At 37.8% G+C, this 244895-nt stretch overlaps 24 protein-coding genes, 1 long non-coding RNA gene, 1 other non-coding gene and 1 pseudogene across 32 annotated transcripts; 17 read left to right on the forward strand and 10 right to left on the reverse strand.

Moving 5' to 3' along the window:
- Positions 1–19051: 19051 nt before the first annotated feature.
- On the reverse strand, positions 19052–20676 carry LOC116296826 (ezrin-like). The gene has a single exon (XM_031704926.2). It carries the CDS (start codon positions 20652–20654, stop codon positions 19560–19562), a length of 1095 nt encoding a protein of 364 aa, XP_031560786.1. The 5' UTR covers positions 20655–20676; the 3' UTR covers positions 19052–19559.
- Positions 20677–26932: 6256 nt separating this feature from the next.
- LOC116296831 (uncharacterized) lies at positions 26933–28411 on the forward strand. The gene is made up of 3 exons (XM_089026525.1): positions 26933–26938; positions 27502–27687; positions 28150–28411. Exons 1-3 carry the CDS (start codon positions 26933–26935, stop codon positions 28345–28347), a joined length of 390 nt encoding a protein of 129 aa, XP_088882651.1. The 3' UTR covers positions 28348–28411.
- A 3911-nt stretch (positions 28412–32322) lies between these two features.
- Positions 32323–34370, forward strand: LOC148914158 (zinc finger MYM-type protein 2-like). Its single transcript, XM_089025340.1, has 2 exons — positions 32323–33117; positions 33207–34370. The coding sequence occupies exons 1-2, from the start codon at positions 32681–32683 to the stop codon at positions 34174–34176; spliced, it is 1407 nt and encodes a 468-aa protein (XP_088881466.1). The 5' UTR covers positions 32323–32680; the 3' UTR covers positions 34177–34370.
- A 1822-nt stretch (positions 34371–36192) lies between these two features.
- LOC148914159 (zinc finger MYM-type protein 2-like) lies at positions 36193–38245 on the reverse strand. Its single transcript, XM_089025342.1, has 2 exons — positions 37446–38245; positions 36193–37356 (listed from the first exon to the last, which is right to left on the reverse strand). The coding sequence occupies exons 1-2, from the start codon at positions 37880–37882 to the stop codon at positions 36387–36389; spliced, it is 1407 nt and encodes a 468-aa protein (XP_088881468.1). The 5' UTR covers positions 37883–38245; the 3' UTR covers positions 36193–36386.
- Positions 38246–40789: 2544 nt separating this feature from the next.
- Positions 40790–41386, reverse strand: LOC148914160 (uncharacterized). The gene has a single exon (XM_089026531.1). It carries the CDS (start codon positions 41384–41386, stop codon positions 40790–40792), a length of 597 nt encoding a protein of 198 aa, XP_088882657.1.
- A 22-nt stretch (positions 41387–41408) lies between these two features.
- LOC148914161 (uncharacterized) lies at positions 41409–42380 on the reverse strand. The gene has a single exon (XM_089026539.1). It carries the CDS (start codon positions 42378–42380, stop codon positions 41409–41411), a length of 972 nt encoding a protein of 323 aa, XP_088882665.1.
- Positions 42381–42446: 66 nt separating this feature from the next.
- Positions 42447–44522, forward strand: LOC116296812 (uncharacterized). The gene is made up of 3 exons (XM_089026542.1): positions 42447–42482; positions 43910–44095; positions 44260–44522. The coding sequence occupies exons 1-3, from the start codon at positions 42447–42449 to the stop codon at positions 44455–44457; spliced, it is 420 nt and encodes a 139-aa protein (XP_088882668.1). The 3' UTR covers positions 44458–44522.
- A 6079-nt stretch (positions 44523–50601) lies between these two features.
- Positions 50602–52985, reverse strand: LOC148914162 (uncharacterized). Its single transcript, XM_089025350.1, has 3 exons — positions 51728–52985; positions 51391–51651; positions 50602–51293 (listed from the first exon to the last, which is right to left on the reverse strand). The coding sequence occupies exons 1-3, from the start codon at positions 51976–51978 to the stop codon at positions 51101–51103; spliced, it is 705 nt and encodes a 234-aa protein (XP_088881476.1). The 5' UTR covers positions 51979–52985; the 3' UTR covers positions 50602–51100.
- Positions 52986–58897: 5912 nt separating this feature from the next.
- Positions 58898–75053, forward strand: LOC116296820 (A-type potassium channel modulatory protein KCNIP2). 5 transcript variants are annotated; one of them, XM_031704916.2, is made up of 9 exons: positions 58898–59054; positions 67504–67599; positions 71348–71463; positions 72295–72364; positions 72467–72537; positions 73185–73292; positions 73381–73482; positions 73840–73902; positions 74500–75053. In XM_031704916.2, exons 1-9 carry the CDS (start codon positions 59012–59014, stop codon positions 74545–74547), a joined length of 717 nt encoding a protein of 238 aa, XP_031560776.1. In that variant the 5' UTR covers positions 58898–59011; the 3' UTR covers positions 74548–75053. The 5 variants fall into 5 exon arrangements, with proteins under 5 accessions (XP_031560776.1, XP_031560778.1, XP_031560777.1 ...); XM_031704918.2 differs by lacking the exon at positions 58898–59054 and adding an exon at positions 62045–62167; XM_031704917.2 differs by lacking the exon at positions 58898–59054 and adding an exon at positions 63747–63882.
- A 2342-nt stretch (positions 75054–77395) lies between these two features.
- Positions 77396–86846, forward strand: LOC116296815 (alpha-adducin). The gene is made up of 8 exons (XM_031704909.1): positions 77396–77936; positions 78325–78555; positions 81533–81583; positions 82314–82406; positions 82904–83002; positions 83339–83503; positions 83996–84310; positions 84981–86846. The coding sequence occupies exons 1-8, from the start codon at positions 77508–77510 to the stop codon at positions 85485–85487; spliced, it is 1890 nt and encodes a 629-aa protein (XP_031560769.1). The 5' UTR covers positions 77396–77507; the 3' UTR covers positions 85488–86846.
- An 812-nt stretch (positions 86847–87658) lies between these two features.
- LOC116296827 (cytosol aminopeptidase) lies at positions 87659–96212 on the forward strand. Its single transcript, XM_031704927.2, has 16 exons — positions 87659–87771; positions 89167–89300; positions 89381–89435; positions 89641–89749; positions 90052–90120; positions 90277–90391; positions 91047–91211; positions 91755–91897; positions 92161–92176; positions 92655–92868; positions 92946–93048; positions 93360–93439; positions 93576–93682; positions 94006–94042; positions 94673–94766; positions 95162–96212. The coding sequence occupies exons 1-16, from the start codon at positions 87670–87672 to the stop codon at positions 95221–95223; spliced, it is 1605 nt and encodes a 534-aa protein (XP_031560787.2). The 5' UTR covers positions 87659–87669; the 3' UTR covers positions 95224–96212.
- A 660-nt stretch (positions 96213–96872) lies between these two features.
- LOC116296818 (uncharacterized) lies at positions 96873–100387 on the forward strand. Its single transcript, XR_016118928.1, has 2 exons — positions 96873–98736; positions 99202–100387. It is a non-coding gene; the product is annotated as an uncharacterized LOC116296818 (transcript).
- A 763-nt stretch (positions 100388–101150) lies between these two features.
- Positions 101151–123180, forward strand: LOC116296819 (protein RRP5 homolog). Its single transcript, XM_031704915.2, has 48 exons — positions 101151–101283; positions 101599–101704; positions 102315–102449; positions 102825–102995; positions 103358–103516; positions 103660–103762; positions 103915–104021; positions 104426–104497; positions 104609–104734; positions 105135–105335; positions 105861–105928; positions 106005–106061; positions 106397–106457; positions 106700–106846; positions 107120–107325; positions 107608–107716; positions 108528–108587; positions 109038–109244; positions 109698–109868; positions 110299–110367; positions 110708–110873; positions 111182–111234; positions 111436–111517; positions 111843–111988; positions 112146–112259; positions 112368–112438; positions 112519–112599; positions 112901–113000; positions 113450–113532; positions 113958–114020; positions 114384–114477; positions 114822–114905; positions 115267–115369; positions 115840–116023; positions 116602–116661; positions 116917–116948; positions 117149–117269; positions 117596–117709; positions 118146–118363; positions 119052–119152; positions 119481–119525; positions 120076–120177; positions 120371–120439; positions 120717–120901; positions 121123–121291; positions 121725–121878; positions 122141–122306; positions 122722–123180. The coding sequence occupies exons 1-48, from the start codon at positions 101198–101200 to the stop codon at positions 122885–122887; spliced, it is 5547 nt and encodes a 1848-aa protein (XP_031560775.2). The 5' UTR covers positions 101151–101197; the 3' UTR covers positions 122888–123180.
- LOC148914163 (uncharacterized) lies at positions 110110–112252 on the reverse strand. The gene is made up of 2 exons (XR_016118933.1): positions 112131–112252; positions 110110–111922 (listed from the first exon to the last, which is right to left on the reverse strand). It is a non-coding gene; the product is annotated as an uncharacterized LOC148914163 (long non-coding RNA).
- Positions 123181–124039: 859 nt separating the features above from the next.
- LOC116296814 (uncharacterized) lies at positions 124040–133345 on the forward strand. 2 transcript variants are annotated; one of them, XM_031704908.2, is made up of 5 exons: positions 124040–124398; positions 126445–127484; positions 129318–129391; positions 129915–130031; positions 130649–133345. In XM_031704908.2, the coding sequence occupies exons 2-5, from the start codon at positions 126484–126486 to the stop codon at positions 130756–130758; spliced, it is 1302 nt and encodes a 433-aa protein (XP_031560768.1). In that variant the 5' UTR covers positions 124040–124398; positions 126445–126483; the 3' UTR covers positions 130759–133345. The 2 variants fall into 2 exon arrangements, with proteins under 2 accessions (XP_031560768.1, XP_031560767.1); XM_031704907.2 differs by lacking the exon at positions 124040–124398 and adding an exon at positions 125908–126312.
- A 1576-nt stretch (positions 133346–134921) lies between these two features.
- Positions 134922–157243, forward strand: LOC116296809 (attractin). The gene is made up of 29 exons (XM_031704904.2): positions 134922–135156; positions 137593–137679; positions 138261–138374; positions 139783–139920; positions 140727–140908; positions 141669–141731; positions 142155–142260; positions 142448–142538; positions 143065–143296; positions 144330–144507; positions 145197–145342; positions 145643–145730; positions 146184–146248; positions 146437–146583; positions 146887–146996; positions 148150–148183; positions 148278–148475; positions 148890–149075; positions 149297–149368; positions 149772–149837; positions 150254–150347; positions 150982–151031; positions 151243–151322; positions 151675–151753; positions 151863–152026; positions 152518–152582; positions 153054–153132; positions 153571–153660; positions 154183–157243. The coding sequence occupies exons 1-29, from the start codon at positions 134963–134965 to the stop codon at positions 154414–154416; spliced, it is 3432 nt and encodes a 1143-aa protein (XP_031560764.1). The 5' UTR covers positions 134922–134962; the 3' UTR covers positions 154417–157243.
- A 4-nt stretch (positions 157244–157247) lies between these two features.
- On the reverse strand, positions 157248–159761 carry LOC116296810 (N-acylethanolamine-hydrolyzing acid amidase). The gene is made up of 3 exons (XM_031704905.2): positions 159247–159761; positions 158419–158767; positions 157248–157604 (listed from the first exon to the last, which is right to left on the reverse strand). The coding sequence occupies exons 1-3, from the start codon at positions 159701–159703 to the stop codon at positions 157373–157375; spliced, it is 1038 nt and encodes a 345-aa protein (XP_031560765.1). The 5' UTR covers positions 159704–159761; the 3' UTR covers positions 157248–157372.
- Positions 159762–160059: 298 nt separating this feature from the next.
- LOC116296811 (charged multivesicular body protein 4b pseudogene) lies at positions 160060–161904 on the forward strand (annotated as a pseudogene).
- A 459-nt stretch (positions 161905–162363) lies between these two features.
- On the forward strand, positions 162364–169469 carry LOC116296822 (uncharacterized). Its single transcript, XM_031704921.2, has 8 exons — positions 162364–162762; positions 164070–164312; positions 164791–164863; positions 164952–165059; positions 165648–165764; positions 166835–167018; positions 167645–168035; positions 168598–169469. Exons 1-8 carry the CDS (start codon positions 162632–162634, stop codon positions 168848–168850), a joined length of 1500 nt encoding a protein of 499 aa, XP_031560781.1. The 5' UTR covers positions 162364–162631; the 3' UTR covers positions 168851–169469.
- Positions 169470–170096: 627 nt separating this feature from the next.
- Positions 170097–179540, reverse strand: LOC116296823 (uncharacterized). Its single transcript, XM_031704922.1, has 9 exons — positions 179432–179540; positions 176961–177220; positions 176741–176861; positions 175938–176060; positions 175028–175150; positions 174595–174631; positions 174292–174424; positions 173188–173489; positions 170097–171930 (listed from the first exon to the last, which is right to left on the reverse strand). The coding sequence occupies exons 1-9, from the start codon at positions 179487–179489 to the stop codon at positions 171750–171752; spliced, it is 1338 nt and encodes a 445-aa protein (XP_031560782.1). The 5' UTR covers positions 179490–179540; the 3' UTR covers positions 170097–171749.
- Positions 179541–181631: 2091 nt separating this feature from the next.
- LOC116296816 (xaa-Pro aminopeptidase 1) lies at positions 181632–197189 on the forward strand. 2 transcript variants are annotated; one of them, XM_031704910.1, is made up of 24 exons: positions 181632–181770; positions 185892–186029; positions 186488–186551; positions 187565–187672; positions 187749–187789; positions 188071–188122; positions 188204–188226; positions 188655–188784; positions 188913–189008; positions 189377–189458; positions 189935–190088; positions 190559–190603; positions 190747–190833; positions 191473–191523; positions 191769–191827; positions 192547–192618; positions 193254–193319; positions 193820–193950; positions 194743–194847; positions 195022–195123; positions 195386–195465; positions 195631–195678; positions 196145–196195; positions 196570–197189. In XM_031704910.1, the coding sequence occupies exons 2-24, from the start codon at positions 185910–185912 to the stop codon at positions 196684–196686; spliced, it is 1884 nt and encodes a 627-aa protein (XP_031560770.1). In that variant the 5' UTR covers positions 181632–181770; positions 185892–185909; the 3' UTR covers positions 196687–197189. The 2 variants fall into 2 exon arrangements, with proteins under 2 accessions (XP_031560770.1, XP_088881551.1); XM_089025425.1 differs by lacking the exon at positions 181632–181770 and adding an exon at positions 183833–183937.
- Positions 197190–197315: 126 nt separating this feature from the next.
- Positions 197316–204723, forward strand: LOC116296817 (BTB/POZ domain-containing protein KCTD9). Its single transcript, XM_031704913.2, has 13 exons — positions 197316–197869; positions 198128–198252; positions 198846–198883; positions 199089–199163; positions 199320–199374; positions 199512–199567; positions 200088–200216; positions 200697–200764; positions 201223–201315; positions 202013–202162; positions 202749–202854; positions 203196–203329; positions 204066–204723. The coding sequence occupies exons 1-13, from the start codon at positions 197807–197809 to the stop codon at positions 204216–204218; spliced, it is 1245 nt and encodes a 414-aa protein (XP_031560773.1). The 5' UTR covers positions 197316–197806; the 3' UTR covers positions 204219–204723.
- A 1369-nt stretch (positions 204724–206092) lies between these two features.
- LOC116296829 (uncharacterized) lies at positions 206093–210525 on the forward strand. Its single transcript, XM_031704929.2, has 4 exons — positions 206093–206798; positions 208315–208452; positions 209363–209509; positions 209719–210525. Exons 1-4 carry the CDS (start codon positions 206214–206216, stop codon positions 209917–209919), a joined length of 1071 nt encoding a protein of 356 aa, XP_031560789.2. The 5' UTR covers positions 206093–206213; the 3' UTR covers positions 209920–210525.
- Positions 210526–212112: 1587 nt separating this feature from the next.
- Positions 212113–215454, forward strand: LOC148914164 (uncharacterized). The gene is given in 6 exon segments (XM_089025441.1): positions 212113–212682; positions 213224–213361; positions 214557–214632; positions 214635–214690; positions 215154–215210; positions 215212–215454. Coding segments are annotated over 6 exon segments (1041 nt in total). The 3' UTR covers positions 215356–215454.
- Positions 215455–215505: 51 nt separating this feature from the next.
- Positions 215506–233902, reverse strand: LOC116303546 (uncharacterized). Its single transcript, XM_089025472.1, has 3 exons — positions 233748–233902; positions 233244–233394; positions 215506–215916 (listed from the first exon to the last, which is right to left on the reverse strand). The coding sequence occupies exons 1-3, from the start codon at positions 233815–233817 to the stop codon at positions 215583–215585; spliced, it is 555 nt and encodes a 184-aa protein (XP_088881598.1). The 5' UTR covers positions 233818–233902; the 3' UTR covers positions 215506–215582.
- A 1617-nt stretch (positions 233903–235519) lies between these two features.
- Positions 235520–237714, forward strand: LOC116303545 (uncharacterized). The gene is made up of 3 exons (XM_031713106.1): positions 235520–235671; positions 236358–236652; positions 237401–237714. Exons 1-3 carry the CDS (start codon positions 235611–235613, stop codon positions 237600–237602), a joined length of 558 nt encoding a protein of 185 aa, XP_031568966.1. The 5' UTR covers positions 235520–235610; the 3' UTR covers positions 237603–237714.
- A 454-nt stretch (positions 237715–238168) lies between these two features.
- LOC116303544 (uncharacterized) lies at positions 238169–241792 on the reverse strand. Its single transcript, XM_031713105.2, has 3 exons — positions 241618–241792; positions 239966–240140; positions 238169–238942 (listed from the first exon to the last, which is right to left on the reverse strand). The coding sequence occupies exons 1-3, from the start codon at positions 241709–241711 to the stop codon at positions 238609–238611; spliced, it is 603 nt and encodes a 200-aa protein (XP_031568965.1). The 5' UTR covers positions 241712–241792; the 3' UTR covers positions 238169–238608.
- Between the last annotated feature and the right edge of the window lie 3103 nt (positions 241793–244895).

Consider the following 244895-nt stretch of genomic DNA (forward strand, 5'->3'; position numbering starts at 1 on the left):
AAGTCTATTGCGACTTGGTCCATAGTTACAACAATGGAGAAAAGTCTTCTCTTATGTCCAAGTTTCTGCCCCAAGGTAATCCATTTGACCCAGTAGAATACACTCCCATTTCTTTGAGCTATGACTTATCTAATTTGGTAGAAAGCATAAACATCACCATTAAAGTGGACGGAAAGACGGTGGATTTTAACGGACGTAAGATCAATCTTGTTTTGGAATTCATATAATGGGCCGCGTAGAGGACAAACTTAAAAGGATTTACTATGGGCCGGAAGGCTATTGGAGAGGAGCGTCAGCTATCAAGAAACTCGCGACCGCGGCCAGGGTATCAGACGAAACGGCTAAGAACTGGTTGAAAAAACAAACCCTCTGGCAGGTTTATCTTCCCGTGCCTAAGTACATTCCCAGGCCCAGCTTCACCGTAAATACCCCCAATGAAGTTCATCAGGCGGATTTGCTTTTCTTGCCGCACGATAAGGTGAGAAAGAAGACCTATAGGTACGCTTTGACCGTAGTCGATATCGCAAGCAGATACAAGGACGCCGAACCTATAACCAGCAAGGATTCTGGGGAAGTCGCAGAAGCCCTAGGTAGGGTTTATAAGCGCGTCTTGAAATGGCCTAAGCTGCTGCAAGTGGATGCGGGGACGGAGTTTATGGGCGTGGTTACCAAGACCCTGAAAGACCACGACACTAAGATTAGAAGAGCTAAAGCAGAGTACCACAGGGGTCAAAGCATTGTCGAAAGATTCAATAAGACCCTGGCCGAGCGTCTCTTTGGATACCAGTATTGGAAAGAGCTGGAAGATCCCTCCAAACGCAATAGGGAATGGACTCAGAGGCTCCCCCAGGTCGTCGCAGCTTCGAACAACGAGGCGGCCAGGGCTACGGGAATGAAACCCAGGGATGCCATAAAAAAGAAACACGTGGAACACAAGTCCTTCATCAGAAGTTCGAGGGCGGTCTTCCCCCATGAAAAGAAATTAGGTAATGTCACGGTTCGATATCTCTATGAGCCGGGTGAATTAGAAGGAGGATCCAAAAGAGCTACGGATCCTAATTGGTCTTTGGAAACTTACCAGATCCGAAGTGCGATAGCTAAGAAGGGTCAGCCCATCTTGTATTATCTTCATGATGGTCCCACGCGTGGGTTCGTCAAAGAAGAACTGCTTATCGTGTGATGTCCGAATGCTATCGTATGCACTCCGTCATCACACATCCATCGCTTACCGTCAAATGCAGACAGTGACACCTTCTCCTGCGTGACGTTATGTATCTGATGACCATAGCTGCGCAGGCTGTTCATCTTATGCCGCTGTTCCTTGCGTGTTCGTAATACGTTGAGGTAGGACTCGTGCGTAATGTCCTTCTTAACCACATACTTTTTTACGCCTTTAGCTTTCTTTTCTACGCCGTCTAACTTTAGCACGCTGTACATCTTTGGTTTCAGACCCACGTATTCCACGATGGGTTTTCCTAACATTTCGTCTTTCATCTTCCCAATTACCTTCTTATTCTTCGCAGAGTAAAGGAAGTGCTCCTTCGGGTAACCGCTGGTGTCGTACTCGTCTATGTCGGGGAGGCAGTCTTTGTAAACGTCTTCCGTTTGCACTTCTAGAATTAGGGAGTCGGTGTCTGTGTACAGGAGGCGACAGCGGTCTCCGTACTTTGGCTTAAGCTTATCGTAGTAGAACTCGTACATAAGCAGCTTCGATAGATCCAGCACCGTAAAGCCTGTGTAAACGGGCTTGTTTAGTAAGAGGTTTGCCTTTTTCATGTGAATCACGTAGAAGTTCAGCATTTCTACGTATCTAACGAAGCCTGGCTGTGACACGTATGCTTCTGCTTCCTCTTTGGTGCTGACTATTTTTACGCTTACGCGCTTGCGGATGTTCTCCATTGTCTTTCCGAACACGCTGTTGTTCATCAGTTTGAAGAGATTTTTCTCGAAGTCATTTTTCGCTGCGGTACGCTTTTGCGTGTTAAAGTCAATGTAGGGGCGCATCCAGGGTTCCTGCGTGAATTTTAGGACTCTGTGGATCTTCTCTACGCGCATTCCGTGTCGCACGTAGAACTGCAGGTTGCGGTAATGTACCACATACTTCTTCTTATCCATCAGGTTCATAGTTAGTTTCCTGTACGGTTTGTAACCAGGGCACATTTGCTTTTGCAGCGGACTTAGCTGCTTAAATGGTATCTCTATCGCTTCTGGTGCTAAGGGGAACTCATTGTGTTCGTCGTGCAGGCGCTCTGGGTACTCCAGATCCACTTCTAAGACGTAACCCTTGTCTTCCTCCTTTCCTACCTGCATGTAGAAGTCTATCGGCTTCACTGGATCCCATTCGAAGTCTCTCACAGGTAGGTACTGTGACATTGCCCAACCATAAAGGTTATTCGCATCCAGGTAGTAAATGTATGTGGTTGGTTTCTCTGGGTCGTGCTCTACTAAGGGGTTGTTTGCGCGGGCGTAACGTCGGCTGGGTCCGCATACGCCGCCACGAATACCGTCTTCCATAAACCGATACATGTCGTACTCCGTTAGGAGATCCAACTGCGCATTTGTCTTCTTTAACAAAGCACTCCAGCTGAGCCCAGGAGCCGTGTAGAAATTAGCGGGATCCAATCCGTAATATTCCATAGCCATCTTTCTGAAGCTTTGGAAAACATCTGCGAGCAGCACTACGTCAGACCTTAGGTAGATGTCGTGGTAGTCACCCATGTTCTCACAGGAGTACTTTTCCCACACGTCTAACGCATGCTGGTACTCCTCATCCTTTATACCAGACTCGTTTAGGGTGCTGTAGAAGCGATCTTTGGGTGGTAGGGGTTCTTTGAATCGATCCCAGGAGTCCATGTATTCGTATGGGTAGACTCCTTTCCTTTCCGCGCCGTATTGACTGGAAATGGGAAAGTTGGTGTTATACTTTACGAGGTTTGCTAAGGAGTCCGCCATAAACTGCTGCGAATCTAAGAACTTTAGCTTACCCACAGTTACGGACATGTAGCGCTCTTTGTTGTTGGGTATGCATTTGACGTCGGAGCCGTCTGTTCCTTGTAGTAGCAAATGGGAGTCGTAACCGCGGAGGTTGTGAAAGAACACCGGAATCTCCATGTCTGGATTTACTTTGAAGTTTATATTGCATTTCCAATGAGCCGCTCCTCTGTATTTACCCGTGATGTGGCAGTGATCCCTAACCTTATCCACATAGAAATCCTCAACAAATGCTTTGTGACAGTGAATGCAGTGCGTGGAGGGCTTTCCCGGCTTCTCACCTTTCTTAGCATACTTCCCGCATTTAAAATGAGCTTCTCCTAGATACTTTCCATCTTCATCCCACGCTTTCTTGGCTCGTCTTCCAAACTGAAGAAGCGTATGTTGGCAAATGTAGCATTTTTTTGCCTTGTTAAAAGCCTCCTGGTTCTCTTTGGTAAATTCCATCTTCTTTGGACATCTTAATTGTTCTCTAATCTCTCCCTCCTCTTCTCGCAATGCTTCTAGAAACTCATTAGCTGCGTTCTTACCTCGGTAAATCACAGGAGGGTTTGCTTTACCGTCTGATCTGACTACTATGTAACCAAAGGAGCAGATCTCGTGTAATCCTACCTTATTCGTGGCGCCACGTTTCTGCTCTTCCTTAGTTATCAACGCTTCGAAGTCTGCATATATCACGTAAGGCACTTGCATCTGCTTTTGATGGTCTGCGTATGAAAGCTCTTTGTTGGTGGGCATCTGGATCCGTTGCGCCACTTCTTCGACTCCGCGGCAGATCTCATCGTGTTTCTTTAGGGTATTTAAGGATGTAAATGACAGCAAGCAGCAGTCACAGAAGTACTTTTTGCCTTTGTGCTTAGTATGTCTGTAGAATAGTCTGCTAATGTGTTTAACCCATGAGTAGTGTCCGCCGTGGTAGAATAAATGTACGCGCTCTCCTTTACTTTTTGACAGAACTAACGGTACTATCGTCTGCTCTCTGACTCCGTAAACGTTAATTGCTAGATCGTTTATTTCCTCAAATATGGGGATGTCTATCAACTGCATGGGAAATTCCACACCATCCCACTCTAAATCATCTGTGGGATACTTACTTGTCCTACAGGGATCCTTCTCTGCTGGATACAGTGCAGACCTGATTGCCCACATAAAGCATCGATTGTCTTCATTCTTCACGTTTACAATAGCCTTCTTCCTTTCTACCCACGTTGGTAGCGGTACGTAACTCCCCCCTCGTATGGGTACGTACCTGGCTATACTTATCTCTATTCCTTCAACCTCCTCTACTGTCCAACCCGATCCTTCTTTCGTGTAGTTAGACAGCGACTCCATTATTGCTTCTAAGGCTTCACTGAGTGACCTATCCAGATTCGTGGATTCTAATATCACTAACGACTTTGATCGCAACATTGCTGTCGTCATTACCTCGTCTTTTGACAAACTTACTTCTACCATTATGCTCGCTTTCAGGGCTCCTAATTCTTCTATACCTTTTCGGAGAGTCCTTTTAACCTTCCTTTCTGACTGACGCCAAAACTGTCTAACGTCAATCTCACCGTTACCGGGTATTGACACCGTGCTGAAGTTGCTTTGGGATTCCATCTATATAATAGGAAATATTTTATACCTAATACCAAGCACTTTTTAGGTCGTCGTAGTCGTACTCACAGTCCTGACAATGCCAAAACAATTTAACCTTAGTCTCAAACTTCTTACCACATCCACAATCATAACTGCTCATACACTTCGTCTTCATTTTCAAATGCTTTTTCAAATCCGCTTCTTTCTTAAAAGTTCTCTTACATTCTTCGCACTCCATATATAGACTAACATATTTGCGCTGTTGCCCCCAACCACACTTGGAGTGGGTTGTTTCCGTAGGTGGATTTTTGACGCGGGTCTTACCCCGTGTTGAGATTGCGCTGGAACCCCCATTCCCTATACTACTGCCGGCAACTTGGGCAGTACCATGGTCTTGGAAGGGGATCAGATATATTCAAACATGAGTAGTGAAATTCTATGAATGGGCATTTGGGGTTTTCACAATGCGCAGTTATCTCATCTGCTGGCTTCCTGCAGTAGCAAATACTTGGACCAGGAATACTCATTGGTGGAGGGGCAGCCATTTCATGCTTTCTTGTATACCATCTGCCAAGAACTTCTGGTAGTATACAAGTTCTCCACATCTTCGTAAGCTTGGGAAGAACATAATCCCAATGGGAGGGGTCCTTGTAAATTCTCTCCATGAAAAACATTGGTTGTTTGTTGCTGAGAAAGGAACACACAACAAAGTCACAATACGTATGGCCAGTAACAAACAGCTGTTGTTGTACTTGATAGTAGTATTGATGACTTCTTTTCAGCCTGAATGTGTTATTCCCTTTTTCTAGGCAGGAGTCCTTATTTCTAACATAGGCTTCAAAATTACCATTTTCAATGCTGTATGGGCATTTCACTTCGCAGCAGCCATCACCACAACATGAACAAAATGTCATGGCATCTGGAGTAGCATGTATCCAAGGATGATGTTTATCAATTATCATCCCACAGTGTTCAACTTTAAAGTCTCTGTGAGTCTGTGACATGACTTTAGTATATGCATCAATTGCAGGAGCTTCATTTCTGCGACCGTGGATGATGGCTTTGCTGTTAATTTTGAACAGATGTGGATAACACATTGACTTGATTAAAGACTGTGATGGCATGGCAGGGTTAGTGTGTGACGCTGCCCAACTTGATGAAGCACCAATGCGTCCTGCCCTATGCTGGAAAAATGCTGTTCCTCTAGCCTGTGTCTGGGTGTCCTTTTCAATTAATTTTAGCTCAGCATCAGAGAGAGTTATATCAATTTCAGAACACTTTCTTAAAAGTTATGGATATGTCAGATCAAGGAGAGAGGGTTGAAATAAGTCACAAATAGTTGGTATGTATCGGCTCTTGAGGATGAACTGTTCACAATAGGGTTGAACTAAGCTTAAAGCTACAGGTTTGATTTTACATTCGTTGAGTTTTGCAAACAGGGTTTCCATTTCTATCTTGGATGGGACAGCAGCAGAAGAACATGAATTTGGAAGGACACTAGGAGTAGGGATTGTCAGGTTGTTAAGATAAGTTGGCTGGGCGGTTGTAGCGTTTGCACATGTCTCGGAGAAATTTTTGATTTTATCATCTAAATTTTCCTTTAGCTTCTTAGCTGACTGGAAATTTATGTCCTGGACTTTCGCGTAAGGGACTTCGCTTACGTACGTCGGTAGTAACCACGTGCATTTCACTTGAGTGCATGCTAGCTTACCATTGATTCTTGTCCAAGCTTCAATATAGAATAAAAGACTTGCAACATGACTACAAGTCTCGGAAAGTCCTGCCTTACAGCCTAAGCAGTGTGCTGATATTACAGTACCTTCTTTACTTGTAATAATCCAAACTGGAAGAGGAGGCTCATTCATGCGCTGTGAATGTCTCACCTTCCCGATCACCACAAACTTATCGCAGATGACTTGGCCTTGGACACTAGTGATAAAACCCGAAACCATTTGGTTGTAAGCTTCCATACTTTTGAAGGCTTTGAATTGCTCCTTTGTATAGAAGCTTGTATCCATTACCAGATAACAAAGGAGATCTGTGGCCTCTATCGGCGGTAGACATTCTGGATCTAAGTTGGCGCCGATTAGTGTAGCTGGATCGATCCTTACCACTGATATTTTCTTCAAATAACGAGATTTCACGTGATTTTCTAACTTCTTTGCGTAATCACTTACATTAGGAATATCGTGCTCTTTTGATAATGGTTCTGCGTGACTTTTATCTTCTGTATTTTCAATAAAATCACGCGACATTTATATTCTCCGCTTCAAAACACATGCATCTCTCTGTTATATGACATATGCTAATTAGCTCGTGCGACACCAACATGGCGGACGATAACATTTGATAGGTGTATGACGTCACATGAAAACCAAGAATAGGTGAATAAGCCGCATTTCTTTGGTCTTGCGACAATCATTGTTGCCGTTAAGCAAAGTGTGATGTATGTTAATTAGGATGAATAGGTTCATGCATATTCATATGTACTTAGACAAGACACAATTTAAAGCGAGCCCGAAACACGACACTGGCGACGAGGATTCTGTAAGAAAATCAAGATTTTCAGGACTTTTTCTTAGGCAAATTCAAAGTGAATTTACGGAGCCGAGGATAAAACAACGAAGAACTGTTTTAAGGCGAATTCAAAGGGAATTTACGAAGCCAAGGACAGAGTTCAAGCGAGAAAAGCAGCGACAACATGGCGGCGGCGGAAAGCAGTTCTCGAAGATTGACCTGAAGTGTGCGTATCAACAGATGCTACTCGACGTGGAGTCCCAGAACTTAGTCACAATAAACACGCCTAAGGGACTATTCAGGTATACGCGCTTACCCTATGGTATATCGTCAAGCCCAGCAATCTGGCAGCGGTTCATTGACCAAGTATTAGCAGGCTTAAACCACACATGTGGTATCATGGAGGATGTTCTAGTAACCGGTCGCAATGATAAGGAACACTTGGAAACGTTGGAAGAGGTTTTCAAGAGATTCAAGAAATATGGTCTGAGAGTGAAGCCAGAGAAGTGCGAATTCATGAAAGATTCAGTAGTCTACATGGGAGTAAAAATATCAGCGGCAGGTATCCAACCAACGGAGAAAAAGGTAGAAGCGGTGACGAAGGCCCCAGCACCCAAGAATGTAACAGAACTGCGTTCGTGGCTGGGAATGCTGAATTTTCACGCAAAGTTCTTACCGAACCTGTCAAGTGTTATACACCCATTGAACGACCTCCTGGGCAACAAGGAGTGGAAGTGGACGCCGGAATGTGAGTCAGCTTTCAAGAAAATAAAACAAGAACTTACCTCAAGGAAAGTACTAGCGCATTACGACCCTAAACTGCCGCTGTTGATAGCAACAGACGCCTCTCCATATGGACTGGGGGCAGTCATCATGCACAAATACGACGACGGATCGCAAAGGCCAATAGCCTATGCATCGCGGACACTGAACAAACACGAAAAAGGCTACAGTCAGCTGGACAAGGAAGCGCTAGCAGTAATTTTTGGTGTCAAGAGATTCCATAGTTACCTATGGGGAAGGCAATTCACAATATTGACTGATCACAAACCGTTAGAAAGGATCTTAGGTCCCAAAACAGCCGTGCCAACGTTAGCAGCACAAAGGTTACAAAGATGGGCTTTAACCCTATCAGCCTTCAACTACAATCTAAAGTTCATTCCATCTAAAGAAAATGCAACAGCGGATGCATTATCCAGAGTGCCATTGTTAGCCACAGGTTCATCAACGAGGGAAAACTCTATCTACAACGTAGAGAGCAAGTTCATCGAAGGACTACCCATCACAAGCACATCAATCAGAAAGGCAATCCGAACTGATCCTGTGCTATCCAGAGTCTTGGAGTACACGCGATCTGGATGGCCAACAGAAGTAGACGACATGCGGCTAAAGCCATACGTCCAACGTAAGCACGAGTTATCCATCGAGCAAGACTGTTTGATGTGGGGATTACGAGTGGTTATTCCCAGTAAACACCGTGAAGGGATGCTAGAGGAACTGCATACGGCTCACCCCGGGATGGTACGTATGAAGGAGATGGCGAGGAGCTACATATGGTGGCCGAAAATAGATGAGGACATAGAGTACACGGTCAGACACTGTCACAGGTGTCAGCAGACAAGGAGTGTACCAACGGTTGCACCATTAATGCCATGGTTGTGGCCGAATACACCATGGTGCAGAGTGCATATTGACTTTGCAGATAAAGAAGGCAAGAACTACTTGGTAGTAGTGGACGCACATTCAAAATGGCCCGAAATCATCCTCATGAAGAGTACTACAGCAGCAGCAACGATTGAAGTCCTCCGAGACCTGTTCAGCAAGTATGGAATCCCAGTACAAATAGTTAGTGACAACGGACCACAGTTTAGAAGTGAAGAATTCGAAGTTTTTCTCAAGAAAAACGGTGTGAAACACATCAAGGTAGCACCTTACCACCCTGCTAGCAACGGAGCTGCAGAGCGGATGGTACAAACATTCAAGAGAAGCCTTAAGGCAAGTAAGTCACCAGGACAAAACTTGCAGCTACAGATAGATCGTTTCCTTTTGGCATACCGTACTACCAAACACCCAACGACTGGATGTACACCAGCAAGCTTATTCATGGGACGAGAACTCCGTACAAGATTAGCTCTAGTACGACCAAGCCCAGAAAACAAGGTAGTGAACATGCAAAGTAAGCAGAAGCAGTATCACGACAAGGAAGTTAAGCTACGAGAGTTCTACGCTGGAGAACCAGTGCTGGTGAAAGACCCAAGAAAGGAGGAGACATGGTGGTCAAGTACTATTGTAGAGCGGACAGGACCAAAATCGTATGTAGTAGTGTTACAGGACGGAAGAGTGTGGAAGAGACACGTGGATCATCTGAGGAGATCCGTTCTTATGACAGATGGACCAGAGATAGTACCCGATCGGTCGAGAGATCAAGTGCCACAGTGCGACATAGAGACAGAATTAAGTGGAGGTACCTTAGCAAGTGACAGACCTAGGCCAAAGATACAGACAAAGGAGGAGAAAGATGTTTCTGCAAGACCGCCTGGGGAAACCCAGAAAACAATGCCGACACAAGAGCCGGAAGCAGGGACTTCAACCAAAGTCACGAAAGTACCCAAGGAAGTTAAGACACTAAGACGATCAACTAGGATACGGAAACCGCCACTAAGACTAGTGGAAGGGAAAGATTGAGAAAGGAACTGTAAAGGAACAAACAGAAACAAGAGACTGAACATTGCGTTGAAGACATTAGGTTAAAAGAAAGACTTATAGTGTATTTGAGTTGTTAATAGTTAGATATCTTTTGACCACGATCCTTAAGCTAAGAAGGGAGGAGTGTGATGTATGTTAATTAGGATGAATAGGTTCATGCATATTCATATGTACTTAGACAAGACACAATTTAAAGCGAGCCCGAAACACGACACAAAGAAAGACCGAAAACAATGAAGTCAGAAAGAGAATGGTTAGCTAGATTAAAATGGCGGGAAACTGGTTTGGTGGGATCGTTATTGCGAATATCATAAAGATGATTGCAAATGCGATCACCAAGACGGCGGCCAGTCTCGCCCACATACAAAAGATTACAGCGGGTACATTTAATACAATATACAACATTAGAAGTGGTACAAACAAAATGGTCAGTGATTTTAACAGTAGATTTAGGACCGACAACAGAAGTGTGAGAGGCTATGTGAGGACAAGTATAACAACGTTTACGAGAACAGCGAAAAGTACCAGGTTCTTCGTTAGAGGGAAGAACTCCCTTGACCAAGAAAGAACGGAGATTACGATCACGTTTATAGGAAAAGAGAGGGCGGTTGTTGAAAATAGCAGAAGTGCGAGTATCAGAGTCAAGCAGAGAAAAGTTGCGGTTAACAATGGGTTTAATGGAAATGTTAATAGGATGATACGTAAGAGTGAAAGGAATGCGGTCATTAGAGGGACGAGTGTGAGGAGTGAGAGCGGTGGTACGATCAATAGTAGAAACTTTACGAATGGCGCGATCAATAACATGAGCAGGATAATTACGCTTAAGGAAGAAGGAACGCATCTCAGAACATTTAACAGAAAAATCAAGATCATCACTACACAAACGACGAAGACGAAGAAATTGCGAGAACGGAATAGCGTTAAGAGTGTGCTTAGGATGAGAAGACGAGTAGAGTAAATAAGAATGAGAGTCAGTAGGTTTGTAATGGACACTAGTGCTAAGACGGTCGTCATTAACACTAAGCAAGATGTCAAGGAAAGTGACTGATGTTTCACTAACCTCCCACGTAAAGTCTAAGGCAGGGTGAAAAGAGTTAACAAAAGAGATGAAAGAATCTAAGTCATTACGCGAACAAGAAGTAGCGCCAATACAATCATCAATATACCGTCCAAAAAACTCGGGTTTAGGTCCAGTATATTGTTGAAAAACAAGGTTTTCGATATAACCAACAAACAAATTGGCATAACTAGGGCCCATCTTAGTACCCATAGCAACACCGTTTACCTGCCGATAATACCGATCACCGAAAGAAAAACAATTAAGAGTAAGAACAAGTTCAGCTAAGCGTAACAAAGTGGGAGTGCTGGGCTCGAGGACAGGACGAAGATCGAAAAAATGCTGAAGAGCACGAAGGCCCTCATCATTAGGAATAACAGTATACAAAGATTTGACATCCATAGTAAACAAAAGCTTAGAAGAGTTATCAGGAAAGCGAAAATCATTAAAAATACTAAGAGCGTGATTAGTATCCTTAATATAAGTAGGTAAAGACTGAACAATAGGCAACATGAGAGAATCTAGATAGCTAGAGATGAGTTCGGTGGGACAACTACAAGCAGAAACAATAGGACGACCAGGGTTGTTAGCTTTGTGAATCTTAGGAAGAAAATAGACGTGAGAAGTACGAGGAGTAATAACAAAGAGGTTTTTAGCAGTGGAAGGTAAAGAGCCATCAGAAATGAAAGAGTTAACAGTGTCTTTAACTAATTTTTGATTGTCAGGGGTAAGATCCTTATCCACTTCACAATAAAAATTAGTATCAGAGAGTTGACGTAAAGCTTCCTGTTTATACAGGTCAGAACGCCAGACAACAACTGCACCGCCTTTGTCAGCGGGCTTAATAACAACGTCAGAACGATTGCGTAATTGACGTAAAGCCAACCACTCGTCCTTAGAAAGATTAGAGTAACTGAGTTTACGTTTAAGATTGAGATTAGAGATATCACGGCGACACTTATTGACAAAAAGATCAAGAGAAGAAAATTGTCCCTCGGGAGGGACCCAGTTAGACTTACGAGGACAAAGGCGCTCAAAGACATCACGTTCACAGTTAGAGTTAGAAGAGTCGGAGAAAAAAGCTTTAAGGCGAGTACGGCGAAAAAAAGATTCAGAATCTTTCTTGACCTGAAATTCATCAGATTTCTTAGCAAGAGGAACGAAGTTCAAACCCTTGCTAAGAACTGAAATTTCAGAATCAGAAAGAGGTAAATCTTCGGGAAATAATTTTCTTCTAATTTTGGTGACAACGGAATGACTGAAGACATTGTGATTGCTATGCTCAACATGTGTAAAAGGATCAAAACCAACAAGAGACACAAACTTATTACGCTTAGTAACAAACAAAGACTGGTACAAACGGCGGTTAAGAGTATGAATGTGGTTACGAATGGAAGAAACTAACACTGCCGGACAAACATTAGACAAGTCTCTGAGGCAAGCAGCAGTATCAAGAGTGAGGACATCGCGTTTACAGCACATACTACGAATAGTGGAACGCATGACAGAGCGAGAGAAAGTGGAACAAGCAGAAGAAACATCGGAAAAATACTGAGTAGAGTTGACACCAAAATTAGAAGGATACTGAGTAGAGTTGTCACCAAAATTAGAAGAAAATTATTTCCCGAAGATTTACCTCTTTCTGATTCTGAAATTTCAGTTCTTAGCAAGGGTTTGAACTTCGTTCCTCTTGCTAAGAAATCTGATGAATTTCAGGTCAAGAAAGATTCTGAATCTTTTTTTCGCCGTACTCGCCTTAAAGCTTTTTTCTCCGACTCTTCTAACTCTAACTGTGAACGTGATGTCTTTGAGCGCCTTTGTCCTCGTAAGTCTAACTGGGTCCCTCCCGAGGGACAATTTTCTTCTCTTGATCTTTTTGTCAATAAGTGTCGCCGTGATATCTCTAATCTCAATCTTAAACGTAAACTCAGTTACTCTAATCTTTCTAAGGACGAGTGGTTGGCTTTACGTCAATTACGCAATCGTTCTGACGTTGTTATTAAGCCCGCTGACAAAGGCGGTGCAGTTGTTGTCTGGCGTTCTGACCTGTATAAACAGGAAGCTTTACGTCAACTCTCTGATACTAATTTTTATTGTGAAGTGGATAAGGATCTTACCCCTGACAATCAAAAATTAGTTAAAGACACTGTTAACTCTTTCATTTCTGATGGCTCTTTACCTTCCACTGCTAAAAACCTCTTTGTTATTACTCCTCGTACTTCTCACGTCTATTTTCTTCCTAAGATTCACAAAGCTAACAACCCTGGTCGTCCTATTGTTTCTGCTTGTAGTTGTCCCACCGAACTCATCTCTAGCTATCTAGATTCTCTCATGTTGCCTATTGTTCAGTCTTTACCTACTTATATTAAGGATACTAATCACGCTCTTAGTATTTTTAATGATTTTCGCTTTCCTGATAACTCTTCTAAGCTTTTGTTTACTATGGATGTCAAATCTTTGTATACTGTTATTCCTAATGATGAGGGCCTTCGTGCTCTTCAGCATTTTTTCGATCTTCGTCCTGTCCTCGAGCCCAGCACTCCCACTTTGTTACGCTTAGCTGAACTTGTTCTTACTCTTAATTGTTTTTCTTTCGGTGATCGGTATTATCGGCAGGTAAACGGTGTTGCTATGGGTACTAAGATGGGCCCTAGTTATGCCAATTTGTTTGTTGGTTATATCGAAAACCTTGTTTTTCAACAATATACTGGACCTAAACCCGAGTTTTTTGGACGGTATATTGATGATTGTATTGGCGCTACTTCTTGTTCGCGTAATGACTTAGATTCTTTCATCTCTTTTGTTAACTCTTTTCACCCTGCCTTAGACTTTACGTGGGAGGTTAGTGAAACATCAGTCACTTTCCTTGACATCTTGCTTAGTGTTAATGACGACCGTCTTAGCACTAGTGTCCATTACAAACCTACTGACTCTCATTCTTATTTACTCTACTCGTCTTCTCATCCTAAGCACACTCTTAACGCTATTCCGTTCTCGCAATTTCTTCGTCTTCGTCGTTTGTGTAGTGATGATCTTGATTTTTCTGTTAAATGTTCTGAGATGCGTTCCTTCTTCCTTAAGCGTAATTATCCTGCTCATGTTATTGATCGCGCCATTCGTAAAGTTTCTACTATTGATCGTACCACCGCTCTCACTCCTCACACTCGTCCCTCTAATGACCGCATTCCTTTCACTCTTACGTATCATCCTATTAACATTTCCATTAAACCCATTGTTAACCGCAACTTTTCTCTGCTTGACTCTGATACTCGCACTTCTGCTATTTTCAACAACCGCCCTCTCTTTTCCTATAAACGTGATCGTAATCTCCGTTCTTTCTTGGTCAAGGGAGTTCTTCCCTCTAACGAAGAACCTGGTACTTTTCGCTGTTCTCGTAAACGTTGTTATACTTGTCCTCACATAGCCTCTCACACTTCTGTTGTCGGTCCTAAATCTACTGTTAAAATCACTGACCATTTTGTTTGTACCACTTCTAATGTTGTATATTGTATTAAATGTACCCGCTGTAATCTTTTGTATGTGGGCGAGACTGGCCGCCGTCTTGGTGATCGCATTTGCAATCATCTTTATGATATTCGCAATAACGATCCCACCAAACCAGTTTCCCGCCATTTTAATCTAGCTAACCATTCTCTTTCTGACTTCATTGTTTTCGGTCTTTCTTTGTGTCGTGTTTCGGGCTCGCTTTAAATTGTGTCTTGTCTAAGTACATATGAATATGCATGAACCTATTCATCCTAATTAACATACATCACACTCCTCCCTTCTTAGCTTAAGGATCGTGGTCAAAAGATATCTAACTATTAACAACTCAAATACACTATAAGTCTTTCTTTTAACCTAATGTCTTCAACGCAATGTTCAGTCTCTTGTTTCTGTTTGTTCCTTTACAGTTCCTTTCTCAATCTTTCCCTTCCACTAGTCTTAGTGGCGGTTTCCGTATCCTAGTTGATCGTCTTAGTGTCTTAACTTCCTTGGGTACTTTCGTGACTTTGGTTGAAGTCCCTGCTTCCGGCTCTTGTGTCGGCATTGTTTTCTGGGTTTCCCCAGGCGGTCTTGCAGAAACATCTTTCTCCTCCTTTGTCTGTATCTTTGGCCTAGGTCTGTCACTTGCTAAGGTACCTCCACTTAATTCTGTCTCTATGTCGCACTGTGGCACTTGATCTCTCGACCGATCGGGTACTATCTCTGGTCCATCTGTCATAAGAACGGATCTCCTCAGATGATCCACGTGTCTCTTCCACACTCTTCCGTCCTGTAACACTACTACATACGATTTTGGTCCTGTCCGCTCTACAATAGTACTTGACCACCATGTCTCCTCCTTTCTTGGGTCTTTCACCAGCACTGGTTCTCCAGCGTAGAACTCTCGTAGCTTAACTTCCTTGTCGTGATACTGCTTCTGCTTACTTTGCATGTTCACTACCTTGTTTTCTGGGCTTGGTCGTACTAGAGCTAATCTTGTACGGAGTTCTCGTCCCATGAATAAGCTTGCTGGTGTACATCCAGTCGTTGGGTGTTTGGTAGTACGGTATGCCAAAAGGAAACGATCTATCTGTAGCTGCAAGTTTTGTCCTGGTGACTTACTTGCCTTAAGGCTTCTCTTGAATGTTTGTACCATCCGCTCTGCAGCTCCGTTGCTAGCAGGGTGGTAAGGTGCTACCTTGATGTGTTTCACACCGTTTTTCTTGAGAAAAACTTCGAATTCTTCACTTCTAAACTGTGGTCCGTTGTCACTAACTATTTGTACTGGGATTCCATACTTGCTGAACAGGTCTCGGAGGACTTCAATCGTTGCTGCTGCTGTAGTACTCTTCATGAGGATGATTTCGGGCCATTTTGAATGTGCGTCCACTACTACCAAGTAGTTCTTGCCTTCTTTATCTGCAAAGTCAATATGCACTCTGCACCATGGTGTATTCGGCCACAACCATGGCATTAATGGTGCAACCGTTGGTACACTCCTTGTCTGCTGACACCTGTGACAGTGTCTGACCGTGTACTCTATGTCCTCATCTATTTTCGGCCACCATATGTAGCTCCTCGCCATCTCCTTCATACGTACCATCCCGGGGTGAGCCGTATGCAGTTCCTCTAGCATCCCTTCACGGTGTTTACTGGGAATAACCACTCGTAATCCCCACATCAAACAGTCTTGCTCGATGGATAACTCGTGCTTACGTTGGACGTATGGCTTTAGCCGCATGTCGTCTACTTCTGTTGGCCATCCAGATCGCGTGTACTCCAAGACTCTGGATAGCACAGGATCAGTTCGGATTGCCTTTCTGATTGATGTGCTTGTGATGGGTAGTCCTTCGATGAACTTGCTCTCTACGTTGTAGATAGAGTTTTCCCTCGTTGATGAACCTGTGGCTAACAATGGCACTCTGGATAATGCATCCGCTGTTGCATTTTCTTTAGATGGAATGAACTTTAGATTGTAGTTGAAGGCTGATAGGGTTAAAGCCCATCTTTGTAACCTTTGTGCTGCTAACGTTGGCACGGCTGTTTTGGGACCTAAGATCCTTTCTAACGGTTTGTGATCAGTCAATATTGTGAATTGCCTTCCCCATAGGTAACTATGGAATCTCTTGACACCAAAAATTACTGCTAGCGCTTCCTTGTCCAGCTGACTGTAGCCTTTTTCGTGTTTGTTCAGTGTCCGCGATGCATAGGCTATTGGCCTTTGCGATCCGTCGTCGTATTTGTGCATGATGACTGCCCCCAGTCCATATGGAGAGGCGTCTGTTGCTATCAACAGCGGCAGTTTAGGGTCGTAATGCGCTAGTACTTTCCTTGAGGTAAGTTCTTGTTTTATTTTCTTGAAAGCTGACTCACATTCCGGCGTCCACTTCCACTCCTTGTTGCCCAGGAGGTCGTTCAATGGGTGTATAACACTTGACAGGTTCGGTAAGAACTTTGCGTGAAAATTCAGCATTCCCAGCCACGAACGCAGTTCTGTTACATTCTTGGGTGCTGGGGCCTTCGTCACCGCTTCTACCTTTTTCTCCGTTGGTTGGATACCTGCCGCTGATATTTTTACTCCCATGTAGACTACTGAATCTTTCATGAATTCGCACTTCTCTGGCTTCACTCTCAGACCATATTTCTTGAATCTCTTGAAAACCTCTTCCAACGTTTCCAAGTGTTCCTTATCATTGCGACCGGTTACTAGAACATCCTCCATGATACCACATGTGTGGTTTAAGCCTGCTAATACTTGGTCAATGAACCGCTGCCAGATTGCTGGGCTTGACGATATACCATAGGGTAAGCGCGTATACCTGAATAGTCCCTTAGGCGTGTTTATTGTGACTAAGTTCTGGGACTCCACGTCGAGTAGCATCTGTTGATACGCACACTTCAGGTCAATCTTCGAGAACTGCTTTCCGCCGCCGCCATGTTGTCGCTGCTTTTCTCGCTTGAACTCTGTCCTTGGCTTCGTAAATTCCCTTTGAATTCGCCTTAAAACAGTTCTTCGTTGTTTTATCCTCGGCTCCGTAAATTCACTTTGAATTTGCCTAAGAAAAAGTCCTGAAAATCTTGATTTTCTTACAGAATCCTCGTCGCCAGTGTCGTGTTTCGGGCTCGCTTTAAATTGTGTCTTGTCTAAGTACATATGAATATGCATGAACCTATTCATCCTAATTAACATACATCACACTTTGCTTAACGGCAACAATGATTGTCGCAAGACCAAAGAAATGCGGCTTATTCACCTATTGGGCACTCTTAGTCCCAACGGGATTAATGAACGCTTTATTTTCAACTAACCTCTTCTTTTGTCTTTTGATTGTTTGTTTTTGTTTCCTTGCCTACCTTGCTCTCATTGGTTTCTTTTGTCTTATTCTATCATATATACACTCCTTTCTACCACTTCTTTCTCTTTTACTCCGACGAAGGACTAGCGTCCGAAACGTCAGTAAGTTTTTTCATCTTTTCACGGTGTATAATTTACCTTTTCATTTTTACTGTTTTAGTATTTTATTCAGTCTAGCACCATACTTCCAGAGGTAGCGCAAAGCATTTACAGATAAGTCGAAGATTTTTTTTCCATAAATTTTCCTCTGCTAGATCTCAATTGGACGGATTCGGGTAGACAGAAATGGGTTGCTCAAAAATGAGAAAAGTTTCACACTATTTTACATTCTATCATTAAAAAAGGAAGCAAAAGCGCGATTAGGTATAATGTTTAGGTCACCCATCCAAGTGCTAACCCTTCTCAGACGAGCTTGACTCGGTATCTTGAATGACAACGACTTATCCACTGAACCACGGTTCCAGGTAAATCAGCATAACAATAGCCGTGAAAACAATGCACCGAATAGACTAGACTTTTTAACATTATATGTTCAACCGATTCCGTGCGTGGCAGAGATGCAAGGGATTAGCCGATATGTACTGGGGGCCTGGTTCCCCTGATGCTTCGGCTAGAACATTTTCTTGCGTAATTCGTACAACCAAGGGCAGAAGGATTTAATCGCCGTCAGGTCCGAAGTCCATACGCCGCCTCAGCTCTGCGGATGTCTCGGGGGTATGGCAAAGTAGAATCGATTTTTTGAAGATTTCTTTTGGTGGGTTCGAATCCCATCTTATCCACATAAGAACTTTCTCTTTTTTCTTAATCCATTTTTTATTAGAGATTTAAATCTTCAACAAAAGCAATAAGTTTAGGGAAAAAATGTATTCCTAGTTTTTCATAAGCCTGTACAAGTTCGATCAATATCAATATCGATATAAATAACGTTAAATACTACGCGGTAATCAATTAAAGCTGGTAACTTTGGCCGTGGCTACTTTTCGCTAAGTTTTGAATCCTTTTACTAGCCGAGTTTCATTCCACTTCACTACTAAGTTTGGATATTTAAGAAAATTATATTTGAAGAATATAATCAATAATGGAGAGATCGAGAACTTCAGAACGGTTAGCAAAAAAATAATAAAATAAAATAACCATTTAAACATTTTGAATGAATTTATGTCGCTTATTTGGACATGTGCACGGTTCTTCAGTTCAAGTTAATTGTCGTCAGTGTAGTTTTAGAGAAAGCCTATTATTAAAACTAAGCGACGTCAGTAACGCAGAGCTGTTTTCTCCGGTTACAAAACCGTGTCTGCATAGTTTTATTAATCGAATCTTATTGCACTTCAATGGTTAAAAGATATACAAAAGCGGTACATTTTTTTTTATTTTTAAAACATTCAAAAAGGGTACTTTGGAATAAATTTGATGTGAGAAAAAATAAGTGTTCGCAAGTTTTGAAAGAAAAATACACCCAAAATGTTCCAAAGTACCCCCTCCTCCTAAATAGTGGTACATAACAAAGATTAGTGCTTAAATAATCTCCAGCATATCAGCACATTGGGCAACCCAGTTGTCTTGTTACTTGATTATAAATTTGCTTTTTATGGTTACATGAAAAAATTAATAAATACTTGTTGAAAAATTCAAGGATAATTGCCTATAGTTAATCTGGTAACGTCGAGTCAGAGTTAAAACCTACATTATTGCAAACTGTCACCGTCGTCCAAAATCTGAAATAAAAATCTGATCGCTCCAAATAAGATAGATGTATTTGAAGACCTTAAATCAGAGGTGTGGACGGAGCCACCTTAAACGTACAGCGAAACTATATTAGATGATACTTCATGATCAGTTTAAGTAAGGTGCAATTGTTCAAAAAAATTAAACCTCCGTTTTCTTGGTTGGCATTAAGATCATTTTGTCAATGCCCCTTCCTGGAAGGAGCCGCTCTAGTCGTGCGGAGTTTTCGCTCTTCAGGGATTTGCTTCTTGGCTCTCTTTCTTGAATAGATTTTAAGGCCAAGATCAAATCTCTATGATACACAGCGTCTGTGAATACCCTATTGGCCTGCAGATACCCATATTGTCCCTTGAAGCGAAAACTGTGGGTCTGAAGTGACTTGTGAGCCGAGCAGACAGAGAACAGGAACTTGGAGCTGTCACTAACGAAAGAAACTACCGTATCCCAAGGAAACTCTTGGACAAGCTCTTCAGGTTCTCCATAGATGTTAGGCAAAAATATCTGTATGCCTTTGAAGGAGACTGTTAGAATAAATTCCTTGCCATTCATGTCTACTGCTCGCTTGTAGACGAATGTCCCATAGCCAAATATACTGGCACTGAGGGAAAGAAACGCTTTGAAGGCCTCACAATGTGCCATCCCCTGGTGCGACTTGTGAAGTGTCTGTACTTTCTGCTCGTAGAGATTTTTACTCATCTCGGAAAATGAATTGCAGAAAAATGAGCCCAAGAATTTTTCCAAGTAGCCATTAAAATGTTTTTTTTGGTTGAAGTTCCCGAGCGTACCTTGAGCAAAGTAGCTGTCGAGAAGAGCTTGTTCTTGGATCGTGGTGCGTAAATTCCCAAGAAGAAGATACTCCTTCACTTGAAAAACGAGTAATTTTTGTACAACTTGATCTTCATCCGATGGGGTATCTGGAAAAACTTTTACAGCAAACTGAAATTGTCCTGGCACACTTGAAGGACATTGGTTAACGACTTGGTTTTTTTTTAACCAATCTCTTTTCCCATCATTTTTGTTAACATACTGTAAGCCAAAGTATTTTCGCCAAGGTTCCTCTATCTTGGTATTCTTGCAGACTTTCTCAAATAGCTCGGACCCCAAAATCTTTTTGCGCTCTTCGAACTTGAAGGACACTTCTGTGTTGTCGAGTAAGACAACTTTAATGGTGAAGCGGCCATGGAGGAGTGAAGAAATATTCGAACTACGGCTCGTGCTTACACGATATTTCATCATTGATTCTAGGACCAATGTCCAATCTTGTGTCTGGTAAATACTGAATATGGTGTTTCACTTCGAGTGCCTTATATGCAATGCCCAAAATTCACTGACGTCCCATAATAATTAATATTATTAGTCACGATTTGTTTATTTTCAATCGTGAATGGTTTTTAACACTGGATTATCTGATGGATTAGGTGAAAGACGGATAATAATGGTACTATTGTCAGAAAATTGGTATTGTAATCCAGGGATTAGAAGATGGTGTAGTAAAAGTTCTATCAGAACACGACAAAACAAAAAAACAAAAAAAACTGTGATTCACATTGACATCTTAAAATAAAGCATCAAATTGAGATCGATACATGAAAGTGCCCTTATAGATTGTGATAATTTTGTTAAGATAATCCCTCTGTAACTTCTATGGGTTGGTATGTAAAAAAATTACAATTCTCGCCTTTTGAATGTACCAGTTCAGCCACAACCAACTGAACCAACTAAACACGAACAACAATGTACCTGAATATATATATTATGCATATATGCTACAAAATAATGCTATGTCTATTGTTGTTTTCTATTCTTTTATCGATTCTAAGGTACTAATTACTGCTAGTTATATGAGTTCTTGTTCAGTCATGGATGTAGAATTTTCGATAAGATTCAAGGAAACATCTTTGTTTTGAAAGGCGTCCGCATGAAAAAGTCATTTTCAAGCTAATCTTTATCCAATTCACCGTTTGTTCATGTTTGCGCGCGGTATACAACTATGTATCTATCTTCCATATTTTAATATGTATATAAGATATTATTATACACTTAGAAACATATCTACGTGACTGATAATGATATTTGTGGAATTTGGTATTCTAAATTTAAACTTTAGTAACGCTTCGTGAAGCACGAGATGGTGTCATAATTTTACGTGCACGGATAACCATGCACTAGAAGGATTTTCACTTCAAGTGGGAAACGCTTATTGATTAAATCGTGCTTTAAGATGCATGGACCGTATCTTACTATGGTACCGTATCTGTAACAAAGCGTTGTGATTGGATGAATTAATGCGGAAGACAATGGGAAGCCATTTCAATGTTACGGCATGTCGTACCGTGTACGTGCTGTAACGTAGGTTTCCCACTCATATGATAACCACACTTACTGGCACTTAAGAATATAATATATAAATAGTAAAAATAAGGAATAGTTATGAAATTAATACGAAAAGGATTAATTGTTATAGCATTAAGAGGTGTGTTAACCCTTCAACCAATGACTTGCTCCACTAGCCTCTCCCAGGAAAAGACTGAATGTACGAGAAAAATCCGAATCCAGAGCAACATAGAATGATACAAATAGACAGCTTCTTCTTTATTTTGTCCCTCTCTCTCTCTCTTTCTCCCTCTTTCTCTCTCTCTCTACACACTCAAAGGCAAATCTCAAAGCGGTATGAAATCGATATCTTTCCTCTGCCTTCATTCTGTCGTCTTTTCTTTTGCCAGTACCCTTAACGTGTAGAGACAAATTTAAGACAATATTCATATTTTTAATCATTTTATTTTATTTTATTTTATCTTATTTTTTTCTTGTATAAAAAACGTATAAAGCCATAACTTTTCTCGTTTGCCTTATCAATTTGCCGGTACGCTCAAAAATTGGTTTAAACCAATAAACTAATAACTCCAGCAGACCAGTTCGTGGAACATAGTAAGGACAAAACTTTCCTGTATTGAAAAGCAAAAGTGACTAAATTCGACTTCATTTTCAAAAAACAAAGTCCGAAAGAAGCAGATCGATTTATATTAAGATTGAGAAAAATAAATTTGAGAAATGAAAAATGGGAAAGGAATTAAAACAGGAAGTGTGAATAAAGGAAGTAGAGTAAAATATTACCTCCTAAAACGTTATACTAAATAAAGCATATGATGAAGAAGATGGTACTAACTGAATGGGAATTTGACTTCATTATTTCAATCCCATTTGAATGTTGTAGGTGGGGAGAAAACAGAGGAAGTAGAGGGGATAAATTCCCCTTAAAAAAGCCGGAACTATCCGAATACTCTTTGGTTTCCAAGGAGACTTGCTTCGAAAAGAAGTGTATGCTCGAGGCTGTCATTCCGTCGATCATGTTTCATACCATATGACTGATTTCATGTGTGTTTGCTTTTCTATAGTCAAAAGCGGGAAGAACTGAATTATAAAAATCATTATTACCATTCTGTAGACTTTAGACTTTTATTCATTCACATACCTATCTAGAGAAATAAAGAGAAGAGAAAAAAACACACACAAATCATGAACTTAGAGTTAGAATTATATCTTAAATCTGTGTTGAAATGTGTTGTACACATTTTAAGGACGTTTATAGGGAAACGAGAGTTGGAAAGATAATTCAAGATAATCGAAATATGGATGATATTTTTTCTATAGATTTTCTTCGGATTTACTTTTAAATTAAATCTATCTGAGTTAGCAGATACGAGGGAAGCTTGAGTGTTTGTTTTTAAGCGGTGCCTCGAAGTGACATCCTAACGCTGCCACCATTATGCTTATTCCATTGAAATAACCCATTCTCGGCTGTTAGATTAACTGAATATTCTTGATTTTTATTGCAAAATATTCATAAATACAATGATAGGTTTAGAACGTTTTCTTACGAATCTATTTTTATAGGACTGACTTTAGGAAGCGACCAGATAAAAGTGTAGGTCTGATCATTCAGATTGTCGAAAGCTAGGAAATGTACTGTTTAGATTTCAGAAACTAGAAGAAAAAACTTCGCACAATTCTCTCTTAGCTTATTTATCTCGAAATTCTTTTAAATTAGTGAGCTTTTCATTTTATTCCTCGTTTCTTATCCTTTTGTTGGTCAAGTATATAAAACAACAAAGATAAGAACTTGGTTTTTAGTTTACAAAAGTTGAAGTATATCTAACGCCACGTTTTTAAGTTTCAACCACGCATCCAATCTCTTTTTTAAAACTTAACAATTTTGTTTACTATCTATATTTCGCATGGATTAGCATTTCTTACCTTTCCTTATTTCCTCCGAATAAAATATTTCGTTTTTCTTCCTTTTTTACATTTTGACGACAAATTTTGTCGCTGAATATTCCTCCTATGGATCTAACGGTTTTTCTTGGAAATCCCCTTAGTGTAAGTTTAGAATTAATTAGCAATTCAAATTGGAGAAATGCGACAAGAGAAAGTTTCTCTCGAGAAACTAGATTTTAGCCTTTTTAAAAGCATGTATTTTTTATTTCGATTTATCTGTTCTTATCATTTCAAGATACAAAAAATACAAAAAAGTATTTCTAGATTGGGAGTTTACTGAGTTCCTTTCATGCGAACTGATCGTATATGTTAAAGGCTGCTTTCCGAAAAATGGTATCATACAGAATAAAAGGCAAAAATATTTGAATTATATTATTTGGAGAACACAAAAACAATCACATATTGGCATAAAAGAGCCTTTATAAACATCTAGCTTTAGTAAAAGTAAGACTCAAAAAAATCAACAACAAAAAAATCAAAAAATACTGTTTTTTTTAATTTTTCAGTATTAACTAAATTGCTTAACTTTAGTCATTTTTAAAAATATATCTTGTCAGAATGTCCTAACAGTTTTTTGACGTAACATATGAAGAATGAGTACAAGTGTTTTATACGATAAACGTTTTAATTCTTACAACTGTAGTTCAGAAAAAATGGGAAGGGGGAAATGGGAACAATTTTCCTACTTCCGAAAAACAATCAAGTCCGGAAGTAGAATAGCGGCGAACAAACAAAAAATGAAAAAACAAATTTCTGTACAAATATGATATTTTTGTATATATTACTCTATTTTTTCGTCGTAAAACATTATTTTTAGAATTTTATTTAAAAAATTAGTATATCTACCGACATTTGATACCCTAAAAATTAGAATTTCCAGAAACTCAAACGGATAAGATTAATACCAACCACAAACCACGAGGTAAAATATCAAAGATTAACAAAGACAACATGAAAGGTAAGCGATAATCATTTTATAAAAATGCCACTTATTGAATCAAAGTTTCGTTTTAAAGTGTTTAAGTTCTTAATCTTTTACATTCATGACTTTATCTTTTCCGAAAATAAACCTTAACTTTTTTCAAAATTTTACTTTTACAACATTTTGTTGCAGGCAGATTTTTATCAAAATCCCGACGCTGACACCATTCGAGTTATTTCCGTATAATTTCAATTTTGTGTTTTTCGTACGACCAAACTTAAGAAAAGTTAAAGAACTATACTTTTTAAGAATTTTTCTTTAAAAACGTTTGGAGAATCAACAAAAATATACACTTTTTACAGTTTTATAAACTTTTCTGTCAGTTCGAATATTTTTCATGCGAAAGGAAAAAATTCGTAGGATTTCATGGCTTTGAAATGGCTTCCGTAAGTGCTTAACGTGTTAAAACACTGGTATAGCTTTCTTGGATTTTGATTGGTTACTGTATCTTGTCTTATTTCTGTTCTTTCGAATAGTTTTCAAGTGATAAACGTTCGTAGCACTTGTATGGCTTTCTTGGATTTTAATTCGTTTAGACTGAGAGTATAAGCCATTCCAATGTCATAGTGAATTTCCCACTCAAATCTGCTTCGTAAAAAGTCAAAATTTCAGTTGTGAAAAGAAAAATCGATAAAAAATTCAATGGATAATTTTTTTTTTTCAGTTTCAGGGATATTTGCAATAGTATGTTTGGTAGCTCTCGTGTTTCAGAGGCTGGTTTCCTCTGCACCGGCTAAGAAAGCCACGCCACAACCAACAAAAAGTCCAATAGACATCCACTGCAACCTTCATGACAACATCCGCAGACTTATAAATCAACTTCCAATGGCTGCGGGTAATCTCGAGCAAAAGGTTTATAAACGTTACCAGAGACTCGTAAGTGTAGATGAAAAACAATATTTGCACAACCACTTGCACATGCACCCGGTAAGTACCTTAGTCACCTAGGTTGATTCAACACTTTGATAGATCTTTGAAATGTGACGTCGATCGTATGGAAAAACGACTCCCGGGTCCAGCAAAACGAAAAACACCTCTATAAAAAATTTTCTTTTCCTTTATGACAGGATTTCTTGTCTAAAGTTCGAATCGTTTTAAGCAGAGTTTACACTTCACTTTAGAGGTTTGGTAAACAGTTGGGCCCGGAAATACGTCACATTTTAACAGCTCTATATCACCTCGTATTGCACTGCCTCGAGTAGTTCAGTTTAGCCTACCTTGAAATAGTTAGTAGACCAACCCGAATGGTCTAGGAGTCAATGGTCTATCACAAATCCTGCGCTCTGATTGACTGGGCTACTAGTGTTCTATTAGAAATATACTACTAGTAGCGAAAAGTGCAGGTTTTGAAAACAATAGCGGCGAATTCACGTTTTGAACCTAATTTCAAAATTGTTTGTATCCATTTATCTGACCGATTTAACGATTTCACTCATGAGTGTAAGAGTAAATAACCCAAACCCTTCGCGGGCCACAAGGACTTTTGACTAATAGACCATTCGGGCTTATTAATTAATAGATCTTAATTAAAGTGGTTTTAAAGTGAAGTCATTAAACCCGTGAAATAGACATCTGACTAATACATATTAATAGACCCTAATACACCTGTCCCGAATAGTTGACTGGTCACGAAACAATGGTTTCAAGTCGAGGTTGTACTTGATGAATAAAAGAATCAAGTCCAGTCTCGACTTCAAACCATTATTTTGTGGTCAGTCAAGCGAATCCGGGAAAGTTCTATTCCATGGTTGTTATTTATTTTATTTTTGTTTTGTTTTTGTTTTTTTTGTTTTGTTTTTTTGTTTTTTCGTGTTTGTCTATTTGACTCGATCACATATTGAGTATCATTCTTTATTTCACGGGTTAAATGCTTTCAACTCTACTTCACTCCAAATAGTGAGCAAACTAATACAGGTTAGTATTACAATGATTTGCTCAACTTTTGTTCCATGTCATTATTATTATTATTTTTTCTCCTTTCAAGACGAAACTTTGGTCGGGTTCTGCTCAGACAGGAAACAGTGATTTGCACCTAATATCGTCTGCATCACTTCAGTCAAACACAGTTGTACTTGTAAGTTCAAATAACAAAACGTACATGGGAAATTCAAGATAGAGTGCAAACCGTATATCCGTTAAATAGCAGTAAAACTAAATAGCACTAAACACATCTATTTCTTTTGGTTTCAATTCTTTCATTGGTGCTATTGTGTACTAATTAGTTAGTACTATTTCACGAATATAGAGCTTTTGCACCATGACCGTGACGGCAGCCATGTTGGATGGCAGGAACAATACAATCTTTTTACATGGAAAAAAAATTCAATTCCCAAGAGCAAAGGAATTTTATTGTTCTGCCATCTAACCACAGGCAGGCAGCCCAAGCTGTATTATGGGCGTTGATTTCGTCCAATAAAGGAGGGGTGAGGCAAGTGGATGTCCCATAGTTGGGGGGAGGGGGGCTGGACAGAGCAATAGGTTTCCACTCTCAGGAGATTGAAAGTCTTTTGTTTTGTCCTCAAGTTGAGCTGCTTTGACGTCACATGAAAGGGGTCTATAAACCCCTTGTATTGAATTCCTAGAGGAATTGTCAAGGGGGACAAAACAATAGAGCGTCTTTTCTTATGCAAAAAAATCCATCGTATTGTCGCCCAGAACAATTCCTCGAAAGACTCTGTGCAAGGGGTCTATACGTTACGATTTTTCCCTACGTATGTCACGTGCAAAATCCTGACGACACGAATCGACCGTACAACTTGCTTTTAATGGCAACTAAGACTTTGCTTAAGGTGTAAATAGGTCTTAATATCATTTTTATCTTCTTAGGTAAACTCGACGCTGAGTAATAGCTCTACGGTCATTTCTTGTTTCTATTGTACACTCGAAGAATCAAAGAACGAATACAAAAGCCTTTCCAGCTCGACCAAGGTTGTCAGTGCTGTGAATCACACACTGCGTGAATTAAGAGACTTGCTCAGTGAAATCATATACGTTGGCAAGCGTATCATACCAGTAAGTACGAAAGTCACTAAATGTTTCTTTCTTTCAAATTTGAATTCTATAATTGGTAATGAAACAACCTTTGTGATGATCCGGGCTCACAGATCAAACTCACAGATCGAACCCTGAAACAACCTCTGGGTTGATCGAAGTAAATGCACGGCTAACTCACAGATTGAACCCTGAAACAACCTCTGGGCTTATCTAAGTCAGGGCACGGCTAACTTACAGATTGAACCCTGAAACAACCTCTGGGCTTATCTAAGTCAGGGCACGGCTAACTCGCAGATCGAACCCTGAAACAACCTCTGGGTTGATCGAAGTCAGGGCACGGCAACTCACAGATTGAATTGGAATTTAGCGTATTAGGCTTTGAGGTGGAAGGAAATTGGATAAAAATAAAACGGAAAAAGTAAGAAAGGAAGGATGTTGAATGTTCTAATGACAGTTTGTGATCGTTCTTTTTATTCCTAGGGAAGCACATATACAACGAAATGTAAGACATGCCAAATCAACCTGACCAAAGGGAAGCGCAACCGAAACCAGATTGCACTTAACCTGGCCATCGCTCTAGAAAGACTTCACGCCGCACTGAATATCATGAAGACAAACTTCTTTGCACTCAGAAAAGCTTGTCCACCAGCTCTCGTAGCAGGTAGTCAAAGTGGATAAGCCAATTGATATACACGAACTATAGATCTTTAAGACATCACAGTATCCAATACGATATTGGTATTATTAGGGGTATAAGTATCATTCATTAGATGAATGATCAAAATAGGTTCAAAGAATCGAAATTTCATAACAAATGATAACTATTTAAGATTTGAAAAATGAGAATTAGGATTTTCATTGCATGCATATTTATTACATGGTTTACAAAAATATTTTTTAATTAATTGACTTTATTTGTAAAGGTCACAGTTTTCATTGCGATTTTTGCAGATAGATATGAAGTAGTTACGTCAGTAACATTTATGTATGTACATTTATTAAGTACAAAAAGTTAAATAAAATATTTAAAAATAGTCTTAGTACTGTTTATTGAAATTAACTTCCTTAATGGATTTTAAGCATGGATGTTTTTTTGCGCCGTAGCTATGTTGGATGGAAGAATAGATTTCCCCCAAGTAGCGGGTTCAATATTTTCTCGGAAATAAACATGGTGCTGTTTGATCAAAGACCTTGCCTTTTTAAGATATTCTTTTCGCAATGAATTGGCGAGTACCCTCCCTGAAGTATTCAACGAGGGATGAAAGTGAAAATTTCACCACAAGCCTGTTCTGGAGAGGCGAGAGGTAAATAAAAAATGCCATACTTTTACCGCGCGTGGGAAAACGTTATTCATACAATCATTCATTCATTCACTTATTCACTCTTTTATCATAAAGAGAATGGAAGGCCATTTAACACATATTGCCTGACATGTGACCACGCATCACGCTTCTGATAACAGTTTTAAAAATAACATATTTGCGTTTAGTTTACATCAGTAACATCATGTTTTGTCATATGGCGAGGGATATTTCTCGATGCTGAAAACGGAGTCACGGGATTGCCAACGTACTTCTTCCACAAGGGTTCTATACTGGCGCCATATCTCAGTTTCCCGTTAATACAATGGATTTATTTTCAGTTATTGACTTTTATTATTATTATTTTATTATTATTATTATTTTATTATTATTATTATTTTATTATTATTATATTATCTTTTGGACACATCTGAGCTTTTAGAAGGTTGCCCTGAATAAATATATATCTCAAGCGTAACTTTGCTTTCATACTTTGCTTTTATAAGATAATAAATACATGGGGCTCCGGCCGCACAGCGCACAAGCAGCATGCAAACTTTGGTCCTTGTACATTGCGACAATTTAACAAATACGGGGACTCAAGAACCAACTCTTTAATTATTTTTACTCGAAATCCTTTTGAATTGAGCTTTATATTTTAATGGTCGATTCTTATTCTTTCGTTGCAAGGACATAAAATAAAAACGATACTTGAGTTTTAGTTTACGAAAGTGAAAATATCTTACGCCATGTTTTGAAGTTTAAAACGAGCATTCATTTTTAACTCGTGGATACGCGAAGCGCAGAAACGAGTTATTGTGAGGGGTCTGAATATGCAAATGTGTTACTCGCTCACTCACTCACTAAGATGTTAGCAGATAATGCACTAGTCAATTGAACTCCCCACCCCCCACCCCGCGACCCCCGGGAAATACCGGGGAATTTGACATTTGAGTGGTGTTAAAATCAGACATTTTCCCCGGTAGTCGGGGGCACATTCACTGTTAAAACCCCCGCTATTATTGTGGCCCCGTTATTGTTGATTTAGTAGTCAACAAGAAACACATTTCAATCCTTGTGCTACACAGAGCCAATAGACCTATCCCGAATTCGCTTGACTGACCACAAAACAATGGTTTGAAGTCGAGACTGAACTTTTTTCTTTTGTTCATCAAGTTCAACCTCGACTTGAAACCATTGTTTCGTGACCAATCAAGCGAATTCGGGATTGGTCTATTGTTGTGTGATTTCATGCACTAAATATTCAATGCTCAATATTTTCATCGCCTCTGAACCTCAAATCGTGCGAAAACGTTTAGGTAGTCAGCTGAGTTTTATAATGGTATTAAATTGAAAATGAACAATGCTTGTAAATGTTGCGAAGCAGTAGTCTTAATAGATTAATCATGCTGTCATTCTACATTCGAACTGACGTACCGAAACGACTGAACAAAACCCGTGTATAAGAACCTGTTAGGCTAAAATTCTCACTTGAAGCCCCCTCCACATAAGAACCTATTAAGGCTACTAGACGCATTAAAATTTGACCAACACCTTTTAGATATATAATTTTAGAAAATGGGAAAATATCATAGATAATAGTGTCCCACTAGCCCCTGGGGTCGGGGGCGGGGGTTTCATTTCACTAGTGCATAATTAAACGTTTATCAGTCGTCTTACGTCATCTGATTACGAACGTTACACGACAGTTACAAGCACAAAGAGCTCTTATTCAGTATAGACCACTTCCGATATTTATATGAAGAAATGAGTTTAATATTATTATTTATATTAAAAGAATCAAGGAAAAACGCAAGTAATTCAAATAAAATAATACGATTAACGCCTAAACTAAAATTCCAATGAGTCAAACCTTTTTTTGCTGATGTGTTAAAGTAAGCAGTTCTAAACGCTTCTGTACAATCGTCAACATATTTAGATTTTGTTCTGGTATGTTAAATGCGAAGGTACAAATCTACTCAATAGATCGATGTCGCATGAGACAACTAACGAGAATTCGCTCCAATAAATAATCAGTAATTTACAGACTTGAATGAGGTCAAATGAAATAGTATTTCTAAACCAAGTTCTATAAAATATTCGCTTAGTTCACAGTTTAAATTAAGTGTTTCATGTGAAAACTTCAGGCAACAATTTGATTGAAAGCGCCGTGACCCTTGAAGGCCAAGATAAGTAGTAACAAGAGAAAATGAACTAAGAGAAGGAATTCCCCCTATATAGCGTAACCATCTCGTGCGTAGTTTGATGCTATTTTTAAACCATTTGTTTTTCTGCACGCGCATTTACTGCGCGCGCTCTACGCTGTTTGCTTACGTTTTTGGGGTTTTTCCGTTATTTCGACTCTGCCCTGAATATGAATGTGCACGTCGAAAGCTTGGCAAATACGACAAGAAAATGAAGTAGTAATTTGTTCAACTTTCTGGAGTATTTTTACACTTATTTTTCAAAGCTTTCGACCTACATCGTCATCTTGAGCGCAGATTTGAACAATTGAACATAAGAAAAGCACAAGAAAACGTTAGCAAACAGCGTAGAGCGCGCGAGTACTATGCGTGCAGAAAATCAAACGATCAAATAAATGATATCATTAGATGATATTTTTAGAATACATTCTAAAAATAGCATCAAAGTGTGCACATGATAGGGCACGGGGATTCCTTTTCTTAGTTCATGTAGTAACACAAACGCAATGCTTTTTATTAGCCAAAAAGGCTTATACGGATTATTCCTAAAATAAAGCACTCGGCCCGACTTTTAAATTAAAAATAAAATTCAGAATTTATTTTTCAGAAGACTTTAATAGCAAATAGAAGTCCGAAATACTTTGAAACCTTCGAATGTCAACAAGCATAAGGACACAGAGAACCCAATCTCTGGAAAGTGCAACTAGTATCCACGAGTTCGCCAAAGGGCGGTTTGTTCTTTAAGTTAGCATTGTTGTTTATTCTCTATATTTCGAATTAAAAAGTGTCTTTCTTACCTTTCTTCATTCCCTACCAATAAAATGTCATTTTTTGGTTCTTTTTCTTCCTTTTTTATATTTTGACGATAAATGTTGTCGCTGAATATTCCTCTCATAGATCAAATGGTTTTTCTCGGAAATCCCCTCGGTGTAAATTCAAAATTAATTAGCAATTCAAATTGAAGAAATGCGAAAAGAAGTTATGATCGAAGAGTGTTTTTTCTCTCGAGAAACTAGATTTTAAACGCATATAATTTATAATTCAACGGATTATTTCTTGTAATTTCAAGATATGAAATAGCTCATCATTAGATTGGGAGTATAGTTTTTCGTTTATTTTGCATACTGATCGTATATGTTGAAGTAATATTTCAAATCCGACAATGAGGACAGGACGGGATTTCAAGTCCGCGCAATTAGTTCCAGTCCGAGGCGAAGCCGAGGACTGGAACTAATTGCAAGGACTTTGAAATCCCGTCCAGTCCGATTTGGAGGATTTGAAATGACTTCTCATACTCATTAATTATTCGGGAGGGATGTTGTTTTTATCTTGTATTTATTTCATTGTATATGATCTTCGCTCCATTCACCTAGTTGTAATAATGACAATCTTTTGTTTTGTAATGGTTTTATTTTGCTTTCATCCTTTGGGATTTCTTAAGATAAATGCTATCTGAATTACTTATGCAAATAGCAGTTATTTTTCTCTGAATGTATTCATTTCAACATGGCTTCTCGTCAAAGAGACAGCGATGAAGAAGCGGAGCTTCTACCTTTAAAACGCTTTCGAAAAGTGAAAAGTCAAGCCCAAGAAGAAGAACTTTTGCAAAAAGCTGTGCCAATTTCAACCCGTTACAAGAATAACTGGGCTGTAAATATTTTTGAAGAATGGAGGCAAAGTAGAGAAAACAAAGTGGCAAGTTTGGAGTCTACCTCCATGGATGTCTCGCTAGAGAGCATTCAAAATTTGGATATTGAGGCATGGGAAACTATGACAGTTCCATCCCTAAACTTCTGGCTTGGCAAATTTGTTGAAGAAGCAGCAAACAAGAAAGGTTCGCCATATCCTGCTCGTACGCTTTATCAGCTTATCGCTAGCCTTAAACGCCACCTAGAGTCGAAAAACCGAAACGACGTCAATATGCTTGACAAGTCTAACATGTGGTGAGTTAATTAGAAACTTTCTGTTTATTTGCTTTACTTTGCACATGAATAAAACCTTATATTATTCTAACTGAACGTTTTTCTTTTAGTTTTTCTGGACTGAGAAAAATTCTGGATGCAGAGATGAAAAGTGTCCACGCCGAAGGGGTTACTAATAGAAAGGAAGAAAAAGAGGTGATTACAGAAGAAGAGGAAGAGACGATGTGGAGGAAAGGAGTACTAGGCCAGTCAACAGCTAAGATTTTGCTTAATACAGTGTACTTTTATAATGGTAAACTATTTGGCATGCGTTCTCAAGAACATAGGCAATTAAGGATTAGCGATATCGAAATAGAAGGCGATAATACCATAATTTATCGTGAAAATTCTTCCAAAACATTTCATGGTGGCATAGCAGATTTGAAAAAGAAAGCGAGAGTGATTAAACATGTTTGCCACGAAAAGGGCAATGAGAGCCACGAGCGTTGCTTGGTTAAGATTTATAATCGGTATTTTGACCTCGTAAACAATCTTCGTGTTAAAGCAAAAGGTTTCTATTTTCAGCCATATAAGGACGGAAAATTTGCGTACAAAAACTGTGTTGTAGGAATTCATACTCTCAATGAAATTCTTCCTAGTTTGTGCTTGGCAATTGGCAGTAAAAGGAAAACTAGCCATAGTCTTCGCGTTACATGTGTTAGCAAACTGTTTAATGCAAGTGTTGACGAAAAGCTTATAAGAAGCAGAAGTGGTCACGTTAGTGATGCTCTTTTGGCATATGAAAAAAGTAGCAAGGAGCAGGAGCAAAAAGTTTCTAACATTTTGAACCCACCAGCTCAGCCAAAACAGGTTTCATCTGAGTCAAAGAATGAAATTAAGGGAAGTGAAATTAAGAATGATATAGAAATGCCTGTATTTGATATCAATGAATTAAAATCTATATTTAATGATATCACTGGTTATGAGCACGAAGCTCAGTTAAATGAAAATACATGTTCTAATTTTTGGAGCTTTTCTTCTGACGGGCCTATCAATATATCTGGCAACTGTAATGTTACAATCAACCAGTTCAAAATCTAGCTTGCGCTTGAATGAATGCTAAAACTTATATTTATACTTATAGAAAAGGCTAAGTTTACGATAGCAAATTGTTTTGAAATTTCATTAATATCTAAGTAAGTTGTTAAACGAAGTGTTGAGTATATTTGCAACTATTATTGATTATAGTTTATTGGTAATAACTTCTGAAATAAATGCTTGATGAATTAAATTTTCTGTTTTCATCTTTCTATATATTGACTTGATTCAATGCTTGGACTGAATTAATTTTGTTCCAGTCCTTGGACTGAATTAATTTTGATCCAGTTGTTGGTCGACTGAATTAATTTCTTTTGTTCCAATTCATCAGCCCCACCTCTTCCCTGCTGATATCAAAACCCTCCCCGGCTTTAAGACACTTGACCTAGTTTCAAGATACATCATGTGACCAGGTACGAGGTAATCGATTGGCTAGTTACCTCATGAATAATTAATGAGTATGAGAAGGTTGCGTCCAAACAAAATCGTATGATACAGAATAAAAGAGAAAAATATTCCAATAATATTATATTGAGAAAACGAAAACAAGCACGTCCTTAAAGTTTTTGACGTAAGTTATTAAGAACTAGTGCAAGTGTTTCATACGATAAAGCTTTTCAACTCTTACGATTGTATTTGAAAAATATAAATGGGGATTTGCAGCAAAAAATGGGGACATTTTTTCTACTTCCGGAAAACTGGAAAACAATCAAGTCCTTTAAGCCGGATGTGAAATATGCAGTGAATATAAAAAAATATTAGAACAACTATCAGTACAAATATGATATTTTTGACAACATTACACTATTTTTTCGTCGTAAAACTTGATTATTTTTAGAATTTTATTAGAAAAATTAGTATATCTACCCGACATTTGATACCCTAAAAAAGTAGATTGGAAAAAACTCAAACTGATAAGATCAATACCAACCACAAACCACAAAAGGTAAAATAACAAAGATTAACAAAGATTAACAAAGACAAAATGAAAGGTAAGCGATACTTTTATTTAAGATCTGAATTTTCTTTTTTATATTCATGACTTTTATAAGAAAATTTTAGTCAAAAACATATACTACTTTTTTGAAAAATTTTGTTGCCGGCGGATTTTTAACGATAATGATCCCGACTCTGACACCATTCGAGTTATTTCCGAATAACGTCAAACTTTGTGCTTTTTCGTATGAGAAAAGTTTAAAAGAGTTAAAATAACGTAATTTTTTAAGATATCTTTTTTGAAAAGGTTTAAAGAATCAACAAAAATATACACTTCTTACAGTTATCTTAAACTTTTCTGTTCGAATATTTTTCATGTGAGGTGGGAACTTTAAGGGTTTCATGACAATCGTGCTTCCGTGTTCAAGCATTTGTATGGCTTTCTTGGATTTTGATTCGATTAGACTGAGAGTGTAAGCCATTGTTATGAGAGAGAAAATTAATGTTTTTACAGACTAAGCTAGACATCAGTTTTCTAATTACTATTTCTTATCGTATGAAAACAAGGTAAAGAACGATCAATTAGTCATTGAAAATATCGATATAAGATTTCGGTAAGGCTACCATCACGCAAGTTTAGATGATGGTATGCTTTGAATTTACAAGTAAACCACTTAGCTCCTCCCATTAGCATGTACACCTATGGTTACGCCCTACACACTCTTTACCCCTTTGCTTAGTTAATTAGCACTATTCTTTTAAATCTTATGATATATATATTCCTCGTAGACCTTTCTATACATTTACCATATATTCTCATACTCATTAATTATTCATGAGGTAACTAGCCAATCGATTACCTCGTACCTGGTCACATGATGTATCTTGAAACTAGGTCAAGTGTCTTAAAGCCGGGGAGGGTTTTGATATCAGCAGGGAAGAGGTGGGGCTGATGAATTGGAACAAAAGAAATTAATTCAGTCGACCAACAACTGGATCAAAATTAATTCAGTCCAAGGACTGGAACAAAATTAATTCAGTCCAAGCATTGAATCAAGTCAATATATAGAAAGATGAAAACAGAAAATTTAATTCATCAAGCATTTATTTCAGAAGTTATTACCAATAAACTATAATCAATAATAGTTGCAAATATACTCAACACTTCGTTTAACAACTTACTTAGATATTAATGAAATTTCAAAACAATTTGCTATCGTAAACTTAGCCTTTTCTATAAGTATAAATATAAGTTTTAGCATTCATTCAAGCGCAAGCTAGATTTTGAACTGGTTGATTGTAACATTACAGTTGCCAGATATATTGATAGGCCCGTCAGAAGAAAAGCTCCAAAAATTAGAACATGTATTTTCATTTAACTGAGCTTCGTGCTCATAACCAGTGATATCATTAAATATAGATTTTAATTCATTGATATCAAATACAGGCATTTCTATATCATTCTTAATTTCACTTCCCTTAATTTCATTCTTTGACTCAGATGAAACCTGTTTTGGCTGAGCTGGTGGGTTCAAAATGTTAGAAACTTTTTGCTCCTGCTCCTTGCTACTTTTTTCATATGCCAAAAGAGCATCACTAACGTGACCACTTCTGCTTCTTATAAGCTTTTCGTCAACACTTGCATTAAACAGTTTGCTAACACATGTAACGCGAAGACTATGGCTAGTTTTCCTTTTACTGCCAATTGCCAAGCACAAACTAGGAAGAATTTCATTGAGAGTATGAATTCCTACAACACAGTTTTTGTACGCAAATTTTCCGTCCTTATATGGCTGAAAATAGAAACCTTTTGCTTTAACACGAAGATTGTTTACGAGGTCAAAATACCGATTATAAATCTTAACCAAGCAACGCTCGTGGCTCTCATTGCCCTTTTCGTGGCAAACATGTTTAATCACTCTCGCTTTCTTTTTCAAATCTGCTATGCCACCATGAAATGTTTTGGAAGAATTTTCACGATAAATTATGGTATTATCGCCTTCTATTTCGATATCGCTAATCCTTAATTGCCTATGTTCTTGAGAACGCATGCCAAATAGTTTACCATTATAAAAGTACACTGTATTAAGCAAAATCTTAGCTGTTGACTGGCCTAGTACTCCTTTCCTCCACATCGTCTCTTCCTCTTCTTCTGTAATCACCTCTTTTTCTTCCTTTCTATTAGTAACCCCTTCGGCGTGGACACTTTTCATCTCTGCATCCAGAATTTTTCTCAGTCCAGAAAAACTAAAAGAAAAACGTTCAGTTAGAATAATATAAGGTTTTATTCATGTGCAAAGTAAAGCAAATAAACAGAAAGTTTCTAATTAACTCACCACATGTTAGACTTGTCAAGCATATTGACGTCGTTTCGGTTTTTCGACTCTAGGTGGCGTTTAAGGCTAGCGATAAGCTGATAAAGCGTACGAGCAGGATATGGCGAACCTTTCTTGTTTGCTGCTTCTTCAACAAATTTGCCAAGCCAGAAGTTTAGGGATGGAACTGTCATAGTTTCCCATGCCTCAATATCCAAATTTTGAATGCTCTCTAGCGAGACATCCATGGAGGTAGACTCCAAACTTGCCACTTTGTTTTCTCTACTTTGCCTCCATTCTTCAAAAATATTTACAGCCCAGTTATTCTTGTAACGGGTTGAAATTGGCACAGCTTTTTGCAAAAGTTCTTCTTCTTGGGCTTGACTTTTCACTTTTCGAAAGCGTTTTAAAGGTAGAAGCTCCGCTTCTTCATCGCTGTCTCTTTGACGAGAAGCCATGTTGAAATGAATACATTCAGAGAAAAATAACTGCTATTTGCATAAGTAATTCAGATAGCATTTATCTTAAGAAATCCCAAAGGATGAAAGCAAAATAAAACCATTACAAAACAAAAGATTGTCATTATTACAACTAGGTGAATGGAGCGAAGATCATATACAATGAAATAAATACAAGATAAAAACAACATCCCTCCCGAATAATTAATGAGTATGAGAAGTCATTTCAAATCCTCCAAATCGGACTGGACGGGATTTCAAAGTCCTTGCAATTAGTTCCAGTCCTCGGCTTCGCCTCGGACTGGAACTAATTGCGCGGACTTGAAATCCCGTCCTGTCCTCATTGTCGGATTTGAAATATTACTTCACATATTATCTTTGGTTTAAGCTATGTTTAGTTCTAAGATTTTCACTCGTATTATTCTTAATAAGATATCACACTTAGGAATTTGCTATTTCCATTAGCCAATCAAGGCACAGCGATGATATCATATTGATTGTAGAATGACACCTGTCATGAAGTTATTACAAATAGAGCTCATGTAATAGAGTTTTAGTCAGAGTGAAGAGAAAGTAGAATAAGACCGAGAGCGGTCCAACCCATAACACCATTTCAATGTCATAGTAAATTTCTCACTCAAATCTGCTTCGCAAGATTTCAAAATGTCACTTGTGAAAAGAAAAGATAAAAATTTGAATGGATAATTTTTTTTTTTTTCAATTTCAGGGATATTTGCAATAGTATGTTTGGTAGCTCTCGGGTTTCAGAGGCTGGTTTCCTCTGCACCGGCTAAGAAAGCCACGCCACAACCAACAAAAAGTCCAATAGACATCCACTGCAACCTTCATGACAACATCCGCAGACTTATAAATCAACTTCCAATGGCTACGGGTAATCTCGAGCAAAAGGTTTATAAACGTTACCAGAGACTCGTAAGTGTAGATGAAAAACGATATTTGCACAACCTCTTGCACTTGCACCCGGTAAGTACCCTAGTCACTTAGGTTGATTCAGCACTTTGATAGATCTTTGAAATGTGACGTCAATCGTATGGAAAACGACTTCCGGGTCCACCAACAAGAAGCAGTTCTATCTTATTTTTTCTATAGATAGGATAGGATTTGTTGTCTAAAGATCTGTTTCCGGTAGAGTTTAAATAATTGAAAAAAATTTCAAATTACTTTAGCGGTTATTGTCACGACTTTGTGCTTCGTTCGGGCTTCGGGTCAACCAAATAGTAAACTAATAGACATTAATTAGTAGAGAGCAAACCATAAAAACGTGAAAAAGTTAACTAACAAAATTGTACAAAATAGTGCAAAGTTTTGTAGGTCTATGGTCTACTGAGGTCTACTGAACTTAATAATTTTTGCAAATTTTGTGCAATTTCTTACAGTTTTTAACGGATTTATGGTTTGCCCTCTATTATAATGATTTGCTCAATATTTGTTTGTTTTTTTTCGATCTTTGAAGACAAAGCTTTGGTCAGGTTCTGCTCAGACAGGCAACCAACTCCAACTATTGCCAGGCTCAATTCAGTCAAACCTAACTATCCTGCTGGATGGCTTAATGGTGATATAATTCAAGCTACCCAAGTATTATTGCAGAATGTAAACCAGTCAATTGAGGGATTTCAGCGCCCAACCCTAGGAAGAGTAAGGAACTTTGATGTAGTTTCGGGAGAATTTATTCAGATTTTGCATACAGGGACTGATCACTGGGTATGTATTAGCAGTATAGGATGCTTACCTGGTGTTGTAAATCTTTATGATAGTCTCTACCATCATGCAATTAGCCAGGAAATAGAGGAGCAAGCAAATGACTTAATAGGTGGAAGACTAGTTAATTTAGAATTTGTACCAGTTCAGCAACAAAGTAATGGTAGCGACTGCGGAGCTTTTTCAGTTGCTTTTGCTACGTGTTTGGCTTTTGGTACTAACCCCAGTCATGTAACTTTTGATGTTGCTAAAATGCATCCCCATTTATTAGCTTCCCTTAAAGGTGGACAAATAAGCATGTTTCCAACTTTTTAATTCATTCTTTAGCAAAGAAAATTATTAGTGATAAGTAATAGTCAGTAATATGACATAAATATTATAATAAATAATTTTTAATAAATAACCAAAAGCAAAAAGCTGATAATCAAAATAAATACTTCATTTAAGCGATTTAAATCAGACATCTTTTCATTGGAACTCAGTGAATAAAATGTAAAAATGTTTGTGTCTGAACTGTCCAGCATTATCAGCTTCTTACTTTAGGCTCAGTCAAAACAGATTAATTCTGCTTTGAGAAATACACCAACATATTAAAATCTTTTCTTTCGAGATTCAATCTACATCTCTTATTATGAAATCTAGTGACAATATTAAAATAAGCAGGAACCCATGTTCAGGGAAATGGTGTATCAGGGAAGAAACAGTAACATGACAATGAGTCATACATAGAGCAATATTTCTAGCAATAAAATTAATTAATAAACATTTCAGTTGCTATTGAATATTATTAGACCTCTGTTTACCTTTGGCATAATATTTTTCAATTTCTCTCTGGCTAAAAAATTGTTAGTTGAATCAAAATCAGTATTCATGTGTTAGCCACAGTTATCTTCTTAGCACATAATCTCAGATGAAAAATTAGGCCATAGGTAAAGAGTTATTTTCACTTTCTTTTTCCTTCATGCCCTTTTTCATATCAAAATTTAATTTTTAAGATTGTTTGTCCCCTCCATATTTGGACTTGTTGAAGAACGTGAATAAAATTGTTGCTTTATTTCTAGTGAAATAGTAATTGTGATTTTAGTGTTTTGTGCCTGTCGCAATGTAATAATGATTTCTCCTGGTATAATGTTATTATAGAAAAAACTTTAAACATTGTTACCACCCCTGCTTTTTATGAAAAATGTACTACTCAAATGGCACTATGGAAGGACAAAAATTAACAAGTGCAGAGCAAACCCTTAAAATGCGGTCAATGATTGGTACCTGGAATTCAGGTGACCCATTCTGGTTGCTGCTTACAAAGTTTGTGGGCAGTGTTCCTTCCAGAATAGTGTATTTTCGCCGCAGTAGACCAATCACTCTTTCGACGTGTATCCTAACACTGGCTATCCCCCTTGAATGTTCAACGTCAATGGGATCTAACTGGGCTTTCCCTTTGGTAAATGCTGGAATTACCAGTTTTCCATGCTTTAAACCAACACTTTCTGTGATGGTAAATCCCCGATCAGCCATGACTGTATCCCCTGGGGTCAACTTATCTAAGAATCCACAATTCTCAGTTAAATATTTATCTGAGGTGCGGCCACCCCAAGCTTCAGAAACAAAGCAAATTGTACCTTGGGGAGTGATACCAATAAGGATCTTTATGGTGTTGTGGCGCTTATAAGATGAGAACGTTTGAGCTCTGGCCATAAGATTTGTTGGTTTTTCAATAAAAACTTCAAAGCAATCGATTATGACAGTTACTTTGCGCCTAAATGTATATTGAAAGCACATTGGCATAGTTTTCCACAACTGTTCCCTTTCAGGCCAAATGGATAAAGCAGGACAACCTAGAATCCATTGCCAATATCCAAGAGGTAAATATTCTTGATACACTTGACAGGGACACCACGAAACGATACGCTAGGTCTTGAAAGGGAACGTTTAGTCTCAGCTTCATCAGTACCAGCACAAATTCTTGAAATCTATTAAGAACTGTAGATTTCCGTTGAACATGTGGCGCGACATGCTCAAACACCACCGTCAGGACTTCATAGGAAGGTAGTCCTGTGTAAAATCGAACTTTATCAGCTGTATCGAAGAATTCTCTGTCCGGAGCTTGATATGCAGATTTTAAAAACATGTATTCAAATTCATCTGTCTGTGTGTCAGCGTTCTGTGAACCTTCAAAATAAGTTAAGTCTAAGTCCATCTGTGTTGACTCGTCCTTGAAAGTCACTACGGGTGTCTGGGTGCTCTTGTCGAGTATTTCTTCACGCTCATCATTCGCACTGCTGCAAGAAGGCTCAATATTAAAACATGAATTACTCTGTGTTTCGGTAGAAAACTCGATATCTTGGACAGCACTCCCAATTTGATTCAAGTCCTTCTTTTTCCTCTCGACTCCAAGTTGCTGATGTTCTATGATTCGCTTCCTGCGCTCTCTTGCCCTTTCAGCTCGTTCTGTCTTAGCTTTCGCTGCTTCCTTCAGATCTTCTTCCTGACTTTCCTTTTTTCCAAGGTTAATAGGTGGAACCCAATCAATATTATATCTGTCCCAGACTTTTGCAGGCTTTCCAGAGACAAAGTGAAGACCACAAACACGTTCGGTTTCAAGAACCCTCTTCGCGTCAGTATCGCCTCGACTGATGGCCGAAATCCAAAGCCTTCTCCGCTCTCGTGTCATCTCTTCGTGCTCTTCGCCTTGATTCGATATCACTTTAGGTATTGAAGAAAAGGAAACTTTTTTCTTACCGCTCTTTGAACCGCAACCAACTACGATACAATGCACCATGTTCAGTGAAAAGTTCACACATATCTCTCTGTCGCGTCTGTTTGTTTACTATCGAGGGGCACAAAGATGGCGGATAGCAACCGTTGTCAAGACCGGTGTCACGTGGGTGAAAGCCAAGACTATGGGAAATTCAAGGCAGAGTGCAAACTATGTGCACTTAGAAAACTCATTAATAATTCATGAAGAAAACACAATAGAAATCATGACCATGAAGGTGATTTTATATCTGATAAAGATTCGTCTTCATTTGCATAAACTTTAACTTGGATTTTCTCTATCAAACTTGGTTCATTTCGTAAAAAAATCGGTACACAATGAGAACAAACATCATAAGTTTTCTAAGCCGTTCAATAATCTCGCAGATCGTGGTTTATCGGGTCTAAAACCACTCGGCTGCGCCTCGTGTTTCATACCCGATAAAACACTCCTGCTCGTTTATTAAACATTACTTATTTCAATAAAGTTAGTCACCAAAAACCTAGAAAACTGAGATCACTGAGCACCATGGGAAACTTTTCATATCAAAAAAGCATATATATACAAAGCTTTTTTAATACAAACTGCAGCTCGATGATGCTCAGAAGAGGTGAGACTGTAACCGGTAAAATATTCGCAAGTCCATGAACAGTTATCAAGCGGTTGAACGTGTAAAATGAATCTACCTATAATCCTCGTTAGCCTCAGCTTTATAGCTTTTCAGGTGACTAACTTTATTGAAATAAGTGTATCCGATCCGTGAAATAGCATAAAAACTAAATAACACCAAAAACATCTATTTCTTTTGTTTTCCATTGTTTCATTAGTGCTAATAAGCCTGAAGCGAGATGACGTTTTACCACCGACTCTATACCATAATAGTTTTTAAAATTCTTTCATATTAAAATTTTTGATTCCTTAGAGAATACAGGAACAATAGCCATAATTAAAGAACAAAAGCAATGTAAAAAGGATTATGGTCTAGAGACGGGGGTAAAACGTCATCTCGCTTCAGGCTTATTCGTACTAATTTGTTAGTACTTTTTTATGAATATGTGGTTTGCACTCTACTATATACAGTATAAGCACTAGGGAAGGGTGGGGTAAGTGAATGTCCCATAAAGGTTTGGTGTTTTGAAAGCCACTTTATAGACCCCTTGCAGCACGTCGTAATGCGACAATAGACTTCCAATTCTCAGGATATTGAAATTCTTTTGTTTTGTCCTCCAAAATTGAACTGTTATTCATTGAACTTTCACACTTACTTTAGCTATATTTACATATAGTACAGTTTACAGTTTTCATTAGACCTGATGATGTTGTCGAGATGACAGCGAAACGTTGTCTTTTACAACTAGTTTTCTTATTAAATTGTATTTTATTACCTTTATCAAAATTGAACTGCTTTGACGTCTGACATGCTAGGGGTCTATACGTTATGATTTTCCCCTACAAATGTCGCGCTTAACATGCTAACGACACGAATTGCTTCGTGTAAATCAACCGTACTGGCAACTTGCTTATGGCTTAATATCATTTTTCTATCTTCTCAGGTACCCTTGCTACTGAAGAATAGCTCTTCGGTCATTTCGTGTTTCTTTTGTAGTCTCCGGGAATCAAAGAACGAATACGGACGCCTTCCCAACTCGACCAAGGTGGTCAGTGCCGTGAATGACATACAGATTGAATTAAAAGACTTGCTCAGTAAAATCATAAAAGTTGGCGAGGCTATCAAACCAGTAAGTACGAAAATTACTAAATGTTTTTCTTCCGAATTCAAATGCAGATTAAACTCAGGGCATGGCTAACTCACAGATTGAATTGGAAATTTTAAAAAATGGAGAAAAAAGAAAAGGTAGTATGTCGTATGTTCTAATTACAGTATATCATTTTATTCTTCTAGGGAAGCAGATATACGACGAAATGTAAGACATGCCAAATCAACCTGACCAAAGGGAAGCGCAACCGAAACCAGATTGCACTTAGCCTGGCCATCGCTCTAGAAAGACTTCACGCCGCACTGAATATCATGAAGACAAACTTCTTTGCACTCAGAAGAGCTTGTCCACCTGCTCTTGTAGCAAATGGTCAAAGCGGCTAAGTTAGTCGATATACACGAACTATAGGTCTTTAAGACATCATAGTATCCAATACGATATTGGTATTATTAGGGGTATAAGTATCATTCATTAGATGAATGATCAAAATAGGTTCAAAGAGTCGAAATTTCATGACAAATGATAACTATTTAAGATTTGAAAATGAAATGAAAATTAGGATTTTCATTGCATGCATATTTATTACATGGTTTACAAAGATATATTTTAATTAATTGACTTTATTTGTAAAGGTCGCAGTTTTTATTGCGATTTTTGCAGATAGATATGAAGTAGTTACGTCAGTAACATTTATGTATGTACATTTATTAAGTACAAAAAGTTAAATAAAGTATTTAAAAATAACCTTAGTACTGTTTATTGAAGTTAACTTCCTGAATTGATTTTAAGCATGGATGTTATTTTGCGCCAAAGCCATGTTGGATGGAAGAATAGATTTTCCCCAAGTAGCCTCGAGTTCATGTGATTCAGAATGAGGTTACACTGGTTTAATATTTTCTCGGAAATAAACATGGCGCCGTTTGTTCAAAGACCGTTGCGTCTTCAAGATATTCTTTTCGCAATGAACTGGTGAGTAGCCTCCCTGAGGTATTTAACGAGGGACGAAAGGGAGAATTTCACTGTAAGCCTGTTCTGGGGATGCGAGATATAAATGAGAAATACTATATTTTCACCCGCGCCCGTGGAAAAGCTTTCTTTATACAATTATCCGTTCGTTCGTTCGTTCGTTCGTTCGTTCGTTCGTTCGTTCGTTCGTTCGTTCGTTCGTTCGTTCACTCTTTTATTGTGAATGAAAGGAGGTGTCAAATTGAAGAGAAGGCAACGAGTATCGTAAAACCATCATGAGTCAACCGTGAAACCCAAATAAGGAAATGAATTGCCCGACACTTGACCACGCAACACTCATCTGACACGGGATTGTCATAGGATCGATAACACAGCACCACCAGCATGTTATCTCTGTTTGCCGTTTGTTTGAACGATTTCATTTCAGTTATTGACTGATCTATTTTGCGCATCTATATCGATTTTGAATCCTCTGCCCTCCGAATAAACTTATTTCTCAAGCGTAACTGTTTTCATAAGATGATAAATAAATGGGGCATGCCGTGGGGCTCGCCATGGTGTACAAGCAGCATGCAAACTATGGTTTTTACATTGCGACAATTTAACAAACAGGGGGGACTCAAGAACTAACTTGTCATGCAAACCTTATGTTTTAAAGCGCCTTCATGTTTTGCATCCTCCATGGATATTCATTAATTGTTATTATTATTGTTATCATTATTATTATTATTATTATCATTATTATTATCAGTTAGAACATCATGTAACTAATAAACATCCAAGACTTCAAGATCTAGACGAGAATGCGCGCAATAAACAAATAGTAAACACGACTAAAGCTTTTATGAACTATTGCTGCTGCTAAACACTAAGAACCAAATCTGATAAAGGGCGCGATTAGTGTTGAGCCCAGCTCTGTTGTGCTAACCCCTTCCATGACAGCTATAAGGTTCTACTTCTTCGATAAATGTCATAGATAAAGCTACGTAAGTATAAATAGGCATTATCTGTAGGTTTAGATAGAAGTAGGTAACATTTTATTTCGTTGCGGAAGGGTTAGGCCATTCTATATTCAATGACCGCGTTTTTTATATGTTACATAATTTGGTGTATGGTATCACTATATATATCTTGTTTTCACTGAATCTGGGAAGTGTTCTCAAAATAGGTGTTTATTTTTGTCCTTACTATTACGAATCAAATAGAGAAATATTCCTTCCTCAAGAATCAAAAAGAGCGCACAGAAAAAAAAGTGCTTAAAATCGATACGTTTCTTCCAATCAAATAGAAAAATATCTCGCTTTCAGAAAAGCGCTCCAAAAAACGTGCTTGAAAACACGCACGCGCAACGACAAATATTTTCTTTATAGCTAGTACCATTCTACGAATCAATGGGAGAGATTTTCCGAAGAAGGCGCGGAAATGCTTGCGCGCGTTTGCAACAAATAATATTTGCTTCAAAATTAGTACTGTTCTACGAATCAAAGAGAGAGATTTTCCGTCTTCAAACCTTAAAATATAAGAAGACGCGGAAAAGACGGGGATTCATTTCCATAGTGACATATTTCAAGCAAAGTTAAAAATAGTATTTGTACAATAGTTTTTCACTGAGAATAGAAAATTGTCAAACAAAAAGCCAAACAAAAATCTAGAAAACAGGGGGAAAATGATCGTTGAATTGGGTTAGCTAAAACCTTGGACGAAAACAATTAATGTTACGGAAGTCTTCATTCGTTTTAACAATAAACCATTCAACAATAAATGGAGTGCTCTGCATGCGTTTGTTATAAATCTGGTGTCTATTCTGAATTGTTTTTGACGCAAATTAGTTCTAAATTATCTTAGTATGTAATTAGGAAAGATTGGACCATTTTGTGCATTCCCCAAAAAGAAAGCAGTTTTTTCAGCAATTTTTGTATTTTCAATTGGCTACAAATATAAAAGAATATGAAAAGAATATATATTATGTAAAATACGTCTAACGGAACTGCTAAGGAACGAGTTAACTAAGAAAGAAAAGAAAAGCGAAAGCAAAAATACAATATGCTAAGACACCATATGTTGAACAAGATATCGACTAAAACCACTAACACAATAATGACCAAAAAAGATTTTTTCTGCTAAAAATGGTAGGCAATTTCTGAGGATAACATGATCACATGCTAAAATTGATAATAAGATAAATAAATTGTTATTGAATTACACAGAATGGTTTTTGATGATTTTTGTTTTACGAGAAAATTTCATTTTTTAACTAATATGTTTTGTCAAAGCGAAAGAACGTGAAAATTCCTATGCCTTAGGTTAGGTACTTTTGTGAATTTTATAATTGATTCACATCTAGATTTTACTTGAGAAGAACAATCAGAAAAACCGAAATATTGACCGACACTTTCTACCTCAGCAGGAAGATCTATGCTTGTGGCATTGTTTCAGCAAAATATTTTCTAAGATGTAAACACATAGTACATTACATACAATTTGTAAAATTTCTCCTATCTTTTATATTTTTTTCGATGCATTTTTTACATAAACTCAGAGTATCTATGAACGAGCAAAAATGTAATATAGTAAATACATACCATGAAATTTTCTCCTAGTTTTTAAATATATTTTTCGATGTATTTTTTAACATAAACTGATAGTATGGAAATATGGAAATCACAAAAATTTTCGGCTGTAATTTTGAAGCTTGGAATCTGTGAAATTCATGGATCGAATTCCATTATATATGCCATACTATATTCATATTATTGTATTTTTTTCGAAAGAATAAGAATCAAAAGCTGTTAGCGATAAAAGGGAATAAGTAAACATCCTCGTATTGGGGGAGTTTTCCCTCGTGAAAAATACGCTGAATATCAATGGTAAATCTAAGGGAACGGTGATTTTTTCATTTGTTTTGGACTTTTTAGCTGAACTGAAGCCTAGTGAAAAGGCCAGTGGATTATTCTCTGGGGTATTTAGATACTACATCCTCACAATAATTTTTTTCTAATTTTGGAAGAAAAATAATAAAATTCCCGACTCCTGCAAGAAAAACAGGTGGCCAAATTGTGAAATAATTTGAATAGAATAAAATGCTTTTGAGCTAAGAATTGATAGGACTTAAAGCATATTTTTGAAATATTTTAACTACTATTTTAACTACTATGACTTTCAAGGAAAATAAGGTGATTTTTAGTATTGAATGCACGTTTTTTTTCATGCCTGGTATATTGTTGTTGCCTCCTAGCAATCAGTCAAAAAAAAAAAAAAAAAAAACACCCAAAGCACCTGTGTCATACCGGAAGTAATTGTTTTCCCCTTGATGCGGGGGGACCCTCCGTCCAAAACCGCACATCCCTCCTTAGTAGTGATAATAGCTACTGTAAAAACTGAATCTGACAACATTTAGTGTATCGGAATGCTTAACTTAGAACATGAGCCCAACAACAGGAAACATAAAAGATATATAAAGATGGGTAGAAAAATGGTAAGACACCATTTGAATTGGAGAAAACTTCAAGAAGTGTACTTTACAAACGAGGAAAGAGTCTATCATGAAAAGTAAGTATGTCTTATTGAGCATTTCATTGTATTGACTTAAAAATTAAGTAGAATCTATCGATTCCAAAACAAAGTACAAATGTTCTATTTTTTGGGATGAATCTAAACTGGCGTTTTTAGTCCTTCGCCGTAGTTAAGAAATGAAGAACTACGGCGAAGGACTAAAAACGCCAGTACAATTTCAATTTTGTTAAAAATTATGTTTAAGTTCTTATTTGGCAATTGGATGAAGAATCTTCATTTCTTAACTACGGCGAAGGACTAAAAACGCCAGTACAATTTCAAATTTTGTAAAAATTATGTTTAAGTTCTTATTTGGCAAATGGAAATGTTAATGTTACCGACACTTTATAGTACTCTCATTTGACGAGGTCGGAAATAACGTAACTGCCAAATACACAACATAGTAGTAATGTAGAAGAATACAAAAGTAAATGGTTGATGGAAATATTTCCCTTCATTTTTCAGAATTCCTTACAGTGTTGATAACGATCATCCTAGCTTTCTTCATTCAACAATGTCCAGGACAGTCATGTCAGGATTCGAGCCCCAATTCCAATCTACCTATACAGATAAAAATCTGCTACGAGGAACTTTACAAAAAGGCCAGCTTCCTGATCAGTAATACTCTGTTTGCACACAAGAGACTGGTAAGTCGCTTAAAGAGTTTTGAATTCAAAATCAAAAATGAGCACTAGATCTTTTTTTTCACCTAATAAATATGAGACAGATTCTCAGAATAATTTCTAAAATCCTTTGGCAAAATTTCAAGCATATATACCGAGGTATTAATATATTTTGATATGTCAATCTCTTGAATATTTTTAGTTCAATCTTTCGAAAAGTTAAAAGACTTTGAAATAAAAAATCCACCGATTGATGCCAATACGTGATCAAAATTTATCATTTACCGGGTGTTGATTGCAAATCAAGTTTAATTCGTTTCTAAATACATAATTATACTATCCATTCTAGTAAATTTCGTAGTTTTATAGAGAATGTTTTAATCTGATTTTCCTCATGCATTGCGTTATAGACATCGACATATAACATCAATGGATACGCACCATGCTTTGCAAATCTGAACATCAAGAAAGCATTGTTGAAAGGAATGAAGTTAACTAACAAGAATTTGACAGTAAGTACCTGAGATTTATTCGATCCCTGTACACCGCACAACATGCGAGTAAAGCTTGTTAATTAGATCTCTCTCTTGATTTGAGTGATTTTCTTCGGTTTTTCTCGACCTGTGACATGGCGCAGAATGCCTATTGTTTTACGGACATATTCAAATTAGGCGCGCTGAAACAAAAGCATCCCAATAGCGCATTGTTATTGGTTATTGCCGTCACGTGAACTGCATATGACTCAAACAGAATATTTAGTATCTTGTCAATCATCTCATGATTGACAAGATTCTTGTACTTTTATGGCATAGGGTATCTTAATACGAATACGTATCGAATACGGCATCTTATAGTTTACTCGTTGCCAAGAAACTATAAACAATCCAAACAACACTTATGATTCTAGTGATTCATACTATCTACTAATCTATAAGATTAGACTCATACTGGAATACGGCATCTTATAGTTTACTCTGCTAAGAAACTATAAACAATCCGAACAACACTGATGGTTCTAGTGATTCATAGATCTAGTAATCTATAAGATTAGACTCATACTCCAATACGGCATCTCATAGTTTATTCGTTGCCAAGAAACTATAAACAAATGAATCCAAACAACACTCATGATTCTAGTGATTCATACTATCTAGTAATCTATAAGATTAGACTCATACTGGAATACGGCATCTTATAGTTTACTCGTTGCCAAGAAACTATAAACAATCCAAACAGCATTCATGATTCTAGTGATTCATAGATCTACTAAGAGTAAACTCATACTGGAATACGGCATCTTATAGTTTACTCGTTGCAAAGAAACTATAAACAAATGAATCCAAGCAGCACTCATGATTCTAGTGATTCATAGATCTACTAAGAGTAAACTCATACTAGAGATTTCCGATTTAGCGGATTATAGGCGGAATAGGCATATACTAACGGAATAGGTACATCGCGTAGCTGATGCGTTGTGAATTCAGTCAAACCGTTGAATAGGTGCCGTAAACTAAATCAAACTAACTTCTGAATCGTCTTTGTATTTATATAGGGTATTTTTTTTCCGATTTCTCGTCAACGAGCATCCCTATCCTCTTTATCCTGAAGGACCTCTCAATCCCTGGGCCCCGAGCTTCACTGCATGTTAATCGTAGCTACCAAGAAATGAGTCTGACTTTCCACTTAATGACAAGAAAACTATTTTAATAATTTGTAGTCAGCTACAAGACAATAATACTGAATATTCCATTCTTCATCAGACAGATACAAAACGTAATTGCTACAATTAAGACAAATAAATATTCTAGTCTTCATCAGACAGATATCATGTTAGCATGTACATATACGTACAAAACGTAACTGCCACAAAAGACAAATAAATATTCTAGTCTTCGTTAGAAGACACCAAACCATGAATAGCCCTCCAGCTTGCCAAAGCTTTCTTATGCTCTCGAGCAGCAGTTTGAGCTGACTCGAGAACACCAGGGATTGCATCCAGCAAGCGGTCAAGTCTATCCTCTCTCATCACTTTTTGTCTTTTGCTAGACTTGTTCTGCGGCTTCACTGAAGTTCTTTTCCTAAGATAAAAACAACACATGAAAACCACGTCTTACAAGCCATATTTAAGAATTTGAGCACAAATTATTACAAAATATTAAATTATTATCGAATTACCTATCTTCCTCTTTCTCAAGTTCCCTTCTATTGTTGATCTTCTTGAGAATTTCTGTCGAGTCGTCATGCTGTAGGTTTTTGTCATCCACGTCAACCACATACTTCGTTTCCCTAGTATTAATAGCCTTACAAATTTCTGCAATTTCTTGTTTAGCACTTTCCTCGCTGCTAGATTGAGAAGACTCGTATTCATCATCAATTATTTTTGATGTTGATGGTGTTTCCCGCTGCGTTTTGTCTGTTGACGCGGTATCGTCATTCCTATAAGAATAATTTTATATTATTATTCTTTTAACTTACGGAAAGCACTTTGCACCTGTTTAATAATTGATTGTACCTTGTAAGTAGAGCGTTGTTGAGCAGTTTAGAAGCTCGTTTTCTTAGGTGCTCTTGTAAAGCCTTGCAAGCGGACTTATCCTCGACCAAATACTGGTCTCCTGCTTCTCCCATCACTTCTGCGTGTCGTCTCATGTAGCTCAACACGCTTTTCCTCTCTCTCCCACATGTATTTACAGCCTGAAGAATGAGAATATCCTCCAGTTCTGTATAATTTCTTCTTGCTTTTCTTTGTTTTTTCACGTTTTCCATCGTGTTCAATGTTCTTGTACGAATGATGAAAAGAGTGCCTTGCTAGCAAACGTGCCCACGTGCGCTAAGTGTGAATGTTATCAACCTTCTTGTGTTTCCTAATTATGTTTGTGTTTTGTTTCCTAATTATGTTAATAATAATGCATACATTCTAAGTGCACGCACGCTTTGACAAGTTGTAGCAAATTATTTGCATATCTTCGCCTTTGTAAAAGTTTATAGGTATTTATTAAGTTCAAAACAAGTAATGGATGTTCCTCCTTTCCCAACCTTTGTTGTGATGACGCTGTTGTCTGTGGTTACAGTTGTAAAACTTGTGCTCCAAAGATCACCACGCCTAGTTCCTCTATTTCCTACCCATGTTATAGGGAATCTGCTCATAGCACTTCTTATGCTGGTCTCTATAGTACCAACAGGGAGATTTAACCTCTTAGCCCGACTTCTTGGCAATCAGCTTCTTCACCGCCAAAACAATGGCATCGATATTTATCGTTTAGTACGGAGCTACCCACGCGTTTTTTGTACATGACCGGGGAAACACCTGAATCCTTTGATGCTATTATACGAAGAATAGCCGTAGACGTTACTCTTCCAAGACATACACCTCGAGTACCAGCAACTAATAGACGAAGAGCTTGCAAACTTGACGTCACAAACAGATTCCTCATGGTGGTTATGTGGCTAAGGCAATACCCGAAACTGTACGTCCTCGCATTCATCTTTAGAATAAGCAAAAGTACCGTTGCTGAAGAAATCTATCATATCGTTCCAATTCTGTTTGTCCGCTATCAAACTTTTATCACATGGCACTCTCTAAGGGTTTGGAGTAACTTTCTGGACAATCTGCCACATTTTTCAAACGCTGTAGGTATGATAGACGCCACGACAAACAGAATTCAAAGACCATCTGGCCCAAGACAAGCAGAGTTTTATAGAGGCGACAAGTAATACCACTTTATAAGTACGCAAATAGTAATCGATGCAGACGGATTGATAGTACTACTTGTAGCTGGGTATGTTTGTAGACTTGTCTAAGTTTAAGATAGTGATGAATGGATGGATGGATGGATGGATGGATGGATGGATGGATGGATGGATGGATGGATGGATGGATGGATGGATGGATGGATGGATGAGTGAATGAGTGAATGAGTGAATGAGTGAATGAATGAATGATTATGATGGTCATAACGATATGGTTTACCCTGACACATTTGTTTACTACTGAAAGATAAATGCATACATTTTTCAGTTTTCCAGGGCGTATGAACGATGCAGAAACATTCAGACGACTTCCTGCTATAGGACACAGGAGAATAAGAAATCTTCCACAACGAGCAAGGCTGCTTGCTGATGGGGGATATGCTAACCGCACTCCTCTCATTACACCAAGACGTATTGCCCACAACAGAAGACAGCGAGATGCTAACAGGGCCCTGAGATCACTTCGTATCCGAGTGGAGCACACTATTGGTTCTCTTAAAGTATATTCGGCTTCCTCAGACATCATTCGTCACATGAGACCGTTCCAATCCATCGTAGTAGCAACCTGTGGATTTCTTGCAAATCGAAGGAGACTAATTCTTAGAGGACTGTAGGAAAGGGAATATCAACTCGTTTCTTTACATAGACTGATTTCCCCCTAACGATACAATTTGTGGAATATTCGAGAAACTTTGATAACGTTTCGTCAACCTCTTTCTTTCCAAAGACTTTGCTTACAAGTGTAACTTGGATTTTTCATTGTAGATTTGAGAACACTGAAGTATGAAGGCCGATTTACACAGTACAACGTTTGCTTACGAGTGTCGCATGCAATCTGCTTACGCCATCCTTACAACATGGCTACCACTGTCGTATGCGATTGTTGTAGGGTTTTAAATAATGTCTTAAAATCCTCAGTGGTAGCCGTGTTGTAAGGATGGCGTATGCAGATTGCATTAACAATTTTAGTCGATATAATACATGTTCGTCAGCAAAAATAATTTGTTTATTTGTTTGTTGAGTATAGACTGATTGTGTACTCATATCAACAAACCGTATTTTAGTTCAAAAAGGTCATATAAAACAGTACCAGTTCAGAATATGAAGTAAAAAAATAGTGCTCGTTAAGCAATAGAAAACAAAAAATTTACTGAGTTAACCTATATTCTGGGTAGCATGAGTATCAGGCTCTCCGGGAGAGGGGAAAGAGAGAGCCGGCTTCCTTCCCTTCTCTCCCCCTCCCCCTCGGAAGGCCTGATACTCAGGCTATATTCCGGGTGGATTAATGAGCGTGGAATATACTGTCGCTAATCCGCTAAATCGGAAATCTCTACTCCAATACGGCATCGTATAGTTTACTCGTTGTCAAGAAACTATAAACAAATGAATCCAAACAGCACTCATGATCTCTAGTGATTCACAGATCTAGTAAGAGTAAACTCATACTGGAATACGGCATCTTATAGTTTATTCGTTGCCAAGAAACTATAAACAAATGAATCCAAACAGCACTCATGATTCTAGTGATTCATAGATCTACTAAGAGTAAACTCATACTCGAATACGGCATCGCATAGTTTATTCGTTGCCAAGAAACTATAAACAGTCCAAACAACACTCATGATTCTAGTGATTCATACTATCTAGTAATCTATAAGATTAGACTCATACTCGAATACGGCATCTTATAGTTCATTCGATGTCAAGAAACTATAAACAAATGAATCAAAAACATCACTCATGATTCTGCTGGTTCTTTAGCGAAAATGTACATATGGATCACTTGAGGCAGTGAGGAGACGGAGCTTAGTTCTCTTTTCTATGAATAATAATGAACCATGTTCACCAAAATCCTCATTAAAATCTTTAGATGAAAATGGATACTATTAAACAAAATAGTTTAATAATGATTTTGGGCTTGTTGCTGAATATACAAGAGATTCTTTAATATTCAGGTCGCAAGCGTCAACATTTCTTCATATGAGACAAGTAAATTTTAGTTCAAAAGTTGCCTACATATAAAATTTCTTAAAAATTACCGGTTTTCGAAGGCAAATGGATACTATTTATGTCCTTCTAATTTCTGTTTTTTAACTGTGAAGTATTACTTTGATATTTCAACTTTAGTTTTCAAGTCGCAAGCCCGGTATTTTGTAAACGCAAGTCCAAGAAAAGTTGTCTTGTATTAACGTGTCTGTCGCAAAATTGACTCATTCTTTTGTAAATCGAGTCAAAATTTTCAAACTTCCCGCGCGCTTCAGTGATTACGAGCGTATGCAAATGAGGCGGCAAAGGCAATATGTCCGGGCATTCTGCGCCATGGTTAGTCGTGCCCTAAATTTGATTTGCCCAGAGGTTGTTTCAGTGTTTGATCTGTGAGTCGGCTATTCCTTGACTTTGATCAGCCCAGTTTTCGATAAAATTTGAATGTTTGAATTACCTTTCTAAATGTGATGGAATCCTGAAACACACTTTGGACCGATCTAACTCACATGACGTGCATGTAATCTCGAGTGGTTTTTCCTTCTAATTTTTGAATATCTAAATCACTAACAAATAAGAGAAAACTCAAAGGGCTTGGCTTGGTATTTCAGCTTGTTTTACCACCTCCTCATATCCGATAGATTGGACCAGGAATTCCTTTTTTTCCGATAAGGATTTGCGCAACTTTAAATTTTGTGCCTCGCCTGCGCCGGCGATGGAGAGGTGTTTAGTCGAAACTTTGATCATTTGCTCGTGTTATATAAAAAATATCTGGATTAGGTTTTAGGTAAACTAAAATTTTCTACTGGCTTTTTAACATTAAAAAAAAAAAAAAAAAAATCAAAACGGTGCAAAGAGTATACGGCTCAACACAAATAGATTGTGGAGAAAGTTCTCTCTCAGGGTCCCACATTGATCCTTATGATAAATGTTTAGGCTGATTTAAATGATGGTATTTGACCTTCCTTTAGAGATTTCAGTTAGCTAATGTCATGATTTGTTCCGCCACAGACGTCTCAGTCACTCAAGTTAAACAAGGACTTACTGAATGCGTTAATCACCACCCTGAAATCGAATTCCGCCAAGGTCAGTGGCACGCTTCCTCTTATTAAGACGGTTCTTAAGGATTCTATGGCAATGACCAACCTATTGGATGCGGTTCTTAATAAGGTAAGTACTAAGCTCAGCTATTTTATTCAGCCCTGAAACAACCGATTCTAAGACGAGAAAAGTTAACTCAAATTTAGCGTGTTGGATGTTGGTTGAAAGAAGAAAACCTAACCTCGCCTAACCTCGTATTCAAGTGCTTGAGGATAAATTTATGCGGGTTAAACGAAGGTTTACCCAATGTTAGCCCATTTCAGACCACGTGTTACTTTCTAGAGAAAAAGATTTTTTGTTTGAACTATATCCATATTCATGTTTATCATATGACCCGTATCTTCCCGGGCGCGCGCTATTAGAAAAAAACCCGGGAAAATGGCGTGAGCAGGGCCGTACGGCTTTGAGCGAGCAGGGCCGTACGAATCTGTACGGCCCTGCTCGAATCCTGCGACCATATTGACATAATTTGCAACTTTTGAAATATTTTTTAAATTTAGAGTCATATGATAAAATGCTTATTGACTGAGTTAGGTCGGGCCGTACGGGAAAATATTTGGCTCTCTGTCATTTGTACGGACCTCCGCGCTGCGCTCGGTCCGTACGGCTTCACCTCGAGCCATGCAAATATTTTCCCGCACGGTTCTCCCACTTAGTCAATAAGTACATAGTATTCTCATGTATTATGTGAAAAAAAAGTTATTATTGGGAATGTAGTGGTCTGTTATGGGAAAACATGGCACCAAGACAAAACAGGTACTTAAATCTATTCGTAGTAAATTAAATAACTAGCAAGATAAAATCCTGGTTTTCTTCTAATTTAAGGTCCAAAGACTGCAACACCAAAGTGGCAGGACAACCGCAACAACGACAGCATCAGGCATGCGCACGCCTATCAAGTCCGCTGCCCAGCTAATGACACCCAACCAGATTGTCAGAGACATTATCTGCCGGATTGAGAGACTTAATGCATTCGCTTTGGAAATGCAAATAACGTTTTTTAACATGTCAAGGTCTAGTTTTTAAAAGATACATATAATGTATCAAAATGTCATATTATAATAATAGGAGATAAGTTTTGCTGTATCAGCAAATTATATTACTTTATTTTTGATTTTTTGTTAGAACTTAGTTTATTATTGTAACTTTTCTCAGTTATATTATTGATATTAGTCATTGATTGTTCTTTATCTATTAATATTTAACTTAAAATTCAATTTTCGGAAACGAGTTATGTGAATACGGCCAATGCTGCAAAAAAACAAAAAAACAAAAAAAACAAAAGAAAACAAAAGAAAACAAAAGAAAACAAAAACAAAAACAAAAAACAACAAAAAAACAACAAAAAGACGAGGACTCGAACCTATGAACCTTGGCGATGCTTAAAAGACAACGTCAAATAGTATTAAATTATTGATAACTATTTATAAGTTAACAATTTTTGACTAAATACTTTTGATTCTTAGAATTTCGTCAGGCCTTAATATTCCAAATAATATATCGTTATAAATTACATTTACTATTAGTTATAATCTAAAGAAAAATAGTTGATATTTATTGCATATGATTAAGCTAAATATTGGTATAAGCTTTTCTTATCATTATTAAAGCTAGAAGAAAAATGTACTAGAAACATTTTGCATTAAAGCATTTACTCAGATTTCTCTTGTATTGACTGTAATAACTAATAACAGCTAAGACGGAAAAAAAAAAAAAAAAAAAAAAAAAAAAATCACGAAAATATTTTAAAAACACAATAATAAAATGTAGTGAATGTAATAATGTTAGTAGTTTTAGACAAATAAAGTTGAATTTAGTCGCAAATGAGGATTTCTTGGGGTATTCTTGTGATGTTATTCCAATTGTTTCCATTATAATGTTATTTTTAATTATTTCTTTCTCTACCTACATAAATAAGTATTGAGAAAGTAAAACAATACGATTAAAGAAGCATACAGTCACATATTTCATAAAACATTAAAAAATATATGAAAAAATCAATAGTGCGGGGCTGAGTAAAATGTCACTCGAAAAAATCTTTGTAAAAAACTGGAAAAAAACTTTTCATTAAATATATTTCATTAGGTATGGAAATAATGCAACTTTCCTTTCCTTTCCTTTCCTTCAAAGCCATGTGCCGCAACTTTTTACAGTTACATCAATTCTACCGTGATAGCCACATACAAAGGACTAAATTCCATTAATTTAGCCGTCTAAATTTCGATGATTTTAAGAATGGACGACGCTTAGTCTTGCTAATGAACACCGGCTCGAAATATATTATTATTATAAATTATTGTTACTATTTTGTATAAATAACTAAAGGCTTCTACATTATTTGCAGGGTATTACATCTCTTTTATCTTATTATCATCTTTACATTTAGTTTGTTTATTTTCTAATTACTTCATTCGGAACATAAGGACAAGCTAGGCTTGAATACCAGCACTATAATATTTTGAAAGCGAAATAGAAATACGGCGAGATAAAGATAAAATTGGGAGCGAGTAAAAGAAGTGAATCAAATGGATGAATAAATAAATAAACAGATAAATTGCTGCACAATAGAAAAAACGGAAGTCATGAAATTTCCATAAGAAACACTTAATGGTTTTCTTCTCAATATTTTTACCTATGTTAAAATATATAGTCGATATACACAGTGCAGAATATCTTCAGTTCCAAAATTACCAGTTACTTTTGTCAGCAAATGAAGAAATTCCCCAATTCGAAAAACAGCGATATTTCTGATGACGATTTTTGAACCCCTCGGTGGGATACTAATGGAGCTACCAATGAAGAGTCATCATATCTCATGAATAATTACATCTTACTCCTAGCACCCTTTCAGATAATTCAGTACTTGAAGATCGACACAAGAGTCTAAAAATCTTTCTTGAGGAGTCGACATCGGCAAGAGTTCAACTCACCACGAAGCGAGTAAGCCAGGAATCAATCAAATATCATGCATAGCCATATCGCTGCTGTCAATTTTTGTCGCGAACAAGGTAAGTTGTCCTTAAGACTTGTGGGTTTTAATACCATTCTTCAGCACTATCAGTATAGTTTTAAAATGCTTCGCAAATCTTAACAAACGACCCGGCACTTGTGCTCTTCAGTAGACTTCATGAGTTCTAAATTTCCATACATCCTATTTCATAATTCCCGCGCGATGTATAGAAATGTTTTAAGATTTAAAAAATTCGCTCCTAAACCGACCTGGCGGAAAAAGACATTTTCTAGTAAAATCTACGGGCAAGAACACCTGAAAATGAAATGATGAATTATGTATTTAGAAACAAACGCATATCTCCTAATGCTTGAAAGGTTTATGAGTGAGTATCTCTTGACATGAATCGAGATGTTGCGAGCTTTTGGAATGAGTGCCGTTGCCTGATCTATTTGAAGAGTTCTCCGAAGCGCTTTCTATAGCCGAAGATAACAGAATAAATTTTAATATTGACACTGGATATCGTTTCAAAATGACAACAAATAGTGATTTATCGGTACAAAAGCATTCATATATAGCGGGTTTTACTTTGCCAACTGAAATACTGGAATAACAAGGGTTGAGATGTTTTTCGTTTTGCGGTAACACTTCAATGCTAAGTTCTAGTTGACATTACTTTATGTAATTGTAAGGCAGTTTTCAAGTATACTCTGTTGCTAGAAAGCGGCACAGTGGGGAGTATAATATTCCTTTTATTTAGTGAAGAGTTTGACAATCCGTCGAATGACTGTATAGGAATTGGTTACTACAATCCGAGAAAAAGAAAGAGAGAGGAAGTTTGTGTTTTAACTTTCTATTGTTAGGCAGAAACATTTCCATCCTACGAAAACGGAGTGACATAAAAACTTCATTAAAACACTTCCATCTTCCATCTGCTTTGTAATGGAATCAAAACAATGGAAAGCGAGTTTTTTTGGTCATAGATTTATTGTTTGTTATGTGAAAATGCGTTAAGACTGTTAAACATTTTATGTTATTGAAAAATCGCATTTTCCCCCGGTCAGAAACCATCTTAAAATGATGCAACTTCGTAACCTTTCTTATCTAAATATGCTCTGTGTTATTCTTATTTGTAAAGATGTTGTTTGGTAACGTTACTATATCGGGTTAATTAAAGTTTACTAAATCCACCGGCAAAAACGATTGGAGTAAGAAATATATGCAAAAGCGAATAGCATTAACCGCGTGGGATTTAATGATTGAAATTATAGGGCTTAATTAATGGTACAAGTCACTACCACCAGAGGGAAACATCTTAATAACAAAAACAAAATAAACGTACATTGAATAAAATTGAATGAATCAAAAGCCATTTGCAGTTCAGAAACGGGCATTGATAATTACACGACTTTTAGAGTAACCATTACTTTATTTCCGCCATGCAAGATTCTTGGTGGCGTTAATGGAAAATAGAAATATAATGGCAGATAATGCTACCGGTAAAAAAAATATTGCAATAACAATAATAAAACCTTTGATGGTGTTAAAAATAACAGCATCGTTACTACTAAAGTCTGCCTTACACAGAGTTACATTAAGAAAAAAATCGATAACTACTAAAGAATCTTATGTATTCGAGTTTGTTTGTTTCATCTCGGCTTATAGCTGTGATCCACCTCGATCGCCTTTCTTCTGACAAATATTTAGCTTCTTCCCCTTGACTAGTAACGATAGAAGGTACTCTTGCAAAATAAACTCCTTTATCTCTTCCACTTTTCGATGCGCAGCCAACAATCATACATAAAACCATCTTCACACTCAAGACGCTCTTGGTTTGTTTACACTTTTGGTACACCAATATGGCGGCTAGCAACGGTTGTCAAGTGATTTGGTCACGTGCGTGAAAACGATCTATTCCATTTGAAAAACTACCCGCTCTTAGTTCGAATGGGTTCATACTTGCTACTTTTACGAAGCAAAGCGGTAAATCGTAAAGTAACTATACCTAGTTTCTAAGTTCATCTGGAAGCCGGAGGCTGGCAATAATACTCTGTCTAAACATAGTCAATACCCCTCATTAAATATGGTCTAAACTAACAGGTAATATATACAGTCCTTTGACTAAACGTTGTCGTTGATCGGATCATTCCTACGCGCCTAGACCGAAAAGGATAACGGGTAAATTACCCAGAACTTGTGTCATCCAAACTGCTCGCCAGTTTAAATCTTCGCCGTATGCTCGAGGCATGGTTTTAGCAAATTAAATGGGATCGAAAAAAGCGAGCTCAAGACGTGTTAGATAACATATGCGCAGCTAGTAACTGTCAATTAATTATCCCCATGATACTGTTCGGTCTAGGAGCGTAGGGATGAAGCCGATCAAACGACAACGTTTAGTCAAAGGACTGTATATCTACTTGGCATGCAAACAACCTCTAAGCTGACAGTAAGTCAGGGACGCCCAAGGTAAAGAGGTCTGTTTAGCAAGGTTGATAGTAAGGTTTGAGTTCAACTTCTATTTGAGAGATGTTGGTGGCCTAGACTGTTAATACAATTCCTCTTTTCCATCCATACTCAGTCGAGTCGTGTTTTTCCCCTAACTTGATCGCGCGTGTCGCTTCAAACTTGTCCCCACGCCCCGCGCGACCAGAATAGGGCGGCCAAAAGTGACCCGACTGATAACAGTTTATTGGTAGCCAAGCACTGAAATCATTTTAATGACAAAAGTGGTGGTGATGATGATGAATTAAGATTAAGCGAGGGGGTGGGAAGATGTTATAAATGAACACTAAAACAAGATTCCAAATAAAGTGGATCGAATCCTTTGGGGGTAAGGAGGAAGGAAAATTGACACTCTCACCCTAAGGGGGAGTAGAGGGGATAGCATAATGGTCATTAGCAAACGTATGACCAATATAAGTGATGGAGCACTTAAGGTTCTAAAACGATCGTCATGACAACCGGCCGCGACTTACTTTTCTTACCAACAATTATTGTATAATGCTCGCTATCGCTATTGATTCGGATCTCACGCACGGAAATTCGTGCTAAAAAAATGTAGAGCTACACGGTAATTAAGCCGTATCTTTAACGTATCTCTGCGGGCTTCAAGTACAACGTCTGCTAGGTTCTCACGTGAAATGTTTTCTCATTTTACAGTTAAACACAAAGGTAAGTAGGTGTATATGCTTCAGTGAAGGTTGCATTATATACATGCAGCATACATGTGTGAACCGATATCAATAAGAAAGCCAGCCTTCTGCATCTCGGATCGGCTTCCTGGGGATAATCGCCTAAAGGAGAAAGGGAAAAATGACTGAGTAGCTTCTGGGGTAATCGAAAACTAGCTTAAGGGATGGTCAAATTCGAACTGAAGAAAACACATTGATATTATAGTTAATCGCTAACTAATTGGTTAAGATTCACAAACATTATTTCGTACAATTTTTCGTGATTAAGGAAATAAAAATAATATAATAAAAAAAGGAAAAGAAAGGTAATGCTATAGAACAAGAACAAACAAAAAACAAGGGAAGCCAGCCCATTCGAAGATCAAAAAGAAAGCGAAATAATAGCAAACTAAAAAAAGAAAACCTGCACTACAAAATGATTATGAGATATAGGAACAGTAAGAATACTGTCGATTTTAGAGAACATCTAAGACAACTTAAGATCGCACCGGCTTTAGAACAGGTCTAAAGTACTTCTGAATATCAACCACACTTCCTAGGTACTGTTAATCCAGGTTAATCTAATCGTCTTACAAAGGTAAAAAATGAACTAGTGCTGAGAATGTTTGCAGTGAGAACACCCGAACCAGGTTATTATTTCCTGAACTTTCTTCTTTTTTAAGCCCTCTATAGCTAAAATGAAGCATCGAGTGTTCAAATAAACCGAATGAGAAAAATAAATCTTATTTCCCATTGATTGGCTCAAGGGATGGCTTAAAGCATTTTTATTTAAAAAATCGAAGTTTTCACGGTTAGAGTGACCTCACTTTAAGCTATTTCTCTTGATTTTTTGTCTTGATTTTTAATTTTTTTAAATTTTTGCTCGTGTAGCTTTTTGCTAGTCTATTCTTTCAATACCAAATGTATTGCAAGTATAAACGGAGGAAAACAAACATATTAAAGAGAAGAGTATAACCACGCCGGAACTGTGAGAATGAGATTGTGCACGTTAAAAGACAGCTGCATAACAATCGATAAATAAGGACCATTAGGTCGCCCCTTAAGAGAATTACCTACTCCATTTACGAAATATTATCTAACATTTATTCGAGGGTTGTGGTACACAAAACGTGCCTGCAAGATATATTGCTTTTTAGAAACCGTTGCATTACTAAATATTGAATAATTGTACTGATGTAATTACGACTCTTATCAGTTAGGTATATAGCCACAAATCTAGCTACAGGTCAATATCTTGACAATGATTTAATTCATTTGATTCGAGAAAATTGTTTTTAGTGTTGACAACTACAGCTATGAAGGGGTTGCTACAATTATCACATTTAGGCAGCGCACAATTACTTCGAGTAAGAAATGGGAAATGAATGCTTCAGTTTTTGTTACAAAAATGATTATCTTTAGTAAAAGGGTAATTTCCATGTAAATTTGATCTGCAAAGCCAGCCAAGAAAGCAGGTGCTTGGTTAGATGTCAAATTGAAATTCCTAGATTCTCTTTGAATTCTGTGACAGGGTTATGGTAATAGAGAAACAAAGACCTGTTCACAGCTTGTTAATTATTCAACAGGCAGGTTTAGAGCCTTAGCTTTGCAAGAATCCGCAGTTATAAAAGGAAGTGAAGTAGCAACGTGGATGCTCGACAAGTCCTCAAAAATGGGTTAAAATGGGTGCCGGCGGGACCAAAATTATGTTCCAAGGTAAAATAACTTTTAAGAAGGTTTCAGAGCACTTTAAAAATTATCAATTGAAATATTTGCGATCAGGAACGTTTCGGTGATGGTAGTATGCAGTATCTAGAAAGCACCTGCTTGCTGCAGCTAACGAGAAGTCTCACGCAGCCAGCTAGGATTTGTGTTCATCTTTTAATATCTGATTTTCAGAATGAATGATAGATGCTAGGAATTCGATAAAAAAAATAAAACTACGAAAATAATGCCACTATGGTGAACAACTGGACAGAGAAGCGTAGGAAATAGGATTGAAAACAAATAGCGAAAAGGAAAACTTTCAACTCACTCAGCATTGAGTTGTATTTCTTGTTTCGAAAGCTGCTTCATGTACATTTATACCCGGCTATAGCGAATGTACTATTTATCAAACCTAAAACACTGCATGAACATACGACTAATTTTTTAAAAACAAATGAATTTTTGTCAATTTTATTAAGAAACAGGCAAGTGACAAAAACAACCCTGGGATAAGCTGAAATCGATGTAACATTATCACAGAGTACTCGAAGTCGATTTATTTTCTGAAAAGCATAGTGTTATGTATAACTTTTTTTTATAATAAGGAAGTAGAATTGAGTAGGAGTTTTTTTCACAACTTGGTTCAAATTGGAAAGGCTTCATAATGAAAGATATCCAAAGCGTTCACTGAAGACCTGACCAACAGGGTTCAACACTATAAACAATCAATTGAATATTTGAATACACTCAGTTTTTAGGTATAATATTTTAAAAGTTCTTGCAAAAAAACTTTCGGTCATGGCTGGAATTTAATAACATCCAAACGACGAAATGTGTACAGGAGTAGCGCGATATGTCATTATAAGCAAACAGTCGGACGCATTTAGGAATGATTGCGGTTGTTGTGGTCAAAACAAACTTCTCAATACAGGCAGACATCTATAAACACTCGTGAAATCTTTCAGTATACTGTGATATAGTTAAACTATTTTCGATTTTGGCATTACTTGAGCAATACAGAATAGAACTACTTATAACTATGACTTTCTATTTTCCTCGAGTGCTTCGTTTGGGTTGTTGAAAAAGCCGGGGCTACGACAACTTTCATAGTTAAATCCTATTACGATTGTTTTGTCAGTCAAAAAATGGAAAACTGGCAAATCTCCATGTAAACAGTGGCTCAAGCGGTGCCAATATTTCTCGTGAAATTTCTAGTTGAAAAGAAAAACAAAATACAACATCGTTATTTGAATATTTATGCGTAGGAGTATATTGTGCGTAGGATGAAGTGTTGAATATTCGAGAGCAAAAAAACTAAAGCAATTAAATCTGTCAGCCAATCATTCAATGAATTAGTCTGGATAAGAACTCTTGATGAGTGTTCGCTTTTCCCACTCATAAAGAGAGGTCCAAAGAGTGCTTAGTACTTTACAAAGACTGGTAGAAAATCTCTACTCTAATGGTTGGTTGGTCGAGGTAAATCCTAAGTCGCCCCATTTAGTCATTTTCTTTCTGAAAAAGTCATGCTTAATGACAGGAAGGAATTTTCCAATTTTATAACAATGTATTTAATAGCTGTTTTTTTCCATAAAAAACGCACCGAATACTCTTTCTTCTAATTGGTATATCTTTATACTCGCCGGTTCACAACAACAAAATAGTCAATTTCGTATAGAAGATTTTAAGCCACACTTAATAGGAAGCAAGTTTTAATCTTGGGAAACGATATTTGTGTATTGTGCGGGTACCAAATTCGCGTGAAAAAAAAAAAGAAGATTGTAATCGATTTTAATTAGAATTTTTTCGCGGGTTTGTATCTTTCTTTATAATATCGTCTTTGTTTATCTTCTGTGTGGAATCTACTATACTCTATGTGGTGTGTCTTTGCTATGAGTCTTCGGTCATATTTAGTAAAACCAGACAAAACAAGTTTTACGAGTTTTTTAGATGAAACCATGTTGTAGATATGGGCTTTCTTCCGACGTTTAGTGGAATACCGCAGTTATCCGCCTTGGGTACAATTAGTGGCTTGCAACCATTCATAATGAAACTAGTGAAGAACGCCTAATATTGGCGCCCGGCCCTCCTTTGATGGTACATATGATAATTTTGCTTTGATTATTTTCTTTATTTTGTTTAGTTTTTCTCGCTGATTGCTTCAAGCAAAATCAATAAAACTCGGATATTTTACGTGTTTCTTAATTTTGTATTCAGTCATTCCATAGTGTTAGAGTATAAACGAAATAGACTATTGGCATATCCTGTATTCTCATTGGTTACGTTGCTAAAGATCTACTCATGAGTGACAAGCCCCGTAGTACATATTGAGGAATTCTTTTTGGAACGACAGCGTTTACCAAGCTTATGCAGGTTTATATGGGCTCTGAAGTGAAAAAGGCGAATCTAGAACTGGTTTTTGGAAAACAAGGGGGAGGGGACGGGAGAGGGACGCAAGCCGTCGCAAGCAGACGCAACTCCAAGCTAGTTCATGTTCTCAATAAGAAAAAAAGCGATGCAAACGCAAGATTGTTTATTACTTGCGTTGGCTTGCGCTTGTGCTTATGGTTGCTTCGGCTTGCGTCGCTCTTGAGAACCAGTCTTTATAAAAATAATAAAGTTAATCTGTATGACACTAATATCTTTCGAGGTGAACAGTGCGAATTTTGAGTGAATGTTATCAGTGAAATACGCCTTTCTAACGTACAAAGAAAGATTGACCAAAAACCGCGAAAGAGCGTGGGCACCAAATCTGGAAACCAAGCCGGCGCAATCAATTTTGTCTCAAAATTCAGAAATATAAATGCGGAACGAGCTCATGATCTTTGAACTTCACCAGGAACGACATTCAGTCTGCAAACAAAACCTTTGCCTGTGCGTGTGTGCATGCCCTACTGAAATCTCCCAGGGCCTACAGAAAATTCCAGGGCCTATATTTTGGTCTATTATATATCTCAGGGACTATTTTTGATTGGCCAACACAATTACTGCAAGCCACCAAAGCATTTAAAGAGGAACCAGATGCTGGTCCTACCCAGTTTCTTGGGCTTGCGCGTGCAGATTCCCTTCATTATTGGTGAAGACGAAAAGGATCGTGGGCTTTAGGAGCCATTACTACAGTCTTAGCAGCTTGGGGAAGGATAATAAGGTTCTACGTTCCGCGTTTGATGTCTGTTTAGAAGCATGATTACAAAGCTGATGAACCTATCTCTTTATATAGGTCAGAAAAATTCTATCAATTTATTTTTATGTTCATGGACAGCAAGCCGGAATAATTTAGTATAGCCTCATCGCATATTTCGCATTACCAAATTGTCTGTTTTCGATTATGCCTGAAAACGGCGAGTTAGACCAGCACTTCTGCACACATTCAATGACTTAATCATATACTGCAAACTAAGGCACAAAAACTCAAAAAAGTACAGCATCACCTTACCATAAAAAAAGAAAAAGAAAATACGACTTTATGTGCCGTTTTATAGGCACAGCAGGAATTGGAATAATTTTGGGGTAAAATCAAGTCAACTGTGAGCAGTTGTGTCAATAGGAAAACCACGTTGGTGGGGATGATTGACTTTAGTGGTTGGATTGTTATTATCATCCGACTTACAACTATATTGTTTCTTCTTGCAGCATCAAAGCATACGCAAGGTACCACGGAAGAAACACACAGTATGTTAGCAGAAACAGGACAAGATGCGTCTTACAAACAAACGGATAATCAGAATGGTAGGTCCTTATGATGTATGTACCCCGTTTCGTATGCGTTAGGATTTATGCTGGACAGTACCTAAACTACGTGAGTCCAAAACAACTAACCAGCATTCACTGTGTCTTGAAATTATCCTATGTTAAACTGATATTTCATATTTTTAAAGCACGAGGAAGAAATCTAAGCTATTTAATTTCTTATTGACTATAGATCGGATCTATATTAGTATTAAATGTATTAGCAAGAATTTGATTATGAGGTGAAAAAAAACAACACATTGTCCGATAAAAAATTTACTAACCAAATATTTACGTTATACACACTTGATTAACAGTTACAATACAAGAAAGACAAAGAATAATGATGATAAATAAAGCCGGTTAATCGAAAATATTACTCAAAAACGAAAACATTCGACTCACGAGTTAATTTAGGCATAGTGAGTAGAGTATTGAATTCAACTCACTTATATGAATGATTAGATCAAGTTAACGTTATATTCAGGTGGTAATAGAGTGATGATAATCTTAAGTAAGCTTTATGAATTGAAAATTAGAACCGCACGACTTCAAGTTGGTTTAAACCGTGCGCACTCAGACGATACCAACGATTTGGAGGTTACCGACGCATTTATATTACCCTAGAAAAGGAATCATAACGAATATTTACTTTTCATTTAGTACTGAAGACGAGTATAGCATAACGTATCCTTTTGAAGACTTATGGCTAAAAAAGATTTTGGGGTTTTACAGGATTTTTTCCCGGGTTTTTGGTTCTGTTCACTGTATGCTTAATCTCATATGATTTAGCACATTCGCTTCCTTCTTTCCGGGTACCGATTTCAAAGCTGGTTTTTTTGACCAAAGTTTAGTTTCATTCGATCTCAATATCACGTGCTGATATGCAACGATTTTATTAACAAGTTTAACGAGGTACTAAGGTAAAAAGAATCAATCGGCGTACATTTACAACCTAATTATTCCCTTGTCCCATAAAAAATACACACAAAAACAGGGTACACCTCTCCTGGTCTAATTTGATAAGGAAACTGATACTGATTTTGGTCTTTTTGCACGACTATCGTTCGGTGCCAGCGCGGTCGTACACGTAAGCTGATGGAGTAGGGAATGTTTGAAGAAATACTAAATAATGAATATATTCCTATATCTACCGGTACGAATAATGTGAAAGAAACAACGAAACGTACCTACTATAGAGATCAGGTGATAAGGATTTATACTGTATAATAGGTAATTTGAACAGGAATTATTACTAAGATTAGGTTACTCCAAACAACTCGAGCTAATTCAAAAACTGAAGCTAGTTTCTTTTGAAAATTAGAATAATTATAGACATTTTTTATCTTCCCACTAAACGGTATTGCTAATAAAGATAAAAAATAGCGTAATAATGCGGTTTGTTAGTGTGACGCATGCGCAGTTCTGTGCACCTGTTTTGTTTTCGATGTCGCCGATCGCAAGCCTGTGAGCTTTTCAGTAAGATGTTAAGATAACTGCGATTCGAAGCTGAATTATGGGGCAAGACTTGGGCAAAACGAGCCGGCTTTTGAGTAAGTGTCGACTGGAATCTCAGTGCTTTTTCGTTGGATGGTTTTTTTCAACCATAGTGTAAACTAAACCCGCTGGTGTTTTGCTTTTCTTATCAACGTAGGTATCAGGCGAAAAGGAAGAATACCCCCAGAAGAAGCTCGTCTTACCGGTGCAAAAATACAAAATTCGAACGGTGGGGATAGATTTAATTCTAATACCATTCATTTTGTCGATCAAATAATATACCCAGTAAGATAAACGAAGTTTAAGCAGTAGTACCCTATGTATGATATATAGCTATAGTTCTGTCTGTTTTGTTTACATCTCGCATATATTATACGTCGAACGTCTGCATTATCAAGATCATAAGCCGCTTGACTGAGACTCACCAAATATATAACGTGACCTAAATCCTAGTAGTCTATTCAGAAAATTTTTGAACTTCATGCCTTATTATTAGCCTGACATATTTGTATTAACCTTAAGTTTATTGTTTACTTGAATGTCATATGCCGGGTATTTACAAGTAAAGTTGGTGTAATAAGTCGTCGTAGTTACATGTCAGTTTATTGTATTATCGTTGTCCTCGAAAATTGTATTTCATATTATGGACTTGAATTTGAACTCACAAACGTACATATATGATTGATATTTCACTGAATTTCGCTCTGGTGGGAACAGCAGTATTAATAGCAGTATTACTATAGATTCAAACAATTTTTAAAAATAATTACCTATGATTGTTATTGTTTTAATGTAACACTCAGTACACTTTTAAAGAAACGATTAGTCGTAGCATTTTAAAGGTTTTTTTTTTGCAGATTTTGATCAATAACTTTTTATGGTGATAAACAGCTAAATGTCATCTCTACATCTCGTGTTCAACTCAATATTCATCACATTTTAAAATTTTCATTCGCCTGGTTTGTTTAGTCTGATCTACTAGCTGGTTTTTGAAAGATAGCTCTGATATTTCTTAACTTGGTACTTTATATAGTTTAAAATTTTGACCATCAATGTTTAGTTTTCATCAAAACAAATTATTTTAAAATAACGTATGCTTCAACATATTTTCAGTACATCTTCAAAATAGGTTGGTATTCGAAGGACCAAAGGGACAAAAAAGTCAAAAAGAGAAAAGAGGTTCACCACAAATCTACCATGTTATCAGAGTTGTGTTATTGATTTTAGGCTTCCATGGATTTTTGTATTGACTCCTTAATTTACTAACTACTGTGTCATCATTTTTATTTAATGGCAGTCTTCATAAATCTAAGGAAAAATCTGCATACTGTAGCATTAGAGTTTCTGTCTGAATGGGAGCATTCATAATTTATGGGGTGGAGGTTAATGATTGGGAAGGGGGGGGGGGGGGGGGGGGGGAGTTGTTGGCATTTGTAGAGGAGCCAGGCATTTTGTCATGTAACAATAAGGGGGTTTATTGAAACTATTTTTGATATTTAGTGTGTATTATAACAGTCTGTAGTTTGGGGGGTTCACTGAAAAATATTTTGTTGAAGTAGGAGAGCCACACCAAAAATACTATTTTGAAATGTAAAATCCCCATGGCCTTTCTCCCCTCCCCAACACACACACATAAATTATAAACCCTTCTTCAATGTACTCTGACCTTGGCTTTGGTTCAATGAAAGGCTAAACTTCCGATGATTAAAAATGCCAGCAGACAGTCTTGTTTTTTAGTATTTATAAGTAGGGATTCTGAGAGTGCAAGAGATGTTAGAAATATAGCCATGTTGGAGGACTTTAACAACATATTTGGTTATCAATTCATTGGTGGTGTCGACAAACATGAAGATTGCATTATGCATATTAAATTACTCAGTATGTCCTGACCTCATTGTGTCTCATCTCAAAATAAATAAGTAAATAAGATAGATAAATTTGGGGGAACAGTCTTCAACATAGGAGAGGGACCAATAAACTCAACAGAGTGGGTTTCATCTAAGAATTGGACCAGAGATCACAGCCATGAGATGAAAGAAGCTGCACATTATACTACTGTTACTTGAATAAAATATAACTGCTTATCAAAACATCATTGATAAGGATGTTAATCAGTACTTTCTAGCTGAATTTCATAACTTGTAAAAATGTTTATGATTTATATTTTTGCTTAATTTGTCATGATTACGTCATACCTAACTATTGTTTGGCAAATATTAGTTTACTCATGCATTTACCATATTTTTTATAGAGCCAGAATATAAAACACAACACATTGGATGCCGCATTGATGGCCTAGAAGATCTTTTGCAACACACAAAGTTCACTAGAGCTGAATTACAACGCATGTATAGAGGATTTAAAAATGTGAGTACATAGTTATATTTGCAAATGTTAACATAGTGTATAATATACAAGATATAACAATACTATTCTTAATCGATGTTTTTTCTTTCAAAAAAGAAAATATGTTGTGGAGTGTATTTGCACTGACCACACCCTCTACCCCTATGACATCATCTGTTTATACTGAAGAAATAGAAAATGCTCACCATGCTGTGTGCAGTTATAAAGCAGGGGGTTGGTTCTGCATAGTGGAGTGCTTCTCTACATTTCTGAAGAGTTCTTCCAATCTCCAAGTGCTTTATGACTCCACATAGCACAGCACAGCAAGCAAGTTTTTTATTTCTTTTATAAAATACAAATTACAATAACCGTTATTTTAGATAGAAATGATGCAACTGAAAGTGTGCATGCATGCTGTGTGCTTTTATTAAGCACATGCTCCAAACCAATCAGAACGCAGGATATTTATAACATTTATTTTATGATTAATCTTCTTTACCTTGGTTTCTAGAAGCTCTCTTGTGCCAGTGCTTCATGGTCAAAAGTTCCATTATAAAACCTTCAGCCAAAAAGCACTTGTGAGATAGAGCCTCTGGAACCCAGGGTAGCTGTTCTTATTATGTCTAGCTAATCACTTTTGATTAGGATAAATAAAGTTATTATTATTATACGATCATTCAAATTCATGTACTGTCTCATGTACATCATGATTTACTAGGCCAAGATAGCCTAATCATTATCATCATCATTATCATTATCATCATCATTGTCATTATCTTTATCATTATCATTATTATATTATTATTATGAGTATGGTTGTGCTTAAATTAATTTGATCAAATTTGTATGCAGGAATGCACTAATGGCTTAGTAGATCGGGAAACATTTAAAAGAATTTATGCACAGTTTTTTCCATATGGTGGTAAGTACTTGTTTTATCATGCCTACATTAATGGTTTTCATTAGAAACTAAACTGTTTTCTTATGGTTTACTTAAATATAAAAGTTTATATTTTTTCACTAGACTCAAGTCAGTATGCAAATATACTGTTCAACGTGTTTGACCAAAACAAAAATGGAAAAATTTCCTTCGAGGTAAGTTATCATAATTTTGAATAGACAAAAACGTATATCTTACTTAATGCTATTAACATTTCTTATACATTGGCGTAAATATCATAAATTATAATCATAAGTTTAAATCTCTAAAGGAAAAGTAAGTTCAACTTACCTCACGTGTATCGACTTGAGTTCTAGATCTTGAAGTAGGAAAATGAGACCCAATATCATGTCCAAATGATCTCAAAATTGGTCAGAATAGTCATCAAACCCAAAGTAACATTGTAGTTTTGTATCGAAGACGTTTAATAGGTAAAAGAAGACGTATTTCAAGAAGAAAATATCCAACTTTCTTCCTACCGTCTTCTCCCTTTCATTCATTCAAGCAGAATGACAAGCTGCAACTTTTACAAACTGATTATGACGTTTGCGTGACGTAGGAAAAAATCTGGTTCTTTGATTGGTTAGATTTAAATTTACGTCGTAGCGCGCACTATTTTTAATTTTTAGGGAGGGGAGGGAGAGGACAATCTATAACAAAAAGAAAATGAGAAAAAAACAGAATGGAAAAAAGAAAAAATAAAAAGGAAGGAAAGGAAGAAAGGAACTAAGAAAGGTGCTAAGAAAGCATAAAAGGTAAACAAACGAACATCTGATTAAGGTTTTTTGAATTCTTTTTATAGGATTTCGTGCTTGGATTATCAATATCTTTGCATGGAACGTTAGACGAAAAAATGAAGTGGGCATTTAACCTTTATGACTTGGATGGTGATGGCGTAATAACCAGAGAGGTAAGACGTAAAGTCTGTCTGCGGTTTGGCAATTCAATGTGAATAACATTCAGATGTAATGCGGTTAATATTTCTATATTTTGTACAGGAACTTGCTACTGTGGTTCATTCTGTGCATTGCATGATGGGAGAAGCACTGCAACCTACTGAGGAGTGCAGTGTTCAGGAACAAGTAGAGCGACTTTTCACGGTAAACTTCAGAGCTTTTGCTGTAGCGTATCTTAATTAAATATTTGTTGAACGGTAACAAGTAGAGAAGGAAGGAAGGAATTGGCAAGAACGAAATATAGCGAACGAATGAGCGAACGAAAGAAACAAAAGAGGGAACGAGGGACTATTGAATAAAAACTAATTATTCGAGAGTTATAAAAAACCAACGCATAAATGAGAATGAATGAATAAATGGTTGGATGGATGAAAAATGAGCGGAAACAAACAAAACAACGAATATGATGACAAAAGAATAAAGAAATGGATTAATAGAAAGGTAAAATAAGAAAGGATAAAAAGGTAATAACATGCATGTTGTACGCTTATTTTTTTCCAGCTTATGGATACAAATGAAGATGGTGTCATAACAGAAGACGAATTTATTGAAGGCTGCAAAAAGGTACGTACTGAACAAATTCAGCACTCAGGCAGGGGCGGATCCAAGAATTTTAGAAGTGAGTGACTATTACGAAGGTTTTACCAGGAATTCGAGGAAAAGGGGGGTGACCGTTACTAACTGAGAAATTTGAGCAAAAGGGGAGGGGGGGGTGAATAGTCACCCTTTTTACCACCCCTGGATCCGCCCCTGCTTAGAATTAATTTCATCTGTTCTGATGCACAATTTTGGATTGCGAGCAGTAACACTTTTCCCTCCAGACTCAGTTAAAACTAGTTTTTAAAATACCGAGTTTTAGGATTCCTGTGGACGCGGAAATTGGACGCCGAGTAGGCGGGGAGCGCGGAGAGAGAACACTACCGTAGGGCGCACGGTGGCACATGCCCCCCAAAAGTTTGCTTTCGGCACCAAACTTTAATAATTCAAGCGGGTTTCCTGTGGATTTGGCGGGAAAATGGTACATCCCCCACTTCCTATAATCGAGGCCTCGCTACCCCAATGAGAGGAAAATTACTTTCTAGACGCTCGCAGTCCAGCATAATTTAGAGGTGCCAAGCAGACAAGACAGTTATTCATGACAATAATTCTTTTAATTTATAGGACGACTCAATCAAGCAAAGCCTTGCTGTTTTTTCGTCAGACCGATAGGCTTTATCCTCGGAATGACGTCATTAATTATGCAAATGTTATCGATTAATGATACGATTAATTGCTAAGTAATCCGCGTCGATATGATCTTCGTGGTACCGGAAGTCAAAAGACATTCCACCTACCGCATATTTATATATTTATCTATATTTAATATAATGAGCAAGTGTGAGAAGATCCTTGAACTGAAGCCTGCGACACAGCTGGGGTCGTAGATCGAACCGAAGAAAAGATGGGAAGGAGCTGACGTCAAGAAAGAACATTCGATCTTCTGGATTCCTGTCCCCGGCCACCCCCACCCCCACCCCCACTCCCCACGATTTTTCTTCGCCCTCAAGAGAGACAACCAGGCGTCTGACTCGAAAACGGGAGTTACCTTTGTTTCAAATATATCTAGACTAGTTTATAATATATAGAAAGTGAGTGGTCAGTGTACTGAACTTGAACAAGCTGGCCCTACATTATAATATATGCCCTCAATTTAAATAAAGTTATTATTATCATAAGATTTTATTACACCTTCGTAGACGTTTTGTAGTGCATCAGTGCTTCGTCAACAGTAGTTCATTTCTTTTTTCAATTCAGTAAGGTTTATGAGAATCGTAGGAAGGGTTTAAATAGATTGGCAAATTTTCTTCTGTTCACGCCCTTTGACACTCCTTATGAGTGTAAGTCATTAAATAAAATCAGTTGATAGTTATTTAATGAATTATTAACAAACTCCAAGTTAGCTGCTGCGTTTGTGAATAATAATAGGTAACCATGAAGCTATCTTGTTTGCCAGTATGTTATGATTTGATATTCGATAATAAGTCTTATGAGGGCCAAAATAGCCGCTTTCACATTTATCCATTTCTTCCTCCGCCCTAATTTTGTTGGATTTAATTTAATTTAATGTTTTCCCTAATTTTGCTAGAGGTCCATAGTTCGATCCTCAGGAACATCACGTCTGTTTCGACTTCTCTCTGTTCTGTGTAGCTTTAATTAGCTTTAAATACCCGTAAAAAGGAGCACTGATAGTATGAAGCGGGGTAGAGGACATTAAACATGAGTCCCTGGCTAGTGAGATTTGATCAACCACTCCCCGCGTTATTGAAGTAAAACAAATCACCTTTACCTTTTTTTACCTTTTTTTCATCCTTTTTCCCCTCTCCCTCTCTAAATACTTGATGTACTACAACCGGTTTTTTCAGTTATGAGCATCGAATAGCACGTATAATTTTACACGGTATGTTTGCTGGCTGTTGTCCAGCTTTCGCGCTATGCATGTACTCGAAAAACCGCAGGAAATTATGTTTTGAGACGACGTTTTGAAATATGACGCTACAAAATCTCTACGTCATACACGACGTAGCGGCGCACTTCCCTGCAGTTGAAGCTGATAGCCCTTAAGGAGTTAAGGAGTGATTTTTAAAATTGACCAGACGTGATTCGGATGCTTCTTATGGCTTTCGCAGGGGCGAAGTCACGCCCTAATCCATTCAGACTTCGTCCAAGTGTATGGCTGAAGGAAATACTTGCAATAGGATGAAAAAGTTACCCAAAATATTGTTATCCATCTGTCTGTCTTGTTCACCTTTGCTCGTTTGAGAATAAATACAAGATTTTTAAGAAGTATTATAGTTAACCTTGACCGGACGTTCCTTGATAGGAAAGATAAGGATATTTTGGTCTCATAGTTAATTAAAACCTTTCATGCCTCGATCGGTCGGCCTTTTGTTATTGTACCTGTTATGGTACGGGAAGCCAAATAAAGGAAATGGGAGGTGACGGGAAAGGGAAACGAAAGAAACTAAAGAAAGAAAAGGAGAAAGGAAACAATGGGAGCGAAGAAAAAATCAAAGAAATGAAGACAAAACCTTAAAAATAACAAAATAAAAACAATTTCAATTAATTATTTGGAAGGAAAACGTGGTTTCATTTCGGTCGTTGTCTGGATACTAAGCATTGATCAGACAATAGACAGTATTTGCACGGTACACTTCTTAACGGAAAGCTCATTAACTGTCTGCCTAGTCACCCGTCCCATTTCAGTCCCAATATGTCGAATTGGTCTTAGGATATCTTTTAGCTACACTTGATTATTTCCCAAATGAGAATCAAACATCTAGAGCTTTTTATTCATTCAATTAATTACCAATCAATTAATTACCAAAAATTTAGGGGTGGAGGGGGGTCGTGAGGAATATATCTCCCATGCACCTCCCTAGATAAATATATTGCATTTTCTATGATTTTAGCGTGACGATCGATGTGTTTGGTTGTTAACGAGGCAACTGATGCGTTGAAATAACATTTGATAGGCGTCCAGCTGAGAAACTTCTCAGCACCAGTCTATTGAGCCCAAGCATTTTTGGGCGTTATATATATTATAATTCGATGAGTTTTAGAGAACCTATAATTGATCATCCGGAATGAAAAAAAGCATGTGATTGTCACAAGAGAGCTGTATAGATTTTATACCTTTTTAAAGAAAATGAACCACTCTTTTTCGAATTTTTAAGTTCAATATACTACAATATTTTTCAAAGAAAAAAATCACGTTTCACCACGTGTGAATAACAATACCTTTGTTTTGATTACAAATAAAAATACATTTTAAAAAGAAGGGCTTCCGTTAGTGAGAAAGACTGCTGAAGCTGGAATAAAGCTATCTCCGGCGCAAAGAAAAATGATTTAAGATCATGGTTAACATTGATATTTTTTAGAAAACTCTTAGAATTTTTATATAACTTCGATAGCATACTACCCCACCGGGTAAATTGATCCATGATCAATAGCACGTGACTGTCTTAAGCCAATCATGGTGTAGGATTGATGAGCGGTAGCAAAGGATTTGAGACGCATGTGTAGTTGTTGTCTCCACCGAATACTTTGGGCGTTGCAGTGAAGGTGTGATCGCGTTCGAAGCTTCGCCTTTTTACTCGACATCGGCCGAGTTTCTTGATAGATCCTTCACAATGTCTGCGAGCAAGGCAGGTAGAGCTATCACTGACATGAAAGCTCGTCGTCTCAGTGCTCCAGCGAGGAGTAAAGCAGTGAAAAGGCCAGAGGATATCGTCCGTGATGTGAGAGGACTCAAGCTCCGCCAAAGAGTCTCTCTTGTTCTAAATGACAAGGTTCTGCGCGAGGAGTTGGAAGATATCGTCGAGAATTTTGTCCACAATGGCCCAAAGCACACCGAGAATATCCGTGCTTACCAGGATTTCTTGGTTCCGACTTACGGTGGCAATGCTGGTGGAAGTGTAGTCACTCCAATAGCTGATATTCGAGGGTCAGATACACTGAATTACTCCAAGCAAGAGAGGCTTTTGCGCTGCAAAGTCGCTTCGGTTTACCGTCTTGCTGATCTATTTGGATGGTCTCATGGAATCTATGGCCATATTACCGTAAGTAAAACTATTTCTGCTGGTTTATATAGGGATAATTTCCCAGCTATTTTAGCTTTGTGTGGTTGAACTGCACCGCGCCATTCAAATGGTTTTCAATGAAAACAAAAAGAAAAGGATGACTTCCGCGTAGTGGTGGTAAAAAAAAGCGCTGGAGTGCATGCCTTATGAGAATATTCGTCAAAATAAACCCTGTCTTTTAGCGCTTGGTTAGAAGCTTACTGCGTTTACATACGATTCCGTGTGAGTAATCCTGTAAATCGTGACATTTGATTCTAAAAGCTGTTTGCTGTTTATGAAGATGGCCGCGGGAGCGAGAGCCTAGCATTTGCTCTGTCTTCGTCGAACAAGCTTCCTATTTTTGATTTTCTTGTGTGCTGTTTTCTAGGCTCGAACATCGAACGAGGAAGAGCACTACCTGCTTAATCCTTTTGGTCTGTTGTATAGTGAAGTAACTGCTTCAAGCCTGGTAAAGGTTGATATTGAAGGAAACCTAATCGATGGAGGAAGCACGAGTCTGGGAATAAGCAAAGCAGGTCTTGTTCTTCATTCAGCTATTCACGGAGCGCGTAAAGACATCAAATGTGTAATACATCTCCATCAAACCGACTGTACTGCGGTAGGTATCTTTCTATTCAGATGACCACCAATTTACCTTGCTAAACACCCTAAAAAAGCGAGTATATTTCTATGTTTTCGGTTTAGTAAAGTGATGCACGCGCCAATAAACAACGTCTGGAAATCGACAAACTCCAGACACTTTGTTCATTTTTATTACGTTTGCCTGTTTGTAGGTTTCATCTTTTCGCGTGATCTTTTCAAAAAAATAGTTTACTTTGAACACAGCCTTGAAAAAGGCAATCGTTACACGTTCAAGCATGTGCCATTTTGTTAGCCACTGCTAGAACCTTCATCCAGGGTAATTTATACTTTTGTAAATTATTTGACTTCCATCAATCAAGCACTACTCACTCTTGGGCGTGTAATAATATACTTCAATATAGAACTTACAAAATTGTATCACCAGTGAAAAATAAGAAGATATGAATGATAAAAATCAATGAAGGTGTTAGCAAGACTTGTTAAGAACTGGTACTCTAGAAAACAAGAAAAGATTTCAATACAGTCCTAGTATATTATTACATCCATCCATTCAGCCATGTCCAAGTTGAACTTGTAAAAAATAATAAATTTACTTTGTCAATCAATTTGTATTTTCTGTCGAAAATCGTCAATATCTTTTTAGTTCATTTTTGACATACCTTCACATATATTAGGATTCCTCATTGAAAAAATTAAGTTGATGTAAAAAAAAATTGTCAAGTTTAGCATAAAATTGTAATCATGACAATTTGAGATTTCCCCCACTTATTAATATTTTTTGGGTTTGTGTTTCACCAAAGTTAAGATGAATTTTGTTATAATGATAATTTCCCACCTGTGTTGGGCTAGACAATGCTGTCACCTCTATTTAAAATTCCTGGAAGACAACATCTTGAGTTTTAGATGAACATTGGTTTTCTTAATAGTGTGTATAAGTACAGATACACTTCAGGGTGAAAGGATTTTTATGAGTCATTCCTTTATATGCCTCCTTTACCTTTTAAAGAAATTTGACTTCTTCCTATCGTTTCAAAATAATGAATTGTATCAGGAAAAGGCTCATTTTTTTGGTTAAAAAATATTTAAAATGCATTCACATGAGTAGAAAATTATTTTGTTATGTAAGTTTAAATTATCTGTATAAATTGGAGCATATATATGAGTTTTATTTTGTTTACTACAGCAGTACTTATTTAACGATATATTTTTTGACATTTAAAAGATTGTTTACCGTTTTGGTTCTTGTCATGCATCTCATACCTGTCACAATGTGGCTTAATTTTTGACCAACCTTTTGGTCAGAACTAAGTGTCGAAATGCAAACAGAAATAAATATAAATTGGGTTTGAGCTCAATAAATTGACTGTTAAGATAATTTTATTGAAGTATAGAAAGATTCTAGTGATTTATTGGAACTTAGAATTTTGTATGTATTTTACAGGAAAATATTCTAGGTGGGTTGGTAAATTTTCCTTTTTTTAACTCCAGGATTTTTTATAGCAATAATATCAAGATAGGGCTACATCTTTTTATGATGGAATGCTTTAAATATAAAAAGAAAAATATACAAATTTGATAGACAAGTCTTTTTAAATGATTTATTCATCAAATTTCCAAGATTGTGGTTTCAACTTGATTTTAATATTTATTATAGGGATTCTTGTGCATCCATCGTCAATGATAATGCTTGCTTAGATATTCAGAGGCTTTAATTTAAAAGAAAGGAAAAGAAAATTTATCATACTTTTTACTGCAAAACATTTTGATAAACATTTTCATAAAAAAGTTACATTATTTTTTGAGTATTTTGTAAGAGTAGAAGCATCAATGTCAATAAACAATGTCATCAAAATTCATGTACCAATATATTCAGAGTTCTATGTTACACAAGGGTGTTGGTAGAATATTTTATTTATTTGAATTAATTATACCATAAAATTCTTAAAGCTTGCTTTTTGGTTTTATTTACTTATTAGTTTTATAAGAAAGTCAATGTAAACATGAAAAGAAAATTTCTGAATGTATTTAAAAAAGTTAATCTCATAACTACTTAGCCATATTTATCATAGGTCAAAAACTAGAATCGTATATATATATAAAATTTTTCTGCATTTTATATAACATTGGTTATATTAATGATTTGTTTGTTTGCCCTTTCTTTATTTTTGTTTGTTATCAGCTTTAACTTAACCTTAACAACGTTAATTTTATTTAGTCTGTTAGCAGTGTAGGTCTATGGTGTGTAAAATGTTACTCCTTTAAATAGACTAAACATTTTTTGTTTTCTGTAATTTACCTACTTAGAAACAAAAGTAGAGCAATACTTAGGATAAACCATTTAGGGCATGAAGTAGGCAAGCAGTAGTGACATAGCATCCTTGCCACCACAGTAAAAGAAGATTATGGAATTTTAAAAATATTTATATGTTTTGATGACTACAAGATATTTTTTTGGATTTTTCCAAATAGCCATGTCTAAGTAATTTAAATCCATTTTTATCACAGTTTTCATTACAGTAAAATCCCAATAATTTTAGTCCTCAAAAACTAACTCTGGCTGACTCACAGAGATTTTTGTTTTTCCCCGAATTAAAACTTAATAAAATGAGTTACAAATCTCATGGTCTGATTGGTTTGCAGCCCATGCTTTATGAGAGCACACACCTGCACTTTCAGCTGCATCATTCCTATCTAAAATAAATTTTTATTTTTATTTTATGAAAGAAATATAAACATTGCTTGCTGTGTGTAGTTATAAAGCACTTGTGGATTGACAGAACACTCAAGAAGTGTTGAGAAGCACTCTGCTACTCATCTTGCTTCTCCTAAGACTTTTCTCAAGTTCTGATAACATCAGTGTGCTTCATAACTGCACACAGCACACATGTACATTTTCTATTCATACAATACATTATTTCAGGGATTAACAAATATTACTTTCTTCTCCAATCGTGCTTATGCTAATGTTCATTTTTATTTTATTTACCAAATAGGTTTCTGCGACAGAATTTGGCCTTCTTCCATTATCTATTGAAGGAAGTGTTGTAAGTTAAACCACATCAATTACATGACAAATTTGTAATATAAGTACAATGGAGGCTAAAATCTAGCCATGAAACCATTTCAGTGTTATGCACAAATCTAGCCCTGAAGCCATTTCAGTGTTATGCACAAATCTAGCCATGACGCCATTTCAGTGTTATGCACAAATCTAGCCATGAAGCCATTTCAGTGTTATGCACAAATCTAGCCATGAAGCCATTTCAGTGTTATGCACAAATCTAGCCCTGAAGCCATTTCAGTGTTATGCACAAATCTAGCCATGAAGCCATTTCAGTGTTATGCACAAATCTAGCCCTGAAGCCATTTTAGTGTTATGCATAAATTTAGCCATGAAGCCATTTTAGTGTTATGCATAAATTTAGCCATGAAGCCATTTTAGTGTTATGCATAAATTTAGCCATGAAGCCATTTCAGTGTTATGCACAAATCCAGCCATGAAGCCATTTCAGTGTTATGCACAAATCTAGCCCTGAAGCCATTTTAGTGTTATGCATAAATTTAGCCATGAAGCCATTTCAGTGTTATACACAAATCCAGCTATGAAGCCATATAATATTCTTGAAAGACCATTCCTTTCTAGCATCCTTATTATTACTTCCTGTTATATAATGACCATAAGATCTTAACCCTAACAGTCTATCTTTGTCTTGCATTTGTATCACCGTTTTTTAATAAAGATTTTGATTCTCATTTTTTTAAATGATTCTTTAGTTGGGAGAAGTTACTTACCACAATTATGAAGGCATCCTGATGGACGATGAGGAAAAACAATCCATCGTAAAGGACTTGGGAGATACTAGCAAGGTATGGAATGTAATTTAACTTGAAATCAATGGCAAGCCAAAGGTGTTGTAGCAGTAGTGCACATGTGTCTTTCATCTGAGGTCACATTGATTTCTTTTATTGCCATCGCATGTGAGAATAGAGTTTTCTACATGTGTGACCTTGAAATCCACACGACAAAGGTAGTTTTGATGTTCGACCTCCATCAAGACATTTTGACAACACTTAAATGTGATGTATGTGCCCCTTTTTCTAACAACGTCATGGAAAAACTCAATTGATGTCTACCAAAACCTTATTTTGTTGAGACATCAAATTTTACAATTTTTACTGTTAAGGGTTTTCCTCTGGGTTCATCATATTTTTCTCTCTCTACGAAACCCAACAATCTGCTTCAAATAAATCAGCTCAGTGTTCGTTGTTATCTGATAAGAAACTGTGGGAACCCATTTTGATGTAATCAACCTGTATGATTACTGAAGTAATCTGTATTGAACGTTTTCCATTCTTTCACTTAGGTCTTGATTTTAAGGAATCATGGAATTGTATGTTGTGGAGAAACTGTAGAAGAAGCATTTGATCTTGCCTTTTGGGCAGTAAAAGCTTGTGAACAGCAGGTAAGAAAAAAATTTCCGCTCACTTTCAGGAACACTTACTAGTTATTTATTATGAGAGCTAAAATAACATCACATCTAGGGAAATAGTAATATCTGATATCGGACAATGTTTTGCCAGAATTGAAACTTGTCAAATCTTTGCCTCGCTGGACATATTGACCAATAATGTTGAGCCAGAAATGTGGTATGACCAAAATAAAAATGATTTTGTTGGTACTCATGACTGGCATTTGAACAGCAGCGTGTCTGCACAGTAAAAAACTGTTATAATTTTTGTTATTTTGCAGTCATCATTCAATCCAGTGAAAAGATACTAACTTGTTTGTCATTTGATAGGTCCGTGCAATGGCTGCTGGTGTAGATAATCTGCTTAAAATTGATGAGCAAGCAAGAAAACATGATGTTAATGTTCATAGCAATGATTCAATAAATCAGTCCAAGACAAAGTGGAAAACTGGAGAATTGCAATTTGAGGCATACATGCGTATGCTTGATTCTAGGGTGAGTAGCCAAGTTGTGAGATCTGTGTTACAAGTACTAGCCATGGGTTATTAGAGTTAGCTGGTATTGTATCCGCTTTTTCGAAGATTGCAATAATAATATTACGGTTGTTCTACTCTAGACGTGAACACTCGAGTTACTCAACCAATCAGATTACGAATCAAAAAATATATAATTTGAGTTACATGTATTGAAAGTCTATAAAGCCTAATTCAGGGAGATGAAAGAAAAAGGAAGGATAAAATCATATTTACACAAATAAAAAATAAAATAAACTGGAGTGTTCTTGGTTAGAGAAGAACGACAGTAAAAAAATATATCTGCTATGTGGGTTGAATTTGGCGATGGTTTCCCCCAATTTCTTTTGCTATTTCAACCATTTAACATGGTGGCCATGCTTTTTTGTTTTCTATTCTCTTTGGTATTAGAGTATATTGAAGAGATTGAGAAAACACAACATTTTAATGAGTGGTTTTATCATTGATTTTTTAGGGTTATAGAACTGGCCATTTGTACAAGAACCCCGATGTTTTCATTGGTGATAAGCCAAGTGCGAGAGAAGTAACATCACCAGCAACAACAACCTCCACAAGAGCACATCTCTTCTTCACCCCAGAAATTGACAAACAGCCTAGTAGATCTCACTCAACAGGGCGTGCCAATACCTATCGTAATAGAGTGAAGTGGCTTAACACACCTGTCAAGTCTACCGAGTACAAAAAGGAGAGTGATATACCAGAGGATGTTGATGAGACAGTCATTATTAAGGATCAAAAGCCAGAGAAAGTTGACAAGGATATAATCAAGGTACACGAATCTTAAATTACAATAGAAATGGGCCACATTTGGTGCGATAAATGATGAGAAAAAATATATGCTCTTAGCAGGACTTATGTCTTTAGTTTAACACAACACTTTAATTAAGTACAAAAACATTACTATTCTGCAAGACTTTATGGGTTCAGGCCCTGGCCAAACCAGCACCCAGGGACTTAAAATAACTAAGAAGAAATGTGCCTTTGTAATAAAATCTACAATTAATTATAATACTTTATTAGAATGATTGGTGGTTGGGATAACCACTTAAAATGGCAGTCCTTTTTACGAGACAATATCAGAGGGATGTAGAAGAACCACTGAGAATGAAAAAGACCCTATATGTTAAGTGTATGCTACATCGAGTGTATAAGCAGATTAAAAAATCTGCCTCAGTTGGGTTCTCGTGGGACTCAAACCACTGACTTCTCGTTTGCTAGACAAGATCTCAACCGCTTGGCCACTGAGGCTTTACGGGGAAAAAACCTTGTCAGTGACCAACCTCATTGCCACTTCCCATACAACATCTCTTGTTCATGAATTATGAATTGCATAAACAGTAATCTGAATTCATAATTCAATGCGAAACATCTTTGATCATAATGTACAAGTAGAAAAGGCGCTATATACATCATATCATTTATCATCTTTTCATTTGCAGACTGAAAAGAAGGAAGATGATGAAATAGTCATGCACACTACCAATGTCATTGTCGAATCCTCACCAGATGCATGGCCTGAAGAAGAGAAGGGAGTTGCAGATGCCGAGACACCAGAAGGCGTAACACACAAGAGAGAAATCAAAGAAACAACGGTTGTAGTGTCACGTTTGGTTGATAAGGATGGAGAGGTGACACAAGAAACGCAGGTCACTGAAAACAAGAAGGTTTTTGTCAATGGTGAAGAGGTCAAAGACGAAGTGACTCATCTCAAAACCCCTGAGGAAGAAGAAGAAGAGAAAGAAGAAGAAAAGAAGGAAGAAGACAAGGAGGAGCATGAGAAAAAGGAAGAAGATGGCGAAGGTGGAGCTACTGCAGAATCTCCAGAACCAGGAAGTCCATCAAAGACCAAAGTAAAGAAGAAGAAGAGTTTTAAAGACGCACTGAAGAAGAAATTCAGCAAGCGAGGTAAAGATGACCATCACGAAAAGACAGAAAAAGCTGAATAGACAAACAATTGAACAGTGCAAGTAGATCATATGTCCAATCAACTCTACATGCTGGACTAAAGGTTTTCTCTTATTTGTCATGAAAATGGCAGTCAGTCTAAATAAGCATGCTTAGCATGTTATTTTAGATTTATTTGAGAAGACCATTTCAAAAGTTAAATGAAGCTTGCGTAGCCATCAAATTATCTCATTGAGATTTTGTGCTATTGAATTTTAAAGTTTTGCTTTATATCACAATTCATGTGATAAAATTTACAACCAGCCATTATTAGGAATGAGCGAGGGTTTAACCAAACAGTAATGTCTTGTTTCTTTACTTTAATAATGTGGTTTAATGAGCAAAAACTTGTATGATTTGATGAAGATAAGGATAAGTTGAGGCTCTGCTCCAATAGTAACTAATGTTAAGGAAGAGAACATAGTTCCAATAAGAAGAATTGCTGCTATAGTCTTAATATTTCAAAGCTTGTGTCAACTGAATGTTTTTATTTGCATAATGTAGGACTTGTTAAATGGAACAATGGTTACATGCTCTGTATTTCTGCTTTGATAGTGGATACTAAAAATGCACACAATCTAGGAAAGGATTTCTTCCACATTCTACTCTGCTATTGCTGTCAGTATTCCTAACTAATATGCACTTTATTTCTAAAAAAATAAAGTGATAAATATATCTTATGTTTCTTGATTATAATTCATTCATAACATTTCAGTCCATTATTTCTTTATAAAATGTTTTTTTTAGTTATCTTATTTTAAAAATAAAGTGCATTACTTTGATTAAGTAGATCTTCTTGCATAAGTGCTTTAAGATAGCAGCTATTTTAAATAGTAATTCCTTTTAACCCATGAAATAGAAGTTAGTCTCAAAGCCTTTATTAGACACTAACTCTATTGTTTCTTTCCTTTTCATTTTACCATCAGCATCTGACTAATAGATTTCATTTCATGGGTTAAATAATCTCACTTCTCAAATGTATCATGTACCACAAGTGCATTAGCTGTCCACTTATGTAAAGTATTCTTATTTTAAACTTTTACAACCTAGGTTTTTGTTTGCCAAAAGAATATCAAGTAATTTATGGATAAAGAATGCCAGATTCTTTTAGGTTTTTAACAAGTTTTCAAACAGGCATTTGGCGTAGGTTTTATTTCGTTCACTAATGATAGCCCATTAGACCATAAAAATGTTTTATGGACTCAAAACGTGAGTCAGTTGTGGAAATAAATACCAGAAATGTGTAACTTATGTTATTCTCTAGAGTAAATGAAAAAAATGGGACAAACCCAAGTGACTGTATACTTCTAATTATTGTAAAGATAAAAATGTCTGAAATAAATGTAAAAGTCAAAACAAAATGCATCATTCATTTAGTTGTGTGCATATCTTTGATTGATGGGCCATGTAAACATTAACCACCAAATTGTATTTCCTGAAACCATTTCTAGGCTGATTGAAGTTGTAGCATGGCTAACTCATAGATTAAATTGAAATTGAGACTGTTAGGTTTTGCGTTGGGAACAGTGGTGGATCCAGGATTTTTCAAAGGGGGGTTCCATTTCTTAAACTGTGTATAATTCTCTTTTGTTTAGTCGATGTTTGACAAAAAATTGGATCTAATCACCTAATTTACTATCTAGTGGAACCTAAAGGTAAATTAAACATTATAAAAATATAAGAATTGAAATTTATATAAGACATATTTCTATTACCTAAAAGATCAAACCTTCAAGGGGGGTTCCGTGGACCCCTTCAACCCCCCTGGTTCCGCCACTGGGGAGGAAAACATGAAAAACCAGTTTAAAAACCTTTGAATCAAAGGAGAGACCAAGCTAACTTTACTCACATGTGACCTGAGTCCAGTAATTGAATCTGGAACCACAGATTAAGGCAAGTGCACTACTGTTTCCCAGACAGGCGAGGTGAACTAACTTACTCCCTTCCCCTGTTTAAGATATGCTTTACCAATGCATTTCTGTATAGAGTAAGGTCTTAATGAACACCCAGTATTTAGCAAATCAAGGAGAGAGAGGGAGTAGGGTATTTCCCCTTACCATTCACCCACTTCTTTACACTTACTTCCCACCTGGTCCATATATGGCCAAGGCCTGATCGTCATTTTTTCGGAAAGCCATCGGATGCACGTCGGAACTTTGGGCTTCCTGTTTCGTCCAGTCCAAAATGGCGGCGAACGTGGTTTACGGCCGTCCTCAATGTTTTTTACGTTGTTATTCGATACGTAGATTGTCTCTGCAAATCAGAGGTTTGTGCTCCGTCCCTGAGGTAGGTTGCTTTTTATTTTGGACTGCATTTATGTATAAAATAGTCATTTAGGAAGGAAATTTAAACAGGAAATGCAAATTCTTTCAGTGGATGCCCCGCATAGTCGAGCAAGGCGATAAACCTTTAACATGAGCTCACTTTGGTTTAAAATAGCACTTTTAAGCTCTGTCCATCAACGATTTATTGAAAAAGGACGATCGCGAAGATTGGCCTTTATAATAATTTTATAGGAAATTCTTTAAAACTTCTGTCTTAACCGGGAACCCTGTGTTAAATTACTTTAGCTGTTTTTGATCGAATATTGAAGGAAACAAAATAAAAATATTTAAAGATCGGTATCTGTATTTGCTTGATCTTAGTTTTGCTATAAATAATAAATAAGAGTTTGGGATACCAGTGGTATTTCTTGTGAACTTAGCAACCAATAGTCCACGGCCCAGCAGTATCCTTAATGAGTGTACGCTAAAGTCAGGCTTAATATGGTCGGGCTGAGCTCTTGATAAATTTGCAAACATGTAAGATATGGACTTTATTTCATAGGTTAATTTACAGCTCATGTTCGGTAGTCCATATATCTTACAAAGTTTTTCATAGACCAAATTCAAAACTCGCACCGATATGAGGCTTAAGTTGTGAACAAAGGAATCTGGCGTGATTCGTGACTTTTGAATCACGCCAGATTACTTTCAGTCACGCCAGATCCCTTTGTTCACAACTAAGCCTCACATCGGTGCGAGTTTTGAATTTGGTCTATGAAATTGATAATTCAAGATCAACTTGATAGCCTCACTTTGATGTACTTTCATTTAGGATACCACTGGGCCAAAGGCTCAGCTGCATGTGATAAAGACTATTCCAGCAAGAAAATGTATGGTTTTTTTTGTAGTCCAATACAAAGCTACAATATTGGCTGCTCAATGGCTAAACATGATGACCTGCTGCATTGAACTCATCAATATGTGACTAGTCAAAAGGAGTGGCCTAACCGAGGTGTTTGGCCAGATAATTGCCAATTATGTCCAGACAATGTTCACTGACCAGTCATTGTTTTTAGCCCAAACATTATGACTCCCTTAGTTACCATTGGTTTGTCCCACAAGCTCAACTTATTAAGCTAAGATATCGCAGAATTTGAAGCCCTGATATTTGTGATTATAAATTGTTCAATTGTTTACTGTACAGTGAAAATAAAGATAAAATTGCCTTATAATCCTTGTAGTATCATTTCTTTAAAGAAGATACTCTGTTACAGTGGCCATTTGTGGGACAAGATTTTCATTCCACTGGGAGAATTACTGCAATGGTGGTTGGTTTGCTATTGTCTGGTGGAACCATGAATTCACTTTAGAAGGAATGTGACTTATTTTGATTATTATTATTATTTTATAATAACAGCATGTGATAGAGAATGGGGTTGTTCTTGGTGGATATGAATCACAAGGACAATCACAAACTGGTTTTACATTGACAAGAACAGCTGAGAGTTTTAATGGCAGAACTTCAGGGAGATTCGAAGAGATACTGAAACTGTATGTTCAAGTTTTCATCTTTTCTTCAAAAAAAAAACTGTTTTGTTTTTATTTTAAATGTGTCACTGTTTTTGATCCAGATCTGGATTCAAAGGAAAACTTGGCAAAACCAAAACACTTTATGGACTGGATAGGGTAACTATCTAATCATGCAGTGCAAAAGTTTTAACCAGATTACGATATATAATGGCACAGGCTGCATACATGTAGCATGTACCCTACTTCTTGTACTTGTTAGAGTGACTATTGAGGTAAAGGGGCTAATCTACTGACAGCCGCTGAGCATCTTGATTTCATTGAAGCTGATTTCTATTTTCTACCTTCCTTCTTGAACTTTAAGGACTATCCCTGTGTGGTTGCTGTTGGATTGGGGGAAAAAGACCCTTCCTCAGATACAGAAATGGGAGAAGAACTAATGGAAGCTGCTAATATACGACATGCTGCTGGTGGTAAGTATGCCAATCCATATAACCAAACATCATGAGACAGACAGACAGATTGACAAACACACAGCAAATTAACAGACAGACAGCTGATTGACAGACAGACAGCAGATTGACATATTGACAGACAAACAGCAGATTGACAGACAGACAGTAGCTAGATTGACAGACAGACAGATGAAGTGATCCCCATATACATATAACAAATGTACCATCCTAAAAGTTTGACAGCAGTAGACTGATAGTTTAGACTAGGGATAAGAAATTACAACTCAGGTCTTAATGTGTTAAATTTATTCAAAATGTAGCAGGTGCAAAAGCCCTTAGAGAAGCTGGTGTAAAACATGTTGAAATAGAACCATTCACAGATTCTTCAGGTATTCTTCCAGACATTTTAAACACTATAAATAAAATTACTGTAAGTAATGTAAAAAATATTACTATTGATTTGTTTTTTTAAGCAGCCTTTTTGTGCAATTGCAAAAGGCAGAAGGGATTTAACACCATGTTTTTTGTGTGTCTTTGACCAACAGCTGCTGCTGAAGGTTCTATGCTTTCACTCTTCAGTTTTGATAAACTGAAAGAACCCAAAAAACACAAGTTACCAGTTGAGTTGAAGTTATATGCACAAGGCAAATACCTTGACAGGTAAACAATCTTCATATCCTTAAATTTCCATTTGACCAAGCCAGCTCTGTTCCAGATAATTTTGAGTAAAGGGGTCTTCAGAATCTTGAAAATGGGAGAATCATCCCAATCTTCCAGTTTTGCATTACCAGCAGAGCTTAGAAACTTTGGGGAACCCAATGAATCAGCTGTTGTTTTACAGGATAAACTAGGGTATGGCATATTGCAGGTTACTCAACCGAGGTCGGTAACAAAAAATAAATAAATAAATAAATAAAATTTTTAAAAAATTTAAAAAAATTTTTAAAAATATTGCAGGGACTCCTGAGAATAGTTTTGAGTGGGAGGGGGCTCTTAGAAATGTAATTTGGATATTGCAGCTTGAATATCTTAATTGCTTGTGGAATGAGCAGGGCTTAAAATAATGGCTGATCAGTTGGCAGTCATAAACACAGGACAAATTAGTTTTAGCTTAGTCATACCTCGTTTTTGGCTCAACGTTTTTGGTCAAAATGACTGTTAAAGCAAAGATTTGATTGGACAGGTCCCAGTCTTGGCCAGACAAATATCTAATGTCTGGCCATTATCTTAAGCATTGAACAAGAAAGGCTGAAACACTGTCAAAGACCTGCATGAGCAAGGCACTATTTTAATCTTAGTTTGATTTTAACTTCAGCACATCTGGGGTAGAGTCTTGGGGGAAAGGAAAGATCTTTGCTGGCAGTCAGAACTTTGCCAGGGAGTTGATGGAGACGCCAGCTAATCTTATGACACCAAAAATATTTACAGAGACTGTTAGTAATAGACTTGGTCAACTGGACAACATTACTATTCATGTCAGGTAATCCTCTTGTCCCTTCTCTCGCTGTTATAAATAAAATTATTCTTGTTTTACAAGTTGGCCCTTGTAAAAGGGCCATATGATGACAGGTTTAGGGGTCAGGCTTGTGGCTATGGGGGTGGTACTCTACCTGTGCTTCTTCCCATGGTACTTAGGTGAAAATTAACACAAAGACCCACAATCATGTGCCTGGAATTTTTCATAAATAATGCCTGTCTTATTGATTCATGCAGATCCCCTTACCTAAAAATTACTTACTCTCCTTGCAATAGACCTCCTCGGCTCTGACATAATGTTGTCCCATTTCAGACCGCGTGCCATTCCCTAGAGTATCATTTCTTTGTTTAAGGTTTGCGCTCGGTTGCACATGAGAAGAGACATGAATATGGATATGACTCAAACAAAGAATATTATTCTCAAGGGAATGACACGTGGTCTGAAATGGGACAACATTACGCTTGAGGGCTCCAGAGCCGAGGTCTATTGGAGTCTTCAGTAAATAAATATTGTGATCAAATCGTGATTAAATAATTATAATTCTAGAGGTCAGTCATGGGCTGAGGAGATGAAAATGGGAGCATTCCTTAGTGTTGGGAAAGCATCATCTGAAGAATCCTTGTTCATGGAAATAACATACCGTGGAGCAAAAGATAATGCACAAAAACCACTAGTCTTTGTTGGAAAAGGTACATATCGATTTTTATATATCATATTTTATGACACTATGCGGCAATGGCCCCTCCTTTGACTACTCCCTTTTTGGGGAGGCTGCAAATGCTTGTCGAGGAACATCTAGCCCCAGAAAGTGGAGCAGTCAAAGAAGGGTTGGGTCGTTATGATATTTCAGGCCCAAGTGTAGGTTTGGTTGTAGCTTGACCCCATGACCTCCTTCACAACAACCAGATACAAGTAAGTTATATTAATCCTTTGTTAATTTTCCTCTCAACAGGAGTGACATTTGACAGGTGCGTACGTACCAGACTAAATGAAGTACCATCTACCAGTATACTATTGTTCTCAAGCATTATAACCAATAATTATAATGATTCAAAGAAATGATCAAGTGGATTGATATGTGGTCCAAAGTGGCAAATATTATACCCTAGACCTGTGACAGAGGTAGAAGGATCTGGACAGCTGAATAACCAACCACCTGTCAACCCTTCAATTTTATATCAAACCCTGAAACAACCTCTTCAAGGCTGACCTAAAATCAGCCATAGCTAAATTAAATTGAAATTTAGCCTTTTAGTGGGTTTTGCAGAGGGAGAAAAGCTATAGAACCCAGAGCTAATACCCTTGAATCAAAGAAAATATCTAACAAACTTTATACTCACATGTGATGCCAAGTCCAGGAATCAAACCTGAGACCCTAGGGGTAGGAGGAGAGAGTACTAGTACAACTTATGCTAAATATACCTTACTTTGCTTGCATTCTGCCAGTGGAGGAATTTCTATAAAACCAGCCAAAGGAATGGGTCAAATGAAAGCAGATATGGGCGGTGCAGCAACAGTCTGTGCTGCTATGGAAGCCATTGCACTGCTAAAGCTGCCAATCAATGTCACAGTATTGACACCGCTCTGTGAAAATATGCTGTCTTCAAATGCTTTGAAACCAGGGGATGTCATTACAGCAAGTAATGGGAAAACAATAGAGGTAAGAAATTTAGGGCTCGTGATTTATATCACTGGTGAACTCTATATTTCAATATATTGTGATCTTATTTGATATAGGTTGAAAACACTGATGCTGAAGGCCGTCTTATTCTAGCTGATGCTCTGTGCTATGCCAACACTCTTTCTCCTTCTGTAATAATAGATGTTGCAACTCTAACAGGTCAGTTTTATCTCAAGTTGGAGAAAAATTCACTTTTGTTCTCTCACTCATTTTTTTTTACAGTATCATAATGCCACAGAAATCAGATGTAATAATTAAGAGCAGGTCTCAGGTTTTTTAATTCAGAAATTCCAATTTTCTTCCATACAAACTCTGTCATTTTGTTCTTTCTCTGACCCCCCCCCCCCCCCCCCCCCCATCCCCATTCACCCTTCGGAAATTCCAAATTCCTCTGTTGGGTTGGGGGGGGGGGGGGTGGTATGGATAATTTCTGAAATTACACAATATTTTAATTTATTGAATTGTCTTAGGTGCAATGGACATCTGTCTTGGACAAGCAGCAGTTGGTGTTTTTACAAATTCTTTAACACTTTGTCATCAAATAAACCAGGTATTAACTAGTACAGAAATTCCATTCGATTCCACACTTTCCATGTCATATTTGAAAGATGTGTGGTGGGAGGGGAATAGGGTGTTAGTAGATGCTAAAGAATAGTGTTAGTTAACTATTTCTGATACATTTCCAGGCTGGGTTTGACACTGGAGAGCGCATGTGGCGTATGCCGCTATACAAGCATTATCGTGAACAAATAGAGTCACCTGTAGCTGACCTGTTAAATACAGGAAAAACAAGGTATTGCGATACTATAAAGTAGATTTTGCATGAATTTCTTTCTTACTTCATCCATCCATCTGTCCATCCATCCATCCATCCATCCATCCATCCAACCATCATCTATTGACTCATAAATTCTATATTCCATCATTCATTCATTCATTTATTACTTCTTTCTTATATCCATCCATTTATATACACAAATACCCACGCAATAATCCATCCTTTCACCCATTTATCCATCCATCTATTCATTCATTTGCTAATTACCAACACTCAAATCCTCCAAAATATTTTTTTGTTAGATTCAACAACTTTTTTATATCTGCTTTCTTTTTCAGGAGTGCAGGTTCTTGTACTGCGGCCATGTTTTTAAAGGTATTAATATTAATTATTTCAAATAATAGAATATTTGATGACATGGGTTATGAATCACAGATGACTCATCAACTGCAGAGTCAGAAAAGAGAGTGTAAGATTGGGCCTAAGAAAACATTCTACAGTTTTCTCACCTCTACAAAAATCAACTTTGAAATTCCACTCTGGCTCTGGAGACTAAGCAATCATTCCCTGGGCATTTGGCATAAGATAAATTAATAATAATATTAATAATAACTTTAATTCTTATAAAGCCCATTACACCTGTCTCAATGGTCTTAACAAATACTTAGAAAAAATTTGAAAATAAAAGAATAATTAATTAATTAATCAAAATTGTTGATAAAATCATATAAAATCATATAAATAATAACTAAAAAGAATGCAGAAATATATACATATATATATATCATGTTTAAATATCATAACTTAAATTTACATTTAATTACACTAGCCCATGGAAGGCAAAAGGTATGACATTAGGTGTCAGAGAGGTGTTGTGAGCTATCTTGCGACTTAGATTTTGGAGGGGGGTTTGGACTAGAGGTGAAATTAATTCTGTGCCATTTATTCACTCCCTAAAAATAAGGGCAATGGTTTCTAACTTCATGATTTGATTGATTATTTCAGGAATTTGTAGAATGCAAACACTGGGCTCATCTAGACATTGCGGGAGTTATGTATCATACTGACGCTATACCATACTTGGGAAAAGGAATGTCAGGTATTTTGTAAAGCTCATTTTAAGATCTGGAATAAGTGTTATGGTTTTGATCCAAGCCTGTCACGACGAGTTAATACAATATTATACTCTTAGAGAGCAGAACCCATGTACCTTTACATATACCACTTGTCAAGATGGCTTTTAGTTAAGACATATTTTGCATTACCATCCCCTGTGCACGCACCCTGCAAGACCCCTGGTTACAGCCCTGTACTACTCTAACGATTAATTTGATTGACAGTAGTCTGTCTGTAATAAGCTGTCACAATATGTTTTTTGATCATGCAGCACATAGCAATGACCAGTCTGTGATAAAACCTTCATAATAAAGCCAAGGAAAGCTTGCGTCCTATCTATTCTAACTTTCACATCTTGTTTGTAATTTTTCGTTGAAGGACGCCCAACTCGTGCTCTGATAGAACTGGCCAGCAAGCTGTCAAGAAATAAGTTGGACTAGAAATAGCTTGATGCCTATCAAAATTTGTATTTAATACACCTTTTTAGAATGTTTTCCCATTTCAGGCTACTCATCATTCTCTTAATTGATAAGACCCTTTGTGTGAGTTTTATCCATATTGTGTAGTCCCAGAAATTATCCTTTCTTCCATACAAACTCTGTAATTTCGTTCTTTCTCTGACCCCCCCCCCCCCTTCCCCCTACGCCCTACCCCTCAAAATTTTCTAATTCCTCTGGGGGGTATGAATAATTTCTGGAACTACACATTGATGCATCTTCTCATGTGAAACCATTAAACAAAGAAATGATTCTCTAGGGAATGACACATGGTCTAAAATGTTTGTGCATCAGGAGTCATTGTTTCAGATTTAATTAAGAGCCAAAGGCAAGTGATTGTAGATCTGATACAATGTGGCTGCTCATGAATCATCATGAATCCTTCATTGATCATTCGTTGTACAGATTTAAAAACAATTACTTTCATAGGCAGTTGTATGTACAAATGATTTTGAAATAGATGAACACCAAATTCTAATGTGCACAGATGACCTTGTAAAAAGAAATGAATACTACCAGCAAATGTTTTGTAGTTTGCAAAAGCCTTAGATTAATTTTGTTGATACTACGTTGAAGTGATCAATAAATCTATCTTTTTTTTTTATCCCTGAAACAACCTTTGGTGTGATCTAAGTCAGGGCATGGCTAACACACAGATCCAACTCTTAAAAACAACCTAGAGCTCAACTGATATAAGTCAGGGCACTGGAACAACCGTTGGGGTGGTGCAAACCTATGTACAGCTAACTATGGAATTTAGTGTTTGGGTTTCGCTGAAGGAAGAAAACCAGATAACATAATGGCAGGGCAAAATTAGTGATTCAAATGGAATGTAGCATGTGACCTCAAATGCATGATGAAAAAGGCTGAATCAAAATGGGAAATGAAATGGGAATTGAAAATTTGAAACCAATAAAAGCATTTTCACACAACTCTTTCCAGTTGTTCCTTTAGCATAAAAATGCATGACTCTGACTAAGAATTTGTTAAAATTATTTAATGCATCAAAAGTTATGGAAACAGAAAAATTGAGAAAGAAAAGTAAAGTTGGTTGGGATGTTGAATGGCACTATCTGTGAAGTCTACTACCTGCCATCTGCATACTCTGCAGCGTGTTATATGGTCCATGGAGTCATTGCTTTTTATGAAAAAGCATAGCTTCTTTTTCTCATTGTGACTTAGATTTCAATTTCTTAAATGTTACGTTTTGAGAAGCAAGACAAAAAGAAGAAGAGAAACACGAACGTTGGGTTGCCTGTGTCGAAAAGGGCTTTGAAGGTTGTGACGTATTTCCGGGTCCAATCACACAAAAGATCGCTAAAATCTCCCCACAACTCATTCCCAGGATTTATTCTCTAGCTTCAACGATTAGATATATTAACAGAAAATCCGGCTATGAAGAAAAGAGCAAAAAAATGTTCGTTAATTTAATTTTTAATTTGGACCCGAAAGTGGTTTTTCGTTCGAATTACGTCACACTTAACAACTATTGCGCTTTGTGGTGAAATCGTGACATCATTTCTAGCCAATCAACGAGAGAATAAATTACGCACCTTCTATTTTCGTGTCATTTCAAAACGTGCTGCAAGGTTATATGATTTAAATAAAGTTTTATCCCCAAAAACATCAGTTAAAGGTTTCGATCTTTGCCTGTAGTCAGATCTTCACCTTAGGTGATCTTTCTTAAGATTAGATAAGAATGGTTTGGCACAAAGTTGGAAAATACGGCGTTCATAGTGGCCGAACATTGCGCTCTCCTACGAAACCTCCACGAGCTTCACATTGCACTAGAGCTGGCTATATCACAAAAGTGGTTTTTAACAAGACTGACCCTCTAGAAACAGATGAAATTAAAAAACATTTGAACAGCTTTAGAATTGCTGACGGCTTTGATAACGACCTTGTCGTGGAAGAAAGCCTCCAGCGCGGTTTGAATCCAGATAATGAATGGTTCAGAGGATATCCGTCGTACGACGCTGTCTTGTCACTAAACAAGAAGAAAAGATGGCTCCTGCCTCAGTTGCTGAGAAAAAAATTGACTGAAGATAAAGAAGCATTCGAGGGAGAAGATAACTTGGGCCCAAGGGTCGTTCTAATTGAACGAAGATCAGCAAATAGTCAAGATAATGAAGAGTCACTGAAAAGTTTAAAAAGGGGTGATTGCTGTGGAGTTGTGGATAGTAGTGCGAAGGATTTATCGAGCTTGATGGATAGAGGAAAGAAGAGAAAAACGTTTTGCCATGTTGGAGACAAATACAAGTGTTCAAAGGGGACTGAAATTAATTATGAGGTTTGTGAGAGCATCTCTGCACATTCATGGCCATACTTGAAAGAAACCGCGTCAAATCGCGCCAGGTTTGACTTTTGGTATGGGGACTTTAGAGACCGTGGCAGCATAGTTAATTGAGTACTATGGTGGCAGTAAGAAAAGGACAGAAATGATCAAGTATTGCTTGAGTGATGTTGATGATATGAAAGATGATTATGATGATTATGAAGATGATCAAACCCCAACTACTCAAGGTGGTTTTGTGGACAACTGTTTGGAACTTGATCTTGGAGCTTATGTTACAAAGGCTCTGGACAGCAAGGTATCTGGGGATATTCAGGGAAAGTCAAGAAAAATTCATCATCACGCAAAATCAAATCAAAAATTAACAGAGAACAGAAATCCAGCATCATCAAAGACTGTAGCCTGTTATGGTAAAGGATGTGAAAAATTGATTGACAATCAAGAGAAAGCAAACAAAAACAATGATGATAATGTATCAATTTTGAACACCCCTCCAGCATCAACAGCTCACTCAACGATGGAAAGTAATACTGTTGTGAAAGACTTTGAACTGTCTGTTTTGATTGACAGTTTGGACATGGATGGCCTTCAAGATAAGTTCAAGTCCAGATTTAAGGAAGGGGAGAGTATTCCACGCAAGTTCTTTATTGCTGCTCCATTCTGCCATCATCAGTATCTTTTATTTGAACCTCATTGTGACAGGGAAACAGAACAAAACATGTCTTGTGAAGTCCGTGTCACATTTATATGCGATGATAATCAAAATACTTACTCTTGTGAATCTGATTCACACACAATCACAAACAACTTCAACAAACTGGCTCAGCTAGAAAGCCAGAAAAGGTATCTAAGCATCAACGAAGTTGTAGACATCTTTGACAATAGCTTTATCTGTTGTGGAGAGACTGGAGAAACATGTGATCCTAAGAAAGAGTCCTTCAAGATTAGGAAGACTGTGGTTGCATATGATGTCCTGAACTCTTTCACTGGCCACCAAACTGAAGTGTGCTCATGGGTTGAAGCATCTAAAGAAATATCTTCTGCACTACACCAGAGACTGCCAGATGAAACTGCAGCAAAAACCTATGTCAATTCACTAAACTTTGCTAAATATTCAAAGACTTGTGAGATATGCTACACTGAGTCCAATGATTCAAATGAAGGTATAAATGATAATCTATCATATTTTTATAATATTTTCTCATAGATATCCAAAACATTTCTATTATCATGCATCACAGGATCAAATTAATTATATTCAGGAATATTAATATATTTAAACAATTGCATAACTTACAGTACAGTAGACCTCCTCAGCTCTGGAGTTCTTGAGCGTAATGTTGTCCTATTTCAGACTATGTGTCATTCCCTTGAGAATAATATTCTTCGTTTGAGTTGTATCCATATTCATGTGTCTTCTCATGTGCAACCGAGTGCAAACCTTAAAAAAAGAAATGATATTCTAGATGTGGTCTGAAATGGGAAAACATACGTCAGAGCCGAGGAGGTATATTGCAATTACAATTGCATGCCTTCAGACTTTCAACTACTACTTTTTTAAATCAGTTCACACTTTTTCCCACGATTTTTATATATGTATTAACCATGTGATATTTTATTCTGTTAAGGGTTCACAGCACTTCTGGCATGTAACCACTGGTTTTGTAATGATTGCTGGAAAATGCACCTTGTAGCACAGCTTCAACTGGGGAAGACAATAGTTTCCTGTCCTGCCATGGAATGTAGTGAAGGCATTGATGATGCAACCTTTATGTCATTGGCTCCCAAGTCTTACTTCAGGTACAAGAGCATTCAGCAGGACAGAGCATTTGAAATAAACCAGCAATGGAATTGGTGTCCTGGTGACAAGTGCCGACTGGTTGCAAGGGTGTCAAACACCAAAGGATGTGGAAGTCCAAGGGAAGCAGATACCAAGCAAGCTACACCTCTGCCATGTATGTGTACATGCTCCCAAGTATGGTGCTTTGGTTGTCAAGAAGAACCACACTGGCCTGCATCTTGTGATCAAGCACAGAGTTTTAGGCATCAAACTAAAAAATATCAAGAGGTAGTAGCCACTTCCGGTGACAATTGTGTGACCTCTGTTTCTGTTAGACGTTGCCCGAAGTGTAAATACCCTATAGAGAAAGATGGTGGGTGTCAACACATGACATGTGCCAAATGCCGTGGAGATTTCTGCTGGATATGCCTTGGTGTTTGGAACCCTTGGGGAATACATGACTGTGAAGAAGGTGTGACATCAGAGGAAATAGAACTGACTGACACCATTGGAAACTCAAGATTCAATGAGCATTTAAGAATTTCAACAATTCACAAGAAGGCAAGGAAAGTGGAATACTTATTTAAAATGTACAAGCAAGTAGAGGATATCTCAAATGCTGTTGCTACGCATCAAAAACTCATGCAACACAAGCTGCTGAATGTAAAGCTCCCTTCCAAGACACAGGCTCTTTTGGCTTTGTGCCATAAGCACGATATCCCAGAGAAGTTAAGACTAATGGTAGATACAAAGTTTGTTTCCCACAGTGTGATAGAAGGAGCTTCCATTCATATGGCTACATCCAAAACCAAACGAGGTCACCATAAGCTTCAGCAATTGACTAATGATCTGCATTTTGTGATCATTAGACTTGAGCATTACTTGAACATGAAGCTAGAGGATCTTTGCTCAGCTTTAGACCATGCCACAGTCCTTGTTGAAGCTGCTAAGGCTACAATTGTTGCCATTGGGCAGGTCACAAAAGCTAATTGTCACAAACATTAAAAGTGTCATTAAATCTTGAGTACTATACATTTACCTGCTTATTACGTACCTGGATCAATCTCCACCAATCTTAAAGAGTGATACAGTATTTACTGGGAGGTTAATGGTGAATGAGAAATCATTGAATTGGGTTTATTTATATATTCCAAGAAAATTCCTATATTTTTTGATAGAAATTAATTATAGCTAGAGAATTATTGAATAAATATTAATTGTTAATAATCATGAATAAAAATGTTTTATAAGCTGTTAAAAATTTATAAGCAAAAAATAAGTCAGGTTGAATAAGTAGTCCCAATGTTCTTGCCATATCCACAGGTTTAGTAAAACCTTTGGGGGGTGGGGTGGGATGTGGATGTGGATGCTCCCCTTGCTATGCTGCTGTTGTGTGGGAAAATTAAATCTTTGTAATCATTTCACTGTGAACTGTTGCATGAAGTTTTGCGAATATCACACTACACTCAAGAGGACACTCAAGATGCTGACACACAGTGTGACAGGATCGGACTGTTGCTGCATGTATCTACCCAAAACTTGTTGCATGCAACAAATCTGAAGTTGACTCCCATTCTAATCTTGCAACATTGTGAGCAACAAATTTCACCATCTGAACATGGCTGCAACATATTACCTGCAACATTTTGAAATTTCCAGCCAATCAGCGGCACCAAATTTTATAACTGCTGACCAAATATCTTGACATAGCAGGCTGACACAAGCGATGTTGAGTGATCTTGTTGCAAAGTGGGTCACCCCGATTCAAATTTGTTGGGGTTCCCGGGAATGAGTGCTAACGGATTACCTCGTTTGGGCTTCCTGTGGATAGACTGAAATGCAAGATGGCGACCAAACGGGCCGTAGACCACGAGCAAAGTTCACTCAGCAAAAAACGGCAAAAAACAACAACCAAGGCTAATAAAACAGAGTAAGTAGATGCGAAGGGAAATAATGAGTATGATCGTCAGTTTTGATGGTTTTGTTTTCAAAAATAAGCTGAAAGAATACAACTTTTGTAGTGATTCTCGTCTCCACGTGGTGCAAGTGTTTTTATGTTGTGTTGGATGAAGCAATGTATTTTCGACTTTTCCCTTTTTTCTTGGCATTATATAATAAAAATTTTATTTCTGATTTGGGTTGACAATAACGGTTAGCAATGTCTTTACTAAGTTTGATGAAAAACATTAATTTAATATAAGCTTTCTGACGCAAGATCTCGGATTTTTTTTTTCGTTTTGTCTAGTGAGCTAGAGAAAGAAGTAGACTTTCCAAGAGGAGGTGCTAGCGCTCTTAGTCCTCTGGAAGTTCGCAGGATTAGGCAAGAAGCTGAGAAAGATGTTCTTTTTGGGGTGAGACATAAGGAACTAGTGTGATTCAAATAAATCTTGATAGCTTGATTGTGGTTTGGATTCCCACGGAATGGGGAGAGGTACTCTTACCCGTTTAGGGTAGGGATGTGCTGCTGAGCCCTCTGAACCCTGACCCCGCTTCAGATTAAACTGCTGAAAACCATACCCTGTTTGGCAACATGTACCTGTATAGCAAATATAGGAAGGTATTCCCCCTCCCCCAGGTTTGGAGTGGTTTTATAATAAGTGGGTAACAACACAACAAATTTGTAGCTGTACTGTATCCATAACATATACAGTAACCTTAAATTCTTTGATTTCCCAAGTTGTCATAGCCTCCATCTTGGATAAATTTAACAAAACTTGTCAATGAATTCTTTTGTTATATCAACCAACATGGCTGCCCTGTCTTTTGTTACTTCACTCCCCTGGGAATGATTAAAAACCAGCAATACACATTATGACTGGATGAAATGGGGGAAGACAACAGTAATAACGTCACAACAGCGCACTCTCTCTGTCAATAAACATTTAGATCTACCTTGACTGCTAGCTTTTGTACTACCAATGGAAAAAACTAAAAGTAATAGTTATACTTCTTATATTGTAGAGAGGAGAAGAAGAGAGCAAGAAAAAGAAGAAAAAAACAAAACCAAAGAAGAAAGCTTCAAATGATGATGAGGATCAGTCAGTTGAATATGAATCATCTACCAAACACAAGCATGTTGAGAGCCTTTCTTTTAAGGTTGTTATCATTTAATAAATTATTATTTACCACATTTCTAATGTGCAGGCACATCAAGTTATGTCAGATTAGCAAAACTTTAATTAATTAATTAACTTTGATTAATAGCACTTTCCCTGTGAATTACATAATTGTAGTTCTACAATTTTTTTATATATCTAATTTTAATTTAATTTTTTTTAATTTTTAATTTTTATATATTTTTATATATATTTAATTTGGCTGGCCATCAAGGTGGCTACTGACCAGTCATTATGTTAGCCTTGTATGAACATAAAGTTCTGCTATGTCTTTGTCATATGGTACACTTGGAAATGCTTGCATCAAACCATCGATCAATATTAAAGATAGCTTTGTATTAATATTTCCAAACAGAAACTCATCCCTGGGCTGAAGTTACTTGGTGTTATAAGAGAGGTCAATCAGTTTGAGATGATTGTAAGCTTACCAAATGGATTGACAGGATTTGTTAGTATCTTTGATATAAATGAGAGGATTACATCTTTGCTGGCCTCTCATGATGAGAAACAGGACGAGGAAGAAGAGGTAAGAAAATGCTTTGGGTTAGCTGTGTTATTTTCCAAAATACTTGAACTAGTATGTTATCCATGAGGATGTGTCTTTACAAGTTTATAAAAGAGAATCATTTCTTGAATGGGAAGATGGGATAAAGAGAGTGTAAGGGCAACTTTCCATGACGATAAGGTAGAATTGGGAAAGGATGACTTGATATAGTTTTGTGAGGGGAGGGGACAGGAGGTAAAGGTCAATGCAGTTAAAGGATAGTAATTTTTGTATGACAGATGATGATTTTTGTGAGGGGGTTTGAGAAGGAGATTAAAAATGAAAATAAATATAGGTTAATCAAAGAGATCAATTCCTAAATGCTTTCTTTTTTCTTTGAATAGGATAACATTCCATTGCTAGAGGATCTTTTTACTGTCAACACCTTAGTAGTGTGTGTAATCAAAGAGATTAACGCAGAGAAGCATGGAAACAAGAAGATCCAACTGTCAATCAATCCTGACGATATTAACAATGGATTGACTAACATTACCCAAGGAATGGTAAGGGTCGGCAGTTTTCATTTTTGGTTTATTGTATAGGTTATATGATAAAATAAACATGACTTATTGAGTGGAGATATGATGGAGATATATAATATACACTGTCATATTACTTTATTTGACCACAGTCTACTTATTTCCAGGTAATTAATGGTTTTGTGTCCAGTGAAGAGGACCATGGCTATGTTATTTTGTTTGGTATTCCAGGAAAATCTGGCTTTCTTACCAAAAAACAACTTCCACCAGGTATGTTTTTTTTAAAAAAAAATAAGTAAAAATTTCATCTTCACTAAAACTTCAAGTTTGTATTTTTTGGGATTGGGTTCCCTGTGTTCCCACAGGCAGCCCAATCCAAAGGGGTTTTCCATGATACTCATTCCTGATTATTTGTTAAACAGGTAGCCTTAGTGTTGGACAGCCTGTTCAAGTTCTGGTTAAGTCATCAGATAAGGAAGGGAGAGTTATCACTTTGAGTTTAGACAGAGAAAAAATAAACTCTGCAGTGGTGAGTCTAGATTGTTGTATGGCTCATCTATATTTTGATCTACTTGTTAACTATTTAAAATATCAATAGCCAATGCAATAAATATGTTGTAAATGCCCCTCAAAACACTAGAAATTGCACTTCCAAGGGTGTCAGTTTGTAACTTTTTTCGGTGGGACCTGCCTCTGAACCCCACTAGGTACTCTCTCCTTTGGTAGTTGTTAGGCCCTCCTCCCTCCCCCCCTCCCCAAATCAAAATCACTCTCCATGGTCCCTGTTATCTGTATAAATTCATTATGAAATGCTGGAATGTGAGGCTATGCGAAAGAAATCCAATGTTCCAGACCACATGGCTGCAGCTTTAGAAAGGTACTTTGTGCTAGCCAAGTTATATTGCTAAAATATAGAAAAATTGATTGACACAGGTGACAGATGAAATGAAGCCCAAATTTTCCAGTCTTGTTCCTGGAATGTTAGTCAAGGCAACTGTAAAGGAGGTACTTATTTTTTAACTTTTGTGACTGGCTCTGACAATTTCTTATGGTTTTTATCTCTGGGACAAAATTGAACAATATTTTAGAATTCAGTCTATTTGTTTTTTTTACTAGTGCACATCCAGTGGTCTTCTGGTATCTTTTCTCTCTATGTTTGAAGGTAGTGCTAGCTTAATCCACTTGCCTGAAAATGGAGATGATGGAGTAAATCTAGAAGAAAAATATAAGAAAAAGTCGAAGGTAACTAATAACTAAAGGATTAAAAGATAAGATTTGAGAGTTGAAGGTTACGAAAGTAATTTAATAATTCAAAGAATTTTTTAGCATTCAAGCTTATGAACCAACCTCTGGACTGATCAAAGTCAGGGCATGGCTAACTCGCAGATTGAATTGGAATTTAGTAATTTAGGTTTTGCTAAGGGAGGAAAACCAGAGAACCTAGGGGAAAGCCCTTGCATCAAGGGAGAGAGACTAACAAACTCCACACACTTGTTATGCCAAGTCTAGAATGAAGGTTCTTCAACTCAAACACAGCAAGCTTTGGGTGTTTGGATTTCTTTACTAACATCAATAGATTCTGAGAAAGTTAATTTTTGAATGATGTTTGTAATTTTCAGACAATATTGTTTATCTTATTCAGCTTGTAGGTCGCATACTACATGTCAACCCCAAGAGTAAATCTGTTGGAATCAGTTTTCATGCCAGCATTATCGCAAATGCACCCCATGCATTTGGCAAGCTTGCATTTGGGGATATCATTGAGAATGCAACTGTGGTTAGAATAGATCAAGGACTTGGACTGTTGATGAAAGTGATGGACAGTTTCCATGGTTATGTACATGTATGTAGTAAAAAAATCTTTTTTTCCAGGTTATTATATGGGTTAAAGAAATTGCTATATTCCTAAGCAACTGTTTACTTCTCTGTTCTCCTATGGAAAGTGTTGAGAGAGGGAGACTGAGAAGAGGAGAGGAGGGGAAAAGCTTTTTCACACACAGTTAGCCCACCAGTAGGAAAATATATGTAGAAGAGAAGAAAAGGGACTCTTCCATGAGGTTTGCTTCACATGCAATGCCACTGTGTTCTATATTTACAACGCACATGCTGATTTTTACATAAGGAGAAAAACCAGAGAACCCTGTGAAAAATCCTTGTGGCAAGGGAGAGAACCACACATCAAATAAACTCAGCTTACATGTGCTTCAGCCGGGAATTAAACCCATGACCAAAGGGGTGAACTACACAGCTGTGAGAGACAGCACTGTAGCAGCACATGCCAACCTTGACACCCACATTGGTGAAGGCACCTGCTGAGATTACCCTGTTTGAATTGGTTATTATTTTTTTGACGAACATTTTTCTTTAGATTTCGCATGTTGCTGATAGCCACGTGGACAAACTAGGGAAAAAATACAAGGCAGGGACACAGCACAGGTATTTTATTGCTCCCAGGGTTTCCCTTCTTCTTTACAAGTACAACATATTCATTCTTTCCTCTTGATTCATCCAGGTGTCGTATTCTGGGTTTCAATTCAATAGATGGACTTGTGTCATTGACAATGCAAAAGTAAGTTTGCACATTGTGTACCATAAAATTCTGATTATAATGCCTGGAATCATACTCATTGGCAAGGGTTTTTTGACAGGCTTATAAGCAGGAGGGCTCTTATTCGGGGGGGTTTATAACTGAGAGAATAAAAGAGTTTAGAAAAAAGAGGAAGCGGTAATTTCTTTCTCTTATGTTCACAGTCAATCTCTTTTGTGTCATTGACAAAATAAACAAGGGGAAGGCTTATAATGAGAATGTTATGGTATTTTGTGTTAAAAGCACAGTACTTTTATCGATTTAGCCATAACCTAAAGAAGTTTCGTGATTATATTATTTTGTTAATTTGTTGACAGGTCAGTTATTGAAAGGCCATTTCTTCGCTACAATGATATCAAAGTTGGATCTGTTGTAGAGGTACTTGCTGTATGATCACATGAATAATTTTATTCATTTGTTCATTTAATCATCCATCGATCCATTTTTCTATTTATGCCATCCATCTATCCATCCATACATCCTTCTTTTCTTCCATCCATCTATCCATCCATCCATCCTTCTTTTTTTCCATCCACCATCCACCAATCCATTTTATTATATCCATCCTTGCCATCCATTCTATCTTATTCACCAACTCAAGTAATTTTTTTGGTCTTCAGTGTAAGATATTAACCCTAGAAAAGTTTGGAATGCTTGTGTCAGTGTCACAAAACATCAGAGGACTGGTTACCACACTGCATTTTGCTGACATCATCCTTAAACACCCTGAAAAGAAACTAAAGGACGGCAAGGAAATCAAGTGCAGGGTGAGTACATTGAAGAAAAAAACCAACACTAGGGTCTTGAAATATCTGAGTCGAAGGTGCTGCCTTTGCTCTAAAAATATATCCAAATAGTTAGACCTTCGTCATGGTTGGGATGACCACATAAAAGGAAATTCCCGTCTCATTAGGAGACATTAAGAATAGAGGGCCACAAGTTTACCAGTGCGAAGTTGCCACTCTCCTTAAGCATCACTCTTACTAAATAAATGAATAAGTTCTTAATAATAATGGTAACATGTTTCATCATCAATGAAGGTACTAACAGTTGATCCTGAGAAGCGACGCCTACACCTAACCCACAAAAAGACCCTTGTTTCATCGGACCTTCCCATCATCACTCAGTACAGTGATGCTACGAGAGGGATGACGACACATGGTTTCATTACATCCATCAGAGAGCATGGCTGTATTGTCACCTTTTACAATAATGTCAAAGGTTTTATACCAAAATCTGAACTAAGGTAAGAACTCTATTTGAACCCAAACTGTCAAATATCTGCTATCCCCCCCATCCATCAGAGAGCACAGCTGTATTGTCACCTTTTTCAATAATGTCAAAGGTTTTATACCAAAATCTGAACTAAGGTGAGAACTCCTTTTGTACCCAAACTGTCAAATATCTGCTATCCCCCACCCTCCCCCTCCCACCAATAATTTTTCGTTGTATATACGAGTGATTCTGGTAGTCGTATTACCTGCAACAATTTCTTTCTCCAATTAATAACTTTGCTTGACATGAACAGTATTCAGCCACAAGAAGATCCTCATCAAGTCTTCTACGTTGGCCAGGTTCTAACATGTCATGTAATGAGCAGTCAACCAGAGCAAGGGAAGATGAAGTTGAGCCTAAAGGTATGTATTCAAGTTAACAGGACAGCATTATATTACTACCCAAAGTTGGAATGTATTGTTCTCATTCTAAAATTTGATTGCTTCTTGCTGCTTAAGTGGCCTGCCCTGGTTAAAGTAGACATACTGTACTTTAAACGTCCATGAAAATATATGAATACCTGTCTGTCCTGCTGAATACCCAAGTCATTTTGTGAGGAACGTGTATAAAGTACTGACTTATGGTGTGTAGGTCACTGGTACGACTTACTGTAACATTCAAATGTCTACCGATAAGAATGGTTGTCGTATGACTGAGAAGCATAGGATACTGATTTGCGGTATTTCCAGGTTATGACATACTGTATATATTTTAGCATTGCTTCCCAAAGGAATGGTTCTCTTGTGACTGAGAAACTTACTTACATATAGTAGTGACTTTAAGTATGTATATGGTATGGCATACTGTAACACCTTATTCCCATAGTCTTCCTATGAATAATCCAATCATAGTGTTTTAGCATTGCTTCCCAAAAGCTTGGTTCTCTTGTGACTGACAAACTTACTTATAGTAGTGACTTAAAGTATGTGCATGGTATGGCATACTGTAACACCTAAGTGGCTTCCCATAGTCTTCCTCTGAATAATCCAATCACAGTGCTTAGCTCTGGGTACTGTGAAATATGCTACAGTTGCTATATACTACAGTTTTGCTATATGCTACAGTTGCTGTTGGCTATATATTTGCCCTCTCATTAATTGCCACTCATACAAAAAATCACTATTAATACTTATAATAACTTGACATCATTTATTGTGTTTGTTAATGTGTTAGGCTAGTTCTGCATTGGCATCACCTTCATCTAACCAACAAGAGAGTGGAAAACCAGGAACCGTAAGTGATTGCAATACTCCAGTTTAGAGTTCTCTGTTGGCCTTGAGTTTGTATTGTTGAAGTTGAGAATTCTTTACTTTACCATTGGTATATGTAACTATATTCTGTCACTAAAATTAGGCTAACCTTTAGTAAATCAGTCTGTAATCAAGAAACACAGCAGTATTGTACGAATTTGAATACAATCTATGCTATATTTAGAGCTCAGAATAATAGCTGCTCAATGATAATAATAATGATAGTTTGGTTTATTGACATATTACTACACATAGACAGCGAATTGCGAATTTTGGTCAACACACTGTCCATTGGACAGTCAATATTTTCAACACAAATATCCATCATTCCATTTTATTGCATTCATTATTCTTCTCTCACTTTGTAAACCTTGTTATATATCATCATCATCATCATTTATTCATCAATAAAATATTATGATCTTCATAACAGAAGGTTGATATTGATGTTGTGGCCAGCAGCAGCGAAGGACTTGATGTAATAGTCCAACCTAAAGGATTCCCAGCCTTGTTGCCTGTAACTCATCTGTCAGATCACCCTAGTCACTGTGAACCTTTGGTCAATCTCTACAAACCATCTGAAAAACCAGTCAGGATAAGTGATGCTTTGTACTATGGGCAAGGCAACAAAAAGACAAATGTATCCTAAAAGCTGTGCTTTCATTTTTCATTTTATTTTTATTTTTCATTATTACTACAGTTGCTGTTATTGCTGCTGCTGTTGGTGTTTGTTGTTGCTCCTGTAGTTATTTATTGCAGCTATTGTTGCTGCTGCTGCTGCTATCGTAGTTACAGTTACTGTTATTGCTGCTGCTGCTGTTTTTGCTTTTGTTGATTTGTTGTTTATGTTAATTGCTGCTGCTGTTACTACTGCTGCTGCTACAGCTGCTTTTGTTAGCATTGGTGCTGGTGCTGCTGTTGCTGCTGCCATTTGTTCTGATGCTATTGCAGTTTTTATTATAATGTTAATGCTGTTGCGGTTGCTACTGCTACTTCTGCTGCTTTTGATGTTGGTTTTTGTGTTGTAATTCTATAACTGAAGATGACATTACTAATAGACTGGTTTATAACCCCTTAACAAAGCTTACTACAGATTGTTTCTCTCAAGCCATCACTCAAAGCTGCTGCACAAAACAAGAACCAGCTGAAGAGTTTTGAAGAACTTGAGGTTGGAATGGTCCTTCCAGGTTTTGTGAGGCAGATTATGGGATATGGCGTGTTCATTGAGTTTGCTCCTAGAATCTTTGGGCTTGCACCCAACTCTGTAAGTGAAGATTTTATCATATACAGCTATAAGAATTTTTTGTTGGCACCCTGAAACAACTTCTGGGCTGACCTAAGTCAGGCCACGGCTAATTCAGACTGAACCCTGAAACATCCTCAGGACTGTTCCATGTTAGGGAATTGCTAACTAACAGATCAAACCCAGAAACAACCTCTGGGCTGGTCTAAGTCAGGGCATGGCTAACTCACAGTTTAGTTGGAATTTAGCTCAAAATCAAATATTAAATGTGAAATCTCTTATTTTATTTTCTCTTTTTGATGACATTACATAACATTTTGTATAAGTACAAAATAAGAATTTTCAGAAGACTTCAATATTTAAATTAAGACTCAATATTACTTGTAATATTTCTAGAGCAGTTAAAAGTCAGGGTTAAAGCATGACTAGCTGTATTGTTTTTATTTTACAGTTCCTTGCCAATCAGTTTATCTCTGATGCTTCAGCACATTTCAAGATTGGACAGTCAGTAATAGCAAAGGTAAAAATAATAGTATGCTAACCCCTTGCATTATGGTGTCATTAACTACAGCTACCACAATCCCTTGCACACATTCTTTTGTTCAGTCAATAAGTACCAATTACTGTTCTAATGAGGCCTTTTAAATTTAAATAAGAAAATAAATCTGTGAAGGGTTTGGTGGTGGGAGTTGAATGACGCCATCATACAAATATCCTAAATATCAAACATAGATAAGGGTTTGGGGTTTACTCTCTCCCCACAAATTCGTTCTGGCAAATTAGACACTGGTTCCCTAAACTAGTTCTACTACTGTAAGTTCTTGTTTTGTGAGTGGTGTTTATTATTTTATTTCTGTTAGGTGACTGAAATTGACGAAGAGCGTAAAAGATTCCTTGTGAGTCTGAAGCAGTCAGATGTCATGTCAGATAACGATGGCCAGTGGGATCCAAGAATGGCTGTAGAACTGCTTCGAAACTATCTTAAGGAGCAAGAAATGATACTAGAAAATATTGCTAGTAAATCAGGTACAAGCGTTGTTGTTTTTAGCTGTGAAATAAATCGGTGACAGAGGCTGATTCACTTTTTCAATGAATTAAGGGATGGGTGTTAGGATAGATGTATTGATATGTGGAAGTAGGAATAGATGTTAGAATGGGAGTATGGATGGATGGGAGAACAGAAGGATAGATGGACAGATGGATGGGTGGATGGGAAGACAAATGGATAGATGGATAAATGGATGGAACAGACTGACAAAAGCAAACAAAAGAGTAACCGACAAATACCAAATGCAAGCATTCATAACCTAGAATTACTTTACTTCTTTAAACAGAGAAAGCCAACAACCTGTTATCTTTAAAAAGAGGAAGTTGTATTGAAGCAAAAGTGAGTACACTACAATATAAACAGTCTATAATTTTTAACAGGTAGAATTAATAAATAAACCAACAAATGATTGAAGGAACGAATGAATAAACGAGAATTACAACCAGTCTTCTTGCAAAAAAATTGAAATCTCTTTCCAATAAAAAGCAAGTGTTTCATGTGTTTTTTGGCCCTAATTATTCAATAATAATCTGGTTGTAGGTGATTTCTGTCAAGAAACATGGTATTACTCTACAACTTGCCAATGATTTGAAGGGATTTGTCCCACATCAGCTAGCACAAGGTATATAGTCTTAGGTCAACTTAACAAGTGAGGGAGTTTCTTGAATGTCTCATTTTTCAACCCATTTTCAATTTTCCAGAAATGTTATCAGTTTTCATTGGTCAACCTATTTTTTGAAATTTTATATCCCAATTTTAAAGTTACATTTTGCTTAATATCATCCAGCTTTCCTGTAATAGTTGTCGAAGTTAATATATAACTATATTTCACACCCTAATTATGCATTATCCATTTTCTTTTGAATTTCCCATTTTGCTTCTCATGTTTCAAACAATGGTTCCATTCTTTTTCATCTCATTTCGCGTCCCATTTGCCATCTTTCTAGGTGTTAGCTGCCAGGTAAGTGAGGTTGTATATGGTGTTCTTTTGGATTATAACATTGACAACATGATGGCAGACATAACCCTGATGCCGAAGATCGTAGATGAAAGAAAAAAAGAAATGGGTCACAAGCCAAGCAAGAAAAAGAAGGTAGAGCTCATTATTTTATTTAGATGTATGGGGGGAAAATTGTTTTTTATTGTACAAGTGTATTTAAAATTTTACTTTTCAGATAATCTAAAAATGTTGAGAAAAATCTAGCATAGAATTTAAAACAAGATTTCAAATATACCTTTCTAATCACCAGCTCAAGAGTAATCAAGCAGTTGATTGCAGTGTGCAGCTTATTAAAGAAGATTACATGATAGTCTGTTTGGATGACCAACAACACTACAGTTTGGCGTTTGCCCCTTCCAAGATGGTATGTTTATGGATTCTGTTCAAAGTTGGGTTACCTGTGCTCTGCTACCACAGGTAGCCCAATCAGACTTTTCACCAAGTCAACCGTCATTGTTTTGTCTTTTATTAGCATCTGAATGACATAACAGATCCATCCAAGAAATTTGTTATAGGACAAAGTTGTACTGCTACAGTTCACAGGTATGGCAATAATTCTCTAATAGCTTTCTTATCCTATTCTTACAGGTGTTTTTATCATCCTTTCATTTTCTTTATTTCAGCTTGCAGCCTTGCATTGTTGTGCTTCCAGAGAGGAGTATTAGTTCAGAAAATATTAAACCTGGCATAGAAACTACTGCAGTGTAAGTATGCAGTGAATGGATAGAAAAATGGGAATAAATAAGTGGATGGATGGAGGGAGGGAGGGATAGAAGGATGGAGATAGTTTGGGATAAAGGGAGGAAAGGATGGAGAGAGGGAAGGAGAGAGTGAATATGTGAAAGCAGAAGGGATGGAGAAAGATGCCAATGCAGTAAGAAAAATGAATCTATTGATCATGGAGGTAGGGGAAGAAATTTATATATATATAAATATTAAAACCAAAATAATAAATTGAAATACAGATAAAGGTTTTGAAATTTCTTCTTCTGTTATTTTTTTCAGTGTCAAGTCTGTCAAAGGTCTTCAGATGAATGTACAACTAGACAATTTTGGGTTGAATGGAAGAGTTCATATCTGTCATGCTGCAGATGTCATTGAGAAGGTACAGAATATACTGTGTTATACTAGTCCAAGAAAACAGTCATATCTCTTTCAGGTAGCCTAAGAGTAACAGCCAGTCATCAGACAGATTTTGGAACTTGTCTGGGTCAAGTCTTTGTCTTTTCAATCATTTTGACCAGTAATATTGAGCTAAAAATGAGGTATGACGAACCTAACACCCTGACCTGCAACTGACTGGCTGTTATTGTAAGTCCTGGGTAGAGAGGGGGATATTGATATTAGATCCTACCCACATGAGATAAAATAGAGACCCTTGCCACCCTTTTTTAATTTATCAGAGAAGATGTTTTGTGAGCTTGCGTTATCTAGGCGAAGAATTTGAGATCTTTGCTGTTAACACATGTGAAGGGTAATCGTGTACTTCATGACCAGCCAGTAATGTTTCAAAAAATCATACATGTATTATAAATCTTCTATGTTTCGTTTTAGGGAAGCTCTCCCTTAAAACAATATCATCCCAATGACAAGATTAAAGTGAAAGTCTTGGGGATAAGAGATGCCAAAACTCACAAGTAAGTGTCAGGAAAGGAAATCAAGGGTGACATAGCAATAGTACACTCACCTCTCACCTCGGGGGTTTTGGGTTTGTCAGGTCTCTCCTGTGCTTCGAGGGTTTTTTCTGGTTCTTGGTACTGTAGTTTTCCTCCCTACGCAAAACCCAACAGACTAAATTTCAATTCAATATGTGAGTTGGCAGTTAATTGGATTACAATTGGAATTTAGAAGTTGATTTTACGCAAAGAGGGAAACCAGACAGCCCGAAGAAAAACCCTCGAAGCAAAGGGGAAAACCAAAAAGCAACTCTGCTTAGATATGACACAGAGTCAGTGAAAGGTTTTTCAAGGTTTTCATAAGATTTGGTTTATTTTTCAATAGAATTAATTCAGTTTTCTATATTTCATGTGTCTTAATTTCCACTCACTTTATCTTTACAAAGGTTTCTTCCAATAACACACAAGAATTTTAGTAAAGCATTTGCAGAACTGTCTCTAAAACCAAGGTAATGGTCAAAATATGGCTGAGTTAACTAATTCTGCTCATTTACTCATCAACCATATTGATATTATTCATTATAATGTATTTGAGATACAATGCACATGCTGATTGGCTGGCTACCATGTTTATATCAGAGGACATAGACATGCTGGTGCAAAATTTTTAAAAAACATTTTATAAAAGAAATATAAAATGGCTGCTTAAGACTCTGTACTGTGATATAAATACTCTGGGAGCTGTAAAGCACTCAAGAAGCAAAAGAAATACTCTTGAAATTATGCCTCCAGTGTGTTTATATCACAGTACAGAGGCATGCGCATGCATTTTATATCCCTTAAATATATATTATTATTTTTATCTTGTTTAGTGATCTTGCATCAAGCTCTGCTGAAACAGAATACAAAGAAAAGAAGCTTGAAGATTACAAGATTGGTGATAAAGTTACTGCTTTTGTCAAATCAGTAAGCAATCATTTTGCCCTGTCTAAAATGTTGTGAATTTGTTTTGGGTGCAATGTTTTACCATTTCAGACTGTGTGCCATTTCTTCTCACATCTGGGGTCTCAGATTAAATTTTGAAACTTGGCATCTCATATTATGAATAGGGTCCTAATAGGGTCCTAATTTTAAAGTCTTTTTCTAAGTTCTGTGGTTTTTCTCCCTCTGGAAAACCAAACAAGCTAAGTAACAGTTTAACCTGCGAGTTAGCTGGGCCCTGACTTTGGTGGGTCGAGAAGTTGTTTAAGGGTTTTGATAACTTTTGAAGGTAAATCAACAACTACATGTACTTGTTGTCATGCTTGCAGGCTACAGATCATTGTGTCTGGATGGTTGTCTCAACATCAGTCACTGGTAGACTATCGTTATTACAAGCCTCATCTGATATAAAGGTAAACAGACAAGAAATAAGAACTGCTCCTAAAACATTCTCCTACATTCTCCTCCTTTGAAGGAGCTCTCTGAAAAACATGTCAGTGATGCTTCCTAGTAAAATATCATCATCAACATTAACATCATCATCATCAACATCAGCACCAACATCTTTATCAACATCAACAACATCATCATCATCATCATCATCATCAACATCATTAGCAACATCATTATCATCATTACCATCACCATTATCTGTCAATCATTGTACTCACCCTGCACTTGATTTCCATCATACAAGCACTTAGTTGCATTCACTTTCCATTTATCCAAAAAAATGAAAACTAATTGTCATCACCACTGTGATGTTATTTACAGGTTCTTAAGAAGCTTGCTGCACATTTCAAGCAAGGCAATGGCTATACTTGTCATGTGATTGGTGTTGATACCACCCATGATGCTTTGGACCTGTCAATAACTTGTAAGTTATTCCCCAAATGCCTCTAACATAGCATGAATATATCTTTCTACACTAACAAACATCTGCCGAGTACATACCGGTATGTGATATATCCATGAAGAACCTTCAACCTTCCCAAGGAAACATAAAGCAATTTGTTTCAGGGGAGGGGGAATCAGTATTCTAATTTGGAAGACAGGGTAGTGTCATGGTTAGTTGGGTTACTTTATTAAAATCCCAGTTATATGACCACTAGTCTGCTAACACAAATATCCTTCCACTTTTGTGAGGCCACTTCAACAGTTATAAGCCCACCTCAGGTATCTCGTGTTTATTTAGTTGATGCACATAAAAGATTGAATGGGAAGATAACAGAAATGAAAAAAAGTTTCCATTTCATCCTAGACTTTTTTCCTTCCAGTTATAAGCCCCCCAGTTACAAACCTTAACAAAACTTACAAATGAGTTTAACATATTTTTACTTGAATCAGATAAGCCAGATGATGCCTTGGGCAAGGGTCAGGTAGTACCAGGGCGCATCAGTCGGGTTAAACCATCCTCTGGTCTCTTTGTACAACTGCCCTTGAATAAATGTGGTATGGTGTCCTTGACAGACGTACAGGACCATTATACTGAAAACCCACTAGAGAAGTTTAAAGAGAGACAGATTGTCGAGTAAGTATGTGTTTTGATTAAATCTTAGTCTGAAAAATCATTGATATTTTCTGAGATAGCAAGCAAGGGACATCATGGTAGAGTTTGGATGCAAGAATCTTTGGTTTTGCATCTGATTTTGCTTTTGGGAAGCACCAGTGGCGTGCGCTGCTAATGAGCAGCCTCTCACCAATGCGGCCCGAGTTCAAGTCCTGCCAATCTCGATGTCGTATGTGAGTAGAGTTGTTTGTTAGTTCTCTCCTGTGCTTCGAGGGTTTTCATCCCTCCTCAAAAATCAACTTCTAAATTCTAATTCGATCTTTGGGCTTTCACCTAGTTTGGAGCCAAGCTCTGTTGTGATTGTCCCACGCTGAAAGCTTTGTAGATCTAATGGCTCATGGCTTCAGTTATCAGTGTGAAACATGGCAGACTGCACACAGATGTATGGGACAGAAGAAAGGGCTAAAAATATGGACCAAGATGTGCAAAGCAAACGAGCCAGATTATATTTTTATTTAACAGAGTGAAAAATCATGGAGCAAAGCTGGGATAGGAGGGTGATAGAGAGACCAAGATAAACAATTCTTTTGTATTTTTAGGTGTTACATCTTAGGTCAAAAGGATGATGAACATTTTGACTTGTCTCTGAGGCCTTCAAGGTAAGTGAAATAAGTGGATGAACGAGATCAATGGAATTTGATCAAATAAATGAAAGAATGTCGGAATGGATAACTGAATGAATAAATGAATGAATAAACAAGCGGGAATTACCTTTAAAGGTAATCATATAACCTTTGCAAGTGAGTTAGAAATCCTTGATGACATGAAAAAGATTGTCATGAAGTGGAAAATAAACGATCTTCATTTGTTGTTGTTCCTTCTTATTTGTTGTTGTTTGATCTCGTTTCTTTTAGGACGGAAGCGGAAAGTACTAAAAACCAAACAGGTATGAAAAAAAAAAACCATATATAATTCTGAATTTTTCAAGATCACTGTGTTGTGTTAATCAAGCACATCACTTTCTTATATCTTGTCTGGGTTGAGCAGCATCAGATTGGTGTCATTTTGCCGAGTGGGTGGGGGGGAATTCCCTGGTAAATAGGAACAAGGCATATGGAGTAAATGGATGGTATCTTTTCTTTTCAGTTGATGATGGTGATTATCAGCCTACTATTGATCGTGACATTGAAGATCTAACAGACATAGACGTTGGTGACCTAGTAAAAGGTTACGTCAAGGCTATTGGCAAGGCAGGAGTGTTTGTTAGGTAAGAGCGTCTTTTATATTTACAACAAAGCCAGACAACAGATAAAACCTGGGCTTTCAAATGCTTAGCAAAAGGAAATGACAAAGCAGTCAACTGACCCAGCTTTTTGTGAATAAGTGAATGTGCTTTTATCATGTAATTCCAAAACCCACAGCAAAGGAAAATAATTATCATAGCTGGAAAGAGCACGTTAGAATCTGTAAAACTGTTTAGTTTGAAGGAAGTAAGTTAAAACCTCGTGAAGATATGAATTTTCAGAAATCGAAGGCATAATACGTCAGGGTATTCTGAGTATTCTCGTACTTATGTTTTATTTATCTCTTCAGCCTGTCTCACACCATTGTCGCTCGTGTGCAGATCAAGAATCTTTCACATTTCTTTGTTAAAGACTGGAAGCCACTTTTCCCTCTTGGTAAACTCGTTACTGGAAAGATACTAAGGTAAGACCCATTATAATGCACCTATATTTACTAGTATTATACTATAATATATACTAGTAATGATGCAGCAAAGTCCCGCCCACTGTGAAGGCAAGTAAGACTGCGTCTAAAGACAAACAGCATTTTCAGTTACCCTGAGCGGAGGTTGTTATAAACGCTCCACAAATGAGCGGAGCAATTCAAAGATGCCGGCTTTTTGTTTCGTGTGAACGGCAAATCTTGGCAACGCCAGAGCAAACAGCGTTTTCGGTCACCCTAAAAAGAGACTGTAAAAAAACCTTCCTAAACAAAGCAATTCGGAAACTCGGGCTTATTGTCTCATGTGGCGGCGAAAGTGGAGCAGCCAGAGCAAACCAGCTGCACGTGCTTATTAGTCTAGCACCAGCATAATGGAATGAATGCCGAAAAACGATGATAATGATATGTTTGTTTAAAGCATTGATCCATCAACTGGACACGTGGAGATGTCCTTAAAGGGGAAAGACACAGGGTTACAAGACCCTGCACCAAACCCAAAGATAAAAGACAAAGAAAAATCAAAGAAAAGAAAAAGAACAGCTGGTTCAAGTGATTTAAAAACTGTTAATGATGATGGGGATGACAATCATGGTGACGAGGAGGATGAAGAAACAGTGCTTAAGAAACTCAAAGCAGGTTTGTCATTAAATTCAGAACCGTAGCTTTCCACGAAAAATCGTGGGATTAGAAACTCTATTAAGCGACCAACCTCTATGATCATGCAACCAGTTTTCAATGTCTCAAAGTAAGAGTTAATTACCTCGGAGGCAATAAGCCATATACATCCCGAGGGCCGCAGGCCCGAGGGATGTATAGGCTTATTGCCTCCGTTCGAGGTAATTAAGTATTTTATTTATCAATTGAGAAGGTTTTCTATCAAATGTTGCTCATTATAAATGCGAACGGTCTATATATAGTTATTAACCGGGTTAATAACTATATATTGACCTCGCATTTATAATGAGGGTTATAACAAAAATAAAGCCTTGTGAATAACAAAGAAACCCGTGTCAATTGATAAATAAGAGGGGTTTCCAGTATTCCGCCATACCTCCATTAAACGGCAAACCTCTATTAAGCGGCCAATTGTGACAGTCCCAAAGGTTTTTAGTAACCCAAACCTCTTATAAGCGACCAACCTCTATTAAGCGACCGATGACTATTTAGGGGTCACTAAGCAATTCGCCAAAATTCCTCCAAAATACGATCTATCTGTTTTATCATATTCATATTATCTAATGATAAATACATTAAACGAGGGTGTAGTGATCGTTCACATTGCTTCAACTTATAGTTTTCCAAACTTGATTTTGGATATTCACAGGCGAATCAGATAGCGAAGAAGAAGAAAAGCAAGATACCGACATTGAAAGTGAAGAATCTGACGAAGAAGAAGACGAAGAGGACATGTCTGAAGAAGAAGTGGTAATGATTATATATTTAGATCTTATTAACCGAGCGGGAGATCTGTACGGGATAATCTTGACCGAGGTTAGAATGTACAGACCGAGCGCAGCGAGGTCTGTACCCGACCGAGGTCAAGATTATACCGTACAGACCGACCAAGCTCGGTTGATAAGAGTTTTATTATATGACCACTTTTCATTGAAAAGGACAAAATGTTTTCGCCGTAAGATTAATATGCGATCGGACCGGTTAATACCGGAAAATCTAGGTGGAGTCTTTGTCTCTTTTCAACGTGCAGTTAATCTCACAGATTTGCTCATTTTTGTTATGTTTCCGTGATTTATAGGATATGGATGTCAAGAAGCGTTCAAGTACGGTTCCACGATTACAGGTAATGATGGTAATATGAGAGAAAACAAAAGTACTTGTTCTACCTTCTTCCCGCGTCCTTTTTCGTGTACAGCTATTTCAAAAAAGGTTGAATACTGCATATTATTCACTATTCAGTTTTACGTTTGCCGTAAACGAGATGCTTAACCTTTCTATTTTCAAATCCCTCGCGGCAATAGACCCCTTGCGGCACTTCGGAATGCAGCTCAATTTAGAGGGCAAAACGGTTCTCAGGAGGTTAAAATTATTTTGTTTTTTCCTCTAAATTGAGCTGCTTTGACGTCACCGATGCAAGGGGCTGTTGAGGATTATACTCAATGACATCCAACGTGCGTATTTTAATCCCCGTCTTTGACTCTGGACGTATGAAAGGGTGAACAGATTCCGGGTTTAGCCCAAGGGGACGCGTCTCCTCCTTTTATTTTGGTTATTCATAGGGGTTCGTCTAACACCGAGGCACCCCAGCCTCCCCCCTTTTTCTCCGATTCCTGGATATTTGTGACTCTTTACATCACTTTTCCTCTTATTACCTTCCTACTCTTACTCTTCAGGTTTCTGGGGGTTTTGATTGGAATGCTGCTGATGATAATGCAGATAATCACCCAGATGACAGTGAAGACAGCAGTGACAGTGAAACAGAGACTGCGGAACAGGTACGGTAACACACGGTACCAATGTGATCTATACATGTCTTTTGGACTATATGTTATATTAATGCACGAGTGTGCCCTACAAGTGGTAAATTCTTTTTCAATGCAGAGGTAAACATTTCGAGCCAATAACATTTATAGTTTTCCCATTCGTTTGAGTTGGATGTTTTAACTCTCTTGTGGATGTCAACTTTAGGTTTCACGAAAGAAGAGTAAAAGACAAAAGAGAGCAGAAAAGAAAGCAGAAGAAGACTTCTTATACAGGGTAAGTTTTTTTGTATTATTCTTGCAGAACTTCTGACACTATATCCCACAAGGATGTAGTATGACACTGGAGCTGTAGATGTTGTTGAGACCACATTGAATCTTTTTACTGTGAGATTTGAATTCTAGAGTCAACATTAAGGAACGACATTAAAAAAATATTCTAAAGCCAGATAGGAGTGACTACTTAAGAAAGGGAGGGGGCTGAAGGCTTATAATGAAGTTTACTTACAATAATGATAGCTTGATAAGATTGTATTTTTTCTTGTAATCACTAGACAGAGCAAGCTCTCCTGGATCAAGACCGTCCCCCGGAGTCTGCAGAGGATTTTGATCGTTTGGTGCTGACATCTCCTAATAATTCAGTTCTTTGGCTTCAGTACATGGCATTTTATCTCCACACTACGGAGATTGAGAAAGCTAGGACAGTTGCTGAAAGAGCAATCAAGACCATTTCATTTAGGTAAGAAGTGAATGATGCTTCTCAACCTGACGTTGATGTTTTAGAAGATGATGTCGATGGACATGATGGTGATGTTGATGACACTGACGATGTTGTTGATGGTGATGATGTTGGTGCTGATGTTGATAATGGCGCTCACAAGTTGATCATGTTAGAAATGGTGATGGTGACGATTGCATTAAACAATGATGATGCTATAATCTATACATGACATCTCTTAGGGAAGAACGTGAGAAATTAAACATCTGGGTTGCTCTGATGAACCTTGAAAACCTGTATGGAACACAAGATACTCTAGTCAAGGTGTTCGAAAGAGCACTGCAGCACAATGACCCCAAGAAAGTCTTCTTCCATTTGATAACCATTTACTCCAAATCAGACAAGAATGAGGTGGGGACCAATTTTATGACTATTGATATGCAAGTAATTTAGTAGCGGGCGCGCGCGTGTAGGTTAGACACTGATTTCGCGCCAAATCCACAACAAGTCCATCAAACCGCGACCAGTTTTTCAAATGGCATTTCTTTACTTCACCCGACATTGAAAAATGGAAAAAATATAATAACTTATTTCTATGGGATTTATTAACCATAGTTTTCACGTGGAGTCGCGGAAATGCGTCGGAAGCGGAATCGAAGGCATAGGATAGTTTGCCTTTGCTTGTGCTTCTGTTTATGACGAGCGGTTTTCACTTGAAATTTCACGGATAAACTATTTCCGACGCCGACTCTCTCCAAAGAGAAAACCAGATTTAAAAGCTGCGAAAGTGTTGTATGGACAAATAGTTAATATATTGGTTGGATTTGATATTTTTCTACTTCAGCTTGCCGAACAGCTGTTCCACAGCATGACCAAGAGATTCAGTCAAAGCAAGAAAGTGTGGATCGAGTTTGGCAGGTTTTACATGAAGAACGGAAAACTTGAATCGGCCAGGAAAATCCTGCAGCGAGGGCTTAAAAGCTTGCCTAAGAGAAAACGTGAGTGTTTTTTAGTGGACCAATCAAATAGCTAATTGAATTGGACAGTTCATGGGGTGCAGTGAGGTACAGGTAGTCCGGTCTTGCGAGTTAAAAAAATTAAAAATTAAAAAATAGAAATAAAAGGAGTAAAAAATTGAAATCCGAATCATGTCACAAACTTCACTACCGCTCCTTGCTCCAAAGTCTCCTTTTCTTCTAATTAGCTCGGAGCCCTTTTTACCTCCCCTTAAAATGGAATTTATATCTTTTTTACTCTTAGACGTGGAAACGGTTATCCAATTTGCCATCATGGAATTCAAGCATGGTGACCCTCAGCGAGGCCAGACAGTTATGGAAGAGGTGTTAAGTAATTACCCCAAGAGATCAGACTTGTGGTCAGTGTATATCGACATGATGGCCAAGCAAGGCGACCCTGAGGCTGTCAGGTAAGTACCGCTTTTCAATCTTTTCTCTGTCTCTGGCCGCTTTTCAATCCTTCAGGATTTGTGACGTCAGTTTTGGTCGTTTGTTTCCTTTTTATTTACTTGTTGTATTCAACACAAACACAGTCCCAACTAGTAAATGCTAGTCATTATCAATTTGCCTCTTGAAGCACTAAGAATGAATGAATGAATGGACGGACGGACGGTCTTTCCTATTCAAAAAGTGGCAAGACAGGAGTCTTTGAAACTTGACGTTTTAAAATTTTGAATGACAAATCCTGATGAACATGCAAATCTCGTTTTGTTAATTCGAACTTCAAAGTCGTTTTCAATGAAATTACGATCCTAGAACCCTAGGAGTTTTATGCAGAATGTGACAAGACTGGAGTTTCATCTAATGGTATAATTTCTTTTGCAGGAATATCTTTGAGAGGGTGATTCACATGAACTTGTCTTCTCGAAAAATGAAATTCTTTTTCAAGCGATATCTGGCCTTTGAACGCGAATACGGCGACGAACTTAGCGTTGAGAATGTGAAGACTAAAGCCATGGAGTATGTGGAGTCGAAAGTGGCATTGAATTGAGAAAAAGTGGAGGAAAATTGGAATGAAAGAAACAGGAAAGGACGGATGAACATCTTAGAGAAATGCAATTTGAAAGAAATATTTGAGAGAGAGTTTTTAATCAAATTTATCACTTCTTGAAGAGTTACATAATATTTTAATTCAGTTTTTGGAGGAGATGTCAATGATTAATGCGAGGTGTATAACATGAATGATCAACTAAAAAAAGAATAACAGAATCCATGATGATGAAGACATTATTGTTGAGAATGTGAAGCAAAACTAGTTCTTGATAATAAAAATAAATGACACATGTAACTGTTTCATCTTATCTATCCCAATGTGTGCTCCCAATGAAGAAATACGTTTAAAATATAGTTGGGAAGTGGAAGGGAATTGGGAGCAGGGAGGGATAACATGTTGTATCAGAAGGGTCTATTTGAGGAACACCATTTGAGCTTTTCCAAATTTGATTGTGTGACCACAAAAAATGGCTGCAAGTGGAGTTTGGACTTGATGTGTTCATTCCTTTTCTATATTTTATCAAATCCAACCTCGACTTGCAACCATTTTTTGGGTCACTCAAATTCTGAAAAAGTCTATTTTCAACTTAACCTTACAGTGGCAGATTTATGAGGGGTAAGGTGGGGTTTGGTTATGATTTCCCTCATACATAGTCGAAACAAACCAAAAGCTAACCAGACAGATGAATTTTTTATAGCTTCTAAATTTTCCAAGGTAAAGTTTCCCATTAATCCCTGTTGGAGCTCATTGAGTCTCATTAGCATAATGAAGCTGGAAACCACCCTAGCCCAAAAATGGCATATTGATTATATGAAAGCATTTAAAAAAATTCTCAGACATCTTTCTATGAATCTGAGGAAATTGATTATAAGCTTTTAAAATTCAATTCAAATTGAATTAAATTAACTATTACAGTGCACGCACTAAACCCGTGCACAATAATTAGTACTAATTATTAGTACTATTTCATACAGAATCCTTTGTTTTCTATTGTTTAGCTATCACTATTTAGTGCTAAAAATTAGTATTAGTTTCACGGGTTTAGTGCGAGCACTCTATTTAAAAGCAGAAAACGGTTGCTATGGAACAAAGCTTCGAGCTACTTTAACTGTCGTGACTTTGGATACCGCTGAGAAGTGCTGTGGGCTCAGCTGGTGTTGGGTGTTGACGAGCGACGTTTGGATGGTTAGTGTGTCAGCTTCTATCTAAAAGACACTCATTTTTCTCGGCTATTCCAGCTTAAATTATTTATCCACCACGTTAAATATGATATATACAATTCTACAAAGGCCTCTTTCAAGTTATTTAGAATTACATGGAGGAAAAATATGTTATTTGCTCAAGTTGGCTCAACCGTTTTCTCTGCATTGGCCGGCAGTGTCGTCAAGACCAAGGGAACCTTTCTCGTTGGATCTATTTTTGCTATTTCTGCAAAAACTGCACAAATTTTCTTTCCATACACCGAATGAGGCTATTTCGTAACGAAGTGGTGGATTTTACATTTCTTGGTAAGTAGATAAGATTTCTACGTAATACAAAATTCGCTGACATACCGACCCTTTTTGAAGACAAATATCAATGACGATGAATAGAAGACAATAAGACACTGAGGGGGAGGGGGACATTGAGTTTTTTTCATGACATTCAAATTATTGAAAATCGATAAAAAAAGTAGATTTTTTTCCTTTCACAAAAAGTATTTTTGAATTTTTTTCAGAAATAGATAATACAATATGACATACGACATATATTGCAATAATGTTGTCATATAAAAATATAACAAAAAATAATAATAATAAAAGAAAAAAAGAAATAATATTTTAAAAGTTTCTATTCTTTTAAAAAAACCCCTAGATTGATGAAAATAACTGTCATAATATCAAAAATGTCAGTCTTTACCTTCAAAACAGTGAAATATTGACACTAGTTTAACTCAAAAAAAAATCCTACTTGTTAATGTATTTTTTATTTTTATATGACAATGCTCCTGCATATTGCAACAGTTTTCACTGATTGAGTCAACAGTAATTATGGAAATCTGGCAGTAGACTACTGTCACTCTAGTAATATTTTTTGGTACCTTGACATACTCTGATTAACAACAGTGTATTGCCAAATTACATGACTATTGTCTTGATCAGTGCATAGCAATGGAAACAGTGGTATGTGTATATAATTATTTCAATAAAGTCAGTCACCAAAAACCAAGAAAGCTGTGATCGCTGAGAATCACGTGAAAATGTTTTATATCCAACAAGTAAAGCTTTTGACCAAAACTACAGCCGTTGAGGATGCTCAGAGGAGGTTAACTTGTAACTGGTAGAAGATCTCAAGTCCATCAACAGTTATCAAGCGGTTCAAACATGTAAAATGTATCTACCCATAATCCTTGCCAGTCTCAGCTTTGTAGATTTTCAGTTGACTAACTTTATTGAAATAAGTGTATAACAAAACCAACCAGAAACAGAGTTCTGAATGAGAAAATGAATAGTGTGTTAATAAATATTTGAAAATACTATATAATCTACATTTACTTTTTCCTACCCTCATATAATTATTTTCTAACCTCTAACCTTACAGATCATGGTCATTTTTAAAATCTCTTGTAATTCTAAATTTGCTGAGTCATGATTGCAATCTCTTATGACGTTCTCTGTGGGCTGCTTATAAACTATTTTGAAAATGTAGAACAAAATTTTCATTTAACTTTTCTTTTTCACCCTCTTAGCGATGTTGGACAATGAAAGCGGAAAACTAGATTGTATCGGAAAAACAGGTTTCAGCATAAAAGGAATCGAATCGCACGTATTTAATCGTTAGGTGCAGATACACGAATGAGTACGTGATAAACCGAACATCCCACTGTCTGCGTTGACGTCAGTACGGGAATTTACTTCTTTCCCATTGGACAGTTTGGGGGTGTGTTTTAATTGTCCTCCATATTTGGAGAAGCTAAAAATAGATCTCTACGTATAGCAAAAACCGGAGTAATCCTGTTTCTTTTCATTCGCCTATTTCTTCGACTTCTGGGAAGTAATTTCATAATTTCTCGACGGATTTTGATACCCTTAGTATCTTATTTATCTGTAGTGAGGGATATAGGGTTTCTTTCTAAGGATTTGTGGGTTTTTCCGATCGAAATAGTTGCTAAATGCTTCGAATGGTTAGATTTTACATCCTCACCGCTAAATCCGAGTAGGCGTGTTTTTCGGCCAAGGCCGAGGTTCTGATTGGCTGACGGTCAATTCTAATGACTTAGGAAGTCTCGTGATTCTGGGCACCATATCAAAAAACAATAACAAAACAAACTTTACGGATCGCTCGAACAGTTTCTGCTTTTAAAGCTAAAAATTCCAAGGTTTTTTCTAAAGTTCCAAGAAAAAAAGTAAAAGTTTATGCATAAGACAATAGGATTTTCTCCGGTAAGTTCGGAAAAATATTAGATTAACTTATTTTTATGGTCGCACTATGAGTAGTTCTGTTCGTTTTTGTGTAAAGTTGTGTAATATTTTCTTGGGTACAAAGTCCTAACATAATTCTTTCTGTTCTTTCAGCTTCCTTTGGAAGTGGAGAATGCTTTTGGAAATACCTCTATGAGGGACATTCTGGAATATGAAGAGGGATCAAATCCATTTGAACAAAGTCCTTTGTCGGACAGTTCTCAACAATCAACATGTTACGAGCCTTGGGAGGACTTCCAATCGCTCTCGCCATTCGGGGCAGATTGGGAGATGGAACAAGAGTTTTTCAAGTCTGATTTCAATGATCTTGATTGTAAAAGCCAAGGCCCAACTCTCGCAGAGTTGAATAATCAGAGATCTACGTCTCCGTTGATTAATCCTGAGATGGAAAGACTACATCGAATAGCAACAAGAACCGAAGCAGAGCCAACGAGCTCCTCAAGAAACGGGTCGCATCTCTTGTTGAAATATAATGCGGATGAACGAGAATTAAACACGGAAAATCGGCGTTTTTTTACTAGTAAAAATAATGGAAAGGCTTTCTTCGGGGAGATGTCTGGTGGTAGATCGCTGCCAGGCGAGGAAGACAAAAGTTTGAAGTCAAGTCGTGAGTTGGAAAGTGGGACTCAAATGGTAACCTCGTCAACTTGCACGGAACATAAGGACGACACGATTGAGCTTAAAAAAGATCCAATGCTCATGAGAAGAACTGCTCTAAGTGAGCCTAAGTCAATTGGTCAAACTATTGTGGACTATGCTAAGGATATTCAGCGAAATCATTTGGATTTGTCGTCGACCTCATCGCGCGATGAATCTGCGAGCGAAATATGCAGTAGTGCAAGAAATAAGGAAGAACTGCCTGTGATTAAAGAAGAATCTGCCGATGAAGATATAGACAGTGATGAGGATTTTGAGGAACCTCGTTGTACCAATGATGGTGAAAGTAATGCAAAACAACGAAAAGGACGAAGGGGTGATGTTGAAGACTTGAGCCCCAATCCTCGAAGGTTACTCGAGATTGGAAGAGAACTCAACCGTCTAACAAAAATCATTACGGAACTTAAACCAATTCACAGCCTTCCTATGTCTGCAAGGAATAAGTCTAAAAAGGAGAAAAACAAGCTAGCATCAAGGTAATTTGAATAATTCTTGTACAAGATATCAGAATAAGAAGTACATGTTTGATTGTGCTCCCTGTCACCTTGGACCTTTATCTAATTTTATTGTTTGCCAAGCTTGTTTACCTTCGAGGTGAAACTCTCAAGGGAGCCCTTTTTTTATCTATGGATTTATCTTTTCTAGGATTGTAAAGCTAGATTTTTTAGTTTCGTCTATAAGCGTTATCTTGTAATATTTTGAAATAATTCTTGTTTCAAGGATCGCTGTTTATTTGTGCTTTAAAGTTCGTCTTTCTTTTTCGTTTTCGACGATCGTTATGTAACAATAAGTTTCGGCCTCTATTAAACCATAACCTGTATTGCCATTTTTCATTATTTTTTCCTAATTTTGCGAATTTATATAGTGTTTTTTTTTTGAAAAGATGTATCCCATTCCCATCCATTCTCATTATTCCATTTTGTCTCCATTCATCTCTAGTTTTCTCAGCTTTTATGCATTTATGATCTAGAAAGTTCTTTTCTGTGTGGATACACTGTTAGAAAGATTTTTCAGCTGTTTAACATACGTACATACCCTGAAGCTAAAAAAATGTTTCGTATTTTTCAATATATTCTTCTCATTGTGGACTGTTGCTAACACAAACATGTTTTTACAATTTGCATCCTATCCTATACAAGATTTTTTTCCAAAATAGCTATTCTTTAAAAATACATTGAGCATTGCTCCCAAACAAGATTATTGTTTTCGTTTTTAGTCAAATAACAAAAATAATTTTACTTCCTGATTCAAGATGGTTTTATTTGGCCAACAAGGAACTAATTGTTCATGTCAAAGTGTTCCTTTTTGTGATTTTTCTTAGATAAATAATTATTCTCTTCAATTCTATTTTATAATTTTTATGAAAAAAAGTATTTTGTGAACACAATAGGTTTCCTGCAGGTATTTAAGATAAGCATTGAAATTAAGTTAAGTCGTGTTGACAATTTGAATCTTAAAAGTGAGCTTTTTAGGAGCTTAAATTGTTTGCATTAGATTCCTAAAAAGATGTTGGAAAGTTCCATGTCTCTTAATTATAGAGTTCACAATTTTAAAGATTTTAAAGTATAAAGAATCATTAGCAAAAATCTATTTACTGGTGTGTGTAAAATCTCTTCTGAAATTTGTATTAACATGACCAGCTATATACTCACTCTAACATCTTACTATTATTTACAAAAATTCCAAATGTATAAATAATAATATCACTGGAGATCCATTAGGGTACGATAACTTCATACATTTATTCATGTGTTTACATTTCAAGAATTTAAACTAATAATATTCTATATAGAATATACTAAAAATATTCCAAATATGTCTAGACAAAGGAATGAGAGTTTATATATAAGCACAATGGAACATAGTTAATAGACATTTACTTTAGTATCTGGTATTTAAAAAATTGAAAAATGTGAACTCTTTACCATCAATCTTTTGTTACAATTTAAAAATTATTGTTGTTGTCTGGTTTTTCTTCTTAAAAAATATTTTTATCTCAAATGTTTAATAATTTGAAAATGTTTAGAAATTCAATATTTTTAAATAACAATTCTAATCTTGGCCCTCTTAAATGTTTAGTACATGTTCACGAATATAATAAGTCATTATATGCCATTATCTCAAAAACCTAACAATCGAAAAAATCGAAAATTTAAAGTTTTTGAAGACATGACCCATTTGGGTTCCTGAAAGGTCATGTATTGAATTATGTGCTTCATGCTCTCATGCACAGCAGTTGTTTTCTTCCATAATTATCCCTCCATTTGAGTGCTAATTTAATCTCTATTCTTTGGTATTTACTCCAACAGGGCATGCCGACTAAAGAAGAAGGCCCAGCATGAATCTAATAAACTAAAGTTACATGGCCTGGAGCTGGAACGACGTGAGTATAATATTATCTATAATCAGCTTTGCTTCTAGAATATTCTTTGCTATGTATGATTTTTTTATGCATGCTTTTCACAACAGAGACAATTTCACTTTGCTATTGAAACACAAATTCATCTATATGATTATATATGAATGTTATCATATGATGTCGATTCATAAAATGCATGTATATTATCCATTTTTAAAGTTTTATGAATTTCTTTAGAAACATTTTGATCATGCAGGATACCAACAATAATATAGCAAATATTATTTTATAGTTTTTTTGTGGACCTGATTTATATTGCCCGAATTGTCACGGTCTATTCACCCCTAGGAAGCATTTAAAAGATTCCACAAGCTTTTATCGTCTGGCTTTGCACACAGGAATGCTTATAGTTTGTGAAATAAAACTTTAAACCTATGCTCCAAGATGATAAATTATTCTCATTGTTCCAAGAAACTTATAACAGATTACTAAAGCAATATTTGTCTAAAATACTCATGTGAAAATTTCTGCTTCATTTCTTACGTAGAACGGCTGGTTTCGTTGATCGACAAAGTCAAAGAAGAGATTCTCCATGACACAGAAGGTTTTACAGTTAGTGGCGAACTAAGTAACAAGGTGGAAAGCCTGATACATACCACAGTAGGTAAGAAAAACAATCATTTCTAGAAAATATTGGCGTTTTAGTGTATTATATATTTAATTTTTCCAGTAATCAGTGATTATTAGCTACCCATTAAATTTTAAAATGCAGGTTTTCATTGCTCTACTATTTTATTTGAATTTAGCCAAATGTTTTTATTAGTATCTAGCTATCTAAAGCCTATATATTCTTCAATATTATAATACACCGATCCAGTATTCATTGTTCTACCTCCCTAGTTACTGTTGCTAAGTCGGACAAGCTAAAATGTGTTTTTGATATACAGCATGGAACAGGCAGCGGCTGCTGAAAATCATAAATGTTTGTCTTAGAATTAATGCATTCTAAAGGTACATTAAGAAAATAATCGATAGCTACTAAAAAATCTGATGAATCAGAGTTTGTCGATTGGACCTTCTATATTACATTGGGTAAACTATCATTGTTTGGGTGGGCACTTGAGCATAGCCAGGATCGGGGTATCATAAATTTGTTCCAACCCCCTAACTGGTAAACAAATAAGTGCATTCCAACTTTCTTAGTAACTCTAAAAAACCCTGAAAGATCCCAAAAATTTAATGATGTTTTACAAACATCTTTTCTCCTTGCTGTCTATGTAGGTGAACAAGTTGTTGCTGGTCACCTGAGTGCATTTGTCGAGTCCGTTTTGAAGGCAACCGCCAATGCAACCCCAGGATATCAAGGTGTGGATGTACAACTGAACATCTGATTAAACAAAACCATCCATGCTTGACTACCAAAGAGCATCCCGTGCTAACAATGCACTTCATGTGGGAAAAAATTATATAAATATATATTAATAGTGCTTGAAGGTAGATGATGGGCAAAATTTTGATCATGATAAGGAGTAAATTGTTTAATACTAGTCTGCATTTAATATTTGTTATATTATCAGAACAAGTTTAAGATTGTGTGAGAGAAGTATATATTGTGTGTTTGTGAGAGAAACATGATAGGAATAATTGAGTCCATCACAAAGAAAGAAATGGTTCAAGAAGAAAGGGGATTTATTTTATCATGCAATGCCAGCAATCTGTGGCAGCCTAAAATGTGCACATCATAGTATACTTACAGAAGCACAATCAATTAATTATGGCAAAATAAATTGTTATACAATGTTATGTAAAGACACAATTTTTGAGTCTACCTCTATTACCACTCTTTTTACTGCTAGTACGCGCTGATCAAGAAACAGTCGCAACAGGGAAATAGAGCAACACACTGCCGCCAATCAGAAAACATAAAGGAACAAACCAATTTATTTGATTGATGGAAGTGTATTGCCCAATTTCCTTGTGGTGACCGTTGTCTTGATCAGCACATAGCAATGGAAAGAGAGGTAATACACAAAGTTTTAAGAAATTGGACAAAGATTATGGAAAAAACAGTTTTTAATTTTTCTACATTGTTTACCTGTGGGTAATTGCAAACAAATAAGTAAGAGCTGTTGGGACAAGTTGAATTTATTTGTGTTCTGAACAAACTATATTTATGAAATTACAGTTTAGTAATATTGGATTAATGATTGGCAAAAATATTACCGGTAATTTACGTGTAAAAATACATTTTACTGATATAAACTAATGTCACAATTCTGTCTTTACAAAATAGACCCTAAAATCATTTGATAAAACTTGGTATATGATGAAATTTATTTTTCCAAAAACAGTATTTATAGAGCATTTTTTGAGTGCTTTATGTGTGTGGAGAGGGTTGACATATAGCTAGTATAAATATATATTTTTAGGGTACTGCACAATAATAAGCTGCCATTTGAAGGTTTGGGTGGGCTACATATAGTAAGGGGCTTTCATTATTATTGGGGCACGTAGGGAGGGTTCTAGACCAAATTAATTGATGTGTGACATAAAATCTGCGTAATTCGATAGCAACCCTTGCCAACACCAAAACTTTTATTTTTTTACAAAGATCGATAGCATCCCTTGGATTTTTTCAATGTATGATTTTTGTACTCTTAAATTTTGCTTTCCCTTTCCTCAAACAAAGGCCCCAATAAATGAAAGCCATCCTTACAAAGGGTGAATAATAATATTATTATTGATATATTAAAAGGTTTTTAGCAAGGATTGTGTTGCAAAATTATTTAGTGCTGGCAATAACAGTAAGTTATAATATTATATCTACAATATCAACAGTAGTAATATGAAGTTTGATATTAATGATTTATTTTCTCAGGTCATGCACCTTTTTATGAATGCTTAATTTTTATATGGAGTTTAGTTTGCTGGTGGTATAGACCATGTTGTTTTGTGCAAACATGCATGCATGAAAATATCTTGTACTTTGGCTTAGGCATTTATACAGTTATAAAATGTTGCATGAACAATATTGAAATACTTATTATTATCAATATTAATAGTAGTGGAAAAGTAAATTTTTGTTGGTGTGATATATATTTAATGCCATCATGCTTGGAGTAGTACTGTGCAGACATAGATGCATTTAAGGGTTGATCCAGTAATTGGCTAAATACTCCAACTTCTGCTTCCTAAGAGATGATTTAATTTCTGGAACTGCCCTTAGCGTGATTTTAGTTTTATAGTACGTGTGCAATTGAACAGCAAAAGAAGGTGCACTGATCAAGGCCTATCACTGTCAGGCCCCTGATATCACACCTGAACAAAATCCACTATTATCATGAATTCTTGACGTTTAATATTTCTAACTTATATTTAATCATTTTATACAGTTATGAAAATAATTGTTTGTTCATTGTTGACTTCAATACATGTCAGGTACATCTATATTGAAGAAAAGTCATAAATTATAGGTAATGACAATAATATGGTTATCCTCAAATTCAAAACTTTTTATATAATTTGGGGCTTAAAAGCGTTTACCTTGACCTCAATCAAAATCTGTAGATATTTTTGATTTATTATCGATTAATAGTTCTGCAGAGCGATATAATCTAACCTGTGAGAATATATAATTTTTAAAGCATTAATTTTAGTGCCAGTATCATTGTTCTCTTTGTCTAATTAGTTTTCTCACTTTCACAGGTTAAGTAAAGAGTGACTAATTAACTATTTATTACAATTTTTGAAGGTCAACTTCTTGTAGATAAGAATATGTAAGTAGTTCAGTAATTTATAAGTATAACAAAGCCCAAGGGATTGCAGATTTTGTACAGTTGAGCATTAAATTCACAAATTCTATTTTCTTATTTGTTTGTAATCAACTGAAATTAAAGAATATAATTTATGACTGCCAAAAAAAGGGTTGATTTGTGCCTGACAAAATTATTAAATAAAGATTTTATTGTAAATATTAAACATTAGTTTTGTCAATTCAATTCGTTTATTATATTGGATAGCAATCTCCCATTTGTGGTAGTATCACTTGCAGTGGCTTCTAGGGTGACTTGTGATGCAAATAATGTCTTTCATTCCCTATGAAGAGGCTGAGTGACGACCATAATACCAAAAGACAAATTAGACTCTATATAATATACACATCAAGAACATTACTATTACTCCCTCTAATAGGCTCTTCCATGAGGATTACTCCACATGCACTACCATGGCCACTACATTCAAAGATATCCTGGGCGTGGTTAGATGATTTTTTTACTACATTCAAATCATGATAACTTGTTAAATTTTATGGAGGGAGGAATCTGGCAAAAAACCCATGTTTCAAGGAAGAGAACAACCACACATCAAACGCGACTCAAACATGCAGTTCAGTTAGGACTGGTATGTGCAACCTGGGGCTCAATGATCGATGTTAAGCCCATTAGTCTTTGGTCTCCCATTCTGGGTCTGTAAGCCTTTATATTCCCAGGTCTGGAGCCTGGTGCTCCAGGCAGAACTCTGGGGTTAAAGTATTGCATAGGCTTGTTGGAAATTTTCAAAATTACTCCTTAAAGATATCCTGGGCGTGGTTAGATGATTTTTTACCCATAAGAGATACCCTAAAAGATACCAAGAAATTGTGAAATTCAAAATTTTTTATTTTAACACCACCCCAAAATATACTAAACATTTTTCTTTACAGTTCCCTATGCCTTCCTTGAAAGGTAGTCATACCTTTGCATAATTTTTGAAGCAAGACAAATAGTGAGCTTGCAATGATAGAGACCTTTTTTTAGCACCTTGGACAAGTATTCATGTCTCTACCATTTCCCGCTCACTGTTTGTCTTTCTTTGATTCAAAGGCACAAATACCTTTCAAGATGGTGCAGGAAACTTTAAAGGAGAATAATGTTTTTTTTACCCCTATAATACTTTTACTCTGGAGTCACCCCCATTGGGCCTGGTCGTCAGATCGAGTTTCTATCTTCCGTACTGGGTCTTGAGTCCTCCCCTGAAGCTTGAATCAATGTACCAAGATACTGTAGGTTAAATAGATCATGTGCATAGATAGGGGGAGGGAAAGAGGGTTGCCCTTAGGAATTTAGTGTTTACTAAATGCCCCACAAGAAAGAAATTTTTAATTTGTTCAACATATCAGTAGGCAGGCATGTTGGGCACAGGGTTTTCTCTTCAGTCTCATACCAGACCTAGTCACTTATTTGAGAATTATTTTTCATAATCTTCAGGTAAAAATTATCTTAATCCATCCCCAACTGAGCAACTGAGTGCTCAAACTCAAACAGTATATGTAAACTGCCCCCCCCCCCCCCCCCCCCCTTACACACAGCATTTTCAAAGATGCTCTGTGGTCCCTGGTTAAGGAATTCTGGCATTAGTAAAACAATTAAGTGCCATGCTGCAGATATTCTATTTCCTAACCTAAATCTAGCTCATTCCCTCTTCGTGCTAGGGATTGTGGATGAGAAAATCATTAGGAGGAAAAAATGCTATATAACAGACGTTGCCGCGTTTCCCGCGAAAATCCCGCGGGTCAGCCAGACAACACCATCCAACGACAAGGGAAGCCATGTCGCCATGTTTGTGGTTTGTAGATCGAGAAAAACCACCTTTCTTGTAGTAATAGTCTGTATATTATCTCTCGTGATTCTTTTGGAGGGTAAAAGCAAAAGCAAATGCACTTGCTGGAGGGGCCATTGCGACGGTTTGACGGGCGCTTGTGTTTGCAAAGACGGATGGTTTGGAGAACGCTGCCAGTTCTGTCGGCAAAGGTTGGTTACTTTGGCCTAAATTTTTCACAGAAAGAAACTATCATCAGTAAATTGAAATAAATCTCCATTGAAAAAATAAGTATGCCGCTTTAATGAAAAGAAGAAACCTAATAATTTCTTTATTGAGCTTCGAGCAACGACTCGCAATATTACAGGTCACCAATACCCCGGCCAATACTGATTATGTTTTGAACATTTTATTCTGCATTCATAAAATCCTTAACGTAAACCCCATGACTTGGGCTTCGACCTCATTTTAAAAGCACAGAAGGCGTGCCTAACTCTTTAGAGTCTTTGAAAGAATGTCTGACTACTTTAATATATTATTTTTGTCGTTGTAAAGGTGTAAAACTAGGGCAACGTAGTTAATCTTCTTGATTTCTTCACAAAGGAAATTACATCAAAAGCATAGCAGTTTTATCTCTTTTTTTTTTTCACAATTAAAAACATAGGATATTGTTTATTAAGAAAGAGGGTTTGTTCTCCTTTTCCTATTTTGAATATTTACGGAAGCGTTAAGTATAACGAACGAGGGGAAAATATGTTGACTTTTCCTGCACATTCAACACGCCGTGAATGTCGTGTTGTGATAATAAGAAAGCAAATGAAAACCTTGTGCTCCCTTATACTGTTTGTTATATTCAATTAAGACTGTCAGCCATATGGTATATGAATGAACGTCGACAGAAAAGGTCTGTTTGACGATCCTTATTCTCAAAGTGATGAAATTCTAGAAATGCCTTTAGGTTTTTCAATAAGAGCATTGGCGCTTCAGCACATTTTTTTTTACTGACATCAACAGTTTGTTATTTAGAGCTTATTCGTAATCCTTAAATTTTCTTTCTCTTATGCCTTTGTCTTTTATTTCCTGTACTGTACTAATTTCCTTTGACCATATCATTTTGTATGGGTGTATATTTTTTATCTTTTGAATTCCAGACAAAACATGAATTATTGACAGTAACACAAGCTTTATAGACCTCGAAATTGACTGTTTATAAAATATGTTTATAAAGTTTATGTTAATGGTTAATTAATGCCTTGGACAAAAAAGTTTATTATCAGTTAGAGAGGTTGAGTTTCATGTTTCTGTTTTAGAAACAATTTCTAAAATTATCATTTATAGAAATATTATTTTTATACAATTCTTATAACCTCCAATATCATCATTCTGTCGTCAGCTATAGCAAAATCTAGGCTAGGGAATACCCGGGGGGAGGGGGTTACTCACCTACATTCCATATACTGGTACGTGCTGCCAAACAGGGTATGGTTTTCAGCGATTTTACTCTGGAACAGGGTATATAAAGTTGCGCTCGCTCTGGGACAGGGTATGTGAAATCACTCTCTCTCCTCTCTGGAACAGGGTATCCATTTTCGCAACACCGGAACAGGGCATGATTTTCAGTGATCTTGCTCTGGAACAGGGTATGAATTTCAGCAATTTCAAGGGAATACTCAATGGAATGGCATGTGGTCTGATATTGGAAAATGTTAAGGTTAAATCAATGTAATAGATGGTGGTTTGGTTTAGATGATGATGACAGTAGTAATGGTAATAGTGGTGGCAATACTGATAAATAGTAATAAATAATTATACAGTTACAACTTAGCTAATACAAGGACAATAACAGGATCTCTATATTTAAGAAGTATTCATTTAAGTGGGGTTAAATTGCAGATGATTATAATCTAGATGAAGGTTAAAGTAGAATAGGGTTTAAATTATAATGATAGTAATGTCAATGAACATGATACTTAGTAATAGGTAATGGTTAAGATAGTATTTGTGATAGTGGCAATGATGATCATAGTGGTTGGTAGTGTCCATGATAATATTGATAATAATAATAATTATACAGCTTCTCATTGAACCCATATAGGTAACTGTCCAATTATTTTCTTAATTTGACAGGTCTTGTTGATATGGGATTAATTAGGCAGCTAAATAATTAATAGGTAATGGGAATTTCATGCTCCCCAATCAAGAAATAATTAGACTTGAAAAATTCCTCTGACTGCCAAATTGGACTTGGCCTACGACTTCATTCAATTTTGTCAGTCCTCGGAATTTTCCTTGTCTGAATATTTCTTAATTGGACAGCATGGAGTCCTATTACATATATGCCAATAATAATAATAAATATTTTCACAGGATAAAACACTCCAATGTGTTTCCTTCCAATAATAATTATTAGCTTTAATTATGAATGACAGTGGGTTATAAAGTGTAGACAGTAATATGATTATTATACAGTCATTTTACTCCCTATCTTACTTTTGATTGGCTGAAACAATGGCAATGACATTTTGACTAATTTGGATATTCATAAACGTAGACGATGTGCAGACGTTTTCTACACTTTTCTTATCAAACTCACTTATCTCTAAAAAAGGCCTTTATTTTTAATACGTAATGGTTTTTTTTTATATCAGGCTTACAGCTGATAGCGGAGTTATTACTGATGGCCCAGGAGAATATGAAGTGTCATCTACATGCATGTGGCTCATAGAGTCCAAAAGGTGAGTATCTGTCATAAAATCTACATTAAGGATATGATCATAAGTAGAACATCTGTTTAGTCTGGTGCAAGGAGTAAAGGAAAGTCTAACAAACAAAACTCCACATGATTAATTCAAATACGATCAGTGAAGGTTTTGAGGGTTAGAGGATTTTATGAATCAAGCAGGTTATAAGCTGCAGGGTATCTATACATTATCCGGTCAAGTCGCCCGAGAGTCAAGTCGCCCAAAGTCAAGTCACCTGGAGTCAAGTCGCCGAGAGTCGTGGTCAAGTCGCCCACAATGTATGGTCAAGTCACACAATCACAATCTTCTTCCTCTTACATTGTTATTTCTACAGTGCTACTACTGCAACGTAATTTTCTCATGGTTATAAAAAAGATGTGTTGAAATTCTGTCGTTTTCTGTTGCTTTCTGATTGGCTCCACTACCCAAAAATGGTATTGTTTTCATTCTATGATTTGATTGGTTCTTGCTTTCTAGGTGGCCCCGGTTAAAGTAGTCACACTGTAAGAATTTTCTAACAGTTCTATCATTGATAGAATTATATTGATCAAGACTTTTGTTGTCTTTGTTGGCAGCCCCAATTCAAGCATAGAGCTTAGCTTAGAACAGTTTGCTACAGAGTGTAGCTGGGACAATTTATATGTGTACGATGGTTCCTCAGTACAAGCACCTTTGCTAGCAGCATACAGGTAATTGAATCAAACTAATTTTGAGCCTAGATTTTATCATTAATGCATTTAGTAACAACTACAGATTCATTTGGGAACTAATCTTGTACTTTCTAATAAATTTTTAAGCATGTTTATTCTTACTATTTAAATTTATAAGTAACATATGCAGTATGAGTGGTTGTGTTGTATCAGATATACTAACTTGTGGCATAGCCGAGAGTTTGTATATTGGATACAACACGGACATGAATACTGTAGATTGCTTGTCAAACGTCTAGGTTAGTTCCTTTGTGTTTCACTAAAATTTTCAAAATTAATGTGAATCTGGCGAAGAAAATCCAACTTAAAGTTTATGCAAATGAACACAATTTTGTATCAGATTTACAACACTCTTCATGGTGGTGATTTCTGTTGTGTTTTCCTCATGAATTAGTAATGAGTTTGAGAAAGAAAAATTGTCATCTCTTCCAGTTTGTATATTAAGTATTCTCTTTCATTGTTAAGAGGCTGCAAGAGCTTTGTTTAACCCATGCATAGGGTTTTTCTCTTGCACCCTTTGTATTAAAACAGGTAGAGTGTGGGTTTGAATCATCAAGAAGCACTTGTTTTCCTTCACATTCGTAATGTCTCGTTCACACATTCCTGAGTGCTCAGGAATGTATGCATGGAGCTTTAGGAATGTAGAGTAAAACAAGTGCTTTTTGACGAGTCAAATCCACGCTCTACCTGTTTTGGTGTATTTTTCATTATTAATCTTATAATATTATAGTTTACTTCATTTTTGTGTGGAAATAAATAAACTTTTTGAAACTTTGATGACTATAGTCAAACACCTCAAGCATGAACATGTAGATGTTATTAATGACTTTATTTTTGGATTCTTGATTTCATTATTTGATTCAAACATTTATTAATGAAAACAAAACATATAAAAAAGACTTTTGTTTTAAATGATGAATGTTTGAATGGAATAAAAAAATCAAGAATCCAAAAAGAAAGTCATTAATTACCTCTGCATGTTAACACTTGCGGTGGTTAAAGAATCCAAAAATAAAGTCATTAATAACCAGCTACGTTTTCACACTTGAGGTGGTTTGAATGTTGCTGTAGCAATATTTGAGGTGAAGCAGTATAACATTTAATAGTGTAATAATTAATATACTTAATAATGAATTAGCCAAGAAAATCTACCTCTTAAATATTCTTTTATCATTCATTCATTCATTTGTTCGTTCATCTATCCTTTTTCATTTTCATATTTTTCAATTTATGCCTTGTAGTTTTCATTCATTTTTTTCATTCCGTTTTTATCCATTAATTACTTCCTGCTTCCTTCCTTCCTTTCTTGAATTGAACCAATCATTCATTCCATCCTCATGTTTTTCATTATTTATAAAATCATTCAAAATCTCCCATTTATCAACAGTGGTGTTTTAAGAGACAACAGCAGCATTGAAACATTAAAAAGTCCAATCAGAACACTAAGGTCTTCATCAAATACAGTATACATCTGTTTCTACAGTGATAAACATATTAAAGATAATGGATTTAGAATCAAATATAGGTGAGTCACAACCAAAAATGCATTATTTTACAATAACTTACAAATTTCTCGCACACTGATTGGTTATTTTTTATCATCAATAAGAGTACAGACAGATAAGGCTGATGTCAATGAGAGCACGCTCTTTCTGTTGGTTGTTTTGATTGCTAAAAATGAGAAGTTTTTATTGTTTTTGTTATTGTAAAAAACAATTAGTCATCAGTTTTTTATGTGTCTGTCCTCTTATTGACGATAACTTTTGGCATCACATTGTCAAAGTGGAATGCAGAGCCACTCGGACTCAGCTACGCCTCATGGATCCACACTACTTTGACAATGTGATGACGCAATTTATCATCAATAAGAGAACAGACACATAAAAAACTGATGTCTATTTTTTAAACTACCAATGCTTACTCTAGCTTTTGTCTTTCAACTGATCTGAAATAGTGACGTAGAAATGACATCACTGCAAAACTGAGGTGTCATAAAGCCTGTGAAAATTGACCAGCAAAAAAATTAAATTCAACTTTTAGGCCACACTTGGTTGCCTTTTTAGCATTGATAGGAATGGACATTTCGTTGCTGACTCAATATTCCGAGATTCAGAGGTGAATATCGTACACTATTCACCTCCAATTAACCAATGAGCGTGCATATTCTTAGGAAGTACACAAGTTAGTATGTGCTAATTGGTTATATTCAGCATGTGACAAGTGTCTGTTAAATAGTGATGACTCTATATTAAGTGGGTGTCTGTAAGACACAGTTTGATCGTATAGATTTTTGAGCGTGACATGAACTTTGACTTTACGTTTTCCTAACAGTGTTTTAAGAGAATGCCCATCAACATGCAGTTTCCATGGCAACTGCAACTCTCTTGGAACATGCACATGTAAGCCAGGATGGAGTGGGCCTACGTGTAATGTATCAACATGTACATACTCTTGTGTTCATGGTACATGTAATGCTACGACATTGTCATGTGACTGTCAACCTGGATATTCAGGTATGTATGTACGCATTTGCTTAGCTCTAGCCAGGTTGCATACAGACGTCACCAGACCTTTGCTGAGATAGTGAACATATTGTATTGTGCTCTGGCTTTAGTACAAAATTCTGTTGTTTTAGTACAAAATTCTTTTCTTTTTTATATTGTTATATGTATCATGTTTATGGAACTCAGAAATGGCTATCCTATAGCAAACATAAAAAGAAATATTGTCGGTAGCATTGATACAATAGACCAATGGACTACTTTGACAATATGGCAGCCATCTTGGATGGCAAGGCATTATGGGGTGTCCATTATGAGGTGTTACAGTAATGACATCATATTAACAGCTCACAGCTGTTAACAGCTAATGATTCACAATGATGACTTTTCAAACGTTGTGTGAAAAGCATTTCACTCACTGCCAGTTACATTTTTTAACAACATTGTGTTGCAACGACATATTTCAGTTTTTTGAATGACCTTCAAAACTCACAACATTGTAGCTATCTATTTGTGTTGCTGAGTGCACCATGTTACACGAGGCCATCTATTTTTTTCAAATGGTCCTGCCCTGTGCTTTGAGGTTGCTCCTGCATTTCATCTCATCATCTACCTTATGAGCTGTATACATGTTTTGTGTCTAATATCAGCATTGAAAATAAATGAATAAATCCAGTTATTATTAAAGCAGTGAAAACACTCAAATTACTCACAATATTTCTACCTTTGCTCATTCATACCAACATATTCGCATGTAATGTTCTATTTTTAGGTCCATCATGTAATAGTACCAGCAATTATGGCTTCTGGAGTAAGCATACTGCTGGAAACCAAGGTATGTATTACACTAATTTAGAGAAGTGTACACACAAAAAAATGATGAAGACCCTGTTCCTTCAGATTTCCAAAATGCCGCCCTTGCTAGGGGTATGGATATTTTCCACAGAGTCACCTATAGACACATGAGGTATACAGTCCTTTGAAAAACCTTACCGGCTTCACGGGACTTCAACCAGTGCCACAAACCTAAACAAAAAACATTTTGCATTTTTTCCGAGTCTTTTAATAATTAGCTGCACGTGTTGCTAGATAAACTATGCAGATCAGATTAGATATATATAGTACTGTTTCACAGACATAGTGTTTCGGCTCTATCTATTGCCGAAACCCTTTAACAATTATTTTACTGAAATACTATCTTAAACAAACTTAGTAAATAATAATACATTTTATCCTTATTAATGCATTTGTTTCTCAGATATTATTCAAGGACGAGCATCTCATGCAGCTGGGTTGCTAGGAGACTGGTTATGGGTGTTTGGGGGTTACTCATTGACCAGTAGGCCATTTAATGATCTTATTAGGTAGGTTGAACTTTACTTTTGGCAAATCCTAATAATTGTTGTTGACAAAGCAAGCCCTGTAAAAAAGTATGGTTTTTTAATGCATATTTTTCATAGGTCTCTCTTTTTCAACATTAATTGTTAGAATTTACATATCTTTAAAAATATGCAAGAATATTTCAGTGTCTTTTTAATTCTATTTTTCTAGGTATAGTTTTTCTACAAATAATTGGGAAATAGTTAGTTATTCAGGTGAAGGTCCAAGCAGAAGATATGGACACTCACTTGTTGCATGTAATGTAAGTACTATACCTTAATGATGAGAAATGAGGGGGGAAAGCACTATAAAATGGAAGAGAATGGAAGGGAATAAATGAAAGAATTATTAATAGGATGAAATAGAATGGATAAGATCAAACAGAGTGCAATAAAATATAGAATGGAGTACGATGGAATGGAGTGAAATAAAGAAAGAGATGTGGTGGAATAGAAAATGATAAAAAGGAAATGGAAAAAAATAGGATGGGATGGAATAAATAGAATAAAAAATAGCATAGAATAGTATGGCATACACTTCAATGAGATGGGAAATGGGAAAGAGAATGTACCATGTTTCCCATTTCAGACCACACTTCATTCCCTTTAGGATAAGATTCTCATCAACATTATCCTTCAAGCTTTATTGGTTGATAAATGAAAGAAATAATACTCAAGGGAATTACGTAATTGGAAAACACTGATTAGATCTGTTAAAGTGATTCATTAAAAAAAACAGCTTTATTTTGTTATCTGTAATCAAACTAGTGACTAATTTTTGACTTTCAGAATTCTATTATCATATTTGGAGGAGTTTCTCTTGATGGTCATACGCTCAGAGACCTTTGGCACTTTAACATAATAACTAAAGGATGGAAGAGGGTTAAGTTTTCATTAGATAGTTCGCTCCCCATTGCAGTATCTGGTCACTCGGCTACTCTTGTAAATAATAAAATGATAGTGTTCTTTGGGTATGGTCCACAATATGGCTATACTCCATATGTACAAGAATTCGATTTAGGTGAGTAACTAAGGTAGCGTAATAGCAGATCACCCACCTCTCACTCACCCCATTGGCACTTAGGTTCAATTCACTTGTGAGTATTTATACCATTTTACTTGTTTAAGCTCCATCTCCGATTAAATACCTTCCTTAAATAAGTGCCACAACTAAGACCAAAATTCTGTTTGCTGCTCATGAATGAGTGCCACCCCAAATAAGTGTCGCTTTTATCCATACCAAAAAAGTATTATGGTACTTTGTATTATTTAAACATTTGTATTCAGTTTGTATTGAATGATTGGTTACACATTATGTATATGGCAAACACTTTTTTTTAAATAAGGGCTTCCCTTGAATAAATGATTTTCCCAAATTAATGTCAAATATGAAATCCATAAGTCTAACGTGCCGTGTCATGTTTTCTCACTGGACTCAGAAGATGACTTCCACTCAAGTTGTCGAAACGTCAGTCACCACCAACAACAGTCTTTCTCAAGACTATACCCACCCAGACGATAATTATTATTTCACAACAAACTTCAACACCTGGGTTCAAACCATTTACTGTTAAATAAGTAAATAAAGTATTTTCATGGAATCTTGCATAATTAGTATAATATTAGTCTCTTGATCTTGAAGTTGCTTTATTTTGTATTTAATTGTATCACCACTCTATAATCCCATATAAGCAACTATTGTATTATTTTCAGATTCTCTTTCCTGTACAAATTAAAGATTAATTTGGATCATTTCCATTCGCATTCTTTTGAGGGAAAACTATGACTTATAGAATTGGTCTAGTATAGTTTGAGATGATATAATTAATCTGCAATAGGACATGTTTGTCAAATTTGGAAATAATTGAATTCAAAAAATTCCTCTGACTGCCAAATTAGACTCGGCCTATCGGCCTCTCCCAATTTTGTCAGTCCTCAGAATTTTTTTCATTCAATTATTTCCAAATTGGACAGCATGTAGTCCTATTACCTATACTAATTACCAAGACTTTTTAAAGAATTTTCTAAACATTAAAAAAAAAATTTTTTTGCAGTAACTGATAAATGGATAATCTATAGACACACCTTATCAAGGAAAGGAACATATGGACACAGTAGTGTATATGATCCTATCTCTGGTTTAATATATGTATATGCTGGCACTTCTAGTAGCATAGCTGATAAAGGAGTATCAGATGATTTACATAGCTATAACCCTGTCACACACCAGTGGTAAGTGCATTAGGGCTGTTTTCATTGTTTAAAAAATTGTTTATGGGACATTTGTATTATGGCACCATTAACTACAGCTACTAGAATCCCTGGAACACTTTCTTTTGTTCAGTTAATCAGCACCAATAGACCTTATTTGTGGTATGACAATGTTTTTCCAATTCAGTGTGACAAACCTCTGGGGGAATGCGGAGCTATTGTTTTGAAACTCATCGGAATATCATCGTTATTCCTTTCGTATCCTTCAGGATACTCATGAATTTTTAGAAGAGTAAAAACAAAAGAAAATGAATCCCCTGGAGGTTCGTCACCCTGAATTGGGAAAACATTGTCACACCATGAATAAGGTCTATTGTCTTACTATTCTCAGGTTACCGTAATACAAATTTGAATGAGAAAGAAATTTTCTAAATTATTTCAGTAATGGTAGAGAAATAACACCATTTTGTTGCCTAAAGAGGGGCAATAAGTAGGGATTTCTCCACAGTTCACAACAATTTTCAAAGTATGATCATAGTTCATGGAAATTAATGTCATGCATTTACGATTCACAAATTTTAGAACATGTTAGAATCACAAATCATGGAAAATAGTTTTTCCTTATCACAGATCACAAATATTTATTTTAAAAAAATCAAAAGTTAGAGCAAATACCCCTTACCACTCCTGTTTAATGCTTAATTTTGTAGGACCAAGCTAGAGAGCAGCAGTGTAGCGCAGTATTTACATTCAGCAGTTTTGATTGGTCACCTTATGTTGGTCTATGGTGGTAATACTGCAATATCTTCATCAGCTGCTACATGTTTTGACTCCGTTTTTCTAGCCTATGATTTAAGTAAGTGTTAAGTAATTTATAGGGAATCTTGAATATACAAACTGATGTGCTTCTTTTTCCCATTCATTTCTTCTTTCTTCCTTCCCTTTTCTATCTCCCTTCCATCCATCCTTCCCTTTCTTACTTATTGTCCCCATCTCCTTCTCTCTCTCCCTTCTTTCCTTCCTTTCTTCCTTCCTCTCACATACTTATCACCTGTTCTTTTTCTGTCTGTCTGTCTGCCTTTCTGTCTCTTCATTCCCTTCATTACTGTCTCCATTTCCTTGTACTTGTATAACTTCTTTTGTCATCTCACTTCAGTTTGTGGCAAGTGGATGACCATGCCCAAATCAGCACTGCCAATCACCTCTCATGGAAGCCTTGGCCAATCAGGCTTCATTTATAACAGGTTTTTTTTACCTTTTAACTAAGCCAATAAATGTCTTCTTCCTTGTCGGTGATCCTAGTGTTATATTTAACAGGATATTTTGGTATGTTCCCCAAAATGTTTAATCCTTAAAGGCCTTTCAGGAAACCTTGCTTTTGGCAAGCATGGGTGGCATAGCAGTGAGAGCGCTCACCTTTCATCAATGTGACCCCGCTTCAAGTCCTGCCTGGCAAAAAAAATCAACTCCTAAATTCCAATTCAATAATGGAAAAAGGACCACAGCTTTGTTAGTCGGCACCATTGGCTATTAAAAGTACAAGTACAAAAACAAGAACAGTTTTCCAGTTATTACAAATACAACCTATGGGTCTTTCACACCTCCACAAAAATGGTGCTTGTATATTTCACTGTTCAGAATCTTCCCCCTAAAATCTATTATTTATGGTTACTTACCATTCGTTTGTTTTCTGCCAGAAAAATGTTCATATTTGGTGGATTCAATGGAGAGATGATAAATGACTTGCTGAGCTACTCACTAGGTATAGTGGAATAGCCCTTATCACATATACTTCCATGTCACAGCTCTAAATTAGGAATTGTCGTACTGTAGTTTGGTTGGCATCATTTGTATATTTTTAAGATGCCTACAACAATGATTATAATTATAATTACTGGAAAAAAATTAACATCATTCATAAATAGTAAAACCCTATGTTCTCTGTTGTAGGTGACTGTTCTGCATGGAAGAACAGAACTACTTGTCTTGCAGCCCACTCTTTGTCTGGCTGTTTTTGGGATCCTCTAAGCAATCATTGTGTTAGCCCGTCTGAAGGTTTTATCAGCAATGATTCCTTTGAAAGACCAAGATGTAAAAGTAAGCAATAGTCCCTTTCACAGTTCCCTGTGCCATCTTGAAAGGTAGCCTTTGCATTGAAGCGAGATGAACGATGAGCTGGCAGTGATAGAGATGTGAATAATTTTCAAGGTGTTGAAAAAGTTCTTTATCATTGCAAGCTCACCATCCTTTCAAGATGGTGCAGGGAACTGTAAAAGAGACTATTCTCTGATTATTTCTTTTTTAAATATTCCACACATTGGATGTGATTCATCTTTAGCTAAAAGTGATTGCATTTTGCACCAAGAGTTTCAATTTGAAATATATTTTTTTCTATGGCAGATTTGTGCAATGCTTCAGGAACATGTAATGAATGTAACTCTCAAGGATTGCAGTGCAAGTGGTGTGATAACAAATGTAAGGAAAAAGAAGATTTCTGCAATAAATCTCAGGTGAGGCTTGCTACTACTTGTGACTGTAATTATAGTGTAATGTGTAGTTCCAGAAAATATCCATACCCCCACCACAGAGGAAATTTGTAAAAGTACCCCCCACCCACCCCTATCTAGAAACTTCCAATATTCTTCCATAAACACTCTGTAATTTTGTTCTTTCTCTGACCGCCCTCCCCTCCAGAATTTCCAATTTCCTCTGTGGGTGGGGTATGGACATACGATATAGGGGAAATATTAAAGATGAAATCCAAAGGGTCGACAAGTCAATAGCCCATGAGGCCAAAGGCAAAATGTGTAGTTCCAGAAATCATCCATACCTACCCCACAGAGGAATTTGGAATTTCCAAAGAGTATAGGGGGGTCAGGGAAAGAACAAAAATTACAGAGTTTGTATGGAAGAAAATTTGAATTTCGTGGGGGTAGAGGGGTGTCTTAAAAATATTCCTCCATGAGGGGGGTATGGATAATTTTTGGAACTACACAATAGGCTATTCACTCAGACCATAAAGGCCAGAGGTCTAATTGTTTTAGTCTAAACCTACTAATCCATCAAATATTAAATGGTATATTGATATTAATTCAATTATATTATTACTATAATATCATCATCTTGAATGCTATCATCATATACTTTGGCTCTCATTCAACACTCAACTAAACGTTGTACGCAGCGTTGACTGGGATACCTGGAAAGGGGGAGTGGAGGGCCTGGTTTCAACATGCATGGAGTATTTAGTTGGTTGAGCTTCCAAAAATACTGATAGAGTACAAACACTAAAAGTGTGCAACACTTTGCACTATTTAGTAGTAAATAGTGTTAATTAAACAATAGAAAACAATAGGATTAGCATTATTTAGCAGTATTTAGTGGTATTTATGTTGCACACTTATAGTGTTTGTATTCTAATGTAGTACTGATAAATAACTCAGTCTGGAAACCCAATTCCAGTTCCGGTCTGGATTTTGGCATACGTAATTAGGTTGTTGACTCCTGGGTACTATTTGTGCCCATTCCCATTTTGTCGTGGAGAAGACAGAAAAACAGACTTTTTATGACCTGTAATTTGCTAGGAGAAAAAACATAGAGATTCTTTTAGACCACAGTAGTGACATTATCATTAAACCTCACAGTTTTTTCTTGTTTTCACAGGCTTGTAAATTATCGCAAAATCCACACTGCAAGGGTAATTAAACCTTTGATAAATATTTCCATAACTAAAGTGACTTAAGTCCTTGATTATCCTTGATTTTGAAATTTTCTTAAATTATATTCATTAGGTGAGAGCTGTCAGAAGTTGAATTGCGAGAACCACCAAACCTGCCAGAAATGTCTCTCAAAGACTTCTCGGCATTTACTGTCAAATCAATGCATGTGGTGTGAGGCACAGAAGCGATGCGTTGTTGAAAAAAGCTATATTGTATCATTCCCATATGGTCAGTGTAATCAGTTGGTGACCGAAGTAGAACAGTGTCCTGGTAAGATCATTCCCAACAGCAATATTCATATAATTTGCAAGTGTTGTGGCTGCAGTTATAGGCCAGTTGCATGATTCTAACTTTTTACTGGGTCCACTAAGCATAGTCGGAGGGGGATGGGAGATAATCTGAAAGTTGGGAATTTGACCTATGTCCCCCAACCCCCCCCCCCCCCCCACTCCCCCCCCCCCCCCCCCCCCCCCCAAAAAGAGAAAAATTGAAACTAAAGCTCTAGATCTTGGAAACAGGATTTTCAGTGCTTTGAGTCATATTGAAGCTTCAGATAACTCATACAACGTAAAATCATTGCTTCATTTCCCCAAGATAGGAAAATGGTTTGCAAATTGTTAGGAATTGTAAAGCTAGTAAAGTAAGTAAAAACTTACAGCTTAACTATGTTTTTCCCCCATATAGCTGTAAAGTGCAGGAATCATAAGTCTTGCAGTTCCTGTCACAAACTACCAGGGTGTGGCTGGTGTGACGATGGTTCTGGTACAGGAATAGGACGCTGTTTGGATGGAGGATCCAGTGGGCCATTTTTATCAAAAAATAGTATTATGCCTGAAACCTGTACAAACTGGTTTTTCATCAACTGTCCAGGTTGGTATGCTGTGGGTTGAGTTGAGGGGTGGGTTGTAATATGGTGTGCTATGGTTTGAGGTGTAGTTTTGGGTTGAGGGTGTACTAAGTGTGGTATGGTCCAGGTTGTACATCTGTTAGGTGTGTTATAATGCAGGATGTCGTGGTTTAGAATATCAGCAAGCAGTATCAAAAATCATCTGTCAGTAATCACTAATAAGGCAAATCATATGTTTCTTTAGCCTGCCAGTGCAATGGTCACAGTTCTTGTGATAGCAGAAATAAATGTATCAAGTGTCAACATAATACTAGAGGTATGCACTTTCAGTGATATTATACTTGATATTGCATACATACATCTATGTAGTTATTACACAGACTATGTCAATGTGCCTGACAAACACTGTCTTTGATGCTCAATCATCTGTTTATTTCTACCGAAACACACCATTGCCAGTAATGATCACACAACTAAAAAAATAATGTCATATATTAAAAGATTTATGTTTTCTGGAATTTCCAACAGCAGTAATTACTAAGAATCTGACCTCATGGAATCTCCTCAACCCTTGAAAATCTTACGTCTTTCTCTTCAAGAGGTTTAAGGTGGTTTGATTATGATAGAACTACCCAAAATAGATACGGATGTAGAATCTATCTTGAAATTTTCCCATATCTTTCTACATGATCTAATAAGTTTCCTATGTTACTCACCAGGACACCACTGTCAGTTTTGTATTGTTGGTTTCTATGGTGATCCTACCAATGGTGATAAATGTAAAGGTATATGCATGTTTCTACTGTGAACACCCAAAATATATCTGACTGGAATGTTTATTGTTTCTGGAATGTTTATCATTTCCTTACCAATTACATGCGAGGTAGATTGTTATTACTGAAGTCGACTGACATTTCAACTTATGACTTTGTTTTACATACTGAAAAAATATCTGCTTTTATTCACATAACAATTATATTCTAAGAAAACTTGAAATGATCATTCTAGTTTGGTGATACAATGATCTTTACCAACCTTTTAGTAATCTAAATTATCTCAGTAGAGAGGGAGGTACTGAGAGGGTATAAAATATTGGAAATCATACAAAAATATTGCTATTCAGAAAAGTCTTTTATGCTATCATTTGTCTGAGAAAGATCCTTTTTTATCAATTATATTCAATAATGTTCTTGTCTGTCAGAATGCTTGTGCAATAAACATGCAAAAGAATGTCATCCTGTCACTGGCAAATGCGATTGTCTGGTCAAAGGCATCCAAGGACACCACTGTCAAAAGTAAGTTGCTGAGATTTGTGTTGGTGATGGTGTTGTTGATGGTGTTGGTGATGGTAATGATGATGATGATGATGGTGATGTGGTAGTGTTGGTGATGGTAATGGTGATGGCAATGGCAATGGTGATGGCAATGGTGATGGTGATGGCAATGTTGTGGTGATGGTGATGGTGATGGTGATACTTATGGTGATGGTGATATGATGATTAGGTTGGTGATGGTGTTGGTGATTGTGATTGTGATGTTGTGGTGACAGTGATAGTGATGGTGATGGTGATAGTGAGGGTGGTGATGATGATTGGGTTGGTGATGTGGTTGCTGATGGTAATGATGATGATGATGTGGTGGCGTTGGTGATGGTGATGGTGATAGCGATGTGGTGTTGGTGATTGTGGTGATGGTGATTGGGTTGGTAATAGTGTTGGGGTCAGTGATGATGTTGGTATTGGTAATGATGATGGGGATGGTGATGGTAATGTTGATGATATACTGTTGGTGATGGTGATGATGATGTATTGATGATGATGGTGTTGGTGATTATCAATATTACATCAACATGAGATAATGTTGAATGGTTATATTGATATCAATATTTGCTATCTTACACCTGTATTGAAAAAATACTCAATGTTTCAGGTGTGTCGATCCATTTCATGGAAATGCATCCAATGGTGGATTGTGTTTTTGTGAGTATCTAAAAAAGTATTTAGTATAATATTACATTTTTAAAACAATAATTTTAGTTAAACCATTCTACCCAATATTTTCCTTAATTTTGATTGGATTTACCTCTAACTCTTTAAGAAACAACAATTCCAGAGGGCATCCCATCTCCCTATCTCTCTCTCTTCTTGACACACTGATATTAATGCCGTTCATCATTTTCTATCGTCTCAGATCGACTGCAAATCAATGATCCTATATCATTTAACTTCTCTGGAAAGACTAACATTAATCTTGAATTCAAACCAGTACTGGTAAGTCCTTAGGTTCTTAGGAGTATTTTTATATTCTAGATAAGTTGGTAGGAGCTGTATGGATAGGTCTAAGATAGGTGGGTTGTCAAGTAAGAGACTGACTCATTGACATATTTATTGGTGGGGTTTTGATAGTAGGGTAGATGATTGGGATTGAATAGTTGGGTAAATGAGTGAGTGGGTGAGCGAGTGGCTTGTTAACATAAAGTATTGAGATTTGGAAAGATCAGGAGTATTGAAAAGCTGGGTAGATGTGAGGGTAGGTGAGTAAGTAGTGACATGTTTATATGATATCATTATTGATTGATTGCCTGCTTTATATCGTTCATTACTCTTGATTAAATCTCTGTAGAAGGAGCACGATATAGAGTTCATGGTTGCCATTTCACACGGCCCACCTGCAAAGATTAATCTTACCTTCCTCATAAAAGGTTAGCGTCTGCTCCAATGACATGCATTCATTCTTTGGGCATTTTGGTAAAAACAGAATGTGCAATTTATCACTATCTCCTATCCTAAGGGTTTATATTTTGTTTTTAGATCTCAGGTCATCAACACAAAAAGAAAAGCTCATCTTTAAAGGCTACAGACTAGGGAAGCTAAACCAAAAATTTTCTCAAAGAGAATATGCATTCCACAAGAAATATGTGACCTTTAGAGCATACATCTACAATATTGACAAGAGTGCCCCTGTAACGATAACGGTAGGTCTGGATTATCATTCATTGACCAGATATTAAAACATTATGGCCTGGTTGTACGAAGGGTGGATAGCGCTATCCAGTGGATAAGTCGATGCTGATATCCAATAAATTTATCCACTGGATAAGATGTATCCATCGGATAGCATTCTTTCAGTCATTTATTAGTTCATTTGTTCATTCACTTGTTCATTTATGCATTCATTTATTCACTCATATATTTGTTAATTCATTTGTTCATTCATTCATTTTTTAATTTTTTTTATTCATTCAATTTCCCATTCATTTGTTCATTCATTTATTTATTCTTTTGTTCATTCATTCATTTTTTCATTTGTTTATTCATTCATTTTCCCATTCATTTGTTCATTCATTTATTTATTCTTTTGTTCATTTGCTTATTCATTCATTTGTTTATTCATTCATTGGTTCATTCATTCATTTGTTCATTTTTCATTCACTCATTCATTTTTCTTCACATTTTATTTTTTTAGGCAGTATTTACTCAGCCTTCGTCTTTAAACATTGACTTATTAGAATTCTTTCTGACTTTCTTTGGGTAAGTACGAGTACTTTACCAAGAAGTTAATAAACTCCAATATGAGGCAATCTGTCAATTATTTTGAGTGACCATTCCACTCCTTTGTCATCTTTATTAATAGTTTACAATGGTTAATAAGTAAATTATTAACTTATATTATTGATTAATATATTATTAAATTATATAAAATATTTGAAATATGGCAAGCACTCTGTTTGGCTGGCTACCTTGGTGACATTGGAGGAGAGACATGCTTGTGCAAAATGGTTTGAAATATTTTATAAAAGCAATTGAAATGGCTGTTTATGTCTCTGTATTGTGATATAAACACTCTGTGAGCTGTAGAGCACTCAAAAAGCAAGACGAATACTTGGCTATGTGTCATGTTCCTAAACTTGCTTCTCCTGTGCCCTATAGCACAGTACAGAGACATTGGCGCACATTTTATATTATTTCTTAACTAATGATATTCATGTAACTGATGTTTAGGTGCTTTCTGTCTTTGCTGTGTGTTGCTAGTATTGGCTGGAGGATCAGAAGTCGTTACCACAGTTATCTACTAACAAGGGTACTCCATTATTATTAATCATTGATCAAAAACGGTGACATTTGTATCCTAAACTCAGTGTGTATCCTTCTAAACTGACATTTTCATAACTACAAATGACGTTTGTATCGGGGTACAAGTGTCTTTCAATAATTCCACTGACTAAAGTTTTTCTTTCTATAATAACTTACAAATTTCTCGTGCACTGATTGGATATTTTTTATCATCAATAATAGGACAGGCAGATAAAGCTGACTTTAACAAGCACATGCTCTTTCTGTTGGTCGTTTTAATCACTAAAAATGCGAAGTTTTTATCTAAAACAATTAGACATCAGTTTTTTATGTGTCTGTCCGCCTCGTGAATCCCACTACTTTGACAATGTGATGACACAATTTATCGTCAATAAGAGGACAGACACATAAAAAACTGATGTCTATTTGTTAATTTGAATTTTAGCAAAATCGTGCAGAGAGGAACAGGATGGCAAATCGGCCCTTTGCAACAATCAATCTCTTGCTTCCAAATGAAATAGAAATACTCACCAAGGTTAGCACATTATTATAAATAGCATTTTTCACTGCTGACATCCCTATTGTGCATCATTGGATTGAAATGTGGACACGCCAAGCCCAGTGCACATATTAATATGCTGCAACAATGTTTTATTCGATTTTTATTGTCTTGTTGTTCCAATTTGTGAAAAAACTATGACCTTTCAATAGATATTAATATTCTTTCCTTATAACTGAAGCTTTTGTTTACGAAGTTTGTCCATGTATCGATCCCACAAGATTTTGCAATGTGTAATTCCAGAAATAATTATCCATACCACCCTCAAAGAAGAAAAGACCCCTACTTTCGGAAATTCCTTTTTTTTCCCATACAAACTCTATAATTTTTGTCCTTTCTCTGACCCCACCTTTTGGAAATTCCAAATTCCCCTGTGGGGAGGGTATGGATGATTTCTGCAACTAAACAATATCTTTTTTTAGTAACCCTGTAAAATGCTATTACATTACATCAATCAAAAAACAATAAACCGCTATAATCTTTTATTTTCATGCACAGTCTTCACCAAATCCCATCGCTATGGAACCCCTAGTTAAAAACAAGGTTGCCATAACAACTGTAGTAGTACTGCTACCAAGTGGTGAGGATGGCGCACCTCCTGTCGGACAATGTGGAATATGTTTTGCAAGTATGCTAATGTCTCACGGAAGCCATTCTCACTCAGGAATAAGAACACGAATGGGACGGAAAAAGAATAGAAAACGAGCTACTATGACAACTTACAATATTTAAAGAAGGCTTGGCTGATATGGATATCAGCAGGGATATAGATAGCGATAGCCAGATTTGAATCATTGCTCATTGGCTGGCAAAGAAGCACTGCTTCATGGTTAAGGTTATAAAGGATCAGAAGAAAGGAGTGTGATCTTAAGTCATAATTATTCTAGGCAATCGTTGCTGCACTGAAAAATAGATGCACAAGAAACTGGAAAACGCCATGACTGATTTTCCAAAAACGTTTGTGTGGTTATTGTTTAGTATTTGCAGCATCAGAACCTGCATAGAAGCATTGCAAGATGTCAGTCTTGTGTGATTTCATATCAAACATGGTCTGCAGCAATAGGAACTGCATACTCATCTTGGCCATTGAAGCATTGCAACATATTTTGATGGCTAAAAAGACATAAGCCATGGTGGAACTACATACAAACCTGATTTTATAACAAAATGGCCATGTGATGGAGAAAAGGTTTTGGATTTGTGGGATTCAGTTTGAAGTTGGAGCAGATGAAAATGAATTTTTCAAAGAAGAAATTACTGCCATGGTAGTTTAAAGTTGATGCATAAGTTGACTACATATTTTTGGTCACCAAGTATTCAGCTGAAAATCTACTTATATTTTTTTGATAAAAAATTGGGAATCGTTACATCAGTTCATCCTTTCATGGAGACTAACATTCTAGTTGCACATTAAAGTTTAGGTTAAATGTTTGCCGTTTCCAATCAAAAATACAATCACTCCAGAGGCTAATCGAGGATTTTGACTTGTTCATCCCATAACAGTTTTATCCACATTTTCAAGAAATTCCTGGTCAGAAAGGGGAATTCACAGGCAGGCATTAAAGCTACAAGGGAAACTACTTCCAGTTTACAGCTGTTAAAAACAAAATCATGTTCAAGTGCTTGAATGGTTTATTTATTTTTTGTTTATTAATAAAATTGCCAAAAAGTTAAGAAGTAATTACAATTATTTTGTAATTCATTTGAAAGGCTTGCACTATAAACTGTACACTTTAAAAAATTATGTTCTGGTCATACCAGCATGTTAGAACAATTAGTACAATTGTGAAAATGGAAGTACACATCAATATTAATGTGCCATTCACGCACCACAATTACCAGTGGAATATTTAAAAAATTTGAATTATGATTGGCTAGCAAATTGCAAGTCTATTAGTTATGGAGAAGATGAACAGAAAGAAACAGAATCTGTCTTGAACGTTTGGATAACTTATCGAAATTCTTGGTTATTTGTTGTTACCATTTTAATATTGCAAACCACGAATAGAGCACACAGTATAGAAATGTTCACACTGATGTCACCTATTGATATTGTGCCAACCATACAGAGCTCTATGGACACTTCTCAAAATTATTTCAAATGTGAAACTAAAACATGGAAACAAAATAAATGCAACAAATTCCATTGAAAAAAATTGTGGTTTATTTTTGGTGTTTTCATGCTAGCCTCTAGTCTCCTACGCAGCCACTATTAAAGATATGGTGCATGACAACACTAATAGCAGCTGCGTAGGAGACTAGCTAGCCTCGCATTTCAAGACAATTTTGACAGAGGTCCATTTGGCTACTGAATCAAAGAGGTCTTTTGGTAGGCAACTACCAAAGATTTCCGATGTCAATGCTTGTCAACCATGAATATTGCTATCCTAAGGGTTTCACAATCATACAAAAACTGTTTTATCTATGTTTATTTCCTTTGCTTATAATAAAATGTTTTTTAAGATATTGAATTTTAAAGGCCATATCATGGCATCGTATAATTATTTCTAACAGCAAGATTGAAATTACATTATCAATTATAAAACTAAAGAGAAAGGTGACAGTTAAATATTACTAAGCTTGCTTATTTTATTACCTGGAGTTGCTAGCATATTGTCATCAAGTTCAATAAGAAAGCAACAAAATGTGATACTGTTTGTTTATGACCATATTCTTGCAAAAATAAATATCAATATTGGTAATTACTATTATTGTTCTCAGTAGCACACACAGAATCATAGTTTCAATAAAACAGGTTTTAGTTTCAGTGAAACAGGTTTTAGTTTCAATAAAACAGATTTTAGTTTCAATAAAACAGGTTTTAGTTTCAATAAAACAGGTTTTAGTTTCAATAAAACAGGTTTTAGTTTCAATGAAACAAATTTGGATTCTGACAATGCCATGATTAATTTAACATCCAAAACGGCAAACTGCAAGACCAGATCAAGGGAGGTTTATCTGAATCTCTAAACCATGATTTAACCCCATAAATGACAACAAATTAGATCATCTTGACTTTTGTTTTTCAACATGAGTTTTTCTGTTAACCAAACTACAGTCCTTCCCCTGTGGGAAGCACGAGGTGGTGTGCGCTGCTAATGCGCCGCCTCTCACCAACGCCACCTCTCTCTTGTTTGTTGGTTCTCTCCTGTGCTTCGAGGGTTTTTCCTCCCGGTTCTCCAGTTTTTCCTCCCTCCACAAAAATGAACTTCTAAATTCTAATTGGATCTTCCAGCTGCCTCATCAATTGGGTTGCAAGGCCTGTATAGGCATTAATCTGTCGGAGTGGTAAACGCATTAGTCCTTTTTGAGTTTTTGGGTTCAGGGTGTGTGTTTTTTTGAGGGAGAGGGGGTTTAGTTCACCTATTCAAACCCCCTATCTAGAGAAACTCTTGTATCCACTCCTGAACTGTATGATTCTGTGTGTGCTATTTAGAACCACTGGTAATATTTCTTAATGGGTGACTAAAGAGTAAATAGACTTGCTTTACCAATAGTGTATAGTATTGTAAATATCAAAATAGTGTTGTTTATAATAAAAAATAGACCAAATTGAGAATCACTAAAGTTTAAAATAAAGATTTTATTTTCCAAAAACATGTCTCTTCAGAGATGCCTAGGAATAAAAATAAACTCCAATAAAAATAAAAATGGAACCCAGAACCCTTTAGGTGAGAGGATATTATTATTATGGTTGTTGTACCCAGGCATTGAACAAACCATTGTTTTTTGCTGACATCACTGCAGTGTATACAGTCTTCTTATTTAATACAGGATGGATCGAGAGGACCTTAAACAGAGCAGCACCATTGACGTTCTCTTGTCCTGTTTCATTCATAGCTTTGATGGCTGGATCACGTCTGTCATCTGAGGGGGGTGGGGTAGTCCAGTGGTCATAATTGGTCTCCACCAAAAACCATCTAAATTTTAGAAGACAATTTTGTTAAAAAAGACCTTCAGACAACCAGAGCGGATCAAAAGTCAGGGCATCGCTCAGTTTTAATTGAAATTTATCATGTTAGGTTTTGGTCAGGGAGAAAAACTGCATGGAGAAGCCAAAAAAAAGCACTTGACTCTAGGGAGAGATTAAACAAACTCTACTCACAAGTGATATAGAATCCAGGAGTTGGGGCCCAACACCCCCGAGGGGAGGCAAGTCTAATACCCACACTTTTTTCCAAGGACAATCTCAAGGAATTGTCATTTCTACAACAACATGCACCTTGCCTAAGCATGTACATACTGTTTTTTTTTTATGTAATATATATACAATATGAGCGGGAGATCTGTATGAGGATTCAAAAGAGCAAGCTGCAAGCGAGTTGTTTTAAACCTCATACAGATCTCAAGCGAATATTATATACTACTTTAAAAAGTTTAATGTCTAGATGAATGCTTCTTTTTTAGAGTAAAAATTTTAACATTAAACGTTATTTGGCCGAGATATTTCAAAGTCCACCTTATGCAAATCAGGACGAATTCTGCATCAGGGTTTACAGATGCCTTTACGGTAGTGATTTTGTATTGTTCTAAGGTCATTAATTATTCGTGATTTTTTAAATTTTATTTCCTCACTTCCAATTCACATTTCAAATTTCCTCTCTCTCTGCAGTAACTCCTTTCCTCTTCATGCTCTCTTCTCCACCAAGTGTCATTTTCTTTTTTAGTTATAATTCCCCTTCTCCTTTCCCTTTTTTTTTTTTTTTTTTTTGCCTTTTCTTTATTCCTACTAACCTTGTAGGAGGATCCAGTTTCCACAGATTAGCTACTGCAGTCCTGTCTCTAGTAATGACAGCACCTTCTCCAGGATTTATGCCTCCCACAATCAAATATGCATCTGCAATCATTGGCACCTTGGAAAGCAATGTAACAGCTTGGCTGAAGTTCATGTTTTCTGTAGCAGTGATTTGTCTGATCTCAAGCAACACAGGAATGGCTTCTTTCCTCAAGATTGCCATGATTAGATTCTCCCACAAAAACCCCTGGTCTCGCTCATTCAATGTGATGGTTACAGCCTTAGGTCTTTGTGCTGTCACAAGACCTATCATTCCAGCAAATACTACACCGCTGTAAACTGTCTTTCCTGTGAGAAGAAAGAACATAAAGCTTTAAATGTCAATTCCATTATACTGGCTTTAATCCCCATGTATTCCTTCTTTTTTTTATATATATAGTATATTCCTTTTATATTCCTAATTGTATATAGATATTATATTTAGCTGGGTCTCCCCGATTAGCAAAGTACGTGTGCCTAGCTAGAAGTTTTTGAAAGTGTATTAAATAAAGTTTATTATTATTATTATTATTATTATTATTATTATTACAAAAGAAAGTCATGCACTGTTGCGTGTTGTCGATAGAGTACCTCCATCAAACTGTAAGTTCTTGCATTTGAAAAAATCTGAATTTCTCCCTAAAGATTTTTGTGTTCGCTAAATATATATCAATTATTACATAATCTCTTGAAGTATAGACAATCAAAGCATTCCTTTACTCGTTTAACATTAATATTCACAATTTCTGACAAGTTAATCAAGTACTTTATTTTATAAATACCGGTACCTTTGCTTCGAAAGTCAACCATAAAAGTTAGCTTTCGCAGATCAGCAGTAAAGTGATAATCCAAATTTCTAGCATGATATATGTTGCCTTGAGTATCTTGCGCGACAATGCTGGTGCAAAATGCACTGAAGTCGTACACCAAATTCAAGAGAACAGCATTACTCAAACTGATGTTCAAACCAGATGCAATCCCTCTAAGCTCGTCTGGATAAGGAGCCGGGAAATATTTATCAAGATAAAGAGCAAGTCGGTCTATCAGAGGAAGTAGAGGTTTAGGGAAGAAGTTTTGAACATCTTTGATAATAGTTGGAGTATATTGTCTGTATTCCTGCATAATTTTCACCCATCGTTCTTGCGGTGGGAGGTCCAAGTTAACAGTGAAACGTTTGGCTTGAACTGGCTCTGAGGAAGAATAAGATATGCCGAGAAAAACGACTATTAAAGAGAGAAGGATCATTTCTACAGCTTTCCCAGAGGGAGTCGTATGTCAAACTTGATTGATGTTATACATATTAGTACAATAGGGTCATATGATTTGTGAATACGTCACGCACGGAACTAGGTCTAAAAAGCGAATGGGCCACCCTGGTTAAATAAAGTTTACATTTACATTTACAAACTTTGATCTCACAGAAGAAAGATAATTTTTTTTTGAAAATTAATTTGATGTTAGAAAAAATATCCTGAAATGAAAATAAATAAGAAAAGTCACGTGTTCCAGGTTACTTTTAAATGGCTTTTTTACGTCACGGGGATTTAAAAATTCGACGAATCACAAAGAGGCGCGAGATTCAAATGTCTTAGTTACAGAGTCAGTTGAGATTAAACTCTTCTCTGTAGAGACTTTCTTTACATCGAAAAATTTGCTTGATCCAACTCCTTCTTTGATCTGTTCAGCAATGAGTTTGTTTAGGAAGTCCAAGAATAAGAAAAACAAAGAGAATGTGCCAGAGAATACGCGAAGCGCTATTCTAAAGCTGAGAGAAACGGAGCAATTGTTGGGGAAAAAGCAAGAGCACTTGGAGATGAAGATTGATAAAGAAGCTGCTATCGCTCGAAAGAATGCAAAAACCAATAAAAGGATAGCTCTTCAGGCTCTTAAGCGCAAGAAGAGGCTGGAAAAACAACTTTCTCAGATCGATGGAACGTTATCGACGATAGAATTCCAACGCGATGCGCTCGAAAGCTCGAGCACAAACAACGAAGTAATCAAAAACATGGCTTTCGCTGCTAAAGCATTGAAAGAAGTTCACAAACAACTCGATGTAGATGATGTTCACGATACTATGGATGAAATAAGTGAACAGTCGCAGATATCTGAAGAGATTTCTCAGGCAATAACCTTCGTTGGAAGCCAAAGCTTCGACGATTGTGAGCTCGAGAAAGAGCTTGAAGAACTTGCCCAAGAAGAAATGGAGAAAACACTTTTACAAGTAAGAAAGCCAGCTGCCACGAGATTGCCAAGCGTCCCCACTTCTCGTCCTTGTGCAAAACCAAAGAAAAGTTTTGAAGAGGATGAATTTGAAGAATTAAAAGAGCTGGAAGCGTGGGCCTGTTGATGGGATAATGTAGGCTTTTGTAATGTGTAAGTACATAATAGACCTATAAAAAGATGAAGACATCAGGCACAAATTAATTCAGATAAAACAGATTTTGTTTTTACTTTAAAATATTGCTGTCCATATTGCCAATAAATTAGTTTTCAAATTTATGATAATTTTGAAAAAAAATTAAAGTGGATTATAAAAGGCCTTTGATTTTTATTGGGAAATCCTATAAGAATGCATCATGGGGTGGATTGGGGAAAAAATTTGTCAGAGCATAGTATTAAAGGATATAACACTACTTGCTTTGTTTCAGTGATGTGTGCAGGAATGCCGCCAGAACAAAGTATGTTTTGATGGATGTCCTGTTTGTCCTATTGTTGACGATATACTGTGTCATCACACTGTCAAAGTAGTGTGGATCCATAAGACATAATAGGCCATTTCACGGATCCCATTACTCAACCTCTGCCTCGTCAGCATGTAATTATTCTTTAGAATTTGACTACAGTCCGATGTAATGAAAGGAATTTACACAACAACGAACGATTGAAACACTTAAAAATTTCACAGGTTGTAGGCAATTTCTAAAGAATATATTACACGCTGACAAGGCTGAGGTTGAGCTGCAGGATCTGTGAAATGGTCTATTGACTTGACATACATCAAAACATACTTTGTTGTGGCCGCAGTCATTGAAAACAGCCATTGATTAGGCCTTTCCCCAGAGAACCATGTTCATAGGCCATTATCGATTATTTTACTATGCTATGCTGTAAACGAAAGATTATATTAAGATATTTTGATAAAATTTTAATATGAAGTATGAAGAGTTCTTGTTTTAGGTCTTAGAGTGAAGTCACTAAACCCGTGAAATAGATATGAGACTAATACGCATTAGTTAAATACATTGCCTTCACTCTATACTTGACATTAAATCTGTTAACATATAGATCTAGAATAATAATATTGGTTCTGAATGTACATTAATTACTGTTTTTTTGTTATATGAAGTTAAAAGGAGTGAGGAAATAAAGTAAATTGATAAATAGATAAATTACTTGTGTACTAGTAACATTTGCTTTATTTAAAAAAAATAAACACATATAAACAAGCAGGAGTGTTTTATGAGGTTTAAAATCATGAGTCATAGCCTGCAAATTTATTGAACTACTTCAAAAACTTAGATATTATTCACAATTAACTTTTAAATCAGAGCCACCATATACATCAATGTAAAGAATCTTCTGATCTTTTCTCTTTTCCTGTGCTCTTTCCTATATTCTGGAACATTTTGAATTCAAATTTCATTCTTTCTTGGCTTGTTCTTGTCTTTCTATTTTCTTTTTTCCTTTCTCAGTTCCTTTCTTTTTCATTGCCTGCTTTCTTTCTTTCTTTCTTTCTTTCTTTCTTTCTTTCTTTCTTTCTTTCTTTCTTTCTTTCTTTCTTTCTTTCTTTCTTACAGACTATCCCCGTATCTCCCCTCCCCTGTTCATATTAATCACCCTGTGTGGTCTGGGCTCTAGAGCTATCATCACCAGTGTGCAATGCGCGGTAAAAATATCTTCCTAATTTATCCTAACAAAGCAAAAATCAGTCGGCCAAGATACATAGTCTTATATATCCTGCCTATGACGGAAAAAAGATATTCTTTAGTCGAAGGACAAAACTTAGAGTGATAATTACTATTTTCTTTACTCTTTCTTTACTCAATATTCTAAATGACTTCAAGCAGCGCGTGAACTTCAATGCAAGACCCACTATTGTAGAGACCTTCAGAGCAGGTACAAGCCTTTATAGCTCCACTTCTCTATCGAAAGAACAAAAGCAGCACTTAACAGATGGATTTAGAAGAGATAGCCAGCTACTGGGCTCGTTTTCATATATCCTTTTCGTGGGATTATCCAGAAGGACTTGACTTACAAGCCGTTCAACAAGCTGTCTTCCACGTTGTTGGTGAATCAGATGCTAGGTTAGTTCACTCAAAATTCTTATCTGTTGTGAATCGTTTCCTAACATACCGACCTCCAAAACGAATAATTACGTTACTTATACTACCAGTGATCTAGGTTTCTTCTAAATTCCCCTAAATTTCGTGAAAGACACTTTAAGTTCTTCGACTTTAAATTGTTCTTTGTTTTTCGACTGTTTACCAGTAAATTGTCTTTATTTATTTGTTATTCTCTTTCTTGTGTACAAAAATTACTCAGCTTTATTTCTAAGCCTGAGCTAATCTGTCGGCGAAACTTTTCTTTATATATATTTTTTTTTTTGAAAGCTAGAAAAACGAACTAATATATATATATATAAATATTCGAATCTTGATCAAAACGTTCGATTTGGAACTACATTTGATTAATGGCACAGCGATTGGCAGTAGAGAACACGACAAACAAGACATTAGGGGGTATTCAACATTATTATGAACAACGACACGCAAAGAATTCGAAATTTAAACACGGTATTATCCGTTCCTCAGGCATTTCTTTAGATAAACAATCTATTTTCGTATGGCATTGTCGATTAGCTCATACCGGTAGTTGTTGGCTAGTGTTAGATGGGTAGTTCGCGATAACCTTTCCGTCAGATATTTTAATCTCAAAGTCAATACTGTCTTTCGGGCATGATTGAATATAAGACAAGGCGTGAAATTGTTATCTTGAATTGACTTTTATTTACAGTACTAATAGTGGTTTAGTATTACATAATTACTTGTTCAAGGAATTGAATTCTTTTCAGACTTGTGACTCAACTCGTGACTCAGGTAATAATAAGTCACAAGTCTGAAAAAAAATGTTTTTCGTGAAAACAGTAAAGTGCATGCGATACAGCGAATAATGTATTGCACAAAACTAACGGACAGGTAAAGTTATCCAGTGCTTTGAAGTTAACAGTGCTTTGTCTGTGCTTTTTCATTGGACGAACATTAATTGCACATGCTGTGATTTTTTTATTGGCACAGTGGATGTTGTAAATTCTACACTGTGACCTTACTATGTGTTGTGCCCTTTTACTTTCAACTTTATCAACTCTATGCAGTTATAAAGCATGTGGAGATTGATAGAACTTCAGAGAAGTGTTAGAGAGAAGCATAAGGCATAACAGAAGAAGAATAGCTGTTATTTTGGATATGAAAGATGAAATAGGAAGTGCATGCTCCCTCCCCAACTATCAGTATATGAGAATATATTATAACAGTTTTCTTAGAAATGACTAAAAATATGATCAATAATGTTTATTATAAATGACTAAAAGGAGTGTCTAACTAACCACCTTCAGATCTCAAGACCAGCTAGTGGTTGGAAGTGTGCAGTCAGCAGGTGCTGGGGTCATATTGACCCAGCCTGTCCCTGTGTCGGACAATGTCCCATGCGAAATGAGCTTTACTGCTCATCCTATGTCTGACGATTTTTGCATCAAGGATATTGTCATTGTGTCTGAAGCAAGGAATGTGGAACTGTATGTGGATAATAGCTATGCAAAAACAGCAAAAGGAATTATGCTTACAATCAAAAAGGGCAGGTATGACATATGGTTTCACATAGAGTGCATGCAGTAAAACCATGAAATAAAAACAAAGTTGATACTGACAAAATAGTAGTTATTTAGTGACTAATAATTGCTGTAACTCAACCAGAACAATCAATACGCAAAAGACAAATACACAAGAGACCATTTGTGTTTTGTGATACGAACTATCAGTCACTAAATGGCTACTATTGGTCAGTATCAACTTTTTTTTTATTTCATGGTTTTACTGCATGCACTCTATATTAGTAAAAATAGTTATTATTAATTATTTTTTCATTTTTGGCAATGTTTATTTCCATAAGAATAATAACCTTTGTTTAAATGTGCCCATGTAAACTTATCCTGAAGTACTTGAATGCGAGGTTATGTGGGCAAAAATCTGTTAAAGTCAACATGGCTGCTGCATAAGAAAGTCCATTTACAAAATAATTATTGTTCAAGAGTAACTTTTTTTCCCTTGTCATAACAGAAAAGTGGCTCTTTTTGAGACAGAGTTTGACCTCTCTGAATACGTTCATGGGAAGTGCAAGTGTGCAGTCAAGGTAATAATGTTGTATTTCCAATAATTTAAAATTTGTTCGGCTATACTTATCATAAAATGATATTAACTTCATTTTTCTTTGGTAATAGTTTTTGTCATTTCCAAATATACATGCACTAAGAATCCAGACGATTGTCGTCAAAGTGGCAAAGAAAACACCTTCTCTACAGCAAAGATCAGATATTTCAGCCATGCAGGTAAGTTTGTTTGGGACTGTGTTGGAGTACTTCGTTTGGTCTTCAATATTTTTGTAATGTCAGTCAACTTGGAGACTACACATTTTATTATTTTTAATCATTTTTTCTGTTTTGCTGCTGTGGCTTCTGAGTAAGGCTGTGTTTTGGTTCAAGCCCAAGATGGAATGATATGGAATTCCAGAGGGGGGAAGGGCCGCAATATGCATGGAATTCCTTGGTTAGGGCCATCGAAACATTTTGAATTTTCCGAAGGCAATGGAGTTAAGAAAATAGATACCACCCATGGTAGGCATATGGATATTTTCTGGAACTACCTGTTCACTGAGAATAACACACAACATTAAATGAGCTGATGAACTTTTATGTAACCCCCTAGCCTGAATGACGTTATCCAGGGATTGGGGAGAAGGAGAATGGAGATAGAGAGGGAAAGGGAGGGATCCCTAAAGAGCCTCGTTCACAGGCTAGTAACCCCCTTTGGAGAATATGTCATTTAATGCAAGAATTCAAATTTAACCTTGAATGTTAATGGAAGGTTTACAGATGTACTGAAGGTTTGTTGTATTTCCTGCGTTGTTTTTTTTACAGAGTCTCATACCTGGTGCTGTTGATCTAACTGTCGTAAAGGAATTCATCAAAACTTCAGGCAAGGAGCTGACACCTGAGGCTGAAAAGCTACTAACATCATTGGAACAACTACAACTGGTATGTTATTCTATGATTTTATATCTTTACTTTAAGAAAGGTGGCATGCACTGCTACAGTGCTGTCTCTCGCCATTGTGCATTCAGGTCTGGGGTCACTGGTTCAATCCTCAACTATACTGCATAATGTAAGTTGAGTTTGTTTGAGGCATTGTTGGCTTCCCATGAGCGTTTCTTACTAGATTCTCCAGTTTTCCTTCCTTCCAAAAAGTTAATATCTGAGTTGAGTGTTGTAAATAGTAAAATGTTGAGTGAACACTAGTAGAATCTAGTCACGCTAGTCACACTAGTCATACTAGTAACACTCAGGGTCTTAAAATAACTGAGAAGGTTCTGTCTTTTTAATAATAGCTGCAAATGGTTAGACCTGCAAGTCTTCTCGGACAAGGACTTAAAATCGTAGGCCCTGTCTCTCAACCCTTCCTAACCTGTAAAGTGCATTGAGACCATGTAAAGTGCGCTATATAAGAACCTCCCATTATTATTATTTCCCATTAGAATGGTGTCTGGAGAAACTAAAAAATAATTATGATCACCCCATCATTTCCCCAGCCTTGATTGCAATCTTTTTGTTCTTGATCACTCAACCCAGAATTGAGGCTAAAAGTAATGGTTGCCCAGTCACTGATTGTAGTGCGAGGCTTAAAATAATGGCAGGTCATTGGACAATGTCTGGCCATAAATTAAACTGGTCAAAACATTTCATTGCCAATCATTTTGGCCAGTAACATTGAGCCAGAAACAAGGTATGACTAAGCTAAACCTAATTTGGCAGCTATCGTGACTGGCGACTGACGAGCTTTATTTTAAGCCCTGTGATAACCATCCAAATTAGCTTTAGCTTGGACATACTTCATGTCTGGCCTAACAATACTGTTCAAAATGATTGGCAAGACAAATATTTGACTGAAAAAGTTCTGATTCTGGCTGGACATTTCCCAATGGCCTGCCATTACTTTTAGTCCATATTGGGCATTTTAACTATAATTAAATTTTTAGTGGATGTATGGATGTTATTTGGTTACTTTGTACAACATCCTGCGGCTTCAGTAACTCTTTTACTTATTCTAGGCCAAGAATGTCCAGTTGCGTCAGTCCCGTCCAAGATCTCACAGTGTAGACGGACAAAATAAATTACACCAGGATTTTGAGCTGCCTCAACACAGGTTCAGTGTAGCAAGTGATGGCAGCCTTCTGCAACAGGCTATTATCAGGGCACGAGAACTGGAGGAAGAGGAGCAATACAATAAAATGGGTAAGACTTATCTGTCTGTCTATCCATCTGCCTGTCTGTTTACTTGTCTGTTGTTGCTGTCAGTTCTCAGTAGGAGTTTTCTCTTTGTTATTTAAATCATTTCTAATATTTTTCAACTTTTTAGGATTATATATTTATATTTTATTAATCAATAACAACTTCCATGTAAAGAAGTTTTATACTTATGGAACTATCGTTTTCAAATAAAGGTGTGTCTGTCTGTCTGTCTGTCTGCCCATCTATATATGTCTGTCTGTCTGTCCATCTCTCTGCCTTTCTGTCTGTCCATGTGTTTGTCTATTTCTGTCTGTTTGCATTTCTGTGTCCCACTCCTCTCTGTATTTGTTCACCTGTCTGTTTGTAATCTATCTGTTTGTGTGTTTAAGTATCTCCGACTGTCTCTTTTCTTGTCTGTCTGTCCATCTGTCTGGTTGTCTATATTACCCTGAAGTATTTCATCTGTGTTCCTGCCCTTCTGTCTGTCTCTCTGACTGTCTAACTGAGTTTGTCTGGCTGTATCTTTGCTTGTCTGTCTGTACAACTTACCACGTGTCATTTGTCATTTCTGTATTCAGTTTCTCAGAATCCAATAAATCATGTTAAAAATATCCTTTTTGATTCATTAGGGCCAGTTGGGAGCCCAGAAAGTGATGATGGATATGTGAACATGTTAGCTGGCTTAATGATTAACAAAAACAACCGGCGTGAGAACGGCCCTTTGCCAATCCACAATGGAGAGGCAATCCCCAATGGTGATGGGCATGCTGATATGCTTGCCCAAGCACGATGGGAGGCCTATGTGCAAAACAGGCTTCGGCCCACTCGACAGGTAGAACAAAGGCCAAGAAATGCATCTTTTGTATGTAGTACTAGTACCCCCAGCCTACATGTGCAGGGAGGCCATTGTTATGATGAGAGAGAGGCACTCAGACACAACATGGACTCCCCGCCCTCCCCTCCCTTACCTCAAAATTCTAATAAAGTATCATCAGCACCTGAACTTGGATCAAAATCAAGGTAAGTCAGTGTACTGTATTTGATTTCGTAAACTGCATTAAAGCTGCGCTTAAAGGAATCATAGCACACACCACTGCACATTTGTTTCATACAATGTTTGTTCAGCAATGTGTTTATTGATGCACCCACTTCCAATCCATTCTTTCACTATTGCTTATACCTCCAATCTATCAAGCACCCAGCCATTCACCAAACCATTCATCCATTTACCTATCTATTCAACCACCCACATCCACACATCTAATCCACTGTTCCACCCACCTATCACTCATTTACCTACCCTCCCACAACCTACCGTACTCCAACCTACCCTACCTACCCTCCCCCAACCTACCCTACCTACACTTCCCCAACCTACACTTCCCCAACCTACCCTACTCCAACCTACTCCCCTCCCCCCAACTTATTCCACCTATCTTTCTACCTTTCCAAATACACTTCTATCCATCTATTCATGTAACAGTCTTTTGAAAGAAGGAATAGAAACTCGAGAATCACTTGCAAGCGGGATGGACGAGAGGAACTAACAAATAAACAAAATTAAAAGCAGCTTTTTTTACAGGTGCGTATCATGCGGTTGCCCCGGATGTCTGTCTGTCTACAACTCCATAGCAACCACTATTTATGCCACTGAGGAAAGAATCATGGCAAAAGTCGAGAACAAGATCCTTCATCTTCAGCGGCATATTGATTCCCAGTTTGACGCCCTCTATCAAGCCTTACAAACAAAACCCGAACATTTTAATGCTCACAATCAAGGAGGTTTACCAAGCCGGCGAAGAGGTTCGGCTAAGGTCGGGGATACTTCGGTGTAACATCGCGCCATGGTCGGGGATTTTTCTGTATAATATCCATCGCAGTGCTAGACATTTTTGAAACCAAAAGCTGCTAAACCTATCAAAGCCTTTAGAGCAAAATGAATATTCGGAATGAATTTCTAAAAAAAAGGAAAAAAGGCGTCGAGGATATGAGAGCTTCTTAAACGTAAAACCCTATCGTAAGGAAATATAGAGTCAGCATAGAGTCCATTCGAACGAGCTTCTAAGCAGAGAAGGCCAAGGGACCCAAATTGCCAATATTTACTAATTTCATTCATAGCTGAATGTTTCCTGCTTCCGTATTTCTTTGTCATTTCTTCTTCTCTCGAAGTCTGTCGCGGACGATTCGGTTTCCGAGCATCCGCCGAACGTTTCCGATGCCGAATCTTTATTATCAGATTAACTACGATGTAAACGATGGCGTATAAAATAAGAATCACGTAAAAGAGATGGATAAAGTCAAAACCAAGAAAACTTGGGGGTATCCTTAAAAAATCTAAAAATGTGCGAACATTCTTCTTAAAGTACTGCTAAACTCGAGCAATCTGGATTTTTTAAAATTGTTTTTAATAACGCTTTTAAGGAATAAATCGTAACCATTATGAATTTTGAACAAGTGGAAATTTTTATTTTACAGTAGTGTAAAATAAACTAAATAGAGTGCATATACCAGATATTCGTGAACAAATTTGTAAGAAATTGCACAAATTTGCACAAATTAGTAAGTTCAGTAAACCGTAATCTTACAAAACTTTGCATAAGTTTGTACAATTTTTCACGTGTTTGATAGCTACATGGATCTTGGATTACACGTTACGTCATCGCGGCCATGTTGGTGCCATTTAACAAAAGATTTCTCATTAGGATCCATTGTTGACGGCACCACAATGGCCGCCATGTTTTGACTCTAGTTGGGGATGCTTGCAATCCATCAATGATAGATGGTTTGCTCTCTGGCAAATCAAAACACACTATAATTCAACCAATCACAGTAGCTAGACTAACGAGTTTAGCCACATGCTATCGCTTGTTATTTTATCGGCATAAATCTAAAAAGACGTCTTAGAGGAATTATGTATGAAGTGTAAGTGATAAAAATGTATCATAATGCGATTGTTACACATTTAACTCCTTCGCTTCTGTTTGGCCGAGAACGCTTAGCCAATCCTTGTCTCCTCTGACAGCAGCCGTTTTTCGTATCAGCTAAAGTTTTCGATACGAAAAATGGGTGCTGACTAAGCAAATCCTACCTTGCGAGAAGAGTCTCCTTTTAACTCCTCTACGGGCGAGAGAGGAGTTAAAAGGAGACTCTGCTCGCAGGGTAAGCAAATCCATGATATCGTGTATTTTCTGTGTTTTTTTGTTGTTATTTTTTGCGAATAATACATTTATCACGTCTAGTTTACTCAAGGTCACGATACAGACAGAAGTACGTTTGTTTTTTGTTTTTGTTTTTTTTCGAGAGCAGAATTGAATCTGTTTATAAAAAGTATAATACAACAATTATTGAATTCAGTTTTCGCGTGATAAAATGAGAGCATTTAACCCGTGAAATAAAAATTATTAACCCGTGAAATAAAAAATATTTGTCAACATGTCATAGTCAAATAGACGCAAAAGAAAACAATGGAATTAGGGTCGTGTTTTAGTCTAATATCTATTTCACGGGTTTAATGACTTCAGTCTATCGTAAATTATCAAGACTTTGGCTTTTTCCGCTTCAGCCTACAGCGCTTCGGATAATTTACCATATGCGAAAACCGAATTCAAAAATTCTTTATTCTCGGATCTTGAAATAACTCATCCTATCGCCTTTGGTTCCGAAAACCTTTCTCGAAATAGCTGTGTGAATATATGAAAACATATATGTGAGGGTCTCGTGCATGTAAAGTTCAAATGCGAAAAAGTCGAAAATGAGTGGGAAATGTGCATGTAATGACTACATTTGTCTCGATACTTAAGTTCCAAGTATGGGTTTTAGTGCTTTTCAATAGCGCGCGCGGAATCGTCGTCGTGCCGTAATGGGTTTTGGTGGACGTCACACAAGGCGTTGTCACTGTCATGGAAACACTTCGATTGACGTCCACCAAAACCCTGTTTTGTCGCAATGGCAAAATACGATTAACGAATAACAAGGCATTTTTTGCCTTCATATGAAATTCGACATTTGATTTTAGTCTTAACGCGTTGATTACACGGAGCAATCACCGTTGCAACACAAGTTGTAAGAGTGTTTACGGCGGTGCAACGGAGACGAAGCAATCGTTGCTAAAAGTAGAAACGAAGTGGCAACGATTGCTGCAACTTGTCTCGCAACATTTCTGAAAACTGCGCTGTAGATTACACGCTGCAATCATACTCTATGCAACTTGTGTCTCAATGCCGTTGCGAGACAAGTTGCAGGGAAATTTGCTCCGTGTAATCGCGCCTTTAGTCTTGAAACGTAACTACAAGGAGCAATTTGTTTGCAACTTTTCTCGCTACAAGTGTTTACACGGTGCAACAGAGACGCATTGCTGCTACTAGCCTCCTCTCCGCAAGCTACCCCATATATTCTCTGTTGGGAGCCCTGTGTTAAGTTGTATGACAGAGAAGAACTAGGGACGAGAGAGAAGGAGGATTGGGTACGAGGGAGGGAGTAACAAACCCGAGAAGCAAAAGGAGGCTGTGCTGTTATGTCTCGCAACGTTTTTTCAACGAATTGAGTTTTAGGTTACACTGCAATGCTCCATGCAACTTGTGTCGCAACAGCGCTGCGAGACAAGTTGCAGAGAAAATTGCTCCGTGTAACCGCGCCTTTAGGTTCCCCCGCAGCCGTTTTTAGCTTCGTCACGCAACGCTTCCTCCGTGACAACACTAAGAACGGCTGAGGAGAGAGACCAGCGACCTGTGAGCCTTACTGGACTAAAATATAGCAAGATGAGGGGGAAATGTATTTCCCCCAATATTTATGTCTACATCCCCACGATAATATTCCGAAACCTATTCCTGAATCGCAAGTTTTACACTCATTCTCGCCATTAGCAAGATATCCAATCCTCGTGCTGAACCCGCCACACTTCATATTAAATCCTTGCCTGAAAGATGAATAAGCCAGATTAAGGCCCCGTCCACATGTATCCGGAAATTTGTGTATCCGCAAATTGTTTTTTGCGGATACGGGTTGCGTTCACACGTCTCCGGAAATTTTCGAAAACGGTCTCTAGAGTGGAAATTTTCGAATGCGCTCCGAATACGGATACGTGTGGACGGTCGTATCCGCAAATTTTCGAATACGCTGACGTAAACACGATTTTGCGCATGCTCAATATGAAAAACTATCCGTCAAAGGGACTAGGCACTAGCGTGCATCAGGACGGATCAAGAAATTTCCGGATACGTGTGGACAGTGAAACGATTCGAATACGCTGCGTGTGGACGCGAACATTTTCGTATCCGCAAAAAAAAAATTTGTGGATACAAAAATTTCCGGATACGTGTGGACGGGGCCTTTAAGTCGACTACATTGAATGAAATGATAGAAAAGTGAAGAATTTTATAAATTCTGTTTGACAAGGATCTGCATCACACTTGTTCTTAAATTTTGTTTAGTCTCTCCCTTGATTTAAGGACTTCAAGGGTTTTTCTCCTGCTTAAACTTTCCTGTTTTCCTCCTTCCTCAAATCCCAACACGCTAAATTCCGTGTCGTGACTTAGATACGCCCAGAGTATTCTCAGGGTTTGATCTGTGAGCTAGCCATGCCCTGACTTAGATAAGCCCAGAGGATTTTTCAGGGTTTGATCTGTGAGTTAGCCGTGCCTTGACTTAGATAAGCCCAGAGGATTTTTCAGGGTTTGATCTGTGAGTTAGCCATGTTGTGACTTTGATCACCCTAGAGGCTGCTTCGTACCCTGACTTTGATCAGCCAAGAGGTTAATAGCGCAGCGCAACCGTGACGTCATAAAAACGAAGACAAAGGCGAAATTCGGACAAACAAACTTACAAGTTTACTTTCAGCAGATAATTTTCACAGCCGATCGCAGTTGATCTTAGTTTACATGGGTTATTATTGTAACTTTAAGTAAAAATAATAAAATCGGTTCGTATAATCCTCGTAGCGGTTAAACAGAATGCAATGTTTGTCCGAATCTTTAAACTATATTTAGAATCACTGCGCTACGCTATTTAGAATATCGATAAAAGTTGACTGGCGGGCCGGCTGGCTGCCTGTCCGTCTGTCCGTATACCGATATGATCTGTTTGTCTTTTCATCTGCATATCAGTCAACTGCTCACGTGTTTCTAACATTGTATAGCCCCAAAAAGAAAAGTGAATAGTTTTTAAGGAGACTTACTTGTTACAGTTCCTTTGAAGTTTGGCCCCACTTAACAACGATGTCCATTTTGCTCTGCTGCTATTAGTAGGGATCTCCTTTTCACTCTCAAACAAAGATCGCAAAGAAGAAGCATTGACTGTGGCAGAGACCCACTTAAGCACGTTCAAATACTTCATTCCAAGACATACTTTTTTGACAGGGTGTTCCCAGAAGGCAGGCAGCTTAATTTCGATGCTGTCGTCTTCGAAGGTAGTCTTGTATAAACTTTGATTGATCGCACTGTCACTAGTCCAAAGAGGCGAAGTGTATCCATTTCCGGTCTTCATCACACCATAATCGTCGAAGATCAGAGAAATATATGAGTAAAGAAAGAAAAACTGTGATTTACTGCAAGAACGAATATCTTTACGGAATTTACAAAACTGCTGGTAGCACCATCGGATGGAAAGTTCCCCGAGACAAAAGCGAACCAATCACCTTCTTGTTTGCAACAGTTTTTCCAGTAGAATTGATATTTTGTCCCCAAAAATTAAAAATTGGAATAATTATGGAGGTTCTTATATAGCGCATTTTCACATCGTCTCAATGCGCTTTACATTTTGTGACCAGTTGAGGAATTTAAGGAGGGTGCGGCCAATGGGGGTATCCCCAATTGTCAGTTAACTACTAATTTTTCGGCCCGCGTATGTCAGTTAACTGTAATAATTTTACGAGCGCTAGCCAAAAAAAAAAAGAATTCGTTGACTATTAATATTAAATACTTATTTTAGGTTATTTGTCGAGTTAACTACTGTTTTTTTGTTGTTGTTGTTGTTGTTTGTTTGTTTGTTTTTTTTTGCTTTTGTTTTTTGGACAAATCGATTAACTACTAAGCCCATTGGCACCCTCTTTAAAGGCTGCATATTAAGGAGCTTTTAGCAGTTGTGCAGCTTACAACCATGAGTCAAAGTTAGTATAATATTATGCGTCCCAAAAATCATATCTCATTTAAAGAGTACTCGAAGAATTACGATGCAATTTTTTCTTATATTTTCAAACGACAATCTCAACGGAGATATTCTAGCTTTTTTTGTTGAGCTTGTGGGACATAGCAAACGTAACTACGAGGAGCGATTAACATACCTTTTGGCCATTAAGTTTTAAAGCCAACACCCAAAAACCAGAACCGCACTCATAAGAGTCTGAAAACACGCATAACCTTTCTACCACACTTCCCTCGGCAGTTTTCAAGTTATGAAATCCGTCTTTGGGATAACTAAAAAAAAGAAAGAAAGAGTAAAGACTATGCATTGAAGATAGAATAAATGCGCTTCTCCATCCAATAATACGACAAAGGCATTGAAAACAACATCTTTTGTTTACAAGGAAATCATCCAACATGGCGGCTATGACGTAACATGCACACATGCACTTTCTTATACTTACGGATGATTTACACGAATGTCTTCGCAATTCTCAGGATCTGGAAAATGATTATTTTAAGAGAGTTTCATTGTCGCCGTCGTAGATAGTGTCCCTCTCACCCCTAACTCAATATTTTCAGAATTGATTCTACCTCAAGTGAATAGTTGAATGGTAAAATATTTCTTGATTTGAGTGGTGCATCTTGGAGATATCAAGGTTTATACTTCCAATATGTTAATGATGTGACATCATAGGAGGCATTATTAAATATACAAAAAAATTCTGGGGCAGTAAAATATCCTGTATAAAATATTGTCTTACTAAAGGTTTATAGAAATTTTATTGCAAACTTGTTATATACCATTCAAGTATTTCCTTCATATAGAATCAATACTGAAAATATTGATTTAGGGATGAGGGGAAATTCAAGTCTCCCAATAACTTAATAACTTACATCGACAGAAAGTCCCGTTCCCAAGAAGGCCAGGTTTGCACTTGCAAGTGAATCCACCTCTAGTGTTGTTACAAAGCGCCTTCGCATCACAATTATGAGTATTGGACTCACATTCGTCGATGTCTGTATAAGACAAAAGCATTAATATGGGCGACTATTTGAATTAATTGTATAGGAAATCGCACGATCTCGAGTACAATTCGGAATTTATAGGTACGAGTGATATTTTGAAAGTCGCCAATCAAGCTTTTCACCCCAGCTATATTGGTGTACCGAACAATAGAAACTGTATGCACAGTTTTTGCATAAAAATAAGGGTTCAATTCCCGGAGGATATAAATGTAATTTGCTACACCAAGATGGCCGTCGTGACGTCAAGTGAAAACTCTCTATTTGAGAACTTTCAAAACATCACGAGTATTTATAAATTCCGAATTGTACGAGACGATTGTGCGATTCTTTGTTTATAATACACTCAACAAAATTGAGCAACTTAATAAGGACTCTACAGAGTATAATTTGGGATTTAATTGTACTACTCTTATCCAATCAGAATCGAGTAATTTTGTTGAATGTATTATAAAAACAATTAAACCCGCAGCCGGCCCGATGGTCTACGAGTCGACGAAAGGTCGAAGGTCTAATTATTTTAGTATAAACTAATTAATTGCCAAATGTTAAAATTAGGTTTATAAATATATTTGTTACTTTGGTTTGGTTTTCAAAACTGTTACTTTTCGCTACAGTGGTCTATCTCTAATAGACGCACAAGTACCTCCATCGGCCAATCAGGGCGCAGGATTTGTGATAGACCATTGATAGGTACTAATAATTCAAAGCCGCCCTGTTGGATAACCTAAACAAACAATTTTCTCTGCGATTTTACGTCATATTCAAAGTGGTCACCAACCCTGACAGGTTTTGCCGTTGCCATGGTATCCGCCTTTGCATTTGCAGCTGTAACTACCAATAGAATTGTTACACGTAGCATCCTTGTGGCAGTAACTAGTGTTCGGCGCGCACTCGTCGATGTCTAGCGTAAAAAAAAGAAAGAAAGAAAATCAGTACATTGAAGTTTTGAGAAACCCGAGCTGTTGAGCTAGCATAGGGTTTCATCAGAAAAGGAAATTTTTCCTTGGAGTCCGTCTTTACGTGAGAAAAACAGCACTAATATACTAAGGGTATAAAAGGGGCACTGGGATGAAAATTGGAAATAACTGTAAACTTGGTTAAACTTTTCTATATGGCCCCAATAGTCGCCATAGCAACATATTTTTTTCACAGTCAAAAGTGGCAGATAAAATTTATCAATTATTTTAGCATCTAAACTGTGAGTAAATGACGCCACATACTCAACCCTTTAGTTTTTAAACCAAATTTATTTGGTGATATCGTGATTAAAATGCAGAATTTTTGGTAGAGTAGTTCTTGAAAATCATCTATATTCATCGTTAAATTACTTCACTAGGAATAATCAGTTTCCAATTTTAACGGATTGTCATCTTCAGAGAGGAAGGCCGGGTTTGGGCTACTTTGTACCTACCACCTCTGGAAGTGTAAATCCTTAATTTTGTCTTTAAATTTCTCAAAGAATTTAAAAGTCAAATCTCAGAAATGAATGCACTGTTTGCTAGTATGTATGCTATGAATAGTCACTACAGAAAGCGTATAAACGATGTGAAATAATATATATATTCTGATCAATAATATAACCTGATTCACAGAATTTCCCCGTGAAACCAGAAGGGCAGATGCACTTGTACAACACAGAAGCCCGCAAGAAATCACCATGGCAACTGGCGTTGCTAGGACAAGGAGAGCTTGAACAAGAACTCTATTGAATACAAAGTGAGTACGCAGAGGTATTAGATATCTGGAGGATTGTCATATATATACCTAGAGGGGTAGGGAAGCTAAGGTTCTTCGTGCTTACCTTTGAAAGGTAGATAGTACATTCTTTTTTATTGACCAAGTCTTTATCATGGACGATAGTCGATGTATTGTTCAACAGTTCACACACAGTTTCGCTTCCATCATTATGACAAAAATTAACAGCAAAGCAGAGCGGCTCCATATAACATTTCGTTCTGCATGTCTGGGCATCTCTGATTGGTTGGATCGTACGAATCGTGTGATTGGTTAATGCCTTTCCACTGACGGTTGCTCTGAATTCCAGTGTACGACAGCCAGCAGCTTCAAGAAAAATTGTAATGTATTAAGAGGAAATTTTTTTCAATAATGAGCAATAATGGCAAAAATGGCTAAAAACCGTAGATTTTCGTATGAGTTTTTATCCCAATTTTCGTTTTGGGTTAACACTCAAAACCTTATTTTAAACGGTTAGAAACTGATGTACTATGATAAAACGCCTGTTTGAAGTGGTATTTTCAATTGTACAAAGATATTTTGTTGCATTTGTGTTAGAATGTTACTTTGTCAGGCTTCTTTATAACAAAATATATGGGAAATAAGCAAATGAAGGCCTAAACCTCATTTTCGATTCAAATTTTTGCTTTGGGTTAACACTTTGATTCCACTTTCATCGGTCATCTCCACTTCCAAACAAGTTAAACTTTCTGAATAACAAGATTTTAGCCTTGTACAACAGCCTTTCTTCAAGAAAATAGTTTTTGGCGCTCACTGCCCCCGCACTCGTTAATATAAGACATACTGCTATACTACTATAAAACGAAACAATATAATCATGGAAACTTTTGTTCATTGTACGTCGTAGGAGATCCATAATGCATAACAATACACTTCAATTAGCTCCATCTCCTCTAATTATTCTCTTGAGCACACAAGATATCCCGAATGTACTCCGTCGTATCGGCAAATATTGCAAAGTAATATTTTGACTGTATGCATACCATACTATCAAACGAAACCGCTGGTTATTACATCGTAGGGCTGAGATCCCGAATGGATAACAACACATTCCAGTTTTCCTCATATCCATTCAGTTATTCTTTGTAGCTTACTAAGTAAAATGTCAGCAATTTTATTTGTATGCATAGAGTTCGTTTATCAAAGAAATTGTTCATGTAAAGAATAAGAAGGACTCCCTGTAATTAAGAGCCAATTGAGTTGAAAAAAGTTACAGCTGAGGTTTGGGGAAATGTTTTAAAGTGATGCCAAAACAGAAACCTAGCAGTAATTCCTAGCCTTCTTTGCAGCCGTTCCTAGGGTGGGAGGGAATTGTTGCTTGACGACCCTAAGAACGGCTGCAAAGGAGGCTAAAGCCCCGTTTACACTAGCGATTTTTGCGGCGATTTTTGCGGCGATTTTTGCTGCGATTTTTGCTGCGATTTTTTTTGCGATTTTGTCCATAATGAATAGTGGTAAAGAATTTACTTGTAAAGTTTATTTCAGGATACCAAGATTTTCCTAGACGAATGTCTCTTTCTAAGGATGAGACAAAAGTTTTCATATTTCCGAAAATTGCCGAAAAAATCGCAGCAAAAATAGCCGCAAAAATCGCCAGTGTAAACGGGACTTAAGCAATCCCCAGATCAGCTTAATTCAGAGGACAAAACAATCATTTTTAATTCTCCGGGATTCCATTGTTTCGCCTCCTAAATTAAAATTTCGCATTCAAAACAATTTTGGGCAGCTGAAAAGATACAAAAAACTGAGACCAGCAATTCTTATGGATAGATATATTTTTACATGTTTCAACCGCTCGATAACTATTAATGGACTTGAGACCTTTACCAGTTTCACCTTTTACTTTTCACCTCCTGTGAGCATCAAAAGCTTTACTTTTTTAATATGAAATGTTTCCCATGATCCTCAGTGATAGCAGTTTCGTAGGTTTTTTGTGACTATCATCATTAAAATAAGCGGTGTACGGCTGCCCGGAAATGCTGCAATGATGGGTCTAGATAGGGCCGGAATATCAGAAATCATAGATAGTATGGTTACTTTATGTTCGGAACTATTCCTTTTGAAGCTTGACTCGTTAATATTTGAAGCACCTACTTTGTACAGTCACTACAATAGAACAGCAGAAGTAAACAAAGTATAGAACAAACAAAATATCGATCATAGGCGAACGCTAAAAAATTCATAACACTATGATAATAATACAGCTCGTCCTAGACAAAATTGCTTTGATCTAAGAAATGTAGTCTCTTTAAAAGTATAGATTTTCCAGCTAAGTGTACATTGTTGAACAAGGTTGTGCACTGAGTGTTGAGAATCATAGTTACGAATGCCACTTGGCCTTGATTTGTTGTGATTTCAGTGCTTGACGAAGATCAAGTAACAATTCTTTTGTGCACATGATCACAGTTTTCTTGTGCTGAAATAAGTGCTTCTAGAGGAAATAGAAAAATACCTGAAAGAATGAAAGAACTGAACGAAAGGAAGGAAGGAAGAAAAAACGAGGAAGAATATACTCACCTTGTGATTCAGAAACTAGAGCCAAGATAAAGAGAAACGATAAGATCGAAAGAAACATCGCAACGAAACTGTCATCGATTAATTACAATATCTCTGTCGTACACATGGATTATCTCTTATTCGAGTATTACTGTGCGGATACTCCAACCGGGACCACTATGATAAATTAGTATCATTAACCAATCATATTGCGACATTTAGTTCAATATTTTTTACCAGCCAATCAGATAGCACATGTGATAATTTGATTGGCTAACACTGTTATCAGTTCGATTTCTGTCTAGTTACTGTTATCTGATTGTAATGATGAAAAGGTAAATTATACACCGTGAAAAGATGAAAAAACTTACTGACGTTTCGGACGCTAGTCCTTCGTCGGAGTAAGAGAGAAAGAAGTGGTAGAAAGGAGTGTATATATGATAGAATAAGACAAAAGAAACCAGTGAGAGCAAGGTAGGCAAGGAAACAAAAACAAACAATCAAAAGACAAAAGAAAAGGTTAGTTGAAAGTAAAGCGTTCATTAATCCCGCTGGGACTAAGAGTGCCCAATAGGTGAATAAGCCGTATTTCTTTGGTCTTGCGACAATCATTGTTGCCGTTAATCAAAGAAAGACCAAAAACAATGAAGTCAGAAAGAGAATGGTTAGCTAGATCAAAATGGCGGGAAACTGGTTTGGTGGGATCGTTATTGCGAATGTCATAAAGATGATTGCAAATGCGATCACCAAGACGGCGGCCAGTCTCGCCCACATACAAAAGATTACAGCGGGTACATTTAATACAATATACAACATTACAAGTGGTACAAACAAAATGGTCAGTGATTTTAACAGTAGATTTAGGACCGACAACAGAAGTGTGAGAGGCTATGTGAGGACAAGTATAACAACGTTTACGAGAACAGCGAAAAGTACCAGGTTCTTTGTTAGAGGGAAGAACTCCCTTGACCAAGAAAGAACGGAGATTACGATCACGTTTATAGGAAAAAAGAGGGCGGTTGTTGAAAATGGCAGAAGTGCGAGTATCAGAGTCAAGCAGAGAAAAGTTGCGGTTAACAATGGGTTTAATGGAAGTGTTAATAGGATGTTAGCGTAAGAGTGAAAGGAATGCGATCATTAGAGGGACGAGTGTGAGGAGTGAGAGCGGTGGTACGATCAATAGTAGAAACTTTACGAATGGCGCGATCAATAACATGAGCAGGATAATTACGCTTAAGAAGAAGGAACGCATCTCAGAACATTTAACAGAAAAATCAAGATCATCACTACACAAACGACGAAGACGAAGAAATTGCGAGAACGGAATAGCGTTAAGAGTGTGCTTAGGATGAGAAGACGAGTAGAGTAAATAAGAATGAGAGTCAGTAGGTTTGCAATGGACACTAGTGCTAAGACGGTCGTCATTAACACTAAGCAAGATGTCAAGGAAAGTGACTGATGTTTCACTAACCTCCCATACGTAAAGTCTAAGGCAGGGTGAAAAGAGTTAACAAAAGAGATGAAAGAGTCTAAGTCATTACGAGAACAAGAAGTAGCACCAATACAATCATCAATATACCGTCCAAAAAACTCAGGTTTAGGTCCAGTATATTGTTGAAAAACAAGGTTTTCGATATAACCAACAAACAAATTGGCATAACTAGAGCCCAGCTTAGTACCCATAGCAACACCGTTTACCTGCCGATAATAACGATCTGATTGGTCAGTTTTATTCCCGGTTAGTGTGCGGAAAAATTAGAGTATTTATACATATCAACGACTGGACATTAGATACCATAGGAAATTATATAGGGAAACAAAGACGCGCGCAAAGAAAAATGTTCTAGTTTATTTCTTATCGATATGTTTACTCTTTTGTATTACAGAGAACATTATCTTGACCTCGAATTTTTTTTTAAAAATTGATTTTTCCGATTTTATTTTTCCACCATTCTCTTTTATTTCAATTGGCTTTCCTGTGGTTCTAGAAGCGCTGATCCGACGTAATGTCGCAGTACATTTTTGATCGATTGTTTTCACTCGTGTTTTGGAGGACACTAATTTGACCAAGAATAAAAATTAATAGTTGAATCGAATTTTTCTTATCTTATTTTCACCTTTTACTTTTATCTAAATCGGGCTCCCTGTGCTTATCAACTATTTGTGTATTTGGGTTCCCTGTGTATTGTCTCCATTCATGTCGTGACAAGATGTGGGAGCGTTGCGCGACGACCGACACTTAAAACGGATGCGAGGAAGACTAGACATAGTCTAACATAACAAGTCTTGGTCGTCGTGACGCGACTTTATTTTGCAATCTTGTGGGTAAATGAAACAATCCGGTCTGACGGTAAAACAAGGTAAAAAGTATTATCCATAAGATATCTACTAAGGCAATGGATTGGGAAATTCTAAAACTATCTAAGTGGCAGAATCTAGGATATCTATATAAACGTAAAATAGCAACAGAGGTCTTTAAGATCAAAGAGTCTGATTATAGATTGTCACAAAATTTCAACTTCATTACAACTGAAAGAAAAGGTGTTTTAGATTAGAGTTAGTTACCGAGAACGGAGGCAATAAGCCATATACATCCCGAGGGCCGCAGGCCCGAGGGATGTATAGGCTTATTGCCGACGTTCTCGGTAATTACAGTCAAACAAGCTCAAGCATTGACCCCTAGATTCGATTAATGAAATCATTAGGCAATTATTCCTTTTATACGTACGAACCGGAATAATGCAATATTGCAATATTCAAATGAAAATTCAGTTCATTATTCGACTCGTGATGAAAAAATGTTATCCAGATTGCTAAAGACCTTGAGAAGGTGAAAGCCAAGAAGGCCTCTGGTCCAGACGGCATTTCATCACAAGCCTTATCCCTGATAAAATCTTCTGCTGCTAATGGTCTATTTACAGTCTTCCACAAAAGCTCATGTTTGAACAAATTTCCTGATATATGCAAACAAGCCAAAATTACTCCAGTTCATAAAAAAGGTTCCTTCTCTGAAGTTTCAAATTACAGGCCAATTTCTTTACTCAGCATTCCTGGAAAGCTCCTAGAAAATCAAATTTGCTCTATCATTGATAGTCATCTACAAGATTGTGGCCTTCTAAGTAAGCACCAATGGGGCTTTAGAAAAGGACTCTCTTCAGAGGACTTACTTCTCACCATGACAGAAAAGTGGAAGCTAGCTATGGAAAAAGGCCTAACTGTTGGAGCTATATTTATCGACTTTAAAAAAGCTTTTGACACTATGTCACTTGAAATCCTATCCTTAAAGCTCAATGCAGTTGGCATCTCTGGTCCATTACATCAGTGGCTAATGAACTACCTACTTGATAGATATCAATATACAGAAGTAAACAACAAAAGATCTGTCCTTCTTCCTATTAGATTTGGTGTCCCTCAGGGATCCTTGCTTGGCCCAAGACTGTATACTATCTATACTAATGACCTACCTGATCAAGTAAAAGACGGCTCTGTCATGATGTACGCTGATGACACTACAATCTACTTAATCGGGTCAAGTGTTGCCCAAGTTATTTCATCTCTAAATGGTCTTATGGTACAGATATCTAAGTGGTGCTCTTTAAATAAATTGACAATCCACCCTTCCAAAACTGAAGCTATGATATTGAAAAAGCAACAGTTTATTGGTCCTTTGCAGCCTTTACACTTTGGCCCTGGCTTTGTGAAGTTTGTCAATTTCACAACCTGTCTTGGTGTTACAATTGATAACAGACTCTCTTGGCATGCACAAGTGGACGTAGTTAGAACTTCTTTTTCCAAAAAAGTTGATGCTCTAAGAAAAATGTCACATTTACCTAAGTTAGCCCTAGAAGAAATATATTTTAAAACAATTATACCTAGTGTTACTTATGGAGTATCGGTGTGGGGAAATTGTTCCCCATCACTACTTAATAGTTTAGATCATATACATGCTCGAGCATGTCGTATAATTAATCATCTTCCTTCTTCATTAGAAAGTAGTTTATGCTTGTCTCAATGTAACTGGCTTCCTATAAATTATTTATTAAAGAGACGCATATTACTTAAGATGCATCAAGTTTTCACAGGGGCTGCCCCTAGCCAAATTTTGGATTTATTTTCTAAATCATCTAGATCAACAAGATTCAGTAATCAATTAAATATCATTCGGGTAAAGTCTGAATTAGGCAGGAGTTCTTTACAATATAGGGGTCCAAATATCTGGAATTTTATAAATAAGAAAGTCAAACTTACTAATACTATCAGTAAAGAAGGGTTTAAAGCAATCTTAAGAAAGCATTCTAAAGATATTCTCCAATTTTCATTTAACAAAGAAGCTATTGTTGTTTCAAATAAGAAGGATGATTTTATTTATTATTAAGCCTATTATTAAGTTTATTTTAGTATTTTATTTATTTTTTATTTATTTAATTTACATATAATATGTACACCTGCTTGTTGGAGCTCTGTCATGGGGGGATGGTGGCCTGGATTGCTTGTGTCCCCTTTCTTCCTGTGGTGGCATTCTTCCAAGTAGGTGTATGTTCAGATTTTAATTATGATTAATTTAATCTTACACCAGTCCTTTACATTTTAAATTCTTTAAATTATAGTAGTGGTTATTATATTTTATCATATTCTTATATATATATATATATATATATATATAGCAGGTCCACATCAGCCGTTGGCTGTCGATGCAATATTTGTTTTAAAATTTTGTAAACCTAACCTGCTTTAACAAATAAAGGATTGGATTGATTGATGATTGAATAATATCAGGTAAAGGCCTTCCTGGCACATAAACACTGCCAAGACTATTTCTGGCCGCCATTCTTGGTCTTCCGGCTGTGTTAGCACTGATTAACCAATCAAAATGTCGTATATTGAATTTGAAGTTGACTGGAATTTTCATATCTTCGTTTTTGACGTTGTAAATTTCAACTGAATAATGAAATCGAAATTCGAAAATTCAAATCATTAATCGACTCTAGGGGTCAACGCGTGAGCTTGTTTGACTGTAAGTATTTTATTTCTCAATTGAGAAGGTTTTTTATCAAATGTTGCTCATTATAAGTGCGAACGGTCTATATATAGTTATTAACCGGGTTAATAACTATATACTAACCTCGCATTTATTATGAGGGTTATATGAAGGTTCAAACGCTAGGACAAGGTTTTGCATTAGAATTCAAGACAGAGGGCCGCAGGCCCGAGGTCTTGAATTCTAATGCAAAACCGAGCCCGTGCCTTTGAACTGGTTTAAAATATCAACTAAGCCCTAAATTCCATTGTTTTGATGCAAAACACGAAATACTAAATTATAATGAATTCAGAGAGATAGATTACTGTTGCTTTGTTCTTTTGGAAATAGAGTACAATATATCCGCGTTTGCACTCTATAAGCCTTTTCACAGTTTAAGTATCGATTCCACTGCGCATGCGAATCCCGAATTTCTACATTCTTTTGTCTAAACCTTCTTTGTTCTTAATTAAACAAAAGAAGGTGAGAAATTCGGGATAAAATCGCATGCGCAGTGGAATCGATCCTTAAACTGTGAAAAGGCTTATTGTTCCGATAGAAATAAAAATAGTATTGTTTTCATACCTTGCGTTCTCTCGGGCAAGTATAAGGAAAAGTAATTAAAAACCTATTTCGGGTTTATAATTCAGCCCCGTTCTTCCCTGTTGATATCAATTCTGCCCCCGGCTTTAAGAATCTGAGTTTTCTGCCGAATTTAAGAACCTACATCAAACAATGGATTTAGGGTGTGGTTGATTTTTAAAACAAAAATAAAGCCTTGTGAATAACAAAGAAAACCGTGTCAATTGAGAAATAATACAAATTAGATTAAAGAACTATGAACTGGGCAGAAATAGTCTTGACTTTCGAGGCCCAATCATATGGAATAGCCCTACCCAAATCCTGGCGGAGTACCCCCCCCCCCCCCCCCCCGGGTTTATCTCGTGTCATGCGTGACCTAGACTGTGTGACATAATCCGCTTGGAATTCGATGACATAATCTCTGGAGATATTCAAAAAAGCAGTGAACTGAAGTCGTAGGTAAAAGATTGTCAAGTAATTCTAACAGAAATTCGAGCTTGTATTTCTCTTGTCATCAAGGAAAGAATGTACTCATTTGGCCCGTTTGCGTCATTTGATTCAATAGACCCTTGTCACACTAGCGTGACATTATAAGGTACTTAATTAATGGGGGGGAGGGGGGGGAGAGTTTACTTTCAAATTTGTCACATCGGTAATAGTAAACTTGCAAAGTTTCGTAATGATTGCCCTTAAACTGACGAAAATATGAATTTTTTAGCCTAAGGCATTTTTGCAAAAAAAATGTATGCCAGTAACGCATCGCATGCTACAACAGCCTTGTTATCGGGCTAGACAAATGCATTTCTTTGCAAAAGTTCCACGACAATTCTTCCACGGTCAACCTTCCAGAATATGGAATAAATTTACTTTGTTTACTTCCAGAACACCAAGGACAAGATAATGACAAACGTGACCCACGTTAGGGCAAACTTAGTCCGTCTCAGGTCTCTTATGGCTGATTCTTCATATGTTGGGAAACCTCTTCAAGCTTATCTTGTACCAAATACCGATGCCCACCAAGTAAGATCTCTTTTTTATTTTATTTTTCTAATAAAAATATAGAATTTATTCTAATCGATCCGGCTTCATTAGCTAGACTGATTGTGCGCCCTCCGACGGTATCGTGCTCGCACGTCGTTCCGACAGCCGCTATTTCTTTTTGAGCTTGCATGCTCGGCGAAATTGAATTATTAAAATTATTTCGCCGAGCATGCGCAGTAAAAATTGGGAGTGACTTTCGTCGAGTATGCGCAGTAAGAATTAACGGCTCTGGGAACAATCTCGTACCCAGAGCCTGCGTTTCTTCTGGCCTGCGGCGAAGAACTAGGGCTCTGCCAGATCAGAAGAAACGCAGGCTCTGGATACGAGATTGCTCTGGGAACGATATTGGTCGAAAACATGGTCAACATTGTGGTTAACGTCCCGATTGCAGCCTATTATGAAAGAATAAGTCGAATAAGAATATTTTTGTCCTATAGAGCCAATACATACCCCAGGAAGATTGCCGCACTCATACAATCAGCGGGTTCTTCGCAGGAAAAGGTAACGAGAGAGATTGGAGTTCAAATTATTGTTTATACTTCAATGATTTTAAAAGAAACAAATAGAATCCAGAATCACAAATATATTTTCCTCTTGAAATCGACGTGCGTTGCAGATGAGAAAGGATTAACTGTGGTTACGGTCAGTCTGGGAGTCAGCAGCTAGTCTCTCCCTAGCTGATTCCTTCGTGTACACCTATTTCAATAAACATAAGACAGGCGATAGGTCATTGCGACATGGGAATGGTACGTTTCGTTGAATACAAACAACATTGAATCAGTCTCAACACTAAGTTCCATTTTCTTGACGAGAATAAGAAGCAGAAACACAAGCCATTGCAGCTATTCTTGGATCTTGGAATGACCAATCTCACATCGCATTTTGCCTATTGCCTATCGCCTTTGGCGATGACAACGTTTATCGAACGAAATACGTGTCCATATCAAGGGCGATTCGGCCTTAATAGACCTCTTTAGTTTGGGCGTAATGTTTTCCCATTTCAGACCACGTGTCATTCCTTTGAAGAATAATATTCTTTGTTTGAGTTGTATCCATATTCATGTGCCTTGTCAAGCACAACCGTTATACAAAGAAATGTTGCTCTAGGGAATGACACGTGGTTTCAAATGGAAAAACCTGGGGGGAACCTTTCGACCAAAGTAAAGAGATCTGTTACCTTCAGTTCGGACGTCCATACGGCGCCTCAATATATATCTACGGATATTTCAGAAATAATATTAGAGACCTTTAGCATCAGGTTTACCGCCTAGAAACACGCCCGCAAGCACGGAGAAACACTCAGCACCAATGAAATGCGATAAGACAGCTCTTCCAGCACTATGAACAACTTCGTTATGACGCCTTTCTAAACGTCGAAAGTTTGACGTAAAACGCCTGACGTCGAACTGTAGTTTGAGGTTTGCGGTACCTAGCAAGAAAGTCGAGATAAAGGTCTCTAATGTCTTGGAATGATCCTCAGCTCTGACTATAAGTTTTCATTCCCTCTCATGTAGCAACGTCAGTTGTGACATCCAACAAGGCAGTAGTCTGGACCAGCGTACTTTTCCATGACCAGGCACTGAACGATATTGACCGCGACAACTGGACTCCTTTCTTGAATGGTATGTATGAATAATAAGCTATTATATTATGCATTAGAACACCCATTATGAACTAAGCTATGCTTTTTGTTATAAGGTATACCCTCCAACCCCACTGTTGACGAATTCCTCATTAAGGTAAGCGTTATGTAAATGTTATCCATGCTTGATGTTAATTTTTAGATGTAAAGAATTCAAGAAATCACGATTTCTTTTCTTCTTTCATTCATCCTTTGCTTGCTTTCTTTTTTCCCGTTCCTCTTCGTTCGTTCGTTCGTTCGTTCGTTCGTTCTTTTCTTCGTTCCTAGCTTCGTTCGTTCGTTCGTTCGTTCGTTTGTTCTCTTGCTCGTGCTTTCGTCCGTCCGTCCGTCCATCATTCATTCTTTTTTCTTTTCATTCTTTTTTTGTTTCGTTGCTAGGAGCTTCCACCCAACTCACGAATTGGAGTCAACCCTCGCTACATATCACTGGGTGAGTAGTATCACATGAAATCTTGATAATATTTATTCACTATGAGTATTAAGAAGTTTCTTCTGTATTGTTTTCCATTAGATTCTTGGAAAGTTTTGAACAAGGTAAGACACAAATTAATATTTCATTATTAAATTTTATAACAGATGCAACCGCGTCTTGAAACTGAGTTCGCAGCCACTAAAATAGACTCCTTGCTCTAAATTCTTACCAGGGGATCAAAATTAGAAAAGATCTCAATTAAGGGAATCTTTTTATTTTGACCCCCAGATTGAGCTGCTTTGACGTCACATGCAAGGGGTCTATAGACTTCTGCAGCTTGGATGTAATGTCCCATTTCAGACCACGTGTCATTCTCTTGAGAATAAGATTCTTTGTGTGAGTTGTATCCATATCGAAGTACAACTGGTAAACGAAAACGCGATACTCAAGGAATGACATGGTTTAAAAATGGAAAAAAAATCCTCCAGTTAAAAGGGTCTTTTGAAGTAATATTTAAAGCTTAAGCCATAATCATATCGTACTTTCCCAGGCCCTCTCTATATCTGGCCACACCCTTGTTCCTGTGTCACGTGACTTGGTTGACGTCATAAGAGAAGAACAAGGAATAGTCTTCAAATCAAACCAAGAAAAATTTTTTGTTCTGGATTTGAAATATGCAGGTACTTTACAAGTTGAGAATTTTTGAAAAGTTCTATTCAAATTTCAGAAACAGTTGTGATCACGATAAGGGATAGAGCGCGCATGCGTATCAATGGCTTACGCATTTTTTTAAAAATATATCTCACAGGGAAATCTTGGCAGGACAAGGTTCAAGAAGTGCGAGAAACGCTCAAAAGAAAGAATGTCTTTGCAATTGTCATCTCCAATCTTGACGAGCTGGCCTGTGAGTACACCAGATCGCCAAGCTTATCGTATTGCGCATGCGCACCACCATTAATGTGGCTATCAGCGAGTTAAGGCAGGAATCCTAGACTAGTTAAAGGCTTTGGTTCGCACGTTAAGCAAAAGAAAATTTTCCTATTTTCCACTGCTGTACGATTCGAGTCTAGATTGTACATATAAAACCTGGAGTTTTGGCTTCCGTCAAATAAAGAATTACAAAGTTAGTACGATCGTCGTTGTTAGTTTGATGGACGGACGACAAACACAAGAAAACGTGCCGCGTTAGGAGATGTCTGGGTCTCAGAAACATAAAAAGCGCTCTTCTTATTCAAGTAGCAATGTAAAATAAGATAATATTTTTTTTGCCAGGGCTGTTCAATCTTCGTGGAAGGGATATCCAACACCATTTCATCTTCTATGGTTTTGCAGTAATTACACCTGACCAAATAAGGTACGCCTCGATTTTCATTCCTCAATTATTTATATCAATAACGATAACAATAACATTTTAAAAAATAAGAGGAAATTAAGGAAGAGAAGAAATCTGCGGCAGCAATTTTCGATGTTACCGAAAGGCCTCTTTATCCAGGCCTGAATTGATTTTGAACCAATCAGGTTCATTTTCATTGGCGTGGCGAGAGTACAAGAGTTGAAGTGGCTAGCACACGCGTTTTGCTACGAAAATTATTGCCGCCAAAACCACAGGAAGCCCGACGAAATAGAGAAAAAACGAAGCATTTCAGGCGTCTTTTAGTTGATCATTTGTATGCCTCCCCCCTCCCCTCACTACGTTCATGTTCTTTTCACAAAATGAATCCAAGCTAAAAAAATAGCATCAACCGGTGCCTATAATCGTTACAACCCTGAATATGAGAGATTGCTTCTCTTCTGTATTTTCTCTTGATTTGAATTATTTCCCTTTTCCAGTCTCTTCGTCGACGAGAGTAAAGTAACAGACGATGTTCGCAGCCATCTTAACGTGGACGGGAACCGCAAGAATGAAGAGAAGGTAGAAATCCGTCCATATGAGGACATCAAGGAAGCTGTCATGGAGCTGAACAAGCTAAAAAAGAGCGTTTGGGTAATGTTAAGATATAGTTTACCTAAGTTTTCGTTTAGCGGAGTCTGTACGTTTTCCTTTAAAATTTTATGAACGCCCTGAAACAACCTCTCAGGGGTGAACAAAGTCATGGCATGGCTGATTCACAAATCAAATTTAAAATTTAGCGTGTTAAGTCGCGATTACACGAAGCAATTTCCCGATACAACGGCGTTGCGACACAAGTTGCATGGAGCATTGCAGCGTGTAACCTACAGCGCAGTGTGAAAAAATATGTTGCGAGACAAGTTGCAGTTGCAGTAATCGTTTCATGTTTATTTATCAAAAATAATAGAATGAGTAATAGCCCCTTCACGGTTCCCTGCGCCATCTTGAAAGGTAGCCGGGCCTTTGCATCGAAGCGAGACGAACGGTGAGCTTGTAATGATAGAGACCTCTTTTTAACACTCTTTTTATCACACAATTTATCAGTTGAATTTTTCATCTCATAGATATCTCCTGACATAAATTCTGCCATAGGAACACTAATGGACGAGGTTAGTACATCGTCCCTCTCAGGGCTTTCTCTGCCGTCTTGGAAAGGCTATCCCTCAGTGGGAACGAGTATTGACACAGGGAGCCCACTTGACGTTTCCCCCCCTAAATACTCAGGATGTTATTTGCTTGTGTTTATGAATAGGAGCGCACGTTGATGGAATTGATACCCACTGGTCGTGGTAAGGCCGTCAAGAATCCTGTAGAGATCCAGGGAATGAAGGATTGCCATGTACGTTTGCAGATATATTTACATTATTTCTTCATTATTTTTGAAGGCTTTCTTCTGTATCCTCGCTAGCCCGCGTAATTGCCTGGTGGCCTAATAAATATCAAAGAGTTTAAGACAAATTTGCTGAAATTTTGTGTGTCACGAGTTATGAACGCGACGTGTCAGAATACGTGGAGCATAGTACGAGAATCTTGTGGATTGACTCCAGCTGCGTTGACCTTCAGAACAAACTCAAGGTCAACCAATCAGAATTGAGGATTCAACATCATATTTTGATTAGCATTTCCCATGATTCTGCAAAGGAAACCCTAGTCTCCCTCGCATCCGACCGACACTTAAAGAACCTAAGAGACTAAGAGAACCCTTGAAATATGAATTTTTCATTCTTTAAATTTGTCGTAAATGCTACCTGCAGTTGAACTCATGGTGGAATACTAGTTCATTCAACGCGAGAAATCTTCATCATACTCAGTCCCTGCTAGGAAATGCTAACCAAAAATATTTGACATATTATTCCTTTCGGGGAACTCAGCTAACTCAGCTGGCTTGATACGCTAGTACACGGAGTTTCATGGGGTATCAGTCAGTACTATGAGGCGCAGTTTTTCTTATGTTATCTCTTGTTTTTGTTTCTTGTAGATTCGTGACGCTGTTGCTCTCTGTGAGTTCTGGTCGTGGCTTGAACGAGAGGTGAAAATTGCGCGCTTGTTTTCCTAGTCATCAGAAACACAGGCCTTCTCTGAGATAAATAACATGGTGCATTGTGGTCTAGCTTGGGTGCAAACATCTTTTGTTTATCATGCCTTATAAAATGTTTGTTGTACTGAAGCTAGACGAACTCAGAAAAGACCTCTACAGCCACACATATCAAAAATTAACTTTCTCAAGTGTGTGGGTTAGTATTTGATTTTTTGTCTTTTTTTTTTACTTTAAAGATTCCTAAAGGTCACGTGACGGAGGTCTCAGCTGCTACACAACAGGAGGAATTTTGCAAGTATGAAGATAATGATAATATGATGATGATGATGAAAAAAGCTTTATCTAACATTAGTAATATACTGACAATTTGTTCATTCACACGAACTCTAGAGGTGGCTATACAAGCCAGTAAGGCCTAGGGCAAACGTCGAACTTTCCATGCACCGAACTCATTAAAAACAATGGATATCAGATGATAATGAGGCGGGATTCTTTGATGTAATTAAGTTCGGTGGATGGAAAGTTCGACGTTTTCCCTAGGCCTAAGCTATCTCTAGTAAGTAGTAAATTATTTGGTCATAGTAGATGAAGTATACAAATACTAATATTAGGATATTGTCTTATTCATGCTTCCCAAAGTTCACGAATGAAATAATGTAGACTCCTTGCATACACTAATTTCGATTCTTTTCCAATCAAGAAAATCTTAATTGATGTTGACATTTTTCATTGCTTTGACCCCCCCCCCCCTCCCCCTCCCCCCTCCTAGGCTGGGATTTACTACAAGGAGTCTGTTATCCGCTCCGAGTTTAAGGAAAAACACTAGGTGAAGTTGGCATTGCAGTGCATTTTGGGATTGTTTCAGGGGATGAAATAGACGCCATCTTGGAAATGTGCTCCCGACATGCACCGCAATGCCAGCTCCATCCAGTTTTTTCCTCAACAACCTCGGAATAGCTAATACTACTTTATAATATATGTATTATAATGAGGATATTTATTTTGTCTCATTAGGCAGCAAAATGATTTTCTGGACCTCTCCTTCAAGACGCACTCTTTTTTTGGAGATGGAAACCCTAGTGACAGGTACTGAACAGAATCAGTTTTTTTCTGGATTTCAAGAGAATATAATAAATTAAGATTTGTCTTTGGCGCTGAGTAACAAGATTTTGATTTTGTCCCTTAAATCGTTCTTGTTTTTCGAGAATAACACTCTTTAATAGTGTACTGTTATGTGACCCTTGTTCCATGATGAAATTTAGAATTTGATTTTTGTGGAGCTGGAAGGAAACCCGGAGAAAAACTTTTGAAACACACAGAAAAAAACAAGAAGCAACTCTACTATAATCCAGCCCAACAACTTAGGCGGGAAAACAGACGCGCCTTCACAAATGAAATGAATAAATTCTTCTTGTCGTTACCGAGAGATCTGATTGGACGGATAGGTGATGGCAGGGTGCCTCATGCATGGCCGCCTTTCACTGAAGATGGGCCAGAGATCCGAAACGATGATGACGGGTGATGATGTTGATATCCGAAAGCTTGGAATTGAATTGTTTCTATAAAGATACCCTGTTGACGCAAGATATTTCAAAATAGAGCTAGCTCGGAATATCTTTACGAGTAAATATGTTTGATGAAACACGATTCTCCAATTAAAAGATATTTTTGTCCCGCCCAAAGTTATTTCATTAATAAAATTTATTTCATTATTGTTTTAGCTCCGAAACTGGCAAGACGATAACTGACAAAGGGATGTACTTTAACGCGTCAGGAAGACACTATTTGTAAGGATTTTTTCTTTTACCAATACATCTGCATTAATTATGGAGCTAATTCCATTCTCAAATGTTTAAAGCAGTTAACGTATGAGTGGGAAACAGACGGTAGTGACTTACAGCACGTACACGGTAAGACATGCGCATGTATTAACATGGTAATGTTTCCCACTTTCTTCCAATTCCTACAACGCGTAGTTAAAGCTACAAAGTATCGCTTTTCCACTCATACGAAAACCGCACAAACAAGAATCCTTGTCATTCGATTTGTCTCGATTGTTAAAGGTTGTTGCATGACGGGAAAGAACTGGGTCACTTCCAAGGACTGCTATGCTGCTATGAAGAACACTTACGCAAAACATTCCTCCCATTTTGTTTAGACGGTTGCACTTGAAGCCAACATTAACACTATTTACTTGCATGTGCAATATCTAGAATTTGTTATCATAACAAGATTGATTTCATTCGCGGCTGTAGCGAGTCATTGATTATTTTTCATATATCTACAGAGACGGTACGACTAATATCTCGCGCGTGATGCATTATGGTACTCCTTCACCATGGCACCAAGAATGCTACACGCGTGTGTTGAAGGGACACATTGATCTTGCGAAAACAGTTTTTCCCACCAACACAACAGGTATAGCTGTGATGATGTTGATGACGATGATCATGATCATGATCAGCTGGGGTGGTGGTAATCATAATGATGGTGATAGTAATGGTGATTGATGATGTTAGTGATGACGATGAAGACGGTGATCACGATCATGATCAGCTGGGGTGGTGGTGTTCATAATGATGGTGATAGTAATGGTGATTGATGATGTTAGTGATGACGATGAAGACGGTGATCACGATCATGATCAGCTGGGGTGGTGGTGATCATAATGATGGTGATAGTAATGGTGATTGATGATGTTAGTGATGACGATGAAGACGGTGATCACGATCATGATCAGCTGGGGTGGTGGTGTTCATAATGATGGTGATAGTAATGGTGATTGATGATGTTAGTGATGACGATGAAGACGGTGATCACGATCATGATCAGCTGGGGTGGTGGTGATCATAATGATGGTGATAGTAATGGTGATTGATGATGTTAGTGATGACGATGAAGACGGCGATGATGATCATGATCAGCTGGGGTGGTGGTGATCATAATGATGGTGATTGATGGTGTCAGTGATGATTGATGAAACTTATGATGTTTATGATGATGATGATGATGATGATAAATTTTAACAAAGATGATAACTGGTGTTGCTGTTGATAGAGATGACGATTGATGACCTTCATAATGATGACAATTGTGTAGTATTGATACATGATGGTAATTTTCCTGTAAATGAAACAAACGCACTATAACTCCTACTTTATTTATAACCTAATATTTTACGGAATGGGAATCCCTTCCATCTTTCGATAGGTCACGCACTGGATGCCTTTGCCCGCAAGGCATTATGGGATATCGGACAGGATTATTTACTGTATACTGGACATGGTGTCGGTCACGTGTTACTTGTCGTGGAAGGTAATCAGTCTGTAACTTATTGTCTTCAGTATGTTTCGAGTCAACTGAGCTAGAAATGTCTATCCTCCCCGTCTCTTCTTCGCAAAACTATTGTTTGTGTAAGGCGTGATGTTCAACAGTTTGTATTGCTGTATGCATGATATTTGCTTATGTTGATATTTTGTTATATTACAGGTCCTTACTGTATTGCCAGAGTACAGAATCCTGAAGCTCTTACATGGGGCAGGACGAGTTATCTATCACTCCCTCTGCAGGATGGGATGTTTGTGACGATTGGTGAGATTCGATGTCCCCTTGCTGTCCCCTTTGTTATTGTTTGCTTTTGCGCTCCCCTTAACTCTTCCTCTACCTGCATTCGTCATATCCTCATCACCAAGAACACCATCGCTTATAATTACTGAACAACTCTACTAACGTCGCACACCTCTAGTATCAAAGAATACTTGATACTAATCAATTTGCGTTTCATAACATACAAAACCATCCCTATTTCAATACACCATATCCTTTAATTTTAATATCTTTTACGGATTTCCAGAACCTGGATTTTATGAAGTAGGGGAGAAGTTTAAGTTTCGTCATGAAAACATGTTCGTAGTCAGGCCTGCTGAGCTCCAGGTAGGTATTTTTCGCTAAATATATTTTTTGTAATGTCTCTTTATCGTCGCCATGTCGGTGGTACTAGAGATCCCTGGCTGTCTCCTGCACGGATACACGCCATCATGTCCACGCATCTTGTCTTTCTTTTGACTTTTTTACTTACCTTTTTGGATTTATTTACAGAATAATCACAGGAACCGTGGATTCCTAAAGTTTGAAGCTGTTTCCTTTGTAAGCTAAATACTTGACAATTCTATCCATTCAACTCGTATAATAGATAATTTTCGCATGCAGCACGTACACGATACTGACATTGAAATGCCTTCAAGGGCAGATCCAGGGGGTATAAAGAAGAAAAACAATAACAAAACAAAAATGAAGAAGATGCTTTTTTTATTGTTTTCCGTTGTGTTGACGGAAGAAACTCAATTAGCCCCCCCTAAACTCAATTAGCCCCCCCCCCCTAAAATTTTGGCTGGATCCGCCCTTGGGCTTCCCATTGTATTCCTATAATTTATCCAATCACAATGCGTAGCTACAGCTACGGCAAGATACGATATTTTTGATGCGGTACGGCTACCGTACGACTACGAATTTGCTATATTGTTTCCCACTCATATACGACTATGGAAAAATCGGCCAAAACCTAAAAGCCGCAAACCTCAGTGTCCTTCGCCTTAAATCTTTCCATTTATAGCTGCCGTTCTCAAGGAAAATGTTGATTATGTCACTTCTCACTAAAGATGAGGTGAGTAATCTTTGTCAGGTCTTTTTGTCTCTTCATCAAGCCTCAGCTAGCCAACCCTTTAGTGAATATTCTTGTTAAGTGTTTCCAACTGCATCAAAATATTTTGAACAGTTACATTTCAGGTCTGGGATGCCTGTGTTTTCATCCACTTCTTAGAGAATTTTTTTGGCCATGTGCACTCTCAACCTGCCTTGCCATCGTTTACTGGGCATGACTGATAAAATGCCAGGCCCGTGGGGTCAAGCGTGCAAGAGAATCCCTCTAATATACATATTAATACGTTCCCTTTTCCCCCCTCATGGGAACTAATAGATTTTTTATAGAAATTTTACCCCACTCAAAGATATTATGTAATATCTTCGTATCCTCAACAGATTGAATGGCTGAATGCTTACCATGCTGAGTGTTTGTCTAAAGTTGGTCCAGTCCTCAAAGAACAAGGAAAGAAGGAGGCACTTGATTGGTTGATTGCTGAAACAAAACCACTATAGTGCCAATATGTATAGTGAAGCCCTTGCATACACACAGGCTTCCCATAGAATTAGCCATGTTATTCTGTTGAAGAATCATACAATAGTAATTCTAGTATAGAAACAAAATGATTTTGTTCTATAATTCTGCTTGCCTGCACACAGGGAGCCCATGGAATTAGCCATGTTATTCTGATTAAGAATCGTACAATAGTAATTCTAGTATAGAAACAAAAGGATTTTGCTCTATGATTCTGCTTGCCTGCACACAGGGAGCCCATAGAATTAGCCATGTTATTCTGTTGAAGAATCGTACAATAGTTATTCTAGTATAGAAACTAAATGATTTTGCTCTATGATTCTGCTTGCCTGCACACAGGGAGCCCATAAGAAGCAACTATGCTATAGACTATTATGATGCTCATTGACTCAGTACTAAAACTTGATACATGCTGCATTTTTTCTTGTATTAGCAACAAGTTTCTGTTTTTTTGCAGCTAAAAATAAAAGCATTTGTCATGCCATTTTTAAAATATTATGGAGGGAAAACTCTAAAAACTGTTAAAACTTTTAAAAGGTTTTTGCCACTAGAGTGCAAACCGTATATCCGTGAAATAGCACTAAAACTAAATAGCACTAAACACATCTATTTCTTTCATTTTCAATTATTTTATTGGTGCTATTTTGTACTTATTATTTTGCACTCTAGCATGCTGTGGCATTACAGCAGGCTGGAACTTCCTCTTCATTCAACGACATAGTGAAAAGTTGAAAGTTTCACTTAATGTGTGAAAGAATTACATGAGACGGCCTAAAATATATAATAAATCTTGAAAACATATAAATAATACAGTATGTTAAAGAATAACATAGCAGCTTAATAGTTATAAGAAGATCAACCTAAATAATCTGGATGCTTTTATTTATCCTGACCTCTTTTTCTCAACATCATAAACTCTTTTTTTATGTACGCTACGACCCGAACCCCATTTAAGGACAACACCCATTTATCGATTAAAGTAAGCCTATGGGTTACCTGTGGTGGGGCACTGGGAACCAGTGGTAAATATTGGCAAAGATGGCAGAGGAAATGAAAGTTTGCAAAAGTAATGCTGAAATATCGTGAAAAAATCCCTCCAAAATGGCCAGCAATATCCCCAAAAGAGCCGTTATTTACAAACATGGTATTCTCTCTGAAGGCAAGGTAGTTTAAATGAGTATAGCTTTGAGTTATAGCCATAAAATTATAGATGAAGGTTTGAATTGAATGAATGAATAAAGTTCACTCAAAAAACCGGAACTCGGCAAAAATGTTTAACTACGAGAGAAAACTCGAAGGATAAAATAATGAAACGTTAACATATCTTTTGGGAATGCTTTACCTAGCAGATATAGGTCTTAGGAAAGTGTATGGGTGGTTTAAATCTGTTCGTTCCTGCGTTAAATGTGAGTTTTATTTCAGCTTGTTAGTGTTCCCAAAACGATGCAAGAACTAGAACGACTTGTCAAAGAGAAACTCCAGCTGAGCTGTGTAGAAGGGATATATACATCTAAAGGAGGCCGTATTGATAATATAGAACTAATAAGGTGGGTTGTTGCACTTGCATACTGTATTCTGGAGCTGACTAAAAGGTGTGTGTCCAGGAGCGGCAGATCTAAGGGAGGGGTGCAGGGGGAGTGCACCCCCCCCCCCCCCCCAGATGAGCTGATATCTACTGCATTATTAGTGTATGCGTTTGTAAGCAAAGGGTGCACCCCCTCCTAATACGAAAATCCTGGATGGCTCACACTCCCCATCTGTCCCTGGTGACTTACATGTGGTTTCATATATCATGCATGACCTATCATAGTGTAATGGAAGGAGGGGTGCTAAAAAGAGGGGGACCCAGGGGGAGGGTTGAGGGGGGTCTGGACCACCGCTGCCATACCTGAGGTTCAATTGATTATTTTATTTTATTCTAGAATTTGTTAACAGGTTTCATTTACAGAGTGTAGGATAGAAGTGAGTGGTCATGATAAGGTCTTTGCTTACTATATGATTATTCCATCCTTGGGCTTTGGTTTATTAGTTGATGCTATAGCCTATCAGAATGCAGAAAAGTTGTTTCATATCTGCTATTCAACTCTTCCTCTCAGAAATCAGATAAAAAGATTATATACAGTGTACTTTTGTCACTTAGGGATGATGAGGTCTTATATATAGCATCTGAAAAACCAGGTTAGTTGGGGTTAAATCTTATATATTGTATATTAAGAATATAATATGTGTAGTACTGTAGTTAACAAAGCACACAGGAAGTGACGTAAGCACAAAAATATGTCATTAAGAAAGCAAAGCTAACTCTACCAATCGGAGCGTAATGTGTACAGTACTATCTATCTTTTCAAAATTTTAATTGTCATCTTTTATCATTTTCTCATAGCATCAAACAACATTGACTTTGTTCCTTCTCTTCTCCATCAACAAATGAGCAAAGCAGACGACTTGATACCAAAATGTGAGTTGAAGCTGTTTTTATCTTTCTATAGTCAACAACAAGTTTTGGATGTCTCAGGAATTTTGGCTTCTGTGAGCAACAAAATGAAAATTGATGATAAATTTAGATGTGCACAAGACATTACTCTGATTATATTATATATTCTTTTATCTTTAGCATATAGTGATTGGGTGACGCTCAATGTAGGAGGACAATTATTTACTACAACAAGGTGCATAACACTTAAGTGGTGTAGTTTTATTGCAAACATGTGCTTTCATTATAGCTATGTAAAAAAAATGGTTGGTAAAGGTTTTGATACGTATATATCATAAATTATTTCTTTCTATCTTTCTTGTGTTATTTCAGAGCTACTTTGTTATCAAAATCTAACAGCATGCTTGCCAAGATGTTTTCTGTCACAGGTAATATAACATTTTATCTAATAAACCATGCCATAATATGTACGTACTTGTACTTATTTTATAGCCTACTAGATCACTTTTATTTGGGAGACAAATAAATCTTTTGTCTTACTTTAGTCATGGCTATTATCATCATCACTCTTGTCATCATCATCATCCTCCTCCTCTCCATCATTATCTTCGTCATCACTATCACCATCATCATCTTCAACATCACCATCATCAGTGTCATCAACATTGTCATTATCAACTTCATCATATTATCATCATCATCATCATTATAAACATCATCAACATCACAACACCATCAACATCTTCATCATCAACATCATCATCAACATCACAATACCGTCAGCATCTTTTTCAGTGTCATCATCATCTTTGTAAACATCATTATCATCCCTCATCACCATCATCATCATCATCACCATCATCATCATCCTCATCCTTCAATTTGACCTATTTTTCTTTCACTTACTGGGTGTACTCACAAGATAACTCTCTTACTGAATATCTGTAGACTCTTGGTGCAGCATCAGAGATCCAAGTGGAGCATATTTGATTGACAGGAGCCCAGTGTACTTTGAACCTATTTTGAATTACCTAAGACATGGCCGTGTGATTCTTGATGAAGGAGTCAACCCCAGAGGTAGTTTTTTTATTTACAACATACTTTGATGATTATGTAATTTTTATAATGATTTTTGTATTAGTGGGAAACAATACTGTACGTGTGACTCACTCAGCCATGTTGTGATTGGATAAGGGACAGTTCATTCTTTATCTGTAGGGAGTAGTTGGATTCGCTTGATAACCTATACCAGAAATTTGACCCCCCCTCTCCATTGTTGCATTAAAAAATGGTCCTTCCAAGATTTTCTGTACTGTTCATTTAAAAGTGCTGTTTAACTCAAAACTTTCGTTGTGTCCCCTCCCCCTCCCCCTCCCCCTCCCCCTCCCCCTACCCCTACCCCTCTTGTACATGAATGTTTTTAATACCCCCCCCCCCTCAAATCCCACCATTTCCCTAAATCACTGGAAGACAATGGGGAGCCTCTTTTCTCCCCTAATATATATTTTTTAAATAATTATTCATAACTTACACTACCACTACTATACACCTTTGCAGGTGTTCTTGAAGAAGCTAAGTTTTTTGGCCTTACAAGTATGATGGAGGAGCTTGAAGAAACTGTCAAGGTACAGACATTTTTTAGGCACTCACAGTCAAAGGATATGAACCCTGCCCCTTAGACTGCATCATTGAAATTCTTTTTTTTAATTTCATTGAGCTGCGATAAACATGTATGACTCCTTGTTTAGCAGAACTAGTCAAGGCTCATTGGAACGTAGCTTATCTTTGATTGGCTAAGTTTGCTTTGTTTTGATGGTTCATCATTTTTTGTCTCAAATGCAGCATAGAGTTCGAGATTTCATTTTATTTCTGAATACGTTAACAGAAGATTGAAAACAAAGAATGAATTGAAAAAATCCAATAAATTAACTGAATAATGCAGCCTAGTGGGACTTGCTTCATGTCTCTTGAAAGTATCGGAATTCCCATTGTTTTTAATCGCCTTCATCACTAGTTGTCTCCTAATTAAAGCTTGATCTCATTATTAAAAGATGGAAGTAGTCAATGGTATTTTATTTTTTAGAAAATAGAAAAACTTCAAGATGAATCACTAAGTAGAAATGAATTTGTGCGAATTTTGCTGTCAACACCTTCAACAAGAGAATTGAGATGCCAAGTAAGTACTTGTAAGATATGACAAGATGATGCCTCTTTAATGGTCTGCACCCCAGTTGGCAAAGCAGAGTTTTAAATAATGGCTGATCAGTCGCCAGTCATTGACCTACCAAACTAGATAAAGCTGATTCATACCTTGTTTCTGGCTCAATGTTACTGGTCAAGATACCTGGCAAGGTAAAGAATTGATCAACAGCTGTTTTTTTAGCCCTGGCAAAGGTCTAGCCATTTGCAAATATGTTCTTATATTTTGAGAATGATTGTTGGTCTAGCTCCTAGAGCCAACCATATGAGCCAACCTGGCAGCTTTTTTCTTCAAATTGACAGAATTTTGAAGAGGTGACTTTTTAAGGTACCAGCACAAGTACCGCAGGAAACCCACAAAAGGCGAGAAAATGGTGAAAAAATAGTATCTCAAATTTATGGAAAATTACATTTGAGAACTTCAAGTAAACTGAGTGAAACTTTGCCCTGAAAAATGTTTTCGGTTATATACAATCTTTTTATATGTGCAAAAGGTCACCCCTGGATCTGCTCTTTATATATCACCCCTCAAATAATCATGGTTCTGTCTAAAACTAAGGCCGTTAAGTTCTGCAAAGTGCCCATGCACTTCTCTGGAAAGAAGTGGGAATCACCACAATTGTCTGGGACTTCACAAGATTCTAGTATCAAATTAATGTTTATTCTTCCTGCAGGGTATCAATTTAGAAGGTGCGGATCTCTCCAACTTGGACTTGCGGCACATCAACTTTAAGCTGGCTAATCTAAGTCACTCAGACTTAGCTGGAGCAAACCTGTCACACTGTTCATTAGAAAATGCTAACCTCTCCTATGCACATTTGGATGTAAGTCTGCCAATAAACTGTACACTTAATGTCTGGTCGCTAGGGAAATAGTTAGTTTTCCCCGAGAGTCTCAATGTTTCACAAGGTAAAGCCAAGTTAAGTGTTAAAAAGCAATTGAGAAATGTTGAGAAGTCAGTTTACGAAATAAGAACTATATTAAGCAAGCTAAGTGTATGAAAACTAACAAAAGATATTACAAATACAACTCGCCTACAGTCTTGTATTTTGGCTACCAAAAAGCGAGGAGAGTAGCAACAGCATTTTTAGCCGCTTTTTTCGTATTTTCCAAATTCTTTCTTTTTTAAATGAACATCAGTGTTTCTTTGTAGAAATACTGAAAAAAAAATTTTTTCTTCAAGCTTTGTTTGTACGGAAAAATTCCAGCAAGATACCTGCTCCCGCTTTGTTGTTTGCGATTGGTGCAAAATGTCACGCCACTAGCGGTTTTCACGTTCTGATCACGTGCACATGTTTATTTTCACCCTTCTTGTCACATGCAACTTATTGCTTAGCTGCTAGTAGAACAGACTGTAAAAATGTATGTATGTAGAAAATTCACTGTCATGTTTATTTGAATAACATATAGGGAGCCATCTTGGGGAATACGAGATTTCAGAGAGCCAATTTAGAAGGAGCTTCCTTGCGAGGATGTAACTTCGAAGATCCTACAGGAGTACAGGCTCATCTTGAAGGTGATCATTAATTTTATTAAACCAATTATGAGCTCTGGGCTTATACTCATTCAAAAGGGTTTTTTGATGGGCTTATAACCAGGAGGGCTGGAGTATGGGTATGGTTACTGTATGGAGTAGATGGACGGTAGAGTGGCTGCCAGAGGTGCTTTTAGTCTCAATTGAACTGTGCCACTGCTACCCCTGTTGCTATCATCATCATCATCATTATCATCATCATCATTATTTCCTTTCATTATCATTGGCATTCATCATCACCAACATCACAATCATTCTCATCATTACCTCATTACTATATGCTATCTTGTCATGAATCTTAATCTCATCACTTTCTACTTTAGGTGTGAATCTCAAGGCTTCTGATTTAGAAGGGAGTCAAATGACAAACGTTATTCTACGAGTTGCAACTCTTAAAGGAGCCAATCTCCAGAACTGTAACCTAAGGGGTGCAATACTAGCTGGTGCAGACCTGGAGGTGAGTTTGTATTCTAATCATGTGTATGAAATTCAGAAACTTTGTTACAGTCTTACTAACATTGCAAAATAAATGAAGGTTATTAGTCAGCTAAGCATCTGATATGGCTGTGTATTTTTACAAGTCACGGAGTATATTGGTGAGCCTTTAGGCAAGCCAAAATACAAGTGACGAGTAAAAATACATGGCCATATCAGATACTTAGCTGACTGATAAGTTTTTTATCATTTAATTCTGCAATAAAATGCTCAAACTCCCTCTAAACTCTATCTTACCTGATCATGAGCAAATGAGAAGTGCTGATACAGGAAAGCCAGATTAATGTTACTAGCCAGATATGGTCTGATATCATTCATGGTCTTTTCCCCTATCACGAACGTTCTTTGCAGAATTAAATGATAAAATATGTTATTAACCATAAGTTATCTAACATATGGTCCTCAATAACTTTGTCCATAGACCTCTGGCTGGAGTGTAATGTTTTACAATATTTTAGATCACATATCACTCTCTTAACAATAAGTTTCTTTGTTTGACTTGTATCCAATTGCTGTGTCTTTTCATGTGCAACCATTAAACAAAGAAATGATGCTCAAGGGAATGGCACAAAGGGCTTTCATAATTTGAAAGTTTGGAATACCAGTCTTAGTTCACAGTCATAAAAGACAATATTTAAGAAAATATTTTTTAAGTAATGGACTTAGTTTAAAAGGATATTTTTTTAATTATCATATAGAACTGCAATCTGAGTGGCTGTGACCTCCAAGATGCTAATCTTCGAGGAGCAAATGTCGTAGGTGCCAAATTTGCTGAGATTTTGGGTCCCCTGCACATGTCCCAGTCTGTAGGTGCCTATTTAGGTAGAACCACTACCAGCTCTCCTGATTAGGCACCTATTGGAAGGTTTAAAGTTTGTAATGAAAATTCAACATTAAGGTACCAAATGCTAAAGGTGATTAAATCAAAGCCCTCTTAATGTCCCACTGTGTTGGTATATGTGTAAACTATACCAGCCTACTATACAAGGTTTAAACTTTGAACCTTGAGGGGCATAAATTCTTTAGGCAAAAGAATTTAGTACCTATTAGATGTTTCTATCTATTGGTGCCTGTCTAAATATAATACCAATATGTCTCAAATACAAGGTTTCAATTTGAAACCCTGAGGGAGCATAATTCAGAACGTGTTCAATTTAATGACACCTACATGTCCCAGTCTGTTGGGGCATGTAAAGATAGGACAATATCAGCTCCTTGCAGCGGAACCCTATCATGTATAGTGATAGCTTGATCTTGGTACCAAAATGCTGTAGGGAATAAATCCAGTACATTGTAAACAATGTGTTAATAATATACCATTATTTTTTTACTCAGAATAAATTTTAAAAACTTTTACTATATACTAACTTTAATTTATAACTACACTGGTTTGCAAAAGAGGAAACATAATATTTTTGGTTCTTTCGTGAAAATTGTATTGTATTAATGCTTAATTTTAAGCTACTGACTTAGTTTTTCAAAAACTAGCTGGTAGATTTTTTCTATTTTTCACAATCTAAAATACAACTTTTTATCTATAAGCTATATCAATTTTCAACGGTATTGAAGCTGCATTCTTTTCGTAGGGTGCCTCCTGCAGACAAACACAACAGGGCCAGGATTTTTCCTAAAGGGGGGGGGGGGGGGGGCATATTTAAAAATCTGCCATAATCTTTGAACCCAGAAACAAATTAAAAAAAAAAGAGCCGGCATTACGTACTACGTTTTGATTTTGCAAAACTACGAAGGGGGAGGCCAAGGTCCCCTCGGCCCTCCTGCTCACGCGCTTGTACAGCTGTAAACCAAAGGGATTTAAAATTTAAGCAACAACGATTTACTTTTCCCCTATTTTTATCTTTATTCATTCACTCATTTTTTATGGTCCCCATTTTTGTTCTGGTGGTTCCAATCACTGTTTCGTCGTTTCCTATATTTGTTCCAGTGGTTCCGATCACTGTTTCGTTTCCTATATTTGTTCCATTGGTTCTGATCACTGTTTCGTCGTTTCCTATATTTGTTCCAGTGGTTCCGATCACTGTTTCGTTTCCTATATTTGTTCCATTGGTTCTGATCACTGTTTCGTCGTTTCCTATATTTGTTCCAGTGGTTCCGATCACTGTTTCGTTTCCTATATTTGTTCCATTGGTTCTGATCACTGTTTCGTCGTTTCCTATATTTGTTCCAGTGGTTCCGATCACTGTTTCGTTTCCTATATTTGTTCCATTGGTTCTGATCACTGTTTCGTCGTTTCCTATATTTGTACCAGTGGTTCTGATCACTGTTTCGTCGTTTCCTATATTTGTTCCAGTGGTTCCGATCACTGTTTTCGTTGTTTCCCATATTTATTATTTGGGTAACATGGGTGGCGTTCGCGGCTAACGCGTCGTCTTTCACCGCCGTGAGTCAACATGTTAACCCTCGCATCCGTTTTTAGTGTCGGTCGTCACGCAACGCTCCCTCCCCACAAACGCGTTTGTGGGGAGGGAGCGTTGCGTGACGACCGAGACTAAAAACGGATGCGAGGGAGACTAGTGTGGACGGGGCCTAAATGTGTTGGTAGTGTGTGTGAGCGAAAAGTGTCCCCAATTAGTGCAAAAGCGCTAGAACGGGGAGACACTTAAATAAAAAGTGATTTTAATTTTTTTTTTTTTGTTCCGATCACTGTTTTGTTGTTTCGTATATTTGTTCCGGTGGTTCCGGCAATCTCGTACCCAGAGTCCTCCCGCGCCTTCCTATCGTCAGCGTGGCCAGGCTGCGCTGTCCCACGCACTGGTCCCGTTCCGTTGTACCAGTTTTCCCTCGTGTTTGCTTGTAAACCATCATCTAGTCCAGTCATTGAATCTACCATGCCTTTGTTAACTACAGTCGTTGGTTGCTTTCCCAAGCCAGAATACCTCCAAATACCGGACTGGTTTCGCACTACTCACAATGGGAAGTACACACAACAGTACAACGAGGTTTTAGATATTAAATCTCAAAGCGACGTCTCCGAAGTTCAATTCGATGATGCTTTGAAGAAAGCAACTACAGAGGTTTTAAAACTTCAGGAAGAAATAGGAATCGATGTCATTACAGATGGTGAAATGGCGAGAGAAAACTACGTGCATTATTTTTGCCGTAGAATGAAGGGAATTGATTTCATAAAACTGACAGAGAAAAGTTCTCGTAACGGGGCTTGGGTAGCCGACCTCCCGACCATTGTTACCGAAATTGAAGCAATGGACAAGGAACCTTGGATTCAAGTCGAGTGGAAAGAATCTCAAAAGGTTGCAGAACGTCCAGTGAAGATTACGATCCCCGGTCCAATGACTATTATAAATTCAGTCTGCGATACCTACTACAAAAACGATCGTGAACTTAGTGGCGTTTTAGTCAAGATTATTAACAGAGAAATACAAGCCTTGGTGGCCGCTGGATGTCAGTATATTCAGGTATGTACGTATGTTCTATATCTTTAATCTGTAATAATGAAGGTACTCCTAAAACAGTTAAGACTATACTTTCTTAATTCCTCCTGAAATGACTGAAAAACAGTCACAAAATCGTGTAAACAGAGATATTTACTGGCGCTATTAACCACTAGAGTGCAACGCAAGTAACCAGAAAATCGTGTCACACCAGATTTATAAGTGCTTCTTCAACCGGGTCAGTCAACCGGCTTGCTGTGAACATAGGCTGTAGGAGAATATTTGGTTTGTGATAGGGAAAAAGCTCGTTAGACCAAATAAATCACTAATTACTCACTTGGATCTGTCTATCCATATTTTATTGATTGTTACGTAAGTCTCCGATGAATAGACACTTGAATGGTCTTTTTACGTCCTTAGTTTTCTTCGACAAATCAATCGTACCGCCATCTTTGTCTTTCTAATGAGCCCGCTATATCTTATTATGAAACACCGCAAATACAACAAAAAGTGGGCTCCCTGTGATGATGACGTTATCTGCGGTCTTTCCTAATAAGATATTGCAGGCTCATCAATAACAAAGAAGGTTTATCTACAGGCAACCCAGGCTCACTGCATTTATAAGAGAATGTATGGGGATTTAGAATATGCTGTATTTTATTTGGAAAAGCGTGAATAAAAGTTTGTCGACTTACCTGTTGTGTCAATTTGTTTATTTTGAGCTCCTGCATCCAGTTTTGAAGAATAAGGGTATTTAAGAAAAAACCCTTCAAAACTAGCTGAAACTGCATGCAGGAGTTCAAAACAAACAAATTGATACATACATTCTCTTGTAAATGTAGTGAGCTTGGGTTGCCTGTTGTTTATCAAAGGAAAAGGAGGTATAAAAGATTATTGAATTCATGTTTATTCATCAGAGACTAACATAACAATTAATAAAATATGGATAGACAGATGCAAGCGAGTAATTAGTGATTTATTTGGTCTACTAACAAGCATTTTACCTTTAACACAAACTACATATTCTCCTATAGCCCATGCTGTAAACTTAAAAAATGCAACACCATCCAGCACCACAGGAAGCCCAAGAGGAAAGAAAAGTCTCAACTGATTTTTCTCAAAAGATAATGGGCATTTGAAATGAAGTTGCGATTAAAACCAAGCCCTTTTCCAGAGTGCGTTCTTGTCTCGCTTTTTTTCAAACACTGCCATTTTGAAGAAGAATGCGAGATAAGAAGGCCCTGGGAACATAGTTGCGAGTTTTTTTGGGGGGGGAGGGGGGAATGCACCATCCAGGATTTAAGGAAAGGGTACACCCTTTGCCTAAAAACTCAAGCACCAATAATGCAGTAGATATCAGCTCATCTTAGGGAGGTGTGCTCCCCCTGCATCCCTCTGCTAGATCTGCCCCTGCGTATCACAAATAGTTCTAAATAAAGAGTGATTGGCAATTTCTTTCAATTATTTATTGCGTAAATTGTAAGAAATTGCCAAACAGTCTTCAAAGATTTAAAAATTCTTTTGCTGGTTTTAATTCCAGGTTGATGAACCAGTGCTGGTTCGTTTACCAGAAAGAGCCCTAGAATATGGAATAGACCACTTGGCAGCCTGCTTTGAAGGGGTACCAAGCACTGTTAACAAATGTGTGCACGTCTGCTGTGGATATCCTATATATTTTGTAAGTAGATGGGGGGGGGGGGGGGTCAATGATTTCAATGGAACCTCCCTTTATAAGCCAATTTTGTTATTTATGCTCAGTAGAATGAAATTGATTAATATCATAGTTTTGAGTTTACAGCTATTTCAAAAAAGGTTGAATACTGCATACTGAATAGTGCATTCCCAGACTGAAGTTCATTGTGGGTCATAGTGACATTGTCTAAAGTAGGATTAATAATAATTATTTATTCTATTTTTGGTGTATTCCATCTGAACGAACATACTAACTACATGTAGACAGTTAATTGCTTAATATTTACTTTTTATTTTAAATTAACGAGACCCACAATGCCTTTGGTCTTGGAATGCCTCATTCAGTATGCAGTATTCAGTATTTAACCTTTTTTGAAATAGCTGTAAATGCGGGAAATATGTAAAAAGTAGTGTTTCCTGAACCCCTTCTAAAATCCTGGATCCTCATTTTGGTTTCCAAAACTTTCTTCTTAAAAAATGTGAAAAATAGCACATTCTTAATAAAATTGTCATCTGAGCTAAATCCCTATCTACAGATCCTACCAAGATCGGCGGGCCCTAAGTAAGTTAGATCGTTAGACCCAGTACTAGCCCCACTGTTTAGCAATTAGTCCTCAAGCATGAATGGGCTATTGACTCGTAGGCCATGAGGGAAAGAGAACTAATTGTTTTAGTCAAATCCAACTAGTCAGTCAAATATATAGATTGTTGAACTAAAGTTAAATTCAATTTTTTGGCTTTCAAAGCTGGCACTTTTCATTACTAAGTAGGCTATAACTTATAGCAGCTCATCCAATCAGAATGCAGCATTGATGATAGACTCCTAGTTGGATTTGGCTAAAAGTGTTTAGTTTGCTCTGTGCATTAACGTTTATTCATATATGCATGCTAAAAAGGAGCAAGAGGATTATGCCAAGGCCGAACTGGACGCTCTCCCAAAGATTGCAGACAAACTTGATCAAGCCGGTTTTGACCACATTTCAATAGAAGATGCTCATCGAACCAATGACTTGGACCTATTCAAACACTTCAAAAACTCCAAGGTAAAAATGCCTGTCTTATCCTAAGTAGTCAGTCAAAACAATCAAATTCATATGGAAACCGAAGCACACTTTAGCCCAATTCCATAGAGATTCCTCATTATAAATTATTACTAATAGACCGCTAGAAGCTTAGCCAACCAGAGTGCAGGATTTGTGATAGACCATTTGTAGGTTATGCTAATAATTATTATCTTATAATCTGTTTTCAGATTGTTTTGGGAGTTATCAAAATAGCCAGTAGTAAGCTGGAAACCGTCCAAGAGATAAAAGACCGTATAGCGCAAGTACTAACAGTAGTACACGCTGACCGGCTGGTGATCGCACCTGACTGTGGCTTAGGATTCCTACCGACACATCTTGCTATACAAAAACTAAAAAACATGGTTGAAGCAGCAAAGTCTTTTCCTTAATTCTGTTATAGTAATATTTATTTTTTTATTTTTCATTCGGGGGAAAGGGGGTATTATATAGGTCAGAGAAACTACCGCAAGTTCCAACTACGTACTATACTCTGCTCGTAGAGGAAATTTTTTTGCAATATTTATAGCTAATCGCACGAGCTCAAGCACAATTATTTAGATTTGATAAGTACTAGTACAAGTGATGTTTTGAAGGTTTTCAAAATTGTACTAACCTTTAGGCAAGTCCAATTTTAGAACTTTCAAAATATTACGCGTATCTGTCAATTCGTTATCTTAATTTGTTATTTTATATTCATAATTTCTTTTTTATTGTATTAAATTTATAATTAATATTCCTAATTGTACGAGAAGATTGCGATTTTTTGGAGACGAAATTCAGGATAAAAATTACTTTTTTATTACTATCGCTTAGCTGATTTTAATTCTACCCACGACCAGTGAATATCGTCTAATAATCGCTGATCGCTCAACCAATCACAGCGTGTAAAACCGTACATCAAGTCTAAAATTTTACTAAAAATAGAAAATTATAACACGTGTAATCTCAGAATTTTTTAAATGCATGTAAAGATAAAAACCACAATATTATCAGAATGTTCTCCACATCCTGCTTGATTAATTTTTACTTCTTTTACGGTTACTCTGGACAACGGATTCAAACCTAGCTTGGGCTTCATGTATGTACCGTGGATCAATAAGCCTTTTCATAGTTTAAGAATCGATTCCACTGCGCATGCGATTTTATCCCGAATTTCTCACCTTCTTTTGTCTAAATCTTCTTTGTTCTTAATTAAACAAAAGAAGGTTAGAAATTCGGGATAAAATCGCATGCGCAGTGGAATAGATTCTTAAACTATGAAAAGGCTTATTATGGCCGGCTGAACGCAGGCTATAAAGGGAACCCGGCTATTCTCTACTTTCACATCCCCATAGAATACTTTGCGTCTTTGGGGGTAACCAGAGGGTAAAAACCCACATCATTGGAAAAAAATTGCCCATGCATTTGGAATATTTGCTCTTTTCGGTCTTTTTCCTCTCTTTCCAAAGCAAAAGGTTGTTCTTAAAAGTAAAGTTATATAGCACAAGTAAACTGCGTGACACAACATCCTAAATGACCTTGTAAATCTTCTGTTCTTCGCGAACCGCTGTAGTTAGCGTGTTTACGAGGCTACGAAACCTAAGAAACCATAAGAGGCGAATGTATAGGCCAACAGATAGTATGAGCTTATAAAATCAGCAAAAATACGGTTCTAAATTTTAACAAATTCCTATGAATTATATACCAAAATGTTCAGGAAAGCCCGGGGTTTTCAAATCCACTTCTGTTTTTTGAAAGGTTATGTTTTATTTCAAGGAGAGACGATTTTCTAGCTTGACCCTAGTCCAGACGCTGTACCCTCTCCTTTGCCGCTCCGCTTTTGTTTTTGGGCTTCCTGTGTCGCGGAAGGAAAGGAGAGGGTACAGCGTCTGGACTAGCTTGACCCCGGTTACGTCATGCATTTTCTCTTGTAAAATACGTCCCGGCAATAGCGTACATTCAACTCAAAAAGTACGGTGGGTCTTTTTTCAATAGAATTCAATCTAAACCATATAATACAGTCCGTGAATAGTTGAATTAACTGAATCCACTTCTGTTTTTTGCCTAGATAGTCATTATTTTGAGAAAAGATCCAAAACCGTGTTTTTGAGACATAATTTGTATGGGCTCACATGAGGGGGCGTGAGCTTGAAATTGTAGCTGACCAAATGATAACAGATTTTTTCTGATGTTGCTGAAGGCTGATCAGAAAATGCTGACAATACCCCGTTGGTATCCAAAAATAAAATGAAGAAGTAAAAAACAGAAAAAGATAGAAGCTTGAAGACGTTTAAGGTAAATTTAAAAAAAAGTTTCGTAAGTCAATACATTTTCTGTAAGACCAAAACTCTTCATGATCTGTACACGCAAAAATAACTTGGAATAAACTGATAATCAGTATTGCACAGATAAAAGCAGGTATAGTATAAATTCCATTAAGAAACTTTTCAATTTGGGACAGTTTTTTGGTTGGTTACCGCCCAAAGACGCAAGGTATTATGGGGATGTGAAAGTAGAGAAAAGCCGGGTTCCCTGTGAACATCTTGGTTTTCTTAGACTTGAACCAGATCGTTATTTGTAGTCTTCTCTTCACTGAATCAACCATGCCTTTGTTAACTACAGTAATTGGTTGCTTCCCCAAGCCAGAATACCTCCAAATACCCGACTGGTTTCGTAAAATGGAAACTTTCTTAGGAGATTACACGAGGTTAAAAGTCGAAGGCCTTGGGTCAAAAGACCACTTGGATAATACTTTAAAGAAAGCAACTACAGAGGTTTTAAAACTTCAGGAAGAAATAGGAATCGATGTCATTACAGATGGCGAAATGGCGAGAGAAAACTACGTGCATTATTTTTGCCGTAGAATGAAGGGAATTGATTTCATAAAACTGACAGAGAAAAGTTCTCGTAACGGGGCTTGGGTAGCCGACCTCCCGACCATTGTTACCGAAATTGAAGCAATGGACAAGGAACCTTGGGTTCACGTCGAGTGGAAAGAATCTCAAAAGGTTGCAGAACGTCCAGTGAAGATTACGATCCCCGGTCCAATGACTATTATAAATTCAATCTGCGATACCTACTACAAAAACGATCGTGAACTTAGTAGTGTTTTAGTCAAGATTATTAACAGAGAAATACAAGCCTTGGTGGCCGCTGGATGTCAGTATATTCAGGTAGGTACGACCTTTCTTAATTCCTTCTGAAATGACTGAAAAACAGTCACAAAATTGTAAAAACAGAGATATTTACTGGCGCTATTAACCACTAGAGTGCAACACAAGTATAAAACAGAAAATTGTGTCACGCCAAAATGAGCAAGAATTTTATTTATTAGTGCATCTTCAACTAGTCCGCCTTCACAGCAGTCATTGGTTTCGGTCCCCGATCCGTTTCGGCTGCGGTGGAGCTTTGCTGTAAATAAGCAAATGCAACAGAATTTTATGACAGAAACACCATCCAGCACCACAGGAAGCCCAAGAAGAGAGAAAAGTCTCAACTGACTTTTCGCAAAAGATTAAGGGCATCTGTTTTCCAACAGTGCAGTCGATATCAGCTCATTTCAGAGAGTTGTGCTCCCCCTTCACCCCTCTCCTAGATCTGCTCCTGCATATCACAAATAGTTCTAAACAGATAAATAAAGAGTGGTGTAAATTCTAAGAAATTGCCAAATAGTCTTCAAAGATTTAAAAATTCTTTTGCTGGTTCTAATTCCAGGTTGATGAACCAGTGCTGGTTCGTTTACCAGAAAGAGCCCTAGAATATGGAATAGACCACTTGGCAGCCTGCTTTGAAGGGGTACCAAGCACTGTTAACAAATGTGTGCACGTCTGCTGTGGATATCCCAATCACCTTGTGAGTACATAATTAAGAAATGAAGATTTTTCCCTGCACCGTTCATCATACTGATGTTATTGGATTTGCGTTCTAATAGCGCAGCACACTGATTCTTAAAATAGCTTAAAGATTCGGACAAACATTGCATTCTGTTTAACCGCTACGAGGATTATACGAACCGATTTTATTATTTTTACTTAAAGTTGCAATAATAACCCATGTAAACTAAGTTCAACTGCGATCGGCTGTGAAAATTATCTGCTGAAAGTAAACTTGTAAGTTTGTTTGTCCGTATTTCGCCTTTGTCTTCGTTTTTATGACGTCACGACTGCGCTGCGCTATTGGTTGATGGAGCGTGCATTATGAGAGCACATAGCATGCACGTTAATTTTCTATTTCGTCATTCTTATCCATATTCATTGCTATTCTTATTTTAATCTTATAAATGATACGAAACTTGCTCACTGCTTCTGCAAAAGCTGTTAGGGATTAACAAAACACTTGAGTTGGGCTCCACTATGCGTTACACTTCTCTCATATTCTGCCAACCCCCACATTTGGTTATCGGGTTAGCAATTGTTCACATAGACTGAAAGGACCTTTGAGTGACGTGCAATAGAACAAATCTATTGTGTTTCCTTGTTCTATTCTGTAATCCAATACTTATCCTTTCCTGCCGAAATGAACGAGTACAAACCATTTTATGGCATGCAACCATTAGATAACTGGTAGTACGAATGCAGATGCAGTCTTGTATATGGGAAAATTATCTGGCCTCCCATCTTCTAGCCTCCTACCCAAGCCATCTCAGTTGACCTTCTGAACAAACTCAAGGTCAACCAATCAGAATTGAGCTTTCGACCGTTCTATTTTGATTACCATTTCCCAAGATTCTGCTAAGAGAACCCATGAAATGCGAATTCTTCATTCTTTAAATTGATCGTAAACGCTAGTCGAACTCAGGGCGGAATCTCATTTCTAATTACATCGACAAGAGAAATTTACATTGCACTCAGTCCCTGCTAGGGAAATGCTAGCCCAAAATAGTTGACCCATAATCCCTTTCCGTAAACGCGGACGACTTAATTAGCTGGAGACGTCAGTAAGTTTACACGTAACGCTTAAGGAGGGAGAGAGAGAAGAAACGTTGCGTGACGGCTATAGTGACGTCAGCTTGGTATACTATCCATCAAGATATTTTGTTTTCTGACAGGACGACGAGGATTACCCTAAAGCAGACCCTGGCGCCTACTTGATGTTGGCTGATAAACTTGATCAAGCTGGTTTTAATGGGATGCACATCGTTACAATGATTTGGAATTATTCAAGCACTTCAAGAAGTCTAAGGTGCGTGAGCTTATTGGTAGCGAGGAACCTTCATTTTTAATCTAAATCGTTTTATATTACATAATGTTGGTAACCATGATAATGACGATGACGTAACGGTGATGATGATGAAGATGGTTGTGGTTGTGGTGTTGACGACAATGGCGATGCTGGTAGTGATGATGACAATAATAGTGGACATGATGATCGTGTTGGCGGGGACGACAGTGATGTTGGTGGTAATGGTTGTGACGATGGTGTTGATGTTCGTGATGATAATGACAAGGGTGGTGGGGTTGACGATGATGGTGATGATGTGGATGATGATGATGATGTTGATTTCAATGGCTATAATGATGTTGGTGACGATAATGGCAATGATGACGGTGGTGAGGATGTGGATGACGATAGTGATGATGATGCTGATGACTGTAATGATGTGGGTGATGACGATGATGACGATTATCTGATAATCTGTTTTCAGATTGTTTTGGGAGTTATTAAAATAGCGAGTAGTAAACTGGAAACCGTCCAAGAGATAAAAAAACCGTATAGCGCAAGTACTAACAGTAGTACCCGCTGACCGGCTGGTGATCGCACCTGACTGTGGCTTAGGATTCCTACCGACACATCTTGCTATACAAAAACTAAAAAACATGGTTGAAGCAGCCAAGTCCTTTCCTTAATTTTGGTTAAAGGTTAGAGCAGGCAAAAATGTAGCCATTTAAATAATATGTGGTTTAAATACATTATCAATTTTGTGGTTTTAATTCATAGTTCTAAATTTATGCCCCAAACCTATAAACTTTAAAGATTTTTTTACTAATAATTAATACTTTTCGAAATTAAGGAACCATTTATTGATATTTTAGCTATTCATTAGCAAGATCTTTATTGGGTTGAATTCAATCCATTAATCATAAAACTTAGCATAAACATCAACACACACTCTGCCTTGATTATCGCCCTCTGCCGAGTTCTTGAGGTCTTCTCCGTACCAGACTCTGAGCTGCCGATACTGCTCGAGGTAGAATGGTGTCCCATAGTTGACAAAGACCAGTTCGTCTGACAGGAGGTCGTCGGTACCTGGTAAATAGTACCAGAGGTTACTGGTCTTAAAGTATTTGGAAGCAGGATAGATGACGTTGTCTTCTTGGTCTGTGATGACCACGTTAAGGGGATAGTTGACGAAGGACGAGTAGTGGTGGCATCCCCAGCGGCTGTCGTAGGCAACATTAGACACACATCTGGAAAAAAGAGAAAGTAATGTGAATGAAATGGTCCATTAGATGGAAGGACTGTTGTCTAACAACCGGGTTGTACGTCAAGAGCAATTTGTAGGATGTGTTTTGTAGAACAGAATGATTCTATTCTATATTATGGTTTTAGAACTTTACAGGCCTTGGCTTTTTCCGTTTTTTCCAACCAACCGACCAACCTATCAACCAGCCAGCTATCAAACCAATCAACCGACCAAATGACCGACCAACCAACCAGCCGCACCAAACCAATCAACCTATCAACCAACCAGCTATCAAACCAATCAACCGACCAAATGACCGACCAACCCAACCATCCGCACCAAACCAACCTATCAACCAACCAGCTATCAAATTAATCAACCAACCAGCCAGCAGCAGGTAGGGGGACTCGCGATCGATGCCAAAGATATACGGGTTTAACTCGCGGATTTACGAAGACGGGTACAGCAGATTTACCGCAAACGGAGGTTAAAATATTCCTTAGATATACATGGCCACCATCAACGACATTCAAAACAAAACTGTGCGCAGGCTCGGAAATCAGGTGATGGATAACTCAGACGCTGACTTTGTCTTCGCTACATTTATGGAGGGAAAGACAGACAAAACTATGAATCACAAAATGGCTGAAAAGATAATCAACAGAATGCCGGCCGGTGACTACCGTTTGGAGTTGACATTCGTAAAGTACTTAGACGGTGAGTGGATAATAGAAAAGGGTCGTAACCCTATCAGAGCGTCTGGTAAGCAGAACCTGTTCGTTTTGAATAAGCACACACGACCGGGAGCACTTGAGGGAATAGACATGCTCTTCTACGAGGTCGCTTACCCGGTTACCGTGGTCATCTACGGTGCATACGAAATTAAGAAGCCGGACGTTAAGAAGCTTAAACCAATGCGACATCCTGGTAACTGCGTTGGGAAGCTGGTTAGGGAGTTTTTCGAGGATTCCTCTCGGGGTGGTAAGCTTACGCCAAAAAGAAGAGAAGCCATCAGGAAATGGGAGCATTCTACTCGTAAAACTGGAGGAACCATCGAAAACATCAAGAAGTTGGAAACCACGTTAGGAAGGCGAATCCATGTGAAAGATATCACCGACGGCTTTATTTACCCAGGAACGCATAAATACGAAGGCAAAGGTGCTCCCATAGTCATTTACCAACACAACGCGCACGCGTGGAGGGAGTTGAGGTTCCCAAGAAAGAAGGAGACAAAGGTCTATAAGAATTCCCCATTGACAGAATTAGTTCATGAGAATTCTATTTGGTTAATGGATTCAGAAGGATGTCAATTCATGACGCAAGATGGTACTTTATACCGACCAGAAGTGGAACATCAACGCATTAAAAGCGCCTGCGAAACCCTTGGTGAGGACTTTTCAGACGAAGTGCTCAGCTCTCGCAGCTTGGACTTCTTAGCCGCGAAGAAAAGGAACGGCTGGAAACCTACCCCAAAAGAGTTCAAAGATATCTCCAAAGCTTGCGTAGAACACGGTCACGGCGGTCTTTGGAATATGGAGTACAACGAAGACGAGTACGTGTCGTTGGATATGAAACACTGTTACCCCGCCAGTTTCAAAGGCCTTGGGGATTGTAAGGAGTATTATGACCGTTACGGACATCCAGACTCCCAATTCTTTAGGGTGTCACTACCGGGTTACTACGACGCCCCAGCAACGGGGTTCATCAGACTGACCACCTGGGAGTTAGCAAAAGACTTACATCCCATAATTTACGCGTGGTATGGGAAGCACCTGCAGGAGAAAGAATGGATACCCATACCCCTACTGAAGTTCCTCGAAGAGCGCAAGCTTTTAAAATACGCAGCGCATGAAGCCATACTCTGCCATAGCGCCTTTACACAATGGCTTCCAGAGCACAACCCCACAGCGCGTGTGGTCATAGGTAAATTCACACAGGGCGCAAAAGAAGGCGAAAAACACATGCAGCGACGCTTAATAACAGACGCCGGTGAGCTAAGCTTCCTCATAAAACGTGCACATGACCAAGGAACAATGGTATCCGTAGAGAAATGGGACTACTTCATAGAAGGTCAAAAAGAACAGAAATGGAATGCGCTGTGTTATTACCAAGACCATCGACCACAGTATTACCATCTGCGTGCCAGCATGCTAGCATATGCGCACATCAATCTCTTAGCAATGCTGCTACGGTTTGACAAAGAGGACATCCCACGCGTAGCCACGGATTCCTTGTATGTAAAGCCAGAAGTGTTAGAGAAGATGAAGGAATTCTACACTGCCGATGAACTCGCAGAAAGTGGCCAATGGCGCGTCAAAGATGAGGAGATAAAAGCATGGAGAGGCCGTGTAGAATATCACGGAGAACATCTTTACGGTAGCGTGGAACCAACCGGGGAGCCTCTACCTTCAGTTGCCGACCCAATCTCTTACCAACGCTTCTCTTACCTTTACGGTACGGGAGGCAGCGGTAAGACGACGCGCGTACTGCAGTTATTCCCAAAAGTAAAGGTGCTAACGCCAACGCATCGTTTGGAAAGAGAAATCTGCGAAATGGGTTACGACGCGCAGACCTACCACAGCTTCTTCCGCTGGAATGGTCAAAAGTGGGTACCAGAAGCCATCCACGACATACCCCCGGTGATACTTTGGGATGAGATTTGCACCGTTCCTTTAGAAATCCTCAAAGAATTCGTAGAATTCCTCCGTGGAAAGTGTCAAGTAATATTCGCCGGAGATCCTTGCCAGCCTCCTCCAATAACCGGAGAGATGCCCCATAAATGGTTAAAAGAAATGGTAGACCACTCCGAAGAAATTAACACCGACTACCGCAGTAAGGATCAAATAAGAAACCTGAAAGCAGAACTTCGGGGCCTTAGTGACGCGGAACAAAACAAGATACTACGCAAGAGGGTACGAGCGAATTCCTACGAGGACTTCCTTCACACATGGCATCCAAAGGATTTGGTGCTAAGCAGCAAACGCGCATCACAGTCTCGCATACAGAAAGACTTGCTAAATATACACCGAGAGCGCTTCCCTACACATCCCGTACCTGTTTCTTACAAACCCCACGATACCCGAATGCAAAAAAGAGATGTCTGGGTACCTGGTACCGACATCCAACTACAAAATGCTGTAACACATGATAAAGCCTGGGTACCCATAGAAAAGGTGGAAAAAATTACCTCCCACCCAGATTGGCGCTTAGGTTACTGCATGACAGTCCACAGCGCGCAGGGGCTTACCATAAAAGAAACCTTATGGATCATAGACCAGCGGCTGTGTTGGAGCAACCTTATCTACACTGCCGTAAGCCGCGTAGAATATGCCAAGCAGTTAAAAAGAGCCTGGGGGCCACAAATGCGTTACGACCGCACCCCAGAAGACATAGCAAAGGAGAACATTGCTAAGAAACTCCTTCGCTACAAGCGGCACGACGAAGAAAAGAGCAAAGATCCCCGCTATGCGGGGATAAAGTTTGACCTATGCGTGGACGACGTCTATAAGAAAGGGGCACGGTGTGCCAAATGCAACATACCTCTACTATGGAGGTTTGACCCAAATGACGATCAGCAGTTCTCCGTGGATCGTATAAATAACAAACGCGGGCATTGCAGAGGCAACGTAAGACTGACATGCCTAGAGTGCAATCGGGCGCGTGGAGCAGCACTACTCTGAGTCTTTGGGAACTATGAGCAGCTCTTCCTTGACAAATCCACGACTTGGGCCATCTAGGTAATACAACACGGGTTGCCCTTCCTTGGTGACGGACTTCGAAATCTCATACGTTTCCAGGGACCAGTTAGGATCCGTGGCTCTCTTACTGCCACCTTCGAGTTCCCCCGGCTGATAGAGGTATCTGACCACTATGTCGCGGGGTAGCTTTTTTTCCTTCAGTCCGACCGCCCTCGAACTTCTGACATAGGACTTGTGTTCCACGTGTTTCTTTTTTATGGCATCCTTGGGTTTCATCCCCGTAGCCCTGGCCGCCTCGTTATTCAAAGCCGCGATGACCTGGGGGAGCCTCTGAGTCCATTCCCTGTTGCGTTTGGAGGGATCTTCCAGCTCTTTCCAATACTGGTACCCAAAGAGACGCTCGGCCAGGGTCTTATTGAATCTTTCGACGATGCTCTGACCCCTGTGGTGCTCAGCTTCGGCTCTCCTAATCTTAGTGTCGTAATCTTTCAGGGTCTTAGTAACCACGCCCATGAACTCTGTCCCCGCATCCACTTGCAGCAGCTTGGGCCATTTCAAAACGCGCTTATAAATCCTACTCAGGGCTTCTGCGACTTCCCCAGAATCCTTGCTGGTTATGGGTTCGGCGTCCTTGTATCTGCTTGCGATATCAACTACGGTCAAAGCGTATCTATAGGTCTTTCTTCTCACCTTGTCGTGCGGTAAGAAAAGCAAATCCGCCTGATGAACTTCGTTGGGGGCATTTACGGTGAAGCTGGGCCTGGGAATGTACTTGGGCACGGGAAGATAAACCTGCCAGAGGGTTTGTTTTCTTAGCCAGTTCTTAGCCGTTTCGTCTGATACCCTGGCCGCGGTCGCGAGTTTCTTGATGGCCGACGCTCCTTTCCAATAGCCTTCAGGCCCATAGTAAATCCTCTTGAGTTTGTCCTCTACGCGGCCCATTATATGAATAGAATCGCGCTTCGCTTGATTCAAGCGAAGGATAGGACAAGATTGATCTTACGTCCGTTAAAATCCACCGTCTTTCCGTCCACTTTGATGGTGATGTTTATACTTTCTACCAAATTAGACAAGTCATAGCTTAAAGAAATGGGAGTGTATTCTTCTGAGTCAAATGGATTACCTTTGGGCAGAAACTTGGACATAAGAGAAGACTTTTCTCCATTGTTGTAACTATGAACCAAGTCGCAATAGACTTGGTAAGAGGATGCGACTTTCCATTTCACAGGTATGGCTGTGTTGGTAATTTCCTTGCCTGAGACACCTAGTAAAGATCCTAATGCATCAGTTTTTCCTAGGGTTACCGAGAAATTGTTAGGAAGATTATGTTTGAAGGTCATTTCGTGCGGCAATCCCGTGGTGAGAGTATAACCGTGTTTTGCTAATTCCTTAGCAAGGGTGATTGGTGTGTAATGTCCATCGGGCAGCAATACGCCTTGATAATTGCCGCCGCCTTTATGCACGGTGACCATACCATTGACTAGATTATACCAAGAATTGTACAAAGAGCAACTAACCAGCCGAACCTTATGGGCTTTGATGGGGGGATTCAGATAAGTGGTAAAGTTATTTTTATCGCTTTCCAAAAAGACGATCATATATTTCAGGAAACACAGTTTCCTTCGTTAGAGCAGATACGCCAAAGCTACGCCTCCCGCCAGCCCTGCAACTCCCACGAATACCAACTCACTATCTTTTTGTTTCTTAGAAGGCTGATAGTAATTCTTAAACTGAGGCCTTTTTAACCCCGTTAATGCCGCGGGGTGTGCTTGCGCATAGAGCTTAAAGGCGTAGTCCGTGTTTTCGAAGTTCTTATCCGCCTGCATCTTGTCTTGGTAGTTCTTATCCAACCAATCCCTGTAAGCTTGTCTTTTTTCATTCCAAGCTGCCACGTCTCGCTGATATTTCTCCAGCGCTAAGTCGTGTCTCTTCCTTTCGGCGGCTAAATCTCCGCTTTTGTCGCCTCTGACTAATCTATCCAAATACTGACCACCATAATTAGCTCCAGTGAATGCTAAAGCTGCAATAACTCCACCTGCGACCACGCTAGCCATTTATACATTAGGAATGTACTTTTCCTTCTGTAGGTAATTCTTTGCCATGATAGCCCCGCCTACGGCAGCGGTCATTTTAGCAAAATTAGCGAAGCTCTTGCTTGGGTCTTCAGTAAAGTCTTCTTTGAGCACTTTCTTACCTACCCAACCAATACCCGCAACGATGGAAGTAATGATAGCTGCTTCTTCAACAGTTTTCAATAACGCGGTTGACATTATATTACAGAGCGAGAAGGTTATTACTCCATTTCAGGGATCTTACTTTTTCTAACAGCCGGCTCCACAGGTGCGTGCACGGGCGCGTGATATGTTGGTGGTTCTACCTTTTTCGTAGCCCGCCATTGTAAGTAGAGGCTGCCTGCTGCTATAGCAACTCCTAACGCGCCAATGACGTACCCAGGATTAATGAAGGATTCCTCTTCTTTTTCCTCCACCTTTTCTTCTTTTTTGGCTTTGTTCTTTTTATTCATCTCCGCGAGCTTCTTCCCCGCGGCAACTCTGCCTGGAGATTTAGCCTTGGTAATCTTTTGCTCCTCTTGGGGCTGCTCTACCTTCGACTCTGGTTCACTCATTTATATCTAAGGACTTGAAGGACTTGATAAGTACTTGAGAATGATTTAAGTAAGTACTTAAGGACGACTTGACTAAGTACTTGAGGCGACTTGATCAGGTACCTCAGCAAGTGCTGCCTGGAAGACCTTTTCGACTTCTCTGTCCTTTTTGAAGTCCTTCCAAGACATCGTAAGTTCCTTCAAGTCAACGTGCTGAGCTACGTGAAGTGCCGCAGAGGCGACTGCCATTAACTTACCGCACTTCAAAGACAACCACCCGCAGGTTATCTTAAGTTCTTGGGCGATGACATAGTCATCACTAATGTCCTTCCGTAGTTGCTCCACGTCGTCTATGGGCAGCGCAAGTCCGAGAAGCTTGGTGGCCAGCTTAATGGCTGAGTCTGCTACGGCGTCCGTGGTCTTACTTGCAAGGGCGGCCTCGTACCTCTTATGGAACTTCTTAACCTCCTCTTCTGACAACTTATTAACCTGCTCATGGGTAAGTTCCTTGCCTATCATTTCTTTGCACTTCCCAGATGACACAAGGATGTTAAGTTGTTCCTTGAGGTTGCTTTCATCTAGCTGCGTGGGGACTTCATCTAAGAGCTGCTCAATGTCCATATATGTTAATGGAATACGGAAACCTCAAAGAGAAGATCATCTTGGAATGTTGGTGCGTTTTTAGGTGCCGCATGTATTCGTGTAACTGTTCCTTGGATATCTCACCGCCGTAGTCGCTTAAGATGGTTTCCAGGTCAGACTTGCTCGGAGTATAAAATACGACAAGTGAACCTATGTTTTCCCTGAAGGGCTTAGAGACGCTGGTAAGCTGCTGCGAGAGCAACCAAACGCTGATATTGTCGTGTCTACCGCTGAAGGCGAGTTTAACGAGCTCGGAAGTGCGTCTTTTTACGTCGTCCCCACAGGCAATGTCATCCAGTATAAGGAGGGTTTGCGTGTCCTTGGGGAATTGTTTGTGCCAAAACTTAAGATGGCCGGATAACTCGTTAGGATCTAAGATATCTACAAAGAAGTCGTCATCTTTCACTCCTATGCCCGTCCAGGTGCGGTTATTCACGTAGGTGGGGCATAATAGCACGACGTAGTCGAAACGGTATCTAAAGGGTCCTAATAGCTGCTCCACTACGAATTGGGTCTTTCCGCAGCCGGTGGGTCCTACTATCAGGGCATTGCAGGGAATATGGTTCGGATCCATTATATATACGATGGACCCAGTGGACGCAGTAAGAAGGATTGCCGGCGACGCAAAGGATAAAAGAGACACCATAGAAATGCAAAGGGAGGAGATCGATCGGTTAAAAGAGCGCGTGCAGGAATTGTACGATAAAATGTGCGGCCTGAAGCGCGCGGAAAGGTTTGGTGCGCTTTTGACGATGGCCGGTTGGGCTAAGGAGTCCGTTAAGGACTTCATGCGATATCCCCCGTAGAATGTTAACAATAAGGTTAAATCTTTGTTAAGGATACCTGGAAACTATTTCAAAGAGTGTCTCAGAATGTTGACAATAAGGTTAAATCTTTGTTAAGGATGCCTGGAAACTATTCCAAAGAGTGTCTTAGCTTTACTATTTTGAATCCTGCAAGCGCCCTTTAAAGGGGGTCCTTATTTTTATTTATTATTATTAAATATCCTTAATTATTCTTAATAATAATAAATAAAAATAAGAATGGGATTTGAGACTCTTTGCGCAAACCCTACTTTACTATTTTAAGCCGCCTACTAACCATTACGGGCTTTCCAGGCATCCTTAACAAAGATTTAACCTTATTGTCAACATTCTGAGACACTTTTGAAATAGTTTCTGGCTGTTAAGGACTTCATGCGGTATCCCTTATAGTGGTTATTAAATCCTTATTATATATGGAGTGCGTGCACTGCAACAAGGAGTTCAGCTCGAAGCAAATGTTAAAATACCACGTTGAAAAAAAGGTGTGCGCTAAGAAGGCACGCGAAAGGCGTTGTAAGGAGTGTAATCGACTCTTTAGCAGCGCGCAAATGTTGGATTACCACGTGGATAACCGCGTTTGCCTAAAGAACGTATGTGAGCGCTGCGAGGAGGACAAGAACGACGAATGGCATCGACATCGGTGCCGCGGCAATTACGACCTGCTGAGCGTGGCTTGCGAGGAGCACGGCGACGTTGCTGCACGATGTTGCCCAAAGGAAACCCAAAGGAAGTTAACGCGCCGGAAGAAGGAAATTGACCAGCGCTTTGCGGAGTTTGACTGCGTCGAAGGCGTAAGGTGGGAAGATAGGGAATATTGGGAGGCAACCTGCGAGCGTTGCGGCTGTCAAAGAAGTGACCAGCATATTTGGCAGTGCCTCTACGACGGTCAAGGCGGCTTTAAGGAGTACTTAGATCGCTTTGAGGCCTGGCATGCCGGCAATGAGGCGGCAAGGAAAGCCCGTAGAAGTTAGAAAGGACCTAAGATAGTAAAGTAGGGTTTGCGCAAAGAGTCTCAAATCCCATTCTTATTTTTATTTATTATTATTAAGAATATTCGATAATAATGAATTAAGGATATTTAATAATAATAAATAAAAATAAAGACCCCTTTTAAGGGCGCTTGCATAATCTAATAATAATAAATAAAAATAAGGACCCCTTTTAAAGGTATATGCTAGCCTACGCAGCCGCCTTTCTGGGAGGCATTCTAATTACCCTTTCAATATATGGACTGTATTACTTGCGAACTACCTGCCGACTGCATTACCCCTCGTAAGCCGCGTAAAAAACACACCTGCCTTCATTGTGACAGGGTATTCTCCGAAGGATCCTTTGTGGGGCATTGGTGCTCCGCGGATCCTAAAGCGCAGCGGACTTTAGCAGACGCGCTTAACTACAAAGAGGAGATGGAGTGACTGTTCTTTCAATGTCAAACTTCCATCGGCCATTTACCTTACCATAGCTGCGTAAGTGGGTGAATTCCTCGCCCTGAATTACGTACCGCACGCAATCCGGCGCCCAAAGGGAATATTCCTTGCCTTCTAAGTCTTTGAGGACTAACCGTAAACGGTCGATGTCTTCGAAGACGACGTAATTTTTTATTTCGTATGCTTTACCGTGGACAAGATCACGCCAGTGAGTCAAGCTGAGCTTCATTATACCTATGGAATATCTTTAGGTGCGTTTTCAAAGTGGCGTAGGACTTAAACCGCTTTACACAGCCCTTACAGGGAATACGAATGCCATCCGCGTAATCCATCAGGGCACGGCAGATAATGTCGTAATCGTTGCTAACCATCGTTAGGTAACCATTTACGTCAAGCTGTGAGATTTTCTTAGATTGCTTCGCGGATAAGACGCCGTTTCCTTTTGGGGTTTTCAACTCAATACACAACCCGCGGTATTTCTTATGCGCATTTAGGATCAAAAGGTCGGGTTGACCGGCTTGGTAGCCTTTTCGCCAGCAGGTTATTCGCTTGCTGTCTGAATCTTGAAGTTCGCCAAGACCCGGCGCTATGATGAAATCGGGGTAAAACCTACGTGTGTAGTCGACGACCTTCGCGTGTAGGTCGGCTTCATTTTCGATCTTGAATACTAACTTGTTTGGGCCGCCAAACCGCCTTTCTATTGCATATTTACCCGTTTTCCTTAGCGCGGGTAGGACTTCCTCAAAGACCCAATCACGAAACTCCACAGCTTTGGGTAGTTTGGAGCTAAATATCAGTTCGTACAAACCAGGTTCGGATATAAACACGGCATTTGGTTGCGTAGTAAAGGAGCGGTGATTCGCAGCCCCTTGTAGATCAACCCATTTTTTCTGGTATTTCTCAGATACGTGTGCTCTAATTGCATCTCTAGGGCGCTCATAGCCCAACGCCAAAGCCACCTCCTTTGCTTTGAAGTACAAAGTTTCGCCTTGCACTATGCATTGCAGTTTGGTTTCGTTGTTTTCGAATACGCGAAGCATTATATACCAACGATATTTTTTTATCAAAAGGATGAGCGAGTGGATCAATAGGCAACGCTCTTTAGCTGATTCATTTCTACGCTCAGTTGCGCGTCAGACACGACGAAGACGTAGCAGTTTATTTTGTCGCCGTCACTCGCACCGGCGTTCTTGGTGCGCTTGATCTCCAATGTTATGCCGTCCTGCGTATTTACCAACCGCAAACCCTGGCCATGTAGGTCTTCGTCGTTAATGGTGCGCATATCGATCCACAGCGCATACTTATCATTAAAGAATTCTGCGGGGGATATCTGATCACCAAACTTGCGCATTGCCTCCCTGTACACGTCTGCGGGCTTTATTCCCTGGGAGTAGACCTTGTTTGGAACGCCGTTGATATTCACGCCAACGTTGGTAATGTTGGGGTTGTGAAAGGCTTCGGAGTTGCGCTTGCCGGCTTCGTAGGGTTTGGCAAACACCAGCATTAGCCCCGTGAGACTTCTTCGGGGGAGGTTAATGCTTTGGTTGATAACCTCATCCGTCTTATCCAAGAAGCTAAACGTTTTATACATTACTACGTGGTCGTATAAGAATGCCTTCCCGGAGCTGTATTCCATGCCAGCGCTACGGGCCAGCTCTTCGCTGTACACCGTTTCGTACTGTAGCTCTAAGTTGGTGATAGAATAGGGATCCACGGCTCCGCTAATTGCGCTGTCCATTCCTCCTATGACGTTCGTAGTGTCCGCCAAGGTTACTTCAAACTGTAACTCGGATAACTGCCTGGGGTAGTACACACCATGACTCGTAATTACTTCGAAATCCAAAGGGATAACGTACTTGCTACCATAGGCGGTCTTTACCCTTGTTGCGTCTGCTACTGCGGTTGCTCCACTGGAGTCCGTAGGCGCGGGGTTAGTATCGCTGCGAAGCTTACGAAGAATAACGCTTCCAATTCCCTGCTCTATCTTTTGTGCACGGTCAAAGGCTGTTAGCCACAGATCCTTATACGTGGTGTACAGGTCGTACCTATTCAAATCCAAGAGGGATTCCCCTGCGAACTTGATTCTCATCTTAGAAACGAGGTTCCTACCCACGTTATTGACGGTATAGCGCTTGTCCTTGGTGGTTGGTTGTATTGCTAGGTCAAACCTTAAAGCCAAGGTACCAGGAACCAATACTAGGTTATCCGTTAGGCGGGGCACGCCTACGTACAGGGTTTCCCCTGGCTTTGCGCTGCTGGGGGTAAAGGTGACCCGGTGAAAGGTGCGTTCTGCTTTCAGTCCGCCAACCTGCTTAGGTAATACGTTGGGACTTAACTTTGAGCTTATCATATATAATGGAAGTAGAAGGAACAGACCCCGACTTCGATCCCACCACTGAGGAAGGTCAGGCTGACATTAACGACGGTGATGAAGAACCGCTGCTTCCCACCCAACAAGTCGACGATTCCCTAAGGGATAGGATTGCAAAGGCCCTAAGACATCCCAAAGCACGCGAGTACACGTTTCCGCGTGAGCACATAGAGCTTCAAAACATGGGCGAGCCGGAAGCAGCCGCGCGGGAAACCGTAGAGTGGGCAGCGCGGGAGCTAGAGCTGCGCTACGACAACTTTGATGCTGACGACGTAAAGCTCACGGAAAAGGGAAACAAAGTCCTCATAAGCGTCCAAGACTTAAGATTTCCCGACAAAGACCGCTGGACAAAACCGCAAAACCTCTTTGATGAGGAGGGCAACGTTAGGGGTGACGTCTTGAGATTAAGAGGCTTTCAGCGTGCTACTAGAAGCCTGTTAGAAAGGCTGCACAACTTAACCGAAAGGACCAACGCGGAAAAACGTGCCGCGGATCTGCAAAGGGAGTTAAGAGAAAAAGATGTAGAATATGCAAAGCAAGGTCAGCTACTTGCCGATGCTGAAAAGAAGTCCGCCCATCAAGATGAAAGAATAAAAGAAATAGGAAATCAGGTGGATCAGGCCCTGCGCGAATTAGACAAAGCACGGGAGGACTTAGGAGAAGCCCAAAGCTCTGGCACCTCAGTGGAAGCACTGCGGGAAACGTTGGAAGAAAGGGAGGAAGAATACATGAAGCAAAACCAACGGCTTGTCGACGCACATAGGAGGGAAGTCGAATTTAAAAATCAAGAAATAAGGGAGCTGGTAGACCAAAGAACCCAAATTCGACGTGAAAGAAATCAAACTCAAAGGGCTCTTAACCTCGCCCTGCAAGAGTTAGACTTAATTAAAGACGATACCGATAACCTGCAAACCACCATAGCCGGCTCTTTAGTGGAACGGCGACGGTTGATGGCTGAAATCAATGCTAAGGAGGAACAAATCCGGCAAAGAGATCAGGCCATCGAAGACCTGGAGGGGCAAATAGAGCGGCAGCAAGAAGTAATCGAGGACCAAACTCATACCGAGGAAGAAAGGGAAGCAGCTCAAAAGGAAGTAGATACGCTCGAAATACGCCTTGCGGAATTGCGGGCTCAAAAGGAAAAGCTGGAAAAAGAGCTGGGGCTTACCACCAAGGAAAAGGTAAAAAGAGCTCTGGTGAAGTATGGTATTCCGCTGGCGTTTGCGGTTGCTATTAGTACCGTAGTAGGAGTCATCCTATCCACGCTTAAGGCTACGGGCGCGGGCGTAAGCAAGTTAGGTAAGGGACTAACGGACTTGGGAAAAAAGATGGCAGCCGGTCTTCCTGGGCTGCTGGGTAGCGTCCTTAGCCTGGTACTTAGGACCGGCGGAGAACTGTTGAAGTTCGTGGGGAATAACATTTGGATCTTGGTCGTCGCTATTGGAGTGGTACTCCTGAAGAAGATGAAGGGTTAATCTTATCCTTGTATGTTATGTCGGGCTTATCGTCGTCGGGTGTCCGAGGCGTCCTCGACTGGGGATAAGTAAAGATAGTATTCGCGCCGCCTTGATAATGCGGAACTAGTGGTATGGCGGTCATGGTAGAAATGGTCTTATGATGCCAAGCTCTATTAGGTTTGTTAATCGCACTATTTACGTAAGCTACGTAACTACCGCGCGAACCATCTGGGTGAATTTGTAACTTAACGTAATTACAATTAACCACCATTTGAAACGTAGCCACGTAAAACGCCTCGGAACTAAATGGATATGGCTGCGTCGAGAAATGAGTAGGCTCTCGATTATTGGTTGACGTTCTAAAGGGTGTTAAAGGCTCGTCATTTTCATCAACTAGCCTAAATCCCATGATACTACCATACGCCTGGGTAATGTCAATGCTACAAATGATCAATGCAAGGCCTCCAACTTCAACCCACATCCCAATATCGCGCCAACCGCGACCGGTGTAAGTTTCATCCCTTAAGTGATAAACGTAATGGGTTTCCTTCCAATGTGGATTCATATATTTAAAGGCTAAGCACCGTAAGAGTGCTGATGGTTAAATGGTTATAAGCCGTGTCCCTTTGATTTTCTATGCTATTCACACAAACGCTCCCCGTATCGTCTACGCGCATTTGCAGCTTTACCTTCCCATGGCAGTTGGCAACCATATGAAGAGTCCAAGTTGTAAGATTCTCAGCGCTATTCGTTGGCGGCTCTACGGAGAAATGCGCAGGCTCCCTGTTGTTTGTCTTCGCGCGCATAGGCTGCAGTACGCCATTCTCATCCAGGAACCTAAAGCCGACGTTGGCATGGCTGCTCGTACCAATGCAAATACTACAAAGGATCAATTTCTTTCCTGAGTAATTCAAATTCACGGACATGCCCGTGACATCAACCCAAGATGCCTGGGTGTATTTTTTCTCGCCTGTGTAAGTCGTATAAACACAATCTACTCCAGCTACGTAGGGGTTGTTCATCGCCATATATAATAGCTCAGACCAATGCTTGCGACTGTTAAGCCGGCTTTTAGTAAGTTATGGTCATATTCCTCTTCTTTTTTAGGCGCTCGGTATACTTCTTTTGTTAGCTGCACTTTCTTAGGTGGTTGCGTATGGTGCACTTTTTTAGGCTGTTCAACAAAGTGCCTTCTAATAGTGTCAGAGTTCACGTCGTTCACCCCAAACTTCATGTCCGTAGTAGCTCGCTGCAGTTTATTGTTGTATCCTACTACAGAGCCAGTATTTATAGATAAATTACTAGGCATTAACCAACAACCCGGGGCTACTGCATAGTCCAACCTCGCCTTAGAATTTTGTATAGCTAGTTGGTAACGCTGTACGCCCTTGCTAATGTCGCCCTCCAAGATCGAACTTTCGAATAAGACCAAGGCTTCGGCTCGCGTCTCTTCTGCGGCGCCAGTATTTCCAATTATGCTAGATCGGGTGTTTACTTGGGCTCCAAGGATAGAATAAACGTAAGCTTCTATGCTGCGGTTCAAACGGGCAAGGCCGGCTTTGGTTAGTCCTTTGCCTTCTGGGGGCATGAAATTAAGATATTGCTTCGTTTGCTCGTCGTTGGTAATCTTGATAATCAGCGGGTTAGCCCCTGCATACTTACCACCCTCGTCTTTGAACAGAGGTCCATCGCGGACTTCCTTAGTGGTTTTGGCATTTGGTTCGAAGAAGGTGCTACTGTCGTGAGTTTCCTTATGATATCCCGTGTTCCATCGTAGATTCAATGCATGAACTTCCTTATCACTTAACACATGTCCACCAATCCCCCAATGAGCCCAAATATGTCCCAAACCATTGTTAGCACCCGCGGTACATCGGAAATCCTTCCCTTCAGCACCAAACTCCTTACAAAGTCTATCATAAGCCGGCACGCTGTATTTGTTATCTCTTGGATAAAACGTGGCATCTCCCGGCAGCGCAATAACACCCATCTCATGCAGTATTCTTCTAACCGTGAAGTGGAAGTGAAACATGAATATTGAATTCTTCATCAAGTTTGCGCTTACCCCACAACCGCTGGTGGCGCACCAAACCGCAAAGTTCAACTGCTGCGGCCAATAACGCATGTTAGGACCACTTAACCATTCGTGGGCTTCCTTAGCGGTGGTATGAACAATGGGCACGTTTTTGAAGATATCTCGCACCTTTAACGGAAAGGAATGATTGTTAGAGATCCGCATGTTCAACGTTAGGTCCAAGCTTGGGTGCTTATCAAATGAAACCGCGGGTATCGGATAAGTACTGGTACCAAGCAATAATTCCTTTGACCAACCGGGTGAAACATGCGTTGGCGTTGGCTTATGCATTGGCGAATGCTTCAGTTGATCGTCTATTTGATTAACCAGCGTAGGTTTCAAGTCCGCATTGCTGTACATCCTAGAGCCGTTATAGTAAATCCCATCGGGCCTTCTTTCGAACTTACTGGGGTCTGCATGCGGAAACATCTTCCTAAATGCTCTCCAATTCCAGTAATCTCGATTATCGTGATGTGGCTGCTCTTGAATATCATTACCAAACGCGTCGTACATAGTATATATAATGGATGTTATACCATCAGCACCTCCACTTTATCCTGAACTTCCTAAGGAACCTAACGAAATGAATGCCGAAAACTTCAGGCTCAATAAAGCAAACTTAATCCTGGCTTACTTGGAAGGGCAGGCAAAACACTACGAAGAGGTTAGAAAAAAGTATGCTAGAGCCCGGAGCATACTACATAAAATCGCGATAACTTCAGGATCCATGTCCGTGGCGTTAACAGGCACCGGCGTTGCTACCTCACTCACCGGACCTGGAATAGTCGTTGGCATTCCTTTGGCCAGCGTTGGAGCCGTCTGCGGCATTGTTTCCGCTGTTACGACAGGCATTATAAAGCAATTGTCCGGTAAGATATCCAAGCACGACACTCACATAGCCCTAGCAAGAGCAAAGGCTAACACCATCGCCGACTTGGTGTCTCATGCTTTGCGGGACCGCCGCATAGACGACACGGAGTTCTCTTTGATCCTCGCGGAGGAAAAGAAATACGGCGAATTAAAGTCGGGTAATAAAAAAACCATCGTGAAAGATCTTTCCGAGGAATCTCGCAAAAAGATCTACCAGGAGGCAAAAGAAGAGCTTCAAAGAAAGCTTGCTCAGTAAACATCTGCTTCGAAAAGAGCGTGACAGGATTCTATTTACATATCGAACGTCAGTCTAGAAATTACGCGTAATATAAATTCAGTGAATTATTACGCGTAATATAAATTCAGTGAATTATTACGCGTAATATGAATTATTTGGCGAATTATTACGCGTAATATGAATTATTTGGCGAATTATTACGCGTAATATGAATTATTTGGCGAATTATTACGCGTAATATGTTATTGTCGCCTCGGAATCCATCCTAACAGGGGGTGGTTGGGGTCAATTTTGTAAAATATTTCGTAAATTACGTCAGGATAATAAGGAATATCCTTATCCAGCCGACAAAACATCCACTCGGCTTTTGTCATATCAGAAACCTCAGGAATAGACTTACCGGTAATTTCAGACAAAATGTAAGAGATGTCTTCGTAATATTTCCCTAGTCTTAATTTTTTCAGCGTTTTCCGTAGGCTTTGTGGCGTTGGTTCTTCTAAATGGTCTATGATTTTCTTCTTTACTTCGTTGTTTAAATATACCGGTCGATAACCTTGGATATGACTCATCCAGTCTCTGAAGTATTTTATTCTCTTATATGGCGTTTTCTTACGGCCTCCATTGGCGTAATACTGCTCTCTGGTAGCATTTGGTACGGCATTACGAATATTCTTACCACATTCGTAACACTGCGCTGACGTGTCGTCTTCTATTTGCATTTTCTTACCACAACACCAAAAGGGTTCTGGCTTAGGTACGATAACTTTAGGTCTTAGACAAATTATGCAAAAGTCGTTAACGAACTTCTTACATTCGTGCATCGTATATTTATAAGATATTTTAACCTCCGTTTGCGATAAATCTGCTGTACCCGTCTTCGTAAATCCGCGAGTTAAACCCGTATATCTTTGGCATCGATCGCGAGTCCCCCTACCTGCTGCTCAGCCGCACCAAACCAACCGAACAACCAACCTATCAACCAATTAACCGACCAAATGACCGACCAACCCAACCAGCCGCACCAAACCAACCTATCAACCAGCCAGCTATCAAACCAATCAACCGACCAAATGACCGACCAACCCAACCAGTCGCACCAAACCAACCGAGTGACCTTGTATGTACCTAATTTTTCCTGACTTGTAGACAAGCTTGATGGCAGCAACCAATTTTGATTCACCCATGTTAACGAAGTGTCCATAACGATTATTACGGCCCTCGAAACACACCGGCATCAGGGACATCTTGGTCCAATCTCCAACTCTACCTCCGGCAGCTAAAACAAAACAACGTTGTTAATTATCAGATATTTCGTAGTAAAGTAGCTCTTCTCTAGCAGCTAAAAAAATACCCGACCCCGTGGTTAATTATTAGAGATTTCGTAGGAAAGTATAGCTCTTGTCTAGCAGAAAACACAACCGACACTGTGGTCAATCAGAGATCTCGTAGGAAAGTAGCTCTTCTAACGACACAACCAAATTTAGAAAATTTGTATTTCAGTGAAGTCGATTTAAAAGATAACAAAACTAAAATGTAAAATATGAAAAATTTAAACCAATTATTCTTGTGAATATTATCTTTTTCGATACAAGTGGGATATTATATCTTTATCAGAAAAGAATGACTTACCATTATTAGCGTTCAGACTTGGAACAAAAAATAGCAGAACACCCAACAGATAGATCCAAGACGTGTTCATTTTGAGCGAAGTCACTTTTAGCGTCGTCTCTGGCTGCGTATTTTAGTTGAATGTTCCTTAGCTAATATCTAGATGGGCAATACATTTGATAATCGGTATATTCAGGGGGGTGTCGGCCGGTAGAACAAGATGTTGTGTGCAGGGATAGGTTTAGGGGAGTGTCATTTCTGGAACAAATCTTCGCCTGTCCCAGCCAATAATCAATTGCCTGAACCAAAATTTAACATTGAACATTGGTAGGCAGTAGAAAAAGGAAAAAAGCAAAAAAACAAAAAACAAAAAAAAAACAAAAAAAAAAAAAACCAATAGCAACAACAACAAAAAAGAAAAAATACTAGTTTCTATTTCTGTTTCTCTTTGTCAGCAATCTCTTTTTCGTGCGTTTTAAAACATCAATTTTTTCTGAACATCCTTTCTGTCATATTTTATATTCTTTATTCTCCAATTTTGCTGCAATACGTTTTGGTGCTCTACAGCTTTATCGCTCGCTTTCTATTCCTACTACTTACCGCTCTCGGCAGGAAAAAAACTGCATCGCCTCCCAGAAACATCGAATCAGCTACAATATTTAGTTTGTTTTGAACAATATTTAATAAAGTATGTAGATGAAGCAAACAAACCGCACATTAATTAACGGACAATTTGGAAAAAGTTAATTCACACTAGTCGAAAATGATACTAAGACTAATTACTATTTGCATTGTATTATTCATTATGATTAATATTGACACAGATAAATGATAATGATAATTGTTTTTGTCACCTTAGAGGGTTTTAATACGTTATGAATTTAATTTCGTCACTTAAGTATAGTTAACTAGTTGAGCACCTAGTTTCTGCATTTGTTTGCGTTTTTAAGTGTTTTTATTTCCTATGGAAACTGCAGGCATTTGCAGATCAATTGTCTGCCACAGAGAAGTCATCAGGAATAAAAGAAGGGAGGAAAGAACGGAGAAGAACGAACGAACGAACGAACGAACGAACGAATGAACGAACGAACGAACGAACGAACGAACGAACGAACGAACGAACGAACGAACGAACGAACGAACGAACGAACGAACGAACGAACGAACGAACGAACGAACGAACGAACGAACGAACGAAAGAGGGGGAGAAAGAGAAAATAATATAGTCGCGAACCATTTTCAATTGTACAGTTTAGGAAACAAATTCTTTTTTTTTTTTTACCACAATATTTTCAATATCTTCTGGCATTCCCTTTCCACTTTCTCGACTGGCATTTTCATCTACCTTCCGTGCCTCACTGTTTGTTTTTCTCTCAGTCATATCAACACTATTTCAATAGAAGACGGTCTCTTTTATATCTGGTTGCCCTGAGAGACGGGAAAGAAATGTAGAATAATCCTTCACTTTGACTAGGGTTTCTCCACCTTGATGTTGATTGGACGATAAATCACGTGAAAGCGCAAGGCATGAACTTCGATATGGCTTCTCTTGCTTCTCTCGCCCAATTTCAACACCGTTCATGAACCATATCTTTTTAAAGAATGATTATATTCTATTCGCTTTAACAATAACTAGGTTTAATTTACTTTTAATTGATATTATTGCTTTTCATGTTTGGTAAATATTCTGCGTTGTTGTTTGCGAATTTCTGACGGATAAATTATATTTTTAATTCTGAACATTGTTTTTGTGAGTTATTAGATAAATACTTTGATTATTGAAAACAAATTACTAGCAATTATGAAATATTCACTGAGTTGCGATGGTATAAAAGAATCCTTGTCAGGTCTTTGGAATTGAAGCATCATACTTCTGACACCATTATGTTTGTCATTCTTGCTTTGGCTGGTCTCGTTTGTGCCACTTCGGCCTATAACGAAATTGGTAAGTTTCATCGAATTCCGTTTTTACGGATCCAGTGGAATTGATGTTTATTCCTTTTTTGTTTTTACAGTTTATGAACATGTGTTTCTGTTTTCTTGTTTCTTATTTCCTCTTTGCTTCTTGCATTCGTTTCATCCTTCTTTTCTTCCTAGCCTTCCTTACGAAAGGTTATAATGGCGTGGTGGTAAAACAATCGGCTTTCACCTCTGAAGTCCGGGATTGGAATCCCAGGCACCCTATGTGAGCTGAGTTGGTTAGTTCTCTTTCTGAAGGGTTTTTCCGGTCCTCCGGTTTTTCCTCCCTCCTCTCAAATCAACCCTAACTAATTCAATCTAGTTAGATCTGTGCTCCTGCCAGATTACCAGATACTGTATAGCGGCTACCAGAGGCGCCTGCACTACATGCTTTCAGTTCGACCCCGTTGAGTTTTTGTTTTTCCTTCCATCTTTCCTTCCTTCCTTTCTTCTTCCCATATTTATCTATATTTACCCGTCCTTCTATTCTTCCTTCCTACCTTCTTTCCTCCATTTTATCCTTCCTTCTATCATTGCTTAAAATTCCTTCACTCCTTTCCCCTCGTTTTCTGTGCTATAATTTATGCTCATTCTTATGTCGAATAACACCAATATCTTGGTTTAAAAAAAAAAGTATTTTCTTCACCTTATTTCTGGTCATTCTTTCCACAGCTAATGGAGTACCCACTCAGTCAGGGATAACAGAATGGAAACAACTCAACGTACACGAAGTGTGCTTCGAAGCAAGACACGATCGTTACGGTTCCCTCTTTAACTACATCCACGCTGGCCTGGTTGGTGCTATCAAGCTGGAGTACATCTCAGGACATGTGCGATGTGTGTCTAACATTGCCTATAACAGTCGATGGGGCTGTGGTCACTACAGCTCATTCGTAAAATCTCCTCTGAATGTCGTCATAACAGATAGAAACAACCACGTCATTTTCCCCAAGAAAGATTATATCACGTAAGCATATAGGGGGACTGGGAACAGGAAACAAAGCCTGGTAAAGGGCGAGGATGCTTGTCGAAACTTGAAACTGCCCACCTAGACAAGACGTCGCTACCTTTTAGGGGCCAATTTCAACAATATCAAAGGAACATCTATCCCCGCCCATCGTTGTATATATGGGAGCCCCCGGGTTCTTACTTCATATTCTCTTGCCCGGGTATAATTGCCCTATTTCACTATGACGTCACTGCTTGTTTATGTGGGGGATAGAATCGCCAAATCCAATAGAAAATTCAACAAAATTTGCTCCTAGCGAAACAGTTTAATCTAAAATGGCCTGGTTTTCAGATATAATGTGTTAATATGTACTAAAAATTATTCTGAGCATTTGCTGGCTATTCTACTTCTCTTCGTGGATTGATACGGGTTTTAGAACAATTTTCGTTGAATTTGCGTTGATTTGACCCCCTCCGACGGCCATGATCCTTTGCGTTTAAACAATAGATTGTTTTGATGTGACGTCATAGTGAAATAGGGCTATTGCAATATCTAATCACAGTTCTTTGAATGCCACTTTGCTTTACTTAGATTGCTTTCTTCGTTTAAGGGCTCAGATTGATAACCATTACATCTAGTATCTGAAGGAGCTATCCTGGATAAATAAAAGTGTTATGATCTTTTCTACTTAAGTGATCTTATTTTGAAATTATAACTTACTTAAATGATTTGAATATAACTTACATTGCCTTTCTTTTAATTTTAGTAATGCTGGTCTCTGGTACTGGCATCCATTTGTAAGCGACTCCAACACCAAAGATCTCGTCTTCTCTGACTTTGCCCAACCATTCTACCTTCCTCAATACGAACAGATCAGAATTTGGTACGGTGAAGACCTCAAGAATTGGTCTGAACACGATAATCAGGGAAGAGTGTGCGTCAATGTTTACGCAAAATTCATCAAATAAACGCTGGTTGGACTTTGTAATCATGGTGTAGATCATAACCCTAATTTTTTGGTTAATTGTAATCGTCGTGGCGATAGAATTGTGATTCAAATAAACCAAGCGTTTTACACAAGATTGAATGGTTGATTTTTAAAGTTTTGAAAAACTTCGGCCACGGTTCTTCGGTTTTTAATACAATATTATATTTAAAATGAACAACATTTCAAGTCATTTTCGTTGTGCGTTTGTTAAGCTGAAACTTTGATTTTCACAAACAAATAGTAATTAATTGTGCACGTATCAGTGTTGTTTTCTTGAACTTGGCGCAATTTGTTTAATTTATGAAAGTCAGGACAAGGAAATGCTCTCCATTTCTTTCTCTCGCTCTCCCTCTGTCTACACCTCTCTCTCTCACCCTTCTCTCTCCCCCTCTGTATTTCCCTCTCGCTCTCCCTCCCCCACTCTCCCTCTCACCCTTCTCTCTCTCTCTCTCTCTGCCTTTCCTCTTGCATGTCCTTTGCTAACCTTCAACATTAGCCATTAAATAGTTTCCACACGAGTCAAACAACTGACACCAATCTGGTAGATGGTTTTGGTAACTATTTTATTACTAAGATTAAAAATCATTACATAGACAAGAGTAAGGATCTTCCACGGACTCTCACAGTGTGTGCAACCTTGTGACTCAAAATTCCTTGAGATATGAATAACAATGAAACAACTGCCACGGTTGATCTAACAAACGAAGCTAATGAGGAAAGCTTTGTTATTGTCAACCAAGATGGTGGTTATGAAATACATACACATGCTCTATGCTCGATCGGAAGCGTTGAATTATACTTCTGAAATCAGATCTTTTGGCTCCTCTCACGTCCAGTTTGAAAACGAGGCCTGCACTCCCAACTCGTTCCCAGGGTCTTTTCCAATTTTTTGAAAGAAAAAGATCCTGGGAACGAGATTTAAACTTTTTTTCTTTCTATAGAGTTGATAGACGTATCGATAGTTAAAGATTGGATAAACAAGAGGTTTAAAGAAACCGAGCAAAAACATTGACACATACTCTGCCCTGGTTGTCGGTCTCGGACCAGTTTTTGAGGTCCTCACCGTACCAGATTCTTAGCTGCTGATGTCCCTGGATATAAAATGGCTGACTGAAGTCCGTGAATACCAGCTCATTGCTGTGTTTATCGTCCACCATAGGCAAGTAGTACCATAAGCCAGCCGTGTGTTTGATGTACTGGGGTTGAGGGTAGAGGATGTTGTTGTGATTGTCGGTGATGATGACATTCAAGGGATATTTCATGAAGGTTGAGTAGTGGTAACAACCCCATCGACTGTCATACGCCGGGTTTGCAACGCACCTAGAAAATATGTTCAAATTAATCACAATAATCGCAATGATTATCTAACAATATTCCAACTGCGAATACTACTCGGTCATGAGAATTCTGAATATTCATAAAGTCACTCCTAAACATTATTCCAGCTTGTTAAGTTGATAATGATGTCAAAGACATCGAAACGTCAGGGTTTTTTTCATCGCTAGTTTTTACTGTTAAACGTCTACAGAGCCCACGTGCAAAATCCTTTGAGGGGGTTATATTTTCGTGTGCGAAACTTTAATGGCAAAGGAATATAAACAAAGGGGGAGACAACAATTTTGCTGCTTTCAGGAAAGGGGAAGGGCTCTTAAAAATATGTAGATCAAAATCGTAATACATTTTTTGTGTGTTATGACCAAAAGTTCGAACTTCTTTCATAGTGTTTTCTAAATTCCCAGCAAAGATGAATATATATATAAATATATATGTCCATAAAAGAATCATATAGACCATCATTTTAAAGTAATACAAAGAAATTGAAGGCTAAAATAGTTTTTTAAAAAATCGCTAATGATTGTTTTATTTCTCTTATCGTTTATTCGAATCATGCAAATGTTTGTCGAACCACGCTATAGAATATAACATTGACCCTCATGATTGTCCAAACGCGTTATAGATTGTCAATGATTATGCTAATAGCACTAATGAATTTTCACTTTTGGGTAAATGGTTGTCCATAAATGCAATTGTTTGTCATTTGGTGTCAGTTGAAGTTGAATTTCGCGCACAAGAAAATACATTCCGCGCATATGAATGTACGAACGCGCTATTGATCGTCCATTGATGCCTATGAATGTACACGCATATTCAATTGTCGTTATTGAAAGATGATCCGCGCTAATGATGTTACTTGTGGTGTTGATGAAAGTACATTACACGTTATTGATACAACTATTGGCACACTTGAATGTACATTTTCTGTTAATGAACAGCAAAAGGTGTAGTAATCGACTCATGCAAGTCGAGTTTAAACCCAAACTGAACGCATGTTTCTGTTCTCACCTTATAGATCCCGTGCGGTAGACTAGCTTGATAGCACCAATCAGCCCTTTTTTTCCAACATGGATTAGATGTCCGAATCGGTTACCTTGACCTTCGAAGCACACTGGATGGAAATGGTTGAGCTGGGTCCATCGTCCATTGCGCGCTTCAGCTGGTTCGGTCTTCAGCGCGATGGCTGTTTAAAAAATGAAAAGCAATTAAAGCTGGAGCTTGTTCAATGCAGGCATCCAATGATAATCAAGCTGATGTATCACGTGATCAGGTAATGGTAATAATACCAAGCATAAAGCGAGATCAATACGTAGAATCAAAGAGATTGCTTCAACCAATCACAGCGTGATATTACTTTTCGTCCAATCATGAAGCTGGATGATGACGTGATCAGGTGATGCTAAAAGTAGCATGCACAAGACACATCCAAGACAGAATTCATGAGAACGTTTCAACCAATCACAGCGTGATATTACTTTTCACCCATCAAAGTCAAGCTGACTGATCGCGTTTATATCACTTCCCACCATGTCGGATCTCAAATAAATGCTACATCTGTAAGTAATATATACAGTATTAGTGTCCGTGTTGTATATCGGATACAACACGGACTCGAATACTGTAGTTTGCTTGTCAAACGTCTAGGTTAGTTCCTTTGTGTTTCGCTAAAATTTTCAAAATTAAAGTGAATCTGGCCAAGAAAATCCAACTTAAAGTTTATGCAAATGAACACAATTTTGTGTCAGATTTACAACACTCATCACGGTCGTGATTTCTTTTGTGTTTTCCTCGTGAATTATTAATGAGTTTGACAAATATTATTTATTTATTTATTATCTATTATTAATTATTTTTCCAATATTTTATATTTTATATTTTTATTAATATATATATATATATTTTGCGTTCTGTTTCCATTTGTGACATCGCATAGCAACCGATGGATTGCTTCGGGATTTTTGTTGAAGTTAGCACTTAAAATTGCCAGTACTTTCAAATGGGTAAATATTCAATTCCATTGAACTCGGTTTAGACAAAAGTTATTTACTTTTGCGCTCCTTCTGATATGCAAACATTCCATCGATTGAACATAAAAGTTTAAAAAAGAATTTGATAAACATTCCTGTGTTGCATTAGTAAAAATATCATTTTTCGCAGTTAAGAAAAAGCATCAGCGCTTGAATTCTTAAAATCCTGCAATCATACCGCTAAGTTTTCTTAAACAAACCAAAATTTATTATTCAATCTTAAATAATCCTTAAATTCAGATTCTGTTTTATATTTCTCTAAGAATGCAATGCAGTGGTTTGCACAAGGTAGTTTCTCTAGGCTAACTATAGTTTAAGGATTCTTGCGACTTGCAGCTACGGAGAAGTCGGGACCGGAGGTCTGTCATGACTAACGAATTCGATTGGGGTTTACGAACTAAACGCGGGCCTTGATCTGAATCACATTTCGAATTTTGGCTAAAATTGGTCTTAATATTGACAAAAACACTCCTTGAATACGAAATAAAGTATCCAAGAATGCATTTATGTTCGAGCTACAACTGTCGGAATGGAGCGGTCGTGTTGCAAGCTGAAGCGAACGCAAGCAGAAAAATTATTTGCGCTAAGTTTAATATATTTTATCTCAAAGTTTATATTGTCTAGCCGGCTTACCTGACTTTTTGGCTATATTTCTTTTGGATAGGACTCCACAGTTAACCAAGTACAAGTGAGAGGTCAAAAATATAACGCAAAAATAGAACTTCATTGTGAAAAAGGAAGAATAACGCTGAATGAGAAAAGTCCAACTTCGCGGCGAATGACACTGGGAGAAGTAGGCAAAATAGCTCTGGCTTTAAACTTTTATTGACATTATTGCAAAAAGTAAACATTTTATGTTGTCAATGGACGTGTTTCTGTCGCTAACGTCAGCAAAGTTAATATGGGAAAATGGCGGGAAAGAGGTGGCTGCACGCGGCTCTAGACACAGATTAGCCTCCTTGTCTAACCATGAACTATAGTTTTGATAGTGAGTTATTTAGCTTTTTATGCACCTTTGAAAGGCTAATTTCGATCAGTAATATACGTTTCTCCAATTCGCAAAGTGTAACTCATATTGACATTCGCGTTGGATCCCTGTGGTTTTGTTTTACACTTTTCGGGGCTTCCTTTGTCAAAGGCCAGGTTTCTAAGTTAGATTCAAGATGGTGGACTTTAATCTTCGCTGTAACATCTGCAAGTTTTGATTCATATTTTCGACATTTAAAAGCTTTAAATGGTGGAAAAAGCACCAAAAAAGTTATGTTCACTTTCAAAAAGGTAAGCTTACCAAAAATGGATAAAGAAATGATGGTCACGCGAACAAATGGCTTGATGAGTGTTGATACATTTACTGTACTTAATCAAGTCCAGCCTTGTCTTGATTGGTTCGTGGTCACTCAATCAAAGAGTACGTTCTGTTAAGTTGAGTTTCTGGATATATTTTTTATTGAGTAAAGTAACTGAAGCTTACATGTATAGATATTTAATATAACGATTAATGATTTTTTGTTACTTTTACCATAGTTAATCCATTCTATGCTTTTACCTTCTACTGCAAGATTTGTTATTTATTTCTCGTTAATGATTTACATTTGTAAATCCCTTACTTTTCTTCTTTGCATGGACTCATTTAAGTCTTGAAGAAAGTTGGTGCATGCATGGTTTTCTGTTTGTAAGAAACATAGGAATTCAATTAGATCAGATCGAACACTGAGGATGGTTAGTTTACAATCACAAGCGCTAGGGATCATTTATTTTTTAGGAGAGGGGGGTGGGTCGGAGAAATCCAGGGGAGGGCCGTTAAATTTTTACTCAGTCAAAATTGGGGGTCATCAAATATGTCATACTACATAAATGGGAGGGACAAGAATTCAACAAATTTCGAGGGTAGGGTCACTTTCTTATGCAGTCAGAATAAAGGCGAGGGTCTAAAGATATTACATTATTGTTTATTGCTGGTATACCTCTGCCCCCCCTCCCTCTTCTCTCCTAAAAATGAATGCTCCCTTAGTAATAATGTGTAGGGACTGAGAAGATTTAACTCAGACGTAAACAACTCACTTATTCTGAAAGCTCCGGATCCACTTCCTTGGGTTCTACTAACTCGACTTCCTTGCTTTTTGCTTTTGTTTGTCGTCTCGTTCGATAGGCTTGGTCAAGAACTCCACAAAGAGATAGTAACAGAAAGCAAGCGATGATGATTATCATCCCTGGTGAGTCGAAGTTCACCAGGCTCACGATGTCGTGTTGCATGGACCTTTTCAATTTTGATTTCTTCTGCAACGACAAAAATATGACTTTTTCATGAGTCCATGGGAATCCTTAAGGCTGCGTTCATAATTTATGCAGGGGGGGGGGGGGGGGGCAGGTGAAATCTTTAAATGACAAAAAAATTCTTAAGACTCCCCCTTGAAGTCCCCAAAAAAATAACTATCCCCCCCGGGCAAACTCTCGTAGCTTCTTCTAAAAAATTTTCAATTTCCCCAATCCTCTGAAAATCCCCATTTTACTGGTAAAAAAATTTCCGATCCCCCTAAATTTCACCTGCTCCCCCCCCCCCCCCCCCCCTCTGCCATACATTATGAACGCAGCCTAAATACGTTCGCTGACACGTTCTTCTGTCTTTGTAGAGCGGTGTTCGTGTTAGTGGGAAACGATACGACAAATTCGTAGTTGTACTGTAGCCGTTCCGTATCTTACCGTAGCCCTAACTACCTGTTGAATTACGGAATGTCTTACTTGTCAAGAAGACAATGGGAAGCCATTTCAATGTTACGGCAGGTCGTACCGTGTTTATAGAGCAGTTTTCGTATGACCGTGAAATGTTCGGTCCGATCTTGACACGGCAAGCGATACGTCAGACCAATTACGTTGCACGAGAATTTATTCTCCATCCAATCAAATACCCGGAACATGGCATGAACATGGCGTGGACACGGTCACGCCAAGGTCACGGCAATCCCAGACATCACATTGCGCGTGAAGAAAATCAGCCAATTAAAATTCTAGAAAGCATCACGGTCACGTCACGTCACGCTCACGGCAATGAGCTTTTCACAGTCATACGGAAACTGCTCTATGCACTATAAGTCAGCACCGTTCTTTCCTACACTTGCGAAAACCGCTGTACTTCATCGAGACCAGTTTACAAAGGTACCACCGTACCTACCTTGGCGTCTTGAATAAACCTATTCACTGTCATAAAGACATCATTCTCACGTGAAATGAATACCATTCTCAGGCAGTCTCGAACCGTAGAGTCAAATACAGGATATTTGACCTCAACAAAGCCGATGTGTCTCGGGTTGGGATATAATTTGCCCAGCTGGAGGTTGTCATCGTCCTTCTTTGAGATGGCGTAAGATGCACCGTACATTTCCATTAAGATACCTTCCACAAGTCCTTTGTTCAAGGCGTCGTACATTGAATCAAAATCGTTAAAGACTAAAGAGAAAAGAATAAATAACTTTCTCTAGAGAGCTTATAGCTTGAACAATGCTTGTCGAAGTATTGTGATCATCTGGGTGGATGTAGTTCTGAGAAGGACTGTTTGATGTAACTGGCGTTTCGACAACCTGAGCGGAAGTCATAGTCATAGTCAGATTGGTCATATTTATACTGCCACGATAGCAATAGCCTAATTACCTGATAAGCTTGAACAATCTTAGCCATTGCGGAAAGAAGAATTTTGAAGAAAAAACTGGGTCGAGACGCTGTCTTGGAAATGTCCACTTAAAACAGTACCACGATGCACTGCAATGCAAAATCGTCCCAGCTTTATCCTCGCTTTCGCAATGGCTAATATACAGCTATTTCTAAAGAGGTTGATAAAGATTTTGTTGCATGTTGCATATGAAGCCCGAAATGCACTATAAGGTCACAACGATATGAAATTTTACCAAACTTTGTTT

The sequence above is a fragment of the Actinia tenebrosa genome, unplaced genomic scaffold, assembly GCF_029948245.1.
Source record: "Actinia tenebrosa isolate PJP-AT-01 unplaced genomic scaffold, QUT_ActTen_1.0 PGA_scaffold0__85_contigs__length_37466705, whole genome shotgun sequence".
Taxonomy (NCBI): domain Eukaryota; kingdom Metazoa; phylum Cnidaria; class Anthozoa; order Actiniaria; family Actiniidae; genus Actinia; species Actinia tenebrosa.

Bases quoted from the DNA above. Each gene is read 5' to 3' on its own strand.
- LOC148914159 (XM_089025342.1), bottom strand. From the start codon at position 37,882: ATGGCTTCTCGTCAAAGAGACAGCGATGAAGAAGCGGAGCTTCTACCT. The intron at 37,357-37,445 runs GTGAGTTAATTA...TTTTTCTTTTAG, and splicing joins CTTGACAAGTCTAACATGTG to TTTTTCTGGACTGAGAAAAA.
- LOC116296822 (XM_031704921.2), top strand. From the start codon at position 162,632: ATGGATTTAGAAGAGATAGCCAGCTACTGGGCTCGTTTTCATATATCC. The intron at 165,060-165,647 runs GTAAGTTTGTTT...TTTTTTTTACAG, and splicing joins CAGATATTTCAGCCATGCAG to AGTCTCATACCTGGTGCTGT. The intron at 165,765-166,834 runs GTATGTTATTCT...TACTTATTCTAG, and splicing joins CATTGGAACAACTACAACTG to GCCAAGAATGTCCAGTTGCG.
- LOC116296812 (XM_089026542.1), top strand. From the start codon at position 42,447: ATGGCGGATAGCAACCGTTGTCAAGACCGGTGTCAC. The intron at 42,483-43,909 runs GTGGGTGAAAGC...CTATCTTCTCAG, and splicing joins GTTGTCAAGACCGGTGTCAC to GTACCCTTGCTACTGAAGAA. The intron at 44,096-44,259 runs GTAAGTACGAAA...TTATTCTTCTAG, and splicing joins TTGGCGAGGCTATCAAACCA to GGAAGCAGATATACGACGAA.
- LOC116296823 (XM_031704922.1), bottom strand. From the start codon at position 179,489: ATGTTTCTTTCGATCTTATCGTTTCTCTTTATCTTGGCTCTAGTTTCT. The intron at 175,151-175,937 runs GTTGGTGACCAC...TGTCTTATACAG, and splicing joins CAACGGCAAAACCTGTCAGG to ACATCGACGAATGTGAGTCC. The intron at 173,490-174,291 runs GTATGTTAATCG...GGTGTGATGAAG, and splicing joins TAAAACTTAATGGCCAAAAG to ACCGGAAATGGATACACTTC.
- LOC116303546 (XM_089025472.1), bottom strand. From the start codon at position 233,817: ATGAACACGTCTTGGATCTATCTGTTGGGTGTTCTGCTATTTTTTGTT. The intron at 233,395-233,747 runs GTAAGTCATTCT...GTTTTGTTTTAG, and splicing joins AAGTCTGAACGCTAATAATG to CTGCCGGAGGTAGAGTTGGA. The intron at 215,917-233,243 runs GTACATACAAGG...TCTTTTTTCCAG, and splicing joins TACAAGTCAGGAAAAATTAG to ATGTGTGTCTAATGTTGCCT.
- LOC116296810 (XM_031704905.2), bottom strand. From the start codon at position 159,703: ATGATCCTTCTCTCTTTAATAGTCGTTTTTCTCGGCATATCTTATTCT. The intron at 158,768-159,246 runs GTACCGGTATTT...TTCTTCTCACAG, and splicing joins GGTTGACTTTCGAAGCAAAG to GAAAGACAGTTTACAGCGGT. The intron at 157,605-158,418 runs GTTAGTAGGAAT...TCTAAAATTTAG, and splicing joins AAACTGGATCCTCCTACAAG to ATGGTTTTTGGTGGAGACCA.
- LOC116296831 (XM_089026525.1), top strand. The intron at 27,688-28,149 runs GTAAGTACGAAA...TTTTATTCCTAG, and splicing joins TTGGCAAGCGTATCATACCA to GGAAGCACATATACAACGAA.
- LOC148914158 (XM_089025340.1), top strand. From the start codon at position 32,681: ATGGCTTCTCGTCAAAGAGACAGCGATGAAGAAGCGGAGCTTCTACCT. The intron at 33,118-33,206 runs GTGAGTTAATTA...TTTTTCTTTTAG, and splicing joins CTTGACAAGTCTAACATGTG to TTTTTCTGGACTGAGAAAAA.
- LOC116296829 (XM_031704929.2), top strand. From the start codon at position 206,214: ATGCCTTTGTTAACTACAGTCGTTGGTTGCTTTCCCAAGCCAGAATAC. The intron at 206,799-208,314 runs GTATGTACGTAT...TTTTAATTCCAG, and splicing joins CTGGATGTCAGTATATTCAG to GTTGATGAACCAGTGCTGGT. The intron at 208,453-209,362 runs GTAAGTAGATGG...CATGCTAAAAAG, and splicing joins GTGGATATCCTATATATTTT to GAGCAAGAGGATTATGCCAA.
- LOC116296809 (XM_031704904.2), top strand. From the start codon at position 134,963: ATGTTTGTGGTTTGTAGATCGAGAAAAACCACCTTTCTTGTAGTAATA. The intron at 142,261-142,447 runs GTAGGTTGAACT...CTATTTTTCTAG, and splicing joins CCATTTAATGATCTTATTAG to GTATAGTTTTTCTACAAATA. The intron at 152,583-153,053 runs GTAAGTACGAGT...ACTGATGTTTAG, and splicing joins TTCTTTCTGACTTTCTTTGG to GTGCTTTCTGTCTTTGCTGT.
- LOC148914161 (XM_089026539.1), bottom strand. From the start codon at position 42,380: ATGGTGCATTGTATCGTAGTTGGTTGCGGTTCAAAGAGCGGTAAGAAA.
- LOC148914160 (XM_089026531.1), bottom strand. From the start codon at position 41,386: ATGCCAATGTGCTTTCAATATACATTTAGGCGCAAAGTAACTGTCATA.
- LOC116296819 (XM_031704915.2), top strand. From the start codon at position 101,198: ATGGCGACCAAACGGGCCGTAGACCACGAGCAAAGTTCACTCAGCAAA. The intron at 104,022-104,425 runs GTGAGTCTAGAT...TGATTGACACAG, and splicing joins AAAAAATAAACTCTGCAGTG to GTGACAGATGAAATGAAGCC. The intron at 107,717-108,527 runs GTATGTATTCAA...TTAATGTGTTAG, and splicing joins AGATGAAGTTGAGCCTAAAG to GCTAGTTCTGCATTGGCATC.
- LOC116303544 (XM_031713105.2), bottom strand. From the start codon at position 241,711: ATGAAGTTCTATTTTTGCGTTATATTTTTGACCTCTCACTTGTACTTG. The intron at 240,141-241,617 runs GTAAGCCGGCTA...TTTTTTAAACAG, and splicing joins AAATATAGCCAAAAAGTCAG to CCATCGCGCTGAAGACCGAA. The intron at 238,943-239,965 runs GTGAGAACAGAA...CATATTTTCTAG, and splicing joins TACCGCACGGGATCTATAAG to GTGCGTTGCAAACCCGGCGT.
- LOC116296816 (XM_089025425.1), top strand. From the start codon at position 183,848: ATGTACACCTGCTTGTTGGAGCTCTGTCATGGGGGGATGGTGGCCTGG. The intron at 195,124-195,385 runs GTGAGATTCGAT...ACGGATTTCCAG, and splicing joins TGGGATGTTTGTGACGATTG to AACCTGGATTTTATGAAGTA. The intron at 195,679-196,144 runs GTAAGCTAAATA...TTCCATTTATAG, and splicing joins AGTTTGAAGCTGTTTCCTTT to CTGCCGTTCTCAAGGAAAAT.
- LOC116296820 (XM_031704916.2), top strand. From the start codon at position 59,012: ATGCATAGCCATATCGCTGCTGTCAATTTTTGTCGCGAACAAG. The intron at 59,055-67,503 runs GTAAGTTGTCCT...TTCTTCTTGCAG, and splicing joins CAATTTTTGTCGCGAACAAG to CATCAAAGCATACGCAAGGT. The intron at 73,293-73,380 runs GTAAGACGTAAA...TATTTTGTACAG, and splicing joins ATGGCGTAATAACCAGAGAG to GAACTTGCTACTGTGGTTCA.
- LOC148914162 (XM_089025350.1), bottom strand. From the start codon at position 51,978: ATGGAAAACGTGAAAAAACAAAGAAAAGCAAGAAGAAATTATACAGAA. The intron at 51,652-51,727 runs GTACAATCAATT...TTATTCTTATAG, and splicing joins AACAACGCTCTACTTACAAG to GAATGACGATACCGCGTCAA. The intron at 51,294-51,390 runs GTAATTCGATAA...TTTTTATCTTAG, and splicing joins CTTGAGAAAGAGGAAGATAG to GAAAAGAACTTCAGTGAAGC.
- LOC116296817 (XM_031704913.2), top strand. From the start codon at position 197,807: ATGGCCAGCAATATCCCCAAAAGAGCCGTTATTTACAAACATGGTATT. The intron at 199,568-200,087 runs GTAATATAACAT...GAATATCTGTAG, and splicing joins CAAGATGTTTTCTGTCACAG to ACTCTTGGTGCAGCATCAGA. The intron at 202,163-202,748 runs GTAAGTCTGCCA...AATAACATATAG, and splicing joins TCTCCTATGCACATTTGGAT to GGAGCCATCTTGGGGAATAC.
- LOC116303545 (XM_031713106.1), top strand. From the start codon at position 235,611: ATGTTTGTCATTCTTGCTTTGGCTGGTCTCGTTTGTGCCACTTCGGCC. The intron at 235,672-236,357 runs GTAAGTTTCATC...TTCTTTCCACAG, and splicing joins TTCGGCCTATAACGAAATTG to CTAATGGAGTACCCACTCAG. The intron at 236,653-237,400 runs GTAAGCATATAG...TTTTAATTTTAG, and splicing joins CCCAAGAAAGATTATATCAC to TAATGCTGGTCTCTGGTACT.
- LOC116296814 (XM_031704907.2), top strand. From the start codon at position 126,286: ATGCATAAGACAATAGGATTTTCTCCG. The intron at 126,313-126,444 runs GTAAGTTCGGAA...CTGTTCTTTCAG, and splicing joins AGACAATAGGATTTTCTCCG to CTTCCTTTGGAAGTGGAGAA. The intron at 127,485-129,317 runs GTAATTTGAATA...TTACTCCAACAG, and splicing joins AAAAACAAGCTAGCATCAAG to GGCATGCCGACTAAAGAAGA.
- LOC116296827 (XM_031704927.2), top strand. From the start codon at position 87,670: ATGGCGGCGAACGTGGTTTACGGCCGTCCTCAATGTTTTTTACGTTGT. The intron at 89,301-89,380 runs GTATGTTCAAGT...TTTTTGATCCAG, and splicing joins TTCGAAGAGATACTGAAACT to ATCTGGATTCAAAGGAAAAC. The intron at 94,767-95,161 runs GTATTTTGTAAA...TTTTCGTTGAAG, and splicing joins CTTGGGAAAAGGAATGTCAG to GACGCCCAACTCGTGCTCTG.
- LOC116296815 (XM_031704909.1), top strand. From the start codon at position 77,508: ATGTCTGCGAGCAAGGCAGGTAGAGCTATCACTGACATGAAAGCTCGT. The intron at 81,584-82,313 runs GTAAGTTAAACC...ATGATTCTTTAG, and splicing joins TATCTATTGAAGGAAGTGTT to TTGGGAGAAGTTACTTACCA. The intron at 82,407-82,903 runs GTATGGAATGTA...TCTTTCACTTAG, and splicing joins ACTTGGGAGATACTAGCAAG to GTCTTGATTTTAAGGAATCA.
- LOC116296826 (XM_031704926.2), bottom strand. From the start codon at position 20,654: ATGATGAAATATCGTGTAAGCACGAGCCGTAGTTCGAATATTTCTTCA.